We start from the raw sequence: 288,358 nt of genomic DNA, 5'->3' as shown, positions 1-288,358 counted from the left end.
TCGGAAGCATTTCTTCTACACATTGAAAACGTTTGTCAGGGACCTTTCTAGCCGTTTCATGCCCCCTTTAACAAGTCTAAATGCAACTATACCGTGACGGGGCAAGAGTGCCTTGCCGTCGTTTTTGGCGTACAGCGGTTTCGCTCGTACCTCTACGTACGTGCCTTTACAGTCATCACCGATCATCATTCGCTTTGCTGGCTGGTGAACCTACGCGACCCCTGCGGTCGGTTGGCCCGCTGGGCATTACGCTTTCAGGAGTGCAACTTACAGTGTCGTACAAAAGTGGCCGCCAAGACGCTAACGCTGACTACCTTTCGCGGCTGTCTCTTCGCAACTACCCTCTGCGATGACAACTTTGACGACTATCTTGCCGCCGTTTCCGTGCAATTTCCGGATCTGGCCACTTTCCTGCGAGAACAACGAAAAGATCAATACTTCTTATCACTTTCTGAAAAAGCTCGTGATCCGGCACCCTCGAACCCTTTCTGCATTCGCGATGGTTTGCTATATCGAAAAAATTACTCGTCTGCGGTGCGTGCTTTCTGCTAGTCATTCCGGCTAGCCTCTACTCTTCTGTTCTACACGCTATGCACGATGGCGTTACAGCTGGGCACTTGGGGTTTGCCAGGACCCTTACCCGCATTAAGGAACGTTTCTACTGGCAAAATATGCGTCGAACGACTCAGCATTACGTGAACTTCTGCGTGCAGTGCCAGCGGCTCAAGCTCCCCACGACTTCTCCGCCGGGCCGCTTACATCCGGTGACACCACCGACCACACCATAGAGCAAGTGGATGTTGATCTCATAGGCCCGTTTCCCCGCTCGCCCAAAGGCAATCGCTGGATCATCGTGTGCGTTGATCATCTCACGCGTTGCTGTGAAGCTGCCGTCATCCCTTCCGCCACCGCCGCTGACGTCTCTTTCTTTCTTCTTAACGCTGTCGTCCTCCGTCATGGGCCTCCTCGTGTGACCGGGGCCGCCAGTTCACGGCAAATGTTGTGGAACAGCTTCTGCGCTATTGTGCTTGCCTGTTGCGTCACTCTACGTCGTACCATCCCCAGACAAATGGCTTCGTTGAACGTACAAACCGGACTCTGGCGAACATTCTTGCGATGTATGTTGACTCGCAGCACAAGAACTGGGATGACGTGCTTCCATTCATTACTTACGCCTATAATACCTCGAAGCATGAGACAACTGCTTATATTCCGTTTTTCCTCCTCTACGCCCGTTCGCCTCGAAGTTCTCTCCACAAAATTTTGCCGTTCTCTCTCGACAGCGAGCCTTCTGTTTCGAGCACCCTCTGCCGCGCTGAAGAGGCTCGTCGGGTTACCCGATTACGCACTCTGGCCTCGCAGGACCGCTCTAAGCAGCGCTACGATCGTCGGCATCAGGATGTCTCCTATCTTCCCGGCAACTTAGTGTGGCTCTGGACACCTCTTCGCAAGCGTGGTTTGTCCTAGAAGCTGTTGTCGTACTACACAGGCCCATTTATTGTGCTCACACGCATGAATGAGTTGAATTACGTCGTGCCTCGCCAATGTTCCCAAGGCCGCCTCTCTCGGAAAACACAAGTAGTCCATGTCGCAAGAAGAAGCGCTGCCACTCTCGGGACTCTGACTGACAGCCCAGGGGCTTCGTCTACGAAGGGGGAAATGTCAGGCATGTGCTCAGAAGAGGAAAAGGACCTCCAGGTCGAGGAAGAGGAAGCTCACTATCTGTTGGTTAGCGCTCCAGGCTAAGGTGCAGAATCATTCTGTAAATAAACCTTAACAATATTGCATTGTATTGTTGCACTAGTAATTTACGGTAATTTGAATAAGGCACTTGCGCAAGGCTCCTATGCACAAGGCAGGTCTGAAGATTCTACGAAATATTTTAATCGCGTACGATTTTTCAATTTTGGCATAATGTTGTATCTAGTCATTTATGTCTCGATGCTGCAAATTGGCTGTCATGCAAATCGTAGTAAATGATTAGAAATCGGCTTTGTACGCGTTGAGTTCCTGATACATTGTTATAACGGGCAGCACATAGATGTTTTCAGCATTTCAGCTTTACCAAAACGCGGATTACACAAAAGGATGATAAAGTTAACTGAGAAAGCAACGTATTCCAAATTATGTTAGTGAAATGAAAAAAAGAAAGCAATGCTGTTATGGCGGCTAGTTGGCACGGGCCGGTTCCACGGAATGCGTAAGCGATCCGTGGATAGCGCTGACGCGCAGAGAGATCCAGTTGTTAACAGGCAGCGTGATGAAAAATGATGATTCATGAGTTACGGTTTGATGAATTGCACTTATAAACTTGTATCTGACACGTGTTTGTACATGTTTTCTTTGTATGTGCGTATATAAGGAGAGAAGTACATGTAATAAACAGCTGAAAGTTCGAGCATGTACCAGTCTTGTATTTTTTAGTGAATCGTCTTTGGTCAAAGTTTAGAGCGCCTATCTATGATGACAAAAAGAATTGTGAAAGTCATGGATAAATGCCTCAATAAAGCGATGTTTCTGGGCTGCGATCGCTTGTTCGATTGATTCGGCAGCGCACATTGCCGTCATTCATGAACACACAGTTTCTTCCATGCAGTCCCGGTTATGCGTGCCACGTACAATTCAGGAGACGATTTCGTTGACCTAAATAGCTGCCACGCATGCAAAGACTGAATGCCATGGAAAGGGCGCACTGTCATCCAATCTTTCTTTTTCAACTCGCGGAAGGCAAACTCTTCTTTTTCGTCAATAAGTCGTTGATGCACACATTTCAATTTTTCTGATAAAATAGGGACAAAGTCGCTGGCTGTCCGTATTGCACTTTCAGGGCTTGTTCTCAAATTGTCGAACATTGCCTGATGCTTGACGAGTCCTTCAACTCCGTCGTACGCGTTTTTCTCGTGTCCAGTTGCTGAGAATATCCACTGGGTATCGGGACAGTCGCTTTTCCCAAAATTGAAAAGCTGGTATCTATTTTTGAAGTGACTATAGGCGCCATCACTCATATATATTTCACCTCGGAGCACACCGGTAGGTTGATGTCCACTATTGCGAGGTACGGTCTGCGGACTCCGTGAAGGTTTTAAACGGGTCTTTATTTAGATGAAAGCGACCCAAAGAAAAGAAGAGGGCCCCAGGCCCTTAAAAGGTAGCGGGCTCCCCGAGCAGCCGTTCTCGTCTGCTGCTGGAGGAAGACTCTTCTTCACCGCTGCTGGCCGCACTCCGCACAACGTGGTCACGTGACCCAGCCGTGGTTCCCGGAAGCGATGGTCCGTGGGTGGCCGAGCCGGGGCCAACCCAGAGTTCCAATGCGGGGAGAGGGGAAGGTGACGGTCGCTCTTCGCGACCCTCATAAACATGTCAAGACCGAGCAGGACGCTTTCCTTCCTAATGAGAGCACCGCGCCCTCGCTGGCACCCCGTGGTGCGGAGGGTCTGCTGGCGCGCTCGCAGCACAATGTTCAAGTATTCGAGTGTTCACAGCCACCAGCTACTCGGAACGTAACAGACTCCTCCCCCGGATGAAGTCCTTCGCCGAGGCTGCGTCCCCATATGCAGGGTCGGAAGAAGGCCAACACAAAGCACAACACTCGCGCTCGCTTTGCACGCACACATTCGCGGAAACCCCTGGTCGGTGGTGCCCAAGCGACGAACGACTGCCAGACGTCGTTTACAGAATTTTTTTCCCATGCTGGTCCTCACCGACCAGGTATTCGGCCCTCGGCACACATAGAAAAAATACAACACAAAACTAAATGAGAGTTCTGAAAGGTTTTTAATGCGAAGCATATTGCTAGAGGTAAACCACAGCCCTTCGTGACGGTTACACGCCGTGCAAAGAATGTGGAATGCTACGTCACACCACGTGATACGCTGACGTCACGACAGAGGAGACACGGGGGACCGGCTCGCGCCGTCGGCTGCGGTTGCACGCTGTGCGGGCCACGTGGTATAGCGCAGGTTTATATATAAAGGGGAGATGATTGCGCTCGCCTCCAGTAAACCCTCACAAAAGGTGGCGATACCTCCAGGGAGTGTAGCCGAGCGGTGGAATGAAAAGCGAAGGCTGCGGCGTGCTGCAGAGAGCCCAGAAGAGCGGCAAGAACGTTTGGCCAAGGAGCGTGCTTTAAACGAGTTTAAAAGGAGTAAAAAAGGAGTTTAAACCGTGTAAAAACATGTGTAACCAAGGAAAGAAAAGTTTAGCCAAGTGTAAACATGGAAAGTCGAGTTTAGCAATCAATATGCTTCGCACCTGACCAGGCTTAACCAAGCTAAGCCTCAGCCATTTTTTTTTTCTTTAACACCTCGTAGCTTAGAAACCGCTGCTCAAACCATCTGCATTTCCGTTCTCGCTTCCCTTTTTGTATTTTACGTCGAAGTTATGCTCCTGCAGTATGAGGCTCCATCTCAGGAGTCGGCCATTCTTGCCCGACATTTGCTTCAGCCAGGACAAAGGACAATGATCGGTCTCAACTGTGAATTTTGCATCTTGGATGTAGCAAGAGAGTTTCTGAATGGCCCATACCATGCACAGGCATTCTTTTTCAGACGTGCTGTACCCTTCCTCTCGCGGTGTCAATTCCCCACTGAGGTACATCACGGGATGCTCCCCGTTGTTTTTGTCAATCTGGGAAAGTACGGCACCTAGGCCGCGGTTGCTGGCATCGTACTGGAGAATAAAGGGTCGAGAAAAATCTGGCGAGACCAACACTGGCCGCGAAGTCAAAGCTTCCTTCAACTTTTGAAACGATTCCTCTCTGGCTCGCGTCCAGTTTACAGCGCCAGCCTCCTGCTTCTACAGACTATCTGTAAGTGGACTGGCCACTTCTGAATAATTAGGGATGTAACGCTGGTAGTAACCAGTCATATCGAGGAAAGATCGCACGTCCTTTTTGGTTGTCGGCCTGGGAAAGTCACTGATTGCCTCCACTTTAGTTTTCAGGGGCTCACGCTTTCCTCGTCCTATTTCGTGTCCCAAGTAAGTGACACCTGCTCGGCCTAACTGACACTTTTCTGCTTTAAGCGTCAATCCTGCGGTCCTAAATCTCTCGAACACTTGTCTTACGTGTTCCAAGTGCGACTCCCAGTCCCTCGAAAATACCGCCACATCATCTAGATAAGGCAATGTGAAGTCACTGAGACCTTCAAGCACCCGATCCATCAGTCTAGAAAAGCAGGATGGGGCATTTTTCAAACCAAAACTCATTGTAACGGGCTGAAAAATTCCGAAAGGTGTGATGAATGCTGTGTAGCGGCTAGCTCTTTCAGTTAAAGGCACCTGCCAGTAGCCTCTCACCAAATCAAACGTGGAGATGTACATTGCCCCGCTTACAATCTCAACTCTTTCCTCGATGTTGAGCAGCGGGTAGATTTGGTCTTTCGTTATGGCATTGAGCCTTCGATAATCCACGCAAGGTCGTGGATCCTTCCCGGGAACTTCAACGAGCAGACATGGAGAGCAGTAATCGCTGTTTCCCTCTTTAATCACCCCGAGCTCAAGCATTCGGTTCACCTCTTTCCTCAAAACTTCTAGTTGCCTAGGAGACGCCCGGTATGGCTTAGACTTGAAAGGGATCTTGGATATCAATTCGATATCATGGGTTATCAAGTCGGTTTCTCCTTGATTTCCCTAAAGCAGTCCGAAACTTCGGCAATCAGGCTCTCAATATCCTCGATCTGCTTGGCACTTAATTCAGATCGGTCGATGGTGTGCGCGACGATCTCCTGAATGCTTGCAGCTTGTTCTCGAAAGCAAGGAATCTCTGTAGGAATGTCGTGCGGCACATTTAAAGCGATGCTGACGACTTCCTTCCTTTGCAGAAATGACTTCATTAGGTTAACATGGTAGACACGCTCTTCGCGTCTCCTGCCCGGCAGTTTTACCAAATAGTTAACCTCCGAGATGCGATCAAGCACTTCCACGGGTCCCTCCCATTGCACCTCAAGCCTATGCTGCCGGTTAGTCCGTAATATAATTACCTTGTCACCAATCTCGAATGACCTCTTCCTGGCATTCCTGTCGTAGTAGCGTTTTGCCACCTTTTGAGCGGCCTCCAAGTTCGATTTTACTATTTTTCTAGTTTCTCTTAACCTCTGGAGTAATTCGAGCACATACTCTACAACGCTTCTACTCACTCGTTCGTCTTCCCATAGCTGACGAACTAGTCTTAGCGGACCGCGGAGATTTCTTCCGTATACTAGCTCTGCGGGAGCAAATCCGGTCCCATCATGTGGCACAGTGCGCAGGGCGAAAAGCGCGCCTGGAATGCAGCTGTCCCAGTCCGTCTTTCTTTCCGAGCACATAGCCCTCAATACTTTCTTGAGTACCGTGTGTCATCTCTCCACACTGTTACTCTGTGGGTGGTAAACAGAGCTGTGTAGGATTCGTATCCCATATTTTTCGAGAAAAGTGGTGGTCAGTGCACTAGTGAATGTCTTACCCTGGTCAGTTAGTATTTCCGCAGGGAATCCGACACGCGAGAATACAGCTAAAAGGCCATCCACTACCTCAACCGATGTTGCTTCCTTAAGTGGTCACAAGTGTCAACAAATACTTGTGCCCTGATTTTGTTTTCGGCAACGGTCCAACATTGTCGACAACAACTCGGTGGAAAGGCTCGGAAATAATCGGTATGCTCACCATTGGAGCCTTCCGCTTGTCTGTGGATTTTCCCACTTTCTGACAAGTCTCGCACGTTCGGACAAAATCCTGAACTTCTCTGAAACAACCTGGCCAGTAGAACTCTTGAAGCAACCTTGCTTTCGTTTTGTTTATGCTAAGGTGTCCAGCCCAGGAATTGTCGTGGCAAAGATGCAGCAATTCCCTGCGATACCTAGTAGGTACTAAAAGCTGATCAAATTTCCTTCCTCGTTTATCTCTATAATGCCGGTACAAAACACCGTTTATTTTCCCGAAAGGATATGTTCTGTGACGAGACACCTTCGGTCAAATTGCCACTAAATACTTTCAAAGTCGGGTCATTTTTCTGTTCAGACTTCAGCTTCTCTTTGCTTACCTCAAGTAGCAGCTCAAGGCTACGCGCAATAGGAGCGACAAAAGAGGTCTTTAACACACTTTAAGTCTCATTAGAACGCTGACTGCTCTGTGACGTGTGCGCTTGGTCAGCCTTCTTTCCTTAGGTTCCGACATTTCAGGTCCCTTTTAATCCTGCTCCACTACTACCTCAGGATTAACTGGTTTGCTGGCATCAGTTGTACTCTCCTGATTTTGGTAGATCAGCTTCTGAGAAAGTTGTCGCGCTTTAGCCCGAGTTAAAGCCATCACTTGGGCTTCGGCGTCAGCGAAGCCACAACCCCTTTCATTGAGCAATGATTCCGAGCTGTTAGAAAAAAGGTAAGGGTAGCCTTCGGGCAGACCCTTCGACACGGCCGCTAATGTGTTTAGTGTGCCAAATGGCCCCTGAATTTTAACATTAGCCATTGGCAGACAAACGGAATCTTCACTTACTGCCTGACGTATCCACGCACACTCCGACACATAGTCTTCTTTTGCAACAAATTTAGGGTGGACTACGTCCATGGTTGCGGCCGAATCCCTGAGAACTTTGCACAGCTGACCATTTACTGTGCACTCCTTAGTGTACGGTTTCAGGAGTTCGTTGTTACTCGGGTGGTCTCTCACTGAAGCGAACACCTGCCTTTCTTTCGTGCAGTTTCGCGCGAAATGCCCTATCTCTTTACAGTTGTAACATGCCAAGGGCCTCCTTTTCTCAAACTCTGCCGAATGATCACTACTCTCCTTACTAGCTGATTCATCGGCTCTGCGTGAAGTAACGGGATGCAGTGAAGCACGTTCTCTGACGCGGGGTTCTACACAAGGCTTCTGCTGCTCTCGATGGTAGAGTTTCTGCCCCTGATTCTCGTTTCTGCAATCCTGCCCAGCCTTAGCTGGCTTAAAGCTGCGGCTTGCCACGTATTCATCTGGAAGCTGCGCCGCTTTCTCCAGGGAGAGACCCTCTTGCCTGTCTCTGACCCACAGACGAACATTTTCAGGTAAAGTTTCAAAACATTTTTCAAGGCAGATCAAATCTTTCTGATTTTTGAATTCCTTTGCCTTTGAACCTTTCACCCACTGCGTTAAATTGTCATTTAATGTACAGGCCAATTCCAAGAAGCTTTCATGTTGTTTTTCTCGAGACGTGCGAAATCTCCTCCGGAACTCTTCCGTTGAAATCCTGTACTTCGCGAGCAGGCTTGATCTCACCAAATCATAGTCACCCGCTTCGCTAGCACTCAAGCGTGCTACGACCTGCGATAGTTCTCCGGGAAGCAATGCCATTAGCTTTTCCGGCCACATGTCACGGCTAATGTTGTGTCTCTCGCACATCCTCTCAAAATTGGTGAGATAGAGAGCGATGTCATCGCCAACTCTGAACGGCTGAAGCAAGTTCGTCATCTTTGCGTTACCTCCCTGAGGTGTGACTGCACTTTCCCCGCGTTCTATCTTTGCCCGCTCGAGCCTTGTCTTTTCAATTTCGAGTTCCATTCTTTTACTCTCTCTCTCAGCTTCCAACTCAGCCTCCCTCTTTTCCTTCTCCTTCTGCTTCTCTCGCTCATCAGCTTTCTCTTTTTCAATTCGGCATATCTTTTCCCAAGCGTCAATTAGCTCATCTTCTTCAAAGCCCACCTCCTCAATAGCCAGGCGAATTTCTGGCTTTCTCCTCCTTTGGTTTATCTCTAAACCAAGTTCAGCTGCCAACAGCAGCAGTTCATCCTTACTTAAGTTCTTAATAACCATGGTTGACGAGAGCCGACTACAAAGCCTTCAACTAATCGCACACCCAGTGGTGATTAATGAAATGTGGCCCGAACAGAACCCAGTTCTAGCTAGTCTTGCAATACGTAGTCGCTCCAGCACTCACACAACCAAGAGCCCGCGATGGCCTCTGTGCCTCCCGGAGTCACGAGCTGCCAAGTCCGGCGAGCCCAGATCGTCGAGGTTGCTCCTTGAGCGGTTGCTTCCACACCTGGCCTTCACGTTGCGCTTCGACGAAGGTGACTCCCTGAGCCACGTAGCGGAGCTCCGTCGATCCCGGATCGTCGAAGACGCTCTCCCGTCAGCAGTTCTCCCAAAGCCTTGGTCTTGATCCCGCCGCTGCCAACCAGATTATTGCGAGGTACGGGCTGCGGACTCCGTGAAGGTTTTAAACAGGTCTTTATTTAGATGAAAGCGACCCAAAGAAAAGAAGAGGGCCCCAGGCCCTTAAAAGGTAGCGGGCTCCCCGAGCAGCCGTTCTCGTCTGCTGCTGGAGGAAGACTCTTCTTCACCGCTGCTAGCCGCACTCCGCACAACGTGGTCACGTGACCCAGCCGCGGTTCCCGGAAGCGGTGGTCCGTGGGTGGCCGAGCCGGGGCCACCCCGGAGTTCCAATGCGGGGAGAGGGGAAGGTGACGGTCGCTCTTCGCGACCCTCATAAACATGTCAAGTCCGAGCAGGACGCTTTCCTTCCTAATGAGAGCACCGCGCCCTCGCTGGCACCCCGTGGCGCGAAGGGTCTGCTGGCGCGCTCGCAGCACAATGTTCAAGTATTCGAGTGCTCACAGCCACCAGCTACTCGGAACGTAACACCACTTATTCTCTCACTCCTTTTTCCTAGAGCCAAGCAGGCGTGAGCGGAGTGGTGACCACGCATGTAAATATGGATACCTGCTGCTTTTGCTAGTGGTACGCCTGAACTTCGTCAGGAAGCATGACAGTTCAGTGATCGGCAAAATCAAAGTGGAATGGAATGCTCCCGCGCCACGTGCATTGTTTTCTTCGTAGATATCTTTACATTGTGTTCTTTTATTGTCGTTGTGCATGATCATCGTTAACACCCGAAGATGATTAAAAAATTGTCAGCATCAAAAACCTTTTTCACACGTTCACCTGACTGCCACGTCGCTAGCAATATTTCTTCGTCTTCTGGGTTATTGAGTTCCTTCCCTGTCAGAGAACCGACTTTTAAACACTGAATGCATTCCCTTAAAATGAACTGTGGTGAAGACGGAATGCAACTCAATGCTGAATGAAAATTATCGGCATCAATTCTGGTGTCGGTAGTGTTCTCAAGACCACTAAGAAAAGTTTGTAGTTGGCGAAAATGCAGGGGATAACTTTGCTACGGCAGGTAGAACGAGCCGTCGGGTATGCACGCTTTTCACCTTGAGGGAGATTTAGAGGTCAAACTTCTGTGTTAAGTCTGGTGGTTGCCATGTTATTTTGGAGCATTGTCACGTACGCCACCACGTGGCCCGTGATCCCTGGAAAGCTCAAGGTCGCGTGACCTGGTGTTTGCCATGTGGCATTGAGGTATAGTCACGTAGATAGCGAAGTGGTCCGCGACCACTATCAGTGTGAAGGTGACGTGAGGTGACGTGAGGTGACGTGAGTGACTTGTAAGTAGTGCGCGCTACAGGGGCGATACGTGTATAAACAGGAGCCCTTGTAAACATAGCTGTCGTGAGCACTGGGCTGAGGCTATTTTGCCAGTGATCGCATAAAGGCAGCCCGTTTAACACGCTAAACATTGTCTTAGACCGCTGAAAAGTGTCCCCGTAGGCACAACAGTGCTAACACTGCCTCGGTGGGAAACGAACTCGTCATATGCGCCTCGTTGAAATCGATCCCCCCACTTCAGGCCTCCCGCAGGCCGCAACAGCGCCGCAGCGAGATTAACATAGAGGTGGCGCCACCGTCGCTCCGATAGTGGGGATCGGCAGCCGGTGACGCTTGTAGAAACGTACGCGACTTGTCTGCTTCCGAGTTCACGGCGGGCTTGTTGGCGATGAAAACGTGCTTTATGCTCCCATATATTGCAGGAAAAAAATTTCGTAAATGCAGCCAAAAAAAAAAAAAAAAGATGCGCCGATTTTAGAAAAACAAGGTACGCAACCACCTGCCTTTTAGATTTACTGGCATCGCTTTGAGCGCTTTTTGCGTTATACGGCGCTTACAGGCCTGATACTTGGGCCTTAATATGGCATATCTCCTTTTCAACAACGTGCACGTATCCTATACAAGTAAGACAGGCAAATTTAGTGTCAAAATCACGGAGATATAAGGTTCGTGCTCTGAACTGCAGTACTTTAGAATGAACCGAGGCAGCCTGGTTCATTATATCGTACTTAACTCGAAGATTAAGCAGGTTAATTGCAGCACTGACAGCATACTGCCCGGCGGGTTGCCGTAGGGGACATCACCTCTGGCTATACAATTGGGCACAATTGCATTCCCCAAAATTGAGATTACGCCGACACTGTACAGGAACCCTCGCCGCATAGGAAAGCTGACTGCTCACGTGTAGAACGGTGAGTGGATTGTGTTTGCAGGACGCGCAACAAGGCGGATGCTTTTTGCGGCAGATAATCTGGTGTCGCAATGCGAAATGACGCTAAATGATTTCCTGAAATCGATATACGGAATTTCTGGTGTGTGGGACATTTATAAATGATAAATTGGTTGGGTAATGTTTTTTTCAATGAAAATGAATTTCACCATGTGACAGAACTTTTACACTTGACAAAATTTAGAACTATCAGCGATTATTTGTAGCAACGTTAAAAGTAGCTTGCACGTTAAAATGCAAGCTACGAATCAGTAGCTGCGAAGACATCGTAAAAATGCGCTTGGTCGCTGTCATGTTCTGGCAAGAAATTTTGAAGTCTGAAGATTTCTTTACTATTGTAATTATTGCTGAGCGGTGACTTCGGGAGGCTATGTCGTTTACTTCCAAAACAGGTGCTGTATATGAAACTATCCTGAAAGAAATGAAAAGCTCATTTTATCGTGTGACTATAAATATGTATTTATTCCCGAACTAAACACCGATGGTTAAGCCCGTATACAGCCATTTTACTCCCTTGTCAGAAGCAACTAGTTTGCTCGAAAAACAGTACAGACGAAAAGGGGGTTTAATGGTTCTAATGGGCTACCAGTTTACATTGATCAATGTGTATTATGTTATATTTAGTGTAACCAGTGCAACAGATACTGCGAAGATTTGTTTCGCATTCCACTGAAGCGAGATGTGTTCATTACCACTGTTACGGATGCGCAGAATACTTCAACAGAAAAAAAAGAAGGAATGAAATACATATACGGGTTTAACGCGACATGCGACATCGGCTATATGAGGTACGATGTAGGGGCGGGCCTCAGTGTCGTTGACCACGTGGGATATTGTTTAACGTGCAGTCAAATTCCACAGCCAAAGAGTGCCTTTCGAAACCTCCGGGATCGAACCTCCCGTTCTCGAAATCAACAGTCGAGCGCCATACCATTGATACACCGCGACAGAAGTTTAAAAAAAAAAAAAAACAATGCGCTCAGACTACTCTATTGTGGTTACAGAAGACACAGAGTGGCTAGTTCAAACTGCTATGCAGTAGTCCGCGGTCGCATGTTTCAGTAGTTGAGGTATTTGAGTGTTTGCATTAAGTTGTATTGACGGCAGCAACCTGTTTTACTTTGACACGGCGCCTATCGACAGCAGAGCTTCGTTTGAGACACCGCTTGTCAAAGAATCTGAAGCGCCGAAGACCGCGACTGATGAGGTCCTTTCCAGCGTGACATACTCGATATGGACAAGTATATATATTTTATAATGAAGCGCCCCGCCGGGGTGGCGCAGTGGTTGCGGCGCTCGGCTACTGTTCCCAAGGATGCGGGATCGAATCCCGGCCACGGCGGCCGCTTTTCGATGGAGGCGAAAAGCAAGGCGCCCGTGTGCTGTGCGATGTCAGCGCACGTTAAATAATCCCAGGCGGTCGAAATTTCCGGAGTCCTCCACTACAGTGTATCTCATAGCCTGAGTCGCTTTGAGACTTTAAACCCCACAAACCAAACCAAACCATTTTTTAATGAAGCGTGGCGTAATAGCCTGTTCATATTTTTTTAGCAAGAGGCAGATAGGTAAGCAAAAGCGCAGAGGAACCACGAAACAAGCAAAAGCACTCTTGTACACGCCTCACGCGTGCACGTAAATCACTGCGGGCTGGCACGTGACAGACTGGGTAGGTTTCGCCGCTATGCCGCTAGGTGGCGACTCTGCTCGATCTCGAGGCACGCGTTTGCGATGCACACATTACAAACAGAAAGGCAAGCGCGGGTGCAGCAGGCGTCTATGCCAGGCGCTTGACTGCGAGTGCTTGTTGACGGCCGCGTTGGGCCTGGTGCATTCCTCTTGCGACAGCAATCGCATGCTACGCTCTGGTTTGGTTTGTGGGGTTTAACGTCCCAAAGCGACTACGGCTATGAGAGACGCCGTAGGGAAGGACTCCGGACATTTCGACCACCTGGGGTTCTTTAACGTGCACTGACATCGCACAGCACACCGACGCCATTCCGTTTCGCCTCCATCGAAACACAGCCGCCGAGGTCGGGTTCAAACCCGGGTACTGTGCCGGGTTCGAACCCGGGCCATGAAGTACCCTGGTTCGAACCCGACCTCGGCGGCTGCGTTTCGATGGAGGCGAAATGGAATGGCGTCCGTGTGCTGTGCGATGTCAGTGCACGTTAAAGAACCCCAGGTGGTCGAAATTTCCGGAGTCCTCCACTACGGCGTCTCTCATAGCCTTCGTCGCTTTGGGACGTTAAACCCCACAAACCAAAGTTCTGTTGTTGGTGTGGTTGTGGCCATAGGAATAAGGAAAAGAAAATGCACAGGCCTGCTACTGGCTCTGTAGCTGAGCCACCTCCGCTGCCTCGTGCGGACGGAAGAGAGAAAGTAATTAAGAAATAAAAAGATGAGGGAGAGAAAGATGCACGCCGTAACAGCCGTCGTCCACCACCTAAGCGGTGGCGGGTGCAATGACGGCCTACAATAGATAAAAATTTGGTGGCTGCCTAGCCCCCACCGCAAGCGGCGTTGGCCTACCGTCCCAGCCCTGTAGGGCCAGGAACAGCCAACCTTCCCCAGCTACGTTCTCACGCGTCGCACCAGACCGTGTTCATCATCATCATCAGCATCATCATCAGCCTGACTATACCCACTGCAGGGCGAAGGCCTCTCCCATACTTCTCCAATTAACCCGGTTCTGTGCTAGCTGCACCCACTTGACCCCTGCGAACTTCTTGGCCTCATCCACCACCTAATTTCGTTGCGCTCGACTCAAATCAATCTCACCTTGCAAGCGGTCCCATTCAAGAATTTAAGGAAATCAGAGTTCTTGGACTCTTTATACACAACCAGAGACGATGCGACACAATACTCGCCATCTCCGGCAGGTGGCGGACCAAGTGGGCCGCATGGTGGGATAACAAAGTATAAATTACGTGGGAAGGGATAAGAAGTACGGAAGATGTCGAAGTATGCAAAGGATTAGGTCAAGGCTGTCCTCTATCACCGCTGCTGTTCATGCATTATATGATAAACCTGGAACGGAGGATACAAGACAGTAACCTAGGTTTTAACCTGTCATATAGACTAGGTGAAAAAGCGGTAGAGCAGCGCCTCCCCGGTTTGATGTATGCAGACGATATTGTGCTGCTAGCCGAGAGCCTGGAAGAATTGCAAACTTTAGTTAAGTATTGCGGAGACGAAGGGGGCGCTCTAGGCTTCAGTTTTAGCGCAGTTAAGCCGGGTCTGATGATTTTCAACGGCTCAACTGATCAGGGTCTTAAAATACAAGGCCATGAAATACCCAGAGTAGCAGAATATAAATATCTGGGGGTATGGGTAAACGAAGGATTGGCAATGATTGGAAAGGATGAGCAATCACCTAAGGCCAAAGGGCGAAGATATGCCGGGATAATGAAGCATATGGCATTGTGGGGATACAACAGGTATGAGGTTTTGAGGGGTATTTGGAAAGTAATTATGGTGCCCGGACTTTCGGAAATGCGGTTTTGTGCCTAAAATCAGAGGTACAGTCAACATTAGAAATAAATCAGAGATCCGTTGGACGATTAGCACTGGGTGCCCACGGCAAAACTACAAATGAGGCGGTACCTGGGAGATATGGGCTGGGCATCTTTCGAAGCACGCGAAGCTCAGAGTAAAATATTATATGAGGAACGCCTGAGAAAATTGGACAGTAACAGATGGGCAGCGAAAGTATTTAAATACCTGTACTTAAAAAGCGTTGACTCACAATGGAGAAAAAGAGCTAGGAAACTAAGTAGTAAGTATGCTAGTCACAAGGACGGAGAAATAAAGAGCATTAAGCAACAGGTGAAAAACACAGAAGGTGAAAATTGGATAAATTCGATGGAAAAGAAACAGGGTGTGCAATTATACCGAAAGTGGAAAATGCAGATCAGGAAGGAAGAGTTCTTTGGTACCTCAAGAGGCAGTGCCCTACGTTTTGAAGCTAGATCAGGGTGCCTTAGAACACGCAGCTACAAAAAGAAATTTAACAGTGGAGATGACGCATGTGCTGTATGTGGTAATTCCAGTGAAACAATTGACCATATTATACTCGAATGTAATGGTATCCATCCGGAAGTTGATGCAGGCGCAATCACTGTTCCTGAAGCTCTGGCGTTTAGAGATACCAGTGGCCGGGTGAATAAACCGGCGGTGGAAACTAGCAAAAAACAACTGGAAGATTGGTGGCTTAAAAGCAGAGAAGTGACATAATGTTAGTAATGTAGAAAGAAAAATTTAATAACTAGAATGATGGTTTAGTTAACCAATCTAAATCAATAATTAAGATATAGGTAGAAAAATGAGCATGATAGCTACTGCTACCACCCCGTTTCAAAGGGGACGCTCCTATGTTCCATCCATCCATCCATGGTCTGCCGGGTTTCCAACAAGCGCGGTGGGCTACGATGCAAGGACGCCTTGCGGCTAGCGAAAGCATTCGTGACCAGTCGAATCTTGTATTCGACTCCCTACCTCCACCTGCGGAAACAGGAGGAGGATACTCTCGAAGGTATCCTCCGTAAAATCATGAAACGAGCACTGGACCTCCCGGTCTCCACCTATACCAGCCATCTCATGGCGCTGGGTGTGGTGAATACTTTCAAGGAGCTTCAGGAGGCCCACCTCACCAATCTGTACACGCGTCTAACAAAGACAGAGTCGGGTCGCCGTCTTCTTGCCCGACTTCACATCCAACACACCCAACTCACAGAGGAGAGATGTCGCATTCCCGAAAAATGGAGACGCGCCCTCCATGTGCGGCCTCTCCCCGCCAACATGTCCAAAGAGGACCATAATGGTCGGTGCCTGGCGCGGGCGGAAGCCTTGGACCGCCATCACGGAAGCAAACCAGGAGTTTTCTATGTGGACGTCTCGGGCCCGAATCCTACGGGTTGGTACACAGCCGCGGTCATCCACAAGGGCAAAACAGTAGATGGCCTTACGTTCAAGCCCAGTCACCAAACCACGCAGAAGAGGTTGCCATCGCCCTCGCAGCCTCTGACTCCTCCAAATACATCATAACCGACTCGCAAGGGGGCTTGTCAGAACGTCCAGCAAGGGTGGACTGCTCCCCTAGCTTACCGCATATACCAAAATTGTAGTCGAGATTCGGATCCCGCGTACCGATCTCTCGTTTGGGCTCCAGGTCACCAAGGTTTCCAAGGGAATGAGGCAGCCGACGCCGCCGCCCGCGCGCTTTCTCTCCGGGCATTTCCCACGGGCCCGACGCGGACCAGGATTTTGATTTCAGCCCAGTTTACAAATTTAAAGAAACATCTGAATATTACAGATCCACGCACAAAACTCTTCCCACCCCGTGCAAAGGGCTGGGGAAGGCTAACGAGTGGGTGCTCCTGCGCTTGCTCACCAATACAATGTTGTGCCCGGCTGCTCTAAAACATTTTGATCTGCAATTCGACGGGTTGTGCTCGCACTGTGGGGAGGTGTCCGACACCTACCACATGGTGTGGGCCTGCCAGAAAACCCCATCTTTGCCCCCTATCCCAAACCCCACCGCAGAGAACTGGGAGGCGACCCTGTTCGGCTGCTGCACCCTAGAGGCCCAAAAGGTCAACGCTAATGGAGTGCCGGTCTAGGCATCCCACCTAGTGTATATACCTTTACGTAATATAATAAATGTTTTCGTTACCACCACCACCACCACCCACCTAATTTTCTGCCGCCCACTGCTACGCTTTCCTTCCCTTAGAATCAAGTTTGTTACCCTAAGCGACCATTGGTTATCCTCTTTTCGCACTATATGTCCTGTCCATGCCCATTTCGTTTTCTAATTTCCACTAGAATGTCAGTAACCTGAGTTATTTCTCTGACCCACTCTGCACGCTTCCTATCTCTTAATGTTGTCCTACCATTTTTCGTTCCATAGCCCTCTGCGTTGTCCTCAACTTAAGTAGAACCCTCTCGGTTAGCCTCCACGATTCAGCCCCATAGGTGAGTACAGGTAAGATGCAACTGTTGTATACTTTCCTCTTGAGCGAAACCGGTAAGCTGCTGGTGATAATCTGCGAGTGCTTCCCAAATGTGTTCCATCTCAATCTTATCCTTCTTGTTGTTTCCTTTTCATGGTCCGGATCTGCGGTTACTACCTGTCCTAAGTAGACATATTCGCCTACTACTTCCAGTACTTCGCTAACTAATGTAAACTGCTGCTCCTCCCCGAGGCTGTTGAACATTACCTTAGCCTTCTGCATATTGATTTTCAAGCCTACCTTTCTACTCTTCCTGTCTAGGTAATCAATCATTCTTTGCAGTTCATCTCCTGAGTTACTTAGCATAGCAATGCCATCAGCAAATCGCAGATTACTGAGGTATTCTCCATCTACCCATTCCAAGTCTGTGAATACTTCCTCTAAGCAAGCTGTGAATAGTACTGGGCAGATTGTGTCTCCTTGCCTAACACCTTTCTATATGAAATTTTGTTTTACTTTCTTTATGCAGAACTATGGTTGCTGTGCAGCCACTATACATATCTTCCAGCCCTTTCACGTACGGCTCGTCTACCCCCTGATTTCGCAATGACTGCATCACCGCCGAGGGTTCAACTGAGTCAAATGCTTTTTCGTGATAAATGAAAGCTATGTATAAGGGCTGGTTATATTCCAAACATTTTTCTATCACCTGGTTGATGGTATGGATATGATCGATAGGTGAGTACCGTTTCCGAAACCCTGCTTTATCCTTTGCTTGATTGCAGTCTAAGGATGTCCTGATTCTATTAGCGATTACCTTAGTACATACCTTATAGGTAACAGACAGTAAGCTGATTGGTCTGTAAATTTTAAGATCCTTAGCGTCCCTTTTCTTATGAATGAGGATAATGTTTGCGTTCTTCCATGGTTCCGGTACCGTCGATAACACCAGGCACTGCGTATCCAGGATGGCCAGTTTTTCTAGCACGATATCTCCCCCCCCCCCACCATCCTTCAACAAACCTATAGTTACCTGATCCTCTCCAGCTGCTTTCCCCGTTTTCATAGTTTCTATTGCTTTCGTTATCTCGTCCTTCGTCACTGGTGGAACGTCCGACTTTTTCCCTACTGCCAATCTTATTACGGTCCTGACTACTTTGGCTACTGTAGAGATCAGTATAGAACTCCTCGGCTACTTTGACTAGCTGGAAGGAAGAAGAAGCGCCTGAGCTGATACGTGTCCGCTTAGAGCTCTGTGTTTTTATCTTGTTTCGCCTATTAACTGTCGTTTTGTGTGGGTAGGACAGTGCCCTCCGTAAGAACGAATGACGAAGACGCCCCTGTGGAGCGATTTCTGACTCGGTGGGCCCTTTCTCAAGTAAGAAAGTCCAACCGGATCCCTCAGGCGCAGGCTAGGCTTAGCTCGGCGTTTCCGAGCGAGGCTGGGCTACGCGCCTGCATGGATTCTGCTCCACCGACGACAGGTGTGCGGATTTCCGCTGTGTTACAACCTGGCGCAACATCCACGTCCACGCAATCATCAACGCTTGCATGCCCCCAGTCTGCTTCGTCTTCGGATGGAACGACTTCGGCTTGTCCCATGGATTGCACCGCCGCCTCGGTGCCTGTAACCCTCCCTCAAGGAACTGTGCCCGTCGCACCGATTCAGTCTTCCCTTCCAAGGCCAACTACAGCGTGTCAGCCCCTGACACCACCACAGATGCCGCCAGTGAGTCGAGCCTCGCTTCCACTTGCTGCTAACTCGTTCCGCGTCACCATCAAGCCTACATTGCGCTTTGATATAACGACTATCCCTCCCCGGTGTGTCCAAGCCACAATTGACCAAGTTCTAGGTTCTACTAACTACTGTGGATTTGTCGTCCATCGCCCATCGAACACCATTACGGTGAACTTGCCATCCTTGGTGGACGCCCAGAAAATGTGTGCAGTTACTCAAATTCCCCTGGATGCGAATAAGCATGTCCCAGTGCAAATATATTTTGCCTCTGGCCCTGACACCCTCCGCTGCGTCGTTTACCATGTTGACAGCAGAAGTCCTTCTGAGGAGGTGCGAGCAAACATTCGCAGTTCAACTCACTCAGTGTTGCAAGCACGGCCTCTGGGGCGCAGGGGTTCATACCTACTCACTCTACAAGGCCCGCTGACTTTGCCTGAGTACCTAACCTATTATGGTGCGGTTATCAAACCACAGCCCTTCCGACTTCGTCGTATATTTTGTTATCACTGCCATAAAGAAGGGCACATGCAAAATACCTGTCCTAATCCGGCAGCTGTGGCCGACATGAATGAAACAATAGCGCTTTGTGTCCTATGCAAATCGGCGGACCATGACATGCGCTCCCCCGCTTGTCCAAAGAAGAAGAGAACGAGGCCGTCGCGCAAGCCGCCTGGAAAAGAAGATATTCCTAGAAGTAATCGCTTCGCTGCTCTTACATGTGAAGAAACCGACTTCCCTGCACTTCCTTTACTTGACCCACCTGCTCATCATACGTCTTCTCAGCATGGTTCATACGCACAAGCGACCCACCCTCGTGGATCAAATGGTTCACCAAAACGGCCAGTGCATCAATCACATGTGGATGCCGCAGATGAAGACGCTGTTTTAGACAATGCCATTGCAGAGGCTCGCCAACGTCTAGACGAACTCACCCTGCTCCGAGAACAGCGTCGCTCTCACCCCTCTCGAAGAACTATAATACCTCGTGATAAGATTTCAAATGAATCACCTCGAATAAGCAACAAACCACAATCACGTGCAGACAACACGTTAACCCCGAATACCCCGACAGTGGATAAAATATTAGCCCTTATGGAGCAGGTGACCTCCCTCATCGTAGAAGCTCTTCGGCCTCGCAATGGATAATGCACTGTCTCTGGTGGTGCAGTGGAATTGTCGAGGCTTTGCGAATAAGGCCTCTGAAGTGAACATCCGTCTTCGCGACAAAAAGCTAAAGGCGTGGGCCTTCTTACTTCAAGAGCATAACTCACTTCCTCGCCTTTCAGGATTCTGCGCTTACCATTCACCTTCCATTCCTGATCGCCGTTGCATCACCTCTTCCCACAGCCCAGGTAAATCTGCAATTTATATTCACACTTCAGTTCCCCACACACCGATCGACCTTTCACGCTGGTGTAACACACGCCAAGAGGTGGTAGCACTCCTAGTTAAGCCTGTACGCACGCCACTTATACTAGTTTTCTTTTATGGCCGTCCTGGTTCCGCATCTCCTAATCTTGGATGGGTTCGTTTTCTGCGTTCTACCTACTCGGGTATCTCTATTCTAGTCGGTGGAGACTTCAATGGCGCACACACCTCGTGGGGTTACCCATCGGATTCTCCCAGGGGTGCACACATCCAGGGGAGCTTTTCAGATAATTCTTTTCACCTTTTAAACCACCCGCATACATCTACCCGTCCACGAGGTGGGCCTTATTCACCTGATTTGACTTGGTGGTTAGGCCCTGGTAGCCCTCGTTGGGCTGTTGAACCAGATACCTGGGGTAGTGATCACAGTCCTATCTTTATCTCTCTCACTCCTTCGCGGATACGTAAAATACGCCGTAGCGTACGAATAACATCTTGGGGCTCTGTACGCGCAGACAATCGCTTATCTGATTTCACCCCATCATCAGCATTGTCTACTCTCTCTGCTGTTCTTGCGTCCCACACGATTACCACCACTGTAAATGAAGACGAGCCAAACCCGGACATCCACCTCCTGAATCTTCGGGCTCTGCGTCGCCAGGCAGATCATTATGCTGCTCGTAACCCCGATGACCCATCGGCTATCCCCGCTCTTCACCGGGCTACCGCGCGTGCGAGGCGGTATGAAAAGCGTCTAGCAAGGCAACGTTGGGCTTCATGGTGTGAGCGCCTGTCCTCCAAGCAGAGTAATCGACAACTTTGGAGAGTGTTTCACGCCATGGAGCGCTCTTCTCAAGTTTCTGATTACACAGAGAGCATTCGCCTTGCTATGAATGTAGATGAGGACACATTTGCAAAACAGGCGGCCAGACAGTTTTTTCCCCACTATGATTCCACCTCAACTTCTCCACCTTGCTTACCGGTTACCGAGCCCCCCGATGAGATTACTTCTGACCTAACCATGGCAGATCTGCTGGCCTCCATTGAACGCCTCAAATCTAACTCTGCTCCCGGCCACGACGGCATACCTAACTCCTTATTCCGCAACTTGGAAGGGACTGCTTTGCAGGCCCTGCTTGATGCATTCAATGACGTGTGGCATTCTGGTGTCATGCCGGACGAGTGGAAGCATTCTATTGTTGTTCCAATACCGAAGTCAGGTCATCCTCCAGTTTCTCTCTCGGCCCTTCGTCCAATTTCCCAGACGCCAACAATCTGCAAGCTTTACGAAAACATTCTCGCCACTCGCTTATCGTGGTGGTTGGAATCCCATGATTGTTATCCAGAATCCGAAATTGGCTTCCGCCCGCAAATAGGAACGGAGGACGGTCTTGCTACTTTGGCTGCTGACGTGCTTCACCACTCTCCGCACAGTCATCTTGTTAGAACTGTGATCGCTACAGATATAACAAAGGCATATGATAACATCCTTCACTCAGCCATTCTTGCCTCCCTACAAACTCTTGGTCTTCCTCACAGGTTTCTCCTCGCCATTCACGCCTTTCTAACAAATAGAACATTCAGTGTGCGTGTCCATGGAAAGCCCTTTGGTCACTTCCCCTCAAACAGAGGAGTGCCCCAGGGCTCCGTTCTCGCCCCTACTTTATTTAATGTGGCCTTCATTCCACTTATTCGAGCCCTAGAGGCCATCCCTTCTATACAGGTGCTTGCGTATGCCGATGATATAACCTTATGGTGCTGTCACCCAGATACGTCTGTCCATCAGGCGGCCCTCCAGCATGCGCTGGATATATTGACATTTCGCCTCCCTCCTTTGGGCCTAACTCTTTCGCATACAAAATCCTGTTTCATTCGAATTGGAAATAAAGCTGGCTTACGGAAAGTTCCCAATATAAATTTTATGATAGATAATACCCCAATTCCTCAGGTACAAACCGTTCGCATTCTTGGTCTTCTTCTACATTCCTCTGGGACTGGCACACCGTGGCTGACAGCCATCCGTAAGACCGCTCACGCTACTTTAGGTCTCATTCGTCGCATAGCTATGCGCTCTGGCGGCGCGCGTGCTCACACGGCCCGCCAGCTTGTTCGCTCTGTCCTCCAGCCACGTATAATATACCAGGCACAGTTTCAACGTCTCACCCGCAGACAGTGGGACTCCCTTGAGGCCATCAATCGTGAGGCTATGCGTGCAATAACGTACCTCCCCCGCCTAACACCCATACCAGTACTTCAGGAGTATGCCCAGCTAAATACGCTCACTGAACTCGTTGATCAGCGGACGGCAAACAGAGCTCACAAACAGTCTTTACAACTACATCATTTAAAGACACTACCTCCATGGTCGTACTGCCAGCTCACGGACAATCGCCCCACTGCTTCCCCGTCGGTATCATCCGCACATCTGCCTGAAGGGTGCATATTATATACCGATGCATCACATACTGCAGAGCGAGGAGTTACTGCCGTGTATAGTCCCTCTCATCCGCATCTCAACACTCACGTGACATATACCGCGGATACGTGCACCCCTCTGGCACTGGAACTCCAAGCAATTTACAATGCTATACATTCCCTCCCACCAGTTCCTACATTCAATGCAGTTCATCTTTACACAGACTCTCTCACTGCCCTTAAACAGCTTAAGGCCGTTCGACGCACATTCCAAATAACACAGTCCATACATTTGCTATGTTCAAAGTACCCATGTCCTATTCGCATACACTGGATTCGCGGCCATGTTCGCGATCCCCATAACATACAAGCAGATGCTATGACGCATATAAACACATCAGACGATCCACCACCTTCCCCTCTTCCCCCAGATCCGATCCTGTCCCACGTTTCCGATTCGCAAGTTCTGCGCAACCGAACACGCGCTCTCATTCCTCCGTGTTCGCACCCTCTCCCCCGTAGTCTTACTCGGCAGGAGGAGGTGACAGTGCGCCGGATCCGGGCAGGGGCGGCTCTGACCCCATCTTTTCGACATCGATGGCGGGAAAAAGACCTACCAGTGACTGACAGGTGCCCTCACTGTGACACTCCACCTGACGTCTGCGATGTGCGCCACTTGTTGTGGACGTGTCCATCAACAACGCACATCAGTCAACGGATAATCATGAAGGTGGGCCTGCGGTGGAATCGCGATAGTGATTATGACAAATGGACAATGGACAATCGCTATACTGCCAACCTTCTCGAATTCATAAGCACAACTGGACTGCACTCCTTCTTTTAACTTTCTATCTCCTGCATCCCATTCCCCCTTTCTCAACTTATGCCTTGTGGCAAACCCTTCGAAAAAAAAAAATATTCGTGATGACGTTGCCTGCCTTGTCCCTTAGCGCATACATCTGGTTTTTGCCTATGCCCAATTTCTTCACCGCTTTAAGGCTTCCCCCGTTCTTTACAGCATGCTTAATTTTCTCGATGTTATACTCCCTATATATTTGCATTGAAGGATATAAGATTGAAGTAAATAAGTATATAAGATATTAGCAAGATTATACTTGCTCTTATTCTATGGATGGAGATCTGCTAGATGGCTGGAATGGCGGTTCTTCTGAAAAGCCGGTTCTCTCTCGTTCAGTGAGCCTTGTCTGAGGGAGCCGGGCGAGATTTTTCAATACAGCCCTTCCTTGTCAGTGTAATAATCAACCCATGCCTTCGGATCTTCCCGTGGGTACCGCGGGCGCAATATTGCTTGTGCCCGCACTTTTTTTCTTGTCTTGCCGTTTTGGGGTATCGTTCCATTCCGACGAGTGGGGACCGGTACTCGTACTCGCCCGTTGTGTAAAGTGGTCCACTGCAATCCATTTGGCTCTGAATGCGTCATATAGTGTGACACACGATGCCATTGAAGGAGGGAGTAAAGAAGCCTTAATGGGCAAAGAATGGCCCTCGACGTCCTTGAGGCCGGGCGTCAGGGGATCGAGGCCAATGTTGTCGTACTCCAAGCGCACTTGGTACGCGGTGTTGTTTGTTGGTGTCCGGAGCGGAGCCATGCTCCGAAGAGGAGAAAAGCAGAGCGAAGTGGTCCGAATGTTCCGCGTTCTTTCGTAGCACGTTCCTCAGTCGTCTCAACAGGCAGAAACCGCAACTGCAATCACAACCGCGGGCAGAAACTGATGCTAAATGCCACCACTTGCTGTGGCACGTGAGGGCCAACTTTATTTCACCATTTATTACTGTATATATATATATATATATATATATATATATATATATATATATATATATATATATATATATATATATATATATATATATATATATATATATATATACCTCTACAGACGTAAGTGAGCGGAGCCGCTCCTATCCGCTCACTAAAATGAGCCGTCCTGCCCATATCAACGTGCAATATGCATTTTTTTTCTTCGAAGCTTCTTTCGTGTGCCTCCGATCTTGCCTCTCTTCTGACCTTTTGTGTTTTCGGATTCATGTTTTACGAAGTCGGGTTGAGCTTAATGATCTCTCTTATCTCCTTCGGTATGCTCCCCTTGCCATTTATTTGTGTGCAAGCATCTCTCATGCCTAGTATATCCAGCGTGTTCCTTCCCGTTTGCGTCTGCATGAGTCTTATTTTCTGCGCGAGAGGTGGGCCTCGATGTGCTCTTGCACTTTGTTGTTTATGCCTAGTTAAGATAATTTTTCCGTCGAGGTGTTGACCGGTAGTCCAGGAGCGCATCTGTAGGCATTCCTCAAGATTGCCTCCAGTTATTTCTTTTCCTGTTCGAACGCAACGCCATATACAATGCGACTTACAACGACGGCCACTTCGTTTCGCCGCCATCGAAACGCAGCCGCCGTGGTCGGGTTTGAAGCCGGGAACTCCGGACAGTAGTCGGGCTTCTTACCACTGCACCACCCCGGCGGGGCTAAAAAGCTAACGCAAAATCAAAAATTTGGAGGATGCTTAAGCTTCGCCTTCAAGAGTGGAACGCGATAGCGTTATTGCACCTCGTTCGCACCGCCCACTCATTCGCTCGGTATGCTCTTGAGTGATCTAAAGAAAGGAAAGACGCTTGATTCTACAACCCGTGAGGGTGCACGGCGAAACGTCAGGGGCGAGTAGCGCCACGTGTCGGGGCAGCGCCGCACATTGCGAGGAGGGGTTCTTCTGTGTTTGCCGCAAGGTGGCTCTGCATGTGCGCAGAGCGCAGAAGAAATGCTGCGGAAACGTACTTCGCTACTCGTGTAATTGCGACTTTTGTAAGTAACATGCTCATAATTACCGATATACACCGCAGTATAACGTTCTACGGCACGTTTCTAAGGCAACACCGCATTCACTAGAAGCGTTTTCAAGCATCGAATTAATGAAATCGACTTATTAGCCGTTCAAGAGTCGAAGATAGAATCTCAGGACCATGCAGACCGCATGGTGTCTGTTTTCTATGCAAATTTTGATGTGTGTGTTTGTCACTCTGTGGGGGCATCATGCGGATGCCTTCTTTTCATTCGCAATACTTTGGGTATAAGCGTACGCTGCGTATTTGCATGCGAAAGTGGCCGACTCTTGGTTGTTGACTTTTTGTTCTCAAATTTATTTTGGCGTGCTGTCTGTATGCACGCCCCCAATGTTGAATATGATCGTCAAAACTTCTTTTATTCAGTCGAGCCGTACTTGAAATGTGACAAAATTTTGCTTGTATTGGGCGATTTTAACTGTGTGTGTGCTCCTACTGATCGAGTGAAGATTAGATCAGTGAAAGACAAGAGCGCTGAACTGTTGAATGTATTTGTGCATGACTATTGCTTGGAAGACATTGGAAATGTGTTTTCTTCTGAAACCCGTCCGGAATACACGTACTTTCAACGCGATAGTCATGCGAGACTAGACAGGCTGTATGTATCTATTGATTTCGTTCTAATTTGTACCGACTATAATGTAAAACCTATTTCGTTTAGGGATCATTGCCTTGTTAGTGCGACTTTTGGAATGAAGGTTAAGAAATCTGTTTTCAACTGCCATCTATGGAAACTGAACGAGAAAAGTTTGGAGGATGAAGGGTTTGTTAAGGCAATCACGAACGATTTGGAATGTTTGCTTAAGGTGCATGAAGAAAGCCATGCAGATAAATTGGAAAGATTTAAAGAGCAGGTGAAGATAAAAGCAATAGAAAAGAGCAGTGCTATTCGGTACAAACAGAAAGAAACAGAAAAGGAACTTCATGGACAACTTGAGTGCATGGAAAGCTGTGCGCCAAGAAAGTTCACTAAGCAAATAAGAGATGTGAAATCTTATTTAGAAATAATCGACGCTGAGAAGTACAGAGCCGCGGTTATACGCGCAAGAAGCGATAAAATCTGGGCCGGCGAGGCGCCGACAAAGCGAGCGCTATCAGATGAAAAAAGGTATGCTTGCCAGAAGGAAACCAGGCAAATAAGACATGAAGGGCAGAATACAAACGATGCTAAAGATATAAAGTGTGCGATTCTGAAACATTTTGCTGAGCTTCTGAGTAATACGCGCGAACATAGTGTAGGGTTTCCAATAGAATATTTACGGCTAATGCCAACGCTCGAAGATCGTGTGAAAGAGAGCCTTGAAATGCCTATTACAATGAAAGAGATAGAAAAGGCCATAGATGACCTCCCATGCGGGAAAGCCCCTGGACCAGATGGGCTGAGCGCCTCCTTTTACAAAGCATTTAAAAACCATCCTTCCAGCCTTATGTTGGAAGTGATAAGAGAAGCCTACGAACTCAAACAAGTGCCATTATTATTTACTACGTCACACATCGTACTTATTCCAAAAAAGTGATGATCCAGAGAAACGCCTGTTGGTGAAGTCCTATAGGCCAATAAGCCTGACAAATGTTGATTACAAAATCTTCATGAAGGTTTTAGCGAAGAGATTGCAGAGTGTAATAGCCAAATTAGTCGGTCCGCACCAAACGTGCGGTATAAGAGGTCGCAGCATCGCCACAAATACACATGTGGCACGAACCGTACTGGAATGTGTAGACACGCTTGGAAGTCAGGTTGCCATGATTCAGCTGGATTTGGAAAAAGCGTTCGATCGCGTATCACACGACATCCTTTTCTCCATTCTAGAGCATTGTCCTGGGCTCGGTAATCGTGGAGGGAGTGAGAATGGCGTACGCAAACTGCTCGACGCGTATTATAGTGAATGGCGATCTCACTGACAGTCTCGCAGTGCGTTCTTCGGTGAGGCAAGGATGCCCACTCTCTCCTCTGCTTTTTGCAGCCTATCTCGAGCCATTATGCTTGGCCATTCTCAATAATGAATGCATCTCGGGTTTCAAGCTTCAGTCGGCGCATGTGAAGCTACTTGCATACGCGGACGACATTGCAGTATTTTGTAAAAACAGAGAGAGCATTTGTGAAATGGTTAACGTTGTGGAAAAGTTTTGTGACCAGACTGAATGTCAGGTTAACTGGGAAAAAAGCTCCGGATTTTGGCACGGCTTAGGAGATGCTGAACCGGCTTCTTTCTCCCGATTGCAATGGTCTTCCTTGCCAATGCAGTACCTGGGTGTGCTCCTACAATGTTATCGCGATCCTAGCTTACACTGGAAGGAAGAAACAAATAGAGTGCGAGAGAAAGCGGAAGCATGGCAGGGAAGGCAACTGTCAATCTTTTCACGCGCGTTCATCTGCAATGTGTTTTTGATTTCAAGGATATGGTATGTAATGAATGTTCTATGTGCGTGACGAACTGCCATTCAAAAAATGCATCGTGTGCGGTTCTTCTTTGGACTTCGACCTGGGAAAAGACGAGGCGAACGAATTTATTTCTTTCTTTAAAAAGCGGAGGAGTCGGTTTGATTCATTTGTTTCTGCGCCAAGTGGTATCGCGCTTTTTTTCTTCTTCGCGACCAAAATGACACCTTTTTAAGAACAGTCATGCAAGTGCGGCTGCGAAGACTGTTACCCGGATTTGTTGTCTCCTCAAGTGAAAACATGCGTGGCGCTGTCACAGGATATTTGCGCGAGGTAGTTCTCTCTTACAAGTTGTTAGAAGTGCGTTTTTCCCTTGAATATTTGTACAGTGTTGGCAAGAAAAAGCTGTATAAGGACCTAGTGGAAATCATGCTACCGGCACCTTTGTATCGGGAGCCTTACCGTGGAGGCCCAGGGCAGGATATTTTAAAACGAGTGAAGAGGATGCCAGTTCGACCGGCTGCCAAAACGTTCTTTTTTAAGTTGCACTCGAACACTCTACCCGTCAAAACCTGGCTTCACGAAAAAGGAATCTATGTCCCTTGGACGACAAACTGCCAGCTTTGCAAGAAGCCAGAGACAATCGAACACATATTCTTAGACTGCTGGGATGCAGTATTTAATTGGGACGTGCTACAAAGAACACTTATGGCATCCGGTTTTTACCGGTGGAGAACGAAGACGTACCCTATGATTAAACAATGCTTCTAGGCCTCCACAGCTTGTGGAAAACACGAATGCAAGTAAGGCATGAAGATATTAACATTCGCAGTGTACGTGAAAATTTTGTTGAAAGTGCTGTTTATCTACGGGAATGTATCTGCGCGCTCCCTGACCCACCACAGTGGGCAGAAGTTCTGGATGACCTGGTAAAATTAAAGAAATTTTAACCTCACACGCGTCAGCTCAAGGGCAGCTGAAGTGTTTTATTAAGTGTGACCATTTGTTGTTCATGTATACTTCGGAAATAAAGAAAAAAAAAGAAACTCGTGGCTGAGTGGTAGCGTCTCCGTCTCACACTCAGGAGACCCTGGTTTGATTCCCACCCAGCACATCTTGGAAGTTGCTTTTTATTTATGAAGTGCATGCCGGGATTTATCGCTCACGGCCAACGCCGCCGCCGACACCGACACCGGCTTTTCTGCGACACGAGCTCCTTAACGCTACCGCGTTAAAATTCGAAACAGCAGACGGAAAAGCAAGGGCTTCCCACTCCCGCGATGCAGCTGCCACCTGCTCAACCAGTCGCCCCGCCACAAGCGGCGCCACCGGCGAAAGGGGATGAGCAAATGACGACTGAGGCGTCTCGCCCGCCCCCGTTGAAGCGCAAAATTAAGGAAACAGAGCCGTTCCAAGGACTCGAATATATAAGCTTGACGAAAAATTGAATTCATTCATGAGCCAAATGACTCAAGTCATGAACCAAATTCAGAGCCAGGTACAGACACTTGCAGGGGAAGTGCAAAGACTTCGAACCGAGCACATAGACGTTAACACGTGGCATCAGAATGTCGAGCAAACCATAGCCCAGCTGCAAAATGGTCAGGCGCGTAAATGAAAACCGAATTTGGCAGTGGAACTGTAGCGGCTTCCAGCGCAAGAGAGCGCTGCTGCAGCAATACCTTCCACTCATAACTGAGACCCCCCTCACAACCGCCCTTCAGGAAACAGGAAAGGGAGCCAAAGTAATGGGATGCCAGGTGTTCAACAACAATAGAGGCGCGAAATCGACGGTGGCGACCTTTGTCAAGCGCAACGTAGCGGTGATAGAACACGATTTAAATTCGAGAGATATCGAGAACGTATTTTTCGAGGTATTAACCGGACGAAAGAAGGGTCCCAGTCTATTCCTTCTTAACATTTATAGCTCACCCAAGCAAAATAAAATTAGATTTAGGACCTTATGCGCAAAGCCATTAAGGCGGCCGGTAATAATCCCTTGCTGATCGTAGGTGACGTTAACGCGAGATCAAGAATGGGGCTATGCTATGCAGGACACCAAAGGTAGGCAGCTATGGGAGGACACGCACCAGCTAAGTCTCACCCTCCATACGGATCCCGATCATCCAACGAGGACGGGTAACAGCTTATGCGCGGACACATCCCCAGACCTGACATTTTCAAAAACGTTACAGGGTTTAGACTGGCAAAATTTGTAGCAAAATTTGGCAGTGACCATGCATTTCATTGTCGTTTCGGTCCTCAAAGAGGGCGTCAAGGCGCACAGGGCGTGCCAAGCAGCCTTTACGGAATGGGATCAATTTGGATTAATCAGGGCAACTGCGCAATTAGAACGGATTGAGAACATTGAGGAATGAACGGAGGCACTCAAACGCCACGTTGGTGAGGCGACAAAGACGCTGGTAGGAGACGACGCTCCTGGTATAGCAGATAGCCGACTGCTCCACCTGTGGGACGCTAAACAAAGCATGGAACGCAGGCTGAAAAAGCAAAAGTGGAACAAGAATCTTAGAAGACGAATCGCGAGGCATAACAAGGAAATTGAGAGCTACGCGATCAAATTGTGCGAACAAAACTGGCTCAGCAGATGCGACGAAATGGAGGGAGGCATGAATCTCTCCAAAACGTGGGGCATGCTCCGGCATCTGCTGTACCCAACAAATTCAAAAACTCAATCGGGAATAAGATTGGCAAAAGTCAGACACGCCTTTGAAGGAGACGGTACGGCGTTTATGAATAAGGTTAAGAAGATAGTGAGAGACCGGAAAGCGTGGCGTGACATGGTCCATAGGGTCACGAAGAGTCGGACACGACTGAACGCCTGAACTGAACTGAACTGAGTAAAAACATATGTTGCAAGGCGAAACGAAGTGGCGTCCGTGTGCTGTGCGATGTCAGCGCACGTTAAAGATCCCCAGGTGGTCGAAATTACTCCGTAGCCCTCCACTACGGCTCCTCTTTCTCTCTTTCCACTTTCATTCCCACCTTCCTCCCTTCCCTTCGGCGCGGTTCGGGTGTCCACAGAGCAAGTGTGACAGTTACTGCGCCTTTCCCTTCCTGTGAACCAATTTTATTTTTAACAACCAGCTTTCCCCCCTCCCGAGCTACGGTGGCATGCCCAAAGAGGCGCTTGGCGCCCCCATCACGGAGGCAGAAGTAAAGGCGGAAATTGTAAGACTAAAAACTAATTTATCCCCGAGTCCCGATGGGATCACCAATAAAATGATAAAGAATCTGGACGATGACTCTAGCTATTAGTCTTCTAACGGAATTCATTGGAAAAGTTTGGGAAACGAGCCAGTTCGGGAAAACCGCCGCAATTGGAAAATTTGAGACCAATTTCCCTAACCTCATGCCTAGGGAAGTTGCTGGAGCACGTAGTATAGACGAGATTAACGTGCTTCATGGAGCAAAACAACCAGTGGCCGCACGAAATGGTCGGTTTCCGACCACACTTGCGTACGCAGGACGTAATGCTCCGACTAAAGCATGATATCATAGACTCGCGATCGAGAGACACCAAAGTGATCCTGGGCCTAGACCTCACTAATGCCTTCGACAATGTCAGGCACGAGGCTATCCTCGAAGGGCTCGAAGTGCTCGGAGTAGGGGAGAGAACGTACAACTACATAAAAGACTTCTTATCGGGCAGAAAAGCCTGCATGATATTTCAAAATTTAGAATCTCCTACGATAGAGTTAAGAAGCAAAGGCACACCGCAGGGCTCAGTGCTATCGCCTTTCCTATTCAACGTGGCAATGAGAGGCCTCCCGGGTAAACTTAACCAAATCAAGGGGCTAAATTTTAGCATGTATGCGGACGATATTAACCTCTGGATTAACCATGGGAGCGATGCGAGTACGGAGGAACGCCTGCAGGCATCTACCGACATCATTGTCGATTACGCGGCTAAAAGGGGGCTTTCGTGCTACCCGCATAAATCTCAGTTATTCGTTTATAACCCAAAGTACCTCCGCTGCAAGAATAGCGGGGAGTTTCATATACAGGTGGAGGGAAAATCGTGCCAAAAGTAGATCAGATTAGGATTTTGTGGATGGTCATCCAATCCCACGGCCATAACTGAGTGGATCTGAAAAAATTAGAAAGTTACGCAATGCAAACCCTCGGGCTCTTGAGGAGGGTCGCCACTAAAGGAAGAGGCCTCAGGTAGAGAAATTTACTAAAACTGATCCAGGCGTACGTAATAAGCAGAATCAGTTACACCACGCCCTACCTGGAAATCAAGGCCAGCGAAAAAGAGAAGTTAGACTGCCTGATCCGAAGATGCGTTAAGAAGGCGCTAGGACTGCCCATGGGTACCTCGAGCGAACGACTGCTCGAACTCGGGGTGCATAACACGTGGGCAGAATTGGCGGAGGCAGTGCGAGTCTCCCAATTAGATAGACTAAGTACGACCGAGACGGGTAGGGTAATCCTTGCAAACGTACGCCTCAACCCAGACAAAGGAGTTAAAAAAAAAGTCACTATTAATAGGGGAAGCAGGAATGCCTTGGTAGTCCCCCCTTCCCTAGAAATATGCATCCAGAATTTAATGTCGAAAGAAGGGCCAAACGAGCCGAAGCTCTAGAGCGACGGTTCAAGAATATGGGAGCGAAGGAAGTAGTCTATGTTGATGCGGCAATTGGCAGAACAGGTGCAGTGGTAGCTTCGGTAGTCGATGGCCGAGGGGCGCAGGTATCAGCGGCAGCCATCAGAGGCCGCAACATAGAGATTGCGGAGGAAGTTGCGATAGCGCTAGCTTGCATAGGAACGGAAGCGAAGTTCATTATTAGCGACAGCAAAACTGACATTCAAAATTTTGGAAAAGGGAGGATATCGCCGGAGGCGGCCAAATTCCTCACCCAAAGAACGCTGAATAGGAAAATTCGGTTAATTTGGACACCCGCTCACACTGCCGTCCCTGGTAACGAGGCGGCTCACGAGCTAGCCCGAGCTCTCTACTTCCGGGTAGCCGTCGAGCCTCCCGAACACTGGGCATACGACGAGCGTCTGCAAAATTACGGGGAAATCATCGACCATTATAAATTGGGACGTAGACTGGTTAGACTAAGGCTCCTCTTTCTCTCTTTCCACTTTTCCTCCCACCTTCCTCCCTTCCCTTACAGCGCGGTTGAGGTGTCCACAGAATGCAAGTGCGACATACCGCGCCCCTTCCCTTCCTATAAATCAATCAGTGTATAAATCAATCAATCAGGCAGCGGAGGTGGCTCAGCTACAGAGCCAGTAGCAGGCCCGTGCATTTTCGTTTCCTTCTTTCTACAGCCACAACAACAGCGCTGGCATAAACAAATGAGGCATACTCAAGCGTTGGGCGCACAAGGGGCTTATAAAAAAGGGCTTTCAGGGTCACAGGAGCAAGGGAAAAATTTCGGCGAAGAAAATCAAGCGTTTGGTTAGCGTTATTAGTAATATTTGCACAGGGTCCGTAGTGATACCGTCGAGGTCCATCGTGCTGAGGATCAAGACGACGTACCTCACCTCTTCAACTGGTGCGGAACTGGCTGCCTTAAGTGCAGCTATTGAATACATCGGCCAGGAACTTCCAGGTGTCTGGTCCATTTTTACGGACTCGAAAGCAGCGCTTCAAGGCGTTCAAGCTGCGCTACGTCGTAGATCACATGAACAACTAACTGAAGAGATCCGCGTGCTATACCACGACGCTACATCAAAAGGGCATGATATAATTTTCCAGTGGCTACCTGGGCATTGCGGTATTGAGGGAAAACACCAGGCAGACCAAGTTGCCCGTTCTGCACACAACGACGGAACTACAGTGAACATTCCTATATCTAGAGTTGACGCAGCTTGTCGACTTCGTTCCTTAGCGGCGGAGCTAACGCTTTCAGCCTGGAACAAAGGAGAATTTTCCAATCGACGCCTCAGGGCACTAGACCCTGGGCTGCGCCTTCGTGTTCCCCCTAAGAAAGGGCGGCGCGAAACAACACTGATGTGCCGTATGTGGCTCGGTGTTGCATTCACCAAAAAATACGCTTATGTGATGAGAATGGCGGATAGCCCTAACTGTGAAAGATGCGGCTGCGAAGAGACCACACAGCATCTCCTTTGCGAGTGCCCTGCTTTTTCAAGCGAAAGATATGCGCTGCGTTCCGCTCTGGACCATCTTGACAGCCGTCCTTTCACAGAGGAGAAAATCCTCGGCCCATGGCCACAGAAGGCGTCTAGCGGCAAAGCCTTCAAAGCACTTATGTGTTTTATGAGAGACACAAACTTGATTGAGAAACTGTGACTGTGCTCCTCGCCACCTTACCTTTCCTATCATTCTCTTCTATCTTTCTCCTTTAAATTCCTCATTCCCCTTCCCCAGTGCAGGGTAGCAAACCGGAAGCTTTCCTGGTTAACCTCTCTGCCTTCTCTCTCTTTTTCTCTCTCTGGTGATGACAAGGCTGATGACAGAAATGAAGAATCTGGGAGTGCACTGAAGAAACTCTTTATTAGAAGAAACTGTTTATCAATGTGTTAAACATGCGCTTTCGATGATAGGTTGTTAATAATGTATAGGCCCAAGGTAGTTAAAATCAGATACAGAAGTTAAATGAGAGTTGTTGAAATAGGTGCATGTAAGACTGGTTAAACGTACGTGTTACTCTCATCGCTTTGCACTTACCAACATTTAGTTTCATAGACCAGGCTGATATGTTATCAAGATCAGACTGAAGAGCAAGTACATCTGAGAGGTCAGATATTGGTTGATATAATACACGATCATCCGCGTAAAGTCTTATTTGTGAGTCAATGGAATCAGAAAGATCGTTAATATAAATCAGGAAGAGCAGAGGACCTACTAAAGAACCTTGAGGAACACCGGATGTTACGGGACTTACAGGTGAATCACAGTCGTTAGTGGCGACGTCCTGTGAACGACCCTCCAAAAAGCCTTCAATCCACTTCATAACATTATTATTGAGATTAAGTTTGCTCAACTTGAAAAGTAATAGTTGATGCGAAACAGCATCAAATACCTTCACAAAATGCAATTCACAAATGACGATGAACCCAAAATGGAAAACAAATCATTGGTAATTAAAAGCGAGAAGTTGCGTTTCGCAGGAACGGTGTTTTCGAAACCCGTGCTGATTGGGTGTGAAGAAACAGTTTAATTCAAGATGAGACATTATGCTGGAATAGATTACGGGTTCAAGCAACTGGCACGGAACTGACGTCGATGAAAAATGTCTATTGTTTTCGGGGGTTGTGGACATCACCAGGTTTATGCACCGGAACCACCTTTCCCATCTTCCAGTCGCCCGGTAGCGTGGCACTCTGTAATGACTGTGAAAAGACTTACGACAATATAATGGACGAGTACGTGCGGGTGCTTTTTAAAACCTTGTAGTTAATACCATCAGGAACAGCTGACGATAACATTTTTGCACCTGATATTAGTTTGGAAATGCCTACCTGGTCGATAACAATAGGATCCATCTATAAAAAGTAGTGTGCAGAAATAGCAGGTAAGGTTACTGGTGCAGCATATGAGAAAGACGATGAAAAGGTATTATTAAGTACGATACAACACTATTTAGCAGGAAAATCCCTTGATACTTCTTCAAGGGAACGGTCATTGGGTTGTCTTCTTGTGATGAAGTTCCAAACCTTACTCGGGTGTGAAGAAAACAAGGAAGGAAGGGTGGTGTGGAAATAATTGTGTGGAAATAAATTGGGAGGTGTGGAAATAGGCCCTGGAAAATTTAAATCTCCCATAAGAAAAGTAGAAGTTTTAGGACATCTAGACACAACTTTGTTCAAAGGGTCATATAGTTTTTCGCAAAATGTAGTGGCAGAATGCGGAGGCCGATTACACGCAAAAACAATAACATCGAGATGACATAAAGTAACATATATACAAAGAAATCCAAGTTCTTATTGGATCGGGACAAGGTAAGAAATTATGTCTTCAGAGTCGGCAAGCAGAATACTGCCCCCTGACCGCTCACCGCGGTCACATCTGTAAACAGTATACTTCTTTCCACAACGAAACGATTCTTTGCTCTCGGGTTTACTTGACAACCAGGTCTGAGTTAAAATTACGATATCAGCCACACATTTAACCACGAAAGATAATACGACAGCACGCTTGTTTAATATCCTTATTACGTTCGCAAGAAGGAATGAATACTCGCCAATATGCTTTGCCTGAACGGCCGCTGATCCCTAGAGTGAGCTGCTTTGTGAGAGGGACTGTGAAAAGTTGCGGGATCACCCGAGGCAGTTGCACTAAGAAAATCTGCGCATTGAAAATCTGAAGGAGATACGGAGTTACCGGAGGCAAGTGTGCATGGTTAATCTACTTCGCAGACATTATCGTTTTATTTATTTTTTGCAGTATACGTAGCATTTTGTTTATTGAGGTATAGTCTTTTACACTCAAGATTGTAGGGTAGAGTGGTAGCCTTCACAAAACCTATATTTTTCTCGCAACTGCCTCGTTGCTTTACAAAAACCGTTCTGTAGGACGATCCCCGTGTTTTTCAGTTTCGAACTGCGTGTTAAAACACTCTCTGTAGCATTAAACGAAGAAAACTTAACAAATATAGGTTGAGTAATGCCGGAAGTTGGGCAAGTTGGTTAACGTTCATGATGAAAAATAGCGCCAAAAAGTACACGAAGAACGGAAGGAAGACACGGACAAGCGCTATCCGTGTCTTGTCCGTGTCTTCCTTCCGTCCTTCGTGTACACTTTCGCGCTATTTTCCATCATGATATATAGGTTGCTTTTTTTTTCGCCATCGTAACCGTTCTGGCCGTGCCAGCTGTGGTGTTACATCCACATTTATCCATCGCCGTATTTACTGTTTATTTTTTATTCCTTAGAATTTGTGCATGTGCTAATAGGTACAATCACTGCAAAACAGCCACTCTTCGCAGCTTCGACAGCATTCTCTTGCATATCGAAGTTGATTCCATATTAGAGCCGATCTCGGTATGTTATTTAGCACAGTAACATCTGGTTGACACCCTTTTGGGACACTTATCCTTTTTTGTTTCATAACAGCGATGAAGGTCTCCGGCTTTGGCAAAAAATTGAAAAATAAAATAAAATAAAATAATGTATATTCCGCACACATAGGTATTCTGCATTAAGCAAAATTTCAGGTTTTAGACATGTACAATCCGCGAACTAAGTGAGGAAATTACAGTGTAGCTTAATTTACATTTTTTTTTTTTGCAATCAAGCAAGCTGGATTAAGGTCTGCCCACGTCCTTGTGATTTCTTATATATGGTTCGTTCTGGTAGATCGTCTCAAATTTACGTTCAAATGTGCGTTTTTTTCTTCAATTTCAGTGACTTCTCGAGTATTGTTTCGGAATTACTCATTTTTTCATGTATGAAACACGTAACCAAAAGTACACGCAAGATTTCTCTATGTTTCATTTAGGAGGTATGTTTGCTCTGGTGCCTTTCGTTCTTGTGCATTTCAATGTGAAGTTCAAAGTTTACACATTTCCCTCCAAATCAATTATGACCCGCCGTGTTGGTGCAGTAGTTAGGGCACTCAACTACTCTGCCAAAGGATGCGGGATGAAATCCCGGCTGCGGCAGCCGCTTTTAGATGCAGGCAAAAAGCTAGGCTCCTGGGTGCTGTACGATGTCAGTGCACCTTAAAGAACCCCAGGTGGCCGAAATTTCCGGAGTCCCCCACTACGGCGTCTCTCATAGCCTGAGTCGCTTTGGGGCGTTAAACATCACAAACCAAACTAAACCAAATCAAATACGGAAATAAGTATTAGAACTATTTCTGCATCTAAAGATACATAGTACTCTAGTTGTTTGATGTCAACGGCTGCTTTTTTGCTTTTGTGAAATCTTAGTAGTTCATCACTTTCTTCTAATTAGGCTTGAGACAGAGAAAAATGTTGGCGGTTTTTGTCCGAGTTCTTAGTCGGTTGTAGTAAATACACTTGAACTCTCAATGGCGCTCTTTCCCCTGTGAAGTTTCTTAGACAGTTTAAAGTTCGTCGCATTTTTCGTAAATCCACGATATGGCAAGGGGTATTGGCGATTTTTATGTCTTCGCTTCTTCCTAGATTGCTGCAATGCGTTCATGCTAAGTTTCTGATCTTCTTTTATGCGGTTCAATTTTGCATGCATATATAATTTGCTGCTTAAAAAGGGCTGGGACAGCACATTTAGAAGCTCTAAAATATATGGTTGGGGTTTCCACAATCGCAAAAACTGTAAAGACGTTTGTGGCTTAGAACAAATTCTTCATAATTTTTGAGTATATATTTTTAACCGAGCCGAAGCAAGTTTTCTCTCTCTCTCTCTCTCTCTCTCTCTCTCTATATATATATATATATATATATATATATATATATATATATATATATATATATATATATATATATATATATATATATATATATATATACCTCACCTCACCGGTGCTTCACCTCCTTCTCACCGGTGCTTCTCACCCTCCTACCGCTAGTATGCGCAGGCAACTCCAAAAGTTCAAACTTGACAACGGCGTGCTCTCCCGTTATATTTATTGCTCCGAAGGCACCCGTTGGGTCCCCGTTATTCCGAGAGCGCTTCGCACCCGTATCCTGGCGGCTTTCCACGATGATGCTACAGCCGGTCACTTAGGCTTTCATAAAACTTACCACCGCGTGAAAGCCCGTTTCTTCTGGCCAGGCCTCGCCTCAAGTGTGGCAAAATACGTCGCCTCTTGTCTGCCATGTCAGCGCCGCAAACGGCCCACTTCTCCTCCTGCTGGCCTACTACAGCCGCTACCTTGCCCTGCTACTCCTTTTGCCGTTGCTGGCATAGACTTATACGGGCCACTTCCATTGTCCGCACGAGGTAATCGCTGGATCGTCACCGCCGTCGACCACCTAACACGCTACGCTGAGACCGCTTCCCTGCCTAATGGTTCAGCACATGAGGTCGCGACCTTCTTTTTGGAATCGCTCGTACTGCGCCATGGGGCCCCTCAAGTGCTTCTCAGCGATCGTGGTCGGACATTTCTGTCGAAGATTGTAGCCGAAGTTATTGAAGCCTCAACCACACATCACAAATTGACCTCCAGCTATCACCCGCAGACCAATGGGTTGACTGAGCGGTTCCACCGCACGCTTTCTGACATGTTGTCTATGTATGTCGACCAGGACCACCGAAACTGGGACGTAATACTTCCTTTTGTTACGTTCGCCTACAATACGGCTGTACAGCGGACCACAGGTTACACCCCGTTTTTCCTCGTTTACGGCCGTTCTCCCGCTACCTTTCTTGACGCCTCTTTTCTTTCTACACATGCCAGTTCCTCATCCTCTCTTCCTGACCAGTTCCTTTCCCGAGTGGCCAAATCACGCCGGCTTGCTCGCGTCAACACGGAAGCTAGCCAGGAAGACCGCAAGTACCGCTATGATGCAACCCATCGCCAAGTTTCGTTCCGTCCCGGCGACGAGGTGTTACTTTGGACCCCATTACGCACTCCTGGCCTTTGTGACAAGTTACAGCACCGTTACATTGGTCCTTACACAGTTCTTGCAAAAACCTCCCCGGTCAACTATCGCGTCTCCCCTGTTTACCCTCCTCCGGACTGTCGTTACCGTGGCACTGAAGTTGTCCACGTTTCACGTATGAAACCTTTTGTTCGGCGCATTCCTGCGGACTAATTGCGGCCAGGCTGGCCGCTTGAACTGCGCGGGCGAAATAGTGTGAGCACTGTGTGGCGCTTCATCTTCCACACTGCTGAACGTGCTGCTTCATCTTCATCCTGCTCCCTCTTGTAGATACCCATCGTCATCGCGGAGTGTGTTTGGCTGCAGTGTGCGACCAAGGCTTCAGGTCTGTAATAAAGCCTGATTCCCCAAGTCCGACCTTCGCGTTACCTTACAATATATATATACAGTGAAACCTCACTTAAACGAACTTCCAGGGACCTTAGGAAAATGTTAAAGTCAAAGTTCGCTGAACCGAAATTTTGCAGCACTTTTGAACTTAGGACTGCTGTGGTCTTGGCCTCAGTCACTGTGTGCAAGCTCCCGCGAACCTCGTCAGGCGCAGCGGTCTGCTGGGCAGCAGAGGCATTCATTTCCTCCAACCAGATCATTCCTTCCGCAGATCACAATTAACCAGCATGTATACGTACGCCTTTCTTGGGGCTAAGAAGCTTTGTAGGGCTGAAGTTGTGGCTATGGGTGGCTATGACTATGGATCCAATTAAGCATGCAAGGATAGCTGTGATTCCGCTGGATACAAGCTTGTTTAGATAGCCAGTTGAGCTTAGAGCTAAATGACGGTCAGCTTTCGTCACGCGCTAATAAAATATGTTTCTCAAAATATTCAGTAAAACGAGCACGTTTTTCTGGTTGAAATACTCAGTATGACGTGGGAAACACAGGATGATGTTATAGAAAATGTTCGTAGAACTGAAATGAACAACAATTGAATTTCGTTAAAATGAAGGGCGTTTGCATAGCGTTTAATGGAGCTTCGGCAGGGGAAATTAGTAAAGTTCGTACAACTGAATACTTCGTTTAAGTGACGTTCGTTCGAGTGGTATTTTACTGTCAGTCGTATATATATATATATATATATATATATATATATATATATATATATATATATATATATATATATATATATATATATATATTATATATTGATACAAGCTATAGTCGACGACGAAGCGGAGACAATCAGTGGCTAGTTGGCGTAGACGACGAAGTTGGTTGCCTGGAACCGCGCTCAGACCGCTGCTCGTTCCGTTGGAGAAACGCGGTATGGGCGTTGGCATACGGGGCGCGTGGTCTGATCTGTTATTATACGGTGCTTGGCGACCGGAGTTCGGCCCACTTTGGAAGACGTTGCGAAGCAGTCTGCAAAATCTGCCAAGACAGCCGAAAGCAGATCGTTCTGAGCCGGCAATAACTGGGTGTTTATTTCCACAGGTGGCAGAACGTGACGAGGTCCAGTGTCGTCTTGAAGGGCTTCTTCCACGGTGTACAAATGTCGACACTCCGCGACGTCTTGGAGGAAGGAGATCACCGTGCCTTTGACGAGGTGCTGAAATTCGTTCGAAAAGTTGGTAAGCAGAACGGTAGTGCACCCATCCCGTAGATGGACGAGACCTCGGGCAACAATGAGACCCCTATCAAGCAGCAGCGGGATATGACCCTTCGCCATGGCCTCAAAGTCATGAAATAGGTCACTCTGTACGCGTAATACGACACTGCACCATGGTGGCACCGTGACATCATCCTCCACAATACGCAGAGCATGGCTACAGGGATCGCGGGTGTCGAAGCGTGCCACTGCCCGTTTAGTCGAGAATGTGACTCGTGCCTCGTGTAGGTCGATCACAGCACCGTTTGTCCACAGAAAGCCGAGCCCCAGGATCAAATCTCTCGAACATTCGCGCAAGACAACGAATTCCCCGACGTAGACGAAATCGTGGATGCCAATTCGGACTGTGCACCTTCCGGCCGGGCTAATGAGGTGACCCCCCAGCCGTGCGAATGGTAGGGCCCAACCATGGCGTCACATCTTTGCTCAATTCCTGGGCGAGGGCGTGGCTCATCACTGAATAGCCTGCACCGGTGTCAAGTAAAGCGATCGTGTCAGTTCCGTCAAGTGTCACGCACAAATCAGAAGTAGCGCGTCGGATGCTGTCGCTACCCTGCCCCTGTGAGAAATCAGTGTATCGGTGTATCGGCGGTGGACCATCTTCAATTTTTCCGACAGCAGTGACCCTGCCTCCGGAGACCGGTGGAATTAGTTTTCCCGGTGTGGATTGGGAGAACGCCGCTCAGTATTGCTGGCGTCTCTGCGAGGGCTTGGGGAACGGTACCGCAGCGGAGATGACTATCCTGAGTCCTAATCCGGTTGGTCATGACTCTGACTCACACTAGCCATCGACGTGCGACGGCGTATCACCCTCAGACCAACGGGCTGGTAGGGCGCCTTAATCGCACCCTCACCGACATGATTTCTATGCATGTGGACGCAGAACATCGCACCGGGGATGCGATTTCGCCCTATATAACTCTCGCGCACAATACCGCCACTCAAGAGACGACGCGACTGACCCCGTTCCAACTTGTCTTCGGTCGCCAAGTGAGCACGTCGTTGGATGCCATGATGCCAGTTGGTCTATCTTGCGGCTCTGACGCCGAACTTGACGCCGAAATCTTTGCTCAGCGTGCTGAAGAAGCGCGGCAACTAGCACGCCTCAGAATCCACCGACAACAGGCGAATGACGCTACTCGGTATAACCTCAGCCGAAGAATCGTCACTTACAAGCCGGGCGACTTCGTCTGGGTGTGGACACCTGTTCATCATCGCGGCCTATCTGAAAAGTTACTACGCCGGTACTTCGGCCCTTACGAGATTGTTCGCCGTATCAGTGACGTCACCTACGCCGTTGTTCGCGCAGCTTCAGCTCCATCCCGAAGGCCACAGCGTCCTGAAGTCGTGCACGTGGTTCGGCTGAAGCCCTATCATGATCGTGCATGACTGAACTTTTCGTCAACGCCGCTGGGTCCTTGTGACACTTTTGTATACCCTTTCCCTAACTTCTTCCTAGTAGCACCGCGTTACATCGAGTCGATGCTACAGAGGAGGGGGGCAGTGATACAAGCTATAGTCGACGACGAAGCGGAGACAATCAGTGGCTAGTTGGCGTAGACGATGATGTGGTTGCTGGTTGGCGCCTGGAACCGCGCTCAGACCGCTGCTCGGACCACTCTCGGACTTCGGTAGTCTTCTAAGCTCAGGGCGTTGTGTGGGCGTTTGGCGCAATACCCGTTACAATATATATATATATATATATATATATATATATATATATATATATATATATATAGAAGGAGACAGAAGAGTGAGGAGCGCGAATACTCATCTGGGCTCTGAGCCGCTCGCGACCAACTTTCATTCGCAAAGCCTTCACTGTATTAAAGTCATTTCATCCGCTACATTTGAGGCTAGCCGCTAGGTAAAAACGTTTTGAATTCGCCAGTACCCCATCGCAGCCGCCAGATGGCAGGTTCTCCACCCTTATCGCCTCAAGGAGTTCCTTTAAATGGCTACCACCCAAGAGATGCAGACTCAGGAACAGCGAGCTGAAGACGAGACGACCTTGCCCAATCAACAAGAGCCGCGTACGTTTCATGGTAAGCTAGAAGGTGACGTTGAAGAATGGCTCTGAGATTATAAAAGGTGCAGCAAGTACAACCGCTGGAATTCCACTGCCCGCCTGTTTTCGTCCCTGCTGGCACGCATTCGCCTTGGTTTGACAACCACGACGAAATCCTCACGACCTGGAAGACGTTTGTTGATGAGATCACGAAGTCCTTTGGAGATAGTCTTACGAAGAAGGAATGTGCTGAGCATAAACTTTCCCAGATGGCCCAACTACCCGGTAACATATGCACACGATATATCGAGAAAGTGCTGAAACTTTGTCGCATTGTCAACCGGCAGATATGAGAAGAAAACAAGGTAGAGCATCTTCTAAGGGGGATTGCTGAGGATGTCTATAATTTCCTTATTTCTCGAGATAGCCTTGATACGGCTGCAGATGTCATCAAGCAGTGTCATGCATTTTAGGCGTTCAAAACACGTCGAATAGCGCCCAAATTTCCAATGTGACAACCGTTGCCAGCATCGGTATCACAGAGGCCGAATACATCGCTTCTATGATTGGGAGGATTGTACGCGAGGAGTTGGATACTCAGCAGCAACGTAAAAATTTCGATTTACCTTACCACCAGACATCGAGGTCCATGCCATCATGGGAGCAGCGTACGCCATCGACTGCACCAAATAACGAACCGTTTTGCAATTACGGTAGTTAGCGGACACAGCAGTCGACGTCGCATCCGTATTTCCAGCAGCTTTCATTCCATCCGGATGCAGTGTCTCGTGGGGTGCCTCGTCGCGCGTTTGTCGCCTCGTTTCGACCTTCAAATGATCCTTTTTTCAGCTACCAGAGCCGCCAGCCCCCGATATATTACGGTGTGGATAGAGCGGACACATCTTCCGCTTTTGCTCGAATCACCAAATTTCTCAGCCCCCTATACAATGAGCACCGCGCTTCAGAAATGACGCCCGGTGGGAGCAGCCACCCGCTACATTCTATTGGCCTCCTTCCCCTCAAGGCGGCACACGGAATGACTCCCATGTGTCCGATCGCCACAGCACTCCCCCACCGCAGCGACAAGGCCGTTCACCATCTTAGCGTCGCCGCTTCGTTTCTCCACCGCTGGGAAAACCGATGGAGGTAAGGTCGCCAAGCGGTCCATTTCACGAATACCTCTGTCTATTTTCATGCTAAAAAGACAAAGCGTCCGTTTGTGTGGTCAATGTTGAAACGGATGTTTTGATTGACACTGGTGCCGCTGTTTCAGTTATGAGCCTTTCGTTTAAGAAGTGCCTTCGACAGAAAGTTTTTTTTGTGTGTGTGGGACAAAAACAGTGAGGTTTGTGGAGTTGCAGTGAAACTTTAGTTCCAGTTGGCTTGTACTTGGCTTCAGTTGTGCTTAGCGCCGAGTGCTACACAACAGAATTTATTGTATTGATACGTGCCACGAATGACGTGGTCTTGGGTGTTGACGTCTTCCGCTAATGTGGTGCAACCCTAGATTTCCGTGCCAGTGAAATTTATTTGAAGCCGAACATTATCCACGCATTAGTGGAGAACATGTCCCAAAGTCGTGGAGTTCTCTCCCTGAAGGAGGATGTACTGCTGCCTGCGATGACGTCAACATTTTTGCACGCAAAATTATCTGAACATTTCGTGGACAAACTCTCAATAGTCATCCAGTCGGATGTCCTGAACCAAGCAAAAAACAAAAATTATTTTCGTGCCACGCGTGCTCGTGGACGCAGTGGATGGTGGCGCACACATCTGGACTGTGAACGTGTCAGCAGATCTTGTTCACCTTCCCTATGGTTTAGCACTCACGAGATTGGAGAACAATGCGACCCAAACCGTTGGAACTATTTTTGATTGCAGAGGAGCTGCGAAAGGAAAGCCGGGATATTATGCTGAGCTTGGGCGCATGAACAAAAAATCGCTCCTGTACAGTGGCCACCGTACGCTGCAAGACATTTTGACCATTCATGCTCAAGTGTTCGACTTTGCCTCTGAAGGATCCGGTAGCCAGCTCGGCCTCTTGACTGCAGCATAAGACTGGCACAGGAAGCGCACCCCTTGTTCGCCAAAAGCTTTATAGTCCCCGGCGGAGCGCAAGATAATTCAAGAACAGGTGGAAGAAATGCTGCAGAAAGGAATCAATCGTTCGAGAATCTTCCAGTCCATGGGCCGCACCTGCAACCCTAGTGCTAAAAAAGAAAAGACAATTCTTGGTGATTCTACGTAGATTACCGTCATATAAATGCGGTAACAAAGAAATGCGTGTACCCGTTATCGCGCATTGATGACGCAGCCGATTGTTTGCATTCGGCGTCATTATTTTTCTCCGTTGATTGGCAAATTCCTCTGCATCCACCGACCGTGAGAAGGCTTCTTCCGTAACACCAGATGGTTTATACGAACTTAACGTGATACCGTTCGGATTATTCAATGCTTCCGTGACGTTTGAGCGATTTATGGACGCTATCCTCCGAGGCCTAAAATGTGAAATATGCATGTGTTACTTGGATGATGTCAACATCACATTGGCACGACCTTTCAAGAGCGCAATAAGGCTCAATATTGTTCTTGTGTGCATTGACAAAGCAAAACAAGTTTTGAACTCAAAGAAGGGCCATTTTGGAGACCGACAAACTCTAGTTCTTGGCTTCCTCGTCAATTGGGATGGTATTAGGCCAGATCCAGAGACGATCGCTGCAGTACAAGATTTCGAAACTTTACGCACTCTGAAAATCCTTCTGAGCTGCCTCGGACTCTCTTATTTTCGTCGCTTCATCGCTGGCTTTACGCAAATTGCCCACACCCTCACTTCTCTCCTGCTTAAGCAATCGGTATTTGTGTGAACCCCCGAGTGCGAATCCTCTTTCAATCTAAAGTCTTCTCTAATTTCAGCACCACTCCTGCGCCACTTCGACACTTCCCCTGGGACTGAGATTCACACTGACGCCAGTGCCGTTGGCCTTGGGGTGGTGCTTGTCCAGCTTCATGGCGGGGCTGAGTACGTTATTGCCTGCGCCAGACGCACGTTACCAAAATGGGAGCGTAACATCATTCTCTATGCTGGCTCATCGGGCTTAGAAATCCATCCCAGGTAGAACCGAACATTAGAATAATTTTTCAAAATTGTTATCTAAGCTGCTTGAATTGTCCCTAACGTTTTGTCACATAAAAACAACATTAGTAGAATGTTCAAAAGAAACATTAATGATGACTTTTGAATGCTATTGTAATGTTATATAATGTTTTGTTGCACTATGAGCATTATTTTATTGTTGAAAACAAATGTTTCAATATTGTCTTGTAAACTTTGAAGTAATATTTGAATCATAACTATAAAGCGCTTACCGCATGAGGCGGCAATTTGCGGCGACACGCCGCGCGACGACGTTGCGTGGTGCACTGAGGGCCGCCAAAGCATTGCCGCTTGTCGCTGTCGCTCAGTTGCCGCTCGTCGCTGTCGCTCAGTGATCGTGGACGGCAATTTACTGCTGATGTTGTGAAATGAATGCTCCGACTTTGTGGATCAGACTACCGACACTACACACCGTATCATCCGCAGACCAACGGTCTCACCGAGCGCATCAACCGCACCCTGACAACCATGTTGTCTATGTACGTCTCTACTGACCATCGCAACTAAGACGCAGTGATATCATGTATGACGTACGCTTTTAACACGGCAAATCATGAGGTTACTGGGTATTTTCCCTTCTATTTGCTATATGCCAGTACACCCTGCGTTTTTCTCGATAGCACCTTCCCGTTTTCCCCCACGAGAACGCGTCCGTTCTCCAGATACTGTTCCGTGCTGAAGAGGTCCGTCGTACAGCCCGCTTACGCACACTGGTCTCTCAAAGCCGCGCGAAATAACACTACGACCTGCGTCGTCGTACAGTGACTTACTCTCCAGGAGACTTCGTCGGGCTTTGGACGCATATCCACAAGCGGGGATTTATGAGAAGTACGATGGACCATTCGAAGTGTTGGACCGACTGAATGACGTGAATTACGTCGTCGCCAAAGTTACGAGAGATAACCGCCGTTCCCGCAAGACACAAGTGCATGTGGCTCGCCTGGGACGCTGCCATCGTCGATCTACCTTCATCCCTTTTTCGTGAGGACGAGAATTGTCTGCCCGCGGAGAAATTAATTGTTACGCGGTGTAGCGGCTTGCTTAAGAAGGAGAACGAAGAGTGAGGCTATGCAGAGTGATCTGGGCTCTGAGCCCCTTGCGACTACCTTTCATTCGCCAAGCCTTCGCTATATTAAAGCTATTCCATCCACTACAATGTATATAATTCGGCTGCGGAGTGAATTGTTAAACGCTCTTTGCCCGATTGAGACCCATCCCTTGCACTATAGTTAATAACATATCTTGTGACGTCACAGCAGCGTGCCATACTATCAACACTGCAGCGAGGCACGACAAAAATTTGCCGTTGCATCGGCGGTCACGGAATTGATCGGTGACATCTCCACTGATGCACAGGCATCAGCGCTCGAGAGAAACATTCTCGCCGATGAGGCTAACACCTGACTAGCTTCCTCTTGTACTTTATTCGAAACAGAGGGGAAAACAAATATGAAACATTTCAGCACGCATAAATGTTTCAAGGGAATTAGCATTATCAAGTTTCAGAGCTAAGCCTAAACGGTCCACCAAAAGCTAAATAAGAGCAAATATTGGTTTGCAACCTTCCAACTGTTCTTTCCTATGGTTTCCCAATGTATAAGTGCATACGACTTAGTTCAATCGGGGCTTTATATGTCGGATGGTAGATTACGCTAAAGGCCTAATGGCGGAGCTCCCCAAAATGTTTTTCTGGGGTTTTACAAACCGCCTTTCTGCGGACGCGCTGTAGCATTGTTATAATGGTAATGGTTTTTACAGCGCAAGCTCTACACCATGTACAATCCAGTTTCGCCTGGCTACGACTCAATGACCTTGAAACGAGGCCAAGGTCAAATCAGTCTACACCATACGTTATAGCAATATATGACACGCATGATTGTCATATGACCTGGACTATCAGGTAACCTTCAACTTGTAGCTGTCAAAATAACATCCCATTGATGCAACGCGGAAATGGATCACCTGATACAATGCATGTGTAAAAATATCAGGTGTATGCAGTGATGCGTTCAGATTAGCCATGGAAGAGCGCGCCGGAACGTAGTCGAGACCTCCATCGTACAGAACAGTGTGTTGGAAATGCCAGGTGTCCTCCGATCACCCAGTGGGTCGCGCGTCGTCAACCAGCTCTTGTTAAGGACAAGGAACATGGCCGTACTTTAGTTGTCAGCAGGTTTAAGTACGGTTAAACATTTGCCATTTTTGGAGTTCTAGTTCATTCAGGAAGCGAAAACTACTTCCTTGATTTCGTCAAATGCGTTGTGGACCCGAGCTTTGCAAGGTGTTCATTCGATGTGTTGCCGAGGAAACCCAAGCGACTGCCTTGTACGCGCCGCGCGTGATAGCTCCCACGCTTGACTCACTTCACCTTGAGAGCTGGTGGTCGGGAATGCCGTACACAAGAGTGACAACACTGCTTACGAATAGCGCCTGCACAAAGCAGTGTGCGTCTGCCCTATACATGTTCTTCCTGTGGCGAGTGGTGTGGCAGATCATTCGCGTGATTTGTTGGCTCGTCATAAGGGATTTTAGGCTGTGACTGACGGACCTGTGGGATGATTTGACCCTCCAGAATGAGGTTGCTAGGAAAGGGGCTAAGCAGGCCGGACCGTAAACGCGGATACCTATGCTAGAACGCATCACAGGTCACTATTGGCGTTGAATGCTTCGACGACCATGGCCGCTCCTTGTAGCCTCCTCCTTTTGCAACAGCGAAGGAAACTAGTTGATTGAAGTGGTTTCTGAAGTCACTTTACAAACGTGAGGGAGCTAAAGTTAGTCACATAGGTCCCATTTTCCTTATTACTTCAGCGGACGAAAGTCGGAATGGAGCATCGCTGCGCTGTTAGAAATTTTCCTGTAACTCCTCGGGCCAATTATCAAGAGTAGCGATGGCAATACGCGACAAATAGCGAGATCTGCTCAGCCATAGGGTTCAGCACTGAAAGCACTGAAATTACGAGCAGCGAAAATCCAACCAATTTCGGTCAGGGTATTTCTGAAAGCGTACAACTGACAAAAAGGCACACTACGTAGAACTTTCTCCTTTGCCGTACTGCGACAGCTCCGCTGCAGAAAGACAAATGATACAACCGCGCACGGAGTAAGAGAAACAACAGTTCTTTATAGCACGCAAGTTTGCATATACAAATTATTGCAATATAAACCTATATACTAATATTAACACATAAAATACGCGGATATTTACACAATTAAAAAATAGGTCTCGACATTTCATGTGGGCCTCTTAAATCTCACCTTCAAGCTTCAGCAGAGCGTTTCAAAGAAACGCATCTCTGGCGGTTCGGTCTGACCGAAGTGGCACTTCGTGGCTTCAGGTAGCAAAGAGGATGGGCAAACAATACATGCGCAAAGAATAACACCAAAATCGGGAGCTTCACTTCTAAAGCAGAGATGTGCATGCTGATGTCGATAGTAGACGCTTGTTTCTAGCTCGCCAGAACCGTTCCCTTAATCTATAGAATAAAACGACTTGGCAACCGCTCTGGGATATGACATTGTTCGCACGATAAAAGTTCAGAGCATAGGAGAAAGCGAACAGGCAACGTAGCACAGGAAAATGAGCGACGTCAGTCACCTGTATCCCTGCTTGTGAATTAATCACTGCTTACAGAAAACAAGTTATTGGACGCTTTACGGGAGTACGACAGCTGGTTAACCGCCTTTTCAGGGGCGCCACCCGATCTCAGCATTAATAGGGCATATATAAAGTTTGAAAAAGCGTACGAAGTGCACAAAAACCAAGCTCGGCCAGCAAGCAAAACAATCTGCGACAGCCGCAGTGTTTCACATTTTCCGCTTATGTACGAGCTACGCGAACATAAAGTATATAAAATGGCGCTCCTAGGCTGAGGTAATTAAAAAGAGAACGAACAAAGAATGAAGAGGATGTGACGATAAATCTTCACGACAGACGGTCACAAATGTCCCGATGCACATAGCAATCACATGCTGCACATGCTTCGAGAACACGAACGTACACAAAGCACCATGCAAACAGTAGCTCCATCTCACTATCTGTCAAAAATGTTTCCGCCAGCGCGCTCAAAAGCACTGGGGATTGCGTCACCTTCTTTGGTGAAATGCGGTACCTGATTTTGTTAAAGAATTAAAAACTACAACGTTCTTGGATGCCGAAAAGCTGCTTCTTTTTTCACGAGCGGTTGGTCCGCCTATATGGCAAGAAACTTTTCGAGGAAACATCCTGTCCTCTTCCGTTTCCATTACTGCAACAGAGAAGTGCACGGCAGGGCTCTGCAACACTGTGTATGCACGCAGACAAGAATGCACGATACAAAGCTGCTTTCCCACGTCCCAATGACGTTGTTCGCCGCACACGTAAGTAGTACGTCGTCAGCAGAGATCCCTCACGAGCTCTACGCAAACGCTCAATGGCTAAGATACTGACTGCAGTAGCATCGAAATTCGTCTCTCTTTCTACCCAACCTCATCGCAGAGTTCTCCACAGAGCAGCAATTTCTGCTTTCCACTCGAAGGGTTCCCTATACAAAAACGCTCACTCTTCTCAACCCCACCTGACCTGCTTATCACATTCTTTTGAGCACAGCTTGTCGAGAGGTACGCAGTTAAGCTGCCCTGTTACGGAACATCACAGCGTTACCGTGCACAATTGCGCACCTGGGTCTATTACGCGTTTTCAACCGATGTCATTTCTGGGTTCATGATGCGCACCTTTCGGAATCCTGCTGTTTGCCAAATAAAAGAAACGCGCTTACTGCACTAGCACCGGTATGTACCTATCAGCAGGCAGTAGGGCTGCTTCTATGCGTCGAATTTGTAGAATGTCGGCCAACTGTCCTCACCAAACTACGCACAGAATGCCTAGACTGGTCCTTGATGGCATCTGCATTCTAAAACTCGTACAGCGAGGATGACACAAGCTTGAAAGCTCTCGCGTGAAACCTGTTTGGCAAAGCACCAGACCATCCTGCGGGAGCTCATCCTATGGAATTTCTTGCCGCGGCAACAGGTAAAGCTACAAAAAAAAAAAAGTTCGGCAACGACATTACTAGAATTTTCAGTGCCAGGTACAGTCCTTAACTTATGATAGCGAAAAAAAAAATACAATTGTCAGGGGCACACTTCATTTGTTGCTTGCTGTTGTAGCATGCTATATCGTGCGTTGACAGTGCCCAGTGACGCTAAACTAACTCTAAGCTAGCTAGACAAGCTGTTACTGAGCATGACACTACAACGCGTCCTGTATCGACACAGCGACTTTGGGCTCGCAGGTGGTCCGTGTCAGATTTCCAAGTAGGCCAAGCCAGAAGGAAAAGGAACTAGAACAAGGCGGACAAAAAGTCCGAAATCCGCCTTGAAAACAAAGTTGGGGGATGAATTTTCTGTTGGCGCACCGTTGCACACTGAGAAAGACACCTCGAAGACACCAAGGAGCCAGAACTTTGGGAATGAAAGGCACTCCTTCACAGCTTCGTCCCGCTGACACATCGCTGGATGATGGCGTAGTCAGCAATCATATCTTCTGGCCAATATCCTTCTTATGGCACATTTCTCACCATCCTCTCCACAAGTCTTTGTCGGCGGCAATCACAGGATGGTTATGCCTGTCTTGTGTGGTTCGTTGGCCGTCCGACGACGGACTTGGGCTTCACCCTGTCATGGGAGCACTGACGACGATCACTGTTGCATGGGCGACCTCAAGGAGGGTGGCAAATGGAGGACTGCATCGTGGATGGTTGGGAACACGATGGGCGTTGTGAACATTTCCAGGATATCCGAGCGTAGCAGAACCTTATAGGTAGGCACTGCAAGAGGCAGGGAGGAAATTGGGCATAAAAATCATGCACATAGGAGAAAAAGCTGCCGCGGTTTTCAATAAAACTATGCTGCCGTCACCGTGTTACAAAGTGTCGACACTAGCAGCGCCTCAATCATTCAGGTCCTTCGATCTCCCCTCTGATTACTCTGAAGAAGGCTGCGGCCCTGCCGCCCCACGGTTGCCCACACCTAGTCAGGGAACGTTATCTGCTTTAACAGCCTGCTCTGTACCTCTCGCAACTAGCTGTTTCATATCTGCGGTCCTATTCTGGGTTTGAAACTTAGCTCTTAGTACATGTTGAATATTATATTTATTATAATACAGCGAAGATAGACTACACTGTCAAACTGAAGCCCGTAGAATCGAGTCCTTTTCAGCGCAACATGTAAGGAGGACGACAGGGGCACTGTCTTGACGCCCTGATGTGTTGCGCTAAAAACGATTCCATTTTGAAAAAAAAAAAAAAAAGAACCAACTTGCCCAGAAACAAACGCGTTGCGAAACCCGCAGCATATATCGTTATTTGTAGAGTCTGAACGAGCAAGCATTTTCTCTTGAAGTTTGGAGCAATTCGGCTATGCAATCCACGTTCCTAAAGAAAGCTGACAGCAAGTAAACTTTTGTAAAGCGCTACAGATACGCCGCAATCAGACAAGATCTGGAAGCGCCCTGTCCTGTCTCTCCTGTCTGATCGTGGTGCCTCTGTTGCGCTTTACATAAGTTTACGAGCATGAACCAACTAGCCCCGCAACGCATTTTACTGGAATAGCTGACAGCACCACGTGGCGATGAAGTTGTGTCTCAGAGACGAATGTGCAACGCACAAGCATCGAAAACAGCTAAGTGTTGCAAACAAAGCTATAATGGACTTAATAATAAAACTAAATAATGGAAGTATGCGGTCATAACACCATAATATTCGATTAATGGAGCAATGAAAAGATAAAAGTGTTGAGTCTCACCAGAACAACAGGCGAAGTAGACGACTACTTGGGAATCCCGTAGCTCTTTCAAAATCTGCAACAACAATAAACAGCACAATTTAGTTAGTATATACTCAAGGCTACAACCGCAGCTTCACCCATGAAATGAACCGCCCCTCGCATTTAATTTTTTAGCACTTATTTCATAAATACCACCTCGGTGCCTTTCGCACAACATAAGTGAAGTCCAAACTCGCCCTAATCGTCGCGGTGGCTCAGTGGTTAAGCCGATCGGCTAGTGAATTGGAGTTCCCGGGTTCGAACCCAATCGCGGCGGCAGCGTTTCGACGGGAGCTAAACGCGATGGCTTCTGAATGCTGTGCGACATCAGTGCACGTTAAAGATCCACAGGTAGTCAAAATAGCTCCATAACCCTCCACCACGGTATGTCTCTCTCTCCCACCTTCTTCCCTTCTCTTATTGCACGGGTCAGGTGTCCGCCGAGAAGTGCGACAGATACTGCGCCTCGGTTGTAACTGCAAGAGACTACGTGAGTCTGGTAAAAACGGAGACAATGAAGCCGCGCTAGGGCAATTTCAGCACTATGCGACCACTAGGGACTCTTGCGAACCTATTACGCATGGTATGAAGCAATGTTTTTCGTATAGTGTGAGTGTGCAAGTGTTCGCGTGCGTCATGCTGGGAACAGCATCCAAAGATGGAAGTTGGAATTCACGAATTTTACGGTCACATTGTGATAAGGGCTTTCAAACTAAGCTCACCTCTTTGAGTGTTTCGATGCCCGAAGAGTCGATGTAGACGCATGCTGAGCAATCCAAGATGACAGCCCCGACGGAGCCTTCATCGGCAGCGTTGTATTTTCCTTGGTCTTCGAGAAGACTTCGTGTCTCACTGCAGAGACGCAGGTGGGGTGAGGAGGCGTCACAATAAGGTGCTGCATGCTTTTGCGAGAACGTGCATTTATGTAAGCAGCATGCACAGCCGATGTCGCTAGAATGGAATAATTTTACACTGCCTTATGTACGAAGACATCCACTTCTGAAAGTGCCCTTGCATTAATAGGTGCAATGAGGCCACATTTTTTAAAGGTTTTACTGACTGTTCACTCTGAAGCCTATACACTTTAAAATTTTATAAAATTCTGTTCAGCTATGTTTTCTGTTTTTCAATTTTTCTATGATTTTAGTTTTTTTCTGTTTACAAATGATAGAAAATGTTTGTAAACTGACAAAAATTTTGTTATATGGCGTTTTTTTTTTATCTCTCTTCTTTTTCTGTCGCAGTGAGAAGGATGATGCAAGTATATCTTCTTTTTACTCGTTTTTCATTTCACGTTTTTCGCCTGTAACAACACTACAATTGCGTTAAGCGCCAGTTTCTTCAATGAACACTATTTCAAGGCGATAGCCTTGCCAACTACATGCCACGAATATCTCTCGGCGCTGGAAATACTCGATGGCACCGATAAGGTTGGCCTAGCAACAGCCGTCTTATAGCCGCCGAAAAGAAACAAATGGAAAAATTCGTAACGGATACCACTGCAGCAGGGAGCCAACCAACAACTGACCTTAATATGGCGCCACTACTTATCTTCTTTCAAATCAAAATTGTTACGCAGCCGATCGTCGGACACCGTCTTCAGGGTGGTCATACCATTTCGCTTTCTGTTCAGAATTTGCCTACTATTCAAGTAAAAACCAGTTTGCGGTAAAAAATAGAACAGACGGCAAAAATATATTGAATTGTTTGACTTCCAATCAAGGTTCCTGCTGGAAAACCAAAAATTATTGCTATTTCGTGAGAGTATTTCGGTCACTGGAGTAAAACATATTCTCTGTAGTGGTACACAAATTTTCTTTTAAAATACCTGTAATTTCACACACATTTTTTCAATGTATCTGCTTGGTATAATAGTAGGTCAAAATACGGAAAGAAAATACTTTGCACAAAGAGAAATAAAGAAGCCACTACGAATTTTGACATAGTTGTAATGTGTGTATCGCATGGGAAATCAAGTTCCGAACCGGATCAAACATTACACGAGTATATTTACATAAACCTCCAAAAGCCACGATGTTTACTTTCACTTTAATGTTTCCGGGACAACTTTATCCATTTTGAATTTGTAATTTCGTCAATAACAACCAGCTGCCACATGTGTTAAACGCTGAGCAAGAACTCTTGTATGCATACTCGCTGTTGCCGATGATGGCTTCCATGAGACTGTTCTTGAACACGTCCCTGTTGGCGAAGTACAAAGCCGAACTGAAGTGGAAGATCTTGACACGTGGGATTTCCTGAGCCTGAGGAGATGAAAACGCAATATGTAATACTGCTTTGTAGAATTCTGCCTTACGTTTCTTATGTCAGCAGGCAAGGATGCACACAAGTTGCTGCGGCAGGCAGTTCTCGTTTGATTTCAAGCTCCACTTAATTAAACTATGACTTCCTGCATCTTCCAGGCATAATACCCTTGTTCGGCATTTGTTCAATGCTTGCGGTACCACACGGACGAAGGCTCTAATCAGAGTGACTCTGGAGTTTAAGGAACGAGTCTGCTATACAGAGAGTTCCTTGTGATGAACCACAGCTTGCAAAAGAAATGCTATACCTCAGTTGCATGAAACCATGTAGCTTGTTGTTGTGTGGAGCATATTATTCCTTTCAGAGCTCTGCCAAATAAGCTGAGGTTTCAACAATTATGCGACATTATTAATACTCACTATATAGGTCTACAGTCGATTCGTTCACTTGCAAAAACAGGGCCACGGAGAGGCGATTCAATTTTTTCCATCAGTTTTAGTAAGCATTTAAATAAAAGTGACATGATAAAAACCTGACTGCTCTCAACTAGTCACGTGGGCACATACAAAGGTCATGAAAAGTTGAACATTTCGGGACTCTAACCTATGATAACTGATAGTGCACTGCTGCGATTATTTACGATCTTCAACATAGGCACACTAGACAAAATGTTTCCAAACCTAAACTACTACAATTTAGGTACTGAATAAACACCGCCGTTTATACATGCAGGCATTAAATTTCATCTCGAGGAATTACTGAAGCGCTTTTAAAGCAGGCACGGTGACCTCGCCTCTACCGTCAGACATCCGAGAGTTCTGGCGGTAGCGCGCGCGGCCGAGTGCGTATGCGCTGATTGGTACCGACCCGGCAGGTCAATGTGCCGACTTCCGGCAACTGGCGCCATCTAGCACCCTCAAGGCGATCCGGGCCTGCGCAGTAGGACGCGCGGTGGCAGAACTATGCTAAACCTATTATCGACAGCCTATCGGTAAAGTCAAGCACCATCGGTCGCACTTCTCACATCTTCCTTTTGCTTTCCCAAATTGCCATAAGACACCTCAACAACATTTAGCCTGTGCACTAAAGACCTCTTCTTTCAGGCGGCGGATATATTGCAGCGTAGCTTACCTTTTTATATCGTTTCACATCCAGGTAGATGTCCGTGTCAGGAACGACTCCAAGGAAGGATACATAAGGCCTGGAAAGAAGATGCAGGAAAGTCATGTCTGACGAGAGGCCGACGATAGTAATCTGGCAGATGGCCAGAGCAAATACAGGGCCGGCCATTGCGCTAGTAAAATCGATTTACGCTGTGTGTGCATAAAAATAAACGTAGAAAAGTTCAGGCTGATCCCTTTGTTCCTTGATATGCCAGAGTGGAAAAGTTGTCAAGCATGAAGTGCCTGGACTGTTGAGGTCTGCGGCTTGTGGCCTCAGTAATTAAAGGCCTCAGTAATTTATGACAAAAAACAACCTTCTACCTCAAAGAAAGCGCACCACTGGGTGAACAAGCTTTCATGCAACCATCACGGTTAAGAGCAAGAGCCAAAAAGGTGCATGCAAGTTTATGTCATACTGCAAGCTTGGCAAACTCAAAACAATGAATAAAGCAATCACAAGCGAGCATCACAACTGGCAAGAAACTTACACCAGCGTTCGTAAGATAACGGTCACGACCGAGAAGCCAATGCCAGCAGCAATACCGATGTCGATGTCCAATATGACGACGGACGTGAATGTAATAATCCAGGTAAGCTTGAAATGAAAAGAAAAATAAATTAGATGCAGCCTCTTAGCCAATTAAGCATTCACTGCTGATAATCTTTGCAACGCGGAGATTTTTGCCAAATGTCAGTAAAAATCGCCCGTACGAATGTGTAACGTGAAGTTGCGAGCGTTTTGTATTACAAATAATTGCACGCATTTAAATTAATTAGCACAGATATGCTAGTCAGGAATGCGTGGCGTATGGTAGCAGAGGCATGAAAGGTGCTCTTGGGAAGTCAAACTGGTTCGAATGGCTACGTTTCCAAAAACAAGATCACGATGGAAGGTGTGCATACGAAGCAGCGCCATACCATCAGGATTAAATTGCAATACCCGGATATATGTGCAAATTATTACTGTTAAAATTGCCGATGAGTAGAGTCTCGAAAAAGAGTAATGAATGCCGTGTATTTTGTAGTTACCATAATAGGCTATGTGCAAAAAAGACAACATGAAGACAGTAGACACGACAGGACGAGCGCATGTCCAGTTGTGGTAAGCTTGCCCTGTCGTATCTACTGTCTTAGTGTCATGGTCTTGCGGAATACTGCGTAAGTGTTTCGCCAGGTTTTTGCTATAACCACCTTCTTCAGCCTTAATTGCAAAATCATCCGATTGCAAAAAAGCGCCTTGCTTTGCAATTTGTTCCACAAAAATGCAAATGGGTGGGTGAGAGCTGACTATCACGGACATCTGAAATCGAATATATGAAACACCTAAAGAAATCACAAAGCAGTTTCTCCTTCTAGCCCTCTTGGAGGACCCTGAAAAATTCGCAGTCTACGAGCAGTCCTCGATTAACGAATTCAGCATACATGCTTTTCACGCCGATGGCAGTGCATTCCCAGCATATAACAGCACCACAAATATATCGGAGAACAGAAGTTCATCTCGAGTCTTACGTGATGGTGGTAGAGGTGACGTAATTATTACCACTAATTAGCGGCGCTAATCAGCTATGTGCTGCTATACAGCACTCTACACACTGTGCAGGGCGCTAGTGCTCGCAGAAGGGCATGGCCGGCCAGCGACTCCTGGGCAAGTTTTTCGATTCGGCAACCGACCGGTCATTTTTTTTCTTTTAAACGTCAATGAGTGCAAAGTCATGAACAGCCTCTCCTGGTGAGAGCTATAGCTCTCATATAAGAACAAATAACTTACCATTTACGTCTTCTGCGAACTTTACTACCAAGGGATGTTAATGAATTATTTGCTAGAATTATTGTTTGTGTAGATGCACCTTTACGCTGGTAATTTTACGATAACCTCCAGGAGCTCTAAAATGTTTCCCTTGAAATGGGAGGATCTTGTTCGAGTTGAATCCACTCATTGTGCCAGTGTTTGTATAGGAGTCAGTGTCGTACATTCAAAGTCAGCTGATAACTGCGGGAAGTGGACTGCGGGAGTGAGCAGTATGTGCAGTGCGTCCACAATACACTCATCCTTTGAAGCTGTTTTTAGAGCTAAACTGAAAGCGCGTCGAAGATTAGCACGTCATAAATGAACTACGGCATCACACGTTTCAAAACACAAAACTCTTTGCGGGATGCGGGATCCACAAGGATGCGGGATCGAATCCCGGCCTCGGCGGTCGCTTTTCTATAGAGGCGAAAAGCAAGGCGCTCGTATGCTGCGCGATGTCAGTGCACGTTAAACAACACCAGGTGGTCTAAATTTCCGGAGTCCTCCACTACGGCGTCTCTCATAGGCTGAGTTGATTTGGGACGTTAAACCCCACAAACCAACCAACCAACAAACTATACCAGTCATCAGAAAAAGACGAAAACACAAAAAATAGCTTACTGCATCTAGTCTTGAGACTTTCCATGTATTCACACAATCCTTCACTTGGAACAACATTCCTTTGAGGGCTACTATGATGACTGCAGACAATATGCACTGAAAAGAAAAAAGACGCGCCACATCACACAGCAGCTACAAAGAGCGCACAACAGAAAGCCACAAATTAGCTACCGTAGCTCAGATTGATAAGTGTATCCGACATATCGTATCTTCAAGCAATAAGCAAAAAAATAAGATGGCCAAACACACGCAAGTTGGAGCAGTGCGTCCTATTGCTCTGCTAACATGCAGGAAATAAAAACTAAAATTAACACTTCAATACTTTGCAATTAGAAATGTAGGATGCATCAAAATTCACTTGTTTATAATTTCAACCTACATTTCAATTTTTTTCAGGTCAGAAGCTATGAAATTTGTGGGGCCCTATTATGCACCTTTTATCCTTTTAATCTACGCGCGCTCTTTGCGTTACGTCTTGACGCGCGCGGAGGCACCGCAACTGCGCACGACGAAACTGTTATTGCAGCGCTAGAAATGTGGCCCCGGCGGCCGGAGCTCCTTATTATAACCAGTTGCGAAACTTCCAACAAGGCCCATGTATCAAGAAACGCCGGTATTGATTGGTCTAAATTCAGACGTATACGGATAATGGCGTCGCCCGGCGGCCATTAAAATAAACTGTGCCTAAGTTGTAAATTTTCAAGCTGTTGACAAATGCACAACCACCTGGGAAATAAAATTAGCTCCAAAGGTGAATAAATAGAAATTCTTAGGTGTAAGAGTCGTGGAGGTAAATGAGAAGAAAAACAAAAGTAAACAAATGATTTTCAGAAAGAAATGATGGCGTAGTAAGTTTTATTGGCCGCTTCTAGATGACAGCACACTTTATAAGAACCCGAAAAATGAACGCTGAAGCAAGTCACTTCCAAGCAGAGCTTCCCAGCTAGTATGATTAAAGAGCTCTGAAGACGGCAACGGTCATATTTAATTTCCAGTCCCAGAAAACTTAACGAAAGGTCCCGGCATCCGTTCTGGCAAAACGTAGCGTTACGGTCATGTGCTCTTGCAAGCGCCCACTTAAGAGACGCCCCTTTGTCGCTCCCACTGTACTTAGACTGCTTTCTGCGGTGGCGAAGGTAAGCGCCGAGCACGGGCAAAAACACAGCAACTGCGGTAATATGGCGGCCTCCAGCGGCGTTGGGGGCCTTGTACACAGTTCACGATGTGCGCCATCGTTTCACGTTCCTTGCCGCACATCCTACACAACACGCACTGCACTGACGGGACGGACCTGCAGCGGTACTCCAAGGTCGGAAGGGCACCTGTTCACGTGCCTCAGAGGAGGCTGCTGCCGACAGTGTTGTCATGCCACTCGACGGAGCTGATACAGTGTTTGTGCTGCACGTAGTCTGTAAGGCAGAATTTCTCCTTGGCGATTGAGATATACATGACCTCAATCTCCAATAAACTAAATGTACAGCCATCTTCTCTCTCCTCCTCCTGCGCCGCCGCTCCTCTAACATTTTGACTGTGGCTCCACCTACGCGGTGCATGGCTAGCAGACGCTCTCCGGAGAAGGCGTTGGTAAAGGCGCTGGCACCGGCTCTCACCAGACCATTTCACCTTATATTCTGCCGCAATGTGTTCATACTAAAATATTATTGGCTGCTGAACATCAATACAGAATATCGAAAGGGATTTTGTGCTAAAATGGTTTCAGCTGTCAACGGATTTCGGCGTCTGTTCAAGTCGCCTTCACCTACGTGCGTCCGTCGTACGTCAGCCGTTGGCCAAACTGCGCGAGATGCTTTTAAAAACGTTGTAACTATGCGGCAAAGAATAATTTAGCAACAGCCTGTGTATGTTTTTTTTTGTTGCTTTGACTGACTGGCGAGCTGCCGGTAAATCTGAAAAGCGTGGCCACAGTTGTGTTCCATGTATTTTCGACTCCTGCTGCAGATCGATCAGCGCTTGCACGCGTGGCGTGCGAAATCGAGAACTAGTACACCGAACGAAAGCAAAGCACAAAAAATGAGGCTTTACCCGGCCGCCTAAGAGCCGTCAATGCTTTGTTCAATGCGTGAACACACTCTAAACATGCAGTTAGCTTACATTCACGAAAAAGACAACGCCTCAGAAAGCATGGCTGAGTCGCTAAAAACAAGGACTAAATTCTGTACTTAATCGAGTTCTAATATGAAAACTAAAAAAAGATATGATGCGCAGGCATGTGGCACTTGGCAGGGTGAAAAAAATGAATGAGACCGTACACAGCGTGTGGAGGCACATGATGTTAGAGATGAGCTATTGCTCCCTTAAAAGGGCGATGACAGGGTCTTTCGATGTATTGCCGTCTTATTCTTCTGTGGATAATACTCGCAAATAATAATAACTCGCAAAGTTTTAGTGAGCGACCGCCATTTGAAATGCTCGTGTGACATCGAAGAGTACGCGCGGCGGAGTGCTGTCTGCAAAAGAGATTGCAATAGAAAAGGATACGTCTCTTTTTTGTTTTTTTTTTTTTTGTGGACGATTGACACAGTGGTTGTTCCTCATGCAGAAGTGCATGATGATGATGTTAGCGCACAAAAGCGATATAGAGTAATGCATCTAATTTTCTTCAGCATAAAGTACGGTCACAGTCACTGGGCTGCACGAATAGGTCATTAGGATCCTTATTTAATCGAAGCACTGATCTGTCGCATTACACCGGCAACGACGGCACGACCAACGGCCGCCTATCACCGATCTGCTTTGGTCGGATCGGAAGCCGAGCGAGAACTTGACACGGAACGGGCGCCAAGGAGCTGCGCTCTAAAAATGGCAGTGGCTTAGCTCAACTATTCCAGGATACACGTAGCAAGAGGTTGCATGTTTAACTTGGTTACAGCTTGTCGCTTAGCTTTGGTTCCTCCTCCCGTCCGACGTCTCCGTCTATCGCTTTGCCTTGCACGGCCAGCCGCCAGACCGCAACCTCGGGGTCAGACGAGTTGAGATTCTCCATTCTCTGTTCCCCTCGGCAGCGGTCCGACTCTTTTCCATGGCAAGCAGTTATACCCCGCGGCTCTATCACAATTAATTTATAAGGTGAAGTAGCCTCCTTGTGCATGCGCAGTAGCGCGCGCCATGCCTGCGCACGGCAGGCGAGGCGGCAGCGCGCGTAGTGACGTCACTAGGCTCCTCGCGTATGCGCGTGCGCACCGCTGGCGAAGCAAAACAGTTGTGGAGGTGGCGAGGCGAGCGGCAAGGCGCGCGCCAGCTGCGCGTTGTGACGTCACTTCGCTCCTCGCGCATGCGCAGAACTGCACCTGTTGGAGGCACGCGAAACAGCAAAACTGTGACCAATGTAGCTCTCGCTACGAAAGAAATATGGGAGCAATTTCAATAGCTTCGGAGAAATGTCGGCGACATAGTGACATTTATCGCGCCTTGAAATCGAGGAGGGTGGTTGCTCCTGGCCCCATGGGGTTGAGAATGGTATGCCCCGTTGTTTGGAGCGGTTGCTCGCCTGCCACCGGCGGTTGTGCCTGTTGCAGGCCGTCATTGCAAAAGCGGTGACGGACGACAGCTGTTGCGATGCACGTCTTTCTCTCCCTCTTTTCTATACTCTCCTCTGTCAGCACGAGGCAGCGGCCCCGCCGGGGTGGTGCAGTGGTAAGACGCCCGACTACTGTACCGGAGTACCCGGGTTCGAACCAGACCTCGATGGCTGCGTTTCGATGGAGGCGAAACGAAGAGGCGTCCGTGTGCTGTGCAAAGTCAGCGCACGTTAAAGATCCCGAGGTGGTCGAAATTACTGCCCTCCACTACGGCTCCTCTTTCTCTCTTTCCACTTTTACTCCTACCTTCATCCCTTCCCTTACGGCGCGGTAGAGGTGCCCACAGAAAACAAGTGAGACCGTTACCGCGATTTTCCCTTCCTATAAATAAATCACGAGGCAGCGGAGATGGCTCAGCTGCAGAGCCAGTAGCAGGCCCGTGCATTTTCTTTTTCTTTTTACAGTCACAACAGTACTGATATTGCAGAGCACAGGGACGCCTTTCCGTTTCGATGGGGCCGCCTGCGGTCCGGCTCGAACATGGGAACATGAGTTTACGTAGTCGGACGTCTTAACCACTGAACTACCGCGGCGGGGCTAAGCACTTTGTAAATTGAGTTTCAAATTGTTTTATACAAAAACAAAGGCGCTGTATGTCCCATTTCTCTGAAGACCCCTGTATCGCGCCTAAGGAAGAAGGCGGGATAGAAAGGTTTGGTTAGGTGTATGTGGCTTAACGTGCCAAAGCGACTAAGGCTATGAGAGACGCAGTAGTGGAGGACTCCGGAAATTACGACTACCTGGGGTTCTTTCACGTGCGCTCACATCGCAAAGCACACGGGCACATTGCTTTTCGCCGCCATGGAAAAGCGGCCGCCGAGGCCGGAATTCGATCCCGCATCCTTGGCAACAGTAGTCGAGCGCCATAACCACTGCGTCACCCCGGCGGGGCAGAAAGAGTAAAGATTAAAGGTGCCATAGTGGAGGGCTGTGGAATAATTTCGACCACTAGGAGATCCTTGAGATGCACTGCCTTCGAACAGCACACGGACGCCTCTCCGTTTTTCCTCCACTGAAACACAGCCGGTGGTCGTGTTCGAACCCGGCTGTGGTTCGAACCTGGCAGAGTAGTCGGGCGACTTAACCACTGCGCCACCATGGCGAGGGCGTGACTTTAAGCATGTGAAATTGAAGGAGGTGCCCGCAATAGGGATCAGAATAGGATGCCCAGCTACTGAATGAATTATCCGTGCTAGAACCCGACCACTGCGGCCGAGTTTAGATGGAAATAAAACGGAAATAAGACCATGTGTTTTGTGATGTTAATGTTGTTGTTGTGGCTGTAGGAAGAAGGAAAAGAAAATGCACGAGCCTGCTACTGGCTCTGAAGCCATAACCTCCGAGATCACCCCCTTTTCTTTCTTGTCTATTTTCTCTTCTGTCCGCACGAGGCAGCGGAGGTGGCTCAGCTACACAGCCAGCAGCAGGCCCGTGCGTTTTCGTTTCTTTCTTCCTACAGCCACAACAACAACAACCCCGGGCAAGCGTGCGCGCGGAGGTGATCTCGGAGGCCATGCTGTAGCTAAGCCACCTCCGCTGCCTCGTGCGGACAGAAGAGAAAATAGAGAAGAACGGAAAAAAGAACAGGGAGACAAAGACGCGCGCCACAACAACAGCCATCGTCCAACACCGAAGCAGTGGCGGGTGCAATTACGGCCTACAACAGATAAAATTCGGTGGCTGGCTAGCCCCCGCCACAAGCGGCGTTGACCTGCTGTCCCAGCCCCGTAGCGCTAGGAACTGCCACCCTTCACCACCCTCTGATGATGTGAATGCATGAAAGATTCCCAAGTGTTCGAAACGATTTTTGCTTGGGTTAGGGCATAGTTGAAGTGTCCGCCGAGAAATTTGACAACCACTGCACCTTTCTTTCCTATAAACCAATTTATGTAGATATTGCTCCATCCCAGAAAGCCTCATTTGTCGACGAAAATAAAGTTTATCATACTCCGCCTCCCAATAATGACTGCGTTCAAAACCTGGCAAGTAATGACAATGATTCATGCAACTTGGCATACGTTAGCAATGTGCTTTGGGTGTTGGTAAAATGAAAAGGTTTGAAGGCAATTAAAAGTTGCCCTGGTGCCATTGCTCAGTGGTTGCAGTGGTCGGCTGAGAGCTCAAGGACGCGGATGAAACCCTGGGCGCGACGGCCGGTATTGGATGAAGGTCAAAGGCAAGGCGCTCGTGCACTGTGCGATATCAGTTAACAAAGAATATCATGCGGTAAGAGTTTCCGAAGTCCTCCGCTACAGCATCAATCATAGCCGACGTCGCTTTGGAATGTTAAACCCCAACACCGAAACCAATCCTTTCTTCTTGGAATCATCACTCCACCTTACTCGATGGAGGCGAAACGAAGCGGCGTCCGAGTGCTGTGCGATGTTAGCGAACGTTAAGGATCCCCAGGTGGTCGAAATTTCCCCGAAGCCCTCCATTGCGGCTCCTCTTTCTCTCTTTCCACTTTCACTTTCATCTTCCTCCCTTCCGTGGCACGGTTGTGAGGTCCACAGAAAACAAGTGAGACATTTATCGCACCTTTCCCTTCCTATAAATCAATCAGTCCCTTCGCTTACGGCGTGGTTCAGGTGTCCACAGAAACAAGTGTGACCGATACTGCGCTTTTCCTTTCCCGTGAATCCATTAAAACAAATTCTTGGAATCTATCTTCCATCTCAGCGACGCGGCCTAAATGACCACCTAGAAGCGGCAGTTGCTACCGATTTCGTTTCCGGAAAGCCAATGTCTTCGGCTGCCGTGCAGTGCACAAACAGGCGAAGTTTAACAATTGTTTCCACAATGTGACTACCCATAACGACGCGTTTGGTTTCTTTGGGAAGCTTACCACTTTAGTGTACAAGATGCTTAAGCTACCGCTAATGATCTAGCTGAGCCTTTTTATCTATGTGCTCATCCACACCATTGGCAGCAACAGTGCTGCTGGCACTGAAAATGTGCAGTTGAGGGATGAGCAGAACAAGAGATGGATTCCGTATACGTAGCGCGAGTAGCCGCAGTGATGGTCTGGTGTTCCATAAAACACCGAGAAACAAAGATGCCCTGCTTTCCCAGCCACCGGTTCGAATTCAACACGGAGCTTTTGAACGATACCATGGCCAGATTTTGTTCCAGATCCTTTCAGACGATTAATATTTAAGTTTTCGGCCTCGGGTTCGGTTTTTAGATACTGTTCTGCCTTGTGAAAATAAGAGCCAAAAGAATTTTATACTTGAAAAAGAACAAGTCTGAAGAGGAAGTACTGGTTGAAATGAAAGACGACTTATTGGCAAGCACGTAGTAACAAGGAAGCTGAAAGCTGTCTTCTAGTGATAACTCCCGCTTGTTGTAATTGGGAAATCACTGCTGTCAAAATGTGCAAACAATGCCTTAGTTTAGGCCAGTTATGTGCTTTGTTCTGAATACCCATATGTGCAATGTTATGGAGCAAAAGTAAGAATTTCGGTTGATCAGACGCTATACTGCGTTAGATGAGTGAGTATGCTGCTCAGATGTAAAAAATATAAATGTAAATGTTTGCTACGCGGACATTTCACTTAACTGAATTAGGATACGCACTAATTTCGACGCCAATATAGAGCAGTATTTTGTTTGTGATAGCGCACACTTGCGAGCTTACCTTTGGCAAAGTTTTGAAGAGCGGTCCCGCTGCCACCATGACCACGATCAGGATTCCCGATGCTATCAGTGCTGATACCTGAGAAAACAAAGAAAGTTCACATTTAAAGTAAGGCAACGAGCGAACCGAACTAACCGGTCTCGGTTTACCAAGTACGATTTAAGTGTGATGTTCAATTTATTACAAAAGGCTACACTGCGATGCATGGAGCGTTTCTTTGGCATTGAGAAGGTACGTAGAAGAATGAGGCTGGCAGACGCTACTAGTGTTGCTGTAGCCGTAGATGATGGCGATGATGATAATTACGAAGGGCCCCTGTAATGCTACTTGCGGTACTATTCTAATTCAAGAAATCCATAAAGGTGGTCCCTATGAGTATGCGAGTCAAATTTGAAATCTTTGAGTGGAGCCTATAATTCTCAAATAATTTTTAAAAACCGCTTGTGATGATCGATCGCGAGCGACTAGGGCGACGCATCCCCGCGCGCGCAGCACGCAAACCTCCAATGTGACGTCGCATGGGCTCGGTAAGCGCGCCCGCTCATTGGGCGTCAAACTAGCGCACTTCAAAACAAAGACACAGGAAGAGAACGACAACACAGCGCTGTGTTGTCGCTCTCTTCCTGTGTCTGTTTTGAAGTGCGCTAGTTTGATTTCCAAGATGATTTACCAACTAGCCCGTTCTTCCACCCTTGCAAGTTTCATTGGACGACCCCGATATAAGCGGGCGCAACGGGACCCCGAAGCGACTTGAAAGTTTTTGCGTTGCGGTGGCGATTGATGGGACACGCATTGCTTGTGTGCGTTTTGTAATTTTAGCAAATAGCTTGTCATGGGCCCTTTAATGGCTGAAGTGCAGCTCTGCCAAAATATATCATAACTGACATGCTTTAGCATGCTCGATGAGATGTAAAAAACAAATTTCTACGAACACTTTACCCAAGAGGTGTCAAGAGCTAGTGACCTTCGAAGTTCGAGTGTGAACTTTGGCACAGGTATTCAAGCCTCACACCTCACACCTCCCACATGATATATGAATGTTGAAACCGGGGCTGTGGTGTTGAAAGTAATCATATTACTTCAGTAAAGTTGACTTTGAACACATTGTTGCAACATGCTTTCCGATTGGTAATGTAACAGGGACCTATACATATGTATACTACTTTGTTAGAGATAAGCATTGTTGGATAACGATGTACTGACAGGAAACTTTAGTCGACGTCTGGTCAGTGACATGTTATACAAATGTGTGGTACGCTCGAGATGCACGCTTGGGTTCATGTTACGGAACCATTCTGGCGACAGGATGCTGCAAGGGGGGGTGTTGCGCACATATGTTTATCATGTCTCCACTCTCCGTGGTCAGAAAACGGCAAGAGTAAACTTTGTCATCATGCCAGGTATTTCGAAATATTTTGGTCGTGTACATAATGTAAAAGCAGACATTGTCACATTAACGCAGTAAGAACAGAATTTTCTGCAGTATCGTGCTGTCTCTTTCTGTTCTGCACGCTGTAGAAAAGTACTACACTGATATTAAAAAAAGTTATATTACTACATAAGAATCTCTTACTCCAACAAGGCAAAAAACATTTTTCATATTTTTCACATATTCTATAATGCTTTTCTGCTTAGTCCTAATTATTCATAGGTTTCTTACATTTCCTGCACTGGGACTCACCTGTGTTTGACCGCCGGCTTTCTCTTGCACGGAACTTCTTGACAAGGACACGGCACAAGGGTAGCAGCCCAGGAATGAAGTGACCACATTCGCAGCGCCCAATGCATTTAGCTCCTACCATGAAATGATGGAAAAATAGTAGCGGTATGATCGCATGTGCAGTAATTAGTTAGCAATGGTACTGATGCGATAGTGGATATGGAATATGCGATGGAATTTATGACGATAGCGAAGACTTATTTTGCTCCGGCGACGAAGTTCCCTAATGATGCTCCGGCCACGAATTTACTGAGAGTATATCGGTTGTCTCAACTCGCCGAATTGGCAGTTTGCATAAATACTACACTTTGCACTGTGATTTCGTCCGATTGCGAAGTGCAGCCGGTAATGCAAGAAACTGTTGCGCGGAGCCGCAAATGAACCTGTTCTCAAAACCGGTCAACTTATCTGTCAAATGGTTTACATGGTGGTGGTGGTAAAACATTTATTGTGGGAACCAGGGTACATTACACGGATTGATGTGGTTCCTTTTTTCTTGATAGCGAAGATAGCACGGTTGTACAAGCGCACGTTTTACGCAGTACAATTTGCAGTAAGTAAGCTGTTAGCCTCTGGTAACTGGTGCTTCATGGTAGAAAATAAGACAAAATAAGTAAAACAAAGCACCTTAGTATGACAGTGTGTCATACGGCAACGGAAGATGGCTGTGTCCCACACGGGACAAATATCGCACTGTCAATAAATCAAAAGGAAATCTGGACGCAGCAGAGTGCACCGTGGCTTTAAAATACTCTTGAGAATTTATGATCAGTGGTTGTAGACTGAGAAGCTATTCGCAAGAACTCCACGAGGAAATGTGCGAAGACTGACCTGGTTAGGGTCTATTTGGTAGTGGTGCCTCTTGGCGAAAAGTTTAGCCATGGAGAGCGCTATGGTGAATGAAACGATGGCGATGACGAAACCGCTCAAAACGAGCTTGGCTATGAGGTCAGCACGAGGCACCGTTGGCGTAGGGAACCTGCAAGAGAAACGAGAGCAGGAAGAAGAAAATAATTCCGCGTTATGCCAAGCAGCATCTGCGGCTAAATGGCCTGGAACACATGTTGCCATTCCAAATGCACTCCTAATGTTTGCAGATTAAGAACTAGGTGCAAGTCAAGGGTTTTACGGAAGCCCCGTGCATTCGCGATGTACTTGAAGGAGAGGCAAAACACCGACCTAGAAAATGGAAGTACTGACATTTCGTTTGTGAATAAAGCTCCCGCGCACAAGTCGGTGTTATTGGTCGGTGTTATGCCTCTCCTTCAAGAACTAGGTACGAATGGGTGGATGTTGTTGGAATTCCTGACTAAAGACAGTCGTTATAGGTAGCTTGCGGGTACATTTAAGCATCCGATTACTTATGCTCATGAAAATGAGGCATAATGCACAAGAGAAGTCCAGCCCTCGTCCACACTGTTTTATGTCAAACACCATGCACAAAATTAATGCATAGCATTCTACCTGCTTAACCTTCGCCCTGCTGAAAACAACACCGGCGCGAAAACCTCAGCATTAATGAGATTTAGAACTTTCAGTGTTCAACCATGAAAAATGAAGAAGTCTGAGAGCCAACTACCACGAACCGGCCTAATAGAGGAGCTAAATGGGTAGATTGTAACGAGAAATATAAAGTGCTTACCCCGTCGGTACATATCCTATAACTCGTACTCCGTACTTCTCTTCAAATTCAAAAAAGTAGGCGATTGCAGTTGCGGCAATTATCTGAAAGGAACAAATGGTGCGCGAGAACTGAGCATCATTGGCAGCGGTGGCATACAAGGCATGCGATAAAAGTGCATTCGACTGCCCACTGCACCAAAAAACGAAAATAAAAAGAAATTGATGTCCCCAATTGACTTGACCAAGCAGAATTGTAGCATAAACCCATTTCGACAAATTTACCTAAGAGGGCAGCATGTCTAACTTCAAATGCAAGGGTATCGCAAGGTTCGATACTTCTCACCCTCCTTTCTGAGATGAGATGCCAGAGGTGCACATTGCCAAATCGCCCATGATGAATGGTCACGTTACGCCAAACAAATCTGTTATCAAGCAGTGCCTGGTTCTATCAGCTGCCAGCTACCATCTGCCAGAACCATACACGTGACTGTTATTCGCTCAACGCCGCTGGCAGATTTGGTAGAGCCACATGTGTCACATGCGGCTAGCTTCATGCCTGATGAACGACCATGTCCGGCCCTATTACAACTCGGAAACCGCGGTTCTGCGATCAATGCAAAACACACCGGCCTCTCATCTCAGCATGAACTAAATTCGTGCTGCTTGCATTATATATAAATCCATGCACAGGCATCGATAATAACTGCTGTGTTTTCAGCAAAAGTAGAATCCAGCTGTTACATCCCTTCCCGGGTGCTGCATTTTCCCGGCTGGTGTGCTTTCCTAAGCCGGTGTCGTCCAAGCTATCATCGAACCCCAAGCAATACGAACCCGACTGTCACGTCGCAACTGTGGCAGCGTTCCCGCATGCCATAAATGAATCTTTATCATAGTGGTACAGCATGTGCTGAAAGCTTGATTGCCTATACTCTGCACCTGAAAATGTGACAGGGTCGACGCGGAATTCTCGACTGCATCGGCACATAGTCGTCAGTGCTCGGCGGGCTCTCGCTTTCCCGCCTCCTACGCCATATTTGAAACTTTGCTACAGTGGTAAAGCATGTGCTGATAGCCTGGCAGCCCGCACTCTGCACCCGAACAAAAATGTAACAGGACCAACGTGGGACTCTCGACTGCATCGTCACAGTGTTCGGCGGCCTCCCGTTGCGCTCACGCCGCGGCCGAACACATGGCGGTGTCGAATTTCATTTGTTGCAACTGTTGGTACAGTTACGTTGCCCCTTCGGAGAAGTAAAAGCTAATAAATATAAATTCAGTCTTTCAGCTTGAGCATGAAAAACTGAAGGGGCAAGTATGAAATTATGTCGCGGCGGCAGACGACGTGTAGGCAGCGCTGTGTAGTTTATGCGGTTTCACTTGGCTCAGGCGCATATTTCAGAAATGCGATCCGCGTTTTCCACATCGCTTTCACCTGAAAACATACAATTACTAGGTTCCAAAGTCGAGGATTGTGTAGCATTAAAGATGCCGCCACGATGATAATGCAGAAGCGCATGTCGAAACGTTGCACGATCCACGCATCTTCATTTTGTTCCTGCCTCACTTCCACCAATAGTTCCACAGAAAAACGTATACATATTCAGGACTCTATGCATGCGAACGATAGTGAGAGCCACAAAGCCCTGCGCATTCTACCAGGGAGGCGCGTACCCTTTACTGTAAATTAAGAATGCGGGAGGTGTACTGAAATTGGCGCACATTTTCGTTAAATCAGAGCGGCGCTATAGTGCGGCGCGAAAAGGCTCAAATCCATGAACCCTCGAAGCGCGCGTCCTGCACGCTTGGATGCGCGCGCGCCGGCCAGAGAATGTCTGCGCATGCGCGACTCGCCGCCGACAGCCGAGCGCGTTCACGACCACGGCCGCTCAACCAAGTGCGCCTCCATTGAGCGGCCGTGTCACGACGCTCGCGCGCTGCTCGCGACAGCGCGCCTCCTAATTCCGGCGTGCAAGCAATGCCCAATCAGCAGCCGCTCTGCGTGTCTTCCGGAGGTGGTCTGGCGGACCTTCCGAGCTTGGAGGAAGTTTTTCCTTCCTGCATGCTTCCGAGCATGTTTTGAGCAAAATGGCGGATCTCCACCTCTGTGGAAGCGCGTCGTCCTGCACTGGCAGCAAGATAAATGAAGTCTACAACGAGCTGCCCATTGCCGTCATCGCAGCCGCTATGGCTTGCGAGCCACGCGTTTCATAAGGTCTATGGACAGCTGTGGCCGCATAACTTGTGCTGGGGTTCACGCGTGAAGATAAAATGCTGAACCTGTTCGTTCGTTATTCATGCGTGTATATCAAACATTTCATGTGTATGTTCTTGTATTTTCGTCACAGAGGCCGTAAAAATGCTCCAGAGGCGGTGGAAGAGCCTCCGCAACAAGTTCCGCCGAATATGCAGCGCGTGACCGGGCGCGTACCGCGCCACTGTTTGGAATTGTGTACAGCTTTTTATTTATTTATTTATTTATTTATTTTTTTTTTGCGCTCCGGGGTGCGGCCCTCCTCCATAAGCGGCAAAATTTTGAAGCATTGGTTGGTCGGGGCGCTTGACCCAACGTGTTCTGGCAGCTTCGTGTGCTGCTCGCGTCGCTCGCGTTACCTCTCTTTGCGAGTGCTCGCGCCGGCCCGCCACCGTGGCTTCGCAGGCATGCAAACAGGTGTCACAGCTTAGTTTAAAACATGGCTGGAGTGGTTCCGCGACACTCGAAATGTGGGGAAGTGCATTGTTGTGTTGCTGACTACAGGCGAGCTGTCGCAACAGCTCGCCTGTAGACTTTGGTGTCTTTGCGGCTTCTGCACGCGGAAGCAGCTTGCGTTCTTTGTCGCTCGCGTTGTTGAAAGCTGCTTGCGCGCGCGCGCGCCCTGACCGCAGTCTACTCGCTTTGCGCGAGCTTGGATTTCCGTGCTAAAAGAAATGAAAGCTGCCTGCGCGCGCGCGCGCGCTCCTGCTTTTCAAACTCGCGCTTGGACGAAGTGGTGTTTGAAGCGAGTGTGCAGCAATGTACGCGCTTCGATGGGGTTTTAAGAAAATAGCCGACAGCGGTGGCTATTTTCGCAGCGCAAACGTCAAAAAGGGAGAGCTGTTAGTCAGCCATGTGCATTCTGTTGAGCAGATTGTAGAAGACGACGCTGTTATCGTGAAGGCTAAGTGTGTTTCGCAGGTCAGCGACCACATCGTGTACGATGTGGGATTTGAGGCAAGTATTTCATTTTTATTATACCCATTTCATTAAGGCCCAGATGCTCTCTAAAGAGGGCTTCAGATTTTTGCCGCTGGGTTTGCCCCACTGTTGTACCTGGCTTGTGTAGGATTCATCTTCGTGGGAGTTTATGAAACAGCACACAGCAGCAACATGCTTGCAGCGCCCCTAAATTCCTGCCTTGTACGTACACTTAGCACGGGAAATCGCAAGCTGGCGCTTTTCAGGGCATGTCCATGCTAGCTGCAAAGAAACATGTCACATAACAGAGACGGGCCGTTTGGTTCATTTCGAACCCACGACATAAGAAGAAAAACTAACAAAAGATAACAAGGGTATGCTGCCTCGCAACTCATGCTCAGACGCAGATTGTTTCTTCTTTAGAAAGCAGACACTGAAGCTCCAAGGCAGGGTATATAAAATGACTTGTGAGCAAGGATACAATTGAGTGAACATGTTCGTTTAGTTTTGTAGTGTTTAACGTGCACCTCAGCGCGACAATGATACGAGGGCCGCTGTATTGGAGACCTGTAAAAATTCCCCCCCCCCCCCTCTTCCGTGGTTATTTAACGGGAACGTATATTTCTAAAGACCTAGCTCCTTGCAGTTCACCTACAGCGAGCGGCGGCCGGGATCAAACCCGCGTCGCCATGACCAACAGTCCCTAACGCGTGAGCCACCGTGGCGGGGCGAGTGATTAAACAAAAGAGTTATACACCAATATAAAAACTATAGGAACAATGAAGTAATAACCACGCAGCGAAAATTTGTTTTTCTAGATATTGTCCAGAACTTCCATTTACTCTGTGAAATTAAAATTACTCGATCAATTGCGGGACCAGTTATTAGGAGCTGAATGCGATTCACGAAAATTAAAGCGCAAAAAATATTTCATTTGCAGCAGAAGGGTTGATGTTTCTTTGTATACAGGTGAATACACATTCTATTCAGGTGGAAGCTACGTATAAAATGTTCTGAGTATGCGATTCCACGACAATCGGCATCAGAATTAACATATCGGCATATACCGAAAAGCGCGCCTAAGATGCGACCGAACCTACGTAACTTTTATTAAGTTCATAGGCACCAACTAGATTACCATCGACAAGCTCTTCAGAAATTAAAGCAAACAGCGCATCGAATGGTTGCATGCGCCTTACAATCTGGGCCTTAATGAAATGGGTATAATAAAAATGAAATATTGCCTCAAATCCCACGTCGTACGCGATGTGGTCGCTGACTTACGACATGCAGTTAGCCTTCACAATAAAACTTATCTTCTATAATCTGCTCAACAGAATGCGCATGGCTGACTAACAGCTCTCCCTTTTGACATTTGTCCTGTGAGAATAGCCACCGCTGTCGGCTATTTTCTTAAACCACATCGAAGCATGTACATTGCTGCACACTCGCTTCAAACACCACTTCGTCCAAGCGCGAGTTTGAAAAGTAGAAGCAGAAGCGCGCGCGCGCAATACAGCTTTCTTTCAGCACGGAAATGCAAGCGCGCGCAAAGCAAATAGACTGCGGTCAGGGCGCGCGAGCGCGCAAGCAGCTCTCAACAACGCGAGCGCGCGCGAAGCGAGTTGCTCCAACACCCTCTGTTGCTCCCGCGTGCAGAAGCTGCAGACACGGAAGTCTACAGGCGAGCTATTCACTCAGCCCGACCGATTACATGGCGTTGGCCGGAGAGGGCGCTGTTCACTGGCGCCCGCAGCGCCACCCTGCGATGCTTGGGTCCCCTATGGAGTCGGGCTTAAAGAAGCGAGAGCGCGGCGTCTGCATTAATGATCGGGAACATTGCAGAAACCTCATTTTGCGCACGTGGAGGGCGCTTAGCCTTGCGCGCATCGCCGTCGCCCCCTCACACTCGGTGGCGACGATGACTCACCAAGCGGAGAAGCCGATAGTGGCCTCCAGAAAGTTCTGCCTCAGCTGACCAATGAAGACGCGTGACGCGTGTCTCTACGGGAGGGGGAGGACACCTGTGTTAGTAAAGTTACGTGTATGTGCGCGCCTACTTTGGCACGGTGTAAAAGACAGACGCGGCGCGCCATATAAATTTAGGTCGCGTTGCTTCGGCAAGCTAGCGAGTGTTGCATTGAATCACCAAGTGCTACTACTCGGCTCCCGAGGGTCAACCCTGTCCGGCACACCCACTGATCTGAGAGGGAGCGGCGCACGTCTACGGGACGGCCACAACGCTACTCTCCAGACATCGATGCGAGAAAGTGCCTGGTGAACAATTTGGTGTTATTTGTTCTGACTCTCTCGTGTATTCTTTATTGCTGTAAAGCCTGCGGGTTTGTTGAAATCCTTTTTTAGTTCCATGCCCTGTTTTCTGTGTACCTTGCCTGTGGGTTGCGAGTATTCGTGTGAATTCTTTTCTATCGCCTCTTGCTGCGTACGAAGTTTGTTTTAGTTGTTAGCTCTGACTCCGACCGTTTGTCTGGCTTCTACCGCGAAAGCTAGACACCAAACGGCCACCACCTTCTGTCACTACAGGTAGCCGAGTTGCGGCTGAACTTGTCACGCAAGTCGAAGACATCTCCTTTGAGACCAGAGCTGCCACACACACTCTAAGGGTGACTGGGAGTGTGCGCACCAATAGTGGCACATCGTTGATAAATCATAATTATTAGCGTATGACAGCAGGCAACGATGTAGAATCGGTTTTGGCACCTACGGTTTTCACAGGCTCACATTTACTATAGCGCGGGTATATGAAGAACAAATGCATATTCGATTAAATGCACATATAATGAAGGATGTCACCATGTGTCCTTACTAGGTTGCGCATAATTATGCACAGGACCTGGCAGTCCTGTTCTGATGTCAAGTACTACGTCAGTAAAAATACGTAAATATAATATGTAAATAAAAAAAAACATAACTCCCCATTTTAAACAAGCCGCTCGAACTTGTCTGAGTAGGCTAGGTGCGGCATGCCCGACTCGGCATCCCAGAGCACTGGAAGGTTGATTCTTAACCCACCTTCACACCGCTAATGAACAACCCGGGAGGGCAGCCGCATCTTTTCCCAGCTTTCTGATATTATGTGCTCTCGTTAAGTCGCACAAACCATTGAAGAATCAGCTACCAAACGTCCTGCCCGTTGCTTTTCTCGCGACGCAGAGACCGATTTTTTGCTCAACTGGACGCGTAACGACATCGTGTTAAAATAATTCGCACACCGCGGCCGCTAATCATATCCGTACCAGCGGAGGAACTAACGTGCTTACCACAAGCAGGTCGATGGGAACGGGCATCTTGAGCTTGGCCTTGTAGCGCGCATTCACGCACTCGTGCACCACTGTGCACACCAGCATGGTTGTGAGCGATATGGCTAGGGTCACAAGGTTGGTCTGGTTCAGGTTCTGGATTACGTCGCGAATCACGTACACACTCTGGAACACTCCGCTGTACCGCTTTACGCTGATGTCGAACAGCCCTTTCGTCTGGGACACCACCACCTGGACGGCCGCTCCGGTGGTGAAGCCGGACACCATGGGCTCGGACATGAAGATGGACAGGATGCCCAGGTGCAACATGCCCATTAGCAGCTGCGCGGCGGGGAACAAACAGCCGCCGGTGTATCAAAAGGAATCATTAGATTGCTACAGATATTTGACAGTACAGAAAGCTATCTTGCTTTCATATTGTTCACAGTTCCAAGCACTTCGAATTAATGTACTACCAGCCCAGAATGCAACCGTTCCCAAGGCAAAATAATGCCTCTTCGTGAGCGAAATCTAACCTCGGTTTTAATTCCTACTCACACACTAATTAGGTTGCATCTATTAACTGGGCTTCCGAAATCGCAAGAAACATAGGCGGTCCCGTTTACATGGATCGAAATTCGCCAGTGCAAGTTATTGTAGTACAGAATTTGTTCCAATGCGGGTTTCTTGCATCCAATCGCAACAGTTCAAAAACAGGGTACTCGGAGAAACTCGTGTAGCCGATGAAAAAGGGTATAATTGCTCTAAACGGTGGCTCAACGGCAAAACGGTTGTCTAGTATCAGCTTCCGGAGCGCCAGGTGGAGACTTACGCTTCACACCATTATTTTTCGCAACGAATTCGGCGCAGTATTGTACCACGACAAGGGCCCCAATATACTACAGCATGATACAGACCGGGAGTTCCATGCACGGGGCGTAATATGTCGGTGCCTCAGAGAGCGCAATGGTAGCTCTTGTAAATGGAGATTCGTTCACCAGCTGCTATATGACGCGTCAATTCATTCTTGTAAACAACATGGGATGGGGCTCAAGATACCCGCCGAAAATGCGCGGGTTTTTGTTATTGCATTTCTGGGAAGGATGTTCAATTGAAACTATGCGTAGCTGCATTCTGATACAAACCTGCACCACGCCGACAACCACGGCCAAGGCACACAGGACTTCCATGTTTGTGGGAGGGATATCGTCTCCGTCCATAGTGTCAAAGGACGGGCCACTTGTAGCGCCGCGTAGCGTGTCGTTGGCCATGGCTTCCTGGTTGGTCTCTCCGGGTATTACGGCGCCCATCTCGACGACGGCCGACGCGGACAGTAAGCTGACGACGGCGAACGTCCCTACGGTGGGCGGGTGAAGTAGGGTAAAACATTACATCTTTATGGAGATGACACTCAGTGAGCGCACCGTTGCGCCATCCTCAAAACGAAATCAGTAAAAGATAATAGACAAATGATGATTTGCAACCAAGACAGGGCGTTTGTGTGGCGAAAGAACACAAATTGGTCTGCGGTGCAAGATAACTGAGAGAAAGAGGCAACTCTTTCATGCCAAGGACGTTGTCTTGAAGATAAAGACCAAAAACGGGCCAATTAATGAACATCAGCAACGGCGGAGCTAGTTCTTGTTGGTACATCGTCTTTCTGTCGTCGTTGTGCGGGCTCTATTTTCTAGCATGTCCTAAAGAAAAAAAAAGTATAGGATACACTGCGCCCTTTAAGGGTATGGTGCGATAGCGTGGCTACCACCCCACATATAAAGGCCCGCTTTGGCGAAGCCATACGAAAGCGCCTACATCGCCTGGAGGTAATATGCATGACCCTGAATGCAGCGGTCCAGGCAGGCTCGTAGCTGTGCATTTTTACTCATTTCCAATCAGTTGCGGCAATTACAAGTAGTAATTTGACATACTGGTCATTACAACTCATTATTAATCATCATTATTAGTCATTAGCATTAGTCATTTACTATGTCGATGTCAATGGGTAGCTTTTATTCATTACTTACCACTATCAATCGTTCTCATTTTGAATCGCCCTCCTCACACGTCCGCTATTAACCGGCGACGCATTATTTATTTATTTATTTATTACAGGTTACTGCAGCACACAGATGCGACGCACAGATCACGGGCAGCCCCGCCGGGGTGGCGCAGTGGTTACGGCGATCGACTACTGTTCTCAAGGGCGCGAGATCGAATCCCGGCCTCGGCGGCCGCTTTTCGATGGCGGCGAGAAGCAAGGCGCCCGTGTTCTGTGCGCGATGTCAGTGCACGTTAAAGAACGCCAGGTGGTCGAAATTCCCGGAATCCTCCACTACGGCGTCTCTCATAGCCTTAGTCGCTTTGGGATGTTAAACCCCAAAAACCAACCACAGATCATGGGCACACATTTTGGCTAAACGAGCTAGCCTAGAGAGGCGCACTGCGGAAAGCGCTATAGCCCGGCATTCTTGCGTTAAGTACTTCTTACAAGAAAAAAAAAATACCGAGCCATAAAACCCACACGCAAAGTACAGCAATCTCCGCACTGCGGTGAAAGGCGCACACGCTGTGACTGTTTGGAAGCTTGATGACGAAAACGGGCCGCTTCGCCCCACGTGGACCCTTCTGGCCAATCTGTGGAGCAGCTGAGGAAAAACATTGTCGTATTCTGAAAATAATAGAGTGATTATACCGCATCCTTCGCGCACATGTTCCAGAATGTTCCTGTAAGCACCTCCGTCTACTTTGCTAAGGGACCAGTTGCCAATTTAGTTACTTTGTAGCTAAACTCGGGGACACTTTTTCTTGGCAATGGAGCCAAAGCTACACAGCCAAAACGCATCATCTTCCTACGCAGCTGGGTATAGTCCCTAGTTACATGGCCAGTTTCTGCAAAAACGAATTGAAATCATAGCGCTAGTTATTTACGGTAATTATTTTATAACGATTTTCCGAAATGAAGCTGTTATGCCTAAAACACTTTTCTTGGTTCCACCGGGTTTTCTTGTGCGATGTCTGTCACGGGTTTTATAGACGCCACGACTTTGCAGACAAGATGGCGACAACCGCCTATTCGGGTCGTTCCGGTTGTTCTGGTCGTCCACTCCGCAAGTGTTAGAAGCGTTTTCGGCAGACAGGATTCGAGTCAAGTTCAAGAGACGCTGGCTGTCGAAGCAAACGAAAGAAATGCTGCAATGTCTATGCAGGGTGAAAGCCGCGCGGTCGGACTACATGAAGGAGCAACACGTTTAAAGATGCCCCGCCTCCTTACCTTTGCGCCCATTGCCAAGAAAAAGTGTCCCCGAGTATAGATTTAGCTACCAATGGATCCTACTAGCTGAAACATGATTTAGCAACGAATAGCTGTTTTAGCTCCTTTCTTCAAAATCCATAGCTCTTTATCTATAGCTAGCTACGTCTAGCTTTATTCTTGCAATTTTTCGGAATCACCATAGAGTCACCAGAGTCACGGCCACTCCAATTGCGAGAAAGAAGGAAACACTGAAAAGAAAGAGAGAGACGGAATACAAAAGCTACGAACGGGTACGCCCAAAGCCTCCTAGAATTGTACGCCTCGCTCCCTCCGCTTAGAGGGGAAGAAAAAATGGCAACATAAACAAAGGTTCGTGGTTCGTGAGGTTTAACGTCCCAAAGCGACTCAGGCTATGAGAGACGCCGTAGTGGAGGGCTCCGGAAATTGACCACCTGGGGTTCTTTAACGTGCACTGACATTGCACAGCACATGCAAAATAAACAAAGGAGAATTGATGCGGCAGGCCGGCGGCACAGCTCCTGACGGGTGTCGCCTCTCGCGCACGAGGGCAATAATGAGTATCAAATTCATTCTCGTGCTACAATATTGTAAATGTATGTATGAATACTTATTATAAGTTTACTGCTTATTGTGCTGTATATAATGTATTCGTTGGGTATAACTGCTCTGCTGTTTTAAAATTAGCGAATAGATTTTTATCACTTGGCCCTGCATTATATTATCGCTACGGTATAGTTTGTAGATGTATATTAAGCTAAGAATTTCAGTTTCGATATTTCAGTAGTGATGCTATGCTTGATTTATGGGTTTAACGTCCCAAATCGACTCAGGCTATGAGAGACGCTGCAGTGGTGGGCTCCGGAAATTTTGACCACCTGGTGTTCTTTAACGTGTACTGACATCGCACAGCCTACGTGCGCCTAGCTTCTCGCCTCCATCAAAAAAAAAAAGGCCGTCGCTGCGTCCTTGGGCACAGTAGCCGAGGGTCTTGACCACTGTACCCCCACGGTGGGGCAGTAGTGATGCATCCACAGTAGAGTGTAATAGAGAAGGTACACACCCATGTGTATAAATGACACTTCTTGATACATCAGACATCCCGCCACCTTCCCCTCTTCCCCCGATCCTCTCATGTCCCATGTTTCCGAGAAAGAATCTTCGCGCCAGCGAACACGCGCTTTAATTCCTCCGTGTTCGTACTCTCTCCCCCGTAATCTCACTCGGGAGGAGGAGATTAAATTAAATTAAATTGGTTCTCAGGAAGGGAAAGGCGCAGTAACTGTCACACTTGCTCTGTGGACACCCGAACTGCGCCGTAAGGGAAGGGAGGAAGGTGGGAGTGAAAGTGGAAAGAGAAAGAGGAGCCATAGTGGAGGGCTACGGAGTAATTTCGACCACCTGGGGATCTTTAACGTGCGCTGACATCGCACAGCACACGGACGCCACTTCGTTTCGCCTCCATCGAAACGCAGCCGCCGCGGTCGGGTTCGAACCCGGGAACTCCGGCACAGTAGTCGGGCGTCTTACCACTGCACCACCCCGGCGGGGCGAGGAGGAGATATCTGTGCGCCGGATTCGGGCAGGAGCGGCTCTGACCCTTTGTAATGCGTCATCTGTGGTGTGACGAACGCTTTCAAGTGACCGAAAAGTGCCCGCATTGTGGTGCTTCAACAGAACTGTGCGACGCGAAGCATCTATTGTGGACCTTCCCAGCTACGGCACCCGTGAGACAGAGCTACTACCTACGGAAAGTAGGCCTGCGCTGGGACCTTAACTGTGATTACAGGAAGTAGACGCTAATCAGTTTATCGGCAACCTTTGCGATTATTTAGGGAGACATGTTTGCACTCTTTCTTCTAGCTTCCTCCTGCTCCCCGCTCCCTTTTCACTATGCCTGCTGGCAAACTTCTCGAATAAAAAAAAAGAGCTTGTCGTTTGTTGTTGCTGTATTTGCGACTGTATAAAAGGATCGAGGATAAGAAAATGCAAGGGCTGCCAATTGGCCCTGGGCTGTCAATTGCAGCCTCGCTCGGACAGAGGAAAACTGAGAGACATGAGAGGAAAAAACGAAGCGAGAAAGTAGACGCATGTCGCAACAGCCATCGTCCGCCACCGAAGCGGCGGCGAGTGCAATTATGGAATGCGCGACAGATACAGATACATCGGTGGCAAAGAGCCTCCGCCTCAAAGGACGTAGGCCCCTAGGCTAGGTTCCCAGCCCCTGAGGGTGGGAGCAGCCAACTTCAGCCCGCCCGCCCATGTTTTTTGTGAGTGCGCAAGGCTTTGCGAAAACGGTGAATGCTACGTCCGCCCTTATTGATTGGAATCAAAACGGAAGCATACAGATTCTGTGTAGATACCTACAAAAACATAACTTGAGAGCGGTGTTTACTCTTTTAGTACAGTTGCTAATAATATGTGTTATATATCCAAAGTATGTTCAATATAAAGGGCTTGGAAAAATTTAGTTACTTTTTTTAGTTCTTTGGTGGAAGTTTTAGCTACTTTTGCCCGCGGATATTTGGCAACACTGCAAGTTCGCTTGTTCATTCATACGGTGGATGCATGGATTACGGCGGCTCACGACACCTAGCCACGTATTTTGCATAATCGGACGGTGGCTCACGCCATTTGTTGCGGCAACGTCGTACTATCGAACAAATTTTCCAGTGAGCGCCGCGGTAAGCAAGGCAGAAACGTTTAACGATTACTTCCGTAATCGTTTTCTAATGACGCATCTAAACATTAGGTGGGAGTCACGAGGCAATGCATATATTATGTCTACCTTTATTCGAAGAGAAGCAATGCGATTCTGTGGTTGCGCGCTCGCCTCGCAGTGCGAAAGCAGTGCGCAAACCGATGGCGGGTTTGCGCAAAACTTTTGTTATTTCTTTATTTCGTTGATTTTTGCGGTACAAGCACAACGCCGACACCGGCTTTTCGGGGACACGGGGCCCATAACGCTTTCGCTTTAAAATGGCGCAGGTTTAACCCTAACTCAAACTGGTTCCAACGAAAGAAGGCTCCTGTTGCGATGGCTCAGTAGTTAAGACGCAGAGCTACACATCCGCGGTACCCGATTCGAAAGACAGGGGAGGGAGGGGGGCGCGTTTAGATGGGCGTACGTGCATTGTGCGATGTCAGTTCACATTAAAGACCCTCGGATGGTCGAAATTACTTCAAAATCCTACACTACTGCACCTATTTATTAATAATAATTAGTTCAAGGAAAGGAACAGTATCGGTTACACTTATTATGTGTACATCTGAACCATAGAACAAGTGTAACAGGTCATTCCTTTTCTTTCCGTTTTTAATCCCGTCGCAACTTCCATTACGGCCCCGCCGCGGCGGCGCAGTGATTAAGACGCCCGACTACTGTTCCGGAGTAACCGGGTGTGAATCCGGCCACCAGCGGCTGCGTTTTGATGCATGCGAAACGGAGTGGCGTCCGTGTGCTGTGCGACGTCACTAGACGTTAAAAATGCCCAGGTGATCGACGTTTCCGGAGTATTCTACTCCGGAGTCTCTCAAAGCCTGAGTCGCTTTCGGGCGTTAAAACCTTAAAACCAAACAAAAATTACGAGGGGCTTCAGCGACTAAAGTAGTGAAAGGCGAAAACCCGAGGTATCTTCTTGTCTAGCGTTCCTGCCAGCTGCAATCCTTCACTTGAACGCGCGCCAAGGAACACCACGCGACAGGAACTTGAGGTTCTTGAATAGGGGGGGGGGGGAGAAATTGGGGGGCACAGCCCTATAACTGCCCCCTAGTACAGATTAGGGACCATCGTAGCGGGGCTGTGCAAGGGAGGGGTAAGTGGAGAGAAGTGATACATAGTGAGGGGGAGGGTACAGGAGCGCTGGGGTACCATCCAAACCCACACTTGCCGGAGAAAGTGTGACAGATACTGCGCCTTTCCTCCAGCAATCTCATCTTCTTTAGCGTTCCTGCCATCTGCAATCCCACATTCCAACGCGTGCCAAGAAACGCCACGCGACAGCCGCCACAAAATTCGGTGGCAGTCTAGCCCCCACCGCAAGCGGCGTTGACCTACCAGTCCCAGCCCCGTAGGGCCAGGAACAGCCACCTTTCATTGAGCGCGCGTTGAAGTGTGGCATTGTAGATGGCAGGGACGCATCCCGCGCCGGCCAGTCAGAACGCCTCAAAAGCGGGACACACTTTGTCCACGACAGCATGAACCATTAAAGGATATCGTCTTAATAATAAAAACCTTCCATTACAGCGCGGTGCAGCGTGACAATTACGGCGCCTTTTTGTTTATTATAAACCATTTAGGTTTGGGTGTGCCTGGCTTGATATTGATCTGGTTTCAAGGTCAGTTGTGGCCATTACAGGTCGTCTGATATATTGGTTGCTCCCTAGTCAGGCTGAGTCATGCCAAATCATTGTAGTCATTACCACTCACAGCTAAGCATGTTTACTCATTTCCCGTCAGTTGCGGCCATTACAGGTCGCCGTTTGAGATATTGGTCGTTCCTTAGTTATGTTGAGTCATGCCTAGTCATTGCAGTCATTCATGTAGTCATGTTGACATTCGTGGTATTACATAAGAAAGGAATCAATAGCCGCTGACACAAAAAAAAAAAGCACGGGGATCTTTTTTTTTTCCTTGGGCGTAATGAACGCGAAGATATGACAAGAAAGTAGAAAAAAAAAGAAATTTGGAGGACGCTTAAGCTTCGCCTTCAAGAGTGGATCGCGATAGCGTTATTGAACCTCGTTCGCACCGCCCACTCATTCGCTCGGTATGCTCTTGAGTGATCTACAGAAAGGAAAGACGCTTGATTCTACAACCCGTGAGGGTGCACGGCGAAACGTCAGGGGCGAGTGGCGCGCCACGTGTCGGGGCAGCGCCGCACATTGCGAGGAGGGGTTCTTCTGTGTTTGCCGCAGATGGCTCTGCATGTGCGCAGAGCGCAGAAGGAATTTAGCGGAACATACTTCGCTACTCGTGTAACTGCGACTTCTGTAAGTAACATGCTCATAATTACCGATATACACTGCAGTATAACGTTCTACGGCACATTTCTAAGGCAACACCGCATTCACTAGAAGCGCTTTTGTACCGCTTTCAAGCATCGAACTCGTGGCTGAGTGGTAGCGTCTCCGTCTCGCACTCCGGAGACCCTGGTTCGATTCCAACCCAGCCCATCTTGGAAGTTGTTTTTATTTATGAAGTGCATGCCGGGATTTATCGCTCACGGCCAACGCCGCCGACGCCGACGACACCGGCTTTTCTGCGACACGAGCTCCTTAACGCTACCGCGTTAAAACAACAACCACATGTCACCGGTAGGGCACGAATCTACGACCTCCAAATTTCGCGTCCGGGGCTTTGCCACTGAGTTGCAACGACGCCTGTTTAATAATCCACTTTCTTAGGTAGTTATGTTGCGTGTAACCTATCATTTAGAGCTGGTCAACGCCACCGGGCTCCACAGCGGCATACCGCGAGAGTCACATATACAACAGAACGTAATTTAACCCGAAGGGTGGGAACTGTGTAATAACCCTCTAACGCTACCCATGACGTCTATTCTGTCGAATTCAAAGGCCTCGTTAAGCTAATCAGCAAAAAAATGAAGGATAAATGAGCAGCTTTGTTATCAGGTACACAAGAGCCACTGGCCAAAAAGCATATAGAATTTTTTATCTGTTGCCTCGGCGATTAGTGCGAAGTGATAAAAATCATGGAGATAATTGACTACAAATTAGAACAAATTCGGAGGTCATGGGTTCGTATCCAATTAGCGGCATGTGGCTTTCCTTCTATTTGCCACTCAATTAATTATTACTGCTTCACATTGTCAAAACACACACACACACACACACACACACACACACACACACACACACACACACACACACACACACACACACACACACACACACACACACACACACACACACACACACACACACACACACACACACACACACACACACACACACACACACACACACACATCCCCTATGCATTGCTTTTTCAAGTGCCTGTTGTGGGCTGCACTATATAGGTACCTCAGAATGAACCGCCCCATTATCTCTGCTTATGTTCGCGGTATCAGAGGACGTTCCATGCTCGCAGTTATGGAGGAGGTTGGCGCTGGCGAAAACTATAAAGGACAGGTCGCATGTAGCGTAAAGAAAGAAGATACAACAGCCGTCGGCGTAGCTCAGTGGTAGAGCACCGGACGCGAAATTAGGAGGTCGAGAGTTTTCATTCCACCTGCTCCATGTAGTTGCTTGTTCTACTTTCTAGTCAATTATCTCCACGATTAGCTATACCTTAACGTTCATCACCATACAGAAAAATTAGGTATGCTTTCATTTGTATGATTGACTGCTGGCTCCCTTCTGACGTATATCATAACGAAGGGACTCATCTTCCCTGTATTTGTTTTTGATTTACCAACATCCAAACATTTTGTGCTGGGTACACAGTGATCATTGACTCCGGCACGGACTGCGAGAATGCGCGAAGGCGCTGTATGTCAGCAGTTTAGAAGACAAAATAATATTCAGGTTTTCATACAGACCTAAAGGTGTACCTATCTTGAACGAGAGGTGACATTCATGGCATCGGCTGACCAACCGACAACCTGCGATATCGAAGTGGCGCATACGAGGTCATCCTACCTAACTCAACCTAATATCTGCCCACTTGGCATGCATTCGACAACTATAAGCGAATGAGTTGTCTGTTTTATCTCGAACTTCTAGAAACTTGGCTGACCGAGCATTAAACTGGTTGCGGCATTGAAACCAGGCAGTTCCCACTGCGCCATAAGTCTGTGCACGTGTTCCGCTTCCCTAAACGCTAGTTTCGTCATATATGAGCGGCGCTTCAGTTCAAATATAGACGGAGATGTTCCGGGAGAAAAGCAAGAGCCATGGCACGGACTCGAAGGTTGCATAGCGAGTTTTCTTAAAATGAATGTCTGGACGTTTCAGTACGTGACATAAAGAGGGAGCAGAAAAAGCGTCGATAGTATATGAAAGAGACAGGCCAGAACGGGCGCTAAAAGTAGAAGCGGACATGCTCACAAGATTTTAGTTCGCAATCATTTATCTAAACGCTAGTACCGCGAGTAGAATCTTGTCTTGCTTGTTTGTGGAGCTATGCACAGCAACAGCTGCATAGCAACGCTATGACAGCGTATACTACGCCTATTCATGATAGCCATGAGCAGGGTCAGTCGCGATTTGACCTTGAGGGCAGGCCATGCTCATTTACCTTGACAGAGCGACATCACTCCACATTCTAGCGGCGACGCCAAGAAAAAGACAAATCTCGCACTATGGCGCTGCAAACGCGCAGCCCATCAACAAAATCAGAGATTTAATTGGTGACAAGTGTGTCTCATTTCAGTCAACTACACAAAGCTGGGAGTCAGAAGAACAACATCGTCTACCACGGTATTAGAATTCGTCGAATTTCTCTGGATTTTTTTTTTTGCTCCCCCTTCGTACATGCCACGCTTTCTCGCCAGTCCCTTGTTCAGCGCTCCTGCGAGGGTGCGACACAAACAGCACGGAATACACGAGGAGACTTACCGACGGAAACGTGCCTCGAAGTGCCCATGAAGAAGTATATTATCGCTGGGAAGGCAGACACGTACAGACCGTTGATGGCGCCAGCCGCGGCTAGCACACCGTACGCGAGACCTGTTCACGAGAGAGGGAAAAACGGATATTCTCTCACTGCACAACCAAGCGTGCTCCATCATCTAAGGTTAAGCCCTTGACACCAAGACTAGAGACCACAGAGAAGAGAAGGGTTGTATTCTACGGTACCCGACAAGATAAACGTTGTAGGAGTGTAATACCTTTTCTCGGCTGCGACATGAAATGAAGAATCAGGCACGTTCCGGTAGGGAAAATGTTTGGGCGTGTTGGTTCATCGTCAACGCAGCGAAGCGCTCAAAATCACGAAGGACAAGGAGGGGACAGGACGATAGCGCACTTTCAACAAATGTTTATTGCGGTTGCGGAGCATATATTGTGAAGTATATATGCTCCGCAACCGCAATAAACATTTGTTGAAAGTGCGCTATTGTCCTGTCCTCTCCTCGTCCTTCGTGATTTTGAGCGCTTCGCTGCGTTGACGTTCCGGTAAGCGCATGCGGCGAAATGTTTAAACATCACAAAAACACTGATGACATGTCAGCGGGTCAACGTCCCCAAGAGCACAAAACGAAATAATCAGGTCCGCAATAATTTAACCGACAGACCGACAGAATATTGAGACAAATAAAATTTCGATCACTATGAGCATGGAAACGCAAGAGTAGAGGTCTCGTACCTTGCGGTATGTGCATGATGCTGACTGTGAAGCCCGCCATGATGTCCTTGACGAGGAACTCGCGCACTCGGTAGCGTGGCAGCCATTGTAGCACTGGCAGTATTGAATAGAGCAGGCTGAGAGGGGTGCAGGCGCACGAACTGAGGAACTTGCGTTTGACCTGGAAGCAAAATAGGGTGGATGCATAACTCTCCAAATACATCATTAGCGACGGGACTCCAACCAGGTAAGCATCTCCTAAACCAACAACAACAACAACAACAACAACAACAACAACAACAACAACAACAACAACAACAACAATAATAATAATAATAATAATAATAATAATAATAATAATAATAATAATAATAATAATAATAATAATAATAATAATAATAATAATATGGTTCACAGGAAAGGAAAGGCGCAGTATCTGTCACACGTTCTGTGGACACCTAACTGCGCCGTAAGGGAAGGGAGGAAGGTGCGAGATAAAGCTGAAACACTGTAGTAAACAGGAGAAAACCGAAACCACAAGAAACTAGAATGATGTCAGCGCACGTTAAAGATCCCCGGGTGGTCAAAATTACCCCGTAGCCCTCCACTGCGGCTCCTCTTTCTCTCTATCCACTTTCACTCCCACCTTCTTCCCTTCCCTTACGGCGCGGTTCAGGTGTCCACAGCTACAGTGTGACAGATACTGCGCCTTTCCCTTCCTGTGAACCCCTTATTATTATTCACACGAATAACAAAAGGAGTATATTCTCTGCCAGTGGATTTCTGTGTAACGCTGTGCACTAAGTGGCCCTAATTTTCAAATGACTTCCCTAAGCTTTCGAAGAACCGGACCGAAACCAAGATTGCGCCCACCTCTGCATCGGCAAGTTCGCTTTCCTCCAGCAGCGACCTCAAGTATCCAAACTCCGTACAAAAAGAAGGCGGAACACATGCAGGCGCCGGCTTTGATTAGAGCCCAGCCTCAGCGTGCATCTGCGATCTACATTTAGGCTTAAGAAGCGCAGGAAAATACGAGTGGCTGAAAACTTGTTGACTTTTATATTCTCCATCGTGCCCAGTCCTTGCAAAAGCCCCTCCCTAAAAAACCTACATTGCTCACGTGCAACAAAAATCGAGAGATGCGAAAGCGTGAGCGCTGCTGCTGCTGCACACGGTACATCGCGCGCCCTATGCCGAACGTCGAGCAAGGCTGAGCACCGCACCTAGCTTACCGCCTTCTATAAAACAGCGTATATACCGGGGACCCTGCTCGCCGGAATATTGCTCGGGCTCCTGCCCACATCGCACTTCAGGAAAATGAGGCAGCTGACACAGCCGCCCGCGCGCTCTCTCACCGGGCATTCCCCTCCGACCCCGACTTTCAGAAATTGCAATTACTGCCTTCTATTTCAAAGGTATCATTCTCCATTACCAACCTGGCCATGGCCTTTTCTCCCGCCCATGTAAAGGTCTCTCAAAGGCGGAGGAGCGGCTTCTGCTTCGCCTTTAACTAATATTTTGCTGTGCCCGGCAGTTCTCAAATACTCTGACCCTTCTTTCTCGGGCAGCTGTCCGCACTGTACGAAGACGTCTTCAGACATCTACTACGTGGTGTGGGCCTACCCATCAAACCCTGCTGCATCCCGTAACTCCAACCCAACTCGGGAGGGCTGGGAGGCGACCCTGCTTGGCTGCTCTGACCTACAGGCCCAAAAGGCCTTGGTGGAGCGTGCCCGGCAACGGCCGACAGGTCCCGTACTAGGGACCCTATCTAGTGCTTGTGAGGGCCAGCCCCTTCAGAGTTGATCCAGTCACACCTGCCTGTACGTAATCATTTCGAAAATCAGTCATTAAATGTATTTCACCACCACCCCGTGTCGAACACAAGCAGCGCTCTTTTGAACGCGTCAAAGTTCACCGGCGTTCTCTAAACGGTTTACAGGACAGATAAGGCTCAGTATCTGTCACTCACCAAATCCCGCTACTATCATCTTCACGGTAGACAAGGAAAAGTATAATGCTCGTGTCCTGATCCCGAGTGTAGCGCAGTTTGTTAAAGCGCTCGACTGGGGATCCAAGGAAGGGGTGTTCGATTCCCGGCGGAGACGGATTTTTATTTTTCTTATGTCATCAGGATAATTGACTAGTGGAATCCAGCGGTATCTGAATGATGTGTGGTGAGGCGTTAGTGGAAGCGCCAAATATAAAAGGTGCTGTACGCACGCCTGGATCGGACGCCAGCGCGGTCGTCTTCGTATAAGCGCGAATCGTCTGACAACTGGTGATGTCACAGTCTCGCGGAATCCCACGAAATCTCGCGGGCACTTCTCGAGGACGCAAGGACACGCTGGTGAGTCATGAGCCATTAAGGGCTTTCGCCTTAAAAGCTTAAAAACCGCTTCGTGAACGACATAGCGTTGAAGACTCCCGGAAACGGAATGCGGCAGTACAGAAACGTGCCGACGGTGGAATCCCTACAGCTCCGGGTCTCTTAGACCTTGGCGAATTTCATTCGAAGGGTGTTCTCAATTACCGCCGTACTTTGATAATAAAAAAATTCTATCTTCTCAATAACCCCGAAGGACATCCATTCCGCAGACGAGGTCATGCTGGTAGCAGCTTAGTGTACTAATTTAATTCCACACGGGATGACGTGGTATCTAGGAGAGTGGCGCTGCGAGCGGTGAAGCTGCGCTTGTTGGTTTTAAGGGCTCCTCTCGAACGACAACAATGCGCCGATAGACCAACCAAAACACGAAAGTTCGCCCAAACAAACAAAAAAAGAAAACGAGCACAAATGTGCCCAGTTCTACGCTGGAGAAACAGATCGAAGCTTCAGCGTCAGCACGAGGCACGCCTCTGTAGAGCGAGCGCGCTGCGTGCTTCCATCCGTAACATTTAAACAGCGACATGTTTCAGGACACTGACTTAGAATTCATCCGCTTGAAATATTGAGCTGTTAGCTTTCGGCTGCTGAGCCCAGGTATGCGAGCTCCACCTGGGCCACCTTTAGGTGGAGGGGAAACGCTAAGGTACCCGTGAACCGAGCACTCTGCATATGAACCACCACATGCAGTCAAAATCAACGAGACGACCTCCTACTACGTTTTGTCTTTGTGCCTATGGCCCGTAAAACTACGCTAACGAGCGGTAAAGAACGCATAAACTGACCTGCTCACGCCCTAAGAAACTGCCACCGACGTTTCTCCTCCCCACCGATAATCAAGCGAGCTGTACTCTCTTCCGTAGTCCAACAAAAGGGAAGTTGGGCGAGTTGTAGGCTGTTCTTGATGAATGGTTGGGCGCTATTGAATACAGAGACGCAAAGAAGAAGAGGAGAAAAGCACGGGTCTGGCGCCTTGTACCCTACTGATTTATTGGGTAGGAAACGAAGCTTCTAAGTACGAAATACCCCGAGCAGGAAGAAAAAAAAAACGAAGAACAAAATCTGCGAAGACAGCCAATTTCCCTCTTCGATAGCGAGAGCGAAGGCTTGCTCATACAATTTCCACACGAGGCAATGTGTAATTCTGCCATCACCTCTCTAGTTCTTTGCTGTGAATGGCAATACAACACCTGTGTGGCGTCAAAGATGGATCAGCAATTGCTGCATTACCGGTGTTGTTCATTCACTCCAGATTTGTCATTATTGTGCTCTATGAGGCGAATGTTCAATCAATGCCTGGTTTGTCCTATGTACGCCAGTCCACAAAGGAAAAGAATTTCGTAAACCACGCCAGTGCCACAGCGTACAACTTCGTTTTGTGCTTGTCTTTTTAACGAAGGGGAAATTGTACAAATATTTCCGGCCTTCTTTGCGTAAGTGGACAAAGGTTACTTAATCCTGACGGAGAAGAAAGAGCCACTTCTACATAATATCATTTCGCAACGTGTCCTAGCTTATGTGATAAGCGGTTTATATAAATGACATGCTTCTTTTTGATCGTTTTGCAGGAAATAAAACACTTTAACGCATTTCATTAATTTCGCGCCGAACTGGGCAGTGGCATTGTCAGAGTAGCCTATCACATCAACCTATCATATTGGGTGTTGGAGGTATATACCTCGGAGAGAACATGTAGGCAAGTTTTAGCTAAAGCATAGGCTTGAAACAGGAAATAGCAATTCGGTTCTCCACTGTAGCTTCGAACGTTTAGCGCGACGGTTGAGAAATGGCTTTTTCGACCTAGTCAATACACAAGCGTGGGATTGAAGCGCAACTTGAGGTCCAGGAACTGCAACTTATTTTCTTTTCGAACCTCGAGAGTGAAATTGAGACCCAAGCCACTCTTGGAAGGTTTACAAGATGTTTATCATGCAATTATTAAGCCCCGTACTATAAACAAAAACATGAAAGAATCATCAACATGGCGAAAGATGCCTTTGTGTAACTCTTCCAGCCTGCGGCTGAGTACACGACCCACTTTGCTCAAATTAATGTTACTAAACCCAGGTGCTACGGGCGAGGCAATGCAAATGCCAGACTACTGTAGATAACTCTTGTCTCCCCACCCTAGAATTGTGGAACAGAGATACGCTTTCAAGAGTTCCGAAAACGCTGTTAATGAAACCCTTGATTCGTTCGCAAAGCTCCCGTGATGCACCACCTCATAGACTACAAGAGCCGGTCATGTGAAATAGTACATGCCTTCTCTATCTATGCTGAAGGCGTACACTGTGCAGGGGTCTTTCAAAAAGGTGACTATAGAATCCCAATTAAGAACATCGAAGGGATTCACGTGTACTAGCTTCGAAATATGTTTCTGTAAAAACATCGGCACGTGATTCTCGTTCCAAATTCTTCGTTCCGGCACAGTAGTTCGAAACGGAATATCAGGCTTGTGCGTTTTGGTGGAAAAGAAGAAAGAAGTAATTACTCATTGATACCCAACCAAGCGTAGCCATACGGCTACAAAGAAACGCTATATATACACCATCCTCAGAAACTTCGTAGTTAAAGTTCGCCCTGATACGGTTATCGAACCCGGGGCCATCACCTTTCCTGTGTAGTCGCTCTACCTACTGAGCTAACCATAACGGTCAGCAGATCAGATGGTAGCGCGAGAGCGAATTGATCAATAATTCGAAGTGGGTGTTGGTCGAAATTTTAGGGGGAACCTCAAGGTGGAGTAGATTTGTCGTAAGGGAGTAATTACTCATTGACATCCACTTAAGCGCAGCCATAAGGTTACAAAGGAAATCTATACAGCTTTCTCCGAAATATTCTCATTTCTCAGAAATTTCAGAGAAAGCTGTATAGATTTCCTTTCTAACCGTATGGCTGCGTTTAGGTGGATGTCAATGAGTAATTACTTCCTTATTACAAATATACACTTCGGGGTATCCCCCCAAAATTTCGACTAACACCAGAATACCTGTATTAGATCGAATTCGGCGGTGTTAACCGACGCGTGCGCCCTTTGCAGATTCATGCCAAGAAGGATTTCAAAGGTTCGTTCTTTAACTTCAGTAGCCTGAACACTCACTTCCTTGAAGTTCTTACGAATTGTTACAAGGGTTAAGAGTTCATACGAGGTGTTATACGTGTTGTTCTGCATGATGATGGAGACACCTTTCTTGTCTGACACATGAATCCTTAGGTAGTTTCGCACTAGCCATTTTGCTACGGGCTCTATACTTTGTTGTGCCTTGTGTCGCCTGAGCTTCGCTCCAACACATTTATGCATTCAAAGACGCAGCGAGACGTGTATTCCTGGGAGATGAGCGGGCCAATCGGCCTGGCCGTGACGACTTTCTCGGCAGGCGTGGGAGATGGCTGGAAGCTGAAGTTCGGGCCTAACCGCAGAGTACTCTGATGCTCCTCTGGGATAGCTGTTTGCCCGATGTTCACAAAACTTCCTAGCGCAGCAGATCTCTTCTTCTCAGTAGGAAGCGTTGGACGTACCGTGTTCCAGGTGAATTTGGTGAGCTGTTCGGTGGTAGTGTACCACTCTTGGTAGAGACTGTCACGTCTGGCGGCGGGCTGCGCAGAAGTACAAGTGTTTCGGAGGCGATCGTTCAAGAAGCGTACTTAGTGTCGCCACTCGGATATCAAGCAGCACAGCCTTCTTGAGTGCCCCGTGGAAGGCTGGAGTAATCCGAACATCGCTTGAAAAACAAGCAGGCAGGTTCCAAGCTTCATGTACCAAGATGTCACTCTAGCTTTGGGTTAAAATGGCTATCAACAGAGATATGACCGCTGGATTATAAGGTCGAAGTTACCCACACATAAAAGAGCCCTTGGCATTAGAAACGTACTTCAAAATAAGGGAAAGGTGGACGAGTTCCATGCTGTTCATGATGAATGGGTGGGGGCTATAGGACACGGAGACACAGAAGAAAAACAAAGGACTAGATCCTTTTTCAGTACTGGTTTCGTGGGTCGGAAGCAAAGCTTCTTACGTACGAAATACTTTGGAACAGGAGGTAGTAGTCCTTTTTTTTTTTTTGGAACATATTTTTATTTAAATCTAGCATAAACAAAAGCCCCTTAATAAAGACACGGCTCGACTCATTGCAGAGGCTGGCACGAATGGTGGTGCAAGGAATACCGACATTCCCAACTTTGCAGTAGCCGTTAGCGGCCTGCGTAGCAGTACGATTTCACGGTGTGCGTTAACAACCATCATTACATTTAACAAAACACGTTGCCGGGCTAGTTAGTGAAGCGTGGTTTCGTAACAAATTATTCAGCTTTATATAAATTACACAGACACATGAAGGTGCAGTGCTGAATAACTTAAGAAACCACGCTACAATTATATTGGGTTAAGGGGATTTGCTTCTGAGCCACACGGTTTTGCTCGTTACGCGTTCCTTGTGTTCCAAATCATCTGAAGGTAAGCAGAGTTCTTGCTCTACCATCTAGCTCCACCGGGATGAATTTCCGCAAATGCTAAATTAACGTCAGGGCAGCGTACAAAGGCAGTCAGTGATCATCAATACTAACAACCTTGATCGCAAGTATTTAGTCCACACTATTTGCTTTTCAGCCATGGCTCGAATCTAGGCTTATGACTTCTCTGCTGGGTGAGGATAGCCTTAGGCCTGACCGTTTAAGAGTATGGGGTCTGTAGTGTACTATAATGACTCAATTGTGTGGCTTACAAAAGTAAATGTGGCCGTAAATATTTTGGCCAAGACTGTGCATGCATACCCTGGTGGTGGTGGTGGTAAGAACATTTATTTACACAAGGGCCAGGAGGTATGTTTGGATCGGCCCATAAGGGACCGATCCTTACAAGCACTAGGTGGAGGTCCCTAGTTGGGGACCCCAGTGGCGGTTGCCGCCGCTTGGGCGCGTCCGACTAAGGCTTGTTGGGCCTGTAAGTCGTGGCAGCCGAGCAGGACCGCCTCCCAGTTCTCCCGGGTTGGGTTGGGGATGGGGGGAATTGCCGGGTTGGAGGGGCAGGCCCACACCATGTGATAGATGTCAGAAGACACCGCTCCACAGTGTGTGCAGCTGCCACTAAAGGAGGGGTCAAAATGTTTTAGGGCTGCCGGGCACAGCAATGTATTGGTGAAAAGGCGGAGAAGAAGCCGCTCATCCGCCTTTTTGAGACCTTTACATGGGCTGGGATAAAGGCGATGACAATTTTGATAGTACGTCGTGATATCTTTGAAGGTGTAGGCCGGATTAAAATCGGGTTCCTGATCGGGTAGGGAGGAGAAAACAGCCCGGTGAGAGAACGCGCGGGCGGCTGCGTCTGCTGCCTCGTTTCCTGCCAAACCCTGATGAGCAGGGGCCCATATAAGGTAGCGGTGTGCGGGGTCCGTATCCCGTATGCAGTTTAAGTAAATTTTATAGGCTAGTAAGGGAGTCCAACCTTGTCTGACGTTCCGACAGGCTCCTCGCGAGTCGGTAATTATGTATTTTGAGTCGGAATGAGAGGCCGCGAGAGCAATCGCCACCTCTTCTGCGTGTGTTGTACTTTGGGCTCTGAAGGTGAGACCGTTAACCGTTTTGCTGTTGTGAACTACAGCGGCCGTGTACCATCCCCCGTGGTGAGGGCCGGAGGCGTCCACGTAGTATACACCTGTTTTGTTGCCATAATGTCGGGCTAGGGCTTCCGCTCGTGCCAAGCGCCGACCATTATGATCTTCGTGTGACATATTCGCTGGCAGAGGTCGCACGCAGAGGGCGCGTCTCCACAATTCTGGGATGCGAAACCTGTCTTCCATGAGTGTGGTGTGTTGGATATGGAGTCGAGCAAGAAGGCGGCGACCCGACTCCGTTTGCGACAAACGCGTGTACTGATTTGTAAGGTGCGCCTCCCGGAGCTCCCGAAAAGTATTCACCACCCCAAGGGCCATAAGACGGCTGTTTGAAGTAGTGATGGGGAGGTCCAGGGCACGCTTGACAATTTTGCGAAGGATAACCTCAAGGGCATCCTCCTCTTGTTTCCGTAGGTGGAGATAAGGTGTCGAATATAGAATCCGACTAGTCACGAAGGCGTTTGCCAGCCGCAAGGCATCCTTACTTCGCAACCCCCCGCGTTTGTTTGAAACCCGGCGGACCATGCGGCCCACCTGGTCCCCCACCTTACGGAGTTTGGCCAATGTAGTGTCTGACCGTCTGTGTTTGTGTATGTAGAGTCCGAGTACCCGTATCTCGTCAGCTTCGTGTATGGGGCCAAATGCAAGCGCTACGAACATTACATCCATGACTGCATATGCGCGAGCAAAATTACACAAACGGAGCTGCACACGGCGTAGCTTCAAGGTGTTCTCTAAGAGCTCACCTTTTGTGATAACGAAGCGTCCGCACATTCGTTGCCGTAGTTTTTGACCAGCTCCTCCTGGTTCATGGCGTGCCGGTGGATGCGGATACGTGGTCTGGAACCGTCCAAGTTGTTGTTGGTGGCACTGCCGCTCTCCTGCAAGCAAGCGACAAGAGAGGGGTTAGAAACGAGGACTGCGCTGCGTAGGCGCGCCATTCCTGCGGGCAGGGCGGCAAAACGTGTACATACCTGGTCCGTTTAATAGAAAGGTTCACAAAAGTAAACGCTCGTACTACTGTGAAGGCAAGTCACTATCAGCGCGGAAATCACTATGTCGTGACTCGATGCTGAATTTTCCATGCTACTCTCTGAAACCCAGCAATAAGTACCAGACAGAAAGTACACACTCATGTCACTTATCACTGCAGCATCTTTGCATCGATCGAGCCAATGGAGTTGGGGCTCAACTGTAGTTATCAAGCGTTGCTCCTGATGGCATTCGTGAATCAGATATAAAAGGAGGAAACGATAAGCTACCGGTGCAGTATATTCAAAGACTGCATTAAAGTTGTAAGGCCAATGCTCATCTACGTGAAGAAAGCCGCGCAATGTGCTGAAAGATGCGGCGCTTTCTGGCAGCAAGGGGGGTTAATTTATCGAGTGCGCACGCCAGTAGGTAGGCCACCTTTCAGATGGCGCGCTAACAGCCTGATAGCAGTTTACAGGTCTTATGCGGCAAGCGTGCGTATGCCATAGGATCCAGGTGGGAGGGATGTAGGCGCCCTGAAGCCTTTTGCGGTCATGCTAGCGACACAGTTTACGCGTAAGAATAGGATAGCATCACAGCCGAAATTTCCCTGAAAATGTTTCTAAATTCATCAACAACATTTCTTGTAATGTGTTCGGGAGTTTTGTTGCGCGCCAAACCAGTGATATTGGGACATTGCCGCCACAAAGCGACAAGAGTTTCACAAGGCCTGGCAGCAATATAACTCGAAGTGCATCCGATGCTCCACCTGTGTTTATTTCACGCAAAGTGTGAATGCGCCCAGAGTCAATTACTCGTAGGCGCAGCCGCCGCGTTTCATTGGACGATTAGAAACATCAGCAAAAATCCAAAACACATGTTGATAAGTTACAGGCAGCACAACGCGTTCACCAGGCCTCCTGTAACAAGCTTGAACAAAGAATGCTCCTCGTGGCCTTGGCGTTGCGTGCCCGACTGGGAAGCAGAGGGCCTTGGTGTGATCCCAATACAAACAATTTTATTTCACTGATTTTTTTTTTTTTTCATTTTACGGCCGTTCCACTAAACGACATTTTTATGAATATCATGAAGCGTTGACAACGCAAAAACAACAACATTACACGGCTTTTCGCATAACGACGCTAATAATGCTTTCACATTAAAAGTGAACTCTGACACTATGTCACGAAGTTAGGCTAGGAAGTGCCTCTCCCGTATGCTGCGGGATGCAACTTGCACCGGCACATCGGAAAGAATGAAGCGAATTGCTTTGAGATTAAGGTTATTCTAACTTAGGAAACAAGAATTACAGCTACCTCGGGAGACTGGTGTACCTTAGGGACACAGGACCTCTGACAGCGCGTCATTATCTCTTACAATTTTATTTTTATCGCCCTCTATCGCATAAGCCTCCTTCATCGCACAAGCTATATGGCAGTCTTACACATACTATAGTTATATGCTTATCCAGCCAAAGACGTGGTTTCACTGCTGCTCCATCTGTTTCGCTATATAACGCAGCAACCGTACCAAGGAATGCAAGCACTTGAAAGAAGCTCAACTTTGCGACATGTTGATTTCTCTCCATTCTTCCACTTCTGTGAGACTTCATTCTTTCACTGAAGCGGCAGTTTATTATTGATGCAGAAATAAATATTTGAGCGCAACAGCAACTGGACAATAAGACATATATGCTGCTTCACGCAATCTGAGTTTGTTTTTTTTTAACACGCATAAAGATTCACCTATTAACAAGCACGACTGAAGGTTCGACTCCGCCTGAATACTTCACGCAGCCTAGTTCATCTTCACGACGCGCATTTTGTGGCTTTCAAAGCAGCGAGACACGCGTCTTCCACAGCCGCTGGCCAGAAGCGTCGAACCAAATGTGGTCGACATTCCTCGCTGCTTCCCTTACCCTATGTTTTTCCGCCCTACCAACCCTCGTCTGCCGCCGGCAGACGGGCGTGCAAACAACAGCTGTTCGGTGAAGCGTGAAGTCAGAGGCTCTCCAGCACGAGGTAGCCGCGGCGGCCGTTGCACAACGCCCAGCAGCCAAGCTCAGTCGAGAAACTGTGTGCGACGTTGTAAGGAACAAAAACGCAGAAACGACAGGACAGTGGCAAGGATACATAGGGCGAGCAGCCAGGGCGGAAAAAGGGGAATCAACAAAGGGAGTAGTGGCGTTACGGTGAAAGTCAGATATAGCTTTGCACTGAACATATCTAGAAGTGCTCAGCTGCGTCGCATGGTTACAACAAATTATATCTCCTGCCTTTCCACAGAAGGTGCACTGTTCTCTAAGAAATTGAAAAGTAGCCACGGGGATAGTACGGCAAACGACCCATTCGTCCCCTAAAAATGAATGACCGCCCCTCGATCTCCAAAAACACCAATTCTTCGTTCATCGCAAGAGCACGGGTGATAATGATGCATTACCAAACTAACAGGCAGGCGAAAACATTCCGGCGAACATTCTTTTTGCATTGAAATATTTCCCTAATTTATGGCACTCTATAAGGTCATGTATCAAACAGTGCGATAAGACACACGCACAAGAGACAAAAAAAAAAAAAAAGAAAAGACGAGCCCAGCGCTGTCTTTTATGCGTGTGTCTGTTCGCGCTGTTCGATACATGTCGTTCCACCAACTACAGCCCGCCAAACATTTTAGCGCTCATTAAACTAGCTGGTTTAAGTATAGGATGTTAACTATACGAGGCCTATTTATTAGCGACTACACAGCCACAATAGCCCCACACAGTAAGTAGTAGAATACCAAAAAGACGGGGCGCCAGAAAGGAGGGCACGATCCCTCTGTGAATTTCACCACGTATTTACAATGATTATAAAAAAACGTGGATTCGAAGCAGTCAATAAGAGCTATAGAGATTACCTTACTTTGGTTTGGTTTATGGGGTTCACATCCCAAAGCAAGTTAGCCTAGGAGGCACCGGATTGGGGGCTCCGGAAATTTCGGCCAACTGGGGCTCTTCAACATGAGCTGACATCTTACAGCACACGGCACGGGCGGCTCGCTTTTCAATTCCGTCTAAAAGTGGTCGCCGCGGCCAGGATTCGATCCTTCATCCTTGGTAAAGCAGTCGACCGCACTAACCACTGGGCCACCGCAGCGGAAAAGAACACCTTAGTAATCTGCGATTCGCTATATGACACTGCGTTCACAGGTCACTCATGGGATGAATTTCAATACGTTATCAATTACTCAGACAAGCAATGTGGAATGGTAAGTTTAAACTTTCTTTTATGCAGAAAATTGAATTAATATTCAGCAGCCTCGGAAAGGAACAGCAGTATTTACGATGGATGGCGAAGAGATGGAAGTGGTAATGGAATATGTCTGCTTATGTCAGGTAATGACCTCAGATACGAAACAGAACAGTGAAATAAAAAACACAAAATTGGCGCGGAGGAGATCTAGCGACTACTCTAAGATCATGAATATCAGTTTACCAGTACCATCAAATTAAATGTGTGCAAAATGTGTACCTTACCGGTATTCACCTTATCGGATTGAAACGAGAGTGCTACTGAAAATTGTTCAGCTTAAATTGAGCACAACTCATTGAGTTGAGGAAAGAAAATGATCAATGGTAAGTGATCGGAGGGCACCGGCATGGACCAGGGGAAGAAATTTAAGTTAATAAAATTCTGATCGACATCAAGAAAAATAAATTGGCGTGTGCAGAAAATGTAATGCGAAGGGAGGACAAGCAATGGTCGATAATTGTGACTGGAATCCAAGAGAAGGAGTGAATAGCATGATTCGGCCGAAAATTCAGAGGCGGGTGAATTCAGATGACAACAAAGCTAGGCGTTGTCACACAGGTCATGCATATGACAGATATTTGCCTAGCAGTAGTCTTGGTCAAGGCTCTCTGATTATGGTGATGAAATAGAGAGCTAACATTGCGTTGGAAAACTTGGGCAAAAAGACAACACGTACGCAACACGAAAGATTGCGATGCTGGCACTGCTTGGCAGTGTTTTATATAGAGCCTAATTTCGGCCGCTCTTTCTCGCGCGGCTCTGAACACAGTGCTGCAACTAGTCCCGCCCATCAGGCGAGATTTATTGCCTGAAAGCTTCGACATTAAACGACGCGACGCAGCCAAGCACTCCATCCTTATTTTCTTTCGAAAACAGATATTCCATATGCCATATGCACATAATCCAGCACAAGTCCGGAACAAACAGCCTAGCGCAGCGAAGTCTTACAGTTCAATGATGGTACAGAAAGCCCGAGGCTGTTATGGAAACGCCACTTGTGTGTATCGATGGGAAAACCCTCGCCAAACCGTGTTCGCATCGTGTGTGTGAAGCTTGCAGCTACGCAAATTAAGGTGCGGCGGACAAACGTTCACAGTATATGCACTCCTTTGATAGCAAAGGAGCGACGAGACTACAAAATGCCGTACGGCACAAATCCACGTCATTATTTTTTGCTAAAGTGCCACACAGCCTTAAACATCGGCTACAAACGAAATACCAGTTAGGTTTAGTGGTACGAGGGGATGGGGTCGTGTGCTCCGCCTTCGTGGCACGGAACTGAGTGTCAAGATTCAGCCGGGTCTTTTCGCACGCGAGAAATAGATTGTTAGCTCTAGTGGAGAGAAGAGCCGGTATAGAAGCACCCAGAAATGCTGATTGGTTTGTGACACACAAAGATGGCAGAAAACAAAAAGATGCATTAGTCAGAACACAAGCAATAACTATGTGACACCCCTCAGAAGCCAGCGCGCTGACGATAGCTGCAGCCCAGTCTCTGGAATGATCGTGATGTTTTCTGCAAACTGATAGGAATAACAGCGCTGAGACAAGTTTATTTGTAATAAACCCGCAAAATAGACTTTATTCACAACGACAAGGTATGTGCAATGACGAGGTATATGCAACCCCCCACCATAAGCTATAGTGATAACTTGATCATTTGATTAAAGATACATTAGATCACAATCTTGAACTATTGCGGGATCTTGTACGTTACAGTCACGACAGTTACGGTACAAGATAAACAAGAGAAATCAATGAAGTGTTGAAAATTCACAAAAAAACATTGACTCGCGCGTAAGCACCCTTTCATGTGAACTGATGTATCCTGACTCAAATTATTAAGTTATCAATATGACTGCAGTGTTGCACATGCGCTACTGGTTGTAAAAAAGTATTTTGCGTGTTTGTTTCTAATAAATCTTCACATGATACTCCGTGCGGTCCTGTCTTCATTTTGTCCCTCGTCTCGCCGCTGCTGTTCCCATGATTATGTACCAAATAGCCCAATTACTCTCGGTTCTACCGAAGTTTTCAGCCAACACGCACCATATACGGAAACATATTATTGACATGCTAGAAGCCTCATTCACATGCTGAAGACGCCTTCAAATATACCAGAGAGACAGCCACATGGCGAAGACAACGTACACATACAGCACAAAACATCACCTTAGCGCAGGTAACAACCACAGTGAGGATACATATCGATTCTACTACAGGATTTGGTAGTTGCTGCCAACTACCAAATGAACATGGCTGGCCGTAGAGATGGTCGCGCATGCATTAGCAAAGAGGTAAGCTGCATTCGACGGGACGAGCGCATTCGCTCCCAGGCACGGCTTAACAGAGGTGAGCGCGAAGTGTCCCATCCTGATCCTGTAACTTCAGTTTTCCCGAGGTTCCGTTTACCAGCAAGCCCAGCACACGCAATGCAGAGTAGCACAGCCTGATGAGGGAGGCATCGATGACCACGACACGCTGACAACGATTCGTGTGTTAGGAGGGCCAAATGCATGCTGATTAAGTTATGGCAGGTAACTATCTAATGTATTACCTCGAAAGCAGTCACGGTTGCTGTGTCACAAAGAAATGACGGCGGTCTAAGCGACGCGCGAGGTACTCTCTGAAATTGGACAGCGGACATATTGGAAACCATGAGCAACTCGTCAGTGCTTCTAATAACTGAAATGACGCTTATGAACGCAGAAATCCTAACGAGAAAAGACAGGACCCCCCTCCCTCCCCCCCCCTCCCCCCCCACCCCCCTCTCCGTACGAAGACTCACGCTGTACGCGCGGTGATCCTGAAGCAGAGGTGTAGTCAGCTCTATTAAAGACTGACTGCGCGGAAGGCAATCGCCGCGTCTATTCGCCTTCTGCAGCGGCATGATGCCAGCTCTGTTGTTGCTCCCCATGGGCTTTCTTCTTCCTCTTCTTTCTCTGGCCAGCTTAGCTGGCGCGCGACCACCAGAGGGAGAACCAGGAAGAAGTGCAGAAATTCCCGTTTTGGAGAGTTTACTACCTCGGTTTATATTTTACAAACGTGTTGTACTCTAGTTAAAACCAGGAATATTTGTTCCAACGTTCAGCATACTGCAAATTCTGCGGGCAGCATGCTGACCTATACCACATAGCCTGCCAGTAAAATACAAAAATAAAAGCTATAAAACAGCCAACTAGGGAGGGCTGGGAGGCGGCCCTGTCCAGCTCGGACGCTCGGGCAGCGGCGGCGGCCAATGGCGTCCCGGAATAGGGTCTGCCGCAGCTCCACAACGAAACGTACCTCTCTTCCCAAATCATATCATAAATAAATGTTTTCTCCTCCTCCTCCATAGTTCAGTTCACAGACGGCAATCGATGTTGTTCCAGCCTCATAGATGTATTGAAAATGTACTTCATTGTACGTGACTGTACTTCATTTTCGAATATTGTGTTCGCGATGGCTATTACTTCAGGGCATAAAAATAATGTTATGACTGATGACGGAGATGAAGGAATGATTTTTCAGTGCACACGGCCAGCCTGATATCAGGTCTTAGGAAAGAGTGCGTGGCACGGAACGAGATAATATACAGCCGTACAGCGTACATTATCTACAATGCGCACTTATATACCCTTGATTCACCTCTTCACTACATCACCACAGCATCTAGCGTCTTATACTACATCATCACAGCCTCTGGCGTCTTATGTACCCCCTAAACTACCTATCCCTGCTTTTGCACAGCTTCTGCTTCACATCTGCACTGACTTTATATTAGCTGTTCACTAGCTTACACTACTTCTACAATAGTTCAAGAGCATTAACGTCCACCACTACGAGAACATGCTATCTCATTCCTGTTGGACGAAATTGTGTTTTTATTTCGAGTTATATTCGCGCTGACTTTCGTGACGAACCAGTTCTCCAGTCTGAAGCCAAAACGCAATACGATGGAATTAACTCCAACGCAGAGAACAAAAATGCAGCCATGGATCAATGCACGACGAAAAAAAAAAAAAACGAACAGGAAATGCATTAGTGCTTCATTTATGTACGCCTACTGCGACCAAGATATCGAGCAACGCTTCCGTTGCACGCCCGGAGCAAAGATCCTTAAAAATCGTTGCACAAGTCTAAAGCAATATCCTCTGCAGCGCGCGAGATGAAGGAAGTCAACCGGCACAGCATGTGACCATGGCTGCCAGCGTACGTTCAGGTGGATTCTGTGCTGGAAAATAGATCACAGCGCCGGCAGCACAACACTGACAAAATGACACCCCCTGCCCACAGGAATCACCATATGTGTCCGAGAAGGTTACCGGAACTGGCAAAACCATGCTGTAGGCAAAGGTACGCGCAAGATCCCTGGCGGAGCACCGTCATCGTCAGCAGCACGGCTTCCTGTTCTCTCCTGATAAGTACGGTGAGCCGTCCGCGTAGTTTCATGCGCGACAACGGGCGTCACTGATTTGCCGAAACATTATCGCGTGCCGTGTGGTGTTGGCCGGGAAGGAAGGAAACACCCTTCTCAGAAATGTAAGGCAGAGAGCAGCCGTAATGTTTGCAAGTCTCCTTGAAGGCTCATCAACTCCGTCCGAAATTGTAATACGCACGTGGAAGCAGGTTGTCAGGGTTTAATACCCTTGTCAAACGGCTACTTCAAAGGACACTGAGTCGAGAGCCTTCGAGATTGTCTATCACTATCGAACTACAAGGAGTCGTGCCCATGCTACATTGCAAATTCGATTGCTGTTGAGAGAGTCCATCACATCACACTGAGGTGTCGCGGCGCTACAGTAGCCCCGAATAAATTTTCAGGCATGCAAGAAATCCCCGAGCCTCAAAATAGTTGGGAACCAAAATATCATTCGTTACACTAATGCTAGAAATTAACTTCTTTGTTTTGGAGAAGCTGAGTGGCATTTATGCTCTTTTCAGGAAGCTGGTATTGGTTGTTTCAAATTGTTTTACTATCACTGGTAACAATGGCATTACTCTTGCTGCAGTGCTTCGGAGCCAAGAAAGTCTTCGTTTCTACAAAATAAGCTGTATAATATGAAATCCCAAATTTTTCACTGAATAAACTGCTCAGATTACATTCACAACGCGTTGCTACCAGCGCCCCGAGTACCAGAGTGAACGCTGACGTTGCTCGAAGGCATTTGATTGGTTAGTTACTAAACTAAAACTAAACACGTCCCAAAGCGACTCGGGCTATGAGAGACGCCGTAGTGGAGGGCCCCGGAAGTTTCTACCACGTGGAGTTTTTTTCATATCGTAAAGTTAGAGTAACCATTTGGATTCCAAAGGAAGGAAAGTCTAGCAGGGGGCGGCAGAAAATTAGGTAGGTGGATGAGGTTAAGAGTACGCAGGAGTCAAGTGGGTGCAGCTAGCACAGGACCGGATTAATTGGAGAATAATAACGTAGGCCGTAGCTCTGCAGAGGGTATAATCCGGTGTATGATGATGATGGTGATGACATCGCACAGCACACGGGCGCCTTGATTTCCGCCTTCATCGAAAAGCGGCTGCCGCGGCCGGGATTCGATTCCGCATCTTTGGGCATAGTAGTCGAGTGCTTAACCGCTGCACGACCGCAACAGAGCCGAAGACATTTCAGAGATCGATGCAGTTCTGAGCTGATCCATTAACTCTCGATATATTGACTCAATGACAATTAAAACCACCCGCGTTAAAGCGCTCAAAGGCCATTGAGTTCGCAAACTCTCTGTTCGAGAACATACGAAATGTCATTGTGCAGTATAACGAAAGAAGCCCACAGCCGACGAGGCCAAGGATAGCGCAGGGAACTTTTTTAAATTTTATATGTTTGCTGATGACGAATTACTGCTGTAATCGTTTGAGGGAGAAAGGTAATTAAATACAAAGTAGGAGGCGAAAAATAGAAAACGCGCAATGGTGCGAACCCTACCCACGACCTCGTAATGTCGCATCCGGCGCTCTTACCAACTGAGCTATTCCGACAGCCGATCCAACCTACTTCTATGGGCAAATGTGTTGTGTTGGGCTTTTATTTATTTATTTTTATTTACAAAATACTGCGGACACTGAGTCCAAGCAGGGTGGGTGAATAAGTCAATCAAGGCACAAAAGAAAACGCAACACTTCAAAAAAGCCAACACAGTATAGCAGCAATTGGTTAAAACTCATGGGACAATGGATTAACTAGCTGATTCCAGTCTGTTACTGTGCGTGGAAAGAACGAAAATTTGTAAGTGTCTGTTCTAGCGAATATAGGGGTTAGGGAACTGGGATGGTGTTGACGAGTTTGTCTGGTTGGTGCCGGCGTTAAGTATGATGACGGATCCAAAGCGAGTTTGTTATGTAATAACTGATAAATAAACTTTAATCTAGGCTTTCTTCGATGTTCAAGTAGTTCAATTTTATTTGTCTCCATTAAAGTGGTTGGGGAGTCAGACCTTGCATATTTATTGAAAATAGCCTGACAGCTCTTCTATGTATTTTTTCCAGATTTTTTATGTTAGATTTAGTATACGGGTCCCACACTATGCTTGCATATTCGAGTTTAGGTCTAATTAATGAAGAATAACAAAGTACTTTAATGTTAGAAGGAGCATGTTTTAGTTTATGTCTTAAGCAGCAGAATTTTCTAAATGCAGCAAAGCAGATATTGTTTATGTGCAAGTTCCACGATAGATTGCTACTTATGGTTACTCCTAGGTATTTGTAGTTGGATACTTTTTGAAGATAGAGAGACTAATTTTTATGTGTAGCTATGACGTATGGTTTTTCGGGTTATCGGCATATAAACACTTTTATCAGCATTCAGAATCATGCCCCATCGGTCGCATCATTCGAAAACGTTGTTCAAGGCACTGTCTATGTCACATTGATCTTCCCTATTTGTAACTTCTCTGTATAGAATACAATCGTCAGCAAACAATCGAATTTGCACTGGTGGGTTAACAACTTCGAGAATATCATTGACATACAAAAGGAAAAGCAGAGGGCCCAGAACGCTTCCTTGGGGAACACCGGATGAAACTGGGAGAGAGCCCGAACGTTGTCCCCCCACTTCAACAAACTGTTTGCGGTCTATTAAGTATGCATTGATCCATGTTACTAAAATATCAGGAATGCCAATTTCTTTCATTTTAAAAATTAGTTTATCATGAGGAACTTTGTCAAATGCCTTGCTAAAATCCAAAAATGTTGCATCGATTTGTCCTTTATTATCTATAAAGGAAGCAAATGAATTGATTACTGTAATTAGCTGTTACCGTCGCATTACTGTTAATGGCGCATAAGCAGCTCAGGCTATCATGCGCCAAGCACAAGGTTGTAAGTGGCGTACACTATTTATTCTAGTTTCCGTAAAACATTTGCTTCCTTTAAAAAGCTAAAAACACATGATAGATCGACAAGTCCGCTTTCATCTAAAATCAAAGCTGGATGGAACGGAATGTGTTCATCGTAAAATCGAGTAAAATACCTTTTCCTTAGCATTTCAAATCTTGTGCATGAAAGTAAAATGGTGTTTATAGCGAGTTCCTGTCCGCATTCTTCACACAGAGGCTTGCTTTCTTTTCTCGACAAAAAGTTGTGTGTCATGTGTGTGTGGCCAATGCGGAGACGGCTTAAAATCACTTCTATAAAACGTTCTTGATGGCGACAGGATTTCCATTCCCCTAAAATGGGCTTTACCAACCGCAGTTTATTATTTACCTCCCTACTCCATGATGACTGCCATTCGTCCTTTAGTTTGTTGCGCACTAGCATGTCTCTGTATGGCATATCTATGTTCTTTATTCGTTTTTCACGGGCTTGGGCAGCGCAAAAGTCTGCTCCCTCATTGCCTCTAATGCCGACATGACTCGGATCCAATAAAACGTTATTTTATGTCCTCGAGCAGAGGCTGTTGATCTGCTGTGTATGATTTCACCGAGTAGTGGTGCAACTGCATTTTTGTGGTGAAGGGCTGTGAGAACACTTAAGGAGTCTGTGTATAGAATGCTGTTTGTAACGTTCTCGTTGACTATTTTGCTTACAGCCGCTGCCAGAGCATATCATTCAGCTGTAAAAATACTTGAACACTGAGGTAATCTCACAGGTTTTTTCTCATTTTCCGTGCACTATTGCACTTCCAACGTGTTTTGTTGTCTTGGATCCATCCGTATAAAATTGTGTGCAATTCTATAAGAGCTAGAAATTCTTGCAGGATGCGTTCAGGTGGTGTTTTATGATTAGAAAACTGAGTTCGTGTGAAATCGCACACAACAGGAAGGCTGTACCATGGTGGCAGTGAATTTTGTCTTGATGCAATATTGGGGAGGGCGTTTAGTATTCCTAATTCTTTTCATTTATCCTCAAATCGAAGTAACAAGGATTTGATTGACTGAGGCCTATTTTGGACAATATTCTGGAGGAACATTTAGTGAAAATGAGGTAGCATATATGTTTTCGTAGGGAGCGTATTTTCAGATTATATGAAAATGTGAGCATAGTCCTAAGTTCCAGGGATGGTTCGTTTGTGTCTACATAAAGACTTGCGATAGGTGATGTCCTATAAGCGCCAGTAGAAAGACGCAAACCTGAATTATGTATAGGGTCCAAGCGCTTCAAATATGAAGGTCTTGCTGACCCGTATAGAATGCAGCCATAGTCTAGGCAAGAGCGAGCGAATGAGCGGTAGATGTGCAAAAGGCACGTCCGGTCAGACCCCCGGTGTTTGCGTGAGAGGACTTTGAGTATATTGAGAGATTTGGAAGCTTTCTTTTTCAGGACGTTTATGTGAGGAAGGAAAGAGCTTCATATCAAAAGTTAAACCTAGAAATTTGTGTTCGTGTTATACTGGTATTGTGATTTAATTTAGGTAGATAGTGGGGTCGGTGTGCAGTCCTCGTCTAAGAGAAAAGAGAACAGCCACAGACTTTTGCGTGAAAAACCTGAAACCATTTTGTCTGTCCATGATGCCAGCTTATTTACAGTTAGCTGAATCTGCCTCTCACATGTTGCTACGTTCGATGATGTGCACGCAGTTTGCAAGTCGTCTACGTAAATTGAGTACATAATGGACTTCGGTATTATTTTCGCTATAGAGTTCATTTTTACTATGAAAAGCGTGGTACTTAAAATGCACCCTTGGGGCACACCAGTTTCTTGTGTGAAGGTTTTAGAAAGTACTGAACCAAGACGTACTTGAAAGGTTCGATTATGTATAAAGTCAGCTAGACATTTTAGCATCCTGCCGCGAATTCCAAGCTCTCCCAAATCCCGTAGAATCCCAAACCTCCATGTGGTGTCGTCGGCTTTTTCAAAGTCAAAAAAGACGGCAAGGCAGTGTTGCTTATGTAGGAACGCTTCTCGAACTGTATTTTCGAGGCTGACAAGGCGGTCAGTAGTAGAACATGTTTTCCTGAAGCCGCACTGGTGAATGTCAAGCAGGTTTTGGGATTCGAGGACAAACATCAATCTTATATTTAGAATAATTTCAAAGCACTTCGCAAGACAGCTCGTCAGGGCAATTGGCCTATAACTACTTGGAGAATTTGGCGACTTTACAGCCTTCAAAAGTGGCGCTATAATGGCCTTCTTCCAGCTCTGAGGAATTTTCCCGGATATCCAGATTTTTTTAAACAGTTTTAACAATGCTTCTACAGAGGTTTTGATAAATGGGCTAACGTTTCGTAGTGAACGTCATCAGGTCCTGCTGCAGTGTGTTTGCCAGCTGACAGTACTCTATGCATTTCTTCTAGCGTAATTAAAGCATTAAAAGGTTCATTTACGCTACCACTCATTGGGAATTTTTGTTTTTCAGCTGTTGATTTGTACTTTAAAAAGATTGTGTATAGTGTGTAGAACTTGAAACTGCAGCAAAATATTCTCCCAATATGTCTGCTTGTTCCTCTATACTGGTTTGTGTGTCAGAGGTTGTGCAAAGTGGAACTGTAAAGGGGACCAGTTTATGAACTTTTTTACACATGTTTTTGGATGTAACCGAGCTATTGATGAAAGATACATACCTCTGCCATGATTGTTTTTCAGCTGTGCGGCGGATATACCCAGCTTCAGATTTTGCCTTCTTCAAATTTATCAGGTTTTCATGTGTTGGGTAGCGGCGTAAAATTCCCCATGCTTTGTTTTGTTCCTTCTTTGCCTTTCTAAATTCTTGCGTATACTATGCTTTACGATTTTGTCTAACCAAACCGGAAGTCCGAGGAATGGCTAGGTGAGCGGCGGCAATAATACATGCTGTGAAAGTTTCATTTAATTTGTCCACATCAGAACTATCCGAATAGATTTCTCCTAGGGCAGTTTCTTCGCGGAAGAGCGCCCAGTCGGCCAAATTCAGCTTCCAGCGCCGTGGTTTCGTTAGAGTGATTGATGGTGATTATGCTAGGCTGATAATGACTGGAAGGTGATCGCTCCCATAGGGCAGTCATCGTCTTCCTAGGAGCACAGTCTATTTCGCTTTACAGCAACCTCACAAAACTTGAACCACGTGACCAGGACCCAGTCGAAAAGCGTGGTACATATATATGCGTTCTGCCACCCAACTTACACTAAAACTTTAGGATGGTGTTTTTCCTCGCATATGTCGTATGAAGCAATATATATATATATATATATATATATATTGCTTCATACGACAGGAGATGTTTCATTAACATGGTGGGCGTGTTGTTCCATGTGGTATGAATGGTCCATTCTGCAGGGCAGCATTCCAGATTCGCACAAGAACTTGGCGTGGTTCTAGTGCATATATATATATATATATATATATATATATATATATATATATATATATATATATATATATATATATATATATATATATATATATATATATATATATATATATATATATATATATAATATGGTGGGCGTGTTGTTCCATGTGGTATGAATGGTCCATTCTGTAGGGCAGCATTCCAGATTCGCACAAGAACTTGGCGTGGTTCTAGTGCATATATATATATATATATATATATATATATATATATATATATATATATATATGCACTAGAACCACGCCAAGTTCTTGTGCGAATCTGGAATGCTGCCCTACAGAATGGACCATTCATACCACATGGAACAACACGCCCACCATGTTAATGAAACATCTCCTGATGCGGCCCCATTCAGCCTATCCTCGGGACGCGAGAGGGGTAGCAGTATTATGTTTCCATTATCTCGGATATATGCACTTTTCGCTAATATCAGAACCATTGTTAATAACTATAATTTTTGTCTGTGATCATAGCTTTAACGGAAGCCTGCTTTTTTGCGGATGTCCAGATTCTGAACTTTTTTCAAACTCTTGTAAATTTTCTATTTATCGCCAACACCTCTGTGAGCATCGAGGATGTGGATACCAAAACCGACTCCATATATTCAGTTAACAGCAACTTAGAAATTGTGTGTGCTGCCATAAGCCTCGCTCGTCAAAAACTTCCTGTATGCTACTGTCATCCTCCTTCGTCGACCACGTTCGTCCACGAGCTGCACTTTGCTGCACGCGATTTCCCTCATTACTCTTGCTTTTATTCGGACACTTTAACTTTCCTATTTTATGGCATACTCAGCCCCCTCCTTTGTCCTCATTTTCAAGAGACAGTAACGAATTCATTAACTTGCGTTCACTTTTCTCTTGACCGCAAATGGTTACACAGGCCACTCGACTATCGGCGACTGCAGCAAGCACCTTGGATTTAGGTTTAGTAGTAGTAGTAGTAGATTTAGTAGACGAGATTTTCCTTCTATTATTATTTATTTACCTTGAATAAGCGGTCAAAGTGGTGCTAAGGTTTCTATTAAAATATCTTCATTGGAACTAATGATACATAAATAATGAACCGTCGTCATTGATTAACACCTTTCTTGCAGATTTTCATCATCGAAGTGTGTAAACTACCTGTGGTATGTTAGGTCTACGTACTAATTAGACAGTTCAACCTACACGCACCCTCACCACCAATGCAGGCTCCACGGTATAACAAATACATTAAACGCGTTTCTAACACAAAAAAAGCGTGCTTACCGTTCGGCGAAGCTTTCTTTAACAGACGCTAAGCGGGCAAAATATAACGCGGCATCCAGTGAATACGTAAGCGCGCTTAAACTCAGGGAAAAAAAATTCTCTTTATTAAATACCTTGCCAACAATCATAAAGGCCAACATTAAGCAATATTTGCGCCTTGTTAATCCCTCGGTAGACGAATATAATGCTGACAACCCCTTTGCTAGCAATATGCGTACCAGTGTGCTTAATGACGCATTTACCGTAAACTTCTCGAGCACTACTGATGTTTTGTCCATATTCACACGTCCCTACAGCTACGTCATTATGCATCTTGTAATAGTAGATGTACTCGGCACTGCGAAACTTATCGACACTCATTACCTCCATGGGTTTGATTTCATTAATTCCAGGTTCTTGAAAAACACCTGCAATTCTAGTTCTATGATCCTAACGAAAATTGTTCAGTAATAAATTGAAGCTATTACTCTTCCTGGTGAGAGGAAAATTGGGAAGGTGGCTTCTATGCACAAAACTGGCCCTAAAACATCAACTCTCAATTACTGCCTCATTTTATTCACCAGTACTTGCTACAAGATGCTGAACATATTATATTTTCGAACCTCGTCTAACCTCGTTAATTTTTTAGAATCTAAATCATTTTTCAAACCGGGTCAACACAGATTCTGCAATTCATACTCTTGTGAAAAGTAACTCATATCATTCACTCAAGCATTACACCGCATTCTCGATTGCTTATCATATGGTGAATGTATTTTCTTAGACTTTTCAAAAGCAATTGATAAAGTATGCCATAAGTTACTGCTTTGAAAATTGAGCCATTTAAACATAGATAACAATTTACTAAACTAGATTGAATGTTTTCTTACCAATCGTTCTCAATATGTTACTAATTCTTCATTTACCGATGTGGAATCTGGCGAGCCGCAAGGTACAGTGCTTGGGCCGCTTTTATTTGTGATTTATAGAATGATATCTCACCTCCCTCATAATGTGTGACATTTACCTCTTCGCAGATGATAGCGTTATTTTTCGAGAAATAACCAATAATGGATGTCTCCTCAATCCTGCATTCTGACATTAATGCTGTTGTAAATTAGTGCAACACATGGCGAAACTAAACATCAACAAGCGTAAATTACGCGAGTGTCAAGGTTAACTAATACTCCGACTCTCTATTACCTAAATGACAGCACATTTGAATTCATTAATTCCTACAAATACTTTGAGGTTCATATACCCGTTAATCTATCATGGTCGATAGATATTGAGAACATAATAAGCAATCCAAACCGCATGTTATGCTATCTACGCCGTAACTTTTCCAAGGCCCCCATCCTCACTGCAACTACTGCTTCAAAAGGCAATAATATGGTCAAAATTGGAATGCGTTAGGCCGGTTTCGGACCCCTAACACGAAAACTTGTTAATTCACTCGAACTCGTCCAAAATAATTCTGTTCGTTTTAGTTTGTAAAATACGACAGGACAGCTAGCATAGCAAACATCAAATTCTCCCGCTATCATTGAGTACAAACATTTTCCGTCTGAGTCGTTCCCACAAACTTTACAATCACCCTGCACTACGCAATTACCTTATCTCTATACCCTCGGTACATATCGCACCCCATCGACACATCACAAAGTGGGCATCGAATCGCCATGAACAGAAGCTTTGGAACACGGAAACTTTGGAATTTCCAAGTTTCCAAGCGAAGTGGAACTGCCTTCCCAAAGAAGTCGTGAACATTAACGATAACCACCCGCCTTGCTCTACTTTAGCTAGCAATGTATAATCAGGTTTTCTCAACCGTTGTATGCTTCGATCATTTTTTTTTCTTCCTTTATAACATGTCTCTTCCTTGTTCACCTCTCCCTCTCTTTATTGCATTTGGCCCTGAGGGATAAAATAAATGAAATGAAATATTGCAAGTGTACTAATGTGGGCTATGGCAGTTTTTCTTTCTTGTAAATATCCTGGTAGCTCTAGAAATTTCTTTCCATACACGTGCAATCGACCAGATATTGGCGCCATCTGGAGGCACAAGCGTAGTACATCGCGAAGAGTAAATTAGTGACCTCAAATAGGCTTAAATAAATCTTAGCAAGTGATCCGGATGGTATCCCCCTGGACGCTATTTCGATTCGTTTGGAAAGAGGGGGAGGGAGAGGGTGGGGGGGCATCTGAGCATAAATACATCCGGAAGTGTATGACGGAATCGTGCACGAAGACGACTTTGTTGTACTGTGTCAGCGGTCCCCTTAATATATATTTTGTAAAAGTCTACTTCGAGACAGAATTCAGCTAAAGGGCTACTTGCACCGCGAATCCACAAAGAAGCTTATATGCATCCGCGCTATGGTAGCCGAGAGAAGTGCTGTAAATCCACGTTCGGATTACTCGGCCACTGCGTCTTAGGCTGTGCGATACATACAAGAACGTAGGGAAGTGCATTATAACGTGCGGGTACAACGGCGGTTCGCGTCTTGCGTCATACACAGGCGAAACAATGCATGAGGCAGGCAGGAGACGTTACCTTGGCGTCCTCCATGATCCACCAGGGCACGACCACCGCCGAGCCGGAGAGCGTGGGCTCGTGCGGGTGGTCATCGTCGCGGTCGATAGCACCGTAGCCTTCCTCGGCCATGCTGAAGCCGTTGTTGATGTGTGCCCGCAGCCCAGGCTCGGAAGCAGAGTGAGACCGCCCACCGCCCCCTTCGCGGTCCGGGTCTGCGAGAAGAAAAATAAGGCATTGGTTAGTCTACTGAGGCCCTCGAAGCTCACACGCATTGACAGCTCTGTCGAGACACCAAAGAAGATGCCTTCACTTTGCGCTGTGACATTATGTGCTAGTGTCTGAGATATGAAAAGGGCTTTCAATAAACTTAATTATTTCAACAGCTGCTGAATTAGAGAGCAAAGTCTGGCGACGGTACGTCTACCTTTAGAAAGAAAGGCATACAGTTTGCTTCTTGGACTGAAAGGGGAATTCTTCGGCACACTGTAGGTTTGAACTACAAGATACCAACACGTTGAAGCTCGACATCGCATGCGTATATACTTATCTACCTGTGCGACAAGTCAATTGGGAAAATAAACGGTCTACGTATGCATAACACACTAGCTGAGGGCGCAGTGATGCAGTAAGCAAAATGGTGGTGAAAACGTTGAATTAAGAACAGTGGTGGTTCTAGTCAAATGATGTAAAATGAGCTGACATCAAGCGTCCACTGGAAAGGCCCTCTCAAAGAAACATTTTTCTTTTTTTTTTCTTTCCTCGCGAAACCTTCGAATTTATCATGACGCTCCAATAAATACTCGCCCTTACGTCTGTTGAGAATGCACCGGTCTACGCAGGCAGGTTCAAGTCAAATGTCGCAACGACCACACGCGCACAATAGAGAACCGATACTGTTACTTCTCCCGGCACATACACATACACGCTAGCGCCGCAGCTTGTGACAGCAATATGACGGTGGCGTTCTACCAAATCGGGTAGCAGTCAGCGGTGCGCCGTCGGTGAACTTCGCCAGCACTCAGGCGTGCGGACTCCGCGGCCGTGTCCGCTTATATCCGGGCGACGGTGTAGGCCACACGCACGATGCGCGCGGTCACGTGCCGCGACACGTCAAACGCAAACCGCGCCGTACACTGCAACGCCAATCAAAAGGCTGGCGCGCGCGCACGCCTCTAATGTGTACGTCACGTTACGAGAACGCAAGCACAAACAATGTCGAACGGCAGAAAACCGCGAGCACCCTTCGCAACGAAAAGTCGAGAGACAAAAGGAACTGCCGCGTTCCGCCTCGAGTTGCGACGCGACGAACAGTTCTGATCACATTCACTTAAGGGCAGAAGAGCTGCGGGCGACGAAAGGAATAAACACTATCGTGGGCCGCGGTTTCGCAAGGCTCTGTTTTTGGCAGAGCGCAGCGGGGTGCCGTTCGCGAATTGGTTAACGCCGACGGGCAGGAACAGAGTGCGGGGCAGTGAGCGTGCGCGCTGCCAATTAGCTGTCAAGGACCCCGTCTCACTTGCATACGCTCTTATCCGTGGATTGGCGCGACGCACGGAATGATCGAGACCGTGGCGCTGACGGTCACGACCGCCACGAAGAGTTGTCATTTGGTGTTTTGCTTTACGCGCAGGCTTTCGGGGCGAAATTCGTCCTCTAGACAGAGAAGCCTTGTGCGAGAAGGCGAAATTTGCGACATGTGGCGGGTGGAAGGCGGAAAGCTATTCGTGTGGTATCGCCGACTCCGGCAGGTTGAAGGTCAAACATGGACAACTAGTGAGAATCACAATCACGCTGAAATCTCTGCTCTAAGCGGTAGAGGAGAAACTTTGTCTAGGTCACTTTTAACTGACCGGCTAAAAAGTGTATCGGAGATCGGCCGGGTGGGGATATATATATGGAGTCCACAGTCCGGGACTCCAGAGTCTCCCGGTTGCTGCCCGTGCTCGTGTTACTAGGGCGCTTTGGGCCTCTAGTCCAGAGCTGGAGTCGAGAGCTGGACAGGGCAGCCTGCCATCCATCAGTGGTTGACACTACGTTAGGGTCGTCAGGCGGATTATTTCGGCAAGTCCTCCCCAATTGAGGTCGCAGTAACGGGGGAATATTAGGTTTAGCCCAGTTGTTGCGGACATGTATACGTTTTGTGCACGCGATGAAATCGAAGAGCTAGAAGGAAACACATTTACAACTAGCCTTCGAAAAAAGAAACACGCACGAATTTCGCTGCTTCCAACTCACTGAAATGGTGACGTGTTCGGGCCACTATATAAAAAGCAACTTCAGCTAGTACGCCTTGCAAAAACATGCCAAATCAGCGTTGTTAGATACTTCTTGTCTTGTAAGCCTTTCCTCTACACTCTGGGCTATTTGATCTTTGCCGTCAAAGTATTTAGAGAAAAAGAACAAAGACATTGAAGGTGATCAAGACTGATTCTTGAGCCCACTGCGACAAGCCCGCGTTTCTCAGCCGCCTACCTTCCCTATCTTGCACATATTTTTTTTTTAATCTTATGCCTGTGCTGCTAAATTCCTGGGCCCTGGTCAACAGTGCCAAAATAGAACATCTAAAGTGTGATTGCCCAGAGTTTCACGTTGAAAGATATAAGATGTGCTCTACTCTACATCGCCTCGACTCTCGCATTATCACGGAGGGTACAATGAACGGGGTGCAACCATGTCAATCTACTATCGTCATTGTCTAGCTTGTGTGAAAAAAATAACCATGCTCTTGCTCTCTGTTTCCAACCCCGTTCTTCCGTTCTTATGACACTATGTTTACACAGCGTGTGAAAGAAATTATGTACATGCAAAAAAAGTCTTCACACAAGAAAACTTCAAAGGCCAGAGCAAAGCAAAACAAAGCTGTAAACATTCGAAACACGCTTAAATCAAGGTCACGCGCTGTCACGGGCCTAAAAAATCTTAGCTTATTTTTCCTCACACGAAAAACGGCGTTACTCGAGCATGCTACATGGGAGGGATATTTCCCTGCTGGGATGGAACGAACTTTTTTTATTTTCTCTCCGTCTGCATTTCTCATTGGTCGTGCACAGGAGTTCAGATGTAAAGATACGGAACCCCTTGCAGAGCAGGCGTCCTCGCCTAACAAGGCAGGCTGGTAAACGGGACGCGCTAGATACAGGAGTTAGCCAGCCAGATATGAGCAAAGGCGTGAATTAAACCGAAAAGTTGCACGCTGCTCGAAGGCCAAGGACGCAAGCCAGGGAGGGAGTGCGGCTGCCCGTGGAGCGAAACGACGAGGAGGGAGGCAACGCGAAAAACACGACGCCTCTCGCTCTCCGCGGGGAGCGCGCTGCAGCGTTGCAGAACAGCGACCAATAACACCAACGGCCATAACGCGTGCAAGAGGCACGCGGAGACTGTGGGGAAGGCCACTACCCGTGGATCAAACACTAACCAAACCGGAAACTCAGAGAGCGCCCACTGATCGGCAAGGGATGCAGGTAGGTCTGAGGTACCCGTACCGGATAGCGCACTGTGGTTGATAGCGTCCCGTATTTGAAGCATGGACACATGAATGGGCAAAATCAGCCTGACTTATGGGCGTCTTGATATGGCATATTGAAAATTTTCGCCAGCAACAATAAAAAAAAGAAAAAGACGCATACGCAAGGAAGAAAAAACAGAGCTCGAGGGGCAGCTGGATTAGCAGCCTTTGTCCTGCGCAGTTGTCTTCTTCCTTGTGGCGTAGTTTATGAAGCCAATTACACACGAAACGCACGCACTACTTGCGCTGTAAGACGTAACGAACTTGAACTCAATGCGAATGATTTTTTTTTTCTTCGCAGAGGGAGAACTGCGCCGGGCTTCACGAATTTATAAGGTTATGTAATTAATTAATTCTATTGTGGTATTGTTTCAAAGGCAATGACAAGGTGGATATCGAAATGAATAAAAACAAAATATAAAACAAAAAAAGGCTACCGAGTGATAAACCTGGGTGACATGCGCTGAACCCTTTTGTTGCAATAGCAATACTGGGCCAGGTTTCGGCCCGTCGCGTGGTCCCGGCGGAGGCCACGTTTGACATTGAACAGCCGCAAGAAGACGAGGACGAAGACGACGAAAAAGTTGAAGACGAAGAAAAAGTAGATGAAGAAGATGACTACGACGAAGACTAAGACGAAGCAGAAGAAGACGAAAAATACGAAGAAGGAGAAGACGAATAAAAAGACGACCATGAAGAAGAAGACTAAGGCAAAGACGAAGATGAAGAAGACAAATTCAGACGAAAAAGACGAAGAAGAGGACGAGGAAGAAGCAGAACAACGCACGGTTAGCCGCAGCTAATGCTTTCGCTCCACATTCGGTTCAGCAGCATTGAACCCTTCTCATTTATATATGGGCTGGTAGCTTACGCTCTCACGTCATACTCTAAAAGGATAAGCTTTTAAGTGTCCCCTATAATGTAACACCTTACTCTGATAGAGCGTGATAGGGGAATAGTGTAGCAGGCAAAAGAAGCTTCCGCCGTTGCTATCGCAATTCAACTAGCGTTAACCAGAGTTAAACCACAACTGATGTTTTGCTCCTGGAGTTTATGCCAAGGGATGCCGTTCGCGAAATGCATTTTGGCAGCTTTTCATGCGGGTTGCAAGAAATATAACCTTCAAATCTTAACCACGGGAATTAGTCGCTGCACCAATAACCTTTGACAATTAGGTCATTACTCAAAGTAATGTGATTGTTCCACCGCTCCGCCCTAACTACGTTCCATGAACTTACGGCGGCGAGTACGTGCATTCCTTGTACAAGCGATATGACACGGCGTAAGCGCGGCTACAGAACAACGAAGGAAAAGTAACAAAGAATATGGAGAATATATACTCGGAGAGATAGCAGCTAAACACATTTCATGTCGTTTAGCTCATGCATACGTCCGCGCACCCGATGACGCATTTGCAAGTAATTTAGACGCGTTTATAATGCGTTGATGGGTTACGAGCGTAGACAGAGGGAGGCGAGAAGATTGGAAATCCCAACACGCTAGCGGTTGAAGCTGTTAAAGGAAGAAGCAGCACACCTTGGCTCAGCGGTACCGAGTCTCCCGCATCAAACAGCAACTATAGCGAGCATAATGCAGGCTTGCCAAGAAAGACACTCAAGAAGATCGCTAACACATGTGTCGGGTTTCCTGAGGACGTACTCGCGATAGGCTGGAGGAACGCCTCGCACTTCAAGGAAATCGGCACCTACGTGGATGACGCAGCCTCTGCGCCGTGACCCTCCGAGCACGTCTGCACCGAAACCGGAACAGCGTTTGCGCGGAGAATCTGTCATTTCCGCCGCTGGCATTCGTCGCCAGGACGCTGTGATTAATGTTCAGACTCGATGTTGAGGTTCTGCGTATCGTTTTCTTTCTAATTTGAAGTATTGTATTAGTTCCCCGTATGTGAGAGGGGTTGCACTGCATGCGGTGAAGTCTCGGACATCCTTCACACGATATGGAACTGCAAAGAGCAATTAGAGAAATATAAAGCTCGAGCGCTCAGCCAAGCGGAGTGGGAGGCAGAGCTGGTCCACACGGGTCTCTCTGAGCAGCGCAGCCTGCTCACCAGGGCCTGGGAGACAGCTCAGGCCAATGGTATCCTGGACTGAGGAAGCCACCCACGCTATTCCGTTAAACAATTGAAGTTTAGTCTCTCTCTCTCTCTCTCTCTCTCTCTCTCTCTCTCTCTCTCTCTCTCTCTCTCTCGATGTTGAGGCGCCCCTGTGGTTCTATTCCAGCAAGGCTACGCTCCATTTCAGCAGAACACTTCTTAATCACCAGAAACTATGCAAATTATCGAGAATGAACGAGCTAAATCCAATACACTATTGACCATGTCTTCACCTTTTAATATACCAGGCTGGCGCACGGAACAAAGCCACGCTGCTTTCGGAGTGCGAGAGATTGTTGTTTTGAATATCAGAAATGACATATATGCTTGCGCTCCGAGTCGAAAAATGAAACTCACTCGTTTGCTTCATATTAAGCAGGATGGCACGGAAATGCGCAAGGGAGGCCATAACAAAAGCTCACGAGGATGAACTGGAATGATACCGGTGGTGGACTGCTGATCCCAGCCGCTTAGCAATTAAGACGCGAATGCATTATTTACAAAGCAAATTGTTGACTAATGTTTTCAGAATATTTTTCAGAACTTGGAAACGAACTTTACCTGGAAGGAGAGTGGCTTAAGGGTAACTGTCGGTTGTTCACCCTGGAGTACAGAAGCTCAAACGAGGCGCTGCCCTCTACCGGCAGCGGGTGGGCCAGACGACAACATACAATTCAAACGACACTTCGATCTAAGAAAAGATTTACCGGAGCACACCGTCTTTTCCAAACATTTATCACATCGCCATCGCGAAAAACTACTTTAAAGCGCTCTGCGCTGGCTTAAGACCTACCCTACCCAGCCCTGTGGAAACGCGAAACAGCCACCCAAGCTTTTCCAGTTACTGAGCAACAGTTTGTGAAAACAGTGTCCATAGATAAGCTTCCACCAATATTTGGTTTCGTTTGGTTTGCAGGGTTTAACATCCCAACGCGACTCAGGATATGGGGAAGCCGTAATAGAGGATTCCAGAAATTTTTACTATCAGGTGTTTTGTTACGAAAGCAACAATACTCCAGCCAGCTCGGCTCGTCGCATATGCTCGTATGCCGTAGCCGCAAATGGCAGGAGCTGCCAATTTCGGTCTCTCGTTTCACATGGGACGGTTATGTCAGAATCAGCCTGCCAAGATCCTGGTATACGTTACCCCTATAGGCCACCAAGGCATGTTCCTGCGGCTTGGTTAAAAGGGGGGTTTATATGTGGGCAGGTAACCTACGCTATTGCGTACCCTTAAAGGTGGAGCTGAAGTGTCCCTCATATTTAGATGCAATAAACGCCTTTACCCCCACCACCTAAACCTCCGGTGAAATTTGATGCGTTCAACGGAACGCTCGGTCGCCCGCAGCCAAATTTTCGCTCCACACTCGTATGTCGTAGCCACAAATGGCAGGCGCAACGAAACCCTCGGGAGATGGCGTGCAGAAGAAACGGATGAAGAGCCAGAAGAAAAAAGATGGCTTTGGGTGGTTCAATCGTTGAGCCTGAAGACGTCGAAGGTTGTCGGCGCGCAGACTTAGCACAAAGAGTGAGCGAGCACGATTCGGCTACGCGAGAGTTTCAACGCCGCTTTACAAACACCCTCTTTGGAAATGTGTGTTCTGTGTGCGACCGGCTGTGGCATAAAAATGAACCAAAAACGGTGAGTGAACTTATGCATCCGACTCTTCATTTGGCCACAAGCGTAGTCATGCAGCCGTTGCTTTCCAATTTAACTAGGGATAATCAGAGCTAAACCGCAGCCAACGTTTTAAATATGCACCGACATTGCAGTCAGCACGGACGCCAAATTAGGATCGAACGCGTTTCCTTGCGATGAGCAGTCGAGTGTACTAACAACTGAGCCACCGCTGCGAAACATCTCTCTTGAAAGGAACTCTCTGCGACCTTAGGATGCCAGGTGCGGAAAAGAAATCTCGGCATAAAGTAAAGTGTTCACGAGAGTCGCAACATTTCAGGAGGGTTGGGCGGTGGAATGAAGTGTGAGCAAAACGCTTATGAGGTACTTCATCATCGCTTTCATTTTCTTTTTTTTCTTCCGAAGTGGAGATCAGTGCTATGCAGGTGTTGCGGAACGCACGTAAATGTTCCGGCACGTGCCGCCAGCTACACGTGTTACACCGCCACGCTAAGAACGTGTAATTATTTCTTAATCGCTGCAGCGGTGGGCAGCTCGCTTCATTCTTCGACATGAGAGCTTTTCCGTGCCCCGTCGAACAATGCCACCGCGACCGGACGACATTTCAAAATCAGCCTGCGCCTTCTAGTGCGTCCAAGACAATCCGGCTATGCAAAAACCATTGATAACAGAGTACCAGGTTAAAGTGCTCTAGAATATTCTAGAGCACTTTAACCAGGTTGCAAGAGCAAAACGAAACGAAATAACATCACCCGCGCGTCTGTCTGCGACTGGCGTTTTTGCGTAAATTGATTTCCCATATATAGTTGTCAGTCAACAAGCGTTGACAGCAAGTTTTTCTCGGGGCTAACCATCCCCCCAGCCACTGTAGGGCACCTTCGTCTAGCATGTCGGCAACTGGTATTTGCACAGTTCTTTTTTTTTATTTACTAAGAGAATGTGTATCATTGATTCACTTTACTTCGTTTTGTTTTAATCGCCACTTAACAGTGCTGACCCGGACGACAAAGGATGTATTGACTAGGGACTCGGGAGTGTGCCACATTGTGTAATGAGCTCAGGTAGTTCCCTCAAGTAGTTAGTGTGAACCAAGGTTGAGATGACTGCAACCTATGCGGAAAGTGCGACAGAATGTGCCGGAATTTATGGAACCCGTGCTGGCTTCTGTGGAGAGGACAAATGTGCTATGTTGTTAATTTTCAGAGAAAACGCACGGCAGGGTGGATCGTACGCGAGCTTCCTGCATTTTTCTACAATATTTTCATGACTCGTGGTACAGATGGCCAGGCTGCCAAGAGCCTCATGCAAATGGTGGCAAAGGTATTGCCAAAAAAAAAAAAAACAAATCTTGCAGATTGTTTTCTGTCACCTGCTCACTGGGACAGATTCACTGACGGTAAAGAGAGAAGTATTATATGGAGTATCGAAGGCATAACGTTACTCTTTGTGTACCAGGTACGTATTTATTATGATAACACGAAACTGGAAACTACGCGGGCCGGCGCCAGCGTTCCGCGCTTCCCTCAGATAATCTGTATAGGACTTCCGTCAAGTAAAGGAGTCAGATTGTGAATACAAACCGACAAATTTCCGACATATTGTTATCTCAAGGGTCATAAATCCGTTCGCGAAATATGAGGAAACACCATTTCACCTTAATACAGTGGCTGGACGAGCAGTAAGTTCATCTTTCTCAAATATGCTCATTACAAAGGACGGGAGTGCCAGCAATTCCTTATTTGCAGTCACTACTGCATTTTCTTATCATTCCTTCTTTGATTGTGAAATTATTGAGACTCGTGCAGCCACACACATACCACGAAGAAAGTATGCAAGCATAGTGTGGCATTAGACGTCTCGGTAGCTCCTCCCATAACAGATGCACCAATGCTTGCGTCCGTGCGTGTGTGCACACGCTGTTAAACAAGCTTGCAACTTTTCCGGGTCGATAACTCACACCTTCCAGAAAACCGTGTATTGAGGTACTAGAGTTCTCTTTTAATGGGTGTAAGGCTGCTTGCTGCGCCGACACAAGGGGTGCATCAGTACTTTAATGCACCTTTTCTGGAGGGTGCCAGTTAAACACGAAAAAGCACCTAAAAAGATGTGATTTCGTTTACTGTGTACAATTCTCGTAAAACGTACCTCACCCTAGCGTCTACTTTCTAGGAGCATAGTGGGGCTCTCACAGTTCCTATGATTACAACTCGAAGATTGGAGGAGTGAAAATGAACCTCCTTCCTCCAATGCGTGTATTGCATGTCTGTGTGCACGGATACGCATGCTAGGCTTAGTTGATATTGCCACCTGGTGTCCCCGTGTTCTTGCTGCGCCTGGAGGAAGAGGACACTGAAGTTGACTCTCGCGTGCTGTGTGCCGAACTTCGCCTGCTGGTACAGCTTCGTCCCGGCGTTTTAGTCAAGTCTAGCCCTGTTGTCCGTGACATATTTTGGTGTCGGCGCAGGGTATCGATCCCAGTATATGTCCCGCACTCCTCCGCATACCCAGGATTCAGGTCCTGTGCCAATCGATACTCCTGTTCACCGCGCTAGCCGGAGGAACCTAGGCCTACCACCTGAGCACGGGCCGTTGGAATTCACCACCGCAGCCGCCCCTCGACCTGTCATCCAAACTCCAACGTACTACACTCTACAGAGCCCACGACTGCCTAAGGCTTTCCACGGCTGTCAGACGGAAGACTTCGAAGACTGGCTCACCCAGTTTGAACGGGTCGCCGCATTTAATCAGTGGGACGACGCCGCAAAGCTCAGGAACGTCTTCTTTAGCCTGGAAGATGGCGCTCGTACTTGGTACGAGAATCGTGAAGGCGTGCTAACATCGTGGCGCGAGTTCTGCCGCTGCATCCTGGACACCTACACCAGCCCGGATCGCCGAGAACGAGCGGAAAGGGCCTTACGCTCTCGAATACAGATGCCGAACGAGACTATAACCATGTACGTGGAGGACATGACTAGGTTGTTCCGACGATCTGACCCGGCCATGCCCGAAGAGAAAAAGGTGCGCCATCTCATGCACGGCGTTAAGGAACAACTGTTCGCTGGGCTCGTGCGCAACCCGCCGAGCACAGTTGCCGAGTTTGTTTCGGAAGCAATCACGATGGAAAGGATGCTCCAGCAGCGGTCTGCGACCTACGACAGGCCGGTACTCGCCGCTTCGCTCACTGAGCCGCATTCGGCCTTCGGGGCTAGTCCGGATCTTCTTCGCGACATCATCCGCTCCATTTTGCGTGAAGAGCTCCAGAAGCTTTTCGGTGCTCCCCAGCCGACGGTCAGCTCTGTCGCTAGTATTGTCCGAGAAGAACTCCAGCAAGCACTTCGGCCTTCGGTACCAGCTGCTAACCCGCCATCTTTTTCCACCGAGTCCTGTCGGCCAACGTATGCGGACATCTTGCGACGTCCCCCGACTGATTCCACGCAATTACTGCCACCCGACCAAGGCTCACTTTATTCAGCCCACCCCGAGCCGTACATCGACAACCGCCGACCACCCCAGCGAAAGGCAGACCTGTGGCGTGCCCCAAATCGGCAGCGCCTGTGCTTCCACTGCGGAGAAGCTGGTCACCTGTATCGACAGTGCCCATATCGACAACTGGGACTGAAGGGTTTCCCCATCGACATGCGTAACCCTCCTTTAGGCCAACGACCCCGGGATATTGAGGACTACGTAGCCCAGCAGCGCATGGCGCCAACTTTTAGACGGCAGTCACGATCTCCGTCTCCACGCCGACTATCCTCGCAGCCCAGCTCATCCGGGATGGCGCAGCGACGGTCGCCTAGTCCGAGCCGGGAAAACTAAAGACAGCGACCTCAGGGGGCGAGGCCGCTTCAAATCGACGCGACGAAGACCCCCCGACAACGCGACCTGTGAGTGACCGCGACTTGACGGCCCCGACGACAGTTCGTACACGTGAAGACAGACTCTCGCTGGATATACCTGTGCTCCTCGACGGCTATAAGGTTAGCGCATTGGTAGACACTGGTGCTGATTTTTTCGATTTTAAGCGGGAAGCTAGCGGCGCTTCTAAAGAAAGTGATGACGCCATGGTCTGGCACGCAGATTCGAACCGCTGGCGGACATGTCGTACTCCGAGCGGTCAATGCACGGCGAGAGTCCAAATTCGCAACTCCACGTTTGTTGTCAGCTGCCTTGTGATACCTGACTGCTCCCGCGACTGTATCCTTGGTGTCGATTTTCTCCGGGAGTATGGGGCCATTATCGATCTCCGGAAGCGCACCGTGACCTTTTCGACCGAGAAAGCTGATGATACTGACACCGCAGACCGCCAAAGCCGTGCCCCTCTTCGAATTTCTGCCGAGAGCGTTTCTATTCCGCAACGTTCTAGTGTTTTTGTGACTGTTAACTGCGATGAACTACGTGACGGAACGGCGGTCGCTGAGGGCAACCAGTCCCTTTTGCTCACCCACGGCGTCACCTCGGCGCGGAGCCTCATCCATCTGCGTAACGGCCGATCCAAACTCCTGGTGACTAACTTTACGAACGAACCCCGCCATCTTTTCCGCGCTACTGCAGTCGCATTCGCCGACGCCTTAGCGGACGTTTCTGAATGTTTTACGTTCGGAGAAGTTGAAAATGTGCGCCCATCCCTTGATCGTCTGGATATTAGTACAGATCTCTCGGAAACACAGCAGCACGATCTGCGTTCTCTCCTTCTAAAATACAGTGCTTGTTTCGCGACGTCATCGAAAATTCGGCAAACACCTCTTGTGAAGCACCGCATAATTACTCCCGACGATGCCCGCCCTATACGCCAGCAGCCGTACCGCATCTCAACGACGGAACGTGAAGCGATTCAGACACAGGTTCAGGAGATGCTTCGTGATGGTGTCATCCAACCCTCCAACAGTCCGTGGTCGTCCCCTGTCGTGCTGGTGAAAAAAAAGGATGGTACCCTTCGCTTCTGTGTTGATTATCGAAAGTTGAACGACATCACTAAAAAAGACGTCTACCCGCGGCCCCGTATCGACGATTCGCTCGACAAGCTTCGCCGTGCCCAGTACTTCTCCTCCACTGACTTGAAGAGCGGGTACTGGCAGATTGAGGTCGATGAGCGGGACCGCGAAAAAACAGCTTTTGTCACCCCAGATGAACTGTATGAGTTTAAAGTGCTGCCATTCGGCCTATGTTCAGCGCCGGCTACTTTTCAGCGCATGATGGACACCGTTCTCGCCGGCCTCAAATGGCAAATCTGTTTAGTTTATCTCGACGACGTTGTCGTGTTCTCTGAAACCTTTGGAGAACACCTCGAACGCCTTCGCGCAGTATTAGACGCCCTCCGGTCAGCTGACTTGACGCTCAAGCCCGAGAAGTGCCACTTTGGCTACAAAGAGTTGAAGTTTCTCGGTCATCTTGTGAGTGCCGCAGGCGTTAGGCCAGACCCCGACAAAACTGCCGCTGTCGCCAAATTTCCCGTTCCTGCCACGAAGAGGAGTTTAAAACGTTTCCTGGGTTTGTGTGCGTACTACCGCCGCTTCATCGCCGACTTTTCCAAGATAGCCGCACCCCTGACCCGCCTCACGCGGGATGATACACAGTTCGTGTGGGCTGCCAAGCAACAGGAGGCTTTTGCGGAGCTGCGCAGACGATTGCAAACTACCCCTGTTCTTGCGCACTTTGATGAAGACGCTGCCACCGAAGTCCACACCGACGCCAGCAACATCGGCCTTGGCGCTGTACTCGTACAACACCAAGCTGGCGTGGAAAGGGTCATTGCGTATGCCAGCCGCACGCTCTCCCGCGCTGAAACAAATTATTCCACTACGGAAAAGGAATGCCTCGCGGTTGTGTGGGCAACTATGAAATTTAGGCCTTACCTCTATGGCCGTGCGTTTAAAGTCGTTACTGACCACCATTCTTTGTGTTGGCTGGCCAATCTCCGTGACCCATCGGGGCGCCTAGCACGATGGAGCCTTCGCCTCCAAGAATTTGATTACTCCATTGTGTACAAATCTGGTCAGAAGCACGAAGATGCTGACGCGCTCTCCCGGGCACCCATCGGATTTGTCGATAACGTCACGGATGACAGAGGGTTTCTTGGACTAGTGAATGCCTCAGACATAATGACCCGACAGCGAGCTGACCCAGAACTTCGACCTGTCATTGACCACCTGGAGGGTCGCGCTGCTGACGTCCCCCGTCAGTTTGGAAGGCACCTCTCTGCATTCTGTCTTCGGAATGGCGTTTTATTCAAGAAAAACTCCAGCACTGTTGATCGAGCGCACCTCCTTGTCGTGCCGGCCGACCTTCGCGACGATATCCTTTTTGCTTGCCACGATGAGCCCACATCCGGCCACTTGGGCTTTGCACGCACACTCGCTCGAGTTCGTCAAGCCTATTATTGGCCTAAACTTTCTGACGCTGTCCATCGCTACGTCAGAGGCTGCCGCGAGTGTCAGCGTCGAAAGGTGCCTCCTCTCAAGCCCGCGGGTTTGCTCCAACCTATTATTCCACCTCGGTCGCCATTTGACCAAGTCGGCATCGACCTACTGGGCCCATTTCCGCTGTCATCGATGGGTAACAAATGGATTATAGTCGCGACTGACTATCTCACACGTTATGCGGAAACCAAGGCAGTGCAGCGGGGCACATCAATTGAGATCGCCCAATTCTTTATGCAGCAAATCGTGTTGCGTCATGGTGCACCGTCCCTATTCGTAACCGATCGAGGCACCGCGTTTACGGCACAGCTCATGCATGACGTGCTCGAGCTTAGTCATACCAGCCACCGAAAAACTACTGCATATCACCCGCAGACGAATGGCCTCACGGAGAGACTCAACAAAACCATCGCCGACATGATTGCAATGTACATAGACTCGCAGCACAAAAACTGGGATGAAATTCTCCCCTACATCACATATGCCTACAACACGGCCACCCAAGAGACGACGCGTTTTACACCATTTCGCCTAGTCTACGGACGTGACGTTCAGACGATGTTGGATGCCATGCTTCCGAGCTGCACAGATGATCATCCACTCACGCCAGACGCCGAGCAGTTTGCTCAGCGCGCTGAGGAAGCACGTCAACTTGCCCGCATTCACATTCAACAACAGCAGGGCACGGATGCACGCCGCTACAACCTCCGTCATCGACACGTCGAATACCATCCTGGAGAGAAAGTTTGGGTGTGGACCCCGGTGTGTCGGCCCGGCTTGTGTGATAAACTGATTTCCCGTTACTTCGGACCTTACGAAGTTCTGCGCCGAGTCACGGAAGTGACTTACGAAGTTCGTCCAGTGGGTACTGTGTAGCCCTCGCGTCGGCAACCACGCTCCGAAGTCGTGCACGTTGTCCGCATGAAGCGCTATTTCACGCGGTAGTGCGCTATGCGCTTGTTTCGTTGTCGCGTAGGGCACCTTACCCCGCCTCCGTTATCTATGCTGTCCATGTGCTGGTCTTTCGTTTCGCTTACATTGGCCATCGCTCGCGCTCCGTCCCTTATTTCGTTTTTAAGAGGGGGAGTAATGCCACCTGGTGTCCCCGTGTTCTCGCTGCGCCTGGAGGAAGAGGACACTGAAGTTGACTCTCGCGTGCTGTGTGCCGAACTTCGCCTGCTGGTACAGCTTCGTCCCGCCGTTTTAGTCAAGTCTAGCCCTGTTGTCCGTGACAATATTTACTGATCACCTGAGGCAAACGCGGATAGATGGCCGCTATAGTTTTGTGAAGTATTACAGCGCAGATCTGCCAAACTAATACCGGGAAATGTTGCACCCGCTCGCTCCTCACACCGACGGAGATGGGTCATTTCTTTGGATCTTGTTGATCTCACCTCTCGCATGAAAATTGTTTTCAGAAGCCTGCAGGTTACGCTTCTTCCACTTAGAAGCGAACATTAGTCAGGTTTATAAAAAGATTTCGTCCACAAACCCGAGACCCCAGTCAATTTCAGGTCAGCGGCAGCTACCTGTTCCACGTGACGTTTCAATCGAGATATGTCAAAACCACTATTAGAGGCATATTCCAAATATAATCTTTCATTTTTGTATTAATTCTACCATCTTCTGTATTTAGCAACCAGCACACACGCACTTCATTTAACACTGATTTTAATAACTTTCAAGGAAATAAAGGAGTTCATAAGATTGCCCGCGGTCTCACCTTCTGGATAGGCTCTGACCCTGAATAGAATTGAATAGACAAAAACAGAATAATTTTGGGGACTCTACTGTTGCGCTAGAAAATTCAGCTAGGTCTAATCCGATTGGCGGAACACGCCGCCCGGCTCCAAGGACTCCAGGCCGCCGTCTAGGCGGATAGGTGGACGCCTATCCAGTGTCTCTTGGATATTAAAGTTTTGCCACCACAACGCCATACCGCGCTGTAACACGCGAGCCAACTTGGACCAAGATTTTAAAAACAAATACGGTTAGCCCTAACACACTGAAACCAAATCAGAGCTGTTCATAGTCGCATACTAATTTCCAGTATTATTTTCGTTCAATAAAATTAATTAGTGAAGATTAATTAGCTATTTTTGTAATTATAGGCTTGAGAAAAAAAGTGTCAATGCAAATGTTGTAGATCTCAAAAAACAGGTAGCTATGTTTTTTTCCGCCAAACTAGAGTTTACGCAAAGTGATAATTTTTCCAACCGAAAACGACGTGTGGCGAAAAAAAAAAAAATGGTGAGTGTGGCGTCATTTTAAAGCCCGGAGTCGCGCCAGAGATAACAAAATCTGCTTTTCTGGACCGGGCTCTCTACGATGAAGCTGGTTGTACACACTTGCCGAATGATCTAATGTAACAGCTGGTCAAGTGACAACATTTTTTAAAGGCATGTAATAGGTCGGCGTTAGTCGTAGCGTGATGGAAACAACGTAGCTAGCTGTTTTTAGAGATCTACAACTATTGCATTGACACTTTTTCGCTCAAGCTAATGATTACAGATACAGCTATTAGTCTTCACTAATTATTAACTTTAGTGAACGAAAAAAAAATACTAGAGGTTAGCATAGGCGACTCTGAACAGCTCTGAATTGGTTTCACTGAGCTAGGGCTAGCTGTATTTTTAAAACACTTGGTCCAAGTTAGCTTGGAAACCCTGTATATTGACCGGTTAGAAAGCGCTGAAAGTAATCTTAAGGCTGCTAAAAACACTCCCGACGCGCTGTTCCAGATGTTTGTTCTATCAATGTTAATGTTGACAACTGAATTGCATAACTTACTAGTTTCCTTTTATTTAGATTTCATCCATACATATAGAGTCGTTAATTATGATCAACAGTCACACGTAAAGTTATATTCTATAGCGCAGCAAGAAGACAAGGGACAGACACAAGCGCTACGCTATGGAACATAACGCATACCCACTAGCCCGAACCCTCACCTTGGCGAACTCTCGCCATTTAGTCTCGCATTAATAAGTCGATTTTTTTTCCTTTTGACTTACCAGTGAAGACCATCCCCACCAACTATATGTAAAATATATGTAAAGGTGTGTTTTTCTTTCCCTTCTTGAAAAAGTCAAGAACAGACATTTTAGAGGAATTCCGATTATAGCGTAAGGGCATTAGGCGCGGTATGCTGGCAACCGTTTTGCGAATTTGTTTTTCTCACCACCTGCGCCGTCATGCTCAAAGCTTGAGTGATTGGTACCCATCCCCTTCTCCCACTAGCGTTTTCCTTGACCCTTGAGCGAAATAGGGATGTCATATGCATAATAAGGACAAAAATACCGTTTCTTGAAACACATATAGCCCGTTATAACGATGCGCATCTTCTTTTGCCTCGACTTGCAAAATTATTTGCAACTAGAACATGTTTACACTATTGCACTGGCTCCTATATTATCCGTAAAAGGTTCGTAAAACGGACGAATTCCGCAGAATGTGTTTTGGAGCGTCAGCAACGCGATCAGCTCTGGCACACGCGTACAATATTCCCGCTTAGATCCACGCGCAGAGATGGAAAGCCCCATTGCGCGTGCCCTGCGATTGTGGCAAATAAAGGCACTTCAAAATCAAATCACCAATAGTATAAACAACCGCGCAAGGTCATTTCTTCCTGTGATTGTGAAGTACGCATCTCAGAGCACTGTTAGTATATACCTGCTGACACGGCTGACACAAGCACAACCCTTTTTATTCAGTTTGGAACATTCTCTGTTTGAGCCCCACACGAAAGGCTTTCCAGTTGGAACCGGCCAAAGGCAGCCCCGAACGCGTCATGATGACATATGACCGCAAATAAATTGAGACACCGGAGACAAGTGAGGAACGCCAAAGAAAATGGCTTAAGTGGCCTCGACCTTGACCTCTACGTCACGCCCGATTTCACTTTAAACGATTGAGGCGAGATGTCACCAGCCGAGAGTTCCGCTCATAAAAAGGAATCCCTGCCAGGGCTATAAAACAACAGACGAAATGGTCCAAATTCAAACTTTACCTAAGGTAAAGTCCGACGGAGAGCACAAGTGCTCAAAATAGCCGCTTGCTACACAAAAATCGCGTTCATGATGTATACAACAGACTCACTATCCAGACATGTCCCTATGTTCTGGAATGAGTGATCTCGTTCATGATTTCTTAACTCGGAGGAAAATAACGTTAATCCGTCACAATCCATTATTTTGACCGGTATCAGGAGAATGAATTGTACAGTATGTTAGCAGCCCTATTCAGCATTCACCGTTCCTTGTTTCTCCTCTTGACACCGATAATCGAAGGATAAAGAAATGGCGACCGTTTGTGTAATGCCCGGATTGCGTTGGGCGCAGATCGAACTTTTTACATAAAAGCCACAGGCAGCCGTTTGGACTCCGCTCAATATCAACGAAGCGGCGATTCAGCGGAAAGCGAGAGCTGTCCGATGCACGCCGACATTGGCAGCCGAACTCACAAATGTAAAGCAAAGATAATACGATGCACTACAGTAGAATTACCGACTGCCTTTGCGAACACGGGCTGTATTCATGTGGAAATATTTCATGAGCGCCAAGTTCTGTGCATACATTTCGACCTCAAAACGGTCGTGCACAGATACAGGCTAATCGGATCAAAAATATTCGTTGACAACACTTACCGACCTGGAAACAACGCGCTTTTCCCGTGAAGCTCGAGTAGCGGTCATGATAGCCACGAACAAGACACGAATTTCGCGTTCACATTCACTACACGCTGCATATAGTTCCAACCGCGGCTGTATTGGCTAGCGCACATATCCAGGATATACTGCACGCGTTCTAATTTGCTAGCGGCGACTGCATCGGGGCAACTGTCGTTGCCAAAACAACTTTCGTGGCAACGCCATGCAGTTGTCTATGGCAGCACGAAGCGTCCTTGCCCTTTCTCGATCTGGGCTGAAAACCACTTGCTGCGCTCGACGTACTCGGTTCCTACCCACGACGCAGACGTTATAGGCTGTATAATTGTCTTCATCTCCTCTCCCGAAAGTCGTTTAACTATGACCTCGTGTCATCCAATGACTGTGCGCTGTTTTGGTCGCCTGGTAACATGTTTATAGTACCATTAGCATGTCGTACTTTAGTCCATGACCATAGATGGCCGACCTACTTCATGGCCCGTTCGGCATAACTGCGCACCATTTTACTGCCCAGAATGTGGACCGCTGGAGTCTCATTTTCGGTCTCAATATGGCATGGTGCCCTGGATCAATATTCCCACGTATTTGTCGTCGCATAACTTCAGCCCCAGAAGACAATCCCATCTTGTTAGCTGTATTTCTGTCTTTTCGTTCTCACCAAATAGACCCTCTTCTAAACCAAGCATCAGAGCTAAGCAGCATTACTACTTGACCTTGATACTCGCTTCTATCTGTGCAATAATAATAAGTAGCACTTCTATTAGCGATATTAATTAAAAACATCACTTAGCAACAACGCATAATGTACACAGGCAGTGCTATGCTGCCAATTGTTGAGGATATATAAGCTTCACTTAATATTTGTGTCGCGCCTCATCAAAATACGGCCGCCTCCGCAGGCATCTAACCGACGTGACGTGAGAATCAGCAGCCGAAAGCGAACGTCAACGAGCCACTGATGAGGGTTGAAAATCAAAATGAGGCTGATGCAGGTAACACGGACCAATGAGCCAATTGATACCCGGCACTGTAGGGCTATATTTAGATTATATTGATTTATTATTTGCTTCAAAAGTTTTCCGTGAAAGCAGCCGCTAGGTTAAACGCTGATGTTGGCAAAAGTTGCAGTATCGAGCATATAGTCGTTGTCAAATAACGCGGAGAGAATACATAGCTAGAATGAGAGATATTGAAAGATCACTATAGCCACTGTTACGTAAAGGAACGAGGGTTCTCGCGTCAGCTTCAAGGCTGGTTGAGAGAGAGAAAAAAAAGGGTGCTCCTGTTACCCAAAAACAATTTTCAATAAATCATTACGCGTATACGGTAAGTATTTCATTAGATATTTAAATGGCATAGAACGGGTGCCTGTCCCTACCATATCTGCGAGATCGTAATGAGCATTTGAGGGATGACAGAGCTCCTTTGTATCACAACACGTTGGTCCGAAAAAGACGACTATCGTCAAGTGCTCGGTCTCGTCATTAGCGCAAGCACTTTTAGGAAGTTAGTGACATTAGGGCATTGCAATAAATTACAACAAAAGTAGTGCTCGGGAAAATCGATCCAAAGCGGGAGAGAATGAGAAGTGAATCGAACGAGACCAGCGATGTCCCCGCTTTTGTTTTTCTTTTGTCCTCTCGCACGGCAGTCGCCCAAAAGCAATCGTGGCGGACCCAGGGCAGTATAATTTGCATCGCCGAGGCACGGCGATCGACCTTGACACAGCACGCAACTTCGGACCCGCGGTTTCGTTTCGGTCGGGGGAAACGAGGTCGAGCACTGCAGCCGGCCGATAAAGCGTGCCGCTGGCGTTCGTCCAGTTCGCCGAGCTTGAGCATTGCCGCGGCTATTAAAGAGACCAAGAGGCGGGCGCAACAAATTCATTGCGCATGGCAGCAGCCTCAAGCCACGCAATGGGAGGCGATATTGGCGGTCCTCTTTTCTGAAGGGTGGCATATATCGCAACTGGCACGGTCTCTGCTGCTTCGAGCCGCAATGCGGCGCAGCCTAATATGTTCTATATGGGATGTCACCACGAACTGCTCTGAATAACTCCAGACTAAAACAGGCCCAATTCCCAACTTCCAATGTGGATGTAAACGCAGCCGTCGGGGCGCAAGATTAAACACTGCCGAGCGCGCATTGGGAAATGCGTCAAAGCAAGAGCCAAGGCTCTTCAAGACCGGTCGCGGGCGGATCGAACGGTGTTCATTCGTGGTTACGGACCAGCAACAGTGCTTCCGCAAGCGGTTGGATGCTCGGTGAATCTTCCTTTTTTATGACTTTGAGACGCGTGGAGAACGACTGCCAGATACTAACAATGGGCTTCCTTGAAGCAGTAGTTTTATTGTTATCGGATGACTTCGCATTAACAAAATAGATCGGAGCACCTTTCCGGCCTGAACTGGCGTACTAACGAAAGGTTTGTTCCCTTGTCACTGTTTGAACACAAACAGCGCCCGCAGATCTCTTGCTCGCGCATACATGTCTACTAAAAGCTTCGCAACACTGCTTGCGGAGCGCGCGCGCGCGCGCGCGCACACACACACACACACACACACACACACACACACACACACACACACACACACACACACACACACACACACACACACACACACACACACACACACACACACACACACACACACACACACACACACACACACACACACACACACACACACACACGCACGCACGCACGCACGCACGCACGCACGCACGCACCGTTGCCTGCATTAAACTGGTGTGTATAGACTGCGAAAACCCGGTACGCTTTGATTTGAAGGTATTGCAATGCATTCCGTATCCCGCTAAGGCGAGTGACATTGTTTTGATGGAGCAGACTACGCTGGCAACCAAAGATATTCATTTATAAGGGGTACTCGATCAACACCGAAGAGCACAACAGAGTTCACATACGCGAAAAGGTTTCCCAATAGCAATCGTCTGAGCGCATGCACATGGTATACTCCGCTACTCGCACATCTGAGGAACGGAATACGCGGGAGCAACGCCTTCACGCAAGCTGGTGGGCGGCATTGTTATCTCCGAGGAAATTTCTGGAGGGTTTTATACGAGCGCATAGGAGACCAGAGGGCTTTTGCAAGGGACTAGAACACGTGTCAACTAGCGCCTGCCAGAAAAATGCTTCGTACAATTATCTATCTGCACATATTTACTGCGGAGAAGGAATACACATCACGATCTGCTCGAAAAGCGCTTCTTAATGTCAGTTTTCTAGAATACTTGGCAAGTCGTATTGCGCACATAACTGCAGCTTTACGCATGGAGAGGGCCACGTCCCTTAATAAGAACACAAAATCTTATGTCCATCGTTAAGTTCCGTAGCAATCGCGTTAGAGTTTCTGTGCTGGCTTGGAAAGAATCCAACGAAACTGGTTCCCATGTTAATAACCGCCCTCTGAAATATCCGCGAACGTTTCATGCCTTACGATGAGCTGCATGCATCGTAGAGAGAAGGAAGACGGGGGGAGGGGGAGAGAGAGACAGCGCTCAAGGCTTACCTTAGACAGCACGGTTGAACGAATGAAGGAAAAAGCGCCGTTTGAAAATTCAAGCAGACTGTATTAGTTCTGCTACATAAACCTAAAACGCCGTGAAACATCTGAAAGACGGCCTGCCATTTGTCCCTCACGTCGTCCGCAGGAATCAAACTCTGGTTGTCAAGCGATGACTTGGACGGAGCGTCGTCGCACGTGTTCCGTTACGTCCGCACGCATCCGCTCCCACGGCTGCACTGAGACAGAGCGCATAGCAGTCAGGGCGGCACAACACCGTTCGGATTCAGCGGTGTTTCCGGTTCGCTCTATATTATGCGTCTGTCTAGAGGCGCCCGCGATCCGTCGGTTATTTTCCGCTCTTACGTAACGGCCACCGCTGCTGGCTGTCCCGTCCTCCGGAGGCAGCTAGCTCCTGGCGGGAGCGGTTCACACGATCCCCTCCTCCCGGTGGCGACTGCGCCCACCGATCTCCATATGCGCACCCGTCTGGCGGGGGTACGATAAAGTTCAACGCCTCTGTGCATACTTTTTCCCTCCGTGCGATATCAACCGACCCTAGCTATCTGCGGTTTCACTCGGTCAAACATTTTAAACCGGCTGCCCGTTGTGGGTAATTTATCCCGGATCAAATCTGTTGGCACTGCAGTATGCCGTGAATGGAAACACGCAGTAATTTGCTCAAAAATGTTCAATCTGTGGCCGCGTGTTGCCGGTCGACCTGGGATTGGATACCCTTCAAGAGACGGGTATGAACCCAGCTTTTCGTTTGAACAATTTCTTATTTCCCGTAATCTTTTCTGAGGGGTGTTCTATGCTTCTCGATTTTTATGACTAGCGTTAAACCCGATACTGAGGACCGATTGAAATTGACCTGTGCCGACGAATTACAGCGCTAGTATGACTTGGGGGGAAATTTCCAATCCTAATAATTTGAGCAATAAACGTCTTCTGTAGCCGGACAGTGATCTACACAGAAGGAGCCGTCGAATCAGTTTTTCTCGATCATGAAAAATGGATGGGGTTGCTTTCGCTCTCCCTTCGACCATAGCTTGCAGGAGCGTTCTATCATTATGTCCTTCGAATATTATTAGCATATATATATATATATATATATATATATATATATATATATATATATATATATATATATATATATATAAGAGCCGGGCAATGATCTTGCTAGCGCCTAACCCCTGATTGACCCACCAGATGGCAGCGCCACAGTCCACGTGTCTAACACGTGCTCGGATAATGCTAACAGTGCTCTTGCATGATGGTTTAACGCGAATACTTCTGGTGCAAAAGCGCTAGTTCTCACGGTCAAACAAAACCAAGAATGTTGTGGCTTGTGCATGTCGAACTCGGACGAAAAAAAAAACAACGTCGGAGTGGAGCGGGTTCGAATCCAGCAAGTATTCTAGGGAAGCGAGCACGGAACGCCATATAGATTCAGGGCGTTCCGAATTTGTCCGAGTTGAGAAAAATTATCCTGCTGAAAATATAGACATAATCGGGCTCAAATGCCGACCACAAGATAACTTGGGATGGTCTACGCTTTTCGATATGTAATTTAACTTCTGAACGTTACTGCATTTGCCGGAATCGGCAAAAAAAACTGCAGTCGTCTGCGGCGGAACTTTTCGTCGTGAGCGTATCAGCCGATTCGACAGCCTAGGCCACCTGTCGAACTGCAAGGCAACCAATATCCTGCTTAGGGCGAGGCGGTGATCGCGGTTCGCCAGATGGCGCAGCCCGTCCAATCGGCTGATCGGCTCGGCACGACGAGAAGTTCCGCCACAGATGACTGCAGTTTTTTGCAGATTCCTGAAAATTCAGCCAAGTTGAGACGCTAAATTACATTATCGAAAAACACAGACTATCAGAAGTTACCGTGCGGACAGTGTTTGAGTGTGAGCAGACCAGTTGTTTGTTTAAATTTTTTCAATAAAGAACAGCTGCTAGTCCAGTCGTCGTGGTGAACGTCTCTTCTCTTCGTTCTTGTCCTTTTTTGACTGGCCTCTTTGGTTCACAATGTACCAACTTTCCCAGATTTCCACTCTCCATAAACTTCCAATTGCTACGCAAAAGATTTCACCCGTCATACACGGTTTAATTACGTCAAAATCCTACCATTTTTTTTTTAATGATTCCTATATTGGCCGAGCACTTGCCAGCGTTCTTTGGGATCTCGTTTGGTGAATGATCGTTGCCCTCACTCTGCTCGAGCAGAGGGAGCAGAAATGCAGAAGTGTTTTCGCAGATTCGGCCTTGACTGTCTGCTTCAGTCATCATGAACCAGTACAAGTCGGAGTCCTTGACGAAATCATTGCGTAATTGAACGCAAGTGCATATGATCCGAGGCTGTCGCTAGATAACTGCGCGAACGCGACACTTGGCGCCCAACCCCGCTTAGGTGGCTCGATACAGACAGCCACATTTACCGCTACGCATACATTTACATCGTGGATTAAGTGCAGCGTGTTCTTAATACGACAACTCAACTGCACCGCATATCAGAGGTTATAAGAACGTGAGACAATGTTATGTGCATCTGCATTGCCCTTATGGGAAGGAAATTCAATCCTCTGCCAATGAAGTGGTTTATTGTCCTGATTCGAAGGGGGGGGGGGGGGGCGCCCTCCACTAAGCGAGGCCTTAGTGGAGGGCGCCAGGACCCGTTTCTTGAATGTGGACTGACAACGTACAGTAAACGGGCGCGTTGCGTCTCACCTCCCGGCTCAGTGGTCAAACGCAATAACAGAGAGCCACCGCTGCGTGGTTCAACAGAAGACAAGCGTAGCACAGACACGGGTGAGTGTAATATATTACTGAGACCTGAATCGCAAAGCGGGTGTGACAGAAGGTTAGGTTGGCGGATGAGGTTAAGGAGTTCACAGGGGTCAAGTGAACGCAACTAGCACAGGACCGGGCTAATTGAAGAAATATGGGAGAGGCCTTTGCCCTGCAGTTGGTAAACTCCGGCTGATGATGATGAGACGCTAAGGTGGCCGAAGTAGTTGGCCCGGGGCAGGGATAATTCGAGGTACGCTGGAAAGGCATTTGTCCTCCTGTGGATGTAGTTAGGCTGATGATGATTATTATGCTACAGTCCCACTGCGTGCGCTTCTCTTGCTTGAACAAGTGCAGGGAAAAATCACCCTCACCTGGTTGAGGTTAGATAAAATACAAGAGAGACAATGAGCACTCTGAAACTAGCAGTTACGGGCCCTTCGTCGTTGGGGGTAAATTTTCGAGAACACGTCATCCACATTGGCTGTTTTAACCGGTGAGCTTGCTCAACGAGTTACCATCCGTAGAGGCAATATTCGCAGCGAAATGAAAGAGCTGCAGTCTGCGCAGACGACGTATAGTGCGCATGCAGGTAGGTGTACGCCGACTGAATCGTAGACAGTTGAGAAGCGCCTCGCTAGGCCATTCCAGTGGTTAGATTAGATTAAGAACGAGCCCCACCGTTGCGGTAAACACTAACTTTAGGTGGAGTTCCAAGAGAACTCGCGTGAGAAGGGATAAGCAGAGGAGAGAGAATACTAACAGGAATAAGCAAGAAACGCGCGCACAACGGGGCTACGTGGCATACTGCCAAGCTATGCGTACGTGTATTCCTGGTACCCGTGAGAGTAGACTTGCTCGAAACGACGGCAAGCGATCCGCGACACGTACACGCTGCTTCGGGCTGTTGCGTAACTCATCTAACGTCACAGAAGGTTCTCAACTCAACACAAATGCTGCGAGAATGTTTCAGGCGATCAGGAGTATTGCGATTATTTTTGATAAGATGCGCGTTATATTTGTGATATGATAATGGAGACAATACACAACATCCACGGGCAGCCGTTCCTTACACAACGCCGATTTATCAAGTCTATCTTGGCTAGCGACAGCGCGCCTTTCTGTGAATGACATTCCCTGCTTGAGGCCAAAGTACGAGAGAGGGTGTTACTAAGAGACAAGCAACGCTGTAAACATCCACAGACCCCTTACTAACTTCGACAGCAGAAGTTTTCTTAGGTCCTAAGAGCTGTTGAAGTGCGAGTTCGTTATTTACTAATTGGCGACGAGCGGCAACAAAAAACTGCAATCAGCTTATCTCTGCTGACAGTTTCTCGCGGCATATAGAAAGATAAATCGCATTTGGTGCGCGCTATGCCCTGTCTGAGCATAAGCAGGGCAGGATTCAGCTAAGACCTAATGTTTTAACCCGCAGCCTACCGGAGGCTGCGGATTACATCACTTGCTCAATCTGTTGTGCTGAATGTTGTAGATATCCGCACGACAACGATTAAGTGCATGCACAAACTGACGGGAGAGTTTCTTGCCGCTTGCAACCCGCTTATACATTCAGTGCTCTCTCTGCACCCTATGCTGCAATAACGGCGTAACGGCATGCATACAGCGTGCTGTATACTGTGCTATTAAGGCAGCTAGAATTTGCCACCTGCCAAGAAAATGATACCTCGTTAGCCCGCCTACTATCTGCTCCAAACACACTATAAGACTCTGTAAGCCAGTTCATGCGAAGACTTCTGGCGAATCGAATGCGAATTAAATCTTGAGCCATTAACCATCATGTTCAAGCCACGTTTCCTCGTCGCTAAAGGCCTCTACATAAACAATCATAAAAACCGTTCAGAATCCGAAGCGTTCGTGTCTGGTGCAGGGTATAACGATCTATCAGACTTCCAAAACATTTATCTTCATATACCGTCGCTCATGCCCCGATATTAGGATTTATCGTATTTGTGCGCTAAAACGGCCATATAAAGGGGACATTTCCAGTAGGCTAAATTGAGGGTACCTTATCAAACATGCGCATACACACATGCTAAACAACAACGTGAAACTGAGATAAAATAAATTTGCAAGACTGGGCCACATTCGCCCCTCTCTTATCTGGCACTGTCAAATGTCCGAGGCGCGTTTCCTGAATCAGCCGTAAGAGCCATGAAAAACTCAAGCTTCCGATGTAGCGAAGGCACGCGTGGCTTTTCGGTCACTAACGAAGTATTGGTATAAGCCACGACTCATGGCAAAGCTGTCTCCAACAAAGGCTAGAAGTCGCAGGCATAAAACACGACTTTCGCAAGACGGCTACACTGTGTGCCACGCGGTAGAGGACACGATAAAAGGTAAAAGCGCACTAAGACGAGCAGAAACGTGAATGATGTTCCTTTTGTGCACTGGGAAAAACGAAAGGCGGGCACAGGCATCCGAAGAGAGTCGTGACAGATGAAGCAGTTCGCGAAATGTTTGACTGGCTGGTCGCCTTGCTAAAGGTAAAACAGGAGCGTCTATTGAAACTGACAAATTTACGTTCCAAAAGCATACATAGTCTAAATGGTTACTTCTTTAACTTCCACAGACTTTTGTGTTAAGGTCTGCCAGAGATACGCCGGTGCTGTCCGCGAAGAAGAGGCTGTACAAGACGGACATTATATGCGTGATAGAACATTAAGCGGTACTAGACTAAACTAAAATGAAGTAGTAAGTTTCATATAAGCGACATTGCTGTGTGGCTAAATGGAAGGCTTAATATCAAAGGTTCGGTTCCTTTTTATTTATTCAATCAGCAATGCACATCAAAATATCTAACGTCAAAAATACGCTCCTGAAAGATCGTTGAGTTCGCTTTCATGCATTGCACATTTATAAAACTGCGTCGCCCGATGTGTTGTCACCAAAATAATGTTGACTGCTTCTACATAATCAGACACACAAACCCCGTCCGCACTTTATAAAAGCATAATACATGCCATGCCATTTTCGTGACGCACATTGTGCGAAAGGCAACTCAACGTACTTCCATGCGCATACTTCACGTCCGATGTTTTAATATCACTGCCGAATAATAAAATTTAAAAAAAAAGAGAGCTTAGATGTTGACGGTCTCAAATTTCGTAATAGAGCAATCCCCTTCAAAACCAGAAACAAAAAGAGTAACTTAATTTTAGTTAATTGACCGCCTATTCCTTCGCCATTCGCTCTTCATGAAAGGCAGAACACCAATGGAGGCAGGTGAAACAGGTCATCATCATAAGCCGGACTATACCCACTGCAGGACGAAGGCCTCTCCCATTTTCCTCCAAATAACCCGATGTTGTGCTGGCACCCCTGCGAATTTCTTAATCTCATCCACCGACCTAATTTTCTGCCGCCCCGTGCTATGCTTAACCTTCCCTTGTAATACAATTGGTTAGTCTTAGACACTATCCGTTATCCTCTCTTCGAACTACATGTCCTGTCCACGTCCGTTTCTTCTTCTTGACTTCGACTAGAATTTCAGTAACTTGAGTTATTTTTCTGATCCACTCACAGGCCATAGAATAGCATAAATTCCATAAATATTGCAATAACAGCCGGCGCTTTTTGTAGATCTGTTGACAGAGTCTTCAGTCCCGGCTCCTTTGTGGGAAGATAAACAAAGGAAATAAAGCTAAGCAAGACTTCAAAGCAAGCAAACTGGCGCTAACGGTCGCTGTACACAGCCACTCAGAAATTACTGACGACGCTGCTGTTTCGGATTTCACATATTACAAACCCATCCTAGCCACCAATTAATACTGTCATACGTTTCACCACAAACCAATGTGCGGAACATGGCAAGCTATGCCGACCTTTGTCAGGTTTTGTCGAATATGGTGCAGATATTTTAGGGCTCATCACCCTGGAATAATGCTAAAGTTATCGGTAAGTACGCGTGGCCCTCGCAGACGAAGGCGCTTGTGCGGGTGAAAGTTGTTGGATGTTTAGCGTCCACTTTCAAAGTCTTAGCAAGCTCGCAGATTTTTTTCTTTTTACCTATACTCATGTAGACCGCAGCTCTTAGGCACCAGTTTCCGGCATGGGGGGCGTAAAAGGTGGGATTGCAGTTGGCCCTGGCCAATCTGGGAAGCAAGATTCACTTCGCCTCCCGTCATGGTCATCCGGAACACAGACGTCTCATTCAGCTGAACAGCGACGTTGGGGTCCTCCAGAATGTTCACCGCACCCTGCTCTTAAAGGCGAAGCTTAAGTGTGCCCGGGATAGGGTGCCCCGGATGGCCCCCTATTAGAAACATTGTGAACGGTAACGTTGTGGCGCCTGGAGAGAGAGGTGGACAACTATGGAACAGCGAAACGTGGAAATGCAAGGTGAAAAGCGGAGGTGAAATGTATAGGCGGGCGCAGTTGTGAGCCATAAATGACGAGCATGCATCCGGCATGTGAGAGTTGGAGTGTTACATGGATTACAGAGATATGTGGTGTAGACTACTCGAACGTCCAACTGCCAACTAAGGTAGCTGTGAGATCGGAAGTGGACAACGGAATCGAACTCTGAGCCAGTCCGACCTCCAAGCCGATCAGGGACCTTCGGACGGCTTGCCTAAAGCGGGGCTTTAAACTTTGCGAGGTGGTCTTTCATGTAATCTGGCAGCATGCGACTGTATTCTTTATATGTATGAGAAGACGGGCACTATATCAAGAACCCAAAATTAGGAGCCATTTAGAGACTTGCTGTAGTCATTTTTTTTTTTTTTTCAGTTTAAAAACAGTCACTCCATTTACGACATCCGACGTCCTAGCGGGTGTCCTTTCTGTGTTGTATTAAAAGAGCTACTAAAAATGATTCCAGTAAGCCGTTGCAAAAAAAAGCCCAACTTGAAGTTTTAATGATTTAGCGAGCAAACAAAGTACATGAATCTTTATCTGTTCAAAAACACAGACACTCCATTTACGACATCCGGTGTCCTAGCGGGTGTCCCTTCTGTTTTGTCTTAAAATAGCTACTAAAAATGATTCCTGTAAGCCGTTACAAAAAAAGCCCAACTTGAAGCTTTAATGATTTAGCAAGAAAACAAAGTACATAAATCTTTATCTGTTCAAAAACACAGACACTCCATTTACGACATCCGGTGTCCGAGCGGGTGTCCCTTCTGTTGCTGTCTTAAAAGAGCTACTAAAAATGATTCCAGTAAGCCGTTACAAAAAAAAAAAAAGCCCACCTTGAAGCTTTAATGATTTAGCGAATAAACAAAGTACACGAATAGAAATATAAACGAGCTGCAAAATAGAAACGTCAACGCGGTCACATCATGTCCTTAAAATCGGCGGGTAAGAAACGCGCAGATATTCACTGGTGGAATATATGTTTTCCCTGAGGAGAATTGCGGCCACGCCGCTCAAGGTGAAGTTAAAGAAACACGGAGTCTGCAAGTGTCATGAATGCATTTCGCCAATAACATTCAAGAACTAGGAGACAACTGAGTACCAGTTAAGGGATGGCCATGACAGATCTTATACCCTCGAAATGAACATATAGAAACAGAAAAACATGCCCCTCAAATTTCTTACTACAGCAAGTTGTTAAACTAAACTACCTAGAGAGCTGCACTCGCATTGCCCATTATAATAATCGTGACCAAATTGTAGTTTAGCACGATTGGATGGTTATCGCGCATGCGTCGACTAGCCTAACGTTCCATGCACCTATGCGATCGATTTAGGAACAAGGAGAGAGAGAGAAAACTTCATTTTCGGGAGTAGTGTTACTGGGTCTTAGTGGAAGAGCCAAGTGGCCGTTAGCTGGTGGCTTGCGGCGACTTCTTCAGCGCAGTTTACGGAGCCCATTTGTATATCGGGGCTCACGTTACGCACCACTTCCTCCCAGGATACTGAGAAATCCCGATTTCGCACCCTTCTCTCCCTCGATCGCTGTTCCATGCCACAACCATTACCCCCACGACGAACTCACCAGCCTTTCTTTTGTATTTTAAGCTTTTCATTCGTTGCGATTAAGCGCGTGCTTGATTAGCTTTTATCTTCGCGGAGGATAACAAAAATATGCAGACATACCTCACGCGCAATACGACCACTGCCTGTTTGCTAAGGCAAAAAACAAATTAAAAAGCTACTCGCCCAGAAGGGAGGGGCGGCTGCCTAAGGAACAGCAAAGAGAGTGAGTGAAGATGGACTGATACCTCCCTCGCCACTGCAGCAGATTCTGGGCCACGGGGCTGTTCATGTTCTCGGTCGACATTTGCAAGGTAACCTTCAAATAGCCCTAGACGGTACGCCAAAGCGTATACAGCTCGTTCGATCGAAAAGCCGTCAGCGTAGCGAAAAACTGAGGAAAACGTGTCGGAAAAATACGAAGGCCCTACATGCAACAGCGATAGCTTCAGCGAGATTGCAGGAACAACGCTTCAAACTTTGATCGCATTGACGTCACAACTTCGAGCCCACCTTCTGCACCATGTATCGCCACTTTCAGAGCATAACATAGCATAGTGTGTGTGCATAGTAGCGCTGTGACATTTCGATGGCCCATGTTAACAATAATTTAAATAAGAGCGCGCTGGAAGATCTAACATAATCCGCAGCTACGGAATCCAACGTTTCTAAAACACTACTGCACCCTGTGCTCCTCATTAGCGAAGACCAAGTTGAAGGGTTGCTACCAGAAACGTCTGTTCGAGAAGTGCTAACGAGAGAGGATGCGTAACGGTCTTGTCTATATTGATGGCCCAAGCGCTCAACGGTGCTTCGCTGATAGGATTTGTGCAATAGACTAAGCGTTGTTTGAAGTCGCACTAACTTTAGTGGTAATATGGTTTTGCAAAAGTACGTTTCGAGCTCACGTGCGGAAAACATGAAGGAAATTTTGTCTGCGGCTTCGTGCCTCCACAGTTACATGAACCCTAGTTAGACTGACGTAAGATATATTTCACATTCCTGCTTTTGTTTTTTTATTTAGACTGGAATACATGTGAAGACTCGTCACTGTCACAAATTTGCTCCCTTCGGAGGTCGCGTGTCTGCGATTGCCATGGTTCTGCACGATACACAAGCCATGTTCTCTGCGGCGGTCCCACGGCTCATGGGCATACTGCTGCCTCACTTCGGGTTATTCCATAAAAAGAAAAATAAACTAATATTTTGACTGGGTGTCTAGTTTTGTCCATGAATAGTGCGACGAATCTAACATAACGCAACCAGTGGTTGCAATCGATAGCATGCAGCTGAAAACTCAGAGTAACGTGTTTCGGATCTTATTAGCAGTCAGAATTTAGGGAGACAAAAGCGCCATGTTAAAGAGTAACACGGAAGGAACGCGTATGGATCCACTGCAGTACGTTGGCACAGCCATATTCAGAATGTATGCAAGGGTAACACAGCATGACACGCATTTCTGGCATGAGAAAGAAACAAACGAGCCCTGCCATGTCATTTCCTGGGCCCCTTGGAGACGCCCATTACAAGCAAGCAGATCGCATAAAAATGCTGGCTCTGACGTGATCGTCTTACGCGATATATTCTTAAAATAATACGCTCAATGCCAGTGCCTTGAAAAGAAAGGAAGCTGGTCGTTTGGCGACGTCAGCTTTTGAGGGCTCAAAACGCACTCTTATGGTTCAATATTCAGAATGTATGCTATGGCAGCAGATAATCGCATTTTTTGTTTTCGCTAGGAACGCACTGCCACGCACACAGAATTTCACTGAGAATAGGGAGACTGTCATCGCCCTGGAATTTTCCATTTTCAATGAATAACAACAGGCACGAGTTCACAGAAGACGAGACGGCGTTCTTAATGGGGGAACATTTTCGCGGCTCGAAATGACGTTAGAGCAGAAAAAATAAGCACAGCGCACCTCGATCACGCGCAGACGGCGTCCAAAATCGGCCGGCGACGGCTTCCGACGAACAGCTGTTTCCACGCAGCTGACGCGGCCGCTCGCAAGGAAGGAAAAACACGCCAAGACAGCGCGCCGGCAGGAAAAAGAAAACAAGGCTCGGAGTAGGGGCTGCCGGAGACTGTCGTTATACGGTATGGCCATGCAGAGGAATGTTCCATCTCGGCAGGTGCAACGAGAGGAAAGACGAGACACAACGGATGCACCAGACACCACTGCGCAGCGCGCCGACGGCTGCAGGGCGTCGAATGACGGTTCGAATTTCCCGGACCGCCGCTGACAGGCTGCGAGCCGCAATGGCGACCACCATGGCGGTCGGCCCAGAATCGTCTGCTAAGGCAGGCGTAAGTCGCCATTACTTTCTGGACACCAGCTCTTCCCGAATTGTTAAAGGGAAATGCCTCCGCTGTCTGACTCACCGGTGGGCTGTCGCCGCTGGTTCGGAGGAGGCCGCGGCCTAGCAGCGTGCCCCAGTGACGAACGAGATCGATAAAGCGGCTGGCAGCCAGAGCCGCAGACAGCGCTCCTTTCTTTTTTTCCTTTTTTTTTTTTTGCAATTTCTTTCCCGTTCTCCTCTCCCGGATGCTGCCGCAGTGGCGCCTCGGTCGCTTCGGTCGTTCGACCGGAAGCGCAATCAAGGTAGTGGTGCTCGCGCGTCTGCTCGTCTGCTGCCGCATACGTGCAAGGAGGCGAAACCACCGTGCGCCTTCAGGCAATCAAATATTATGGTGTCACAAATGTTGTCGATGTAGGCGAGCTTAATGCTGCCTTAGGCAATGCGCTTACCGCGTCAACAAACGGCGAAATAAAAAAAAAAAGAAGAGAGAAAAGCTTGGAACCCCGACATGTTTTGTGTGCTCTTTTCCATAAGAACATGGAAGCTATTAATGACACTGTTGAAGCAGGAGCGATGCGCGTCTTCTCCAGTGCCCGTTCGGCCATCGGGTGCCCGTGAAGACGAACCCGGTGAACAGAGAACCAGATACGCATGAGCTCGCCTCTGCGAGACCGATTACGAAGAGTGGAAGGTAGGCTTCTGACCTCAAATGAGCCTATAAAGCCTGCGAGAGCACAGAGTTCTCAAACGTTTGTGATCTGAGCTTCCATAGACTTTGGCATGCAGTCTCTCAAGACATCAGTTTGTAGGAGACACCAGCCTCAGCCTTGGACACTAATTTTGCCTGCAATGGGGTCGGTGCCAAACAAGGGGGGAGGGGGCGGGGGCCTGTACTGAGTGTGGGCACCCGCTACCCCGATCCCTTTGCACATCTTCCAAGAACATCCGTTTTCGGGCTTCCACAGAGAGCACGTAGAAACAATTTCTCTAACGAAGGAACAAGAAGAAAAATGTATGGTTATTTTTCCTTTTGAGAAGTGAGCGGTTGTGGAGATCAGCAAACTTGCCTATGATGAAACACGTAGCAGTGTTTCATCATGTGTGTATTAAGCTTGCACATCTTAAATTATTGGAAGAATAGCTACATTAAGAAAAGATGCCTGTGTGGTTTACTTTAGGATTATTGTTACTTTCGCGCTTCATGACCGGAGCTATCAATAAGGTTATATATTGCAACATAAATATAAAATAATTACATATGAATACTACTAAAGCAACAATTAACTAATAATGAAATCATAAGTTGTGACAAAAACACCTATGTCTTTTGCCGTTTATAGTTCAGCCAGAAATCGCACAATATTTTTGTACAAACAAAAATAAATAAGAGGTCATTTCAATTTTATTTTCCTTTGTGACATCAAGAAGCCCGTTGCATAATAGCACCTCTAGCTCGGGGGATCAGTGCCTCCCAGTGTGCTTGACTGCTATAGCACCTTCCCATTTGAAAGTACCTGCCTAAATGGTAGCCCTTGCCATATCATATGGTCTCGTGACAAGACAATACGCTGTAAAGAATATCACAGCTATACATTATCAAAGAAAGCCGAACAAGGGCGAGGGGCAGTCTCACTCCGCAAACCAACGCTTCTGCAACGGGATTTTGCCTTCGTCTGGGCCCTGATGAATGCCTCTTGTAGACACTTTGTCTTGCGGACTGAGGCTCCACCTCAGCCCTTGTTCAGTTTTTGATAATGCGGCCTCGTGACGCCACATAATTGACCAATGGCCTATCACTATCCGGCCATGTGATGGCCGCGACTTCGTATACATATATATCCTCCTCATTCTCTGTCTGCGTGGTCTGCGGTAGTGCTGCATCGGTCGGGTAGGGTAACCTTGCTAAGACTTCACGTCATGTGTTTCTCGCGGCTTGCCCCCTGCAATTCTCACGCCTTAAAAAACGGCACTTATTTTCTCTACGTTGAGAAACTACACACTACTGAACTCGCGTTTCGTACAAGAAGTGGTTTCTTAAAGCGTCAGTTCTGCAGATACTCCCACAAGCGCTCGCTAGATGCCATCGTATTGTTGGCTGGACCGAATTGCGCCCAGCTGGCGCTAGCCCGGTTGAAGCGGCACCGCGGACTGTTTGCCTCTATTCGCAACAGTCCAAAACTCACGTGATTTGACAACTACGCGCACGATGGAAATGTTTACAGTCGGATATACATATATTATGGTGAGACTATCCAAAAGTAATAGCGGATAATGTGCCTCTGCCCGTATATCGCCAAAGCCAGTCGCGATGGATCACCTTGCATCCGCTAGCGAACTACGATGCCGCAAAAGCAGATGCAGCGCACCTGACCACGACGCCATAACAACAGGACGAGATTATTAAAAGGCCCCTGAAATGCTGCGTGCGGTAAAATCCAAATGCAAGAAATTCCGTTGAAGTCTTTTTGAGTGTTCGAGCCAAATTTAAAAACTGCGTGGAGCCGATAGTTTGTAAATAGTTATAAAAATTGCTTTTGGCGACCACTCGCAACCGATTGGAGCGACACATCTCTGTGCGTAAGACTCCCCACTGACGTCAGCAGGGTGCGTTCACTCATTGGACGCTCCAAGTTACGCAGGCGGGAATGGGCGCCGTCGTGACCTGTTTTCTTTTTTTCTTGCACGCCGAGGTGGGTTGGGAGGGAAGAGGAAGAGCATCGTTTCAGATCGCCCATACGTTTGGAGCTAATAAAGCGAGCTTAAAGTGCTATTCCGGAGGTTTTTCGAAATTCAAATATTGTGGTAAACATTTTACTGTAAGTTGTCCTCTCCGCCTATACGCAGTCTATACCAAATTTGGGCACCGTGCGACAATTCATTCGCGCGTAACACAATTTTAAAATGTGCAGTTTCCGGGGCTTCAATTGAGACGATTTCAGCGAACAACACTGCATTTATGACGTCCCAACAGTACACCAGCGTTCATGGCCACTCCCCGCGCGATCATACAATTTTGATGCTTATATTTGGCTATTTCAGACACTTTATGTACTCCGTGATAATTTCGGTACTCTATTTCCCCCATCCAACGCACGTGCGAATGTTTCTCCAGTACTGTATGTGACGTCACCGTTTTGTCGGCCGGAATGTAGTTTATGGCTATGGAAGCAATTTCGGTTTAGCTAGGTTTGCTGTTTTTCATTTATATTAAAATAGTTCTACTTGGAATTTCGAAAAGCGTTTTTTGTGTGACAGCGTCAGGACAGTGTAATGAATGATGAAAAAAACAATGGAGTTTCCCTTTATTAAATATTTTTAATTGCGCTGCAGAGAGAATTGATGGGATACCTTTTTCCCGTGCGAGTTTTATAATTACGGCAAATAGCTGTCATGGACACTTTAAGGCGAAAGCCCTAATAGATTGATGAGTGTGGAGAGGACTTGTGCGTTCGCGGAGGCTGTCACGCCATCACTGCGAGAAATTATTTGATGAGTGAAAGAATGGTTCTATGGGGTAATGGGAAAAAAGAATGCCTGCATGCAAAATATCGTTGATTTGGATTAAATATTAATTAATTAGGGTCAAAAAGTCAATCCGACGTCAAAACAGCGGAGGACGTCGACATAAAGTGCAGACTTTAAAACAGCGACGCGCGTTAAAATTGCGCAAAACAAAAAACGTGGAACAACGTTGCAAAGATTTTATTTCGGGCTTTTTCATTCCGTTAAACTTTGCAAACAGTCAGTCATGAGTAGAAGCGAAGTCAAAGAGAAAAAAGGGCAAAAAAGAAAAAAAGAAAAAGCAACAAAAAGAGAAGAAAGAAGAGAGTAAAGAAGAAAGCAAAAACCAAAAAAGAGAGAGAAAAAAAGAAAGAAATGAGGGAAAGCGGCAAATGAGTACAAGTAACCCCACGCCTTTCGTGCGGATTTAATCGCCTCCAACGAATTATTCGCAGGAGAGATAACTCATAGAGTTATTCATTGATAGGTTGTGGTGTTGGAGCCGACTGCAAACACTCCGACTGACGTCATTATTTTAAGCGCACCCCGCCCTCCCTCCTTTCTCACCCTGCTACTTCCCTCGTCTCTCCTTGCTGCGCTTTCCTCTCTACGCAGGTAACTCTATGCGCCCGCCTAATATCGGTGGATGGATGAATGAACGACCGTGTGCAAACGCCATGGATGACGCACAGCTACCCTACACTAACGAAGCGCGAATATTTACAGCAAGCGTAGCGGCAAAAACTGAACATAAAACCGCGCCCCTAATAGCTAATACTCCGACCGGCGTGAGCTTTTCGCGCCACCAGAGATATCCATGAAACTGTCTATTTCTTTTTTTAGACAGCTCCTATTATGCAACGCTACGGGAAGGAGGGGAAACTGCTCAATATCAACGAAGACTCGGAAAGCCCCTGCTTGGTCCAGATTTCTATTGACACTCCCTCCAACGTGGACTGCTCAATCAATGGCTGATAGGCTGTGTGACCAGCAGCGCGGTCTCCAAGCACTTGAGAAGATGAGGATAAGAGCGCAAATAGGATGTGTAGTGGTAAATAGTGGCAGCGAAGGGACTGCAACTGTGGCAGACACATGATGGTTTAGCTTTGTTTCAGGGTTTAACGTCCCAAAGCGACTCAGAGTAGAAATGACGCTATACTGGATGGCTCCGGAGCATTTCGATTACCTGGGTTTATTTAATGTGCACTGACATCGCACAGCATACGGACGCCTTGCTTTTCGCCTCCATCGAAAAGCGACCACCGCGGCCGGGATTCGACGCCGCATTCTTGGGCACAGCAGTCGAGCTCCCTATCCACTGAGCCACCGCGGATGTGGAAAGAGGCTGGAGCGAAACGTATATGGGCGAAATCCGAGGATGGAAGAGGATAGCAGCCAGCGGTACCCTGCTCCTCAGCGTGTTGCAACCATGGATGTGTGTACGTGATTTGATCGCAGTTCCGCTGTGTGGAAGCATAGCATCTACAGCTGCTTGGTTCTTGAAGCATGTTGCAATGGCAGCTGGTGGGCGCCCATGTTGAAAACAGAATGGAGCAAGAGAAGGACTTGTCACAATTTATCAACCCTGGCTGTCGTATATCAGTTGCCTACGGAAACTAACCAGCGCCATAGCACAAACAAAATTGTCGCGCAACTTGTAGCAGATGCCGAGAGGATACGTCATAACAACTGTATCACATGGCGTCTGAGGCGCAAGGCGACTTTTACGAGCCTACGGGAACAAAGCGTGCACAGCTGCTAATGCTTTTCCGTGCTTCTGAAAATTGCGAAATATTCGAAGCAAAATAAGGGTTCCGACATCACGAGCCGACATTGTACCCGCCGCAGCTGCAGTAAACGACCGTATCAATTCTGGAACCCATACAACGTAGATGAAATGACACGAAAGTCAGGTGCTATTTAAAAGAAGGAACTACGTATGTTCCGATAGCACGACTTGAAGCGCCGACAGAAACTTCGAAGGTGCCAGAAAAATGTTTAAGAATTAATCAATATGCTTGGTTCGACGTCGGCTGTCCGTTAAAAAAAACAATCTGTTGAACGCTCCAAACATGGATATCGAGCATTAGCTTATGAAAAACCATGAACGGTTGAAATCACACCTCGATGGTAGCTTTGCTGAGTAAATTTAGCTACTTGATTTGTTTTTAATTTTCACAAATTTTTGTTTTTATATTTTATGATGTGATCACGTGGTAAGCGTGAGGTCACGAGGTAGGCTTAATGTCTGAGCGCTGAGGCAAACACCTGTTGTACCGCTAATGTCAAGGGTCGATTGCGGCATCACCCCAAACTCGCCAAGGGTTCGCAGTAGAGCTCCAAGATATCTGGGTGAAGCCTAAGAACCGTTACGGGCATGATGAGGCAGCGTTAACTGTTGTCGCCAGTGGTTCTGTCTTCTTGCAGATCCTCGCCTGCATGTACTTTGCCACTCTTTTAATTACTATGCGCCTATGTTATCTCGCACGCTCTTAAACACGTATTTAACATAGATATGAAGTCCCGCTTAACCACGCCGTACGACAGCGCCTAGCGGTAGCGTGACTGACTTGGGATCCAAAGGTACACCGATGGGTTCGCTAGTATTATTATTTTCTACGTCCACCAGAATGAAAACGGATAAAGATAAAGTGCGTTAGCGAAACGCAGTTTTATTAACCCTTTTCTGGACCCCAGTTGCTAACCCTCCCATACGATAACGGGACGCGTTCGCCCTAACAGACATCACGTGCCGCCAAACGGACAATGCTGCGCCCGTGCACCGCATTTTTTCTTGCTGGATACTATACCGAAATTATAAAGCAGACCATTCAGCGCATTTTTATTTCCTAGTCGACGGGCTTGCCTCACGTCCTTTTTAAAGTGCGAGTGCAGTGTTCGACGAGAACCTTTTCGACAAGAAAAATTATCCTGAAATATTTATATTTTTTAATTGTCTTTTTCTCTACTCAGCTACCTCATAATACTTGAAGCGATTCCAATACAGGCTTTACTTTGCGTCTAGCAGACAGATGTACAGACTATATTCGCGGTAGTTTTACGGCGCTATTGGTATTAATAATTACCCCTATCTTTCTCAGAGCCACTGGTCAAAACGGCTTGGGAATAACCTCATTAAGTTTATAGAGCCATTCTGAGCGCAGTTTTACCATTTATGCGCATCAAAGGCAAGCATGCTGTTTATGACTTATAAAGTCTTGTTAACCTTACTCGTTAAGGCTGGCGTTTGTGCAATCGCGGTAGTAAGCAATCTGAAAAGCTGGCGCGCTTCATTCGCAGCATTTTGTGCGAGCGTATTTTTATAAAAGCTCTTTCTGCGCCACTCGTTTGGCTTGAAGCTTTGAGACAAGGTATCGAGGCAACGACGAATCTACGCTCAGGCACGCGGCTTCCGCTTGGCCATATTCCGCTATGCTGCATCAGCGAAAGGCGGCTTAGGGCCCGAGCTGTTTCGGAAAAATAGCGTTCGCCGCTAACGTTAACCCAAGACGAAAAGCGCGCCTTGGGTTCTGCGCATGCTCATTTCGAAGTCCAAAACTTATTTGGGCTCTAATGCTTCGATCAGCCATTTCTAAACCTCTCCAATAAATGCTGCGGTGAACTCTTTCGGAAGGCGATAGTTCGTTTAAACTGCTTTAACCTCTTTTGCAACAATCAAAAATAAAAAAAAAAAACGCAAAAAAAACGTCCGCATGCTGTGCAATTGTAGACCACATTAGAAAACCACAGGCGGTAGACGTTCATTGGAGCCCTTCCCTACGTTTCGTATATTCCGCGCGTAGCTAGGGAGGTCTAACTTCATGCACATACCACCAGGATCACGCCATTTGTCCCGTCAATCAGCTATTCCTCCATTGTTCATTGCGTTCGTGCTACGGCTCAGGTAACATGGCAGACACAAAACAGTATCAAACTAAAAACTAAACCGTTGATGTTCAGGCACACGAAGGCTTGCAAGCTGTAGCTCAAGGTAAAGCTTAAAACCACGCAATGACGCATGACATATGGTGCACAAGATGTCATAAATATAATGACTCATTAAATTGGGCGGTGTTTGACATATATACATATGTGAGACGTGATGACGTGTTGGGTATTGTGCCTATGTGCACGAATACATGACCTGTCATGACTAATGGCTCGGCGTGAAATGTGCTATTAGTGCAGTCATAATTATAACTCATAGGTAATTGTGGATGACAATGGTAATGCACAGCGCCACAATGGTGGCGTTATAAAGGCATGTGAAGCATGACCATTGTCTTTCAGGCAATTATAGAAGAGGTAGCGTGATGTATGGGAGCCCTTGTGTGTCGCGCTGACTGGTTGACACATGTGACGTCACACGTGGTGTGATACGCGGCGTACTCATTGTGGTCTTCTTCTTCCGCCTTGTCACTGATAAAGGTGATTTCGTGTGCCCCAAGTTTCTTTTGTATTCTTCAGCTGTTGTATTAAAGGAATGTATGCTACTTTTCGCAGGTTTCCATGATAGAACGAATACGCGAAAATTGTCAACGACTAGCATTCTTCTGTGCGTTCTGTGTGGGGTCGCATTGTTCGTCGTGTGCGCGTTTGTGTTGCGCTATTTTCCTTCAAAGTGCAATTTTCCAACTAGTCCGGTCCCATGTTTTATTAATGAAGTACTTCGTCTCCCTCAAAACACTGAGAAGCAAACGGCAGAGTCCACGCCGCTAACTTAAAAGGAGCATCGCTCGTTCGAGCTCGGTAGCACAGTGACCATCGCCGGAGATCGACAGGCGAGTTCGTTGGGTGGCATTTAGAAAACACCAGACTTGATGGAACAAACACTCGCGCACAAAAACGCCGACTCGAAAGTGATCTTTACTCTAACAGACGATAAGCCCCTAAATCAATCGAGCCGATAAACAGACGCAGTGAACAGTTCTTGATTAAACGTTGAACGTAATTAATAAAAACCTGGTAGAGACACTTAAGACTGCTTGCATGTGATAATGCTCTCATATCACAAACCCTCCTTACAATGCAGTCGTAAGGCACCATACAAACCATGGTGAACGATTACCAGGCTTGCTAACCAAGACGTACGACTGTGGCTGCTTGGCCTTGCGGTATAGCATGCCTGACTCCGAATGCAGAGGTTTCAGAGAGTTCAAAACTCCCTCATCCTCCCATTTAATCTGAGAAGCCGGAGCTGGCAGCTTAGGACGCCAAAACCGCCACGTCACGTGGTCAAGTGACGTCACACAACCCTGCGACCAATCAAAGTCTGGTCATATATCACCTGTCAGTGGACCACCCGGCAGCGCCATGCCCATGATTATTCGCTCACAACGTCGACGCCGACAAAGCCGACACAGTATACTCTGGAGAACCGGACTTCTAACGCTTTCGCTCTAAAATATTCAAGACAGCGGTTCAAGGCACCGATCTGCAGTTGCAGTCGAAGACACATCGCCATGCTTCTGTTAGGTCAGTTGCCATTGCACAACCAGGCATTTTTATCGGCGATACGAAGTTACTAATTGGCTCCTTAACAGGCCAGACGAGGCAATCGACCATTGCTGGAGGTTCCTGCGGTGGCTCCTCCATTGATACTCGAGGAGATGAAAGAGTGCAGTGAGTTCGGAAATAAGGTGACGTTGACAATACATGCCTACCCATACCCCTACCTGCCTTCGGTGTAAGGTTTAAATAACTCAAACAGGCAGATTTCAATATTGATGTGTTTTACTGGTGGCAGAGGTCGCGAAATTTCGGAGAGCGTTCCTTCCCCACAGGAAACCCAGCAGAACCGGCGGAAAGCATAGCCCCGTAAACTTGCCACATGCGGCGCAGCGCGGCGCGCCGACGAATCAAATCTTTCTTGTGATATGGCCTCAAACGCGATGACTGTAATCTGATCTATGCGCGTATGGCCGGGCATGGATAATATAGGTAAATATAGTGTACATATCCCGTACTTTTTTGACACTGAATCCTTCGACAAAAACAATGACCAAACTCATTGGGGATGTTGTCGAGGCTCATGAGATGGCAAGTACGAGAGACATGGAACGTCAGCCAGCCCCATGAAACAGATGTTCAGTAAATGTCTACCATTTCTTAAAGATTGCTTACAGATTCTTTCAGTGCTGGTAACACGTACGCTCTACCTCCTCATTATTTTGTTTCAGCACTCTCATCGCGTATTGCGTTTTTCTTAATTATTTCTCCGCCTCTGCTCTACAAGTGTCTATCGATCTCTGCATGATGTCTTTGTACGTTAGTAATAAATTACGCTTGGCGTGACTGGGTATCGCACGTTGGTGTCTCTTGGTTCTGCTTCTCGTCACTTTGTTCTCTTTCTCGTGAGTTCGGCACATAGAGAGAGATGTTTTCGGTCTATGCTATAGTAAGCGTGACAAGGCAGTTTGAAACTAATATATATATATATATATATATAGAAACACTGCACGCTCCGTTAAAATGAGAAAGAACGCAAGTACTTTGTGGGACTTTCTTCGAGTTCCCATGTTATAGGAAAGACCATGATCAGAAATAGGACGGTGCAGTCAGTAGCGGAGACCACATGAACTACGCTCCACTGAGCCTAACCACATGACTAAACCCGGCAGAGGAACGGATAATCAGTGTGGCCTGATATTGACGCTCCATACTGCAAATATTGGCAAGGTCGTTTGCATCATTCCGGCCATGTAGACAAGGAGCGGCAGAGTAATATGCAGAGCCTTGACTGATAGCGAGTTGAAATCCCAACACCTACTGGATGAGCTGAATTTGGTGCACTTCATGGTTCCGATAATTAAAAACTGAGTGGATCTCCGTGATGTGAATTCTACAGCGACCTCTCTTTGAATTTTGAAAATACCTATTTAAACATTTATGTATGTATGTATGTATGTATGTATGTATGTATGTATGTATGTATGTATGTATGTATGTATGTATGTATGTATGTATGTATGTATGTATGTATGTATGTATGTATGTATGTATGTATGTATGTATGTATGTATGTATGTATGTATGTATGTATGTATGTATGTATGTATGTATGTATGTATGTATGTATGTATGTATGTATGTATGTATGTACGCACGCACGCACGCACGCACGTACGTACGTACGTACGTACGTACGTACGTACGTACGTATGTACGTATGTATGTATGTATGTATGTATGTATGTATGTATGTATGTATGTATGTATGTATGTATGTATGTATGTATGTATGTATGTATGTATGTATGTATGTATGTATGTATGTATTGTAGGGTCCGTGTCCAAGGTTTTCGCTCCGTGAGTAGTTGGTCAAACGGGAAGAGACTAATGGCAGCGATAAAAGCAGAATCCTTCATGCTTAACTCCCGAGGTAAAAGTTACGCGCTTTCCAAGAGCTAAATGCAACATCGCGCAACATGCTTGCGGCGACAGAAAATACCTCCTGGCCCAGCTATATGCGGCTCAACCCGACGTGCACGTGCGAGGCGGCACAATCCACACGTTGGTCACCGCGCACCACGCCTGACGCCGAAGCAAAGCCCGGAGTTTTGGCCAATCATCGTTAGGTCGGCACTGCCACCGTGCCATCTCAGTATGCGTTTAGCAATATCCTCCATCCTCCAGATACGAGACCGAACAGCTTGCGATGCGGATAATGGTCACGACTCTAACGAGACAAATCAATATTATTAGTGTGCGCACGCACGTATGTATGTGTACGCATACGTGTGTGTGTGTGAATACATGTATGTACGAAGGGAACAAAATGTAGCGCACCAAGACAAGGACAGAGAAAGAAGACACACACAGACACATGTATGTACGCACAGCACACTTGCAAATCGAACGAATTTAAAATTTACATCACTGGTGCAATAGTAGTGTCCATGTATCTATCAAGCACGAGGTTTTCTAAACGTGAGCCGAATCTGCCCGGTAAAAAAAAAAAAAAAAAAAAAAAAAAAGAAAAAGCTGCTTGCCTCTTCGAAACCGGTTGGTTGCCCACATGGAAAAACGCCGCATGATAGCCGTCTTCCCAGCGCAATCCTCACGGAGCACTCGAAGTTCTCACAAGCTACAGAGAAACTCTTCGTCACTCTCGCAAGACGCCGGCGCTCTCCGAACAGATGCGGCAGTGTCACTGGGAAGGCTGTCGAGGAGAAGCGCCTGGTGAATGCCCTCTGCGTGACATTTTCGCTGCAGCCCCATGCAGAGACACTGGCGCCGTCGCATGTTCACAAAGGACAGGAATCGCGTGACACGAAGCATGTGCTCATACAAATTCCTCGTCGCCAACGCGAATGTCGACAGTTAACCGCTGCTGATACTTGAGATACAGGGATGCGGCTAAGCCCGTTCCCGCCTTTGCACTGGTGTAGAAAACACGAAAACCTCCAGTGATGAATGTACGTAGGCTAGGTTATACCTGTTCCGCTGTAACGAACACGAACTATAAACTGAGTGACACGCGTTCAGGTCGCTTTAGCTGTTCAGTGCACAAGCAATAATAGCTGCATGCTTGGATCTCGGTAAGGTAGCTGCAAAGCCTTCTTCGAACAATCACGAGAAAAAAATTCGCCGCCAGTGGATTTTTCAAACTCACAGTGGGTTTCGAACTCAGCGCAGCCGGGCTAAACCTCCGCTTAATTTTTTTTAACAAGTCCCAATATATTGAAACACTCGCAATAAGCTACGACGGTAAATGTGAACAAGCCATATAGAACATATGTATACATATCACCCAAGGGCTAAGAACACGTATGTGGGCCGTCGTCTCCCTCTGAACCATACATGGTGACGCAACTCACTTTCTACCGCTATGCAATGGCAGGCCCTTCTGAGGAACGTCGTGATATATGCACAGCTGCTACGGTGAACGCCACGCTATTCCCACAATGTATTTGCAGAGAGCAAACACATGCCGAGTGTTTTTTTTTAAATATATGTCCATTTGAACTGCTACTACAGATCTGTTCGGTTCACGTTTTAAAGGGTGCTACATAATGTTTTCAACAAGATAAACGAGTAGCTTGGCTGAGACTTGCTTAAAACCAGTTGGTTGGTGGATCAGGCTTTCATACAAACAGCACGGCCACGAACAAGGACAATAGGAGGACACATCACAGCGCTATTTGGTGTGTCCTCCCGTTATCCTTATTCGTCGTCCCACTGTGTGTACGAAAGCTTGGCTGAGACACTCACTCTGCATACGATACCTCGTATTTGAACGTGAGTAGTTTACTCAGAACTGTATAACCTGATTCATAACTAATAATTATTTACTTCCTATGCGACATGGTGAGTCAGTCTTTTGTGCCATTTTCTAGGCGTGTTAACCTATATTTCATTGTAGTGAGTGATCAGTCTTCCTGCACGTGTACAAAGCAACCTGAAATGGCGAAGCAAAGAGATAATGCTAGTCGCGCTATCATGTAACAGTTGAAATGCGAACCTATATCGCGAGGCAAACGTCAGTAAGAAAATGCAAACCAGAGCATTTGGTTCAATATAAGTTCCGCTAGATTAGCCGAGGAGGTTAACGGTATTTATTGGGCCTCGAATTGTCATTCACCCTTCCGTTCAAGAGTAGTTCCTGCTGTCACAGAAGTTTTCCTACATTTCACGTGAGCAGCTGACTCCGAGAACATGGCTTAACAGGCGTTATCACCGAAGAGCCAAAAGGAGTGGCAGCTCTGTCGTGCTGGTGTCCCTGTTTTTGTTGTCGCACGAAGCCTTTACTCTTCCAGTGTAATTTTCGGTCGCCCCTCCATCTTTTTTGGTGAGCCGGTCCGTGAGCGAACTCCCCACCATAGCACGACCATGTCACTGCATATGTGCGCGTTCAAAAATTAGGAAGCGGAGGCTTGGCTTTAATGTACATCACCATGGGCTCTTTCATATGCGAAGAATGTTACCTCACCTTTAATATTCACCATCATAACAGAGCGCCCGCGCACACTGTTGAGCACCGAACCAGCCACTTTGCATGCAGCAGTAGAACGCCACAGTAGTTAAGCTGCCGTAAAGAATCAGTGGAATGTTTCGACGTTGTCGCCATAATGATAAGACCCGATTTTCGCCACATGTGTTTATGATTCCAGGTACGCGACGTTCTTGGTACCTGTCATATTCACTCCCTGACATATAATTCGCGAGAAAGTAAGGAAGGACTGTGATATACACATCCAGGGCAAGAAATATTTCTTAGAACTGTCTCCAACTGCTGTACAGAACACCCCGGAGAAACCCTTCATGGAATGTGAAGCGCGAGTTCTCGAACCGCGGTAATGAGTTCATTATTTATTTATTTAGACATACTGTAGGCCAGCACTTTGGCCTAAGCAGGAGGAGTATTGAATAAAAATGGAGATATAACAAGCGAACACACTAGAATAATGTACCACAGAACAATAAAAATAGGCATCGCGTTCACTATACAATTGTTTTAAATGGCTTCCCAGCATTTCCATGAAAGCGTGCGACTCAAATATACCAGCGAGGAGGCAACTCCAGTCTGCAACTGTTCATGGAATAAAACTGGATTTATGAGCGTTTGTTTTTGGCAAAACATACACCGTTCATGCGTCGAGACTTCTGGTGTGCACGTGAGTTGTGCAAGCGTCACGGCAAACGCGTTTGCGCAAGGGCAGCATCTGCTGCCAGAGAAACCTGCGACATTTCCAGGCGGCTCAGTGGTGGAGGAATTCAGCTGCCGAGCACGCAGAATGAAATCCGAGCCAAGACGGCCTCGTTACTACGGGAGGAGAAATGTAAGTGGCTGTGCGAAGGAGTGTTCAAACCGGCCACTTTCGCCCCCTCTGGCGTACGGAAAAGAGTTGAAATAACAGGCTAGAGGAACAACACAAAGAAAAGTGTTATTTCCACAAAACAATTTCTACAAGCATGCAAAATGCTCCTTAAATGGTAAGGACACACAGGTGTGTAAATATATGCCTAGCACATTACAATTCAGTACAATTCCGCAATGCCGTACAATCCTAGCACGTTAAACAATTCATTACAATTGTGCAAAATAATACAATTATTACACGAAACAAAATATAACTCGAAAAATCCCATTTCAATATAATGGTGCGGGCACGGCCAGCCCGGTTGGCAGGATAACTGCGCCTCCCCATCTGCATCTAACTGTTCCGCCTGCCGTATTGAAGTGAAAAGCATCACTAGGAGGATCGGAGACTAGCTTCGAGTATGACGCGACCGAGTGACGTCACAGCCAAGGCCAGCTCTGGGGGCGTTGCCTAGCAACTCTTAAGAGGTGCGCGACTCCTCCTCATTAAAAAAAAAATTGGTCTCCATCCGGGAATCGAACCTCCATCTTTTTTTCTTTATTGCCTAATTTATTATCAGATTTTACACATAAAGAACATTGCTCCACACACACACACACACACACACACACACACACACACACACGCACACACACACACACACACACACACACACACACACACACACACACACACACACACACACACACACACACACACACACACACACACACACACACACACAGAACATTACGCGACAAATACACATGGGTTAAAATCACGTGATTTGGGCTGCGTGATCCATTACAAATCAGACATTTGCAGCAACACTTCCATTCTCGGAAGCCACTCAGGCGAAGTACTTCGTCTTGTCTCTTGAGAACGTCAATAACACTCGCAATGGCTTAACCTCCATTACTTGGATCCCCAGCCGAGCTCCTTACCGCTGTGCCATGCCCCGGCTCACGAAACGCTTTTATAATTCCGCTTGTCGACCGAGAGGATGATAGCGGGATTCCGCGAGTGACAGATACTGCCATTGGCGCGCAATTTGAAAGTACCAAAGACTAAAATAGTTAAGTCACTCACTTAGGGTGATGTGACGTCACCCATATGCCGTCAGCTATGAGGATCAAGCGGAAACGAGTGCGCTCCAAAGCAGCCGAGCAGCGCTTCTTGCCTTCCGCGACTTGGAGTGATGCTGCGCCTTCCCTTTCCTGTAAACGAATTATAGAACGCCGGTGCAAATATACGCGCTCGACATGGAAGCCAAGGGGAGTTTAGCTTCAGGCGAACGGCGCTGAACACTGGGGAAATTAACTCCTGATCCCGAAGTAGACTGAGCTAAGACATCTTTCATTGCTTTCAGAAAACAAAATTCGCACTTGATTGTTCTTGTTGTGGCTGTAGGAAGAAGGAAAAGAAATGTACGGGCCTGCTAATGGCTCTACAGCTGAGCTACCTCCGCTGCCTCGTGCGGACAGAAGAGAAAAAGTAGAGAGGGAAGAAAAATTGCTCACGATTACGTTACTTCCTAATGCGAAATTTGAGCACAGCTTATCAGCTGTTTTACCTTTTCGATAAAATGAGGCAAAGATTTCGAGCAAGACATGTATGTGCAATTACAGACAACTTGACAACACATTCCGTGAAGAAACATTCCACTAACAGTTCTTGGCTGGCATGAAAGAAGCTTTGTGGTCAAAGAAATGAAGAGAGCAATTAAGTTACCCGGAGGTTGCAGGAAGCAGCGCGTGGGCCCATAGGAACGTGACGCGACGAACAGATAGCAGCGACTGACTGATGCCGCTAACACCGCTAGCGAGTGAAGCGAGTGAGGACGGGATGCACGCACCGTGATCCGCTGATAGCGAACCGGCGTTTCGGCAACCGGAGATCACCCTCGCCGCCACGCAGGAAGAGGGGGGACCCCCTCCTCCTCTTTTTGCATGGCGGCGACGGTGTTCCACGCAGTCAAGTTATCTTGACTCGCTAGCGGAGGTGGTGGTGGTGAAAACGTTTATTGCATATTTGGAGGTTTGACGCGGAGCCTTAAGGGCCTCGCCTTAAAGTACTGGGTGGAGACCCTAGTCAGGGACCCCATTGGCGGTTGCCGCCGTCTGAGCACGCCGCGTTAAGGCCCTTTGTGCCTGTAGGTAGCAGCAGCCGAGCAGGGTCGCCTCCCAGTCCTCCCGGGAAGGGTTTACAGGCCGGATTGGAATCGATGCCGATTTGAGTCCCGAGGAAACTGCCCGGAGAGAAAGCGCGCGGGCAGCTACGTCAGCTGCCTCGTTCTCTGCAAGACCCTGGTGGCTAGGAGCCCAGACGAGATATTGGCACGCGGGGTCCGTGTCCCGACTGCAATTTTGATAAATTCTATAGGCTAAGGGGGCGGTCCATCCTTGGACCACGTTCCGACAAGCCCCTTGTGAGTCAGTGATGATACTGCCACGTGTCTAGCGCCGCGCGACTGCCGTGCTTGGTTTAGGGTGCATGTAAAGCCAAGGTGACCTGAAGTTGGTACGTCGTGGCAGGCCAGGAGGATTTCGTGCGTAGATCAGCCGGTATGACTAGCAGGTATGTTTTTGCACTCGACGTAGAATTCTTCTTATAAAGCACCCCATTGTGGAGGCAATGCGACGACAACCCCCGAGCAAGATACCGGGGTATTGTAAGATGCCCACCTTCAAGATGGTAAAAAATCAGTCGCAGCTCGGCGTCGGCACGCTGTTCGGAAACGAGGCCGGACGTAGTGACTGCTCCGAGGAAGCTATCGTTGTCGGTGGCATCTGACGGAGGAGGGCCAACTGGCGCGCGGTTCAGGCTATCAGCATCGGTGTGCTTCCGACCAGACTTATAAATAACATCGAAATCTAACTCCTGCAGGCGCAATGCCCAACATGCTGAGCGGCCACAAGGACCCTTTAGGTTTTTCAGCCAACACAACGAGTGATGGTCTGTGACGACACGAAACGGTCGGCCATAAAGGTACGGGCGGAACTTGGCAGCGGCTCATACTACCGCCAAACATTCTTTTTCAGTGGTGGAATAGTTGCACTCAGCACGGGAAAGTGCACGGCTGGCGTAGACAATTACTTTCTCGACCCCGTCTTCGGACGAGATCCTGCCGTATGTCACATTCGCCTACAATACGGCAAGTTTACGCCGTTCCGTCTCGCATATGGCAGGAAGGCCCGCACGATGTTGGACGCGATGCTCCCGTGCGGGGATGAAGCGGTCGAATCCGATGCCGCCCATTTCGCAGAACAGGCCGAGCAAGCCCGTCAACTGGCCCGCTTGCACATCAAGGAGCAGCATGCCACCGACGCTCGACACTATAACCTTCGGCACGGGGAAGTCCACTACGAACCAGGGGACCAAGTGTGGGTGGGGACCCCCGTGCGCCACAAAGGCTTGTGCGAAAAACTCCTCCACTGGTATTTTGGACCCTATAAAGTCCTGCGCCGCTTAAACAACGTTAATTATGAAGTTATTCCAGATGGAACTGTGACCGTCAGTGTTCGGGGTCAGCGGCCTGAAATTGTGCATGTGGTGCGCTTAAAGCCGTACGTTTCGCGTGACTCAGCGCTTCCTGCAAGGGAGACCTTGAGTTATTGTACAGTTCACCTCACACCTAATGTTGTTTCTCCTCTCACCTTGTCATCGGGACGATGTTTTTCTTTCACGCGAGGGAATAATGCCACGTGCCTAGCGCCGCGCGACTGCAGTGCTTGGTGCCGACGAGGACAAAGTGTTTCGTTGGCTCGAGAGGCGCGCTGGTGCTGGACTCTGTGATCGGAACTATAGAAGCCGACCTTATTCTCGGGTCCTCGGCTACGTGTACCTTCACGGCTCCCTGTGACTTGAGTCGTGACAATATATTTAGAAGTGTGGTCTGTGGCGGCGGCAACGGCATCAGTCAGTCGCTATTAGTGCTGCCTAAAGGACTTTAGCACTGCCTCCGGCGACCCCCGCCCCCTCCACTTTCTTTCCTCGTGTTCTCCGGTTGCTGCGCGCGCTCCTGCCCCTATCGTTCGCCGTTGATTGTACCCCCTCTTCCGGCGAGGCTCCGGTTGCCGAAGCGCCGGCTCGAACTGGTGGGATGAAAAGGGGGCGCAGCTGGTCACGAGGCAGACGCCGACGCGAAACACAGGAACGGGCGCCAAAGAGCTGCAAATAAGAGGGAAAGACGCGCACCGCAACAGCCGTCGTCCACCACCTAAGCGGTGGCGGGTGCAATGACGGCCTACAACGGTTCAAAATTCAGTGGCTGGATAACCACCGTCGCAAGCGGCGTTGACCTACCATCTCAGCTAATGCCTTTGAGGGGCTTTAAGTCCTAGCCCCTTAGGGCCAGGAACAGCCACCCTTCTTTATATTTATACCGTTATACGGTATTGAGTTGTTGTTGTGGCTGTTGGAAGAAGGAATAGAAAATGCACGGGCCTGCTACTGGCTCTGTAGTCGAGCCACCTCCGCTACCTCGTGACAGAAGAGAAAATAAAGAAAAGAATGAGGGAGAGAAAGACTCGCGCCGCAACAACAGCCGTCGTCCATCATCGAATGCAATGACGGCCTACAACAGATAAAAATTCTGTGGCAGGCTAGCCTCCGCCGCAAGCGGCGGTGACCTACCTGTCCCAGCCCCATCAGGGAAGTACACCCGTGGTACGGTATTGAGAAATAGTCTTACGGTATTGAGTAATGTAAGAATCGAGCGAATTTCAGAAAACACGACATAATGCATAAACTAATTTTGAGATTTAGAATGCGCTACGCTAAGATTTCATTGTGCGGAATTTTGAGGCAACAAATTCTGTTTTCGCCCTTTACAGCGCACGCAGCGTAACTAGAAAGCCGTAAGCAGCAGACAACCATATTGTTACGAAGTGGCAAGCCGATGAAAACAGGAGAACTGATGACAGAGAGGATGTTCGATGACCGTGAGAGGAAGTTTAATGAATATGTTAGCGGGTCTAGTACGAGCGCTCCTGCCGTGCTACTGCCCACTTCTTCCTTGCTCGTCCGTAACATGACCCAGGGCCACCGAGTGATCGTCCCGATCATGGACGAGGTAAGGTTGCCGACGTTGATAATTTCATGGCATGATGATGGGTGTGTCTGGGTGCTTGAAGAAGAGGAAAAAGGAAGAACAAAACGGCTCACCGGCACGAGGATTCCCGATTAACTTTGGCCCAGTAAACTCTCGGGCCACACGATGGTACAGGCCAAGGCACGCACCATGTGGCATAGGCAGGGGAGGATGTCTTCAAGTATAGCGGTGTCATGGGTCGTGGTGTCTTTGATCGACATATCTGGTCAGTGGGGTCACATATGGTCGTTCGGGTCTCTTCTTGTGTCTTGTGGTCAAGTGTGGCGTCTCGGGTCAGTCTCTCCTTCGTCGTGTCTTGTGGTCGGGGCGGGGGGACGAGGCCGAGGAATGGCAAGGTCCTGCTGGATCATCAGACTGGGGAACAGCCACGCGATGCTTGCTAACCTTCAGCCGACGGCGCAAAACGTCGCAGGGCGCCGAAGCTGCGGACCAGGATGAGGGGGTGATGATGATGTACCACGAACCTCCAACCAAACGTTACGAAGCGGCAAGCCGATGAAAACAGAACAGAACAGAGAGAAGCTGTTCAATTACCGTGAGATGACGTTAATATGTTAGCGGGTCTAGCGCGAGCGCTCCTGCCAGCGCCACTCCCCGTTACTTCTTCCTTGCTCGTTCGTTCATGACCGATGCCATTGGAATTTATTTGAATCAGTACTAATTAACGTATTCTGTCTCCCACTTGATCACACTAAGTGACAGCATGCAGATATATCACTGATGCGTGGACGAATGGGGAGACCGGGGTAATAAAATTAGTTTCACTCGCCACCGCAGACGCCCGCGAGAGCGAAAAATATAGGAAAGGATCCAAACTCACGAGCCCATGGGTTGCAAGGGGTAGCCGCGTGGCGTCATGTTATACCCTTTATGAGAAATGGGAAAAAACGTCTTTCCCATATCTACTGAACTGCCTTATTTATTGATGTTTTATGCGAAAGCAACACTATGCTAGTCGTAGAGCCTTTCGCGTCGCACAGCATGGGCCAATCTGCGCATACGCTAGGACCCGCGTAAAGTCAGAGGCAGCTGCTGTCACGTCCGCGCTCCGCCGATGCTGAAGTGACGTCATAACCACAACCGGCGCCAGCTGCACATCACTCTTTCCGTTAAATTGTGCGGAAAAGAGGTGTGCGTGGTGTATATACGTAGAGAGCGTATTCACGTGACGTCATAGAAGCTTTACTGGCAACGACGGCACGCCCTACGCAACATCGGAGAGGGGGAAATGAAGAGAGAGAGAGGGCCTACGGTGAATCATGACAGAGCGTCCGTGAAATCCGACCTCTGGTTGGACGGCGTTGTAAACGGCGTCTCAAGTGTTCGACAAATGAATGGCGCGCAGCAAGGATGACGCCGGTAGACCGGCGCCGACGCGTCGGAAACATTTCTTGTGCACTTTTAGTTTCGAAACGCCCAACGTTATGGCGCCTCTAAAATACAGGGTTGGCACAACTGACGCCTGCTAAACCTGATAGTGAATAGGGTCTAGAGCTAGAAGCACGACAAGAATCGATCAACTATGGCGAAAGAGAGACCGGCCGCTGCTCTATCCTAAGCGTAGCCATTCAGCTGTTGCTTTCGCAGCTCAACCAGGTTTAACCGGAGGTAAACCACTGTCAATTTTTGTTTTCAGGTGGTGGTGGTGGGGGGGGGGGGCGAGGCTCTACTCCTATCATGAAACCCTCCGGCGCGTTTCAGCGTATGACCAGTGGCTGCGCAATTTGGGAAGGGAAGGTTCCTGGCCCTACGGGGCTGGGACGGCAGGTAACGCCGCTTGCGGCGGGGGCTAGCCAGCCACCGAATTTTTATATGTTGTAGGCCGTCATTGCACCTGCTACCGCTTAGGTGGTGGACGACGGCTGTTGCCGCGCGTGTCTTTCTATCTTTCTGTCTTCTCTATTTTCTCTTCTGTCCGTATACGAGGCAGCGCAGGTGGCTCAGCTACAGAGCCAGTAGCAGGCTCGTGCATTTTCTTTTACTTCTTTCTACAGCCACAACAACGACCTAAAATTACAGTGGTTTAGCTCAGCTATGCCAGGATATACGTAGCGAGAAGTACGGTATTCCTGGTTACGTCTAGTTGTTTTGCTTGTAGTCCTGGCTACATGCACGTTACTCAACTTTATTGACTGCTAGTAAGACGGCCCGGTAATCTGTAAAGTGACACGCGGCTGTCTAGATGGTTCCTACAGAATAATCTGACTTGGCGGTTTGTATTTCGTATGCGAAATCGATGGCTGAGCCCCATATCGTGGTTTGCGTTCTGCCAGGCCACAACCTCGGGGGTCAGATGACTTGAGTTTTTCCCGTCTTCTACGCCGCGCAGCGTCGTCGCCCCGCTCTCCTTGTTTTCCTTGGGAGTGGTTACGCCTTGGTATCATAGCTCTTATCACCCCCTGCTGCGAATCCTCCCTTGCGCAAGCGAGACTCCTCGGTGACGCGCGCATGCGCAGTAGACCGCCAGACAGGTGAGCAGCGTCTGCTTTGCGGTCGACGCACCACGCCGGCGGGTGCGCCAACGTTACTAAAAAAAAAAAAAAACAGTAACGTTGGGCTGCGCAGCTCACACGTAACTCGGCTCCTAGCATATGCGTAGCAAACCGAACTACTCAGTCGGAGTGTGGTCGGAGGCGAGCGGCTTGTGCTCCGCTATGCTCCGCTAGCGCCACATATATACTTCTAGATGGCGCTGGGCCGCCGCGGCACATCAGCTCAACACCACCTAATCTAGGCGGTGTTGATCAGCTGCGTTGCTCTGACGTCACTAAGCTCCTCGCGCATGCCCAAATTGGCGAAGCGAGAGCCACAGCGAAATGGCGAGACTGCAGGTAATGTAGCCCTTGCTACAAAATTACAGGGTCTCTTAGATGTCTCCTAAGCGGAGAATGGCGAAAGCTTACCCTTCCTCTCCAATCATTCGCCTCTCATCGGCGTTCATTGCAATGCTACGCATAATTATTATTGTTTTACAGTGCAACTGTGCTTGGACTGTGCACCATCGCTCCTTTAATCTCTTTTAACTTTAATCTCCAACAGACACAGGATAGGCGTCAGCCTATCCGCCTACACGACGGCCTGGAGTACTGGCATGTGGGTCGATAGACCTCTCCTGCTGCTGGCTACTCCATGACTCGGGCGGCGTGTTCGGCCAGTCGAATTACACCTAGCTGAGTGTCAGGGTATGAGCACATCAGTAGAGACTCCCAAAATTCTTCCGTTTTTGACTGTTCATTTATATTTTTTATTTCGGGACACGTCCATATCATATGTACCAGATCCGCCTTATCCTGACGAAGTTTGCACCTATCTGAAAATTGCTCCGGGTAGCACTGACAGGATAGCTGGGTTTGGTGTTTGGCGCGCGTTCTAGTGGGCAATTGAGCCAAACCTACGAGGGCGGGGCTTCCCTAACTGTGTTACTGCGCCATGTAGCCGGGGTGGTGCAGCGGTTACGGCGCTCGAGTACTGTGCCCAAGGAAGCAGGATCGAATCCCGGCTTCGGCGTCTGCGTTTCGATGGAGGCGAAACGGAGTGGCGTCCGTGTGCTGTGCGATGTCAGCGTACGTTAAAGAACCCCAGGTGGTCGAAATGTCCGGAGTCCTCCACTACGGCGTCTTTCATAGCCTGAGTCGCTTTGGGACGTTAAACCCCACATACCAAACTAGTTCCGAGTCTCCAGAGCCAATGTTTGTTCAGCTTTAACCGTTTCCTTTGGCTCCCACTATCAGCACCCCGCACGACGTACGCTGTCAAAAACATACACGAGTTACGGACGCATTGCAAACGCGCGCACAAATGGGGGAAAAGTGGCAGACGTTTCCTACCTGGCCCCGCGTACGCTGCTTGCACTTTGCGAGATTGCCGACAGATCACGCAGCCATTGACATAAACGCTGCGCATTAAACTCATGCTGTACTGAATTGTACTGTAGTATAAGCCCGATTCAATAATAAACTAAATAGTTCCATAATGGTATAACATTCCAGACCATCACCTGCGAAATTTCTGGGGGCACTATATTCTTGTGCGGAGCGAGCTGGCGCGTTTCGGCTCCACAGCTTCCAATTGCCACAGAAAGTGTCCCCAAGAACACATCTCGTGGAATCTCGCAAAATATGAGATATCTCGTGCACAACCCTCGCGCATGGGATTTGGTTCCAAGAAAAACAATTGAGTTATAGAAGAGGAAAGGTGCAGTATATTGTACTCCGTGGACATCTGATCCGCGCTGCACGGAAAGAGAGAAGGCGGGGCGAGTCCCTTCGGTGGTACTCCCCTGATGGGGCTGTGACAGGTAGGTCACCGCTGCTTGCAGCGGGGGCTAGCCTGCCATTGAATGTTTATCTGTTGTAGGCCGTTATTGCACTTGCCACCGTTTTGGTGGGGAACGACGGCTGTTGTTGCGGCGCGCGTCTTTCTCTCCCTCTTCCTTTTCTTTCTTCTCTATTTTCTCTGTCTGCACGAGGCAGCGTTGTTGTGTGTAACCCGACCTCGGCGGCTGCGTTTCGATGGAGGCGAAACGAAGAGGCGTCCGTGTGCTGTGCGATGTCAGCGCACGTTAATGATCCCCAGGTGGTCGAAATTACTCCGTGGCCCTCCACCACGGCTCCTCCCTCTCTCTTTACACTTTCACTCCCACCTTCCTCCCTTCCCTTACGGCGCGGTTGCGGTGTCCACAGAAAACAAGTGAGACAGTTGTAGCAAGCCCGTGCATTTTCTTTTCCTTCTTCCTACAGCCACAACAACAACACGGAAAGGGAGGGAGTTTGGCGGGGCTTTAGTTTGGCGGGCCGTTGCGACGCGCGTTTTTCTCATCTCCTTTTTCTTTCTTCTCTATTTTCTCCTCTGTCCGCACAAGGCAGCGGAGGTGGGCCAGCAGGCATTTTCTTTTCCTACTTCCTACAGTCGCAACAGCAACTACGAAGAGGGAGGGAGGTGGTAATTAGACTATAGACGTAGTGGAGGTGGTGGTGGTGAAAACGTTTTAGCCGATGGAGGCGAAACGAAGAGGCGTCCGTGTGCTGTGCGATGTCAGCGCACGTTAAGGATCCCCAGGTGGTCGAAATTACTCCGTAGCCCTCCACTACGGCTCCTGTTTCTCTCCCATCTTCCTCCCTTCCCTTACGGCGTGGTTGAGGTGTCCACAGAAAACAAGTGAGACACTGCCCTTTCCCTTCTTATAAATCAATCAATCAAGCAATCAGTTTTGCGATGTGTTCTGCTTATCTTTAAGGCCGGTTGTAATGAGCGCCATTCTATTGCGAGCGCATGGAACTCGTTTACAACGTAAATAAGGGATGCACCAAACAAAGACTGCCATGATCCTACTTTCGTAGTAAGCAGTGTTGCTCGTCCCGTAACTTGACATTTGTTTTCTCCTTCCCACTCGTTAATGCGCAACTGCACTTGTCTGGGACACAAATTTTGATTCGGCAGACCCTGTGGAATATTGCCACTGCTGCTGATGGTTGTATTCTTCAACGTCCAGCGACGCCGGGCATATATATCACATTATGCTTTTATGAACTTGTTGATGAGTATAGTCTAATCTTTCGATCAGTTGCCAAAATTTCCTCTTGAATTATCTCCTCTGCTCGCATTGAGTAGTTAGAACAGCAATAGGAAATCAGCAGGGTGTGTTTTTGAATATAAATAGCAAAAAGCTACAGGCGTCCCGAGGCAGATGAAGTTTTACCGCATGTGAAAAGAAATGATTGACTAAGTAGTTTCCTTGAATTTGTCAAGGCTCCTTCGCGATGGAATGCTCTGAAGGCTATTCCTAGCTTGCGGGAATACGACGACCTTTCAGAAACATGTGCGTTTTTCGCTATGAGCTTGGCGCGCAGCTGTCTTGGATATTATTCGAGGCCGCTATCCACGACGCCAATGTTGCTATATAAGATTGAGCATATTCTGTCAGCTGTATAGCGTCGCGGATTGTCGATGTACCCGCATATCTTCGAAATAGCGTCATCCCAAAGGATCACAAGCGAGACAGCTCCAGCTGCCTTATTTCTGAATGAGTCTGTAACGAAATAACATCGCCGTTTAAGACCATTGCTAATATTTTCACAAAACCCTATCTACAATGCAGTTTCAGTTTAGATCTTGTGTTGTAAAGAGCATGGTAAATGTTTGTGGATCAAATACTGAAGGGTCGGGATTTGAATTAGAAAGCATCTTTGAAAAGGTCGTCTTTTTTTTTTTTTTGCAATAAATTCTGTCTTTTGCCTCGAATGACGAGGGCTGTCAGGCACTAAAAGGAGCCAGAACTCCAGCTAAATCAATTCTCAGTAAGATTTCCGTTAACGACGTTCAGTTTCTTTTTTGTTTGCGTCTCTGCAATTGTAAAGTTCACAGAACATTCGCTTAGGGAACAAACTAAAAGGAAAATGGTGAAATTTTCATTGCGCATTGCGCCAAATGAGGAGAATTACATTCACCACAAGTGCACTTGAGCGATACAATAGTGATCTTCTAGAGCACTATAACGATACCGCAGCGTGCCGCAGAACACAAGTACGTTTGATCAAGTGCCCCACTGTCTGGCGGTCAGTCATGCTGGCTTTGTCCGCATTAAACACAAATGAAAAGAGTCCGAACGATGAGCTCAGCCCACTTTCTTTTTTTTTGCAGTCCGACAAAATTTTGAGATGGCTCGAACCCTGGCGAGTGCTTAGTGGCGCAGCGGGGCTTAACATTCGTGACCTTCACGGAGGATTTACGTCACAGATACGGTGTTATCCAGATAGTTCGTCGCGTTAGCCAAAATTGTGGAGTCCACAAGTACGTCTTTTAAGGCGAAATCCTTTAATAGCTCATGACTCGCCTGCGTATCCGTAAGTGCGTCCGCTAAGAAATGTCGCACTTCGCGAGTTACAGTGGGATTCCGCTCATCATCATCATCATCATCATCAAAACGTTTTATTTCCACCGAAATGAGACTCCTTTTTGCGCATATATATACATAAGTGAAACTATCCTCAAGAGTAGACATTATGGATGTAGGAAAACAAAAAGGGGGGGGGGGGGGTTATTGCGAAAATTTAGGAACGCTTAAGTGGAGATCGTGATTTGAAACGAGGGACCCCGAGTTAAGACGCGGTTCAACAAAGGTATCTTTCAGGGACAGGTCTGCAAAAAAGGAGAAAAAAATAAGTGAAGGCGATATCGGTGGAAATTTAGTGCAGGACTCAAAAAGTGCAGGGAAATCCATTGATGAGGATAAGTGAAGGGAAGAGTACCAATGGACTGAACTTAGTGTGATAAATGACAAGAAATAAAGATATTGTCGGCCATACCGAATCGCGTAAAGCCCAACAGGTTGCTGTGAGTGGACTGTTGCCAAGCCAGGGCGGGCTGCTCTGTCCGTGGATCTTGAAGCGATGGGCTTGGCGCGTCTTGAACTCGATTATTGCCTTTCGGCCGCGATCCAGTTCATCTCTGAGCACCAAGTCAGAGTCCAAACCCTCGAACGTGCTCATTTCCCGTTCAACTTTGTTGGCGAAATGCCGCCAGGCTGGCCTGGGACTGCGCACGCACTCCATCACATCCGTGGATCGTGAAACGTTCTTCATAATTCGGCTTGACGTGAGGATAATCGCGGATTCCGCGAGTGACAGATACTATGATTGGTGCGCAATTTGAAAGTACCAAAGGCTAAATAAAATAGTTATGGTCAAATATTTAGGGGAAACCCCAAGGTGGAGTAGAATTCTAATTAATGAGTAATTACTCATTGTCATCCACCCGAGCGCAACCATCTGCTAGCCGTCCTGGTTAGCCCAGTCGGCAGAGCGACTGCCCCGGAAAGGCGGTGGTGCCGGGTTCGATTTCCGGATCAGGACGAATTTTTCGTTTACGAAGTTCGTGAGAAAGCTGCAGAGCTTTCATTCGTAGTCGTATGGCTGTGTTCGGGTGGATGACAATGAGTAATTACACCTTAGCTAAAATAGTTAGGTTACTCAATTAGGATGACGTCAAGGATGCGACGTCACGAAACCGGAAGTGCAGCCAAAAAAGGGTATAGGAAGGGATTGGCGCGCAATTTGAACGTACGCTAAAATGGGTAAACAAGAAGTATAGAGCTGTCAGGTGACGTGATTACTGTTTTACTGAGTGATTAACTGATTTATTTACAGGAAGGGAAAGGCGCGGTAACTGTCTCACTTGTTTTCTGTGGACGCCGCAACCGCGCCGTAAGGGAAGGGAGGAAGATGGGAGTGAAAGTGGCAAGAGAGAAAGAGGAGCCGTAGTGGAGGGCTACAGAGTAATTCGACCACCTGGGGATCTTTAACGTGCGCTGACATCGCACAGCACACGGACGCCTCTTCGTTTCGCCTCCATCGAAACGCAGCCGCCGAGGTCGGGTTCGAACCCAAGTGCTCCGGTACAGCAGTCGGGCGTCTTACCACTGCACCATCCCGGCGGGGCGCTGTTTTACTGACAACCATGGCACGCACAACGCAACATGAGAGAGGGAGAAAGACAGAGAGGGAGAGGGTCTACGACGAAGCAGGCAAAGAGGTCTTGTTATTCGCGGCTTCTTCCGCCGGGTGGATAACTTCTTGCTGTGAAGCAAGGGTGTTGCTCCGCAGCAGGGCTTCCCAGGCTTCTCTACAAATTATATTTGCTTGAGCCCCCGGGTACATACATGTGGTCGAGCGTGCCTCTCTCCCCGCAGTGCGTGCATTTATCGTCTTTTCTGGACATTTTATGCCCAGACCAGGTTTTCGAAGTTCCCAGCTTGCACGCGCCGCCATGCGACTGCCTCTCTATTGTTTGGACCTTTAATCGGTGGTGGCATCAGTATTCTGCTTAGCCTGCAATTTTTGAGAATCTCCATATAATTTTGCAGACGATCGTCCATGTTCCGACAGTCGGGCAACTCCATAGTTACCAGGAAGTAGAGAGCTCGGGCGAACTCGCGGGCCGCTTCGTTGCCAGGAAAGGACGCGTGCGCAGGCTCCAAGCTAGGATAACTTGTTTAGTCTTTTACTGGTCAGAATCCTTGCTGCTTCCGGCGAGACCCTACCCTTTCCAAAATTCCAGGTGGCCGTTTTGCTATCGCTAATTATGAAATTGGCTTCCCAGCCGTTCCCGTTTTGCGGCTTCTACTGGTCGCGGCCGATACCGGAGCACGTCGGCCGTCGACTACCGAGGCGACCACCGCACCCGTTTTGTCACTTGCCGCGTCCACGCAACCGAGTTGTTTTCCATTAAATCGAAGCGTCTGGTTAGTTAGTGCTTCTGCTCTCTTCTCCCTCCTCTCGGTGTTGAATATGGGATGCATGTTACGAGGGAGGGGGGAATGATTCGATTTTCTTGACAGTCCTGCGGGATGCTTGACTTTTTTCGTAGTCCCCTATTTGTCTGCAGGCCTAACATTTCGACTATAGTTCTGCACGTGGTCGTTCGACTTAATATTTTCAGCTGCGAAATTCTGACAGCCTCCACTATTTCGTCCCAGCTATTGTGCACTCCCATAGAAGGGAGCTGCTCTGTGGATGTGGTAAGTTCAGGGCCCTCTTTATTCACCATCGAATGAAAGAGTCTAATCTCCTCTTCTCTTCCGACCTGTTGTTTGAGAACGGCTGGACATAGCTCACACGGCTTATTACGTATAAGCTTGGGTTAGTTTAAGCAAGCCTCTTTCCTTCAGGCCTCTTCCTTTCAGTGCGACCCTTCTAAATATGCCAATGGCTTGTGTGGCGAATCCCTCTAGCGTTTTGATTGTTCCGTCATTATATCCATTCTTCTGAATCAGTAGTCCTAATATTCTGATTTGAACAACCTTTGGAACTGGTTTCTCTTCTACTTTAATGTCAAATTCCCAGTTGCGTTTGCATCGGAGTGACATGCGTCTGGTGACGTCATGATCAGTGGTGACGGTACATGGCGCGCCCTTATCGAACACAACCAGCATTTCATTGAACGCATCGAAGTTCACCTGCGTTCTATAATTCGTTTACAGGAAATTAAAGGCGCAGTGTCTGTCACTCGCGGAATCCCACTATCCTCACGGTAGACAAGGAGAATTATGTTGAACGTTTTACGATTCGGGACGTGGCGCGGTTGGTAAAGCACTCGGCTGGGGATCCCAGGAATGGAGGTTCGATTCCCGGCGGAGGAAGACATTAAAAAAATCTCCCCCGAAAGTGTGAAACCCTGTGCCGACAGCCTCTGCCAAAAGCTCCTGCTGACAAAGATGAGGCATTCAAGGTTTTCGCCTTACTAAATATTTTATAGATCAGTTGGTGTTCGAGGGAAGGAAAGACGCAATATCTGTCACACTTTTGGGCAGACAACTTAACCACATTATAAGGGAAATAGGTTGGAGTGAAAGAAGAGAGAAAAGGGTGCCGGTAGTTGCGGGCTGCGGAGTAATTTTGATCATTTTGGATCTCTAAAGGAGCCCCTAAAGGTCAATAGCAATAGCAGCCTGATGCAAGAAGTTTATAGAGGTAGTCTTTGTGACTATTCCACTCAAATTTGAAATCACTGTATTTGTAATTATAATTGTAATTTTGTGACTAAATAAATTATTGATGGATAAGGAGGCTATGGTTTGGTTTATGAGGTTTAAGGTCTAAAAACAACTCAGGCTATCAGAGATGCTATTCTGGAGGGCTCCGGAATTTCCACCACATGTTGCTCTTTAACATGCGCTGACATCGCTCAGCACATGGGCGCCTTGATTGAATGCCACCATTGAAAAGCGGCCGCCGCGGCCGGGATTCGATCCCGCATCCTCATGTTCAAGCGTTGAGCGCCCTAATCTCTAGACCACCGCGGCGGGGTCTTAATGAATGAATTAAAAAAAAAAAACGGATAAATGCAAAACAAATCGCAAAAGGGGCTTCAAAGATATCAAAATACTCAGAATAAAAAGCCGACGCTTGATGATGTTAATTAAAAGGATTTAGGGTGTGTAATTGATCAATTAGTTGATTGATATAATTGCAAAAAGATGAAATATTGAAAAAAGGGGGCTTAAAATGTGTTAAAATGCTCAGGATGAAAGCCAATGCTTGATGACACTAATTATATTTAGTGTGCAACATATTAATTATTTATTCAAAATAATTGAGAAAATAATTGTGGTTTACAAAACAATAAAGGCGCAGTATCTGTCACACACATTCTGCGAACACCTGAACTGCGCCATAGTGAAGGAAGGAGGGAGTGAAAGCAGAATATTTGAAAAATTAAACATTAGAAAAGGGCTTCAAAGTGTCGAATTGCTCTGAGTGGAAAGCGAATGCTTGATGACGATAATTAAGAATATTTAGGGTGTGTAATTGATCAAATCATAATTTATATAAACGAAGAAATGAAGAAAAAAAATGAGAAAAAGAGGGCTCAAGGTGTTAAAATGCTCAGAATAAGAAGCTGAAGCTCGATTAGGCTAAATAAGAAAAATTAAAGCGCGTGGTAGTTTAAGTTTATTAATTGGATTAATCCAAAAATGAAAAATTGAAAATGTGGGATTCAAATGTGTCAAATTGCTCCGAATTAAAGACTAATGCTTGATGATGCTGATTAATAAAAGACAGAATGTGTAATCAATCAATTATTTATTCAAACAATGCGCACCATCACGGCCTTACCAAAACTTACCCCTATCCCTATTCTCCAAGAGTTTGCACAGATAAATACGTTGACAGAATTAATTGAACAACGAGAGGCAACAAGGGATATGAAGCGAAAGTACGTTACGCCCATAGCATCCTTGTACAACGAAGTGGCAGTTCGAACACCACCAATGGCTGACCCTCCTCCTTGGGAATTCACTACTATCACGACAAACAAGACCACTCGGCTTCGTCGCAAAGAAAAGCTGGCATCTCGACCTCTGGTTGATGCACTTCCAGGTACCTTAATTGCATATACGGACGCATCAATTATAGAAAATGGCGGTAGAACAGCAGCTACTAGTCCAACACACAGCGAACTAAAGGTACATAAAGAATATCTTTTAGAATACCCGGACCCGCTTGTGATGGAACTGTATGCAATCCGCGATGCTATGGAGGCCATAAATAAAATAGATTCGATAACAGAAGCCCACATCTATACAGACTCCTTAGCCGCCATAAAACAACTAAAGAAAGTGACGAAGACGCTATTTGTTACCCAGGAAATCCACGCACTCAATAAAAAACAAAGATAAGCATCCAGATACATTGGACACAAGACAATGCTGAGAACGCTGAGCAGAGAAAAGTTGACCACCTCACACACGAAGTTCCACATACTAATGCGCCCCCCACCAGGCTCCCTTTCGATGTCCGCTCCGCTGTTTCCATTTTAGCATCCTCTTTAAGGAAAAGTACACGTGCCCTCATTCCCCCGTGTACATTCCCACTCCCTCGTAACTTAACGAGATTGGAGGAGGTTTCCCTTAGAAGGATAAGAGCTGGGGCGGCCCTTACCCCGTCGGTAAAATGCCGATGGGAATCGCAAGCTGAAATCGGACCAACCACATGCCCAAAATTTTCCACACCAGCTGCAGAAGTGGATGTTCGCCACCTGCTATGGACTTGTGCAGGGACAAGGGAATCAAGGACAAAGATTCTGCGCGAAGTGGGTCTAACCACAACAAGGGAAGATGACTTTTCTAAATGGCTCACCGACAACGCTAAGAGCGGGAGCCTGCTCCGATTCCTCACGGAAAACCATTTACATGAGTTTATATAATATGCTTTATGGCAAGTTTGCGTACAAAAAAAAAAAAAAATTACAAATGAATAATTATAACTGGGTTCAAAGCTGTCAAAACACTCAGAATTGAAAGCTGATATTTGATGATACGAATCAAGAAACATGTAATTGGTCAGTTAGTTAATTGGAATAATTTGAAAAAGGAAAATACGTTCAAACGTGGCAAACTGCACAGAATGGAAGGCCAATGTTTACTGATGCTAAGTTTCGATGCATAAATTTAAGAAAAATAAATAAAAATTTGAAAATAATATTACCGTTAAAACTTTCGCCCGAATGTACGAAACGCTATCGCGTGGTACCCTTCGTGCCCTCTAATTTTTAATCTCCGCTTGACTCGACATTAAACACTATGTTTTCATGTTGAATAGCCGTGGCATTGAGCCAGCTTAGTTTCGAACTCATTGGTTAGCATAAGACAGTCTGCAACGTTCTGCCACACTGACGTTATTATGCACGCTGTCATACACAGAGGTCCCCACATCTTAATGTATATTCAGGCATGTTTAGCTACCCTTTTTGTAAAGGCGTTTTAGCCAAACAAGGTTGACGACACGCGTCTTAAGGTCAGCGGGGCGAACAATGCAGTTGTTAGGTAGGAATGTGTTAGCACGCCTTTTGAGGCTTGAGAGTTGCTTGATGCGGTTGGAGACACCTCCCGCAAAGCAAACACTCGTGCATCATGCTATGTTCTGTAAACTCAAACCAAGACGCGCACTTGTTAAATGAAGACGCGAACTTTGTACTGTGCAGGCCACTTCCGATAGACTAAATCAATGAGGAACGGTCAAGCCACAGTAACGGCGCTATCTGTTGTGCATGCACGCACGGAGTAGCATCAGAGAAGCATGGAGGTCAGAACACCTTGGAGGCGACATGAAAGTGGGACGGCTGGCCAACACTCTTGCTAGGGGGGGGGGGGGGGGGGGCACGTTTTTGATGATTATGTTACTTCGTGGGTCCTACCTCCCACTTTAATATCTCGATCTGGAACGAGACAAATGAAGAAGTTGTCGTTAACTGCATTCCAGTATTCAAACCTGAAAACGCTTTGTACGTCTCACAAGCATGACAACTGGACACTGAAATAGAGGCACCAATTTTCTTGTCTTGCAAGGACAGCGAATTTGTGTGGGTTCATAATGAGTTCAGAAAGGGCGAACACAAGTGTAAGCAAGGAACTTCCTGCGTCCGCGCTCCCTCGCCGCTTGCGTACAGAAATGCCTGGAGCTGCAATCGTTGTGGCCCAAAGCATTCGGCTCGCATAACACGCTCGAGAAACTACAACACTCTCCACAAATACCGGATGCTTGCAGAGCGTGACGCCTAATGTCGCAACGGAAGCGATGACATCAAAGTACCCGAGGGGAGGCTAGTTCACCGCACCACATTCGCAGCGAGCAACATGACGAGGCCACGAGCATTTAACATGCTTCATGTCCTGTCGCTGTGACCGCAGGCAATGCGGTGCCTACTTATCGCACCCTCGCGACTCTGCTGAGCAGAGCCCCGGGGAAGACAACCCAGCAATCACAGCGACAGTCGAACTGCTGGCGTTATGTACTCATGTCCGTATGTGGTGACGGGCTCGTATTGATTGCTTCGAGGAGGGCAGAAATGCTTGGCGAGTTCATGATGTAAATGGCATCGTTAAAGGCGCCGCCGATGACGTAGATCCCGAACACGTTCCAATTAATGGCGCATTGCGCTGCGTCACAGATTCCCAACAGCCGACCCCTCGTCCTTCAGTAGAACGCAGCGTCAATCTTCACCGTGAGAGCGTCAAACTGCGCCAGCTGATCTGTTCTGCGTTGAGTGCCCAACGGTTTTGCACTTGGCTTATCTACTGAACCCAGTGAAATTCCCGGATAGCGGGTGGTTGGATATGCATCGACGTAACTACTGTAATTACTGGAAGTTCGGCTTAAGCAGACAGCGTGAACCAGCCTTGATGCGGTGGTGAAGCAGACTACCACAGAGGAGTCACAAGCATAAGTACCGATCAAGATTTACACATTATTTCTGAGACGACTTGATTACGTTGCAGCATATAGAGTGCAATAGGACACCTTTTTGTCGTGCTTCTTTTAAGGAATCTGCCATAGAGGCACATATATTCTTCGCAGCTATCATCCAGGCTTACAAATGCCAGAGGGCTCTTTTAAAGAAAGCACATATGCAACAATGCTATTTGCGAATTAATTAATACGCTCAATTATGGCCGAAGAGTTTTGACATCGTGTTCATCAAAGTGTGATTCACTTTGTGCGTATATGTTTGCGCGTATTATGACGTTCAGTGGGAGCTACTGCTTTCAGAGAATATACACTCGATGACTCAAGTGTCCAAAAAGTTCTGCCTATCACCTCGCCTTCTCATCCTGTCGATGTGCAGGTGGGCTGAGCTCGCCTCCCGAACACAGCAGTCAGCCTTGAAAGGGGCACACATTCCATTTCCCATAACCTTGTCCACCTGGCAATATGAAGCGCGGCTAAGCCAGCAAGGACGAAGGACTTTAACGGCAGATAACGCTATTTTGCTGTAATCATAGCATCTGACATCCATTGGCGAGAGAGGACTTGGGTACACGGGTGCCGCAGTGCCCATGTTCCTATGACACCTCGCCTTCACGTCACCAGTGAAAAAGTACGCAGCTCGTTCTCGCCTTCCAGGTAACCTATCTCTTCATTACTATATTTACTGCAAAGGAGCAATGCATGGCCTAAAAAGGAAAGCTCAAGACAAACACAGCTTTCGCTTGCTATTGAGCAGCAAGCCGGTTCCGTCTTTGAGCCTCTTTGTATAGTAAAAACAACGCTAAATGAAGGAGCGAAATTGCAAATTAAAGGAACAAGACAGCAGCAAAACCAAGAGCGAGTAGTCCAGTTCGAATACAGCTAATCCTAACAGAACACTGCCGCCAAAACGACGCGAGACGTATCTGGTTAGCGCAGCGGCTCTTGTCCTTAAAACTATGCGGCTTACCGTGCCGCGAGCAGAATGGAATTCACCTTTTCTATTAATGTCAGCGCAATGAATAACTAACTGTCCGCGGGGTCAGAGAGTTCAGGCACAGCCTCATATATAAAAGAAAGAATGTTCCTCTTTCCTCATCGCGAGCCGCGACGTATAGGGCGCTACTAAAATAGCAACGACAAAACTTCCAACCGGTTGTTGTTCAGTAAAAAAAAAAAAAAAAGAAAAAAAAGAGAGCTTCCTTTTTCAGGTTATGTACCAGCGAAAGACATGCATTATGATGAGAAATTTGTATTTCAAAGCTTTACCGCCACTCGACTCAGTATCACATTGTTCTCAGCAATAAGGAGGCGTGGCCCCCGTTCTTAAGTGGATGGCGGTGGGTAGCAAAATGTCTGAAAGTAGTTAATAAACGGTTTCGACGCAAGTGTTTTATTTACGCAAATTGTCGGTTGTAAGGTGTCTGTATTTCGCTTTTTGACCTTTTCTAGCTTCTGAAAACACTCTTTAGAATGTTCTCTTCGACGTTAGAACGCCGTAGTTAACCGGTACAGGCCAGCTCGAAGCTGTCCCCAGTTACTCTTATAAAGAGAATGATATGGCAAAGAGCATTATATAGTTCGGTTTTCCTTGACACGGGCGCATAATCGAGTGTGGTGTGGAATTCACCGACTCGCTTCCGTAACCAGCACAGCTGAGTTAAGGACACTGCACTCTTAGAGGCTGTTTAGAGCGACACCCTTGTAACCTGCTGTGAGAAAGGATACGGTAGAAGCACCGCATGCTGCGGAGAGTACCTGGACGCCAATACACGGCAGTCATTTCACTAAAAAATCAGTTTATTTTTATTGCGAAAACAAACAATATTGTAAGGTAACGCGAAGGTCGGACTTGGGGAATCAGGCTTTATTACAGACCTGAAGCCTTGGTCGCACACTGCAGCCAAACACACTCCGCGATGACGATGGGTATCTACAAGAGGGAGCAGGATGAAGATGAAGCAGCACGTTCAGCAGTGTGGAAGATGAAGCGCCACACAGTGCTCACACTATTTCGCCCGCGCAGTTCAAGCGGCCAGCCTGGCCGCAATTAGTCCGCAGGAATGCGCCGAACAAAAGGTTTCATACGTGAAACGTGGACAACTTCAGTGCCACGGTAACGACAGTCCGGAGGAGGGTAAACAGGGGAGACGCGATAGTTGACCGGGGAGGTTTTTGCAAGAACTGTGTAAGGACCAATGTAACGGTGCTGTAACTTGTCACAAAGGCCAGGAGTGCGTAATGGGGTCCAAAGTAACACCTCGTCGCCGGGACGGAACGAAACTTGGCGATGGGTTGCATCATAGCGGTACTTGCGGTCTTCCTGGCTAGCTTCCGTGTTGACGCGAGCAAGCCGGCGTGATTTGGCCACTCGGGAAAGGAACTGGTCAGGAAGAGAGGATGAGGAACTGGCATGTGTAGAAAGAAAAGAGGCGTCAAGAAAGGTAGCGGGAGAACGGCCGTAAACGAGGAAAAACGGGGTGTAACCTGTGGTCCGCTGTACAGCCGTATTGTAGGCGAACGTAACAAAAGGAAGTATTACGTCCCAGTTTCGGTGGTCCTGGCCGACATACATAGACAACATGTCAGAAAGCGTGCGGTGGAACCGCTCAGTCAACCCATTGGTCTGCGGGTGATAGCTGGAGGTCAATTTGTGATGTGTGGTTGAGGCTTCAATAACTTCGGCTACAATCTTCGACAGAAATGTCCGACCACGATCGCTGAGAAGCACTTGAGGGGCCCCATGGCGCAGTACGAGCGATTCCAAAAAGAAGGTCGCGACCTCATGTGCTGAGCCATTAGGCAGGGAAGCGGTCTCAGCGTAGCGTGTTAGGTGGTCGACGGCGGTGACGATCCAGCGATTACCTCGTGCGGACAATGGAAGTGGCCCGTATAAGTCTATGCCAACAACGGCAAAAGGAGTAGCAGGGCAAGGTAGCGGCTGTAGTAGGCCAGCAGGAGGAGAAGTGGGCCGTTTGCGGCGCTGACATGGCAGACAAGAGGCGACGTATTTTGCCACACTTGAGGCGAGGCCTGGCCAGAAGAAACGGGCTTTCACGCGGTGGTAAGTTTTATGAAAGCCTAAGTGACCGGCTGTAGCATCATCGTGGAAAGCCGCCAGGATACGGGTGCGAAGCGCTCTCGGAATAACGGGGACCCAACGGGTGCCTTCGGAGCAATAAATATAACGGGAGAGCACGCCGTTGTCAAGTTTGAACTTTTGGAGCTGCCTGCGCATCCTAGCGGTAGGAGGGTGAGAAGCACCGGTGAGAAGGTTGATTAGGGAAATACAGTAGGGATCTGCTCGCTGGTTTGAAATAATGGCGTAGCGATCTGGAGCAGCGGCAAGAGTAGCACAGGTTAAGGTTGGGGCTCTGGACGACATTGGGACGTCGAGGGTGCACGCAGGAAGGCTCGAGGAAGCACTAGGTGGCGATTCTGATAGCGGGCAGCGGGAAAGAGCATCGGCATCTCGATGTTTGCGTCCCGATTTGAATATGACATCAAAGTGGTACTCCTGCAAACGCAGAATCCAGCGGCCCAGGCGTCCAGTCAAATTTTTGAGGGTTGATAACCAGCACAGAGCGTGGTGATCGGTAACGATCGTGAAATGGCGGCCGTAGAGGTAGGGGCGGAATTTCTGAACTGCCCAAACGACGGCTAGGCACTCTTGCTTAGTGATGGTGTAGTTGCGTTCCGCTAGTGTTAGAGTTCGACTGGCAAACGCAATTACCTTTTCCCGAGAAGCGGTATCACGTTGCAGAAGTATGGCGCCGATACCGAGGCTGCTGGCATCGGTGTGAAGAATGGTGGCAGCAGTGTCGTCGAAGTGAGCGAGAACAGGGTCCGAAGTGAGGGCATTCTTTAGGGTTTGGAAAGCTTTTTCGCATTCTTCGGACCAATTGAAAGTAGTACGGTCTGTAAGGAGGCGGTGCAGCGGTGCAGCAATGGTAGCGAAATTTCGAATGAAACGGCGAAAGTACGAAGACAGGCCAAGGAAACTGCGTAGTTCCTTAGTCCGCTGAGGGCGTGCAAAGTTCAAAACTGCAGCAAGCTTGTCAGGGTCGGGTCGAATGCCATCGCGGCTGACGAGGTGGCCCAGGATCTTGATTTCTTTCTTGGCGAAATTACACTTTTTTGTGTTCAGCTGGAGACCGGCGGATGCCAGGCACGTTAATACTTGATCAAGGCGGCATAAATGATCAGAAAAAGTCGCAGAGAAAATAACAATGTCGTCCAGGTAGCACAAGCATGTTTTCCACTTAAGTCCTCTAAGAACAGTGTCAATCATGCGCTCAAACGTAGCGGGGGCATTACAAAGTCCAAAAGGCATGACATTGAATTCGTAAAGCCCATCGGGAGTAGCGAATGCTGTTTTTTCTTTGTCGGCTTCGTGCATCGGTATCTGCCAGTAACCGGAACGCAAATCCAAAGTGGAGAAATATTCGGCGCCCTGAAGACAGTCGAGGGAGTCGTCAATTCGTGGCATAGGGTAAACATCTTTTCGAGTGACTTTGTTAAGTGCGCGGTAATCAACGCAAAAACGCACGGACCCATCCTTTTTTTTGACCAAGACGACCGGAGATGACCAGGGGCTAGCTGATGGCCGAATAATGTCTCGCCGGAGCATATCATTCACATTATCTTCTATGATTTTACGTTCTGATAAGGAAACACGGTAAGGGCGGCGGCTAACAATAGAAGTACCTTCTGTAATAATGCGGTGCTGTGCAGAAGACGTTCGGCCCAAGGTCGGAGAAGTGACATCAAAGGAGGCTTGGTGTTTTCGAAGTAATTCCTGCAAAGCTTGGCGGTGAGTCGCAGGAAGGTCAGGATTGATGGTGCCAAAGAGAACACAGAGAGAAGCATCGGAAGAAGCTGCTGGTGAGGAAGAGGGGGCGGTAAGGGTGGTGAGGGACACCGGGTGAATGTCCAGGACACAAGGAAAACATGTCCCTTTAGTCAGCACAATGGGCTCTGGGGAAGTGTTCGAAGCAGCGACAAGCGCTGTGCCATGCTCAAACCGAACAAGACTTGGTGGTAGCGCGATTCCGCGGGTCAGATGGCGATCAGAAGGCACGATTAGCACATCTCCGTTATCAATGTCAGCAGAAGTAAGCGCGACAAGTTGTTCGCATCCAGGGGGCAACACTGAGTTAGTAGCGGCAAGCAGGCGATAACGGGGCTCGGGATGTTCAGAAGACGGATCGCTCTCGTTCATGTAAATGATCCTGTCGCGACACGAAATGCTGGCTGATGCGGCAGACAGAAAATCCCAGCCTAAAATAATTGGGTGAGCGCACGGTGACATCACGGCAAATTGTACATGGTGGCGGACACCGTCAACAAAAACTCGCACAGTACACTTAGCAGAAGGCCGAATTATTGCACCATTAGCTCCACGGAGTTCAGGTCCATCATAAGGCGTTTTCACTTTTCGCAAGCGGGAGCACAAGTCAGTGTGTATCACAGAAACAGCGGCGCCCGTGTCAATCAAAGCTTCAACAGATAATCCTTCAACCCGCACTAAAATAATATTCCAGGGACGTTCCGGAGGATTTTTGGGATGGCCGAAGAGTGCAGTTTTCCCTCCTAAAACTGCAGTGGTCAGTTTTCCGACAGGCGGGGGGTCGTCAGAGAAGCTTGACGGAGAGGCGAGGCTGAGCGGCGAAAAGGCGAAAGAGAACGGCGTCTTGAAGGCCTGTAACCAGCAGGCGGAGCGGGGCTTTCTGGCGGGGGTGATGAACGTCGGGGATAATCGGGGAATGAACGGTGGTTAGAGCCGGAAAAGCGAGGAGGGTAGTCTGCTTCAAATGATTCGTAGCCGCGGCGTTCATTCTGGAGCCTGCGACGACAGAAGCGGGAAATATGGCCTCGGTACCCGCAGTAATAACACACAGGGCGGGCTGAGCGCCAGTTGGGGTAGTATGTCGGCGCTGCGGCAGGTGGTGCCAATGCAGCGACATGAGCAGTGGTAGGCGCCGGTGGCGTAGGCGCTCCAACTGCGGGCGGCAAGGACGTGATCTGGGCGTACGTTGGCACCTGACAAATGGTAGGAGCGACCGATGTTGGCGGGGAATAGGTCATTGAGGCCAGCTCTTCTTTAACAATGCTACGCAGGCCGGCACTTGAATTATGTGGCTCAGATGCAGGGCGGCACAAATTACCTTGAGCCGAGAGCTCTTCACGAATTAATTCGCGAATAAGCACACGGAGGTCAGCTTCGGCAGTGAAACCAAATGAAGTGGGATCAGGCTGCAGGCGTATTGACTGTAGTTCGTCAAGGCGTTGACAAGTGGATATGATGGCATCGATTGTGGTAGGGTTCTGCACGGCCAGGGCGTTGTAGGCGAGTGGCCCAATACCTTTAAGGACGTGCCGAACCCGCTCGGCCTCTGGCATTGTGTCATTGATGCGCCGACAAAGTGAAAGTACATCTTCTATATAAGAGGTGTAGGTCTCATTAGGCCGCTGAAGTCGGGCTTCTAGCTTCTTCTTGGCGGACTCCGTGCGAACAGTAGGAGCGCAGAAAATCTGGCGTAACTTTTGTTTAAAGGTAGCCCAGTCCGGAATCGTCGACTCATGATTTAGAAACCACGTTTTGGCCACATCCGTCAAATAAAAGGACACATTAATTAATTTAAGAGAATCGTCCCATCGGTTGAAAGCACTGACCCGGTCGTAGCTGTCGAGCCAGTCATCAGCGTCGTCGCCGCGGAGACCGGCGAACATCTGCGGGTCGCGCTGACGGCTACTGACAGTCCAAGTGGCAAGGGGAGCTGGAGTCGAGTTGGTAGCAGCCGGAATAGCGGAGTGGCCTTCTTGTGTCATGACGATGGTGGTCGGGGTCAAACGGCGGCCAGAACGAAGCTCCAGGTGGATGCAGGTGACGAAGCAGCGGGGAAATCAAGGCGCACCTCCACCACGTGTAAGGTAACGCGAAGGTCGGACTTGGGGAATCAGGCTTTATTACAGACCTGAAGCCTTGGTCGCACACTGCAGCCAAACACACTCCGCGATGACGATGGGTATCTACAAGAGGGAGCAGGATGAAGATGAAGCAGCACGTTCAGCAGTGTGGAAGATGAAGCGCCACACAGTGCTCACAATATGTGTAAATGCGCTTCCAATGCAAGCGAGATGGAACGCGAGAGGTGACGCACTAAATCTGCCACAGCAAGAAAAAAAAAAAGCTACAATTTAACGCGATTGCGTTAAAGGTCCCATTTCTCAGAAAACCTGACGTGAGCGCAACACCCTGGACATTGCGCTGTCAGGTGGTAGCTGGCAGCTGGCATGGCCGATCACTTCGACGGTCTGTGCGACTTAAGGAGATCATGTGATATCAGAAGGTAGGTTTTTTTTTTTTTTTTAATTTAGTTTTGCTCAAATGTAGCTCGCGCGACCTTACATGAGGGGTGGAGAAAACACGGTAAAAAGAAGCATACATTATCAAAAAATTATGCACAGTGGATTACAATGATGCATGCGCTTCCTCAATGGCGGTCTTGAATAGCTGAATGTTGATGATGATGGCCACTTCTGCCGGAAGGTCATTCCATTCGCGGGCAGTTTTTAGGAGGAATGATTGCTGAAATGTTGTACTATGATTATGTTCAGGGTACACGACATTGCGGTTATGACAGAAAAATGCGATGCGAGCGTAGAATGATTGGACTGGCCACTGGATATTGCGAAAGGATTTGTGAAATCAACATAAACATGCTGTTTTACGACGAATAACTAGCGTACGTAACTGCAACCGTGATTTTAGTCCTCAGATGCTCATGTGATAAGAGTAGTACAATTTTAGAAATCGAGCGGCAGGATTCTGCACCGACTCAATGGTATCAAGTAAGCTGTCTGATGGGGATCTCAAACAGTAGGCGTATTCGAGTTTTGGCCTGATCAATGTCTTGTAGGCTAGTCATTTAAGAGAACTGGGTGCTAATGGGGCAGATGTACCCAGGGGTGCTGTTTTCACGGTTGATAATGTGGGTGATATGGACCGGCGAAGTTAAAATCGCTTGAAATCATGATACCTATTTACCAAGGGAAGGAAATGGTGGATTGGTAATAGTGCATATATATATGCGGGTAGAAGCTGGGACGGCTATGAAATTCCAGGAGAATAAACACAGAGTCGTAAAACTTTGCATCACATATGTAAAAGATATTTGTTAATATAGGGAAATATTTTTTAAAAAGGTTGTGCTCCGCTTCAGATTGGGGATCAACTAAGAGCGTTGTAGCTGGACAGAGCTGGGCGATTTGGGGCGTCGTTAAAGAAAAAGGAGATGGACACAGGAGATATACACAGAGCGAAGAACCCGTACAGCCCATCGTCTTGTAAAAGGTGCGAGGCCTTAGCTATTCGAAGAATTCCAGGTCACAGACCGGTCGAGGCATAAGTCAGACCAGCGACGTCTCTCCTGCTACGCCCAGTCAGTGGCGGCGACGCGGTTCCTGCTCTTCAGACGAACGAGGGGTGCCGCCTTTACTCGCATACGAGCGATTCAGGCGTGTGTAAACAATGTTCAGAGCGCCAGGTAAGTGCGAACAACAAACGAGGAGGCAGTGTCATTGATGATACGGAGCAGGGTCACTGACAGGTACGTTACCGCCCTTTTTGTTAAATGCCAGAAACGTGAGTAACTAGCCATTCTTCTTTGTTTCCCGTTGAGCCGCGGAAAAACTTGGAGGGTAAATTTTTGTTTAAATCCTAATCATGGTGAATTGTGGAAGTTTCGTTCTTTGACAATTAATGCAGTGTCTTCGATGACTTCGGATACGAACACGCACCCCGCACGAAGCTGATGACGCGCCTGAGCGTCGCGCGTTTTTCGAGCTTCTTCACGGAGATCGCAGGAAGACCGGCGGAGCCCCTAACGCGTTTTTGGTCACTTCTAAAGTCTAGGAGATATGTCACAGCCAATTCCGGGTGTTGTCCTTAAAGGAAGAGTCGCGTCTAAAGCTATAATTAGTTCAGTTAAGTTTGTTAGGCTGTTTAACGTCCCGAAATTACCTCGGCTTTGAGTGATACCTACGAGAACCTTATAATTAAGGGTTACATTAACACAGTTGCGAGTCCATCCCAATTAAATATCAGCGAAAAAGTCTTAATCATGCGGATAACAGGTAATTACCCGGCAAAGGGCCAAAAACAGGTCTTTTTCGCCGGTGAGTCCGCCTTCAAAAATATCGGGGCACGATAATTACAAAGACGAGACCGGAAAACCATTGCAAGCTATGAAACATTCATTACCGATGACTTCTGCAGTCGACAACAGTTTCGGTAGCCCAAATTAGGGAATACTGCGCAACATTAGAATAAAAATTGGTCACGTGGGCTGGAGAAATTCGTGACATCACAAGTTTGTATGTTAACACCTGCAAGCAATATTTAAGATTTACGTCACAAACTTTGGACGAGAAAAGCATAGACTCGTCACGAGTTTTGTTTTGCTTGAACTACACACCTTGCTAGCTGTTGTTTCGCGGATCTGTCCGACAAAAAAGAAGAATATATATATATATATATATATATATATATATATATATATATATATATATATATATATATATATATATATATATATATATATATATATATATATATATGTGTGTGAAGGAAAGAAGCCAACAGTCGGCGAGGCCAAGGAAAGCATTGGGGATTATGTTTTATGTCTTTTTTTTTAATTTTTACTTGGATAATCACAGAAATGAGTAATGCAATCTGCTTAGGGGAAAGATAATTAAACACAAAGTAGAAGAAAAAACAACGTGCCGATGGTGGGGACCGAACCCACGACCTCCGAATATCGCGTCCGGTGCTCTTCCAACTGAGCTACATCGGCCGCTGTCCCCCCTGCTACTTGTTCGGGTATTTATGTTGTCTGTATACGAACCTTGAGAGTGTTCACCAGCGCCGCCCTCAACTATAGCGGCGGACGTGGAACGTCCTGTGTTACCGCCAGCGTCACGTAGAACGTGATCAAGAGCGAGGGCGAAAGCTGTGCTAGAACCCTCTTACGCTACCTATGGCTTCAAGACTGCCAGAACCGAGACCCCCGTAAGCTACAAGCAGATAAATGAAGGGGAAATGAGGGTGCTCGTTATAATACATGAAGGAAAGAAGCCAACAGTCGGCGAGGCCAAGGAAAGCATTGGGGATTATGTTTTATGTCTTTTTTTTTAATTTTTACTTGGATAATCACAGAAATGAGTAATGCAATCTGCTTAGGGGAAAGATAATTAAACACAAAGTAGAAGAAAAAACAACGTGCCGATGGTGGGGACCGAACCCACGACCTCCGAATATCGCGTCCGGTGCTCTTCCAACTGAGCTACATCGGCCGCTGTCCCCCCTGCTACTTGTTCGGGTATTTATGTTGTCTGTATACGAACCTTGAGAGTGTTCACCAGCGCCGCCCTCAACTATAGCGGCGGACGTGGAACGTCCTGTGTTACCGCCAGCGTCACGTAGAACGTGATCAAGAGCGAGGGCGAAAGCTGTGCTAGAACCCTCTTACGCTACCTATGGCTTCAAGACTGCCAGAACCGAGACCCCCGTAAGCTACAAGCAGATAAATGAAGGGGAAATGAGGGTGCTCGTTATAATACATGAAGGAAAGAAGCCAACAGTCGGCGAGGCCAAGGAAAGCATTGGGGATTATGTTTTATGTCTTTTTTTTTAATTTTTACTTGGATAATCACAGAAATGAGTAATGCAATCTGCTTAGGGGAAAGATAATTAAACACAAAGTAGAAGAAAAAACAACGTGCCGATGGTGGGGACCGAACCCACGACCTCCGAATATCGCGTCCGGTGCTCTTCCAACTGAGCTACATCGGCCGCTGTCCCCCCTGCTACTTGTTCGGGTATTTATGTTGTCTGTATACGAACCTTGAGAGTGTTCACCAGCGCCGCCCTCAACTATAGCGGCGGACGTGGAACGTCCTGTGTTACCGCCAGCGTCACGTAGAACGTGATCAAGAGCGACGGCGAAAGCTGTGCTAGAACCCTCTTACGCTACCTATGGCTTCAAGACTGCCAGAACCGAGACCCCCGTAAGCTACAAGCAGATAAATGAAGGGGAAATGAGGGTGCTCGTTATAATACATGAAGGAAAGAAGCCAACAGTCGGCGAGGCCAAGGAAAGCATTGGGGACTATGTTTTATGTCTTTTCTTTTTTTTTTTTAATTTTTACTTGGATAATCACAGAAATGAGTAATGCAATCTGCTTAGGGGAAAGATAATTAAACACAAAGTAGAAGAAAAAAACAACGTGCCGATGGTGGGGACCGAACCCACGACCTCCGAATATCGCGTCCGGTGCTCTTCCAACTGAGCTACATCGGCCGCTGTCCCCCCTGCTACTTGTTCGGGTATTTATGTTGTCTGTATACGAACCTTGAGAGTGTTCACAAGCGCCGCCCTCAACTATAGCGGCGGACGTGGAACGTCCTGTGTTACCGCCAGCGTCACGTAGAACGTGATCAAGAGCGAGGGCGAAAGCTGTGCTAGAACCCTCTTACGCTACCTATGGCTTCAAGACTGCCAGAACCGAGTCCCCCGTAAGCTACAAGCAGATAAATGAAGGGGAAATGAGGGTGCTCGTTATAATACATGAAGGAAAGAAGCCAACAGTCGGCGAGGCCAAGGAAAGCATTGGGGATTATGTTTTATGTCTTTTTTTTTTAATTTTTAATATATATATATATCATGTGAACTGGCACTGAAAACAAAGGTATGATAGATGCGACGCCAAATGAAGAGAAAACAGATCATACCCACTGCTGGCCTTTGAATTATCATCCCTGTGAGTGCTTCAGACAATAATTAAAATAAGAATCGATATATTTGTCGCTAAATTTACATCCCTAAAAACAACAAGACAACCGTGCCTGCCGAAGCAAATGAGAGATGAAGGCTATCAACAGAGCCAGAATGTCGGATAGGAAATGAATTGCTCTATTTATGTGCCTAGCAGCACAACTGCTCGGTAGCTGGAGGATATGATAATTTCTCCACTTGACAATAGTAAAGGTATAGAGACAACACCGATTTACACATTTAAAGTTAACTTATATATGTAAAATTATTAGCGGCACTCAAGCTAGCTTAGGTAACGATCTCCTATGATAATCTCCAATTACGCACGTACTCTTGAATATGCAGCCATAAGACAGCAGTTTATATGAGCGACTATATAATACACATGTATTTAGATCATTTCTTGCTCTCAATCCGTGCAAGAGTCTCTTGTGCATGTGAACAAGTCGGTAGCGTGTCCTTTTCGCAAACCAAGGATTGTGGTACCGAACCCCGCAAACCTCTTTAACCCTCTTTAAAGCGAATTAGCGAAATAAATCACTTTGTAAAGTTGAATCACTTAGGAAATTCGGCGACATTTCATTTGCATTAGTGTATGCAATGTTCTACTCCCTTTCATTCGAAGCGTTGGTCAGACTTCATGTGAGCGGTTCGGGCTGTTTAAAATTAACATATTAATTGTGATGTTTTGACCTTACAGATGAATTAAAATATTTGCGTCACAACGTTGCCGGCGCCAGCATTTCTGCGACTCGAGCTCTTTAACGCTATCGTATTCGATGAATGGTTCATGAGCATTCAATCCAACGAAAAGTCAAGGACATTTCTTTTCTGAAAGGGCACTACACCAATATGCTGTCCCACCTAAGCATTTTGAAGCTCCGATATAAAAAGGTAGCGTCAAGAGTTCCAAACAAGTCCTTGGTAGAGAAATGCTTCTTTGCTGACATGCATGACTCGCGAATAGGTATCCAAAAATAAAACTCTGGATGTTTTATAATAAAACACGAGAACCTCAGATGGAAAGTACTGCAGCTTGATCAACCTAAACCGGGCACGAAAGCTAAACATTTACCAGAATTAACCAGCGCTGTCCGAGGTAATACAAAAATATATCCAACGTTCATTTGAAGGCATGGTGGTCCGCTGTTTCAAAACACGGCGTATATGACACGTTGAGGCTAACATCTAGAAGCGACGTGGGTTATGGAGGAGGACATAGTAGAAGGATCTGGAATAATTTGTCTCACCTGGGGTTCTTTAACGTTCCCCGACTTCGTTTCGCCTCCAGAACTACGTAGCCGCCGCGTCAGGGGTCGAACTAGCACCATCGGGCTCAGCAGTGAAGTGATTACTCGGAACTTCCAGAAATACAATACCCCGCATGTATTCTGTATTCCATACTGCAGACACACGTATATATAAAGGAAATATAAAATTGGGGAAACGTGCCTTGCACAGGACGGGCAATCCGTTGGAAACGTTCCACGATGTTATCCAAGCACAGTTGTGACACATTTCTGTTTTTCTTTTGCTACAAAAGCCTTACCAATATCATAACCCAAAAATGCCTGCGCTTCGCTGCAGACTTGGAGATTGAAGCCTCCTACCTCGAAAACTATCACAAGGCTCCAAAATAACGCACTTATTTTCAGGCATGTTAAGATTGAGCGAAAAAAGGCAAACACAAGACAGGGTAGAGGACGAGCGCAAACTGCCATCTGTTTATTGGAAGGAAAAAGGAAAGGTGGAAAGGTGTATGTAGTCCAAACTGGACGCTGATTGAAAGATCGTGCACGGGAACATAACGTATCATCAAAAACGGGGGAAGGGTCGAGTTTGGCTAAGCACTGCGTCCTGTAGGGGTTGTCATGCTCGGCTGTATGATATTAGAATTCTCGGCAAGAGCCGCCATTCACTCACACGTGAGATAATGGAAGTGTATGTTACAAAGATTAGAGGAACTGACGGTATCAGTGAGTCTTCTGTTGAGCTGTACAACTGCGAGGTATTATTTCTCGATAAAATGATCTGAATTGAGAGGCCCAGTGCTTACTGCTTGTAACTTGCTTCTGACGACCTGTCTTTGGTGGTAGTGGGTTTTTATTTTACCTTGTGTAACGTTTTAGGTTTTGACTACTTTTGCTTCGTATACATGACACTGCTTGTGCTACGAGTGATTGACTGCTATTGCTTTTTTGCTGTTCGTTCTAGTTTTTTTACGTTGTTTGGTTTTGACTGTTTTTCCTTTGAATACTTGACACTGATTTGCTACGATTGACTGTTGTTGCTCACTTTTGTATCGTTTATATTTCGTTAACCTTGTTTTTAGTGTTTAGTCATACGTGCTTAGCCATGCTATTGATGAATTCTGATACCGGGTGGGTTGAGTGCGATTAGGTTATGAACGCCTGAGTGGCCGAGGGTTTAAATACGTTCCCCTTTTTCCTTCCAATAAACAGTTGGCAGTTTGCGCTCGTCTTGTCTTGTGTGTGTCTTTTTTCGCACAACTGTAAGATGTTTGAAGTACTGCACCAACTAGGCCGACAACGCATCTTACTGAACGCACTTATCCAGCTATAGGTGCTGGCTGACATGTATCTATCACCCCCATATATATATGTATCCCCACACCTCTCCACCCCATCGCCGTCCTCAGTACGCCTCTCACTGCATGTTCCTGCTCGCCTTCACCTTCCGGTCCACTACGCAACGATCCATCCAACTCTGCTCTTATTATATACGCAAAACACCACCAGCCACCCGCCATTTCAAACCTACTCTCGTTAAGGGCGGCAAACCTACAAGCTACAGCCCACCCACCGCAAACCTACAGCCCATCCAAGAAGTCCATACAAGACGTCTCCACGCAGCAATGGAACTGAAAAGCGACGCGACAACGATTTCGAAAGCGGTGAAAGTCAGCCACCGAGAAGCGCCACCGTACAGCCACACCCTTAATTCATAGCCCTAAATTCACTAGTCACTACAACCGTAGCTAACATGCACAAGTTTATCGATTCATCTGATTGGAAATTTTGAGCCAATGTCAGATATTCAAGCTATAACAACGTCATTTACATGACTCGTGCGGATATATAAATATATATATTTTTTTTCATTGTGCAGCTTGCACCTCTTAAGCGTCATATCAAAATTGTTATTACCACATAACACCACACGTGGTTTCTAGCGCAGTTTATAACCAACTACAAGCTGCACCCTTTGGCTCAAAATCTTCCATTTTTTTTTTGTAAAATAATTTTTGGATGTCGACTTCTACACAGAGCCCGAATTTCTGCTAGTTTTGCTGTTTGCTGCTGTCATGTTACGTTATGGTTTCCTGGGCCTTTGTCAAGCTGTTGGTACAGCTTTTAGCACGGCGACCATCCGCTTGTAGGTATATAAATTTGGTTCGACCTGATTCCAAATAGGGGTCGCCCAACCAACTATCCCAGCCTCGAACATCGTTCCTACCACACTTCCGTCCCGGTGAAGCGCTGACCGATTCCGCCCGAATTCACCCGCTTGAAAAATCCTGCCTCCTATATGCAGTGCCAGCACGGCTGTAATTTCAAGTTAGGAATGTGGGTCCCTTCTAGCATCCGTGAAAGCCCCAAGTTTTAGAAGGACACAGAAAAGAAGTAAATGACGTTTTCGAGGCGCTTGAAACGAGGACAACACATGAGCTCCGAAGTACACCTTTCGAGTTCTGTACTTAAATAAACGTTGGTCTGTGCATCGCAAGTGAGGAATTAAACCGACAAAAAGGTGAGCAATGGCGAACGGCCAAATGGCTATAGTGTATCAATTCCCGACGAGTTAATTGTGCAAGGCCAGCAATTATATGGTATCATCCAATTTGATCCGCCTGTGGTTTTGCAAGAGACGCAGACGGTATGCAAAGTGGATTAATCAGAGTCTTCGGTCTATCGTTTCACGTGTCTTTCTTGCTCTTTTTTTATCTTCAAATTTAAAAACAGACCACGCTAACCGAGACTATGGCGGCCTGAGTTCACGTGCAGTCATCAGCTTTGAAGCGAAAGCTTCACTATACGGCAGGTAGTTAGAGCTGTCCGTTATGCACGGTTTTTACCAGGAGGGAGATTTAGAGGTCAAAATTCTGTGCTAAGCATCGTGGTCACCATATTACTTTGGGGCATAGTCACATAGGCCACCAAGTGGCCCGTGTTCACTGACAAGGTCAGGGTGAAGGTCACGAGATTTAGAGTTCAACATTCTGTGTTAAGCCTGGTGGTCTCCATGTGACTTTGGGGCATAGTCGCCTAGGCCACCGAATGTGCCGTGACCTCTGTCAAAGTAAAAGGTGCCGAGATTTAGAGAAAAAATTTCTCTGTTAAGCCAGGTCGTCGCCGTGTGATAGTGAGGCATAGTCACGAAGGCCACCAAGTGGTCCGTGACCATTGTCAAGGTCAAGGTCACGTGAGGGGACATCAGTGTAACGTGAAAGTAGATGGCGCTAGATGGGCGATACCAGTATAAATAGGAACCCCGGGGCTCCTGCCTAGGCTACAAGAACACCCTGCTCATCGTAACGCGCAGAAAGCACGTCTGAATGAGGTCCTGAAAACGGGGCGTGCTGGAGAGACTGATGAAGAACGGGCTTTACGTTTGGATAAACGCACAATGTGTTTATTCCGAGCTTGGCAATCAGCGCAGCCGTGCACATGAAGCATTCGCTTCACTCCAAGGTTAACCAGTTGAAGCACCAGCAATTTTCTTTTTCGTCAACAATTCACCCTGAAAGCAAGGAGGAAGACCTCCGCCTTTGTCTTGTACTTACTGGGCTTTCACTATCATAAACCAAGGCAACAGTGTAAAGGACAGGAGACGCCAGGACGACGCCGAAGTTTCCAAAGCGAAACCAGAATAGCCAGCTTCTTAATACAACCTGCAGCGCGCAGTGCTGGAAGGCCTGGAAGGAACGGAAGGCCTGGACGCAAAATGTCTCCAGCAGCGGCAAATAAACTATAAATGACAAAATAGCAAGTTTCGACGTGGTTTTTAAATGCTTTCTACATGGTTTCCAAAGGTTTAGGAAGCATGGCTCGACAAAATGAAATGAGTCTTATGCAATCAAGCTTAATATAATTTTATCTGTGTAGACCTCAGATGAAAATTACTTGCCATATTCTTCAAATGCTAGTTCTTTACATTCTTGCTGGGACAGAGAAGACCACGCAAATTATCTTGAGATCAGATCTGGGCCAATTATCAGGTGAGCAGAGTTGAATGAGATGGGAAGGTATTAAATGTCACAATATCGTCGCAGGCAACGTCGGCTGTAACCGCATGTCGTCGATCGAATTACGTACAAGAAAATGTCCTAATACTGCAACACTCTATATCAGATACAGCATGAAGAGATAACATACAATGCGGAAAAGAATGGTAACATCGAAGTGAGAAAAACACTAAGGAGGTTACACTATAATGTACTTGAACTACACAAAACAACGCCGTTCTTTCCTGCCACGCGCAATCAGTTGGCAGCATGGAGGAAACTTTTCTTCCTCCATAGTTGGGCAGCGCCGCGACGCAACATGTAGGTTTCTTGCGCTATAGGGCTCTAGTGAGAACGTGGCGACACCTGCCGGAAGTATGACAAGTTGGCCTGAATGAAGCCGCGCGGTAGGTTCAAAAGTGAGACGTACCCTTGACCGATGTTGTCGGACCTCCCATAATTGAGTTCCAGTAGAAGGCCTGCCCCTCACCAATACAGCGAAATTATGGAGTTGTTTTTCATACTTTCACGTGCGGCTTGTGTTTCATCTCAATGGAAACGCGGGCGCCGCGTTCGGAATAATTTCTTTCTTTGCGTAGTCGCTCTCAAAAATAGTGACCCTGCAGTTGACTTTGACTATTTCCTTGCAATAAGCTGGGACGCTAAAGATTGTCTATGATTTTGCACAACAGAATGCAGGTCGAATCAGCCGTATAGTCACTGAAACACGAAATCAGCGGACGTCGTGTTTTCAGCTTGCTCACTGCGCTTATAATGCTCTCAATTTAGGGTTTCCGTGAAAAAAAAAAAAAAAAAAAAAAAAAAAAAAGGGAAGGGATTCCTCGCATTGCCAGGCTTTTGAAACGGAGGTCTTATTCATTGAAAAACTGAAGTGACATCGCCCACTCCAATGTATTAAGTTAAATAGCACGTTTCACTTAATTAGCCATGCAGTTGGAATTGCTTTACAGCAGATAACGCTCGTTGTAGCTTAAATTTTGTTCTTCAAGCCGTGTATTCCTGCGTTCAGCTTCCTTTGTTTAGGTGCTTTCGAAAGCAGGCTCGACACATTTCTTTTTAAGAAGGCGAGTAGCAAAGCGAAATACGAACGACTTTTCTGTTTTTCAATGCCACCTTTTCTTTTGTTTGTTGCTATCTAGTTTATCAGTTCTTTCTTTGTTGACAAGTCCCCCGCGTTTTATTTATTTATTTTTTTTTAGTGGATTGGATAGAAGCAGTAAGGCCTCCAGTCAGCAGTCATAGAATAAAGGATATTCAAATGTTCGCAGGGCAGTGAGCTTTGAGTTCTTCAGATAATTCGAAACAGCTGTATCCTCCAAATGGCAGCCTTGCATGATGCATAATACATTTTTTCCCAGCTGTGCATATACCTTTCGCTCGGGACAAACAAGCCTGATCTGCTTCTATTTTCGTCTTGTAGCTCAGCAGACGGTTGGAACCACTAACTCAGAGCGTCAGGCTGTCGCGCTTTTTAAAACATACCTTGACTCTTTCTGATTCTCGAAAACGAGGGGCTTTCATAGTGCTGTGCGTAAACAAAATTATTCACTCATAAATGTAAACACTGCGCAAAAATGCAGCAGCTATTGCGCACCTTTAATGGGGACATGTAATGAAAAGTAAGAGAAAAACTCTACATGCATGCTTTTCTTCCGATTCGCAGGCTTGAAAAAGAATTCACAATTACACTGTCACCGAAAAGAACAGCGACGAGGTCGAAGTTTTAGTGCTGGGCGCACTCGTTCTGGCCGGGGCTCTCTCTCGGTGTGCTTATATATATGCTTTATGAACAGCTTTTCTAGGAAATGAGTATTCAAAGCCACATAGCTCTTCAGGCTTTATTTGCCAATCGGTAAAAAGCAGACAAAAAAATGATATTTGTTTGAGCAAAGCATTTTTGTCTTATTAATTTTTCGTGCAGTTCCAAGGTCAACACAAGGCTCTTTTGCAAAAAAAAAAAAAAATATAATAATAATAAAATAAAGCTGTGGACTACACTGTTGCTTGCAAAGAATCGTTAAGAATATCACCTGTCTTTCACAGAGAGTTGCAGGGCAGAGAGATTGAAAGGGAACAACTTAAAGGAGTGTTACACACGTACAGCTGTTGGTATGGTGTTACTAGGGCCGGGCACCCATTTCTGCCTGGACCAAAATCACAGATAGACGACATTTTTCCTACGCAGTTGTCGCTTGCATCCACAACGTAAAGCGAGGAATCGCTCAAACACTGCCGTTGCGAGCAAGGTCGGTGAGAGACTGGGCCATTTTGGAAGGTACGCTTCCTGTAGTCGCTCCTCATTGACAGGTTTCGCGGGAAGCTTAATTAATGATACTCCCGCGTAATACAGCTGACAAGAAAAATGTGAATTGGGAACTAAATCACAGTCATTTTGGAATTTACTGGACGTTGTGACATGCTCACAAGATTCCCTGATCGCGCAGAAAGGACTATTTCGCATTATGGGTCACATTCAACGATTTGAATCGGCACAGTAAGGAAGGATTTACGATTATATTATACACCCCGCATTTCATCCCAGAACTCTCAAGTCCAGTATTCATCACCAGAGCATGTTCCAAGGAGTCGAAAATGTGCTTCTTAAAAAAAAAAACAAAAAAAAAAAAACAAACAAAAAAAGCTTTCTTGGATAGGTCGTTTGTAATTCTCGCGCAATTAAGCCTACCGAGGACATCATTCCAGAGAACATACTGCACTGCGAATCATAGGCGATAATGCTTGAGGAAAGGGACTGAAAGGTGGAGTTTTTTTAAAAGAAAACGCTATAACAATTCGTAACTACGATGTGCAATAGTAATATTTAAGACCAAGTACTGCCTAAACCATCCATGCAACAGGAATAGCAATCACAGGATGACTATGACGAGTTAAGGAATGATAGTAAGGGTAACACAGCTTAGTTCATGCAGTGCCTAACTTGGGTCGCAAGTGTCATTCGATGCAACACAGGCCATAGTGTGGAAATTACACAACTTTGTGGATAACAGAGCTTCACTCGCGCATCCTTAAGGAGAGAAGCTTTCTCCGATGCAGCAGTCGCAACGTACTTAGCGACGCGAGAGTGCGCTACATATACTATGACAGGTTTCGCCGACAGGTGATTTGCGTTTGGGCTGACGATGCGTTTAACGAGAAAGTGATGTGCTTGGCAGACAGTATGTCGCCGCTGTTTAAAAGCTAATGCCAGTCCCAGACAGCAGAAAAGGCGCGTCAATGGCAACGAGGAAACTCTGAAGATAAGTGCTTGGCTCTACATCGGGACTTGCAACACCTTCGATCAGAGTCGCCGCACAGATTTGTATTTTGCCGCTCACTGCCCGTCGATTGACAGAAATAAAAAAGAGAGAGAACATAGCGACCAAATCCTTCGAAAGCCCACAGCAGCGAGACATTGGCCTGTAGCAGCTCGCGACACCGAACGAAGATCAATATGTCGAGCAAAAATATTTCCAAACATGCCTTGAATTTATGCCTTTTCAAAGAGTTTTGCGCGTTTCGCGACCGATTTAGCCAGAATTGCGACAGACACGCGCTGGCTGCGCGGCTCTTGCCTGACGCAGCAATGTCGGGAACACCTCCCCATTGATAGCCTTCGCTATCTTGCCTCGATCGTCATTCTGGGCTCCTTGATATGACTGTCGGCATACGCTCTACTCCATTTTACTCTTGATTTTTCCAGCTCGCAATTTCTCCGCACTTATGTTACAGTTTTAGAGGCATTCCTCGCAAAGCTGCAACATCGGAAACAGCAACTTCCGTGGCCTCAGTGTGTTGAAGTTGCTGTTCATTTATAGTGACCAATCGGCTTTCGCGACAGCTGGTACAGAAAATTTCTTAATATTACTAAGATGAAAAGCGGACGCTGCGAGTTTCTTAAGGACCACTTCATCTAGAAAGGAAGCTGTTTAAGGGTACGCAGGCGAGCTACCTACTGCGGACCTAAATTTCGCCCATAAAATGTTTTCAACAAGGGTGTATTACAGTTATAAATGCCATAAAATGCAATATGGTAGCTATAGACTAAAATAAACTAGCGCAAACTCTGCCTAGTGTAAGGGATGACTTTGACTTCTATTGACCATACAGCACACCATCGAAGTAATTTGTTTCTGGTTTTAGGAACTTTTTCCTTGGCCTACTCCATATATTTTATGAAAATAAACAATTGAATTGAATTGATAATATTTTAGAGAAAACAAAAATGATCGCTTAAAAACCTTAGAAGCTTCCTAGCTCGCATCGTGCAAGACAGACACATTCCATTGTTATCGTCTGCTATTGCCTCTTGCCCGCCATGTTCACACACCTCATACGTTCGCACCTCCAGAATCTCTTCTGCGCCCTCCAAGTGGCTGCTTTCATCGTGTCATTGTTCTATGTTTACCGGATTTGCAAAGGAAATCATAAAGCCACAAGTAAGTGACGGTCACGTTCATGTTGACAACAGCAGTACGCTGATATTCCTTGACCGATTCCATGAAGTCGCCTCTGCATGCACTGAGCGATCACCGCCTAGATTCGAGATCTATGGCAGTTACTGACGCATGCAAGCTTTCCTGATCCAGACTTAAATGAAACATGCTGAAAAGAACTCAGAAATCAACTGGAGTCACGCGCTTACCAATCACTTCACCCTCTCAACCACAACTGAGAAGTTTCATACACGGATCGCCAAAACAAGTTAATTCATATGTATACCCGCTTTTCACTGAAACGCTATGTCGGTGCCGTTCATTACAGTAAATATCCGTCCCACCAATTCAGGAAGAAATCAACCGGTAACGTTGCGAAGAAACAGCGTTTTTGGAGGGAACCTATGAGATTGAATAGGCAGCTCATCCGCATGCCGACGGCATACTGAGAGCATTCATGGTGGACGAAATTCAGCACTGTCACTTTTCCTTCTGGCTAATAGTAAGGAACACTAAGACTAGTTAGAGGTAAGCCTAAATTCCGCTCTTATTTTCGCTGCACAGTAGGTGGCGAAAGTGTTCGTTCCCAGTGCTGTAGCAACCACTCACTGATGAACGCTTCGGATACCTTGGAACAAAAGTACGTGTTTGCTCCGTTGGAATTTGATCGACAGCAATATCACACAGAGGTTCAACGAGAAGGTATTGTTGTTGGAGATATCAAATCGACACAACGAGCGATGCTTCTACTACCAGGATTCCTTCAGCATGGCTGTCACTCGCTGACCCAGTCAGTGCTGCTTCTCGCTGTGGTCGACTTAACGTAGTCAGTGAAGAGGCGCGTCACATAAGTGCCGCAACGTCCCCTATAGAGCACATAAAATGTCCTGTTTTTTTCTCAAGCATGACGCCGTTATTTTGCACAAAGATGAAGCTTAGAATACGTATAAATACATGGAGGCTTTTTTGAAAGGTTGTCTCGAGGCGGGCTGTCATTCAAACTCCAGACGGCGACCTATATGAAGCCAGGCAGCCTTTATCAGCGGCCACTTGCACGCACAGAAGCCCAAATACGTTGTCGGCGTGCCATTGGCCGAGAAGAAGCAGCTGGTCAGCCGTTTTGCGGGCTTCCGCCAAGTTTCTCGTTAAGCGTTTCTCTCGAGCCGCGAGCCATCTTTTTATCCGGCTTCGTGTCACCTTCTCCCTCTACTCGTCACAGTTGGGGTGGGTAAGTTCGTGTGTTTGGAGCTGCACACGGCACGCAAAACGTCGAGAGGCCAGTGAGCGAAACTGAAGACAGCGCGGCGAATCTTGCCGAGATGAAAATGAAATTGAGCTACGCTGACCGGTCTTCCCCTCGAACCTTCCAGGAAACTGAAGAAAGAGTACGTAAGCCATATACGAGGCCGCATAACGCATAACGAGCAGAATCAGGAATCATCAGCAGGGGATACCAACATAATTGGGCAGAGGATGACATATTCATGCACATTATCGGCCTCAAGCCTTCCTTTATTGGCAACTTGACAACTATCGGTGTCATCGATTGCAAAATGTTGAATGAAACAAGACGTTCTAACGCAAAGATATGCGAAAGTCAAAGCTTCTTTTGGCTTCCTTGTGCAACCGAGCAAATCTCTTAGCTTCACAATACGCGAAAGCCTGTACAAAACTCTATTACGTGTGTTTTACGTCAAAGCGTGTACAGCTCGTTCAGTGTAAAAAGTTGTTGGCGCATATACAAAACCCTATAGTTATACAAAACGTTTTCAAAACATTATGCGCGTTATTTCGTGCCGAAATTCTGACGCAAACGTTATTTGCACCGCGTTCAAAATGGTGCCAATCATTTCAATTCCCACTTAGCATACATGTGCCAGTGAAGTTGGATGCTAGTTTGAGGTAAGGATTCGAACAGATCACAAATCGAGCTCCAATTGTATGCCATTAATTACAGGTGCACGTGTCCACTGATGAATCAGGCACTGCGCCTTCCTTTCCCCCCAAACCAAACCCCCTTCAGATGTTTAACACTGTGCCAAGCTCTGTTCCAGTACCGCAATGCCGAAAATTCGCGCAATAAAAAGGCGGCGTTATAGACGCTGTGCGAAAGTTTGACATCTTGCCAAAAACTTTATTTTTCACTTCCCTTCTATACGTTTTGTATGAATAGAGAAAGAAGAATATCCTATACTAACCACATGAGAAATCCATGTCCACATTTTAAATTCCGTTTCATCCTGCCAAAAATGTTTACTTTTCACTTCCCTTCTATACCTTTTGTATGAATAGAGAAAGAAGAATATCCTATACCAACCGCAATAGAAGCCCATGTCCACATTTTAAATTCCATTTCATCCTGCCAAAAATGTTTACTTTTCACTTCCCTTCTATACCCTTTGTATGAATAGAGAAAGAAGAATATCCTGTACCAACCGCAATAGAAGCCCATGTCCACATTTCAAATTCCATTTCATCCTGCCAAAAATGTTTACTTTTCACTTCCCTTCTATACCTTTTGTATGAATAGAGAAAGACGGATATCAATCATATGTCCACATTTTAAATTCCATTTCATCAGCGCTGTCGATTTGCGTTACCTTTAATTTAGTCCTAACCACTTCACTGCTTCACGCTTCTATTTCCTGCTTCATCTGGTTTATTTCTGAAATGCCAGCCTTTTTTCCATCGTTAAGTGGGCTGCACACAGCAATCATTTCGACGTTTTAATACCACACTCAAATAACAAGCGGACATTTAAATACCAGCTGAAAGCATATATACTCGGCGTGTACACGAAGTATTTGAAAAGAAAAATTGAAACACGATTAATTCTTAGCGCGTTCTCAGTGCCCGAATGTACATTCGTAGGGGAGCACTTCTCAGAGGTTAAAAAAAAAAAGGTTGGTTGGTTGGTTTGTGGGGTTTAACGTCCCAAAGCGACTCAGGCTATGAGAGACGCCGTAGTGGAGGACTCCGGAAATTTCGACCACCTGGGGTTCTTTAACGTGCACTGACATCGCACAGCACACGGGCGCCTTGCTTTTCGCCTCCACCGAAAAGCGCTTAGCGGAGCATTTTGCAGCTCGTTCAATGTTAGTTAAACGCTTCGCTTGCCGGCTTATATCGTTCTTTTGTCTCAGTCACCACCATACTCTCATACTGATACTGTGCGAAAACCGCAAGATTGTGACGCAAGGAAGCATGCAGGGGGTCGCCTGTCCTCGTTGTGTGCATACTGCACTTTACGAATCCGCTTCCGCTCGCCCATGCGGGCAACATGCCTTTCATACAATGTAGGCCGCACGATATATTCTCAAAACGGTACGAACGAGAATGCAACATCGATAGCGCTGTTGTTCGCTCTGAACGATGTGCTTATTATTTTATTTTTTTCATCAGACACGTTTTTTAAAGGTATTTCTCTGAACCAACCGCCGCCGCAGTCGGTGACACCGAAAAAAATGGCATTCTTTCTACCTTCCAAAGAAAATTAGTCTAAAGGTGGCCAAATTATCAAACTATCAAGGTGTTTTTCTGTATAACTCCTTTTTTTTTTCTTCGAAAAATTTATTTTTGAAACAGTTACGTAGCTGTAATCAATGTTTGAATACACGGCTTAGCTTCGCCACAACACATTAAAGTTAATTTTAAGGTTGGCTGTTTTGGTTGACAAAGGTGTTGTTAGAATGGATACGTCAGCCTAATAACTACCTTGAATTTTGCTACACACTTGGTAAAAAATGCCTGCAAGACTATGCGACTCCATTAATCTCTTTCATAAGCCCGGCTGTACTTGGGTTTTGCGAATTTAGCTTTTTGCGGTTCCCGGTAAAATGAAGAGACTAAACCAATAGCTATGCAGCGCGCACTCATGGTCCTCGCTGCCGGTGACGTGACAGGTCAAGTCACCACGTGGCATATGATGTCATGGTTACAAGATGTCACGTGACCACGCGACTATCACGCGATGTGTCATGCCAGTAACGACGCCACTGATGCCCTTTGTGAGTCATTAACAACTTGGCTGCCAAATGGTACTAATTCAAGTCGCCAGGTGGCTATGGTGTCATGCTTACACGATGTCATATGACCACGAGACTATCATGCGATGTGTCACGCCAGTAACGACGCCACTGATGCCCCAAGTGAGTCATTAACAACTTGGCTGCAAAATGGTCCTAACTGTCACATTCAGTTCTCACTAATCCATAGTTCTCAATTAGTCCATGATGGAGTAATTCTCTCCCCTCTAGGTAGAATAGTGATAATGCGGTTGCTTTTACAATAACTAATTTATGGAGCGCTGTTGTTTTTGCTAGCTTAGCGTGCTGAGCTGTCGAAACTGTTTCAGGATGAACGGTAAGGTTAATATGATAGTCAATCTCACTACTTCGTCTTTCGCTTTTTGCTACTTTAATATATGCCGGCGATACTTAATATTCTTTTATTAAAAATTTCGCTAGTAGGCTTGAGAAAATTTCGAGCGATGGCAACAGCGTCCGAGGAATCAACGCCGCAAACTCTGGGCGATCCTTCCAGTCACATGCACAGACCATCAAGTCAACCGCGAAGAACAGTTCTGTTGAGTGGTACATTGCGTTTTTTGCACGAGACACCGGGAGCAGCCCGAACGCTCTGTATGCTGCAGGGCGGACTTACGCTAGTGTGCCATTAACCTTGATCATGAAGTATGGAGAATCAAGGAGTACGCGAGCGCGAAACATCGCAAAGATGTGATAGGAGTGCATACTATATGTCGCGGTAGGCCTTGTAATAATATTTAGGTATAGCGGTTTGGAAACCCTAAAATTTATGTATTTTTCGCTATTTAACGCGCGTCATCGAGCTGTCTTAGCTGCACCGGCAAAACCTTACAATCAGTCTTTTAGTAACTGCATATAGAAAAGAAGCAACTCCCTGAAGGCATATCAAACACAGGAACCTGTTATTTTTTGTGTGCACGTGGGTTGCGGATGAAGGTGCTGAATTGAAAGAGCTCCCACTGAGATAAAGGACAATTACGAAGAAATCAAAACAAAAGACAATCGCATGGAGCCGATCGAAATCGGTGAAATCGGCATGATTTTACTGTTGAATTTCGCGTGCTTGTTGTGCTTCACCTTTACCCATCATTTGACAGCACCCCAATAGATACAAAGCTGGCGAAGTTGGTACTTTTGCTTGCGATATGTAGTTCAGCAAATAAAGGCCAGTTGGTTCCATTGGGTTATTCTAGAGAGCGTTGAGAGTGACGAGCTTTCGCAAAGACGTGTCTCCACAACGTACGACGCCGACGGCGCCGTAAATCTTGGGGGAAGTTCTTCAATGGGTTCTCCCAGCAAAACAAAACGAAGTCACGTCGGTGTGTACGCTGCAAGGCCGCAGACGCCGACAGCGATTGATTACATAGCGATGTTCTGTCGCCGGCGTTTCAAAAGCGTGTCTGCTTGCAGCATAGATGACGTCAAGGAGAAACCAGACGAGCACGTCGTGCCCATCCCCCACCACAGTGCCCTGATGCAACACGGGAGAAACAGCAGCATTCAGGAGTCCATCCATCTTTCCGCATCTGGAAAAGGCAACTGTCACTAAAGCGAGCCAGGACAGGTGCCTTTTAAGCATATTTACTCCAAGTTTGAGCAATAGAATCGCAGTCCAACGCAGGATGGTGGTGTCATCGAAGCGAATAAATATGTAATGAGGCAGCAGGAAACGAGCGCGAACAGAATAGTATAGCTGAACACTTACAGGTGGATTTTAATCGTGTGTCCTGGATACCGATTCAAAGCCATTTTACCCGATAGCATATAAAGCTCCTTTGCCCGAAAAATTACCGTTGACCGCGGATTGTGGTGTCGATAGAAAATACGTTTGTGATTTTATGCGAAAAGTGTAAGGCAACAATTAGTTATTCAGCGTTAAAAGGGATGTTCGCAGGGGTAAAGTGGATGCAGCTAGCACAGAAGCGGGTTAAGTGGAGAAATATGAGAGAGGCCTTCGCCCTGCATTGGGTATAGTCAGGCTGATGTTGACGATGATGATGAAATGGGATGTCGTACCATTTCTTGTCAACTGAAGCTTCCATCTGCTGCTGAAGTTGGTGGCTAGAGTGATATAAATTTGAACCTGCGACATGTGTATGCCCCGCCGGGGTGGTGCAGTGGTAAGACGCCCGACTACTGTGCCGGAGTTCCCGGGATCGAATCCCGGCCTCGGCGGCTGCGTTTCGATGGAGGCGAAACGAAGTGGCGTCCGTTTGCTGTGCGATGTCAGCGCACGTTAAAGATCCCCAGGTGGTCGAAATTACTCCGTAGCCCTCCACTACGGCTCCTCTTTCTCTCTTTCCACTTTCATTCCCACCTTCCTCCCTTCCCTTCGGCGCGGTTCGGGTGTCCACAGAGCAAGTGTGACAGTTACTGCGCCTTTCCCTCCCTGTGAACCAATTCATTCATGTGTACCTGTACTTGCATGCTGTTAATTGTAAGTGCAGGTGTCCACCGAGAATCGAGACAGATAATGCGTCTTCCTTTTCTCAGTAACCAAACCAAGAAAACAATTACTGCTGTGTTGGTTCAGTGCCCAGGAGTCGAAATTATTCCGCAGCTCTCGACTACGGATCCTCTCTTTTTCGTCTTTCACTCCCACCTTCCTCCCTCCTCGTATACGGTGTGGCTCAGGTGTCCGTCGAGAAGGCTTCTTGCTCAAGCGAGAAACGCTGTTGCTAACTCTGCTTATCAATATATTCCGAAGTGACAACATGCAAGGCTCACTTCACGAAATTCTAAGAAATTACACCCCCTCCCCCTCACCGCTTTATGGCATTGTGAACGCATTGTTAGACGTGGCACGTTGTAGCCACGATGCCCTGTCCCTCTTAATAATCATATCATCATTGCTATCATCATCGGCGCCATCCGCTGCTCGGTGCCAGTGATCCCGAGAGGTCTATATGCTGTGCGAACGACGTCAAGGAAGTTGTGAACAGTCCAGAAGCATGCTGCGTTGCAGAGCTATGGAGCAGCGAGAGACATGTATCCACAGCAGAGGCAGTTGCCGTCAACGTATGAGTTTCTTAATATTCTTCGCCCACGCTCTGCTAATTCATGCCTCTATTGTTGCCTCTCAGAGGCTCCAGAAACAACGACCGGGCTACTGCGAGACTGCCGACTGCAACATTTCCACAAAAATGGGTTTGTTCTCCGGTTCTTGAAAAGATGAAGCTTTTAAGGCGCCCTGAGGATGGTTGCATAATATATATATATATATATATATATATATATATATATATATATATATATATATATATATATATTTTGAAAAATCCTACTGTTTGACGCTTTGCAGCGTGCTGACGTTCGTTCAGAAAGAAAGGTATCTACTAAAAAAAGAAGTGTGTAGTGGCACTTTTCTCTCTCCACGCACCGATGCACAGCTATGACGTTAGTGATGACGCTGGGAAAGTTATGAGACTCCGTGATCACTAGTTAGAAGTCGGCGGTGTTGTTCACCTTCAGAAATGCGCGAAAAAATGAAGGGAAGAGAGGAGGCGGAATGGAATGAGTCGTCGTAGTTCGCATGAGAGAGCTGTAGCTGGATGTCCTCACTTGACTTTTGAAGGTTAAAATAGATTCGTTTTCAGTGAATCTGGCCTCTGCGGCTTCAGAACGATGGAATGAACGCTGCAAAAAATATCAGAAGCCAACGTCATCCTGAACACAGCAGCGACAAAGGCGGCGGAAAAGGACGCCTGTTAACGGAGAAATTCCAGTGAGAGGCAGTGTGAGTATTAGGTCCACCCAATCGCAATTACTGAACACCACGCACTCGATAGCGGCCGCTTGGCAAGCCGATTGTTTAACCGGAAGTGTAACGCTGGAGGTTTAAATCAAGGCATTCTGATACACAAACATTGTTTTTTATTATTATTTAGAGAAGGCCTCTCATACACGGTTTCTCCCACTAGCGAAATATTACAAGGAAACAAAAAAAACCTCTGCGACAAAGGTGCTATAGGCATCATTATGTCGAAACTTGAATGAGGCGTTACGCATCGTGTGGCCAGACAAGCGGGGTAGCGGCAGAAAGCTTTGTCCACTTACCCATGACAAGCGAGGGGCCGCCAGCAGTCAAGAGAAACGTGCGCGGCTGCGCACTCCGCAATTTGCCTCGATGCGGGAGCGTGCGCGGGCGTGCGGTCAAAGCGCGGAGTCACCGCTGCCAACTTATTTCCCCGCTGGCGGCGGCACGAGCAGCGTGGAACAAACGTGGAACGGAAGCCCGGGGCCCACGCTATATTTTCTCGCGCCGAGCTCGAAGGCCGCGCGCAAAGAGCTTCACGCGCGAGCTCCAGCTGTGCCGTCGTGACCGCAACTCCCGCGGCTGCTGCGGTCAGTGAGCGCAACCTCGTCCACAATAGGGCTCCTCCAAGGGGAAGAATGCGAGGGCGTGTAAACACGCATGCTTGGGGAGCAGCGTGGCTGTGATGCTCGCCACCACCAGTGTATAGTGAAGTATCTTGAGAAGGGAGCTTGGCGCGGTGGTATACATTGTATCGCCAACTCTGGAGGCGGACTTTATTTTCGGGGTTGCTCTAGCGCCCTGGAGCGTGAGCTCATGCCGATTTTGTCGTCATGCGGACAAGTATGAGAAAGTTCGTCATAAAGTTCGTCCAGCCAAAGTGCAAAGTACTCTTTGTGGACGCATATTTCCTACCGATCCAATTTTACAAATTCCGCCCTTCTGCTTGCAGCCATGGTGGCACCAATCTCTCTCAGAAGCGTCCTGAACAAGGGCTTTGAACCATGCTGCTTACACTGCTTGCATGACATATTCCACAACGACTGCGCGCACTATCAAGTTCTAAACAGTATGGGCGTGAAAATGCTCGACACTTTTAAAAGACGCGTCGAATAAGCTTTTGTTGAATTCGTCAATGCGCTGTGTTCGTCCCTATAGTCTTCCTTCTTCTTTTCTTTGGCCGCGTGCCTTTGCGCTGAAAACTATGTCCTTAAATCTAGAATACCAACTAGCCCAACAACTAACTCTACCAATCAAGTAGTTTCAAGGACGATTCAATTGTATTCTCAAGCTTTCGAATACTTTCCGAATGACTGAAAGGACGTTCTAATAATACGCGCCGTAAGTTTCTTTGATGACTGTGTGGGAAACAGGGCCCACTACGGTGGCGGGCCAGTACATGCGCAAAGATCGGACTGGGCGGGATACAGACTCGAGCACCGAAATCACGGTCCGTTCGCTTGGCGGAGTTAAAAATGTGATACATGTTCCCCGAAAATAGACGACCACGGGTCACAAAGACTTAGCAAGACGTGCAGGGTTTCCCCAGTAAAGTAAGTGGCATCAAGGGGGAGTGCAAATTCCATATGCGCAAGGAGGGGGGGGGGGGGGGGGTAAAGTCAACGGCTTGAGTCTGAGAGTAAGCAGTGTAAAGCAATGCATTACATATTAAGGCAGTACCTTAAAGAGCAGCTGCATCACTTTTCGAGAATTTCGCGATATTCAAGGATTAAAATCTACATAGGCTGTAGGTAATGCATGCAAAGTGTTTTTGCGCTAGCATTCAAACTGATGGCGTAATCGACGATTGCACCTCGAGCTTCTCCTCACAGCACTAAAGTTCTGCGGAGAAGTTCAGTGATGACGTCACGAACGGTACTATTTCTGATGTTCGTTGCCTTCGCCCACGTTCTGCTGCACATTTTCTGACGGTGCTAATCAACATTTCTTGGGCTTTGTTTTCGGCAGCCTTCTTTTCATTTCTTCAAAACAAGTGTGTCTATGCAGAAAACGTACCGGTACCGTCAATGACGTCATCATGCGTCACTGCGCAGTGCGGTGAAGCCTGATATCCGTGGCGATTTTAATCGCTAACTGCGCCATTGTTCCAAATGCTAGCCCCAAAAGATTTCGCATGCTTTAAGTACAAGTTATAATCATTCAACTGCTCGAAACTCATCGAAATCTAAAACCGGTGCACCTTCCCTTTAATAAAACCAATGGGGTGCCTCTTCTACACCGCTCCGCCCCCCCCCCCCCCCCCCGGCAAACTTCCAAAAAGCCTTCATGCAATTTCAGATGCAATGTGCAGATGCGTAGTTATCGGCCCTGCCATCTACTGGCATGCTACGCCAGTTTTGTTGTCAGCAGTAGAAAAACGCAATTTTCCTAAACACACTTCATGACGGTCATGAATTTATTATGGTGAGTGCATGTTATATGCATAGCGGCATTTGCGGCGTAGTTTGCAGCACTTCGTTTTTGTGTTCGATTAGTCGTATTCAAACACGAGTTTGCTACTTGTGCCGGACTCGTAAACGTATTTCGTTTGATTCATTCCACATTTGTTCCTGCTCTGTCCCTGTTAGATTTGTACTGGATTGGGTTAATAGCCAGAATGTTCACATTGCGTTAAGTTTACAGGAAACGGAGTTCGAACACGTCCTTAATGAAAAGGATTATGCACGCTGTCGCAACTTATTGCAGCAAGGTGTAAAGCATGAAGGCGAGGGGATAGTTGCCGTATGTGTGCCCTGCTCACGCGATTGCTTGCTACCATCACATTATGGGATGCCATCGCCGAGCTCTCTGAGCTGATTCACTATTTGTTAAGAAGTTAAGATCCGGCAAATATTTATTAAAATAACACAGCGCAAAATCAGGACGAGAGGAGCAGATACACACGCGAGCGCTGGGGAAAGGAGGACACACACACACACACACACACACACACACACACACACACACACACACACACACACACACACACACACACACACACACACACACACACACACACACACACACACACACACACACACACACACACACACACACACACACACACACACACACACACACACACACACGCACGCACACGCACACACACACACACACACACACACACACACACACACACACACACACACACACACACACACACACACACACACACACACACACACACACACACACACACACACACACACACACACACACACACACACACATTTAGGTGCGTGTGCGTGTCCTTATTCTCGTTTTTCATGTTTTAGCTGAGTTCTTCAAGCATGTTCGCTGATAAACCGCCCAAGCAGCGCACTTCAGACAAACTAGGTCTCCAAGCGAACACCAGAACTTGTGCCCGATATATCCTCATCTAAACTCACTAAGGGGCCGCACTGGGGCACCAGATTAGACCCCGCTTCAATTGGCGCATGGTTTGAGTATAGGACATGCCAGGAATGGCAGTCTAAACTTTTTTGAGATTGGAGTATGTTAAAGAGTCGGAGGAGACGCTAATAAGGATATGCTGACGTCAGTCCGCTACGCCAAAATAGGCTTAGAAAGCGCCACCCTAACGGAGTCAGCTGCAAGCTGCCTCCTATTCTGAAACTTGTCTCCAAATGTCCAATCAGGCCTACGCAGGAAGGCTCAGGAAGGGCAGTGGAAACGGCAAGAAGGCAGCAGATTAAATATCATTGACACGGCGTCCTCCTCAGCGCGCAAGTCCATACTAGCGCCGTCTCCGATGTAATTGCCCTGCAGACATTCAGATGAATGCCGTGAACAAAGGAAAAAGACACAGCCGATGCACCGTCTTGGAAAATATTTCAGGAAAACGTTTCCAAATTAAGGAGAACACTTTGCATCATGTCGAAAAAGAGAAGCACGAAAACAAGAACGCAGGAAGAGTGTGCTTTTCAATGAAAAAGACCGGCCGGCAACGATTGCTCGCAATACAGGGATAATAAGATCTCGTAAGGTTCCTGGCGTTTCAGTTGACAGATCGAATTCCATCCGATGGCTGACTCAAACTACGACTAGCAATTTCATGCATGTCTCACGTAGATTTGAAAGCAACCTGCTTCATACTTTTGTCACGATTTCGGAGTCACTGTATACGGCCAGGAATCGTCTCATTGCTGTGAAAGGTGCTTCATTATTGGAGCTATTACATATACATACATATGCACGCACGCGCACACGATTCCATTAATACATTGCTTGATTTGTGGGGTTGAACGTCCCAAAGCGACTCAGGCTATGATAAGAGACGCCGTAGCGGAGGATTACGGAAATTTCAACCCACTAGGATTCGTTAACGTGCACTGACATCGCACAGCACGCAAATGCCTTGCTTTCCGCCTCCATCGAAAAGCGGCCGCCGAGGCCGGGATTCGACCCTGCATAGTGCCCTAACCAGTGCGCCATCCCGATGGGACGCATTCGTGAGAAAGGTCCTACTACTACACACGACAGAAACGCCGAATAAATATGCTAATCTGTCATTTATTGTTTACTAACAAACCTTTTAGTTTAAATTAATTCCGACGTTTCGGACGGAACCTCACCTTTGTGAAGACAAAGGCCGGGCTCTCGCTGGAACGTCGATATTAAATATGTCAAGGGGAAACCAATGAAAAGTACGCTGTGCACATATGTATGAGCACTCTTATGACGTGTATTACTTGAACAGCGGCGGCCTCCGTAGCGGTTGTAGTAGCTTCTAATGCACTGTATGCAATGCAATGTAACCAAGACCACGTGGCGAAGTAGTCCGCGCGATGTATGTTCCAAAGCGCCGTCGCTAAAGCGTACCGAAAGTGGCGGGGACACGCGGCAGACGCCCGCGGCCTGCCAAGGCCGGTCTCGAGCGAGAGCGCGCGCTCTCCTTCGAGACTAGCCGTGGGCCTGCTTATATGCTTCGCCGCATTCCCGACAGGCAGCGGCTTACGCACATTGCGTTGTATTCATGGTGTTTTGCCTAGTATTGTACCATTATACTGATCCAATAATGGCGTTAATGCCGCGTAACGATAATAGCAATGCTCAGAATGGTCCGCCAAATTCCCGGAGGGAATTTATTCCTGTCGCGAACTGAGCTGATGTGTTTCGGCTCGTTCGCCGTATAGCCACATTCAGTAATCCCAGAGTATAACTTGCTCTTAACCTCATTTTCTGTGTCACTGACGACCATGTGTGCACGACAAGGAGCACCGTTAACGCCTCACCAAGCTGCTTATACGATGTCGCTTGAAAAATAACCGCTTACAAAGCGGTAGACGTTTATCTTCTTGTGTGCATCATACGCATTTCGCAACTGTCAATTTCAACACAGCGATACGTTCATAACGTTAATCCATGCTGTTTTTCCTGTGTGACGCTCCTTGTCTGCGTTGCCACATCGATACGCCACTATTTCATACCATCAGTTCGTTCTGCAGAGCGCAATGCACACACGCTGATAAAATAGCAATACTACTAAATACTGCAAATACACAATACCAATACTAAATACTAATTACAAAACGCAACTGCTGTTTTGCTGCATTGTGATTTTATCTTACTTTCCTCAACTTCGTAGTCGCTTTTGTGGTTACGCGGGGCTGTACGACTGATTTTTTCCCGCAATTTGAGCAAAAGGGTGCACCACGGTTAGTTTTTAATTAATTTAGACTCCAGCACCGTCCGTTCCAACGCAGAGTCGAACAATGACAGTGACACAATGGCACGACGACATCAGCGAGAGCTATAGAATGCATGTCCGCAGATTTTCGCGTAATTGTAAAGTCACACAGCGTAAAAGACCCCTTTACGGCATCGCCATGCACGGTGAAATGCAAACCTTCTAGGTCATAGAACTGTGTCCATGCAAGCGCACTAGCGAAATCGTTATTTGTCCTGACATGGGCGGTGAGAGAATGAATGGTCATATTAAGTCCTTTAAGTCCGTACGTTACTGTCACTGTGCGGATGTAACTGAAAATATTTGTTGGCCCTCTTGCAAATCTGGCTGTCGACATCTGTTTCTCTATTCGAGCTCCACAGACGGTAACATTTCCAAACAGATATTTTATCCTGCATCCTTTATGGACGCAGCAGTCGTAATTTGCGGTATTTTGATGGGAAATGCTCTTTATCTCCACCCTATGTGTCCTTAAGTCACAGCACAAGTTTTCCCAAGTAAAGCGAACAACCAACCTAGCACAGCGCAAAAAGGCAAGCTGCGAGTGAAAGGCGTCTGATTTGTTGAATGGTTCATTTATTTTTTTTGTAGAATCTTTTAATTAGCCATGTAGGAAATGTCTTAGCGTCAGCTGATACTAAAGCCTCTCCCAGCTCTTCCTTGCTGTTACCGTTTTATGCCAGCATCTATTTTGCAGGACAAACCTGCACTGTTTATTGTAGCCATCGAGTGTAATTTAAACGGGCGTCTGGGCAAGCTTGTTCCCTCAAAGCTTGGCGTGAACCTTGCGGAAAGTTCTGCATCCGGTACGCGTGCGTGGAGGCAGAAAGCAGCGCCGAGATGCGAGCACTGTTTGCGTGAAACCCGAAGCTGCCCTCCCATTGGGGAATTGTTTTTGCCTCGAAATCTAGCATTCCTGCGCCATGTGTCATTGCTCGTTTCTTATTCCTCGTGTAAGCTCCGGCGGAGGATAGCGCTGGTTGCTTATTCAGTTAAGCACTGCGAATGCACGCACTGGCAGGCGCAAAGAAATGCGAGCGGTGTGCAATGAAATATATATCACTGGTGAGTGACTTTTGCATCGCCTTAACTTCAGTTCTGATATTTTGTGTCGATGACTAAATCGGCGAAGCAAGCATGCTTTGTCGAAAGTGCAGATTAGCTGGCTCAAAAAAAAAAAAGAAGGTTTGTTTTATGGTATTTGACGTCCCAAAGCGACTCAGACTACCAGAGACGCCGTAGTGGAAGGCTACGGAAATTTCGACCACCAGGGGTTATTTATCATGCACCGACATCGCACAGCACACAGGTGCCTTGCGTTTCACTGGAGTCGAAAAGCGGCCGCCGAGGCCGGGATTCCATCCCTCAGCCTTGAGCACAGTAGTCGAGCGCACTAACCACTGCGCCACACCGGTGGGGCAAAGTAAAAATATGTAAAATTAATCAATAATAAAAAAGCCAGCGCTTTTATAGCGTTAAATTATTCGAAATGAGCATCTGCTATACAAGAAATAGAGTTGTGGGTGTATAAATCAAAACGTGACATGGCAATCCACAGGCAATAAACATTTCACAACAGTTACCACTTTATTTGCTTTAGTTCCTATAACGGTGCCACGCGTATGCGATTGTCAGCAAGTGGTGAAAATGAGAATCCGTGGACAAAGCCGTCTGATGTCGGAGGCGTTTCACGCACATTGTTTCGAGGAACATCATTGAAAAGGTGTAATGGTACATTAAGAACCCGTTAGATACAGTTGTTGTTTCAAGGCATGTTTATGTATCGGTTAAAGAAATTGACGCGCGTATCGAATGGGCGCCTAATTTTGCCACTGCTGTGAGTGAATTGAGCCGAGCTGTCATGAAGAAGAAAACAGCAGCGAGACATACGACTTTGACAGCAGGCCATCATTGAATTCTCCGATTGTGTAAAGTGGTTGCCCTGTTTGGCAAGAGGCTTTTAAACAGGTTTTCAATGTGGTAACACACACACACACACACACACACACACACACACACACACACACACACACACACACACACACACACACACACACACACACACACACACACACACACACACACACACACACACACACACACACACACACACACACACACACACACACACACACACACACACACACACACACACACACACACACACACACACACACACACACACACACACACACACACACACACACACCACCCATTCTCTCTCTGTATGTTCGTCAAAACATGTATGAGCTATAGGTGCTGAATCTGTTTGATACCTGACAAAAAGTAACCCCCTACGTGTGCATGGGACACATGTTTCCGTAAGTACCGAGTAAACCATTCCGGAGCAGTCCAGGACGCCGTAACGTTGAGCTGCAACTAACTGCCTGCTTCATTCTGTGCAGCCTGTCATCGGGAAAAAAATCCTCAAGCCATCGCCTGAAATCCTGCTTATTGCCTACACCGAGCGTCCACGTGCTGCGTCCGCCAGATACCTGTTTGTGCCTGCGCTTTGCTGTTGGACTGTTGGAGGGCCGTCGGCGACACTTTATCATCCGGCAGTCAGCTGCGCTTGCGCAGCTCGAAGGGCCATCGACGTCACAGGAAGGCTATAAAATCCGCTGTCTAGCCCATCCTCAGCACCATTCCGGAGCAGTCCAGGACGCCGTAACGTTGAGCTGCAACTAACTGCCTGCTTCATTCTGTGCAGCCTGTCATCGGGAAAAAAAATCCTCAAGCCATCGCCTGAAATCCTGCTTATTGCCTACACCGAGCGTCCACGTGCTGCGTCCGCCAGATACCTGTTTGTGCCTGCGCTTTGCTGTTGGACTGTTGGAGGGCCGTCGGCGACACTTTATCATCCGGCAGTCAGCTGCGCTTGCGCAGCTCGAAGGGCCATCGACGTCACAGGAAGGCTATAAAATCCGCTGTCTAGCCCATCCTCAGCACCATTCCGGAGCAGTCCAGGACGCCGTAACGTTGAGCTGCAACTAACTGCCTGCTTCATTCTGTGCAGGTACGTGTGTGAGCCTTCTTTTACTTAAGGTGCTTGTTGCTATATAGCGGCTCTTGGACTGCTCCGTCCGTCTGTACATGATATTATGGGAGACAAGGCACCTTCGACTATAAAGGAAGTCGTGAAAGCACTTGCTGACATGTCAGCACACTTTGAGACAAATCAGCTAGAGCTGAAAGAGGCCCTCAAAAAGGTAATTGAAGATGAGCTTGAGCCAGTGCGGAAATCCATGGAGTTCATTAACACAATTTTTGAGGAGCTTAAGGCAGAAATAGCTGAAATGAAAAAGGAACTGAAATATGTGAAAGCTGAAAGCGTAGAAATAAAAAAAGACAACGATCGCCTCTCAAAAGAACTAGAAGACGTGAAGAAAGAGGTGATTGACTTGCAGCAGTACAGCAGGAGAAGTAATCTGGAAATCAAGGGGCTTCCTGTAGTCCAGGGTGAAAACCTTGTCGCTACTTTGACAGATATATCACGCCATTTGCAAATTGAAATCAGTGAGAGTGACATTGATGTCGTTCACCGAGTGCCATCGATGAACAAAAAAGAGTCAAATGTGGTGGTCAAATTTCATTCCCGTGCCGCTAGAGACAAAATGCTGAAAGCTGCCAAAAAACAAAGACTAAACACATTTCACCTGGGTTTCAACAGCTCAGAAGAAAAGAGTTCACCAGTCTATGTTAACGAGCATTTGTGCCCGGCAAAAAAAGTGCTGCTGGGCCACGCTTTGAAGGCAAAAAAAGAGAAGGGTTGGAAGTATGCCTGGGTCATAGAAGGTAAAATCTTGATGCGCAAGACAGACAACTCGCACGTACTGCAGGTGACGCGAATGGCTGACCTCGCCCAGGTACAGTAATAAATAGGCTACCCTGTAATCGCTGTATCTCCGAATGACTTACACTTCTGCTCAAATCGAAAACAAATGGCTTGGGCGCGGTCAGGTATCTGTGTTACACTGCAACATCCGGAGTGCTAGGAAAAACCTCGATCATTTGGTTGCTTATCTGTCACATTACTCGTATCGTTTTGATGTTATTGCGCTGACAGAAACATGGCTCAAGCAAGGTGAAACTGTTGAAATTCCTGGGTACAATTTCCTCTCGCGACCGCGGGATAGTGTATCACGTGGTGGTGGCCTCGCACTTTTTGTTCGAAAAGGGATCGACTACTGCTGTAAATGCAATGCTAGTTACGAAGCAGGTGTAGTTGAAACACTGTTCATTGAAATGAAGTGTGGCATCATTATAGGTGTTGTTTACCGCCCACCTAGCGCTTGTCTAAACAAATTCTATTCCGTAATGGAAACTACGCTATTATCACTTGCGACGGGTAAATCGTCTTTGATTGTATGTGGTGATTTCAACATTGATTTGTTGAAAGATGATTGCCGTGATTACCTCTTGCTGATACAGTCCTTTAACTTGACAAATGTTATAGATGAGCCAACTCGAGTCACTAACCAATCCGCCTCTCTGATTGACCATGTGCTTTGCAACAAGGACATAAATGTGTTTGCTGGTGTGTGCGACATTGCCATCTCAGACCACAATCCCATCTTTATTCTTTATCCCTGTGACCCTTTGCTTTATCCTCCCAAGCAGTTTAAAAAACGTACCACCCGAATCGATTACGCTCAAGTGCGATCGCTGCTTCAGTGCACAGATTTCGAAGGCGTGCATGATGATGACATAGATATTGAATATCAATACCTGATAAGGAAAATCACAGACGTCATTGACCGATCCACTTACACATACACTAGGCGTAACTACGACCATGGTATATGCCCTTGGATGACAAAAGCTATACTTGAAGTCTTGAAAAAGAAAGATTCATACTATCATAAGTGGAAAAACAATCGAACTAATAGGTATTACCGGGAACAGTTTCGATGCTACAGAAACAAATCGGTCGCCATGATGAGGAACTCAAAGAAACAATACTACACTAATCTAATTATGAGACAGGAAGGAAATTCCAAAAAGATATGGGGAATTGTGAGCGATGTTGTTGGATTAAAGAAAAAAGAACATATCCTTCCAGACTTAATCTCAGAGGAGATGGCTGATACCTTCAATAATAATTTCGTCGATCGAGGAAAAAAACTGGTTAATGGCTTTCCTTCAACAACGCCTCACCTAGGAAGACCTATTGCAACAAATAATACCTTTGCTTTCCGGGAGATAACTGAAGAAGAAATGAGGTCAGTAGTTAAAAATCTGCGAGAAAACAAAGCTTGTGGTTATGACGGAATACCATCGAAGGTGCTAAAAGACAATATCGACATTCTTTGCACCCCCTTATGCAACATAATTAACCATGCGATGGTTAGCTCTCAGTATCCAATAAGCTTGAAGATTGCGAAAGTTGTGCCAGTCTACAAGACAGGAGATCCCAATGACCCCAGTAGTTACAGACCCATATCTGTGCTTAGTATAATCAATACTGTTTTTGAAAAATTAATATCCTTACAATTGAACAAGTTTCTGCTTGATAATAATGTAATCTGTGCTGAGCAGCATGGCTTTATCTCAGCCAAATCAACAACCACTGCTGTCACATCACTTTCTCACCATATTAACACTGCTCTTCACAAAAATCAAATTGCAATAGTAATATTCCTCGACATAAAAAAGGCATTTGAGTGCGTCTGTCACTCAGAGTTATTGGAAAAATTAAAATCGTGTGGTATTACTAATGCCTCTCTCCAGTTTTTTGATAGCTACCTTTCCGCTAGAAAACAAAAAGTAGTGCTGAGTGACAGACACTCCACACTACTACCTGTGACTTGCGGGGTCCCGCAAGGATCTGTATTGGGTCCTGTTTTGTTTTCCATTTTCGTGAACGACCTACCGCAGGCCGTTCAATATTCAAAAGTCTTTATGTATGCAGATGACACTGCTCTTTTGTTCACATCTAAGTCACTCTTGGGCCTAGAAAATACGATAACGTCCGAACTGTTTAATGTTTCAGAATGGTTTCGTGCTAATAAACTAACAATAAATGTAGATAAAACTAAATATGTAGTATTCCACTCCAAGAGAAGAAACATTGACACTAGTACGATTCACATATCTCTAAACAACGATTGTATTCAGCAAGTTTGTTCTTTCAAATACCTTGGTATTATCTTTGACCAACACTTGCACTGGCAAGAGCAGATAGATAAGCTATCTAAAAAGCTAGCTTTCAGTTGCTACGCGCTTACCAAGGCGAAAAGGTATTTCCCGTACACCATACTACGTTCCCTGTATTTTTCGTTATTTCACTGCCACATCAGCTACTGCTGTGAGTCTTGGGGACAAACGTACAAAACTTATCTACTTCCCTTACAGAGACTGCAGAAGAGAGCATTGCGTATAATATACCGCGTATCTTTCGACTGCAGCAACAATAATTTATTTCTAGAAAATCGAGTACTTTCTTTAGAATCAATGCTTAAATACAAAATCTGTGTATTGGTAAATAACATCATTAATACTAGTATTCCTCTGCCACTTGATATTTTCTTGTTGCCATCTCGCAATACAAGACACGCATTAAATGGCAATTTCAACCTCCCTGCCTGCCACAATGTGTACGGAGAACGTTTAGTACAATTTTCTGGAGCAAAACATTGGAACACGTTGCCTATTAATGTAAAACTTGCAGGTAACTTTAAAATGAGTTGTAAAATGTTCTTTATTAACAGCCAAGGAGAGTTATGATCCCCTCCCCCCCCCCCCATTTTTTTTTGTGTATGTGCGCTTGCGTTTTGTATTAATTGCCTATGAATTGCTTGCTGAAAAGTATTTTTCTCCGTGCCTGTTGATTCTTTTTGCTTGTCTGTTTGAGTCGTTTTTTTTTGTATGTTTGTGTGTGTGTGTGTTTGTATGCGCTCATTACGGCTGCCTGACCAAGTTTATTCTGTACTGGACCGTCTACTAGCCCCCCGGCTATCGGTCCAAATATTCTTTATGTATTTCGTTTCCTACAAATAAAGATCACTTTGATTGACTTTGATTGATTGAAACTAATATGGTAATAGCGCATCCTTCAAGCACACGAATTATTAAGTGCGAAGAAGACGCGACTCAATTTATTATTTCTGAAACAAAACGTTTGTTTATTTTTTAGAGCACAGCCGTGCGATTCGTGCCACTATTATTCACTTTGTTCCTCTCACGCGTGTTGTAGGAATGAGAACTCGGCAACCTGCCGGGGCAGGTGGGCACTCTCTTATAAATGATTTCTCGCATCTCCGTTCCCTTTTAGTCTAAACGTAGAACCGAGAGAAAGGAAAGGAGATGCCGAGGCTGTTATCCGGACCTCACGATGTGCCAAAGGCATAGACGCGCAGTCGGTCGGCGAGGCGACGGGGAAATCCTGCCTTGCTATGCGAAAATGATCGCTGCTATACCCCTAGCGTCTACACGGGAATAGAATGGCTTCGAGGTATCTACTTTCACATTTATCCAATTGTTATTACGCCTCTGTACTTCTCTGTTCGGCACTCTTAGCGTTCACAGTACAGACGCCAACGCTAGCGACAATAAAAGGTGCCGAATAAGCAGCGGCAGGTGTTGGCCTGCATAACAATGTTACGATGACTCCTTCGCGGATGTTTACCCCTGGCGTCCAGGTGTCTATTGAAAGACGCTGTGCAGTACAGTGATGGCAGCTGCTTTGTACACTTATCTTTGCAGAAGGGCTTCGGCACTGCCGCGCAGTTGTGCGTGAAATTTGTGGCACGCCCGGCCTCAACACAGGCTTTGTGTTCGACGCTGGCTATCTCCGTGTACATCGAAAGCAAAGCTTCATCACAAGTGACCAACTAAGGCTCCATAGTGGTCTAAAAATAATGCGATCTAACCTCCGCTTTGGTGCAGCTCTATTTTAGGTCAGCTACGTGGATAAGAGCTGAGGTCGTCAACCACTTTGCAAAGCGGCGGAGCGTTGGGAGGTGCGAGACTAGAACGCATGCGCAGTGAGGCCTGCGCGCTTGCATGTATTCATAGCTTCCCACTGAGATACGTCTTTCGCAAGAACGGTAATATTGTGAAGATGCACTTTTAAAAACGAGACAACCTCGAGACCCAAAATTACTACACTCGCCTATGTAGTCGCTCGGAGCACCGAGAGCACTGCAACGCATCACATCATAAGTCGGTGCAAGCAAACATCAGAGTTTCATGTATAGTTAGCTTATTTCTTACCCACAGAATGTGTAAGGGACCGCAATGGGAAGCATTTTATTGTGTAATAAATGTTTTTCTTTCCCAGTGAAAGCTTCACTACACCGGCAGTTCGAGCCGTTAGGAATGCACGGTTTTCAGGTTGAGGGAGACTTAGGGGCCATACTTCTGTGTTAAGCCTGGTAGTCGCCATGTGACTTTCGGGCATAGTCACGTAGGCCGCCAAGTGGCCCGTGACCACTGTGAAGGTCGAGGTAACATGAGATGACGTCATTGTGACGTGGAAGAAAGGGGAGCTAGAGGGGCGATATTGTCAAGGTCAAGGCCACGAAAGGTGACGTTAGTTTGGCGTTGAAGTAGAGGGCACTAGAGGGGCGATACGTGTATAAATAGGAGCCCGCGGGCTCCTGCTTACGATACAACACTGCGTAAGATAGAGGGGGACGAACAACCTGCTACAGTAGCGCGTCTGAACGCGAAGAAGGCACGTCGAAACGAGACCCTGAAAAGGCGGCGTGCCAAAGAAACCGATGAAGAATGGGATTTACATTTGGAGAAATGCACAATGTGTTTAATCCTATAGCTTGACAATGAGCGTAGCCATGGTCGTACATAAAGCTTTCGCTTCCCTCCAGCGTTAACCGAAGTTAAACCACCAGCTAATTATTTTACCGACAATAACAACAGTATCAAACTGCGCCCAAAATCTAAAGCTAAAAAAAAAAAAATGCACCACCGACTGGAACTACAGATGCCTTACGCTTTAGTTACCACAAGCAAACGTGCCCAAGTGCCTATTGCTTAGGTATACAGAAAACAAAAAGTGAATTTTCAGCCCGTTTGCTCCGCTGGTTGCAACTGCTCTCTCAGCGAGTGGTTTGCGCATAATAAATGGACATTCAACCGGATCAGCGCCCAGAATAAAGGCAGTTTAACACAACTAGTGACCATTACAATGTGCAATACACACTATGCACTCGCATTACGTTCGTGTCTTCCGTGCAACGAACTGAAACAAGTTCAGAAACCAGATGCGCTGCGGTGGAGCAAGCCTGTGAAACTGCGGAAACTTTCCAACAGTGGAAACCTTGCGTCGGCGGGACGCTGACGATGCGCTGAGGACCGCACTCTGTGCAGAGTGTCTGCCCGAACTGGTAAGGAATCCAGAGTAGCCGTTGCACAACTTTGCGGACAGGACGTGGAAAACAAGCTCAGTTACCCCGGTTTGGACGCGAAAACAGATATCGAGCGTGAACCAACGAACGCGAAACTCGATGCCTCTGGAGGTTGGCCAAGTCGCGTGCTCTCTCGCATCCACGGAACGTGCGCAGTGAAACTCCACTGAGAAAGCAGCTCTGAAGTTTTAAAACCCTGAACGACGAATGCAGTCTGCAGAAGAAATGTAAACCGCTGTATTCGCTTCAAAGGCGAGAAACATTCACTCAAAATTGAATGTTTACACCAGGACACGCGAAGGAATTTGCTGCCGCAGGCCACACGAGTCCTTTCTCTCTGACCTGTCTCCAAGCACTTTGCTACGGGTCTCCGTGTCTTTAAAGAAGTGCAAAAATATATTTTGGCGTTCTCTTAAGTAAATAAGTTTTAAGTTGTTTACTCACTAAGGTCCTGTGCGCGCTCATGTGTGTGTTGTAGGCTTCAGAAAATAGCAAGCTGCACTTCCTCATTGTCCCGAGCCTATTGCCAGTTGTTACCGTGTATTGACTTCATGAAATCTCTGTGGGGCTATACTGAACGAGCGGCATGGGCATCAACCCCGAATGCGGCAGGTGCTGGGTTCGATCATCAGTTCCGCTAGGTACACATAGGTGACGCAATAGCTACGGGCGTCCCCATGGAGTGACGTTCGACTCCAATGCGGTGTTTTGCTTTGGAAACCGTTCGGAGACCTCACCTTGTGTAGAAAAATACTTCGTGTGATGGCAGTCTGGTCAAAGCTGTTCATGTTCCAACAAAATATGTCGTCATCATCATCACGTCTGCTCTCTCAATGCCGCTTCTCCCAACGTGACTCAAGAACCAGCCAAAATTTGATTAATGTTGGATATTTTTTAACGGTTCCTGAAACCCAGAGGCAGCTGCAGAAGTTACGCGTTTTCTTTAGAAAGTACCTCATAAAGAGAGACGAGACAAAGGATGCAACGAGGATGTTCCCTCCAGGACTCGTCGAATGGCTTCAGAACGTGAAAGTGGAAACTGCTAAAGAAGACGCGCAAGGTGTTCAAATAGAACGTTGTGAAATACATATGACTATTTAGCCTGATGGGCCTTCGCTCTGCAGTGGGTATAGTCAGGCTCAGGATGATGACTTAAAAAGCCACTCTCTAATAAGAAAATTTAATAAAAGAGAAAATGGGGCTCACTTTGGTATTAACGAAGTTCAGCCAATGTTATAAAAACCATATTTAAATCAACGATAGAAGTTCTCGAACCACTAAGCTGTATTCTCGAACCACTAAGCTCTATCATGTGCCTCATGTCCGACTTTCTGTAAAACCCATATACAGACTGTACAGCTCGTAGTTTTTAATGTTAAAGTTTGTGAGAAGTTAGGTATATCACACTGTATTCCTTCTCAGCTCATATTCAGTTCAATGGTTGGTATAATACGCTAGACAGTAGTAAAAGTTTCCTTAACCGAAATCGCGGACAGTGCTGGTTATTGTGTGTTTTTTTTTTTATGAGAGCGTCGAAGCGGCGTAAAACAATCGGTGACAGACTCTTAGTCTAAAGAGGAACAAGGAGGCGCTTTTGTAAGTGCGCTGCACCACGAGAGGTCGCCTCTGGCATAACATTCGAAATTTTAGCAGACAAGCCTTTGACTAGACCGGAGCTGGCCCAAGTTGAAGCTCTTGTTCTTGGACGCACCGCTCCTGATATCTGGGAAATAATTCTTAATTTCCCAATAAATTAAAAATAATTGAAGCAAGAACAAGAAGATTCTGCTGTATATAGTACACAAAGTTTTCAGCACAGGCCCTACAAGGACTGAGAATATGACATGTACCATGTAGAGGCGAACCTCAGTCGGACTTACTCTTCTGCTCAGGTGCTTCCAGTGCCATGACGGCAGGTTTCGCCTCGCCGTCGCTGACCGGGACTGAAACGTCCGGAGTGCGCATGCTAGTAATAAGGCGAGGCCACCAGTCGAAACGTCGAAAAACACGGAAGTGATGCAGAGCCCCGGCTTGCACGAGAACCCACAGAACATCCGCAGTACAAAAAAAAAAAAAGAAAAGAAAAAGGTAAATCTTGTGGGACGGAGTGAAGGAACAATCAGTCAGTGAGGACCGCACAATGAGCTGACCAGCCGGACTGGCAGAGATCACGCGTGGGAAGAAGCCAAGCGTCGTGCTAACAGGAGTCGACGAGTTGCTAGGCGCTCCTGCCTGTTCACACGCGAGAGAAGGAATGGACACTGAGAAACGGCACAAATCACAAGGGAAAGTGCTGAACAAGTGTCGGCGGTCCGAAGCGTTCTGCGAGCACGGGCGTAGAGATGGGCCAACAGCAGCACGTGCGTGGCTCTCGTCCGGTCAGTCCGCGTATGCGTGAGTGAGTAAGCCAGGTTCGATCTGGAGAGCGCGCGGAACGGCGCTAGTACGCGGCCACACTTCTTCCCGGGTCTGCGCTGATGGTGAAGTGGAGGGGAGAGGGACTACTACGCGAAGGCACGTCGTCGGCGGCCGCCGCCGAGTTAGCCTACGTTGCCCACGATGGTAAAGAGAAAGGAGGAAAGAGAGAGGGTCCGACGTCATTAACCGGCGAAAGGAGATATCAGCGCATCCCGCAGTTCTCGCTCGACGCGGAAGACAGCCGTTGCCATTTGCGCGTACAAGGGTTCTCACAGTTCACGACGTTTGTTGGTTGAGAGTGTGACGCCTCGCGTGGGGCCTTACGAGCCCGTAACGATGGGCGGAGAGGGAGAGAGTCTGCTAGCACCAGTCACTACACGAATCCTCGCCATCTGCTTCACGTGTTTTGCATGATCAGAGCACGAGTCGGCTCCGGCCAGTATATCTTTGCCCGCAGCCAGGGACACACAAGGGGGAGAAGGGGAAAAAACAATCAATCTCACGAATCTTCCTCTAAACGTGTGGTTAGTCCAGTCGGTTGCATACGCAATAAACTGCATTTCTCCAGAGACCGTACGTAGAACGACCAAGCGAAAGACTGCGCGCAACAAAGTAATGACGTTCTTGATTGTGTAATACGATGAGTTACAATTACCCCGCTGAGCGGGGGGCACCCCGTAGGTTAGTAGCGAAGCTTTTATCCAAGACGTCGTATGCCTTATTTGCCATTTGCTTAGAATGGCGGCAGTTGAACATATTATGGGACACCATGAGCGCGCTATTAAAGGGTCTTCTTCCATGTCCGCCATCCAAACACCTCTGTGTGGCCGCAATGACCGTCTGGGGCTTCTGTCGCGTCAACCGGTTGTTGGGAGCCGATCTGCGATCATTAGAGATAACCAGAGGGAGACGAACGTCTGCGATTAATTGAGGCGCTCGGCGCCGGCTGACGCGTCCTTCCCCCGGGCAGCCTCTGCGAGGCCTTGGTCTTGACCTAAACAAGATCCCGCCGCGCTATCGCCACCTGAACCGGAATCGCCGATCCGACTGCGGTATTACGGGACGATGGCTTCGTGCTCCCGGAATAAGAAGAAAACGGACTGGATATAAGTACAGCGTGCGTAGAGACAGAGACCGGTCAATGTGAAGGAACGTTCAGACAGTCGCGAAATGTTTATGTTATAGTGGGGCCCGTGCTTTGAAAGTCGTTAAATAATACAGACAGAGAATAAATATAGTTGTTGCTGAGCTTGTCAGGGATCATTTACCTGGAGCGCTAACAACTGCTAATAAGATTTAGGCTATCAAGACTAATAAGAAGGCCGAACAGGGAAGCGTGTCTGCTAAGCGCGTCTGTCTTCGTGCCACCAGTGCACTCATCATAATCTGAGTTATATCACGTAATGCAAGGTAATTTATCGAAAGCCATATTAGCGCTTATTGTGTAGTGATAATCGGTGCTGCCACGGGAATCTACTGCACTTGCTTGAACCACGACATTCCCGCACAGTTCTCAGTCGAATATTAAGGTTATTCGAATTCTCTGTATTGTTTAGAGTGCGTCTGAACCCACTGCGAATAAGTTGCACCTTTATTCCGTGCTAATAAAGTAAAAACAAACAAACAACAGATGTAAAACAAACTTTTCAAGCATTTCGAATAGACACTGTACACGAAGTATTGCAATAGTGGGAACAAGCGATGTACCACAACAAACCGTAACGCCGAAAGAAAAACGACACCTAAAGGGTTTCCCGGTGTGACGGTGGCCAATCGACAAGGCTGGTGCACATTTTTTTGCTCTCTCTCCTTCTCCCGAGGAGTTCATAGAAGAGGAGAGTACGTCCAAGTTTTGCGGAAAAAAGATGTGAAACTCTCGCCTTACATAAACGAGCTTCGCAGAATGACTATCCTGTATTGACTGAACAACAAAATATTTGCACGTTTAAATGACTAAATTAATGGCCTTAATAATGAGGAGCTGTGAATCCCTCCCGAAAGGTCGACGTATAAATGGAACCAGCATGTAATGCGACGACAGAGCTTGTGTCAAGAAATATATAGACTGGGAAATATTCAGTGCGAGGCGACCGGCCAGAGACCAGTAAAGCAGAGAAGGATGTACGAAAGAGAACTTTGAACGGTGCCGGTAGATTTATGGTGTGTTCGTTAATGGATTCAAGGTTCCAGCTGATGAAAAGACCGGAGAAAATGGCTGAATAAGGTAAACAAAGGCGTCCAAGCCCGACATATATGTAGATCAGTTGACAACAAAGCAACTCAGATTTTTTCAAGCGTTTGCCACAAGGTAAGGTTGTTTTAATAATTAGTTTCCTTTGTATACACTGCTAATAATCCACTTTTTTTTTGTCAGTCAAGCCCTTCGGAGCATTGACTTCTGTGAACCTACATTGTTGGGTGAAAATAAATATCGAAGAAAAAATAAATTATCTGTGTCAGTAATAACCTATTTAAGTAAAAAACATTTTGCATGTAGATTTTCAGTTCTTTATTAATTGCCCCAATGTCGAAACCAAGTTGAAGCCTTTAAAGTGGTATTGACTTGTATGCACATCATTACTGTCACTATTTTGGGTGTGATACCAAACACAATGTATAGCTTACATTTCTACCCTTCACTTTGAAGAACGAATGCGTAGAGCACATAGAAGCCGAAACAAACCACGCACCAAGGAAAAAAAAAAAAAAAAAAAAAAAAAGAACGCAACAAAAATCTCGAGGGGTCGGACACCTGAGTGCGTAGATTGCCACCAGAGGCGTAGCGAAGTGAAGGCTTAAAAGGCTTATGGGGCCTCAGTCGCCATGAGCGAGGCCATTGACGACGTAGATGTGGTACAGCAAGCGATCAAACATGGTGAAAAGAATGCGATTGGTTCATTCTCAAAAAGCTTTGCACAAATACACGAACTGGCAAAAAGATGGATGTGAAAGTCACCAGCCGAGGAAGTGTCCGACTGCAGGAGCGGGGGAAAGTTGTATCAGAAGATGCTGATGAATATTTCCGGAGAACTGTGTTCATGTCATTCACAGACCACGCATTAGGGGTACTATCCCAATAGTTCGAAAAGCACCGGACAACCTTAAAAGCATTTGCTGCAATTATACCATCCGCAATAATACCAGTGCAAGGTGGTTGAGAAAAGGAATCAGGAAATGTTCTGACCCTTTTTTTTTTCTTTTCGAAGGATTTTCATGCGAGGGCTGCTGAAGCAGACTGTGACTATGGCGGACAAAGCGTACGAACAAACCTGGAAGCCAGGGCCCCAGAACAAGAAAAGATGCCCTCTCATTGTGACCGTATGTTGTATCTGAATGCGTGAAAATTGCTGCAGATTCTTTTCACCCTTCCAATGATCACTGCCGTCTCTGAGAAAACATTTTTATGCGATCACTAAAGAAAACTACTTGTACTCTGCAATGTCTGAGGAACGCATGCTTTGGCTGCAGAGAGACGACGAACCCAACGTGTCTGAAGTAATTAACCGCAACGCTAAATTTCCCCACTGAGCGAAGTTGGTCCTTAGATAGCAAAACCGCAAACGTAGGTAAAAAACGTATCTTCATTCAGGTCCATGAACCTGTAATTTCGACAACGCGTGACTATGAAAAGCGCAGAAATATTCGCCATTTTTTGTTGTAGCATTTAGCATCATGATAAAAGTTATACGAATACGAAATAATGTGTATATCAATAACCAATTTTGACCGACCTTACGCATTGGCTCCCGGGCCTCTGCGACGTTTACCAACAAGCACATTCGCTAGTTCACCTTGCCGCACCGTCTGAGGCCTTCAGTTTATTTTATTTCCATTTTATCTAGCTGATTTTACTTCCTTTTGAATAAAATCAATACCCTTTTTTTAACTTAGGCTGTTAAAATACACATTTGCTTATTGATTTCGCCACTCTGCCTCCATTATTCGACCCATATGGTGCATTCGGTGCTGTCGCGACCGCAGAACGGTCTATGGACCCTTTGCAAAGCTCTGGAAGTCAGCTTCTCTACATAGCCCAAACCTCTTCCATTGCGCCGGGATGGTAAAGGAGTTTGTGCTATGCAGCAAAGCTGACTTACAGCGTTTCGCCAAAGGTCCGTAAGTTTTGGTCTTTCGTGGATCGCATGTCTTTCTATGCGTAAACCTTACTATTTGTGATTGCGCAACAGGTTTACTTGCCTTGTCTGACACATTGTACGCAGTGAGGTTTGCTTGGATACGTAGTAAACTTATACACAAGGCTTTGTGCATACATGCAATAGACTTTGTTTTCAATGACATATTTTTTGGCCCGTTAATAACTCTACTTCGCAAATTTACTGCGTATTTTGCAATTTCTGCTCTTTTCATGTGCCCTCTGTTGCGAATGGACTTTTGATGCAATTAATCACAATACGTGAATGATCACAGCTGCTTCTGCGCAATATATTAAAACGAAGGACGGCATAATTCAGTTTTTCCCTTGCATATGTATACATGTAAACATGGTTCTTGAAAGCTAACGTTTATTAGAATATTTGTCCCAGACCTGGCCATTTCTAGGCAACCATCTTTTTAATATCAGCGGCACGCACTGTTTTGTGGCTTCGAACTGGTGTAGTTCTAAAGTTTGTTATATTTTCCTCATTATTATAGAGAACAAAACAACAAAACATGGAAGCATTGATATCAGTCATTTCTGCCACATTTTGTTTAGACATATGATTATATTCCTTTACAAAAAAAAAACAAACAACAACAAAACTTTACTCGTCAGCAGAGCACGTGGCGTTCAAGAACGCGTTCGCTGAATGTAATACACAACGGCATTGGCAATCACAGTGCAGTTATTATTCATGCATGTGATCCTGTGACAAATTTAAGAGGAGTAGGCCGCGTTGCAACGTAGTACACCACCTTCCCTATCTCCTCCTTCCCCAATCCTAACAAAAAAGTGTGCTTATGATTTTTGACGCATTAACGGTGTCTCTTATTTTGCATGATGCCTATGTGCATAGTTTTACCTGCTAGCGTACCATTTCTTTGTGTGGGTATAGTAAACCTAATCTGATACTAACTGCTTCTGGTGAGTTATTTTGCATCGTCTCTGGGATGTTTTCTTAGCAAGCCCTGCCAACAACTATCCCAGCTTCTAAATGTGACATCGGACGTCCGCAACGCCACTCGCATCATGGCCAACGCCGGCGATAACACTTTCGTCCTGTCCGCTGACGGTCCCTGCAGTGCCGTATCTGTACTGCCCCTCCGCTTTTCCCAGTTCTCGGCGGTCCGCGGGTCATCAGTTTCTAAGCATCAACGGGAATGACATCGGCATGATGAAGATGGCGGCTAATGTACTGTCTGCAAAGCTAGAGAATGCCGTGCTGCCTTGAGATACGCAGCTTAGAACTGAACCACGCGATCCTTGGCGCGAGGCGGGGGCTCAATTGGACTGCCTTCATTTTTGTCGGCCGCGCCTGGTGCCGCTCGCGCTGGGTGCGACGTGTGCTGCTGCAATATCCTATAGCGCAAGTAGCTTCATTCGTGCGTAATTTCCATCTTTTGATTCCAATTCGTACTACGTCCCTCTTATAGCGCAGGGATAGGGAGCATACAAGAACGGTCATGTAGAAGGCCAAAAGTACAGCGGACGAGGCTTAACAAACTGATGGTTTAGGCAGTGCTGCGCATGTCGTCGATTGCCTATCTACGCTAAAGCAACACATGTCCGCCCTCATAGAGCTAAACCTGCATCCAGTCACGTAATTATTGACACGGGGCCTGCTGACACACTACTAAACGATTCTGGCTCGGTGACTGAAGGTTGTGGGAAGGGAGAAAGCATACAGTGACGTCACGGTGAGCGGGTAAATGGCAGCGCCAAACGACCGACCTTCAGGTCACATTCCCTGACTCTCGTGTATTGCGTGTTTGGGGCCTCCCCCTGACATTTCCACATCCCCTCTGACAACCCGCGTGTGGTTGCTTTCGAACACGTCTAACACAGAAGGCGGGTGTCGAGCTACCAAGGTCGAAAAGAGCATCCCTGCCCAGTTGACGGAGCCGACGATTTCCACACATTACACGGGCGCAAAATACACCTGACATAAAAAGCGACCAGCCTCCTCGGGAGGCGTAAACAGTTTTACAAACTGGTGAATTCGACTTTATTTACTCCGTGCACGGCTGAAAGGCCGTGTAAGCGCTTCATTCAACCAACACACGACTAGATTCCTTCACTGTTTCTACTTTCCTCTTTTTTTTTTTTTTTCAATTGCAATACATCGAACCGAACAAATGCTCAATTCTATTCCAAGCAGATACGCGATCAGGAATACCAATGTTTATTTTTCTGCTCACATGCTGCGTACGTATACCTTCGGACGTGATCGGGTGGTGCAATGAAGCCCAACCGCGCTCGCTCTTTCTTTACGATGGTTCAAAGCCAAGAAGATGCAGCGCGTAACTTGTATATATACCTGACAGCAATTCGGTTTAGGAAAAAAAAAAGAAAAAAGAGATGGAAAGAACCTTAAAGCGCACTTTTGTGCTCAGGAGGATGGCAGAGAGCAATTGTGCATAACCTTATACATTCGCAGTGTGAGATACTGGATCGCTTCATGGTGAGTGAACTTCGCTTCTTTGCTTTCACTGCTCAAGAACAACCCCAACAACAACAGCAACAGAGTCATGATGAAAGACAGTAGAGCCCCCTCCCACCAAGGATGACTGCTGATGCAGAAATGCATTGTTGGGCCATTTTGCTCAAGACATGGTATAGAAATGTTGCCAAACAGTGCTCTTCGCGTCACCATTTCACGAATCGAAGCTGATTTGGGCTTTTCCTGCTAACAATGTGGATTTGGGTTTGCTGGTGCACCATCACGGCGAGGCACATCGCAGAACATGATAGAACACAGGGAGAAGCGAAAAACACGAGCGCTACACGGGGCAACACGGCTAACGCTTTTACATATTATGCATTGCTTTGCATGCTAATGGCGACGCTTTCAGCTGATTCCAACCTGTGGGGCAGCATCACTTGAACGCTGTAATAAGGGATGTAAAAATGTGGGGTGCAAAGAAATGATGCATAAAACATGATGTATTGGGAGCACTTTATTAATTCGAAATCTTGAGTACAGCTTTCGCTCTACAATTGTTTTTTTTCGTTGCAGTTAAATTTGCGTGTTATAAAACAGGATAATGGTTAATGAATTATTACATAGGAAGCCAGTCAGGTCGTTCTTAACATGCGGTTTTATAAATTTTGCCGAAGGAAACACAAGAAGAAAAGAAGAAGAAGAATAGGGGAAAAGAGAGAAGAGGGAGAAGCCGGTCAAATTCTGCAAGAAAATGCGGAAGACGTCCTGAAGATGCGCCGAATCGCCGATCACATTCACGTACGGTTCGCCGCCAGTATCGGCGACGAGAACGTTCGAGTAGGGCTTTGTGAACAATCTGTCAATTCTTTTGTTTTTATTTTTCTGTTTTCTTTTTCTGATTTTTATACACCGATATATAGCATCAGCAATGTTGGCTTTCCATTCTGAGTAATTTGACAAAATTGAACCCACCCCTTTTAATTTTTTTTTTATTTCTTTTGGTTCATCAGCTATTAAGCTAACAACAGTGACTTCCTTAACTCGGCGTCGCCTATCACACATAATTCAGTCATCAATCACTAGAACCACAAAATGTTGTTGTGGTTCCTTTTTGTATATACGAAAGGAAGGAAAAGATGCTTGCCAGCCCCGGTATCTGCTATCTGACATCTGAAGCGCCTGAACTCCATTGATAAGATCCTTTACGCAGCCGCTGATTATTTCTGACAAGTGGTGCCGACCACTACTACTACTACTACTACTACTACTACTACTACTGCTACTACTACTTCTACTACTACTGCTACTGCTACTACTACTACTACTACTACTACTACTACTACTACTACTACTACTACTACTACTACTACTACTACTCCGACGGCTTTTCGACCGAACGAGCTCTATAAGCTATTGCTTAAAAAAGAAAACGTGCGGGCTAAGCCCTAGCATGTCACACGGCTCCACACAAGGCCAGTATTTCGAATGCATTGATGACTTGGACGGTGAAAATCACCTGAGAGCACAGTAGAGCAAGGCAGCAAGCGAACGCCAGCGACACTGAACGCAGTTAGATTAGGGAAGTGCAAGGAAACGATGGTGAATAAAATGAGCGAAGGGAGAGGACACGTCCTAGGCACCGAAGCTACACACACGCTCGCGCTCTCTCTCTCTCTCTGAAGCTGATGAGCCGGATGGGGACACCGAAACCGCTAGATATACCTCAGGAAGGCACTTACGCAGGAAAACGGCCAGATAAATGCTGTGAAAACTGGGATTAAATTATAGATGGCGCACAGGCTTTTCGGGATCAGCGCGAGACATGGGCAAAAAGGGGATATAATTAGCATTTATTTCTGTGTCCTATCTGTCCCTGTTGTTTTCGTTGTTTCCGAAACGATAATTGGTCACGACAAATATAGGGCGAACCGCTACCTGAATAAATGCTGCAAAACGGCAGGGGCGCGACCACTTAACGTAATGGTCACTCTAAAAGCGCGTAACTAGAACCAGTGGTGAACTGAATACAAGATTATATATAAGATGTAACATTAGCCGTCGAAATAGTACGCGTGTGAGCAATGTGCGCTTCCGAAAATTTCAACTCCAGGTTAGGCTTTTCCAGCCGTGAGTACCATGCCCTAATATGCTCGAATTAATGCGTTTTTCTTTCGTGCCCCAAAGTGCCACACCACTTGTACAGCGTACAAACATTGAGAGCGAAAAGTGGAGGGTACCAAAAGAACCAGAGTCTCCCTTTTCGGTTGATGCGGCCAGTACTTCCCTAGCCCTATAGCTGTGACCACCTCAAAATGAAGGCAAAAGTCGACAGAATTGCCGGTGTTTCACCACAGGTCATGACGGTTTACGCAGAATCTCCGACTGCGCAGTTGATGTAGCCGCTGGCGTTTAAAGACATTTGGGACGCAAACAACATCAGAAACAAAACAGGCTCTTCACACAAGCGAAACAACATCACGGTGCCGTTAGCACAGCAGAGGAAGTACGGCGCGTGCACAGACGACGTTATAAATCAGCCCATTCACGCAGACAGCACAGCGTTTAGAAGTCAGCTGCAGTAAGAAGAGCTCTTACTGATGAATCGCTTATGTCTCACTTCGAAAGGCATAGAGCTAATACACAAACACTAGAGGGAAAGCTAAGCAGAGAAACGCGCTTCCCACTGGTTCGCCGCCATCATCAAACTCATCATTGTGGCCAGCACAGTTTCTGATCAATGCGTAAAATATGACTAAAGGTTTGAACAAAAGTTTTAAAAACCGCTGCAGATAACACAACTTTAGGATAACCCTATACATTGTTTTCAAGTTTCATGCATATTATATGATTTTCCAGGCACCTTCTTGGTCGTAAAGGAGTGATGTAGAACGATTGGAAACCATGTTTGCGAGCAGACGTAGCAGATCAGCAGTAAACGCACACAAGTACCTTTTGACATTTACTGTATGCAGCACAAGCCATCCCGAATAGACCAAGAAGGGCCGTTGCTGAGGAATTCGTCGCTGTTCATTTTTTAATATATTGTGGTCGTCGTCTTGCGCCAAAGCAAAATTCTGATGTGTTTTTAGGTGATCAGGCACAAAGGAGAGGCAGGTGTGCTCGACAGACAAAATGCATGCGGAGCGCATAACAATCGCAGGGATGGCCGGCCTTACGATAACAACTCAAAAGAAGCAGGGCACGTATGTGATGTTACAGTAGGTGATCGACGCAAAGTACCACCAGAAATGCTGAAGACGCGACGATTCTGTCGTTGTTTACTGCGCCTACTCTACAGTAGCCGCCGGTTAACTGCACGCCGCCATCTTTACACGATCTACGTTGCCAGCTTCAAACCACCTTTATGTGCCAGATTTAGCAAATAAAATCATCTGGCAACCAGTAAACAGTATGATGATGGCGGAAATCCCACGTTCACCACTCAAATGCATGGGCTGAACGGGCAGCTTTCCCTCTAGAGTCTTTGTATTAGCTTTGTGCCGAAAGGCATTGCTGGTACATGCATATGAACACAAAAACGTACCGCAGCGTAGGTACCAGAGAGAAAGCGTGGCATCTACATCCCTTGTGCCGTAGTGTTCGGACCACAAGCTCAGTTCGGGGATTTCACAAAAATGTTACGAAGGCTTGTATGAATTTTGGGATTTTTTATAGAGCAGGCTTTACTTTTAGTTGTCAATGGCGACGCCGTAGAGCTGATCGGACTTACTGTCATGATGAGATTATCGGTGGCATAGAAAAAGCCAAATATGGTGTGGACGTCGTTCATATTCACAGAAGCAGGCACGAAGACGCATTCAGAAGCAGATGCGCTAAGGAACTCCAATGAAAAAATAAAATACTTAGGCCCGACGTCCTTAAACTCCGCAAATAGCGACACTGAGAGAAAGTTGTTTTGAGGAAAAGCTTCAGACGACAGAGCGGAGGGCCACGTGTCGTTCATTTTTCGATAGGGGAATTCCGGCGCATAGCAACACTTTGCTTACAGCTCTGCGGGGGGTAAACCATGCACGCAGGGCAAGCTTTTGCGAAACATGCTCCACCTTCCCTTTCTTTCACTAGCAGGACGAAGGTAACTGACACAGCTGAACGTAGAAAACATTTGTCCCTGTTCTTCCAAGGGTGGTGATGTGCGAGACACAATGCACACCAGGACTGCATCGGTTTCAAAAGGTCATGGGATGCCTTCCAGTTGTGAGTCCTCTTCATTTCTTCATCAGCGCTCCCTCATCTCTCCGCCACTAATACATACAAAACTAGAGAATGCTAGTCAGCTGCCCCTTCAAGCAGTGTTACTCGTTGGTTCACAGTACCACTCAAGTAACCTTCGCCTAAAGGGATCATGTGGCCGACCCCGTGACTAATACAGCTGGCCGTCGTGGCAACAGCGATAATGTACGCCTACCGGGACATACCAGTCGGAAAAAGAAACTGCAGAACTGTGTTCAAAATACGCCGAAATATTCCATAGTTCTGCCGCAATGTGATTTTTGTGTAATTCAGTGGTACTTTTTTGATCCGCAGTTTCCTCCTTATAGTACGTTTTTGCAGACTGCGGAACTTTTCTGTTGTAACTACGCAACATATTGATGCCACTATAGTGACACTTCAGTTGTCACAAGTGGTTCACAGTCAAAGAGCGCACAGAAATTCTATTATCACGACAAAAAACTAAAAAAGTGAATTCAACTATTTCGGCACTTGACTCTCCAATCTCCTTGCTACGCAGGTGCTCTCGGGCAAAAGCGGCAGCCATAAGCTTGGAAAATAGACTTGTAATTGCATTTGATATTTAACAGCTAGTACCGCTTAGTGAAATGCTTTAGTAAATACTACCCGGAACTCCGATAAGTGAAAATGAGGTCACAGAATTTAATAAGCGAAATTCTGAGCCAGACGAGCTATCTATTTTGAGTCACAAAAGTCATAAATAATTGCGTCTATGAAGGAAGTTCTTATAAATTTACTTGTTGTTAGGAAAGCAAATAAAAGCAATTAAGAATACACTTCGTGTAGCGTGACAAGTAAAGATGGGGGGAAGTTTTGCTTGCCGCAAGTATTTTTTCCCCTTTACATTCGTGTGCAACCTTACTTGAAAGATGCCCGCTGCTGCTAACTAATAATAATAAGCCAGCCGTGCGGAACAGACGAGATGTACCCTGCCAGCGAACACTTCCCGCCAGGTTTACAACTGCGCTTCCTTTCGCATGACTGCTGTTTTAATTTTATCTACTCATTTTCCGCAACCAACGGTATGTGATGAACTCAGCGATGACGTCATCGTTATTACAGTTAGACGGAGCCAAAATATAAAGGTCCAAAAGCCTTCCTTCTAATAAAATGAAGCGGCAATGTTTCGTATCTGCCGTCCTGCACCGCTTTCGAAACAACGGCGGAAGCCAATAGCTTGAGAATACGATGAGAGCGATCGAGAGGAAAAAGCTCGAAGAAGAGCATAAAAAGGACGACCTTGGTCCCTCGCTCTGGCCAGAGCTGTCTCGCCGCCGACCTGGCCGGACGTGACCGGGCCTCTGTTTACTCCCTTTGGCGGGCGGATGGCAGCGACAAAGTGACGAGGAGCCACCGCGTCCAGTTCAAAAGCGAAACAGAAAAGGAACCTATTTCGCGACCGGTTGTTGCTCGTGTCTGTAGCGAGAGCGAAATAATCGACTTTGAAGGGCTGCAAACAAAAGGAGAGGGAACGCGTGCAGCGCTCTCGATTTGGCGCCCGCAGGCGCGGCTCGGGCAGGTCAATACCGCCTGGTCGACGCCAGTTCTCGGCGCGTTAGTAGCTCCTGCCCTAACACACCTCCTCTTCGCGTGATGCATCGCATCCAGTCTTTATACTCTTCCACCAGTCTGAAGAAAAAGGAACACTCCGTTCTTTCTCTTACCCTCTGGAATTCGTTAAGCCAATGGCGAAAGCCACTTTCAAGCCAAGAGAAAGACTCTGCCCGTGTGTTCTTGTCTGGGCGCTATAGAAGTGTTCGACTGGTTTGTTGCTATCAGGCGCCGTATCTTGCGCCACAGTTGTTTTCGATTAACCGTGGAACCCAGCTCTTCCACTACATCTTTTGTTGGTTGAGTGTAGTAAGGCTTGAAGAAGTGTTTCCCTTTCCCCACGTGCTTTCCCTCAGGAGCTTACGGAATTCAGATTCAAGGCAACGCCTATTGCACATGTATGCAGGAATAAACGGAGAGGAGCTAGCGTCACACATTTTCTCAAAACCGAACTTGATATTATAATGCCATTTGGACCGGAAGGCCGGATTTGTATAGTTTTCAGATTTCCTGGTTATCGAAACTCGTCCGTGACGGCCGCATTTTATTGCGTGCGAAATGTGTACACAAAACCTCTGATATACGTGATATCACTGCAAAATGCAGAGGAGAATTTATCGGCAGCTATGGGGAGATGGAAGACAACTTTATTATACCAAGTAAAGCTTTCATCACTAAAATGAAGACCGTCTAGCTCAGTCCCGAAGGGGTAGAATTTCTACTAGGATTTCGTTCACATCCGACCAGTTTATTTGGCCCGTCAAACATCAAGTAACGGCACTTACATGCCATTTGGACCGCGTTTTCTCTCATTTTTGTTTTATGAACGTGCAGCTGAACGGATTACTGAAGGAGCATAGCCCTAACAGTTTCCCAGATAAGTTTCATTGTGGTTGTATTGCAATATAGTAACGCTTTTCTGCAAGAAACTGAAACTCACATGTGAGGCAGCCTTAGCCTTATACAGGAGGGGGCAAGCTTCCGGCAGTGGGCATGGCCAACAACAGTAGTATGGTGGCAACATCTGTGGCGACATGCATGGGCTCTGGTCCCAATGCTTGTGAGCGTGCCGCGCTTTCTTTCGAAGCGCGAACATAATCTTGATATTCGCAAAATAGCTGTCTCGTTCCTTGCTTTGCAGTGCAAAATCGTAAATGGTTCATCCTTTTCGTCAGAGTTCACACGCATCACCACGAAGCCCTCAAATTTCGGACCATTCGTTACTAGCTTCGAGCGTCCATTTAAACCTAGAATAGAATGCAACATTCTACTTTAACTTCAACTTTATTTTAATTCAACTTTATTTTAATTCAACTTTATTTTAATTAACAGTTACTTCTCCATATAGAAGGTTCTATAAGTTTTTATAGAGTTTATACCGCTATCAAAATAGAGATACAAGAAAAGGCAACAGAACTATGCTTTGTTGTCCTGCAGTTACGTGTGAAATGTTGCGACACTGTTCAAGACACTGTCGTGCCATGATTATGTCATGTCCGGTGTTTTGATTATTACTTTGAAGGACGCACTACCGCTTTACCATTTTAGACTGGGTTTGATGTCGTCTAGCGTCAATTAACACTAACCGAAAATAAGCGAGCACATTTACGCGTGTAATGCCAATAAACAACAAAAGAAAAACATGACGGCTTGTAGATGAAATTTTCTTTTTTTTATTAAAAGCAGCGGCGTTGTGAGAGCAGGACATTGAAAAATCCCTTCAATGTGGGCGCCATAGGAAAAGAAATGTGTATTCTACTGGCCCGAAACCAGGAAGAAGTAGTAACCAACTCAGAACCTCCAACCAAAGGCTTTATAACAGACAGGCTAGATTTATACAACAGCAGCTACTTGGGAATTCTGTTTATCAGGTTCTTTCGCAAGTTTTTCCGAGACGAACGGCATCGTTTATCGCGACTTGAGATCTTTCGTCGTTTATGACAGAGCAAGTGTTAGTACAGCGTGCCCTCTTCTAAATTCTACGATTCATCGCACGTGGATCGGCAGTGACGTTGTGGCTACTCGCCTAGAGCCTCCCGCGTTGCAACATCACATGTCCCCTCGATATGCATTGGCGGTAGTGGCTGTCTAGTCAAGTCGCCATGCACCTCTCAGCCACTTGCGTTGTCTGCATCACGAACACTGCGCCGGGCGAAGAGTTTGTCTCGCTCCACAGGTTGACCTCGCCGGTTTTCAATGAAACTGAGTCATCCACAGCGGCCTTATCCACCTTAGGGCAAGTTTACCACGTGCATACTTGCTTCCGGGGAAAACGTGGTCTTCAGCGACGCGTGGCTGTTGGCTAACCGCATGGACGAAGAGAAGAACTTAGGAGAGGCCCTGACGTCATTTTGTTTAAGCCGGCGCGGCCGCGCCGCGACCGGACGCTGCAACGTCTCTCCTCCTCCTTTACCCTCCGCATTCTCTTTCTCCGCGACGCTCGCGTACCTAGGGCCCTTAGCAACGCTGTTGCTGGTGGCCCGAGTTTCCATAGCAACAGCGTCGCTGTTGCTAATGGCCCGACTTGGCTAACCCTAAACTTTGACGTCACTTCCGCCACACTTTCTGCGATGCATTGGGAATGGCAAGGGCCTCTCCTAAGTTTTTCCCTTCCTCCACGGCTAACCACTAAACGTGCGGCATTTGCCGATCGGCAGAAAGGGAAGCGAGAAAAATAAAGCCGATGGCGTGCAAAATGGCAAGGGTGTTCGGGTGATCCCAAGACAATCTAGCGAAGCCTTGATGCAGGCACAGTAGGCATCGTCCGTAGCTTGTTCGGAGATTAAAGGTTTGACTTCGTTTCGGAGTTTAACGTCCCAAAGCGACTCAGGCTATGAGAGACACCGTAGTGGAAAACTGCGGAAATTTTGACCACCTGGGCTCTATAACGTGCACTGACATCGCAGAGCAAAGGGCACCTAGCTTTTCGCCTCCATCGAAAAGCAGCGGCTGAGGCCGGGATTCGATCTCGCATCCTTGGACCCAGCAGTCGAGCGCCCTAAACACTATAGAGTGCCGTTTCCGAAAACCTGCTTGATCCTTTGCGTGATTGCAGTCTAAGGTTGTCCTGATTCTATTAGCGATTACCTTAGTAAATACCTTATACGTAACAGACAGTAAGCTGATTGGTCTGTAATTTTTAAGGTCCTTAGCGTCCCCTTTCTTATGAATGAGGATAATGTTTGCATTCTTCCAGTCTCTTTTCGAGGGAGGCGAAAAAAGGCACACGTGTGCTGTGCGATGCCAGTCCACGTTAAAGAACCCCAGTTGGTCGAAATTTCCGAAGCCCTCCACTACTGTGTTTCTCATAGCAACTCATGAGCGGCTTTTTATTTTTTTTATTATTTATTTTATTGTTTTATTGTTTTTTGTTATTTTTATTGTTATGGGACGTTAAACCCATAAACGAAATCTGAGTCGGTACACCCCGGCAACCCGGCCATTTAGTGTGGTCAGGTGACGTCGCATAACCCACCAGCAATATTAGTGTCCGGCCATACCACCTGGCAACTACCACTTACCAATATTATACCCGTTAATTATCGATCACAGCGCCGATGTTGCATTTTCTGAAGAACGAGGCTCTTAAAAATATCGAGTTAATGGAAACAATCCCTTGCGCTTTCCTTCGTTTCTGTGGCCGTTGGATTCCTTTAATCTCCGCCCCGCCGCGATGGCGTATCGCATGTTGAGACGGGTGTTCAACTCAAGCGACACGTTGAGCTTCCGCAACATTGAAACACGAGTATCAACACAGGCTAAAAACGCACTCGGGCTGCTGGGAACGCCCGGCTTATCCTCACGGTGACGTCACGCATGCCGGCGCGGGTGAGGTTTCTCTCTTCACTCTCCTCCTCTCTTGCGCCGTCGCGGGCCGCGGGAAGTTTGAACGATGCACTTTCAATCGGCGATTGCTCTGGTGTTTTCGCAATAATCGTAAAAATAACTACACAGACCTGCCAAACATTGAGTCTAGTTCAGTACAGTGGAAGGTGAGAAAGTTTGAAAACCACTGCAGTTTTCCTTCACGTACTTCCCTCCTCCGGCGCAGCTCTCTCTCATCTCCTGCTTGTGCGCCAGTGCTGCTATATTGCTCTCCTAAATGGTAACCACCCTCGATGCTTCAGTTTCATTCACACGAAACGCCAATGTTGTATTGCACGGGCATTTTGCACTATATATTGTTGCGGAGCACAGTATGGAGACGACGACGACGTGCTGATGTGAAGTAGGGAAGAAGACGACGCTCAGGCCTAGCTGACTTCGTTCTGTGGTGTGCGGTGTGTCGTGTGCATCTAAAAGTGAACTAGCGTTTACCAATGTGTACTTTTCCTTAACATTTGGTGGAGGATTGCTGGAAGTACGTAAGTCGCCAAACCTGGATATCCGTAGTGGCCGCCAGATTGGTACCATCACAATGCAATGCCACGCAACACCTTCTTCAGCGGAACCATCAGCTCCCACCGTCGTCATGACGTAGCCTCGCGATCCAGGCACCTTTTGCAGCACCGACCACGTCGACGTAGAAGACTGGCTCGCCATGTACGAGCGGGTCAGCAAGCACAACCGTTGGGACGCGACCCTCATGCTCGCCAACGTAATCTTCTATTTGGCAGGTACGGCGCGCGTCTGGTTCGAGACGCATGAAGACGATATCACATCGTGGGAGATTTGCAAGGAGAAGCTTCGAGACCTATTTGGCAAGCCGACCGGACGCAAACTTGGCGCACAAAAAGACCTGGCATCCCGTGCCCAGTCTTCGAAGGAATCGTACTTGTCTTATATTCAAGACATTCTAGCCCTATGCCGAAAGGTGGATAGCGCCATGTCCGAATTAGACAAGGTGGGCCACATATTAAAGGGGATTGCAGACGAGGTTTATAATCTGCTGCTTTGCAAAGATTGTCCAACGGTCGACTCAGTTATCCAAGTTTGCCGCCAGTTTGAACAAGCAAAACACCGCCGTATTACTTACCGATTCGAACGCTTGCCAAACACAGCTGCTACGTCCTCATGCGAAGATAGTCCAACCTTACAGCAGCAATCTCATCCCTCGAACTTGACCAGGATTGATTGTCGAGAGATAGAAGCTGACACCCGTTGCGTTCGCTGCTCAGCCAGCGGATGCTACTATAGCCTTAACCCAATCTGTCGTTCGCCAGGAGTTCGCAAATGTGGGCCTCAACACGAACGTGGGCTTCAACTCCGGCCAACCTTCCGCACAGCCCTCGCTCCAACCTAACGCTCCAGTCGTAGCTGCTGCGGCTCCTACCACGCCCTTTCAGACGCGGTACCGCTACCGCTACCGCAACCCGGACGAATGGTGAATCTCGGATGACCGACCCATCTGCTTCAACTGCTCACGTGTCGGCCACATTTCTCGCCATTGCCGCAGCCGTTGGGTTCCGCCACCTCGACCTCGCTACTATTCTGATCGCAGCGCCGACTATGTCCCACACCCAACCTATGTCCGTGATACGCGCACTCGTGACTTTAACTCGCCAGCCCCGCGCATGTCCAGCCGCTCACCGTCTCCTCAGACCCGGCGGTCCCGCTCGCCCCAATCTCACCGTTCCTCATCTCCCCACTTCTTCGGCTCTCAACCGGAAAACTAACCAATGCAGATCCCGGAGGTGACGCTGCATTGACGACCCGGCCCGAAAATCCTCTGCTGACCCTCGCTCATCGCCGCAACCTTCTAGACATCTATGTGGATTGTGCCCCTGTTATTGCCCTCATTGACACTGGTGCCCAAATTTCAGTCCTCAGCTCATCCTTTCGCCGCCGTCCCAAAAAGGTTGTCACACCCGCCTCTTCATCCGCCGTTCGTGTTGCCGATGGAAGCGTCGCCGCAGTCGTAGGACTGTGCACTGCGCGCGTGAGTATTTCCGGTCGCACTACCCCTGTCCTCTTCACTGTTACCGATCGCTGCCCTCACGACGTGATCCTCGGCATCGGCTTTTTAACGGCCCATTCTGCCCTTATTGATTGCTCAACTGGTCTTCTTCGCTTAGACCTGCCCTACTGCTCCGAAAACACCGGTGTCAAGCCCCGCCTCCGATCCGCCGAATTTGTTCGTCTACCACCCGAAGCTTCTATTTATGTGCCGCTGGCCCCGATCTCCGCAGTTCCTGACGGCACATATACGTCACTTGCCCAATTAACGATGTTGTTCTCCGTCACAACGTCATACTCCCTCATACCGTCGTGACTGTCACTGCTAACCGCACCTATTTTCCCGTACTGAACTTCAGCCGTTCGACTCAAGTTTTACCCCATGGTATCGCACTCGCTGATCTGTTTCCTTTGGCGGACTGCGACGTTGCTGCTCTAACCCCTCAGCATCTGTCGGAGCAGCATATATCGGCTTCTTCTCATTCGAACCTCTTTTCAGGCATGATAGCCGCGGATCTGCCAGATGACCAAGCCAGCTAGCTCTCTCCGGCCTTTTGCTGTCGTACAGTGATATATTTGATTTCGGGGACCAACCATTGGGCCAAACATCCGTTGTGACCCATCGAATCAATACGGGTGACGCCAACCCCATCCACAGACGGCCTTATCGTGTTTCCCTTACTGAGCGGCATGTTATACAGAAAGAAGTTGGCAAGATGCTAGCGCAAAATATTATTGAGCCTTCCTGCAGTCCCTGGGCGTCTCCTGTCGTATTGGTCAAAAAGAAAGACCAATGTTGGAGATTTTGTGACGACTATCACCACCTTAATCAAATAACAAAGAAGGATGTTTACCCTCCTCCGCGAATTGATGACGCGCTTGACTGCTTGCATGGTGCCAGCTATTTTTCTTCCATCGACATGCGTTCAGGCTACTGGCAAATTGCTGTCGACGAACGGGATCGCGAGAAAATCGCATTTGTCACCCCCGACGGACTCTATCAATTCAAGGTGATGCCACTTGGACTCTGTAACGCTCCTGTGACATTCGAGCGCATGACGGACTCACTCCTCCGCGGCTTCAAATGGACAACATTTTTATGCTACCTGGATGACGTCGTCGTTTTCGCTTCCACGTTCGCAACCCACCTTGACCGACTTTCTACAGTCCTGGCCGTTTTTCGCCGCGCTGGTCTTCAATTGAACGCCAAAAATGCAGCTTCGGTAGGCGCCAAATCAAAGTCCTGTGTCATTTGGTTGACGCAAATGGTGTGCAGCCCGACCCTGACTAAGTTCGAGCCGCGCGCCTTCCCTACCCCACGTAGCTCAAGTGACGTGCGAAGCTTCCTTGGCCTTTGTTCCTACTTCCGCCGCTTCATTCGGAACATCGCAGACATCGCTGGTCCGCTTACCTCTCTTCTGCAAAAAAACGTACCTTTCACATGGGGTTGTGACCAAGCCTATGCCTTTACGACGCTTATTTCCACCCTCACTACACCACCTGTTCTGGCGCACTTCGATCCTTCTGCACCTACCGAACTGCGCGCCGACGCTAGCGGACATGGTATTGGTGCTATCCTTGCCCAGTCCCAGCATGGTTCCTCCCGCGTCATTGCTTATGCTAGCCGCCTGCTTTCGACCTCTGAGCGCAATTATTCAATTACAGAGCGGGAATGCCTTGCAAATAAACAGTATGAACGAATGTATAGATAATGAAAAATCGATTGTTTTATGTTTGTTTTGTTTCTAAAAGTGATATTATGCTATGTACCACTGCAATGCCTCTGTAGGGTGCGTCGGCCTCGTCAAGCCTTTCTACTGGCTTTTTGCCGGCGCACCCAACATCCTCAAGATGTTAAATAAACATTATTGTATTATTGTATTGTTGTACTTGTTTGGGCGCTGACCAAATTCCGCCCTTATTTGTTTGGGCGGTCCTTCTGTGTAGTGACTGATCATCATGCTTTGTGTTGGCTGTCCTCACTTAAGGACCCCACTGGCCACTTAGGTCGCTGGGCCTTACGAATACAAGGCTATGAATTTACTGTGGTGTACAAGTCCGGCCACTTACACCAAGACGCTGACTGCTTGTCCCGCCATCCCGTAGATCCTCCCGATTTGTCCGACCATACTGCTGACGACTACGTTTTGTCTATCTCAGACTTTATCAATATCGGCTCCGGACAGCGTCGTGATCCTGCCCTCCAACCAATTATTGACCAGCTGCGCAACATCCCCGATCCTTCCGCCAGCATGTTTGTACTCCATAAAGAGACATTATACAGACGCAATATGCGTCCAGATGGCGCGGACCTTTTACTGGTCGTTTCGGCTCATTTGCGCTCTAGTGTCCTCGCCCAACTTCACGACGTTCCTACAGCAGGACACTTGGGAGTTTCACGCACGTATGACTGTGTGCGACGCAGATTTTTCTGGCCTGGTCTCTACCGCTCTGTCCGTCGCTACATCGCCGCTTGTGAGCTGTGTCAGCGCCGTAAGACACCCTCGTTTCAACCTAGTGGGCCCCTGCAACCAATTCCAGTGCCTAGTGAGCCGTTTTCTCGTGTGGGCCTCGATCTTCTTGGGCCTTTTCCGACATCGAATTTTGGAAACAAATGGATTGCTGTGGTGACTGATTATACCACCCGATATGCTGTAACCAGGGCTACCCCCCCCCCCCCCCCCCCCCCAGCTGCGCCTCCGACGTTGCCGACTGTCTCCTGCATGATGTCATCTTAATTCATGACGCTCCTCGTTTACTGCTCACAGATCGTGGCCGCTGTTTCCTCTCTCAAGTAGTTCATGACCTTCTCCGCTCATGCGCTACTCGTCACTAGTTCACCACGGCCTACCGTCCGCAAACGAACGGTCTTACTGAGCGCGTGAATCCCACACTGACCGACATGCTTTCTATGTATGTGTCCGATCACCATCGTGACTGGGACATCTCCTTACCTTTCGTCACGTTCGCCTATAACTCCTCACGCCATGATACCGCCGGATACTATTCCTTTTATCTACTCTTCGGCCGTGACCCTTTACTCCCATTCGACACCTTGCTGCCTCTTGACGACTCTTCCTGCAGCTACGCTTCGGATGCCATCGCCCGCGCTGATGCCGCCCGCCACATTGCTCGAGAGTGTCTTGGAGCGTCTCAACGCTCTCAAAAACGTCGTTATGACCTTCATCACCGAGACCTCCACTATCCTCCTGGTTCCCTCGTACTCCTTTGGCACCCGGCTCGCCGCGTAGGTATGTGTGAGAAACTTTTGCCTCGTTACGTGGACCCTTACTCCGTCTCGCGGCAAGTCACCGATGTGACCTATGAGATCGCCCCTTTACAGCCCAAGAATCTTTCCACAACCCCTCATCCAGAACTCGTGCATGTCGCCCGTCTAAAACCATTTCATTCGAGTTCACCTGTGTAGGACGCACCGGGACGGTGCTTCTTCGGCGCGGGGAGTATTGTTACGGAGCACAGTATGGAGACGACGACGACGTGCTGATGTGAAGTAGGGAAGAAGACGACGCTCAGGCTAGCTGACTTCGTTCTGTGGTGTGCGGTGTGTCGTGTGGATCTAAAAGAGAACTAGCATTTACCACTGTATACTTTTCGTTAACAATATTAAGCAAGAGAACACTCCACAGCAACCCCAAAGAAGCTATCGCTCCCAGATTCTCACGGTGTCCTTGTCTGACAGCAAAATAAAATAACCGAATCCTTTCTTTTTTATCAGGACATTGAAATGGAGCGCTGCGCGGCTTTCACTACGTAATATTCTGCGGTGTAGATAAATAAAAAAATTACATGACGTATATAAAGCATAGCGTTCCGTCCAAAATCCATGCATCATCCTTCGGCTCTGGTATCGCGTGCGAGTTATTACCCCTGGTCATAATTGCACGCTGAATGGAAGAAACCTCGAAGTCCAACAATGCCCCAATGTTTATGACACACGACGTTGCATCTGTTAGTAACGCCGCTAGCGGAAAAGACGAGTTCGCTACATTGCGGTGGCCTTAATGATGGAAGGAAACGAATCTCTAACATTTACGGTCATACACCAGTGCAGAACTGACGATGAATCTGTTGTGTGGTGAAACGGAGCGAACCTGAGGGAAACCACCTACTCTAGAAAAGGCAGTTTTCCTGTTCACTTTCCGGTTCGCCAGAGGCGCGCATGTGAATGTACTACAAAAATGCACAAAACGAAACGAATGGCAACAGGGGCCTTAATCCAGAACTATGCTGTTTACTGCAGTCTACAGAATCATCTGATTCCGGTTCAGAAACATTACTCGTAATATAAACACCAAGGATCACTGAAGGTAAATAAATCTGCGAATACAAAAACATAAAGAAGATTCGTATGCTTCCTGCTTCTCTTAGAAGCCATGCGGTGCCTCTTATGAGAACACGCATCTGGGAAACAAACAGGGGAGGGGGAAAGCTAAGCACAATTCGTCCTTGAGTGCGGAATGGCCGTCGCTCTGCGCCGTCATCAGCGCGAAACATCATCGTTTAGAGTCACGCCTACGCGAAAAATGATAGCAAACGAGACGATCCGACTACATTTCCACAAGGGACTTTTCATAGGCTGTCTCTTTTTGAAGGTAGAGGCCGCAAATAGGCAAGAGTAAGCAAAACCACTCACTTACGGCAAATATTGAAACGATATGTTGTACATGGTACACGGAGTGAACGTTCCGATGCGACGTAAGTATTGAGAGACGCTTTAGCGCAGGGCTCTGAATGACACCTATAAATGTGGGTTTCTTCCCACTACACTGATATCGCGCAGGCGCCTTGTAGTTGGCTTCCGTCGAAACGCGATTACAGAGCCGGGATGAAGACAGACTGTTCGTTATCAGCAATCGAGCGCGTCAACCGCAGATCCTTCATGACGGGGTTATATTTCAACGCTCAACACTGCAGGGTTGGTTGCACATAACGGAACCAAGGCTGTACCTAATGTTGTGCTGAGATTAGATGATCAGAGCACAATTACTGCCCCACATTGATGACCCGTGCATGAGTGCCACTTTCCAGGTAATAGTGAGCATGTGCAGTCCTCAAGTTCATTGTCTCGGCCTCAACCTCGGGTGGTGGCACGGGTGCCAAGAGTCGCGGTCTCAACCACCATTCTCGGACATCACCTTCATACTGCGCAGTAGTCTGGCCTATGATATTAACAGTGCGCTAATATAGAAGATAACATGTCTCTTCGCAGAGCAAAGACATAAACCACCTGTAAGGTTAGGTCGGTAGGTTATACGCGTCTCGCACAGCCGAGCAGCACAAAGCTAGCAGAACTATATCCATACTATGGAGTGCTCCCATTCACAGCTCCAATTTGCTGATCGCCCCACTCAGTACGAAGCACGCATCGAGTTAAAAGGAAGACATTTAAGACTAAGCGATTGTAAGTGACGCAACCGGAAGACTACTAGACCTGTTGAACAATAACGTGGTTAGCAACAACAAAGCTAACGAGCATCAGTGTGTTTAATTCTGCTAGCTCTACATCTGCACACGAAGCAATGGAACAAGCCGGTGAGCAGCATCGGAGAGCGTTGGGACCACATTGCATTGCTCAGTATGTGTTCTCTAGGCCTTCTGGCACGACCTATGCACGGAATCCAAGGTCACCAATCCACCGCTGAAAACGGTATTCATTTTTACCCAAGTAACACAAGCAGCCCTGCAAACACCTGCGTTCAAGTGCCGCCACCAAGACAGGGGACACAATCAGACGGTATTTACTTAGTTGGGTGTGTGAACGCTTGTTCATCGCAGTTTGTTTCCCGAGAATGAGATAGATGAAGGTTGCCTTCGCCCACTCACGTTGTGTACATGAGCCGCTAAAGTAGCCGACAAAGGCCCATAGGAAACAGCTAAAAACAATGTGGTTTCAGACGTGGATCCCTGCAGCGTAGTTTTGTGAAGGTCAACAAAGCCGCGAAAGTACCGAACTATAAGCAAGATATCACGAAAACTGTTGAAACATTCAACACCAGTGCCTCACCAATGAATCACTACTGTCTTACTGTATTCGTCTCCATCGCGGCTTTTTTGCTTGTTAAACCGATCCTGCGCCGGAGTGTAAAGCCACACGCTTCGAAAGAACTCGGAAGCGAGCGATAGCCTTCGTACCTGGGAGATACTGCGGCCTGCCCGGTGTCGGCGATGGTGGTCAGGGAGGCCTCCCGTCCGGGCCTGCCCGGCCGCGGGCGGCGCTCGGCCCCACGCACCTCACATGGCAGCTCGACTTGACGCCGCCGCACCACATGATGACGGTGGTGATGATGCTGTCCTCAGCCGTAATGGCACATACCCCCGGTAGAGGTGCTTCTGCGAGGCCTCGTCTTCTTCGTCCACGAAAACAAAGATGCTCCCGCTCAACATGTGTGCTGCGCAATCCATTCTATCCGAGTGGCGGGTAGCTCACGTATCTTGGCTTCCTCCGGTCTGATTACCCGATAATGATAGACAGTCTTGATAATTGGCTTTGATAAGTTTCCCCTGCCTAGTTCAGGGAACCGGCTGCAGCTGATGATCATTTCTTTGTATCAGCTCATATATTCCATAAACGATGGTCACATTGGTAATGATGGCGATGATGAATCGACCACTTCATTTTGTCCAGAAGGATTGGGTCATACAGAAGGAGCCACATAAAGGAAAGGTTAATAGCGCAACAAAACGACACTCACAAATAGGCACAAATAAACACACAGGACAGGCATTAACTCCAACTTGTTTCTCGGAACACCACATAGAAACGTCTTCAACATCCAATTGCTCCCCCAAAGTCAGCAATATATGCATAGCAATTTAGGTCTACCCTATCTTACAACATTTAACAGTCGACCTTCACAATTATACAGCGAGAGAGATGATTCACTAATACATTTTGAACCAAGTCTTTTTATATACGAGGTTTCTAGCAGCTCACGGGCAAGATTATCCCTGCTCCTGCCTAAAATCTGGATTTCGTAGAACTTCGGTTCAGATTTTGTTTTGAAATCGCACGATTTGCAATGAACAGGTAGATGTAAATTCTGCTTGTTTTGTGCTAGTATGCATATGTTGCTGGATATGTGTTACAGGCGCTCGTTCTGTACCCTGCATCTTGTGTGTGTCTTTGTTCGCGCAACTACAAGATGTCTGAAATACTGCAACAACTAGACCGACAGCACATCTTACTGAAATGTATGTTGCTGACTTTGAGGGAGCAATTGGATGCTGAAGAAGATTCTATGTGGTGTTCCGGGAAAGAAGTTGGAGTCAGTGCCTGTCCAGTGCGTCTATTTGTGAGCGTCATTTTGTCGCGCTACTAACCTTTCCATTATGTGACTATGCACCAACACGTACAGCAATCAATTTTAATTGATACAGAAGGACATTGTTTCGACGACGAAAACAATCGCATCAAGGTTTACCTTAAGGTTAGACGCCTTAGCGCCTTTAATACCAAGTTTTTAATCCGTAAATTTTGTTTAGGTGTATTGGTTTGTAGGAAAAGAAAGGCGCAGTATCTGTCACACATCTCCATGGACACCTGAGCTGCGCTGTAGAGAGAGAAAGACGTGGCGTAGTGGAGGTTTTGGGAATAATTTTGACAGCCTGCAGATCTTTAAGATGCTCTCCTGATTCGAAACCGGGTTGCTGTTGTGACTGGAGAAAGAAGGAAAAGAAATTGCACGGGCCAAGCGTGGCCACTGGCGTCTGGGTTTCGATAAAGACGAAACGGAGAGGCTCCCATATGCTGTGCGATGTCATTGAATGTTGAAGATCCCCAGGTAGTCGAAATTACTACGTAGCCTTTCATAGCCGAAGGAAGAAGGAAAAAAAATTGCACGGGCCAAGCGTGGCCACCGGCGTCTGGGTTTCGATAAAGACGAAACGGAGAGGCTCCCATATGCTGTGCGATGCCATTGAATGTTGAAGATCCCCAGGTAGTCGAAATTACTACGTAGCCCTTCATAACCGAAGGAAGAAGGAAAAGAAATTGCACGGGCCAAGCGTGGCCACCGGCGTCTGGGTTTCGATAAAGACGAAACGGAGAGGCTCCCATATGCTGTGCGATGCCATTGAATGTTGAAGATCCCCAGGTAGTCGAAATTATTACGTAGCCCTTCATAACCGAAGGAAGAAGGAAAAGAAATTGCACGGGCCAAGCGTGGCCACCGGCGTCTGGGTTTCGATAGAGACGAAACGGAGAGGCTCCCATATGCTGTGCGATGTCATTGAATGTTGAAGATCCCAAGGTAGTCGAAATTACTACGTAGCCCTTCATAACCGAAGGAAGAAGGAAAAGAAATTGCACGGGCCAAGCGTGGCCACCGGCGTCTGGGCTTCGATAGAGACGAAACAGAGAGGCTCCCATATGCTGTGCGATGTCATTGAATGTTGAAGATCCCCAGGTAGTCGAAATTACTACGTAGCCTTTCATAACCAAAGGAAGAAGGAAAAGAAATTGCACGGGCCAAGCGTGGCCACCGGCGTCTGGGTTTCGATAAAGACGAAACGGAGAGGCTCCCATATGCTGTGCGATGCCATTGAATGTTGAAAATCCCCAGGTAGTCGAAATTACTACGTAGCCTTTCATAACCGAAGGAATAAGGAAAAAAAAATTGCACGGGCCAAGCGTGGCCACCGGCGTCTGGGTTTCGATAAAAACGAAACGGAGAGGCTCCCATATGCTGTGCGATGCCATTGAATGTGGAAGATCCCCAGGTAGTCGAAATTACTACGTAGCCTTTCATAACCGAAGGAAGAAGGAAAAGAAATTGCACGGGCCAAGCGTGGCCACCGGCGTCTGGGTTTCGATAAAGACGAAACGGAGAGGCTCCCATATGCTGTGCGATGCCATTGAATGTTGAAGATCCCCAGGTAGTCGAAATTACTACGTAGCCCTTCATAACCGAAGGAAGAAGGAAAAGAAATTGCACGGGCCAAGCGTGGCCACTGGCGTCTGGGTTTCGATAAAGACGAAACGGAGAGGCTCCCATATGCTGTGCGATGTCATTGAATGTTGAAGATCCCCAGGTAGTCGAAATTACTACGTAGCCTTTCATAGCCGAAGGAAGAAGGAAAAAAAATTGCACGGGCCAAGCGTGGCCACCGGCGTCTGGGTTTCGATAAAGACGAAACGGAGAGGCTCCCATATGCTGTGCGATGCCATTGAATGTTGAAGATCCCCAGGTAGTCGAAATTACTACGTAGCCCTTCATAACCGAAGGAAGAAGGAAAAGAAATTGCACGGGCCAAGCGTGGCCACCGGCGTCTGGATTTCGATAGAGACGAAACGGAGAGGCTCCCATATGCTGTGCGATGCCATTGAATGTTGAAGATCCCCAGGTAGTCGAAATTACTACGTAGCCCTTCATAACCGAAGGAAGAAGGAAAAGAAATTGCACGGGCCAAGCGTGGCCACCGGCGTCTGGGTTTCGATAAAGACGAAACGGAGAGGCTCCCATATGCTGTGCGATGCCATTGAATGTTGAAGATCCCCAGGTAGTCGAAATTATTACGTAGCCCTTCATAACCGAAGGAAGAAGGAAAAGAAATTGCACGGGCCAAGCGTGGCCACCGGCGTCTGGGTTTCGATAGAGACGAAACGGAGAGGCTCCCATATGCTGTGCGATGTCATTGAATGTTGAAGATCCCAAGGTAGTCGAAATTACTACGTAGCCCTTCATAACCGAAGGAAGAAGGAAAAGAAATTGCACGGGCCAAGCGTGGCCACCGGCGTCTGGGCTTCGATAGAGACGAAACAGAGAGGCTCCCATATGCTGTGCGATGTCATTGAATGTTGAAGATCCCCAGGTAGTCGAAATTACTACGTAGCCTTTCATAACCAAAGGAAGAAGGAAAAGAAATTGCACGGGCCAAGCGTGGCCACCGGCGTCTGGGTTTCGATAAAGACGAAACGGAGAGGCTCCCATATGCTGTGCGATGCCATTGAATGTTGAAAATCCCCAGGTAGTCGAAATTACTACGTAGCCTTTCATAACCGAAGGAATAAGGAAAAAAAAATTGCACGGGCCAAGCGTGGCCACCGGCGTCTGGGTTTCGATAAAAACGAAACGGAGAGGCTCCCATATGCTGTGCGATGCCATTGAATGTGGAAGATCCCCAGGTAGTCGAAATTACTACGTAGCCTTTCATAACCGAAGGAAGAAGGAAAAGAAATTGCACGGGCCAAGCGTGGCCACCGGCGTCTGGGTTTCGATAAAGACGAAACGGAGAGGCTCCCATATGCTGTGCGATGTCATTGAATGTTGAAGATCACCAGGTAGTCGAAATTACTACGTAGCCTTTCATAACCGAAGGAAGAAGGAAAAGAAATTGTACGGGCCAAGCGTGGCCACCGGCGTCTGGGTTTCGATAAAGACAAAATGGAGAGGCTCCCATATGCTGTGCGATGCCATTGAATGTTGAAGATCCCCAGGTAGTCGAAATTACTACGTAGCCTTTCATAACCGAAGGAAGAAGGAAAAGAAATTGCACGGGCCAAGCGTGGCCACCGGCGTCTGGGTTTCGATAGAGACGAAACGGAGAGGCTCCCATGTGCTGTGCGATGTCATTGAATGTTGAAGATCCCCAGGTAGTCGAAATTACTACGTAGCCTTTCATAACCGAAGGAAGAAGGAAAAGAAATTGCACGGGCCAAGCGTGGCCACCGGCGTCTGGGTTTCGATAAAGATGAAACGGAGAGGCTCCCATATGCTGTGCGATGCCATTGAATGTTGAAGATCCCCAGGTAGTCGAAATTACTACGTAGCCTTTCATAACCGAAGGAAGAAGGAAAAGAAATTGCACGGGCCAAGCGTGGCCACCGGCGTCTGGGTTTCGATAAAGACGAAACGGAGAGGCTCCCATATGCTGTGCGATGTCATTGAATGTTGAAGATCCCCAGGTAGTCGAAATTACTACGTAGCCTTTCATAACCGAAGGAAGAAGGAAAAGAAATTGCACGGGCCAAGCATGGCCACCGGTGTCTGGGTTTCGATAGAGACGAAACGGAGAGGCTGAAATAGGCTGTGCGATGTCATTGAATGTTGAAGGTCCCCAGGTAGTCGAAATTACTACGTAGCCTTTCATAACCGAAGGAAGAAGGAAAAGAAATTGCACGGGCCAAGCGTGGCCACCGGCGTCTGGGTTTCGATAAAGACGAAACGGAGAGGCTCCCATATGCTGTGCGATGTCATTGAATGTTGAAGATCCCCAGGTAGTCGAAATTACTACGTAGCCTTTCATAACCGAAGGAAGAAGGAAAAGAAATCGCACGGGCCAAGCGTGGCCACCGGCGTCTGGGTTTCGATAAAGACGAAACGGAGAGGCTCCCATATGCTGTGCGATGTCATTGAATGTTGAAGATTTCCAGGTAGTCGAAATTACTACGTAGCCTTTCATAACCGAAGGAAGAAGGAAAAGAAATCGCACGGGCCAAGCGTGGCCACCGGCGTTTGGGTTTCGATAGAGACGAAACGGAGAGGCTCCCATATGCTGTGCGATGTCATTGAATGTTGAAGATTTCCAGGTAGTCGAAATTACTACGTAGCCTTTCATAACCGAAGGAAGAAGGAAAAGAAATTGCACGGGCCAAGCATGGCCACCGGCGTTTGGGTGGAAATGTGGTGTGGTGTCTGTGTGTCGCCGGTGGCCACCAAGCGTGGCCACCGGTGCCCGGCCGGGCCCGACCGAGACACACAACAACCCGGGCCCGGAACGGGCCCGAGGTAGAGGGCTTCCGAGCGGCCCGAGCCCTGCCCACGGGCCGGGACGGGTACGGGCTTTCGGGCCGGCCCGAGCATGTGCACATGGCTGCAATGAAGTTGCGCTGCTTCTGTGATCTCGCCGACAAACTACGCGGGATCATTGAAGAGTCAAACATTAGGGCATTACTGAAGACTATAAAACAGGTGCTCGGCATAACATCAAACGCATTGTTCGCAGCTGGCAGAACCTGGTTGGTATTGTGAGTGCATTCTTATGATGAGCTGTGTACTGTCATCGGAGCAAACACACACTAAACGCATGTAGCTCGAAACAAAATGAAACGTAACAACGCAAGGCGAGGGTGCCCACACCAGTCGGGTTGTCTCGCGAGCGTGTGAAGAAAGCACACTTGAGGAAGCCGCTTGATCGCGCTCGTATATGGACATTGCACTGCAAGCAGCATCAGTATGACGGCGAATTCCAATCGGTGATGCGAAGCGCTCTGCGAATTCGCAGAGGGCAAGACGTCTAGGTACCATATAGTGTTGCGTTCCGCTCCCAACTCCGGATAGGAATACGAGTGCCGAAAGTGTGCTTCGTTTTCGCGGCGTATGAAAAGTTTGTCCCAAATCGCCGATTGCAATGCGCCATTGATTCATTATATACACCGACACATCCCTAAATGATGATAGTACTGGGAGTTTTATTATCACGGAAATGATTATTTGTGAACACTCTTGATAACTGTGGTTAAGGTATCACATATGCTCTCATCTCTTTGGCAGGCGCATGGCGACCCCTATATTGTGATACTACACTGCTTAGATTTTGGTTGAGTGGACCGGCTTGTGGCTGTGTTGTATGCCTACACAGGATTACAGTAGAGTGTCACGTGACTGAATGCTATAAACAGTGGAGTCTCCCTGAAATAAAGTTGGCAGGTTTGTTGTTCTGTATAGGTTCTTAACACAATGCCCTCAGACACTTTCTCCAGGGTACATCTAGTGCCCCAAACTGCAACTATCGTATATGATCACCATATGATCATCAGAACCGAAGCCCACGCTTTCGACGCATCTATGTCCGTGCTCTCAGTCTCTCGATTTTCCTCCTTCCTCCTTTCACTCTTCACTGTGTGTCATCGTAAAATATGCGCGCTAAAATAATTCACAAACGCTCTGCAAACGCCCGGCCAAATCATGGCGTAAACTTCAAACTAATACCTATCCAGGTCCCTAATTACGTTGCCTATATTCGGAAGGACACTATTTAGACCAATGGAAAAATTGTGATGTCAAAGCCGATGTAAACCATAAAATCTGGAAATGCCCACAGTCCTTACTTGCAGCGGCGAACGGTGGCGGGAGGAGCGCGCGCCGCTAGGGTGCCTTGATGCGCGCAGAAACAGGAGAACCCGAGGGGGGGGGGGGGGGGGGGTTCAAGCACAGGCAAGCTACCCCCTCCCCCTCCCCAAGCCGTTTAGACCAGTCAGGCAGGCTACAGCTGCTCTCCTAGCCTATGTTAACCTCTCATTAACTCACGCTTTGGATACCATCGTCGTCTTCAGCTTTAATCAGTGCTGCAGTCAGACCAAACACGAAAGCAAGTGAGCGCACTGACTTCTGAAAAAAGAAACAAGGACGCACCACTTAACGAGAATCGAGCAACTGATACATAAAAGTGGAAGAATTTAGCTATCGCATCATGCTCACGAATAAGTAATATTGCCAGTTCGTTAAGACAAAACGTTAAAAAATTGGTGCCCAGAAGCTAACAGATTTCTCCTCCCCTCCCCCTCCCCTCCCCTCCCCTGCACATCAACCGAAATGACCGCCAGTGATTCCTTTTTTGCGCATAATTTCCACATTTCTTCGTTGTCTTGTGATATCAGGCTCCAGGTGCATGACTCTCATTGTTTTTTACTATTTGATATACAGTGCAAGCGTGTTTGTAAGGAGCGGGTGGTATTGGTTGTCACCGCTCACCCTATACCAGCCATCAATATTATGCTGCCGGTTGATGTAAGGAATATTCTTGCGACATTCGAAAGTACGTCGCAAGCAGTCGACAAGAAACAATGTCTCAAGCATGTGGCGAATTACTTTGATGACGCTATTGTTCGGACCCGCTCGCATATAACATACAGCATTTCAAAGCAGCTTTCCCGCCGAGCACATCCATACGCAGGAAATGCTCATTCGCTCATTGCTCTGTTCAGTATATAGGCCATATGATTTATGCAGGTGTAGTGACCCATAAACCAAGCAGCGTTGTTGCCGTGTTACGTTTCCCGATACCTTATGGACGAAAGGACTTTCAACAATATTTGGGCCCCGTCAATGTATAAAGGCAGTAGATTTCGAAAATCAGTGCCATTTGTGTCCCGCTGACAAAGTTGTTTCAAAAGCGTTGTTTCAAACGTGCGTTTGCAAAACTGAAGGAACGACTCATGATGAGCCCACGTTACACATATTTTGTCCCCAACAAGACACGCATTATCTGTCGGATCAAATGTAGAAATCATCAAAGTCTTCAAACAGACAGCCGATGACGGCAAGGATAACCTCATTTCTAACTATACCAAAGAAATTCTAAAGCTAGGAACTATCGATTCCGTAAGGGAACGAGAGCGTCTTGAAATTGTTGACGCGGTTGATCGGCATCATTGCTATGTGCACGGTAAGGATTTTACTGCAATCACAAGCCGTCCCGCCCTTCAGTGGTTGAAGACGTTCGAAAATCCTCAGGGTCGTCTTTTGCTACAAAAGCACTTATTGGGTAACTTGGTATTTTTGATGATCCATGAAGGTATCCCTTGTTCTGTCGTTTGCGCTGTAGTTATGGATCGTCTTTTTCTATATGCGCTGAAATGGTCTATGTATGGCATCAATATTAAACAGGTGAAACAGAGTAGCAACCGCGAAACAGACGCACTACCCCAAGCTCTGATGACGCAACTTCTCAAAATAGAGGAGCGTCACGGACATCATACTGGCCGTCCTACTCACCATCCACCATACGCAATATGCGATGGTATGGCGATGGCGACCAAAACAGAAAAAGAAAGCACAAGGAAAGTGCATGTACCTGGCGCACTTCGAATGACCGTCCTTGATAGAGCTGACGAAACTCTGGAGACACATTGGGGCAAAGAAGATGCCGAGCGGACTTTATCCCCAATACTACAGGCTTGTCATAATGACGTTACAGCTTTCGTTCGCTCCTCTAATACATTACAAAAACGTAATGAAAAAAGCAAAAGCTATGGCTTTCTTGAATGCCGATCTCCGGCTGTACAGCCTTCCGGCCTTTTAACATCAGCGGATCGTTGGGTGCACTTCTTTTCAAAAAGTTATCCACCCAGTCAACGATCTCACTGCGTGCACGTAGTGACTGCTCGCAAGAAAGCGGCGCCTACATTTTACTGTGCGCGCGCCGTCCAAGAAAGCGATCAGCAAACAAATGCAAGGAAGTGAGGACACATTGCTCCATAACGCAGATGTGCATTTCCTCCCTTATGTGAAATTTTGTCTCTGTATTAAGATATTACTACTTGTGGCTGTCGTTACAGAATCGCTTTATTTTCAAGAATGCGTTGTCATTGAGCCGGAGAGACTGTATGTCAGGCAATGATGGTAGTTCAAAAGCACACACGTAAACTAATCAGGGCGGCGGGGATCACAGACAAAGGGGGTACCGGACGGACTGACCACGCCAATCACACTTTTGCATCACCGAAGCTCAGCGTACGCCTAATGCAATGAGATGCTAGCTGACAACCTTCTGTGGCTACGCAATGGAGCTATAGTCCATGCATGCAGCCAAAGCTACACAGCTGACACGCACCAGCTAACTCCGGAAAGGAATATAGTCCCTGCAGAAATTTCACTGATCGAGCTCTGGTAATAATTAAGCCATTGCCAAATTGTCCACGTTATTACCACAAGATTGTAATAATACCGTGATCAACATTGTGTGCCGCTTAATTACAACATCAATATTGTACACAATACTAGCCATTGACGCGTTAGTGTACCTACTAACACTAAAATGCTGTATATACAAATTTGAGTTTTACTGCACATGGCGATGGCTGCTCTGCCTGTCGGGAATCCCACAATAAGTACGTGGCTGCGTATGCCGAAGCTTCCCGTCTGCTTTTGGACGCTTTTATAATGCGCTTGTTTTGACAACGTACTTCGCGTGGGAGCTATTTATCAGTCGCGAATTTGCGTTCACAGAAGCCTTGAGTAGTGCAAAGGAACTTATTTCTGCGTAGTTGATGGGCAGAAAAGTAGTAATTACACGCAAATGAAGTACTGAAACCGAAACTATAACTGAGGTCAGACGTATTGCTTGGTGTAGTAACGCTGTGGAGAGAGCCTCGACCCCGTAGCTTTACCTGGACAGGCACGGAAAACTTTCGCACCTCTGCCATTGTAGTCATACAGTCTCTTACTCCATGTCTTAGTTCTCTAGGAGACATAACTAAGGAAGTGCAAATGAGCTTTGCTTGTTACCTTCTTCCTGAATCCCAACAAAAAATAATAATCATGCCAACGGTACTCGCTATGAATTTCATCAGAAATGACAACTGAGGACCGAATTAAGGGTCTCGACGAAATTTTTCTGATGTGCTGAGACTCGCCCAGGTCGAAGCCATGATATGTGGCTGCACAGAAAAATCAATGCCTAATTGTAATGTAAGAGAGCAATGGCTAGCCTTGACCGCCTAGTAAAGAGCAGAGACATTAGTATGCCAACCAAGATCCGTATAACTCGTGCTATGGTCTTTCCAGTTGTGATGTATGGATGCGAGAGTTGGACTGTGAAAAAGGCTGACCGCCGAAGAATTGACGCGTTTGAATTGTGGTGCTGGCGAAGACTCTTGAGAGTTCCTTGGACTGCCAGAAGATCAAATCAGTCGATACTGTCGACCATAAACCCTGACTGCTCATTGGAGGGTCAAATTCTAAAGTTAACGCTCAGCTACTTTGGTCATCTGATGAGAAGAGTTGCTGGAGAAAGATTTGATGTTGGGAAAGGTTGAGGGTCGCCGGAGAAGGGGTAGGCAGCGAACGCGATGGTTAGATGGCATTCTCGAGGCATTGCAGATGAAGTTATGTGATGTTAGGAAGATAGTGAGAGACCGGAAAGCGTGGCGTGACATGGTCCATAGGGTCACGAAGAGTCGAACACGACTGAACGACTGAACTGAACTGAACTGAATTGTAATGAATGAATGACTATATAAAGGGAGAGAAAAAAATGCTGACTTCTGCTTACAGCATTGCCGATGTAAAAAATAGTTACCACTTAAGCGCAGCTTCACCACACAAGGCGTACCTGCCCCAAACAGCCAGAAAAAACAGGTGTAAAAAGCGGGATTTGCAGCCAGCATCTATGCGCCATCATAGGTTTTTCTACGCCATAGTTGAAGCATTCCACGCTGCGACATACTGACGATGACGCGGTAGACCCCATACTTAGGTCCCCTAAGTTCGACATTCATGCAAGTCGTTCGGGCAGAACCATGATGCCACTAGAAAGTGTCCGCACAACACTCTGTTAACGCTTTGTTCTTCCGTGGGGAGCGGTATTACATCAAAGAGTAGCTTCTGCTGGTTGCAATCATATCGGAAAAAGGTAATGCTCATGATATGGTTTGAGAAAGCGTGACTCCAGGCGCGGCTTGTTCTAAGGACAAGGCTGGTTCATGTCACTTGTAACGTCAAAGCTGATTGAAAGCTAGTACCACCTTGTGGCGTCAAATAAAACTACCTGAAACGTATGTATATCTCTAGAGAATATAGATGGCGCTTGTAGAACTTGGTCTAGGGAAAGAAAACTGCGTGTATCATTAGAGAACATTTTTTTACCATATTTTCGAAAAGTCGGTATTTGAATACCGCAAGCTTCTTTTCACGCCGATCACACTGGTTCGAATAAAAGGAAAACTGAATAGCAATCTCGTTTTTTGAACGCAAGTCAAATACGAATAGTTTCAAGCATCGAACCGAATATATAGTAACTCTCAGGAGCTCCATTCAGAATGGTGCCCGTATTTTCTCCTTCTCGTACGCTCACCTTCTGCTGAAGAAGGTGGCAGTGCCTTTGTACCATAAGGATAAGTCTTGCTTAGTAAATATAACAAGTTTAAATGTAATTGTTCAGCAAATACTATGTTATTCTTTTACACTTGTTAAAGTCAAATGCAGCAGAAGAAAAAAAAAAGAACAATTTGCACATTAGAGCTCTGTAGCTAGGTTAGGCAGTCATAAAAAAGGGCACGGAATAAACACCATGAACATAAGATATCGCGTCGAGCAAGAACAATTATAAAATTTGACAACACGTGATCCTTCACGGTTTCGCCAGGTTGCTGTGTCGTTGTATGTGAAGTTCGCCTTGCGTTGTTAAGTACTGCTAATATTCGATCTGTGGAGGTGCGCGAATACTGAACTTTTCGAATACGAATCGAATACGAATATGGCAAAATATGCTTTAGAATATTCTGTCGAAAATGGTATATCTGAACGTAGTTGATAAATGGGGAATTAAAAATAACAAACATTGTTTATCTTTTTTTATTTCAAGTTTTACATGGCATTTGCGAAGAAAAATTAAACTGGAACTGCACTCCATATACTACTTTTCTCGTGCAAAAGAGACCTGCGCGAAACCGGATGGAGCTGTGATATTGCTGCTTAAGAAATGGAAATCTCATTCATTCCACCTTCAAGGGACTAAAAAATATAGGCGAATTATGCTCCGACTTGAAGGGTATGACGCGATAGCGTAGGCTACAACCCGACATATAAAGCACCGCCGTATGAAAGTACCTGCGTGGACAAGGAATAACATGAATACAAGTCTCCTGGCAGGCTGATTCTGGCATCATCCTTCCATATGAAAGAACAGGCCAGAGCTGGCAGCTCCTGCCAAGCGTAACGTCAGGAAGCCCTACGAGTGGCTGAGAGTCGGAGTGGCCTTAACACCCGCAGTTCGACACCAGTGGCAAAGTGAGAGGTACAAGGTCCGGACAAATTGCCGCACTGCGAAGCACCCGCTTGCGACACCAGTGTCCAACATCTAATATGCACAGGCTCAGGAACTTCGCATGTGCGCATTACAGAAGGCATGGCTTTCACCAACTAATGAGTCTCATTTGCAGTTATGGCTTACGAACAACCTTTGTGGTCGCAGTTTATGTGATTTCTGACATATGACTGGATTGCACACATTTCTGTAACGCCGCCCCTTAGTACCACCTTTTACGCCATGTAGAAAACTTAGCAAAATAAATAAATAAATAAATAAATAAATAAATAAATAAATAAATAAATAAATAAATAAATAAATAAATAAATAAATAAATAAATAAATAAATAAGCTTTGCGTTCACCCAGTGCGTGACCACGTCACCTGCAAGCGCCTTCAACGTGATGTTTAGCGCACAACGTCAACGCCAGAGTTTAGGTGAACAGCGCCTTACACTTTATTGCGTTAAAATGCAAGAATTGACTGCAAGCCTTAATAATTGAATGTGCTTGAACAAACTGCCAACCACCGTTTGCGTCCCAGTAATTCGATGTATTGAACGTCTGTAAATAAAAGTCTGCATTTGAGATGAAACCAAAAAAAGACCGACGTTTTGTCCTGCTTTCAGAAAGTGCTTTGCGCACATTGTTATTAAGGTCCCTTTTCATCGAGCGACCCCATCGTGTTTTTTTTAGGGTGCTTCACTGCAGAGCCAGCGGTCAAGCATTGTGGCGAAGCTTACAGTGCAGTGCAACCGCGGTGAATTTTTGGTGCATTTAGTAATTAGTTTTTCGAATACGAGTACGAATCGAATAACAAGCACATTTTATTCGTATTTAAAATCTTTAATATTTGCACATCTCTGTCAATCTGTATACAATACTGATGTCGCTTCGAATGCTCCAAATGCACACGTGGAAGTGCTTTACCTAATTCAAACATTTATTCTGCATTATTTGGCTCGAGTTCAAAACGATCCACATGCCCGTAAATAAAAGTAAACAGGATGAACTCAGGGATAAAAACCTCTGGTGCGTGACCGCTTGTGTTGTGCGTGTGTTGTGAAATGTTGACGCACGCAGCCCTCTACTGCAGCTTATCACATTGTTTACAGTGTTTTGAGAACCAGATGTTTAGAACAGCGTGTTTAGAACCCAGCGATGAGAAAATTTTCTGCGGATGCGACGCGTTCATGGTTGTATGTGCCGAATCCCCACCATTGTCCGTTGATTAAAAGGAATTCACTACGGTAATCACTTACGAAATCAAAGAGACCTTACAGTTCAAAAATTACTGTCATCACTTAAGGCACATGCAGACGCTTTCATATTTCACATGTGAAATGCGATAATGATGCTGAATTCTGCGGTCAAGTACGCTATACTGAGTCACGAAATTTCGGTGGTGGGCCAAGGTTGTCTTTTAACTCTTCGGGTAGGCTTCTAAACGATTTCGATAGTTGACTCGAACAAACTCATAATTTATGCGGCACCTCATAAAAGTTGTTGGAACTTTTTGTGCCGACACCAAAATTTTGTACGCGTTGGCCCGGCCTAACGCGTAAATTCAGTTTCGTCTTAAATTCTGGGTTCAAGCCCTGAATGTCAATACTGTTAACTGGGCTAGCTGGTGAACGAATTCAGGTATGGTGCTAGTGTACCATGCGTTTGTCACGTCCGCCTACCCGCAGTGTGTGTCCACCGTGTGCGCTAGCACCATGCCTGCAAGCCCTGAATGTTAAGGGATTGCAAACTTTTTCGGGCGTGAAAAAGGGGCCTTGCAAATTTGGCAGCCTCTCCTGGCTGTTCCTCGCAAAGATGAAGCACTCCACTACTGGCTTACCGATCGTAGGAAATTTAAAGCCTCACCAGGATGGCTTCGCCACGATGGCTCAGTGGTTATGGGGAGTTCGGCTATTAAATCCAAGGACGCGGTTTTAATCCCTAATGAGGTGGCCGCTTTTAGATGTGGAGGTACTATGCGATCTAAATGCGCGGGAAAATGCTCTAGGCGGCTGAATTTTCTAGTTGCAATAAATACAGTTTCTCTTGTTTGGAATTGAGAACACCCTCAGTAACTGTAATCATCGCAATTGTTAGGAAATGTAGCGTCGGAGTGTAATGGCGTGACAGAACGTTCACATTACTCATTTAGAAAATGCAGCCTGATCTAATGTGAGGAAAAAATACAGACATTACTTCCCTTCCGTCGTGAAGATAAGTGAATGAATGTTTATGATGGGCACAGGGCATGCTACTATACTCGCCGTTTTGATGGTATCATACATACGGTATAAGGGATTTAACATCACATATCAAAATAAGCTATGACTGACGCCGAGGGGAAAGGTTCGTTGTTGATTTCAACCAGCTCGGGTTATTTAACGAGAACCGACATCGTACACCACACGGGCGCTTTGTGTTTCGCCTTCATCAAAGGCGTCCACCACAGCTGAGATCAAGACCGCATCTTCGACGATCATGCACCGCGACAGGAATACAGAAAACAATTCGCTGATTATAAAAAAGGAAACAAATAAGCGAGTTCATTGTCCCCTACAAGCAAGTTCAACGCTGCTGACAAGCCACGCTTGTGAAATCGCTGCCTCGCTTTGTTGGGCTGATAACAACGTCCTATTGACAAACTGGCTTTCTTTGCTGGGCAAAGAGCTAAAAGGTTTTCATTTGTTCTGGACTTTCAGAAGATTTAGACCGTATATATCCTCAATACGTCACCTGTAGCAGGTGAACGATAAAAACGATAAAAAAGGTTTATCAAGCATTGACGTGCTAGCTCATCCTTTGCAAAAAATGTAGTCGTATTAACTTGTGTGAACCACCCGCGTTATTACATTATATTAATAACGTTTACTCTCACCTTCTCTACCACACACAGGCACACACGTTTGCTAACTGTAATCTGAAATAAGATTTAGTTAGCCGCACCCACTAACATAAAAAATTGCATACATTCGAATGTCAGTAGATTGCGGTAAAAAAAGTAAACTAAATTATTAAAATGTGATAGGAGGTTTGTTTACATCAGCCCGACCTAAATGAAAGGTGACGAAGAAGGTGCTTATTACTGAGTGTATACGGTATTATAGCGAACAGTTCTTGTGAAAGAAAAAAAAAAAGACGCTTTCTTGCTTATGTCCTTGGAGCAAAATGTTATTTGCAAAATGCGATGGGAATTTATATCGAAAATGATACATGTTTACTTGGGTACGGAAACAACGGAGTACCCAGCTTGGTGGCTCAGTGTTTGGAGCACTCGACTGCCTAGTCAGGCGACTGTAGTTCGATGAAGGTCATGGCGGCTGCGTTTTTATGACGGCGAAACGCAAGGCGCTTGTGTGCTGTGTGATGTCAGCGCACATCAAAGAACCCCAGATGGTGGAAAATATCTGGAAGCCACCACTAGGGCATCATTCATAGCCTGAATTACTTCGGCACCATAAATCATATGCCAGAAACTCGAAACAAAAGACAGTAAAAAACTGTCGTAGGAAGCTACCAGAGCTGTTAGTTTTTAAGTAGGTTGGTTTGTGGGGTTTAACGTCCGAACGCGACTCAGGCTATGAGAGACGCCGTAGTGGAGGACTCCGGAAATTTCGACCACTTGGATTCTTAACGTGCACTGACATCGCACAGCACTCGGGCGCCTTGCTTTTCGCCTCCATCGAAAGCGGCCGCCGAGGACAGGATTCGATCCCACGCCCTTGGGAACAGTCTTCGAGCGCCGTAAACACTGCGCCACCCCGGCGGGGCGTTAGGTTTTCAGTAATAGTTATACGACCATGCTCAGAGTTGTTAGGTATGGTATCGAAATGTAGTTATGCCTAAAAAAACATGGTAGGGGGCGTAACGTGTGGGATTTAATGTCCTAAACATGCAGACCTATAAGGGGGACCTAAAAAGCGCTGTAATCGACGGCTCCGAAGTAATTTGTACGACCTGATGAAGTTTAACATTTACTTACGGGCACCATAGAACGGACGAGCCCTTATTTCACCTAAATTGAAATGCAGTCGCAGAGGGCAGGACTAGATTGCACACCGTTTGCTGCGTCGCTAACGGTGCGGAATTGAACAGTTGCTGGTTTGCCATTAGAAAGTTATGCTTGCAGAATAATATCATATGCAAGATGTGAACATGTGTGAATACTTTGAAGGCCAATGATTATATGTACAACTAATTAGCCTTAACAGTTATACTGTTTCTGTATTCTCTTAGTAATCCTCTTTAGCAAACATGCCCTGTTCGGCTCGTCTAATCACTAGTAGCTCAATTAGTGTATTTATAACCTGGCACACTCATTATGGTACTGTAATCAGCTTTACCATATTATGAGAAAATGCCTGCGTGACCTCTTGAAGCCATATAACCCACCGTCCACTCAGAAAGCGCTCATGTCAATTATAAACCACCAACTTTTGGAGGGATGCACATAAAGTTTCGTTCACAACGCCAACGCTTGGTATTCCGGAGATCGGGGCCAAACGCTATCGCGTTAAATGTCATGTACATAAGTACAAGAGAGCCACGACTATTAATTTACGGCCTACACAGTTGTTCTAAGGTAACAAGCTTATATGCTTTTCTGTTTACAGGAAATTGGCTAATTGCTTAAAATAATCATGACTCATATGATGCGACTAATCTGCATTACCAATATCAGCTTTATATTTCACTTTCACACTGATCGCCCTCTTACATCGTCATTGCGTTTGACATTGCTGTGGTCATTTCCGTCCCCATCTTGGATTAGTGTCTTGATGCAAGCTTTCGGAGGATGGAGGTATAGGGGGCCTTCTTAAGAGTGGATGCTTCAGGTGCACAGACAGTGGAAGTTTCGCTGAATTATGAATTCGGGTCGAACTGCTAAACAAGTACAACTATGTACAACTAAAAGTCTTTAGTTCTCGACATCAAAAACGAGACGAGGGATGACACGCAAAGTGGCCCCATTCTGCAGATGATGGCAAATTTTTCACACTAATTTGACACAGGGCAGAAAAAAAACAACAACTTATAAAAAATCTCGCCCAGCTGGAAAAGGCGCACACGGTGAGATATGGCCTTTCCTCTTATGAAAATAAATTTATAAATCCCAGTCCACTATCCCAAGGATGTATACAGCCGACAACCGGATGTTCGCAGTGTGCATGACGACTTGCGCACAGCACATTACTTTTACCTAATTTCTTCCGAAGCCCTTTCTTCTTTTTTTTTCCATCGATTCTGCAAATCGTTGACGGAGCTCTTCTGAGCAGATATTTCAATATAGTATCGACACAGCTCATTGTTATCATTGCTCAACTAACGCAAACGATAGGGTACCTATAAGGTGATTGATACACTTTAAAAAAACAGGACAGATCGAGGAATGACAAGCCTGATGCTCGCCTAAAAAGACAAAAATGTTCAAGTCCGCTCGCTTCCCCAGCTCCGTGTGGCACTCTGCCTCTCGACTGATAAATACTCCAAGAAGTGCATAAGTAATTATTGTTCTATCAACATTGTGAGTGTCCTGCTTTTCACTTGCGGCAGCTCCAGTATAAAGAATCAACGCGTCCCGTCCATTCGAATTACTATGCATGTGTGCACGTCCGTGAATATTAAATAGAAAATTGAATTGCCTCATCCTTCGTGTGACCAGAAAGTATGATCACAAAGTGTGACCAAAATTGTGAACAGAAAACCTCTTTCGCACCCGTCAATCATCCAGAGATCATTAACGAAGTGAAAAATAATCACGATACTTATAATTATATCAGTCACAGTGATTGTCATGGTTAGTCAAGGTCATGGTTAGTCATTATTGCTCACAATCAGTCATGCTTACAGTGTTTGATGTCATAACAGCTCAATGTAGATGGCGCCACTGCATGATCAGGCGTTAGTAGAAACACGGACAACACAACACTTTAGAAGTGTGGACACACTCGCGCAGACAGGCAAGGAACAGAAGAGTAATGCTTTTGCATTTCTTCACGTGAGGAGGCCTAATTAAGTGCTCCCATGTTTTTTTTGTTTTCTTTACTGCTGCCACCCAAAAAAAGAAACACTTGCATCGTACTATTTCTATATTCTCCAGACGAGAACCTCTCGCCAATTTTCGACCGTGTTCTCATTGTCTAAAGCGTAACCAAACACGACTCTCTTACGATAAAACATTTTAACTTAGTATGAATATAGCTATTCGCAGATTTTTTCTTCTATACAGCAGGATAATTTGCCAACATTTCCCCCGCGCTTCTTTCCATACTGCGCAGACCGCTCACAACGAGCTGCATGGTTCTAGGTAATGAAACGGGACCTCAAATAATGACGGGTACTAGAACACAAGAAGAAAAAAGGCTGTCGAGAGGCTTCAGCGAACAGCGGCATCGAAGAGCCGGCCATAAATTTTGCCTCATTTGCTGCCATCCATCGAGTCTGCGTAAACGAGGCTCAAAGAGCGCTATCGTGCATAATCCCTCCAGGCATGACCCAGATCGCATTTTCCGGCATTATGTCACAGCTTGATCGGGCCAGCTGCACAAACCTAAATACCACGGGTCCCGCGTGTGTAGGCGCAAAGAAAATAAAAAGAGCGCAAGTTTCTAGCAGCTGTCTATAAACGCCAGCGCCAGAACCGCAGCGTCGTGGACGTCGCCGCGAGGCTTCCTATGCTGGTGCTCGGCAGTGTTTACTAAATACTCCACAATGCATCGTGCTACGTCCATTCTTTCGCTTCATCTTTCGCTTCATAAATTTGATTTACCCCGCCGGGGTGGCGTAGTGGTTAGGGTGCTCGACCACTGTTCCCAAGGACGCGGGATCGAATCCCGGCATCGGCGGCCTCTTTTTGATGGAGGCGAAAAGCAAGGCGCCCGTGTGCTGTGCGATGTCAGTGCACGTTAAAGAACCCCAGGTGGTCGAAATTTCCGGAGTCCTCCACTACGGCGTCTCTCATAGCCTGAGTCGCTTTGGGATGTTAAACCCCACATACCAAACCAAACCATAAATTTGATTTGCTCTAGCAGTAAACGTATGAGTTTAGATATGTGAATTTGAGTGGCCGCTTTCAGCGAAGCGCACTTGGATACTCGATAATTATCCTGTCCTTTGCACCGTAGTTATGGGTGTGAGGAGTACTTGGTAATGAGCAATTGTATCGCAAAACATGTCTGAGCAAAAAGAAAATAAAAAGCGGCAGCGGCAGTTATTGAATCGACCAGTTAGCCAGCTGCCGTACGCATGATACGAAGAACTGGTGGGCAGTCTTGAGCCGCCATTTCAACTGGGGTAATTTGCATACAATTATTGCCTAGAAAATGATAATTTCGACGATCTTTCTTTACAGGAAGCTGTGCATCAGACAATGCAGGTATGCAAGGTATAGGGCCGCAGCGATGTGTTGTCGATGCCGAGTGGGCGCGCGGCGCGTTGGCCGGCATCTCCTGTGTACAAACCAGCACCAGCATGCACACGTGCCCTCATATCGGCAAATTCGAGTCTCGAAAACAAGCCTCTTATCTTCGAGGCTGTCACTCGTTGCGCACGGCGTCTTCAAGACGCCCACGACGTTTCCTCACCGGAGCTTCTCTAGGCTCCGACGGACGGCGAAAGCAATGGCACCACATCTCGTGAACTCGTTTCGAGATTAAGGTGATTTACAGCAGATGCCAGAGTATCTTACGTGGCTTCATGGGATAACCGTCTTCCGTTGTACACGCGACAGCGCGCGCGTGCTCTAGAATAACAAGAGGCGACTGTCATTGAAAACACGAGCGCTCCTTCATCATTGATATAGATTGTAATCTTGCTTGTCACGCAGAGCTTGCCGTTCTCTCGTGCTTTCGTGTGGGACAAAACATGATGGCTTCTCTATAGTTGTCCAAGAAACGAAAGTTACTCCAATGTGTTCGTGGCCAAATGATCGCGTGATGTCAGATTTCATAAACGAAGAGAGCTCGAAAGACGGAGCACTGAAGGAAAACAGCAGCGAGAACGAACGATTCAATAGCAGCAATTGATGACTAAACAATGAGGGATTGCCACATATGGCACTTTTCTTGGAACGTGTGAAATAGTTTGCTGTCTTGTGATATCAAAACCTAGACAAGTGGTAGAAAAAAAAAAGAAACTTGTGTTCAAATACATCTTAGAGTCGTTGCGGACTAAAGACAACGCGCATAAGAATATTTATCACCGCTCACTCTGAAACAGGTGAAACCAACTGTATAGCCCCTTCACCTGTCCTATTCGTCTTAAAGAATTCGATTCGACGTACTCTTTTCCGCCACTTATCTCGTACCTCTTGGGCACATAGAAGATGGCGGTATTTGATGTAAAAAAGGCAACATTTCGATGCGACTGTGTAAATCGGCCTCGCTTTCCAGAAATTGCGGCGCCGTCGATGTTGCAGCTTGGACTCTACTAGCAATACTATACAGCGGTTATTGCACCGGTATAATGTCAAACACAAAATGATTGTATCAATGAAACTCCTCGCTTACTCGTGTTGAGAGTTGCCACGCAGAAAGCATATAACCGTCTATAGCTTTCAGTAGCAATTTGGATGACGCACTTGCCTCAGTCGATTAGAATTTGCCTTGTCAGCGATGGCGCGGCATTGCATGCCACTACATGATTGTCATCCAAGCGTCAGTTTCATGAAGCGCACAACGCAGGCGTGTTTTGGTATCCTGGGCTCAATAGAGACATCGAAGTGTGGTTTAAAGTGGTCCTCTAAGTATACGATGCTTGCCCATGGCGGCTGCTGCAGTTCCGTCTCCATGTCAGCCGAACAACAAAACATGAAACAGGTTGCATATAGATTTTTGTGCTTCCCGTCAAAGGGCCCGAAAACCAAAATAGCTGGTAAGTTTTGTGTTCGCTGATGCTGAGATAAAGTGGATTGATGCAATACCTTCGAAAACCACCGCAGCGCAGATCACCCTTCAAGTACTTCAAGTTATTTTCGCACGTTTCAACCAAGAAGACAAGTATGGTCGCGCCAATTTCAGTCGGCTCGGAAAGGCAAGCCGACGATAGTGTCCATGACAGAAGCACGCATTATCACACTGGAAACACCGGAGGGACGGCAGCTCAACTACGCTGAGTTCAGGTATGGAGGCACAGGAAGTTAGCTTTCAAGCCGAAGGCCAATAATCACCACGTCTTTCCAAGCGCCTATGGAAGCCACTTACTCCTGCTTGGAGGTAAAGGATGCAGTGTTATCAAGCACGTGTAATGCAGTGTTATCAAGCGAGCTTGATGCAGTTTTATTAAGAACGCGTGATGCATTGTTATCCAGCACGCGTGATGCTGTGTTACCAGGAACGCGTGATGCGACATTCCCAAAAAGAAACTGGTTGTGGTCTAGCTTGGTTAAGCCTGGATATCAGAAGCGAAAAGCTTCGGCGACGCCATGCCTTAGCTAGTGCTTCTTTGGAGTAGTTGTGGCTTACCTTGTTGTTCACGGTTGCACCTTATATATTTCATGGCTTATCATCACGGTGAAACAGTGATTACAGCCGTACATCACATAAGATTAAACTTTATTCCGATTCCACATCATCATCACCGTTACACTTCTGTACAGACATAAACACAGCCTGGTGAAAGCGCGCAGCACCGGCTAAACGTCAACTGGCGGAGTCGCGGCGGCGGTTGCGGCGGTAGCGGCGGCTCCGACCACTTGCGCCTCTCCTGTGACGTCACGTGAATTGCGCATGCGCAGCTGTGGCTTTTATTGCGAAAGCAATACTACGCCAACTCTAACTGCTCGTCGCTGTGTGCCGTGTCCGTGACCATGGTCCCCTGGCACGAGCTGGCAACTTGGGTCTCTCGTTTTACATGCGATGGTTATGTCAGACAGCCTGCCAGGACCCTTGCATTCACGTTACTCCTATAGGCCACTAAAGCACGTTCATACGGCTTGGTTAAAGCGGGGCTTTATATGTGTTTTCAACGACGGAGCAGAGGCGAGACTCGGAGTTGACTAGACTATAGTGAAGCTTTTCGCTTCAAAATGCGTGTTACCAGTGTTACAAAGAACTTCAAACAAAGGTTCTTTGTATGGCCCTATTACTTGCGGGGTATACGTTTCGTTATTTCATGGCTTATGAAGAGGTAGCCAGCCCAATCATCATCACCACCAAACAATGAGCGTCTTCATGTATCCTTGAATGTGTGGGTCCCTGGAGAACATAACGAATCAAGGGAAAGGTGCTAGTGAAGCAAAGCAGTGCGGTCTTATGGAAGTGCACAGATAAGTGAATATGTGCGTATTTCATTGGCAGATACATTTTTAAATATACCCTCCTTTACTATAAATTGCGTTGATGCGAACATGCGCCCCAAAAATGGTTCATTGTGGCGAGAAACTTGTTCAATTTGTTTCTATGGTGAGCTGAAAGGGAATAGAAAATATTTCGTTGACGCAACATTTCTGGTGCACCGGCGTGCTTAGTAGTGACGTTCGACTGTATATTGTTGGCAAGTGGCGTACACGGGCCCTGGTTATCGAGCGGACTGTGTCATGCATAACGAGACTACGTGAAATGGCCGTTTCCAGGCGTTGCCAACTAGTGCTTATTTTCTGAAATGGGTGGGTGCATTGGGAAACTAACCCACGGCATCGTTGAATCCCGAGTAAGAGACGCTGCTCTTAGGGCACGCATGGGCTCGATTAATGCGGGGCTTTATTTTCATCTCGGGTGGTCTTCCACCTAATGCGGTAGCTTATACGAACGTGTGCTGAAGCGTATGTGCAGAGTAATAGGGGCACAAATAAACGAATTAGTTGCTAAATGGATCCGAAAGGAGAGCCGGAGATCGGCAGCCATTAACAGTGAGGCTTGACGCCCTTTACCATTTTATTGATACCCTCAGCTTTGCTTCGGGCTCTCACAGAAGTGGAAAAAGCATAAAAGCGGAGCTTAAGCGCACCTGAAATGTTTGAAGCGTTTCCTGTAGTTCCAGCCGTTAGGTATGCACTATTTTCACCTTGAGGGAGATGTAGAGGTCAAACTTCTGTGTTAAGCCTGGTGGCTGCCATATGCCTTCGGGGCATAGGCCACCAAATGGCTGTGATCTCTGTCAAGGTCGAGGTCGCGAAATTTATAGGTCGAACTTCTGTCTTAAGCCTGGTGGTCGACTTGTGACTTTGGGGCATAGTCACGTAAGCCACCAAGTAGACCGTGACCCCTGCCAAGGAGAAGATCAAGGTCACGAAATTTAGAGGTCAAACATCTGTGTTGCGCCTGGTGGTGGCCATGTGACTTTGAGGCATAGTCACGTAGGCCACCAAGTGGCCCGTGACCACTGTCAAAGTCAAGGTCACGTGAGGCGACATCAGTGTGAAGTAGAAGTAGCTGGTGCTAGAGGGGCGCTACGTATATAATTAGGAGCCCCGAGCTCCTGCGTAGGTTACAAAACTGCGCGAGATGGAGGAGGACGCACACTGTGCTGGAGTAGCCCGTCGGAACGCGAAGGCACTTCGGAAGAGGCCCTGAAAAGGCGGCGTGCCGAAGAGGTCGATGAAGAACGGACTTTACGTTTGGAGAATTGAACGATGTGTTCAATGCAAGCTTGGAAATGCGCGTAGCCTACATGAAGCTTTCGCTTCCCTCCATTGTTAACCACAGTTAAATTCCAGGTAATTTTTTGCGGCTACCAGGCACGGCGTTGTGAAGTGTTTCGGATAAACATGGTCTAGTCAACGTTCTTGAAACGCATGGTGAAATCTGAGCACCCCGGTGCGCACATAATTTCCCGTCCATTAAAAAAATGTCGCCACAGCCTTTTTCGAGGCGCTCGGTACGTTATAACTATTTAATTATACAGGTGAGTGGTACCGAGATATGCTCTATTTACATTCTCTTCCCTGCCAAAAAGTACTGGTTTTAAGCTCATTTATTTTGTTATTGTGACGGTCGTTACAATTTCTTGTTCAACAGGACTGTCAACTACATGGGCCTAAACAGTCTGCGGTGTGCGATACGGTACGCAGGTTATCATTTCCTGTTCAAGTTTAGTTGAAGTCCTAGGACATATCACGCGAAGCGTGTACAGCTCGTTCGGAGTCGTCGGCGTTGTAGTCGGCGCCGAGTGTTGGAAATATTCGTGCCGAAAATTCTAATTTATCTACCGGGGTTATGAGAATATAAACACACGACCTTGTACGGGAATTTCAACTAACCCACATTCAAAGTAATAACATTGGCCGTGGCTTATCTCAGCTAAGCCAGGATATACGCAGCGAAAGCATATGTACCTGGCACTGGGCTGCCTACTCCTCTACAATCCAATCTAATTCCATCCAATCCAGTGTAATCCAAACTAATCCAGTCTAATCAAATCCAGTCCAATCAAGAACAGTTCATTCCAGTCAAATCCAATCCAATCCTGTCCAATTCAATGCAAACCTCTCCAATCAAAACCAGCCCAATCCATTTCAATCTAATCTAGTCCAATCCAATGCTGTCCAATGCTGAGTACATGTCCGCCCGAAATGCGCCGCTGACTAGCCTATCATCGTCCCTACTATCATCATCACTCTAGAGAAGATTTAAGATGCGCTACTTGCTATGTCTAGCTATGTCGTTGCATTAAAGACGAAACATCTTCATCTGCTTTCTTCTTGATAGCCAGATAGCGAGCGCGCGGCGTTCGCCAGCTGCGGCGGTTACTATAGGCAACAGCCCTGTGCCTCCTCGGAGCACCACAACAGCGAAATCGCGTTTGTGGCCAATGTAGCGTTCGCTACAAAACAATGCAACGAATTGGGGAAGGGTACAGGGTCAAATGCAGATAAAATCGGCGAAGGGTGCCTCTGCTTGAGCTATTTCAGAAATTAGAAATAACGAGATGAATTAGTCATTAATTGGGTTCGAACCCTGATTCTCTGCGTACTACACGGTAATGCAACGCATAGGCCACGGAGTTTCTTTTTTTAATATTGAGGCTACAAAAGTTCGTTTGTACTAAACACGCAGAAGGAGCACCTACTGACGTGTTTTGGGATGCGTACTTACGTTAAAATAATAATTTTGAAATAATTCAAACTGGAATAAAGTTTAAAAATTCGCACATTGAAATTGGGCCTTCATTAAAAGCGCTTCGCATCTGCTCTTAAAGCGAAGCTTAAGGGTCCCCAAAACTTTCATTTTAGATTTCCTTCATTTTACCGGCTTGTAGCGACCTCTGCTAAACTGGCTTGTTAATCAAGCTGGATGCAGAATGACTAAGCCACTAACCGGAACAGCACATATTTTGCTCCCCATCCAATGTTCTCGGAAATGAAACGTTCTGTCTTTGCCAAAGCCGATGGGAACGCTGCTGCTGAGATCAAGGCCGGGGCTATCTCTCTCTGAGATGCCTTCTGTGATGCCACTAATTCTGTTTACAGTTTTAACCTGCAGTCAGCTTTGAGCTTTCCGGCACTCTTCCAGTTTAAAGCGAAAGCGCGTGAAACAAATTTTCCGCAGGGCATGACGAAAAGCTGCCTGCTCCCCAAAAGTTTAGTCTAGTTTGGTTTAACGGGCTTAAGGCGCAAAAAATCTCATGTTTCTTCATCTCAGGGACAGATGGCTGCTGCCACTGGGAGATAGACGATTCTAATCAGTTAAATATGGAGTGCGCTGATGCGCTTTTTTGCGAAGTCGTGAATAGCTTGGTGCGCTAATGCATGTTATGTGGGATACATAGTGTGAGCGTGGCTATGCAGGTTAGCTCAAAATAAGATTTTTATGAACCTCACTGCAAATGACAGGAAAATTGCTAGCAAGTGATTATCAGGAGTCCTCGAAACGCACTCAGTGACTCAGGAGAATATCCGAGTTCGGAATCGATGTATCGCAACTTTACAATTAAACAGATGTGAGGTAGGAAACAATGCTTTTTGGAAAATAACTGCCGTGGTGGTTCTGTGGTTAAGATTCCCGACTAGTGAACCGGAGTATACCTGGATCCGAGCCCTACCACCTGTGGCCGCGTCTCGATGGAGGCGAAACGGAGAGGCATCCATGTACTGTGCGATGTCAGAGCACGCTAAGGAACCGCAGGTGTGAGAAACTTTCCTGAGCCCTCAACTACGACGTCTCCCATCAGCTGGCTTGTCCCTGTACCTTCCCTCACAATTCCTATAATCGAAGAAATCTAGAAAAGGAGGGTGTGAGTCACAGAAGGTGTTTTCTAATGTGCATCATTGATTCTTCAGGTCTAGTGATCGACTTGACCACCTTGGTATAATTTATATAGAAACCAAAAGCTCGAAGACGTCTAGACATCCTCCATTAGACGAGAAGATGATGCTTTGCGCGGCCTTTGGAGGCCATATATTTCAGCGCCCTATGCTAAGCGATGTCAAAGCTCGACAAAAAACTTTCCACGAAGAGAACACGTGATTCTCCTCAGCCCATCGACTACTTATTATATTTGTGCTTGAAGTGCAGTCCATAAGATGTTTTTTATTCTTTTTTTTTTTTTTGGGGGGGGGGGGGGGGATTGTGGATTGTGGGGTATTAAATTCTGAATTGGCTTAGAGTATGAGGAACGCCGTAGTGGAAGGCTCCGGATCGACTTAGACCACGGAGATTCTGTAAATGCGATGAGATCACAATGTACACTGCCAGTTTTGTATTTTGTCGCCACTCGAAACGCAGCCGTTGGGCCGGGTTTGAACCCGAGTCCTTGGAAAGAGGAGCCGAACGCCGAAACCACTGAGCCACCGCGGTGTTTTGATGACCGAAATATTCAGCCGCAACAAGCGGGACGGCTGAAGGTGCATAGCAGCTCTCTGCACGCATTCACTTTACTCGAAATGTTCAATTAAGTCAGCCTCCGCGAAAGTCTTTCTTTTCTTAGTGCATCTAGAGGCAAGTGAGGCCCTGGGGGAACAAACCAAAGAGCACCGGGAAAAAAAAAATCTAGCTTTCGCATTTAGAATAAGGTTAAAAAATAACAAGTGCTCTTTTCCAGCTGGCCAATAAAGGAAATAAACACCTCAGTTTACCGAAGCTCAGTCCACCCACCGACAGGTGCGTGAAGGAGGTTTAGAAATCAGCAGAGTTCATTGCCAAGCCACTCCTAGCCGGCCGAAAAGCGAAGGAACTTCTTGGGATTTTATGAGCCTTAAGTTCGAGGAACACAACCGACCGTTCAAGCTCTCCGCTCGACGTGGCGTTCCACATCGGTGATATACTTTATTCCCCCCCCCCCCCCCCCCTTTCGCTTCTCTATTGTACTCTAAACGAGCAGCCTTTCGCGCACACCTGCTCGGAGCCATTGTTGGCACTTTGCGGCCCAGCTCTTAGCTCACGCGGTGTTCACGGCGAGGGGCCGTTTCCTCCGTAAATTGCTGTAGACAAACGCCCGTGCTAGATTGTTTAAAGTGGCTTGTTGCAGCACCTGCTAGTTACCGCCGCATCACATTACAATGCTGTATAAATGCGCGAGACCGTTAGCTGCTACCGTTTCCAGTCCACAATTACGTCGATTTCTTGAATCGCGCAGCTTGCTTATCTCTCATATTCGTGTCACCTCATGCAAATAACTTAACTAAGCAGTTAGCCGACGAATTTTGTCCTTGTGACCCAACCCATAGGGGGCGCCTATAGCGCCTTTAAGCTCTATTATGCAGCCGTTCCTTCACTATAGTGTGGCGAAGAAGATTCTATTTGAAACTACCTATAGACGACTTCACCAACTCAAATATACTTCATGCTGCAAACATGATCATGCTGCAAACATGATCTCGCGTCTGCAATTTTGAGTGCCAAAGGGCTTTAAAAAGAAAATTAGGTTGGTATCAAATAATAGATCATAGCGCATATTGATGGCAAAGATACTTGTAGCATTGAAAGCGTGGCTTATGTAAGCGTTGAAGGTGCGAAAATGAGCAGGTTGCGTTGCCACTGTATGTTTTCGTGTCCAAATTGTCTAATATCATACCTCTAATTACCGCCATTTTTAGAGGTCACTCTACTACGTCATCCACACAAAACCAGTGTAATAACGCAGTGCAAAGTTTCGCAGTTGTATATTGTCCACATTGTGCTGGGGCCGAATCAAGTGGATAAAAAAAAAAAAAAAAACAAGAAACATGCAACCTTAAACCCCAAATTTCTCACGAACAATGCGCCTTTTTATGCGTAACGAAAGTAAGAAGAGCCAGAACATTAAGAACAATTGAACATTACCGCGAACAAGATTTGTGACAAAATAGTCCTTGCGGTCCCTTCTATGGCGCCATTGAATGCGCGGTGACTCTCTCGGCAGTCTCCCACTAGCACGGCTAAATAAAAGTTTAAACTAAAGCGCAGCTGGCAACGCGGCTGCCATCTCGATCTTTTTCTTATGGGACACCCTACACTTCCAGTTTTCTGTCACAATCACACAAACAAACAAAAACAAACACAGACCGGTAATTTTCGTTTCGTGCCTCCGTGAATGCACTATCGGGGACAAAAAGCGAGCGATTGGACCTGGTGGAAGTAGCACGCGCTTGCTGCTTTGTGTAGTAGGGAAACAAGGTCACACTCTCCTTGGCAAATGCCTCGCCCACACGTCCCAGGCAGCGCCGGACAGTTTGGGGGGCTTTTGTTTCGAGTAGCTCGCCGGGTAACACGTCGGCGTCAGTGCGAGATTTGACGTCCCAAGGACCGAGAAGCTTTCCTGCATTGATAGTTCTTAACAGGTCCGAGCGAAGAACCTTTCCAAGAAGTCGGTAAAGCAACGAAATGTTAATATGAAAAAGCTCACCGAGAGGGATTGCAAGTTTTAACAAGAATTCCTTAGATTCATGTCCAAACAGCGCTGCTTCCTTGAGCAATAGAAGCATCGAAATATACGTGCTTTGCTCATGTTCTGCTGAAGTCGGGCCGTCGGCTGCGGTTTTGATTTACTCGATTTAAAACAAAGACAAACGAGAAACATCGGAAATAAAAAATGAGAGCTTGAACACTCATTCACCGGTATGCGTGGAAGAAACTGTCGAATTCTGAACGTCCAGCCTCAGTCGATTGAACGTTTCTTTTCCTTACGATATGAGAGATGTACTTTTACGAAGTGACACATTCGGGAACAACAGAAATGTTAAGTTTAAAATTTTAGAACGTGCAGATAATTAGCAGCAAGAATAGAAGCTTTTGTGCGGATGAACTTAAAGCTGAAATTAACATGGGGCGTTTTGCAAAGGTTCCTGACTCGAATGGTAATGCTGACCACAGTAACGCAAAAGAGTGTAGCTCTTCGAGTTGATAAAAGAAACTACGCACCTATACCAGGCGCTTCATTGTTCAGAGGGTGCAGAATTTTTGACAAAAGAAAATCTTTATATTTACTTTTTTCCTTGGCGCGGCGGAAAAGGGGAAAGAGCTAAACTGTTTCAGTCAGTTCGGTAATTAACGATATAGAATAATTACCTTTTTCATTTTAAATTTAGAGGGCACGTTGTATTTGAGGAATCGGATCTTGTCCTCGAGATAGCATAGAAATACGTTTTTCTTAAAACAATATAGCGCGCGTTATAATGACCCAGACGTAACTCTGCTAGGTAGCTTCACACACTGGCACAGCACCTATGACGTAGATTGCATCACCCAGAGATATCGCGAGACGAACGCACGGTGGCTCGTTGCTGATTTCTTTTGGAGCGAGGCCACGTTGATAGCCACCGCGTCTGTACCCAATGCGCGCATTCACTGCGCCGGCCTCAAAGCTCGCACTGGCCGATCGATCTAGGAGGGACGCTGTTTCAATGGGTGAAATCGCCTATTAGGTTCCCATTGGTGGGCCTTGTAACGCCTGTGGCAATTTCTATTTTTTTTTCCGCACCTGTACAGCTTGGAGGACGAGCTCCAATTCCGCAAATATAATTTACCCCCTGAGCGGAAAGTTTAAAAAAAATTCAATAACGTACTTATTTAATTAACGTAAAAACTCAAAACCTTCTGCGTCTTGCCTCGTGTACACCGTATACCTTCCAATATAGGCTCAGGGATAAAATTTTTCAGAAGTCAGTTACCCTTTTTTTTTTTAATTTTGAACATTCTAAAATGAAACATTTTTTTTCTTGCTTCCTCATATTTTGTAAGTCGTCTCATATAAGGCAACATTTTTTTTTTTTTTTACTGCGTGTCCGGGTGTCATTCAGCTCTACTCTTTCCGTGGAACCGCCTGCCTTTATCTACCGAGATAAAAAGATATTGACACTGAGAAGAACTGTACGTTGCACATGTTTTCCAAGAACTGGTAGAAACAAGCCATATATCGCGTAACTTTTTTTTGTGACGCTCACTACCAGACAGCAGCGTGCCGCTTGCAGTGCGGTAAAAGAGGACGAATATAGAGGAGACTGGACAAGAAATTGAACAGGCACTTAAGTATGCCTTTACAGGATTACGCGATAGTTTTGCTTATTGGAGTAAAGGTAAAGTACGCCCGACTACTAGTGACCCATGGGGTCAAACGAGTTTTTTTTTTCTTTTGCAGCAAATTTGCTTGGCTCTCCCGTCATACCTCTCTGAATTAACAAAGCAGATATTTGGACACTGCTCCGCGGCGCCCCACTTCCACCAAATCCACCAAAGATGCATTTTTCACATATGTAAACGCTGCTGATTGAGACAGATCCGGACAGCGAGCGAGACAGTTTGCTTTAAGTGGACGGTGTCCTACGCGTCATTGTCATTACTGACAAAGGACTATAGAAATATTAAGGTTATATATTTGCACGCTAATCTCACATCACATTTTCCGGAAGACATCATAAAAAAAAGAGCGTGCTGGCAGCGTGCATCCAAAACGGCATTACTTTTGGAAGAATCAGCGGAGGTATGCCATGTGAACGAAGGCGCGAAAATAAACAAAAATTTACCAAATAAAAAGCAAGCGTTCGCGAAGGGAACCTAGCCGGGAAACTTTTTCGACACGTGTCTATGCATTTTTGCTAGCCAGGTATTATGTACAGCATTCTTACGCGCGAACAAAACGCAGCTCAAGAGAAGAAGTTCAAAAACTAGGCCGGTTGCTAGGAGCCCAACTTTATGGAGTAGCAAGCAAACAAAGTGTTGCCGCAATGGCTCCTTTTTTGTACGCCTGCTGGCGCTTCGCTAGCGTTCGCTTTGTACATAATGGCGATAAAAAAGAGTTGAAAGCATTCCTGCGCTGACGCCGCTCGAGAGCATTTGTATCGCTGCCGGCCTTCGAAGCCGCCGACAACAATACCACCGCGGCAGTCTGACCGCATTGACTCCGCTAAGTACTATAAGTGCACTATTCGCAGCGCCTTTTACCGCCGCAATGGATAAGCGCTCAACGTAGGATTATATAGCGGTACTTAAGATCGTTTGCTACAATGTTCCTCGATTCTCTCAAACATTTTTCAGCGAGCCTACAAGGCCGGTAACCGTTACTTGCTTCAACGATATCCAAGGCAGGGGCTATTCGACGAAGGTAGGCTCTAACAACGGTATTCCTGCTTCAAACTACGCTTAAGCGAAGGCATTTATGAAAGCCGTGACTCACCGCTGTCCTGAAGAAGCAGTTCGTATTCGCTCCAGCTTCCAGTCCTGCGTCGTGGAGGTCCCATTTCGGATCAGCCAGCGAGTAGAAAGAGCCTTTGCCGCTACGCACGTCCAAGTACGACAGTTGAAAAAATTCAGGGGATGAAAGTGGCAATCTGCGATGGGCCAAACGTTGCCTTTCTCTCGCTGAACAGACAACGCAAGCAGTTGCCGGTAAACAGAGGTACGCTCAGTAACAAAGCCGTGAACCCGACTGGGAACGAGACGTCAAATCACGCCCGTCAGTCAAAGCGTCGTGCGCAAGTAAACTTTTACGCTTGTCAGAGTTGTCAGCACTGTCGTCCTCCTCGGCGGGATGTTCCAACTTCGAGAAGCACACGTTCACTCTATCCGACAAGGTCGTGGTCGTCGTGCTTATCGAATGAGAAGTATAAGCAGCGACATCGTTCTTATCCAGCGTGTCGCGAGAAAGGGCATCCGTCCCGGCCAGTATCTGTCGTGACGCTGGGGCTATGGCGACCCGGCCTTCACTTGGTAGCGTGCAGAGACTCCGGGTTGAAGAAGGACTGAATCTTCGAAGTTGGTAAAATATGTACAAGCAGGTTTACTGGCACTTTGAGAAAACGTATTTACAAGAATATTTACATGAAGAAGAAGGGTACATCAGCAAAATGACAAGCGTTAAGAGTTCATAGCGAGAAGCGACTGGATGAGCCGTTTACCCAGGGCCCAGAGCGACATTTCGTGCTCTGCAGCGTCCTTAAAAACCCCCTATGTCCAGCCCCTCTCTGAAGATGCTGACCAACCAAATCCAGGGCACGCCCCTCAGGTATCGGCATCCAATCGAACACATCACTGCACTGATGGTCTGAAGCACTGACTGGTCCGGCATTCATTCGTTGGGCGTGATCACTTGTTGGCGGGAAAAGCTTGGGAACGGCGAGGAGAGGAGGTACATTTCTATTCTTCAGCAAAGAAACCACAGGCTGGTTCTGGGGGTTTTACTTCTCAGAAACCCGAGTGCACGTGGCGCCGCATAGGGCTCCCAACATGGTCCCTTTTCGACAATTGCAAATCTTTCCTGCATTCCCGGGAAATCACTTAATGGCCGTATGAGTCATGCTCTTCTCTTGTCCTGCACGTCAGCGGACATGTCACTCTGTCGTCTCCTTTGGATAGGAGGCATTCATCACTGGAGGATAGCACTTCTCGACTGGAAGGGTGAACAAAAGGAAGCACTTCCTGCTATTTCCCGCAGGGGGACGTTTCTTTGTGTTTTTCCAGACGTTCTCTTGACAGGGCCAATTTGGCATTTGCAGGTTGTCCACAAAGCAAAACATGCTTACAAAACAGGATTCCTGGAAACAGGCTCACTTAGAGCCAATGGACCATCACCACATATTCACAAAACTTTTCCATGCCCACAGGCGAACAATAGAGCGCGCAAATGCGGATGCTTGGTCGTAACAGCCTCCTCCCCCGCCAGAAGAGACTCGGAGGGCAGCAGCCGCAGCTGCTGCATGAAGAGACGACTTAATGGCCTGCACGTGAACGCTTGAAGCTCGCTGTTGCATGTCGCGTTGTCTTGATTGTTGTAGGCCAAATTGCTTGAGCTATCTGAAACTCAACCACATGTCGAAGCAAGCACTCGGCTCCCGTCTGAAGAGACCAGGTCAAAAGAAAACTGCCATTGTTGTTCGAGAAAAGCCCACTCTCAAGACGTTCAGGACCCACGTATGCCTCGAAAACCAAACGTGCTGCTTTACATAGTCATCTATATTCAAGCGCACGAAAAAAAAAAAAAAACCTGATTATCAATTTGGATACATGGTGAGGAACATCTCGGACCGCTTAGAAAGAGCGGCTAAGCGCGTCCGCATTCCCATTTAACTTCCCCTTTTTGTATCTTATTTCAAAATTGTACTGCTGTAAAATCAAGCTCCACCTAAGAAGGCGACTGTTCTTCGATGTCGCAGTTTGCAGCCAAGCCAGGGGACAATGGTCCGTCTCTACGGTGAATTTGGCCCCTCCAAGATAACACTGCAATTTTTGAATTGCCCATACAATGCAAGCGCACTCTTTCTCTGACGCGCAATAAGCCCTCTCTCTAGAACTCAGTTTTCTGCTCAAGTAGAGCACGGGGTGCTCATTACCGTCGTCATCTCTCTGGCAGAGAACAGCACCTAGCCCTCGATCACTGGCATCACACTGGACCGTGAATTCTCGGTCATAGTCTGGAGCTCGCAATACCGGACGGCTAATCAGCACAGCCTTCAGGTTTACGAAGGAGGCTTCCTTTTGTTCGTCCCAGACTACATTTGTCGGTTCTGTCTTGCGGAGAGCGTCGGTCAGAGGGCTAGCCAAAGCTGAATAGTTAGGGATGTAGTGATTGTAATATCCCGTCAGACCTAGGAATGCTCGAATTTCCGTCTTCGTGCTCGGCCGCGGGTAGTCTGCTACCGCAGAAATCTTAATCTCGCTGGGTTTCCTGAAACCTTGACCTACATTGTGACCCAAGTAGTCCACGGTCGCCCTTGCCAGGCAACATTTCTCGGCCTTTACGGTTAGTCCAGCTTGACGCAAAAGGCTCAGTACAGCTCTTAGATGTACCATATGGTCCGCCCATGAGTCGGAAAAAACCGCAATGTCGTCTAAATAAGGCACCGCGAATGTTTCACACCCCTTTAAAACCCTATCCATGAGTCGGGAAAAACAAAATGGAGCATTTTTGAGCCCGAAACTCATCATTGTAGGCTGGTAGCTGCCCGTCGGAGTGACGAAAGCCGCGTATCTGCTGGCGCGTTCAGTGAGCGGTACTTGCCAGTATCCTCGAGTAAGGTCCAGCGTAGTCACATATGCCGCTCTACTGACCTGTTCTACTCTCTCCTCAATATTCGGAATAGGATACACTTGATCCCTGGTGAGAGAATTTAGCTTTCGGTAGTCTACCACAGGCCTAGGGTCTTTACCTGGAGCTTCTACTAAGATCATAGGCGAAGCATAATCGCTTTCCGAGGGTTTTATTACTCCCAATTCCAGCATGCGAGTTACTTCCCTATCCAGAATTTCTCTTTGCCTTGGAGAAAATCGGTAGCACCTTGATCGCACTGGCACGTCTGAAGTCAGCTCAATATCGTGCTCAGTCAAATCAGTCCTGCCTGGCCTGTCCACGAAGCAGGCCTCAAACTCTGTTATTAGCTCGCCCAGATCGGACAGCTGGGATTTCTTTAGTTCTCCTCTCTGCTCCGTCTTTTTGTGAAGCTCCTGAGCGTTGCTTCCTTTTCCACTGAGGCAAATCAAGTTATCCCCCATCTCCTCGGGAAGGTTTAACGTTAGATTTACCACGGTTTGCTCCATAGCTAAGTCCTCTCGGTTTTCACTTAAAAGTCTCGTTAGATTACTAGACGCTGGCGGCAAGAGGTTACTCCCAAGGACGTCCTCATTCCGCGTCTCATCAAGCTCACTTTTAAGTTGACTTATTTGAGATGCCTTGCTCTCAAAGTTTTCTGACCCACTGTCTTCCGCATCGACCACTGTTT

The 288,358-nt window shown here is 47.2% G+C and overlaps 1 protein-coding gene across 5 annotated transcripts; it reads right to left on the bottom strand.

Annotated features, from left to right (window-relative positions):
* Positions 1-49,458: 49,458 nt before the first annotated feature.
* LOC146209717 (prestin-like) lies at positions 49,459-285,307 on the bottom strand. Of its 5 annotated transcripts, none has more exons than XM_084603110.1 (18): positions 284,821-285,307; positions 114,387-114,580; positions 96,328-96,462; positions 87,608-87,767; positions 86,860-86,970; positions 77,153-77,364; positions 76,029-76,349; positions 69,595-69,677; positions 68,784-68,931; positions 67,914-68,027; positions 66,233-66,310; positions 58,997-59,092; positions 57,075-57,181; positions 56,555-56,624; positions 55,313-55,422; positions 53,881-54,010; positions 53,138-53,192; positions 49,459-52,161 (listed from the first exon to the last, which is right to left on the bottom strand). In XM_084603110.1, exons 1-18 carry the CDS (start codon positions 284,882-284,884, stop codon positions 52,034-52,036), a joined length of 2,316 nt encoding a protein of 771 aa, XP_084459236.1. In that variant the 5' UTR covers positions 284,885-285,307; the 3' UTR covers positions 49,459-52,033. The 5 variants fall into 5 exon arrangements, with proteins under 5 accessions (XP_084459236.1, XP_084459233.1, XP_084459248.1 ...); XM_084603107.1 differs by lacking the exon at positions 284,821-285,307 and adding an exon at positions 227,693-227,792; XM_084603122.1 differs by lacking the exon at positions 284,821-285,307 and adding an exon at positions 211,058-211,078.
* Between the last annotated feature and the right edge of the window lie 3,051 nt (positions 285,308-288,358).

The sequence above is a fragment of the Amblyomma maculatum genome, chromosome 1, assembly GCF_055883805.1.
Source record: "Amblyomma maculatum isolate TAMU_Amacu chromosome 1, ASM5588380v1, whole genome shotgun sequence".
Taxonomy (NCBI): domain Eukaryota; kingdom Metazoa; phylum Arthropoda; class Arachnida; order Ixodida; family Ixodidae; genus Amblyomma; species Amblyomma maculatum.
The sequence above is the reverse complement of the archived record's forward strand: the minus strand, read 5'-3'. Positions and strand labels throughout refer to the sequence as shown.

What these genes read in the sequence shown, in the direction of transcription:
- LOC146209717 (XM_084603107.1), bottom strand. Translation starts at nt 227,777, where the DNA reads ATGCGCACTCCGGACGTTTCAGTCCCGGTCAGCGACGGCGAGGCGAAA. An exon ending in GGAAGCACCTGAGCAGAAGA is followed by an intron (nt 114,581 to 227,692) that starts GTAAGTCCGACT and finishes TTCTTCTCGCAG; the next exon opens with ACCCGGACCGCGAAGGGGGC. An exon ending in TTCGAGGCACGTTTCCGTCG is followed by an intron (nt 77,365 to 86,859) that starts GTAAGTCTCCTC and finishes CGCCCACCGTAG; the next exon opens with GGACGTTCGCCGTCGTCAGC.